Source organism: Betta splendens, chromosome 8 (genome assembly GCF_900634795.4).
Source record: "Betta splendens chromosome 8, fBetSpl5.4, whole genome shotgun sequence".
Lineage (NCBI taxonomy): Eukaryota > Metazoa > Chordata > Actinopteri > Anabantiformes > Osphronemidae > Betta > Betta splendens.
The window spans coordinates 6885603-7122961 of NC_040888.2; the positions used below are offsets into that span (position 1 = coordinate 6885603).

The 237359-nt window shown below is 41.3% G+C and overlaps 28 protein-coding genes and 1 long non-coding RNA gene across 46 annotated transcripts; 17 read left to right on the plus strand and 12 right to left on the minus strand.

The window, feature by feature from the left end:
• Positions 1 to 2705: 2705 nt before the first annotated feature.
• Positions 2706 to 11344, plus strand: LOC114860367 (adhesion G protein-coupled receptor E1-like). Its single transcript, XM_055510977.1, has 17 exons — positions 2706 to 4746; positions 5073 to 5162; positions 5243 to 5404; positions 5747 to 5887; positions 6233 to 6355; positions 6553 to 6596; positions 6695 to 6766; positions 6875 to 7028; positions 7162 to 7284; positions 7378 to 7568; positions 7648 to 7809; positions 7915 to 8109; positions 8248 to 8465; positions 8544 to 8604; positions 8699 to 8790; positions 8980 to 9148; positions 9240 to 11344. The coding sequence occupies exons 1-17, from the start codon at positions 4716 to 4718 to the stop codon at positions 9297 to 9299; spliced, it is 2088 nt and encodes a 695-aa protein (XP_055366952.1). The 5' UTR covers positions 2706 to 4715; the 3' UTR covers positions 9300 to 11344.
• A 3616-nt stretch (positions 11345 to 14960) lies between these two features.
• LOC114860901 (adhesion G protein-coupled receptor E2-like) lies at positions 14961 to 21369 on the plus strand. The gene is given in 17 exon segments (XM_055510978.1): positions 14961 to 15258; positions 15707 to 15790; positions 15882 to 16052; positions 16408 to 16554; positions 16681 to 16803; positions 16912 to 16955; positions 17045 to 17149; positions 17278 to 17431; positions 17752 to 17873; positions 17875 to 18092; positions 18172 to 18328; positions 18434 to 18628; positions 18767 to 18984; positions 19063 to 19123; positions 19217 to 19308; positions 19487 to 19655; positions 19733 to 21369. Coding segments are annotated over 17 exon segments (2133 nt in total). The 5' UTR covers positions 14961 to 15233; the 3' UTR covers positions 19781 to 21369.
• A 4727-nt stretch (positions 21370 to 26096) lies between these two features.
• On the plus strand, positions 26097 to 28196 carry LOC129604491 (uncharacterized). The gene is made up of 2 exons (XR_008695410.1): positions 26097 to 27383; positions 27479 to 28196. It is a non-coding gene; the product is annotated as an uncharacterized LOC129604491 (long non-coding RNA).
• A 3221-nt stretch (positions 28197 to 31417) lies between these two features.
• On the plus strand, positions 31418 to 39032 carry LOC114860365 (adhesion G protein-coupled receptor E2). Its single transcript, XM_029158887.3, has 18 exons — positions 31418 to 32152; positions 32890 to 32973; positions 33059 to 33229; positions 33571 to 33717; positions 33903 to 34040; positions 34134 to 34177; positions 34263 to 34367; positions 34498 to 34651; positions 34796 to 34918; positions 35020 to 35210; positions 35293 to 35454; positions 35562 to 35756; positions 36251 to 36468; positions 36557 to 36617; positions 36695 to 36786; positions 36904 to 37072; positions 37150 to 37245; positions 37379 to 39032. Exons 1-18 carry the CDS (start codon positions 32122 to 32124, stop codon positions 37418 to 37420), a joined length of 2223 nt encoding a protein of 740 aa, XP_029014720.1. The 5' UTR covers positions 31418 to 32121; the 3' UTR covers positions 37421 to 39032.
• Positions 39033 to 39096: 64 nt separating this feature from the next.
• Positions 39097 to 40338, plus strand: ptger1c (prostaglandin E receptor 1c (subtype EP1)). Its single transcript, XM_029158892.3, has 2 exons — positions 39097 to 39984; positions 40104 to 40338. The coding sequence occupies exons 1-2, from the start codon at positions 39097 to 39099 to the stop codon at positions 40281 to 40283; spliced, it is 1068 nt and encodes a 355-aa protein (XP_029014725.1). The 3' UTR covers positions 40284 to 40338.
• A 417-nt stretch (positions 40339 to 40755) lies between these two features.
• slc27a1a (solute carrier family 27 member 1a) lies at positions 40756 to 46107 on the plus strand. The gene is made up of 13 exons (XM_029158888.3): positions 40756 to 41189; positions 41477 to 41644; positions 41742 to 42136; positions 42586 to 42753; positions 43138 to 43207; positions 43290 to 43381; positions 43470 to 43579; positions 43686 to 43895; positions 43975 to 44101; positions 44190 to 44327; positions 44504 to 44668; positions 44767 to 44913; positions 45019 to 46107. Exons 2-13 carry the CDS (start codon positions 41478 to 41480, stop codon positions 45174 to 45176), a joined length of 1947 nt encoding a protein of 648 aa, XP_029014721.1. The 5' UTR covers positions 40756 to 41189; position 41477; the 3' UTR covers positions 45177 to 46107.
• trim35-13 (tripartite motif containing 35-13) lies at positions 45854 to 48672 on the minus strand. Its single transcript, XM_029158891.3, has 6 exons — positions 48190 to 48672; positions 47508 to 47603; positions 47182 to 47412; positions 47066 to 47088; positions 46870 to 46988; positions 45854 to 46778 (listed from the first exon to the last, which is right to left on the minus strand). Exons 1-6 carry the CDS (start codon positions 48589 to 48591, stop codon positions 46240 to 46242), a joined length of 1410 nt encoding a protein of 469 aa, XP_029014724.1. The 5' UTR covers positions 48592 to 48672; the 3' UTR covers positions 45854 to 46239.
• A 1517-nt stretch (positions 48673 to 50189) lies between these two features.
• Positions 50190 to 53146, minus strand: vac14 (vac14 homolog (S. cerevisiae)). Its single transcript, XM_029159907.3, has one exon. It carries the CDS (start codon positions 53125 to 53127, stop codon positions 50761 to 50763), a length of 2367 nt encoding a protein of 788 aa, XP_029015740.1. The 5' UTR covers positions 53128 to 53146; the 3' UTR covers positions 50190 to 50760.
• A 327-nt stretch (positions 53147 to 53473) lies between these two features.
• On the plus strand, positions 53474 to 55338 carry LOC114860983 (zinc finger protein 184-like). 2 transcript variants are annotated; one of them, XM_029159919.2, is made up of 4 exons: positions 53474 to 53750; positions 53859 to 53977; positions 54200 to 54302; positions 54379 to 55338. In XM_029159919.2, exons 1-4 carry the CDS (start codon positions 53474 to 53476, stop codon positions 55191 to 55193), a joined length of 1314 nt encoding a protein of 437 aa, XP_029015752.1. In that variant the 3' UTR covers positions 55194 to 55338. The 2 variants fall into 2 exon arrangements, with proteins under 2 accessions (XP_029015752.1, XP_029015753.1); XM_029159920.2 differs by having other exon boundaries at positions 54382 to 55338.
• A 28-nt stretch (positions 55339 to 55366) lies between these two features.
• Positions 55367 to 58141, minus strand: LOC114860985 (gastrula zinc finger protein XlCGF48.2-like). Its single transcript, XM_029159925.3, has 4 exons — positions 57625 to 58141; positions 57239 to 57375; positions 57025 to 57127; positions 55367 to 56946 (listed from the first exon to the last, which is right to left on the minus strand). Exons 1-4 carry the CDS (start codon positions 57878 to 57880, stop codon positions 56273 to 56275), a joined length of 1170 nt encoding a protein of 389 aa, XP_029015758.1. The 5' UTR covers positions 57881 to 58141; the 3' UTR covers positions 55367 to 56272.
• A 328-nt stretch (positions 58142 to 58469) lies between these two features.
• On the minus strand, positions 58470 to 60198 carry LOC114860987 (zinc finger protein with KRAB and SCAN domains 1-like). Its single transcript, XM_029159930.3, has 4 exons — positions 59715 to 60198; positions 59562 to 59637; positions 59381 to 59471; positions 58470 to 59223 (listed from the first exon to the last, which is right to left on the minus strand). Exons 1-4 carry the CDS (start codon positions 60002 to 60004, stop codon positions 58535 to 58537), a joined length of 1146 nt encoding a protein of 381 aa, XP_029015763.1. The 5' UTR covers positions 60005 to 60198; the 3' UTR covers positions 58470 to 58534.
• Positions 60199 to 60395: 197 nt separating this feature from the next.
• Positions 60396 to 62353, plus strand: pgls (6-phosphogluconolactonase). Of its 2 annotated transcripts, none has more exons than XM_029159933.3 (6): positions 60396 to 60532; positions 60867 to 61141; positions 61230 to 61337; positions 61422 to 61523; positions 61796 to 61936; positions 62039 to 62353. In XM_029159933.3, exons 2-6 carry the CDS (start codon positions 60878 to 60880, stop codon positions 62183 to 62185), a joined length of 762 nt encoding a protein of 253 aa, XP_029015766.1. In that variant the 5' UTR covers positions 60396 to 60532; positions 60867 to 60877; the 3' UTR covers positions 62186 to 62353. The 2 variants fall into 2 exon arrangements, with proteins under 2 accessions (XP_029015766.1, XP_029015765.1); XM_029159932.3 differs by having other exon boundaries at positions 60416 to 60532; positions 60870 to 61141.
• Positions 62354 to 62435: 82 nt separating this feature from the next.
• On the plus strand, positions 62436 to 67610 carry colgalt1a (collagen beta(1-O)galactosyltransferase 1a). Its single transcript, XM_029159909.3, has 12 exons — positions 62436 to 62811; positions 63944 to 64054; positions 64139 to 64256; positions 64704 to 64838; positions 64933 to 65137; positions 65227 to 65346; positions 65486 to 65562; positions 65693 to 65799; positions 65878 to 66010; positions 66091 to 66218; positions 66306 to 66512; positions 66590 to 67610. Exons 1-12 carry the CDS (start codon positions 62585 to 62587, stop codon positions 66855 to 66857), a joined length of 1836 nt encoding a protein of 611 aa, XP_029015742.1. The 5' UTR covers positions 62436 to 62584; the 3' UTR covers positions 66858 to 67610.
• Positions 67611 to 68123: 513 nt separating this feature from the next.
• On the plus strand, positions 68124 to 79050 carry gmip (GEM interacting protein). 3 transcript variants are annotated; one of them, XM_055511070.1, is made up of 22 exons: positions 68124 to 68388; positions 69640 to 69730; positions 70046 to 70139; positions 70245 to 70302; positions 71964 to 72089; positions 72871 to 72935; positions 73024 to 73131; positions 73329 to 73409; positions 73650 to 73811; positions 73961 to 74098; positions 74263 to 74453; positions 74601 to 74689; positions 74772 to 74834; positions 74942 to 75025; positions 75112 to 75248; positions 75333 to 75509; positions 75598 to 75735; positions 75854 to 76053; positions 76128 to 76452; positions 76846 to 76948; positions 77090 to 77132; positions 77845 to 77983. In XM_055511070.1, the coding sequence occupies exons 1-21, from the start codon at positions 68343 to 68345 to the stop codon at positions 77128 to 77130; spliced, it is 2517 nt and encodes an 838-aa protein (XP_055367045.1). In that variant the 5' UTR covers positions 68124 to 68342; the 3' UTR covers positions 77131 to 77132; positions 77845 to 77983. The 3 variants fall into 3 exon arrangements, with proteins under 3 accessions (XP_055367045.1, XP_055367044.1, XP_029015737.1); XM_055511069.1 differs by lacking the exon at positions 77090 to 77132 and having other exon boundaries at positions 68126 to 68388; positions 77845 to 79050; XM_029159904.3 differs by lacking the exon at positions 77090 to 77132 and having other exon boundaries at positions 68127 to 68388; positions 72871 to 72932; positions 77845 to 79050.
• A 137-nt stretch (positions 79051 to 79187) lies between these two features.
• On the plus strand, positions 79188 to 93798 carry lmx1al (LIM homeobox transcription factor 1, alpha-like). 3 transcript variants are annotated; one of them, XM_029159922.3, is made up of 9 exons: positions 79188 to 79709; positions 81252 to 81340; positions 82018 to 82207; positions 90510 to 90742; positions 90952 to 91115; positions 91249 to 91326; positions 91419 to 91539; positions 91616 to 91768; positions 92203 to 93798. In XM_029159922.3, exons 1-9 carry the CDS (start codon positions 79666 to 79668, stop codon positions 92379 to 92381), a joined length of 1251 nt encoding a protein of 416 aa, XP_029015755.1. In that variant the 5' UTR covers positions 79188 to 79665; the 3' UTR covers positions 92382 to 93798. The 3 variants fall into 3 exon arrangements, with proteins under 3 accessions (XP_029015755.1, XP_029015756.1, XP_029015757.1); XM_029159923.3 differs by having other exon boundaries at positions 92224 to 93798; XM_029159924.3 differs by having other exon boundaries at positions 79188 to 79607.
• Positions 93799 to 94385: 587 nt separating this feature from the next.
• On the minus strand, positions 94386 to 95543 carry LOC114860991 (coiled-coil-helix-coiled-coil-helix domain-containing protein 5). Its single transcript, XM_029159935.3, has 4 exons — positions 95385 to 95543; positions 95038 to 95178; positions 94786 to 94937; positions 94386 to 94484 (listed from the first exon to the last, which is right to left on the minus strand). Coding segments are annotated over exons 1-4 (324 nt in total). The 5' UTR covers positions 95387 to 95543; the 3' UTR covers positions 94386 to 94455.
• Positions 95544 to 95799: 256 nt separating this feature from the next.
• atp13a1 (ATPase 13A1) lies at positions 95800 to 103507 on the plus strand. The gene is made up of 25 exons (XM_029159903.3): positions 95800 to 96319; positions 96852 to 96941; positions 97147 to 97410; positions 97501 to 97656; positions 97803 to 97872; positions 97959 to 98065; positions 98187 to 98316; positions 98438 to 98493; positions 98613 to 98739; positions 98843 to 98980; positions 99082 to 99202; positions 99308 to 99465; positions 99718 to 99893; positions 99989 to 100099; positions 100210 to 100335; positions 100417 to 100525; positions 100660 to 100853; positions 101250 to 101346; positions 101432 to 101616; positions 101741 to 101855; positions 101948 to 102144; positions 102268 to 102410; positions 102496 to 102607; positions 102684 to 102827; positions 102917 to 103507. Exons 1-25 carry the CDS (start codon positions 95969 to 95971, stop codon positions 103025 to 103027), a joined length of 3588 nt encoding a protein of 1195 aa, XP_029015736.1. The 5' UTR covers positions 95800 to 95968; the 3' UTR covers positions 103028 to 103507.
• A 136-nt stretch (positions 103508 to 103643) lies between these two features.
• Positions 103644 to 107306, plus strand: LOC114860989 (uncharacterized). The gene is made up of 11 exons (XM_029159931.3): positions 103644 to 104162; positions 104439 to 104469; positions 104596 to 104860; positions 104934 to 105007; positions 105329 to 105401; positions 105501 to 105588; positions 105707 to 105757; positions 105835 to 105906; positions 105992 to 106133; positions 106337 to 106424; positions 106502 to 107306. Exons 1-11 carry the CDS (start codon positions 104128 to 104130, stop codon positions 106576 to 106578), a joined length of 996 nt encoding a protein of 331 aa, XP_029015764.1. The 5' UTR covers positions 103644 to 104127; the 3' UTR covers positions 106579 to 107306.
• A 1852-nt stretch (positions 107307 to 109158) lies between these two features.
• On the plus strand, positions 109159 to 130485 carry pbx4 (pre-B-cell leukemia transcription factor 4). Of its 5 annotated transcripts, none has more exons than XM_029159927.3 (10): positions 109159 to 109281; positions 109707 to 109905; positions 111923 to 112036; positions 113562 to 113635; positions 123724 to 123968; positions 124213 to 124403; positions 124595 to 124730; positions 124936 to 125092; positions 127225 to 127311; positions 127399 to 130485. In XM_029159927.3, the coding sequence occupies exons 2-9, from the start codon at positions 109721 to 109723 to the stop codon at positions 127266 to 127268; spliced, it is 1146 nt and encodes a 381-aa protein (XP_029015760.1). In that variant the 5' UTR covers positions 109159 to 109281; positions 109707 to 109720; the 3' UTR covers positions 127269 to 127311; positions 127399 to 130485. The 5 variants fall into 5 exon arrangements, with proteins under 5 accessions (XP_029015760.1, XP_055367048.1, XP_055367049.1 ...); XM_055511073.1 differs by adding an exon at positions 126349 to 126452 and having other exon boundaries at positions 109178 to 109905; XM_055511074.1 differs by lacking the exon at positions 111923 to 112036 and adding exons at positions 126241 to 126243; positions 126349 to 126452 and having other exon boundaries at positions 109180 to 109905.
• Positions 130486 to 130646: 161 nt separating this feature from the next.
• lpar2a (lysophosphatidic acid receptor 2a) lies at positions 130647 to 135585 on the minus strand. 6 transcript variants are annotated; one of them, XM_029159915.3, is made up of 5 exons: positions 135551 to 135585; positions 135366 to 135462; positions 132843 to 133595; positions 131306 to 131568; positions 130647 to 130909 (listed from the first exon to the last, which is right to left on the minus strand). In XM_029159915.3, exons 3-5 carry the CDS (start codon positions 133591 to 133593, stop codon positions 130799 to 130801), a joined length of 1125 nt encoding a protein of 374 aa, XP_029015748.1. In that variant the 5' UTR covers positions 133594 to 133595; positions 135366 to 135462; positions 135551 to 135585; the 3' UTR covers positions 130647 to 130798. The 6 variants fall into 6 exon arrangements, with proteins under 6 accessions (XP_029015748.1, XP_040927868.1, XP_040927869.1 ...); XM_041071934.2 differs by lacking the exons at positions 135366 to 135462; positions 135551 to 135585 and adding exons at positions 133894 to 133989; positions 135208 to 135321; XM_041071935.2 differs by lacking the exons at positions 135366 to 135462; positions 135551 to 135585 and adding exons at positions 133894 to 133989; positions 134568 to 134754.
• Positions 135586 to 136557: 972 nt separating this feature from the next.
• brd4 (bromodomain containing 4) lies at positions 136558 to 150905 on the minus strand. Of its 3 annotated transcripts, none has more exons than XM_029159902.3 (20): positions 150410 to 150905; positions 150221 to 150330; positions 145316 to 145697; positions 144821 to 144958; positions 144604 to 144739; positions 144183 to 144523; positions 143653 to 144060; positions 143438 to 143566; positions 143080 to 143310; positions 142775 to 142995; positions 142319 to 142653; positions 142110 to 142205; positions 141631 to 142014; positions 140590 to 141420; positions 140395 to 140501; positions 140177 to 140312; positions 139961 to 140085; positions 139640 to 139845; positions 139089 to 139383; positions 136558 to 138983 (listed from the first exon to the last, which is right to left on the minus strand). In XM_029159902.3, the coding sequence occupies exons 1-20, from the start codon at positions 150416 to 150418 to the stop codon at positions 138915 to 138917; spliced, it is 4689 nt and encodes a 1562-aa protein (XP_029015735.1). In that variant the 5' UTR covers positions 150419 to 150905; the 3' UTR covers positions 136558 to 138914. The 3 variants fall into 3 exon arrangements, with proteins under 3 accessions (XP_029015735.1, XP_029015734.1, XP_029015733.1); XM_029159901.3 differs by having other exon boundaries at positions 139955 to 140085; positions 150410 to 150904; XM_029159900.3 differs by having other exon boundaries at positions 139955 to 140085; positions 140168 to 140312; positions 150410 to 150902.
• Positions 150906 to 155476: 4571 nt separating this feature from the next.
• Positions 155477 to 156713, plus strand: LOC114860992 (protein PET100 homolog, mitochondrial). Its single transcript, XM_029159936.3, has 4 exons — positions 155477 to 155616; positions 155795 to 155881; positions 155989 to 156018; positions 156166 to 156713. Exons 1-4 carry the CDS (start codon positions 155590 to 155592, stop codon positions 156253 to 156255), a joined length of 234 nt encoding a protein of 77 aa, XP_029015769.1. The 5' UTR covers positions 155477 to 155589; the 3' UTR covers positions 156256 to 156713.
• A 136-nt stretch (positions 156714 to 156849) lies between these two features.
• stxbp2 (syntaxin binding protein 2) lies at positions 156850 to 164394 on the plus strand. The gene is made up of 19 exons (XM_029159910.3): positions 156850 to 157015; positions 158003 to 158052; positions 158137 to 158218; positions 158469 to 158545; positions 158647 to 158722; positions 158877 to 158980; positions 159227 to 159375; positions 159461 to 159545; positions 159973 to 160103; positions 160225 to 160332; positions 160616 to 160673; positions 160761 to 160826; positions 160961 to 161041; positions 162344 to 162485; positions 162624 to 162730; positions 162826 to 162924; positions 163004 to 163089; positions 163491 to 163651; positions 163795 to 164394. Exons 1-19 carry the CDS (start codon positions 156979 to 156981, stop codon positions 163872 to 163874), a joined length of 1779 nt encoding a protein of 592 aa, XP_029015743.1. The 5' UTR covers positions 156850 to 156978; the 3' UTR covers positions 163875 to 164394.
• A 146-nt stretch (positions 164395 to 164540) lies between these two features.
• Positions 164541 to 169362, plus strand: LOC114860979 (uncharacterized). The gene is made up of 14 exons (XM_029159908.3): positions 164541 to 164874; positions 164970 to 165115; positions 165191 to 165279; positions 165369 to 165512; positions 165627 to 165720; positions 165819 to 165982; positions 166083 to 166260; positions 166363 to 166529; positions 166636 to 166767; positions 166926 to 167079; positions 167174 to 167295; positions 167816 to 167980; positions 168171 to 168209; positions 168302 to 169362. The coding sequence occupies exons 2-14, from the start codon at positions 165052 to 165054 to the stop codon at positions 168758 to 168760; spliced, it is 1971 nt and encodes a 656-aa protein (XP_029015741.1). The 5' UTR covers positions 164541 to 164874; positions 164970 to 165051; the 3' UTR covers positions 168761 to 169362.
• On the minus strand, positions 169083 to 178967 carry LOC114860973 (myosin heavy chain, fast skeletal muscle-like). The gene is made up of 40 exons (XM_041071937.2): positions 178869 to 178967; positions 178520 to 178731; positions 178243 to 178386; positions 178001 to 178157; positions 177882 to 177909; positions 177689 to 177797; positions 177520 to 177612; positions 177379 to 177442; positions 177190 to 177288; positions 177014 to 177117; positions 176796 to 176934; positions 176545 to 176663; positions 176293 to 176442; positions 176041 to 176211; positions 175653 to 175959; positions 175474 to 175553; positions 175295 to 175382; positions 175085 to 175202; positions 174847 to 174970; positions 174617 to 174753; positions 174283 to 174538; positions 173912 to 174154; positions 173649 to 173825; positions 173418 to 173563; positions 173219 to 173309; positions 172735 to 173124; positions 172481 to 172607; positions 172212 to 172330; positions 171878 to 172074; positions 171614 to 171797; positions 171367 to 171532; positions 171150 to 171274; positions 170698 to 171006; positions 170417 to 170620; positions 170208 to 170333; positions 169946 to 170116; positions 169744 to 169848; positions 169575 to 169670; positions 169353 to 169484; positions 169083 to 169183 (listed from the first exon to the last, which is right to left on the minus strand). Exons 2-40 carry the CDS (start codon positions 178721 to 178723, stop codon positions 169163 to 169165), a joined length of 5820 nt encoding a protein of 1939 aa, XP_040927871.1. The 5' UTR covers positions 178724 to 178731; positions 178869 to 178967; the 3' UTR covers positions 169083 to 169162.
• Positions 178968 to 182525: 3558 nt separating this feature from the next.
• LOC114860993 (myosin heavy chain, fast skeletal muscle-like) lies at positions 182526 to 192736 on the minus strand. The gene is made up of 40 exons (XM_029159937.3): positions 192704 to 192736; positions 192360 to 192582; positions 192110 to 192253; positions 191858 to 192014; positions 191740 to 191767; positions 191548 to 191656; positions 191369 to 191461; positions 191218 to 191281; positions 190955 to 191053; positions 190769 to 190872; positions 190536 to 190674; positions 190316 to 190434; positions 190081 to 190230; positions 189829 to 189999; positions 189442 to 189748; positions 189148 to 189224; positions 188975 to 189062; positions 188754 to 188871; positions 188540 to 188663; positions 188313 to 188449; positions 187964 to 188219; positions 187466 to 187708; positions 187207 to 187383; positions 186976 to 187121; positions 186777 to 186867; positions 186309 to 186698; positions 186033 to 186159; positions 185818 to 185936; positions 185529 to 185725; positions 185258 to 185441; positions 185011 to 185176; positions 184764 to 184888; positions 184351 to 184659; positions 184070 to 184273; positions 183856 to 183981; positions 183595 to 183765; positions 183337 to 183441; positions 183158 to 183253; positions 182938 to 183069; positions 182526 to 182650 (listed from the first exon to the last, which is right to left on the minus strand). The coding sequence occupies exons 2-40, from the start codon at positions 192561 to 192563 to the stop codon at positions 182633 to 182635; spliced, it is 5814 nt and encodes a 1937-aa protein (XP_029015770.1). The 5' UTR covers positions 192564 to 192582; positions 192704 to 192736; the 3' UTR covers positions 182526 to 182632.
• A 4047-nt stretch (positions 192737 to 196783) lies between these two features.
• On the minus strand, positions 196784 to 206778 carry LOC114860970 (myosin heavy chain, fast skeletal muscle). The gene is made up of 40 exons (XM_029159893.3): positions 206626 to 206778; positions 206313 to 206535; positions 206081 to 206224; positions 205829 to 205985; positions 205711 to 205738; positions 205519 to 205627; positions 205340 to 205432; positions 205189 to 205252; positions 204943 to 205041; positions 204757 to 204860; positions 204522 to 204660; positions 204302 to 204420; positions 204063 to 204212; positions 203812 to 203982; positions 203421 to 203727; positions 203177 to 203253; positions 203004 to 203091; positions 202783 to 202900; positions 202564 to 202687; positions 202337 to 202473; positions 201987 to 202242; positions 201602 to 201844; positions 201341 to 201517; positions 201110 to 201255; positions 200932 to 201022; positions 200450 to 200839; positions 200188 to 200314; positions 200002 to 200120; positions 199664 to 199860; positions 199393 to 199576; positions 199146 to 199311; positions 198890 to 199014; positions 198477 to 198785; positions 198196 to 198399; positions 197982 to 198107; positions 197716 to 197886; positions 197451 to 197555; positions 197272 to 197367; positions 197052 to 197183; positions 196784 to 196913 (listed from the first exon to the last, which is right to left on the minus strand). Exons 2-40 carry the CDS (start codon positions 206514 to 206516, stop codon positions 196896 to 196898), a joined length of 5814 nt encoding a protein of 1937 aa, XP_029015726.1. The 5' UTR covers positions 206517 to 206535; positions 206626 to 206778; the 3' UTR covers positions 196784 to 196895.
• Positions 206779 to 212750: 5972 nt separating this feature from the next.
• LOC114860972 (myosin heavy chain, fast skeletal muscle-like) lies at positions 212751 to 223057 on the minus strand. Its single transcript, XM_029159897.3, has 41 exons — positions 223000 to 223057; positions 222829 to 222882; positions 222531 to 222750; positions 222187 to 222330; positions 221929 to 222085; positions 221647 to 221674; positions 221446 to 221557; positions 221266 to 221358; positions 221103 to 221166; positions 220904 to 221002; positions 220716 to 220819; positions 220496 to 220634; positions 220276 to 220394; positions 220047 to 220196; positions 219802 to 219972; positions 219406 to 219712; positions 219209 to 219282; positions 219030 to 219117; positions 218823 to 218940; positions 218586 to 218709; positions 218368 to 218504; positions 218009 to 218264; positions 217511 to 217753; positions 217250 to 217426; positions 217019 to 217164; positions 216841 to 216931; positions 216368 to 216757; positions 216150 to 216276; positions 215946 to 216064; positions 215656 to 215852; positions 215385 to 215568; positions 215138 to 215303; positions 214912 to 215036; positions 214504 to 214812; positions 214223 to 214426; positions 214002 to 214127; positions 213741 to 213911; positions 213487 to 213591; positions 213308 to 213403; positions 213093 to 213224; positions 212751 to 212896 (listed from the first exon to the last, which is right to left on the minus strand). The coding sequence occupies exons 3-41, from the start codon at positions 222729 to 222731 to the stop codon at positions 212879 to 212881; spliced, it is 5811 nt and encodes a 1936-aa protein (XP_029015730.1). The 5' UTR covers positions 222732 to 222750; positions 222829 to 222882; positions 223000 to 223057; the 3' UTR covers positions 212751 to 212878.
• A 2048-nt stretch (positions 223058 to 225105) lies between these two features.
• LOC114860971 (myosin heavy chain, fast skeletal muscle-like) lies at positions 225106 to 235383 on the minus strand. The gene is made up of 40 exons (XM_029159896.3): positions 235338 to 235383; positions 235017 to 235237; positions 234673 to 234816; positions 234426 to 234582; positions 234319 to 234346; positions 234126 to 234237; positions 233947 to 234039; positions 233798 to 233861; positions 233585 to 233683; positions 233308 to 233411; positions 233079 to 233217; positions 232859 to 232977; positions 232622 to 232771; positions 232370 to 232540; positions 231979 to 232285; positions 231775 to 231848; positions 231601 to 231688; positions 231384 to 231501; positions 231148 to 231271; positions 230911 to 231047; positions 230551 to 230806; positions 230120 to 230362; positions 229859 to 230035; positions 229628 to 229773; positions 229450 to 229540; positions 228977 to 229366; positions 228680 to 228806; positions 228492 to 228610; positions 228154 to 228350; positions 227883 to 228066; positions 227636 to 227801; positions 227411 to 227535; positions 226750 to 227058; positions 226469 to 226672; positions 226257 to 226382; positions 225997 to 226167; positions 225802 to 225906; positions 225544 to 225639; positions 225320 to 225451; positions 225106 to 225224 (listed from the first exon to the last, which is right to left on the minus strand). Exons 2-40 carry the CDS (start codon positions 235218 to 235220, stop codon positions 225207 to 225209), a joined length of 5814 nt encoding a protein of 1937 aa, XP_029015729.1. The 5' UTR covers positions 235221 to 235237; positions 235338 to 235383; the 3' UTR covers positions 225106 to 225206.
• Between the last annotated feature and the right edge of the window lie 1976 nt (positions 235384 to 237359).

The window sequence follows — 237359 nt, forward strand, 5'->3', positions numbered from 1 at the left end:
TTATCGACTCTCATAATGTTGCAATTGCAGCCGGCAGAAATGTCTCCCTGATTAGGTTTTAGATCACACACGCTGCTCCCATAGCTTTTAAAGGGGTTCTCTAAATTTTGCTGTAGTGCGTCTTCTTTTCTTTGGGTGCAAAATGAACCCACTAAAACAGAGCCGAGAATAAAGGTGTCCCTGGTTCCTTGCTTTGGACCAAAGCAGAACTGTCTTCAACCAGATAAAGACATGTCTGTCTGTCTGTCTGTCTGTCTGTCTGCCTGTCTGTCTGTCTGTCTGTCTGTCTGTCTGTCTGTCTGTCTGTCTGTCTGTCTGTCTGTCATGTGCATAGAGTACACACACACACTCCTGTCAAGCCCCTCCCTTGACTTAGCCCTCCATTTTTTCCCTCCATCAACTCAGTGACATCCAGCAGTGGGCCGTGACATTACAGAAAAACAGAGCATGGGAAGGAGGGAGAAAGGACGGTGGGTTGAGGAAAATAACAGGAGGAACATTGCAGAAAAGGAGGTATAGAGATTGCAAAGGCAAGAGGGAAAGATTTAGAGACGGGGTGAGGAGGGCAGGAGCTTACAAAAATATTGAGAGCGAGCAAGGAGTGGAGTGAGTGAGAAGTAAGTAAAGAATATGTGAGTGATTTCCTCGGTGTCATGAAACAACAGGGGAGTGGCCGCAGCCATGGGTGAAGGAGCAGTGAAGTAAGCTTGATGGGTTACACGTCTGATGAGAGGAGCTGGTCAGCTTAAAAGAAACAGTTCAATAATTCAAAGGGAGGTGAAAAACAAGAGTGGGGGAGGCAGCGCGGGTGTGGGCTGCTGCTGCTGCTGCTGCTGCTGCTGCTGCTGCTGCTGGGAGGTTCTACCCAGCATGCAAACAGAGGGAAGGTGAGTGTCGCTGGCCCGCGGGTCAGAAGGTACCGGTCAATACCGGCGGCACCACCGTGGACGCCGGACGCGCCAGACAGCACCTCGCAGGCGCGCCAGCGATTATGGTCCCGAGGCAGAATCCTTGGCACGGCCGCGCCGCAATGAAATCTGTTGTGCTTTGTCCGCAGGTAAGCTCTTTGTGCAGGACATCACTTTGGAACAATTCATTCCCACTGGCAGCCGCGCAGTGTGGCCACAATCAGAGCTGCCACCAGCCTGCAGTGCAGACACAAGCAGAGGAATTATACTCTTATGAAAACCGCGGGGAGTCCATTCAGGGCCCCAGAGCTCAATGCACAACTCCATTCTCCATAGCAAATGCTGTGTCATTTGTCTCAGCCAGAACGGTGTTCAGAATGAAAGTGAGGAAAATCTGCTGCAGATAGAGCATATTGAACCACCAATTGCCTTGTGAGAGGTAGGAAACACAGCATGTAATGAGGGTGACATGTTAAGAAAAAGGAATGGAGGGACATTAAATCAGAGATTTTGCTCTTAGCTAAATTAATCTTGAGCAGGAGGAGAATTAAAAAGAGGTCACAGTGTGTGAAGCTGTGACAAGAGGACACAGATTAGAGTTTTTCATAATGCAGTGGCTTTAAATTTATTTCTAGGGGCCAAAGTCTTTTCTCACGATGCTGGAAAGTTTTAGAAATCGGGAATTGTTCCTAAGTTGGATGATAATAGCAAAGCTAATTAGAAGCAAGCTTCAATTAAGCATTAAGCAACAAGATAATCGGAACCATTCCTCCACCCTCTAATTTGAACGCAGATATTCATTTATATGAAAAATGGTATTCATTTTCCCACACACATAAATATTCATCTCAGACCCACTGAAGTGGTATTTTTTCCAGCTTGGTAGTTCCAGCTCCTGACATGAGATGGAGTGTGCGGTGGGGCTGCAGTGCATCCTGCTGGTTGAGCAACAGCACAACAGGCCCCACGCCCTCCTCTGCTGTGCAGGGGCCACTTGACCGTCCGCTGCCTCGTCTGTAGTTTGTCATTTACTGCAGGAGCACTGGGATTAAAGGCGGCCTGCAATGCCTCGTCTATTTATGAGCAGACCTAATAAAACTATTTTCCAGCCTTAGAGACTGGATTGGATCTACGAGCTGAACACTTTATACTCTTTGAATTATTTAAAACGTGCTACTGCACCAATGCTGGCGTCACTGTTGGGTTTAAGGACCGTGTTGCTGTTATTCTTTTGGCGCTTATGTCAATAATTCTCTGTTAAAACCACACAGACACATTCTTGTATATGCCTTTCTCGCAATGCAATTGGTGCAATGGGGTAAAGCACAAGAACATCAGCAAATCTTCAGATGCAAGTTCAAATACTGTAGTTTAATATCTCTCTCTCTCTCTCTCTCTCTCTCTCTCTCTCTCTCTCTCTCTCTCTCTCACCTTTCCTCTGACCACGCCCCCTCGCTTCACACCCACTTCCTGATTTCCCCATCTGCCTCTCATCACCTGCCTTACTCTGATTATGTCATTCAACCCACCTGTGTCTCCCCCTCTGCCCCTGCACATAAATCTCACTTCATTAATTCACCTCTGGCTGGTTCGTCCATTGTCATTCCCTGCCACGCTCTGGAGAGACGTGGAGCCTGTTCTGCTTTCCACTCCAGTCCAAAACCATGTTTTGCCTAGTTTTCCAGCCGTGTGTTACTTGGGAAATGAGTGAGCTCTGTTGTGGGTGTGAGCCATGCATTGAAGGTCATGTTAGACGTGCATTGGGTGTTAGCCATGCATTTCTATTGGTGTGTTCTTCCTCCAGTCATTAGTTTCCTGTCTTTAGTTCATTAGGTTTATTTTGGTATGCCTTAAGTTGGTTAAAGAGTTGTTTGCTCCTACTCTGATTCTCCTTGGCTCCAAAGACACATTATGCCTCAATCTGCCATTTTGTGGCAGATCGTCACTATTCCTCAGGCGGTCGGCTGCATTTTGTTTATTCATGCGCCGCCAAGAGGAAAGACACATTTAAATGTTTGCTGGCAATCAAATGATGGCGTAATCAAGTTAAAATGCATTTCATACAATATGAAGAACATCAGTCTGTGATTATTAACTTAGTGATGTCGACTAGGTCTGGAGTGGCTCGCTTTGAGACAAATGGGCTATCGCAGGCTTGTTGCTGACAGTAGTGAATGCTTAAATTCACATTAGCCTCGCACAGCAGCGCTCTGCAGTGTACAACTGCTGAGTGTTAGTGTTTCAGCGTGGCTTTAAAGGCAGCACTTATTCACAAGAAGTCGCAGTAATATGACCACGATAATGTAATAAATCACACAAATGTAGTTAATTTGTGTAATTTACTACATACATTTCAAAAAAGCTCAACTCCTAATTGTGATTTCTTTAAAGGCTCTGCTATATATTAAGAACCACTACTCTACTAACTGTGCTTAGTGTCCTATTGGTTCAGTAGGAACATAAATATCCTCATTATTAACCATTAAAATGGCTTAAATTACCACCCTTCAACCACAGTGCATCAAATGGACCTTACAAAGCATAAACGCCTCCATGTTAATCTATCTAATGCTTTTAAACCAACTATATTTTATTATATTTGTTGTTGTCATCGTCTCTGTGTGCTCTGGGCAGCGCAACGTCCACCGTCTGTTCAAGGCTGTGTATTCAGTGGATGGAGTAAAATAAGCAGCTGCCGCTTCTGTGTGTCACTACGCACAGCTGGGCATTTGGCAAACGTCTGTAGTTGGGGTCAAGGCGACTGAGAAGGATTTTAGTTACACACAGCAGCCACCTGTGGGAGACGCAACATTTTGTAGTCATTAATTGTGCCTGTTAGATGGAGCATGAGGAACTTTTTATTTGCAGGTTAAAGAAATAAAAATGTAAACATTAACACATTATAATCTTTTTTTTTTTATTTAGGACTGTACCCGGAGAAACTTAATCACTAGCAGTATTTCCATAATGTCTGTGAGGTAGGCTACAGTTCTGCCCTCCAGTGGATGTTAACATTTCAGGTTGAAGTAATTTGTATTTCTACTTTGATAAGATAACATTTATATGCAATAGAACTTAACAACTAAGGAGGCAAGACAATGAAATTCATAAACAAATATCATTAAGACTGTTACAGTCCAGTATAATTCACGCTGCAATAGTTATGTTTCTCCTCTAGGTGATGCTATTTTACTATAAATACAGTAGCATCAGTTGCAACTCTCCCTGTTAAGTTCATTTGCAGGTTTGGTTACTGGAAACTGAGTTTGAGATCTAGTTCTGTGATTCTGCGTCAGTCATCCAACTCGACGTGACACTAACCATATCATGAAGTTCATCATGGGACAGTCTTGCACGCACGCACGCACGCACGCACGCACGCACGCACGCACGCACGCACTTACATGGAAGTGAGGACACATACACACACACGCACCTCAAATCTTGCTGCACAAAGCTTTAGTTAGGTAATAGTAATATGTGAATCATTATCATATTATCATACTATTTTTTTATGTTTTCTTCAGCAGGTAACGCACTACTTACAGTAGTTTTACAGTGTGCTGTGAGCATACATCAGTAAATGTACTGTAATGCTGCATGCTGTCGCTGTCATTAGCTGAGGAGAGCTGAGATCATAAGGGATAACGTTTTCAGTGGTTCTCCACCCACTGCTCTACTTTTACTGAACTCTTAAAATCACAAACTCAGCAAACTCATCAAAAACGTCACAAGAAGAGTAGAGAAGAGAAACAACCATATGACTACGGAGAGTTCCTTGATGCAAATGTTGTTTCTCTCTTCACCATGATGCTCATACAGACCCTCCTGATACTGGGTGAGTATCATTAATTGTATATACATTTAATGTGAAGCTCTGTGCAGCACCCATTTCCTTGGTGCTTATTGTAAAAAAAAAAAAAACATTCAAAATATTTCAAGAGAAAGAACCTATTTTTCATACATTCTATCTGAGTTCTACGAGAGATATGTGTTGCTCTGTTTTAATGGTGATATTAAGGGACCGCACATCAACAAGCACCACCATTTAATAGAGTTCAAGATGAAACAATGTTGTGTTGTGCAAACTAAAAGATTCTAAACCAAAGCCAATTTTGGGCATGAGGTTATAACCTGTAGACTGACAGCATGCTTCTTTTTCAGCTTTGCACATCTCTCTCCCTCTCACCATGGGTTTGTGGTCACGTTTACACTGCATACTAGGATTTATTAGGATTGGGGACAAATGCGTTGGTATGAAACGAAAAACATAAACAATATTTCATTCGAAAAAAGATAACATGTTGATAATATGTTTCTCTTTGTTTATAAAGAGTATGATGAATGTGCTGCTTATCCTGATTACTCCTCTCGATGTGGAGAGAACTCGCGCTGTTTCAACACATATGGCAGCTACTACTGCCAATGTCACGATGGCTATAGATCATCAACAGGACATTTGAATTTTTCAGCTGATGGACATACAACATGTCAAGGTGAGTTGTGTTGTATGGAACGCTTCTGGTAGAGGTTCTAACAGTATTCAAATATAAACACAATCTCATATTTTGCTTTTAGATATAAATGAATGCTTGCAGGACAAAGACATTTGTGGAAACCATTCAAAATGCAAAAACACAGTTTCATCTTATGAATGCATTTGTGATGAAGGATTCATTTCCACTACTGGAAAAAAAAGTTGGAGGTCACACTATATGTAAAGATAAAGGTTTTATCGGTTGCTAGATTTTTAGTTACGCTTTTATTGGTTTAAGGTGAAAACACGTGGTGATTTTTTTCACATTATGCTTTTTTTGTGCTTTTTCCTTCTCAAACAGACATTGATGAATGTCAAACAGACAACATTTGTGGTCATGATGCTGTCTGCATCAACACAATGGGCAGTTATTATTGTAACTGTAAAACTTGTTTTGGTTTGAAACCTGGTAACTCTACCTACTCTGACAATGAAAAGCAAGGTAAAGCATTTCAGTTGATATAATTAGTCTTCTATTTACCAAAATATCTGAACAGGAGTCAAGATGGCTGCAAAGTGATTTCATCAATTTAAGATATTTTTGTGAATCAGAAACTAAACTTCAATGAATGCAAAGAATTTGAATTTGAATTTTTTTTCTGTGCTTTATTACAACAGACAGATTGTTTAATATTGTGTATGTTTTTTTTGTTTTCGTTTCTTGAATAATACACCCTTAATATAACTAGTGATATATTACTAACTGAATTGCATAGTAAATTACTTAAATTTAATTAAATTAAAACACAAAGTACTTAATTGTAATATGTTTTTGTTTTACTTTTAGACATATGTTTGACTAATAAAACCATCTGTGGAAATGGAACCTGTCACAGTGGTGTTGATGGTCATCACTGTGTGTGTCACTCAGGGTTCAGTAACTATGGCAACAACAGGTCTCGCTGCACCGGTAACAACACACAGTACCTATTATCTTATTTTAACATTGGTTACTGAAGTAATTCTAAATGTATGGACACATACTTATACATACATATAACATACTGTATACATACATACATATAACATATTTCCCTATTACACTTTATCCTGGTCCTCAGGTAGTAAACTGTGTCACTGAGTATGTGAAACTTCCTGTTTTCATAGAGTTAAGCTGTGATGCCTTCATAGATATGAGCAGTCTAAAAGAGGTAACAGACAAGAAACATTTTCATAACTGTTTAATAGTTTAAATGACTTTCTTTAAACTTGTGTTTGTCTCCAACTCACAACTGATCTTGTGATGAAGTTCAAACAAATCTGTCTAGAGCTCACAGAGAATGAAAGTGTGAAAAAGCTGGATGGGGAGAACATGGTGAAGGTACTGTATGTTTATCACACAAATGTTTGCAAAAGTAAAATGTTGGCCTGAAGTGAAGCGCAGACCCAGAGTCTGACTCTTACTGTGCCTCTTCTCTTCTAACTACAGGAACTTTTATCTGGGACTGACGAGCTTTTATTGAATTCAGCGTTCAGTGATGGCAGCAAAGTCTCCAGCTTTCTGGACATGATGGAGATTGCTTTGAGGCTCATAGGAGCCTTTACAAATACCTCACATATTAAAAGATCCTCTAATAATACAGGTTAAATATAAATTTACATAAAAGGAAGTGGATGAACTTTGCTATGCTTTTACAGTACACATACACAACTCATACATACTGGTCTTTAAAACAATTTTGTGCCTTGTATAACAATGCCTGTTCTGTTAAGCAGAACTGGAGCTACTGGTACGTTCGGGGCCTGACTTACCTCGAGGACCTGTAACTTTATCATCTAAGCGAGTCCAGGCAGACCTCCAGCTGGAGACCGCTGCTGGAGATCCCTCCAATTACCCTGGTAATGCTTGTGACTGTATATAACCAGTCATGGGGATGTAATTACATTAAGATGTGATGCATGTATTTGAATGTTCTCCTGTGACTATAAAAGGCTTCACAACAGTGGCCTTGCTGAGCTACGCAAACCTGATGGACTCTGCAGATGGATATTTTGCTGGAATGAAGCCACAGAAGAACCAAAGCTTTAAGATCAACTCTCAAGTTGTGACTGTTGCCGTCAGCAACCGAGACACAAGCGTCCTTAAAGATCCAGTCAACCTAACCTTTTACCACCTGAACCAGGTAGTGTGTGTTTTATTACAAATCATCATTTTACAGACTCCTCCTCTACTCGTCTACTAATCTATAGTTTATCTTACAGACCACTGAAAGCCACAAATGTGCATTCTGGGATTCTTCAGAGGAAGGTGGGACGTGGTCGGCTCGAGGCTGCAGTGTAGTGGAGTCCAACCCTGAGTACACTGTGTGTTCCTGCACCCATCTGAGCAGCTTTGCAGTGCTGATGGCGCTCTATGACATGGAGGTTAAACCAGTTACATACAAGATCAGAAATAGTTCTTTACTGGATGTGTCGCTTTATTCTATGTACAGGAACAGTAGCGTCATCCCTCTCTCTCACTCTCAACAGGACAAGTTTGAGTTGCAGCTGATAACCTGGGTGGGACTGACCCTCTCACTTTTTTGCCTGTTCCTCTGCATCCTGACATTTTCTCTGATTCGCTCCATTAAAAGTCCAAGAACCACCATCCACCTGCATCTCAGCATCTGCCTCTTTATCGCCATTCGAATTTTCCAGGCAGGAATCTCTCACACACAGAACCCAGTAAGTTCAAGAGTTTGCTAAAAACTTCCCCCTAACATATATTACATTTATATTTACCAAGAAACAGCACAGCTGTTGAAGATGTTTGCGTATCCTCAGCCTCAGTTCCTCTTTCCATCTTTCTCCCTCCTGCACCAGGTCGGCTGTGCTGTAGTAGCAGGGCTGCTGCATTTCTTCTACCTGGCAGTATTTTGCTGGATGTGTCTGGAGGGCATCCAGCTCTTCAGGATGGTCGTCCTGGGTTTTAACACCAACTTTAAAACTCTCTACCTGATGGCAGGTGGCTATGGAGTCCCAGCTGTAATTGTTACAATCTCTGCCTTAGCGAATGCCAAAGGATACGGCACTAAGAGACAGTGAGTTCTGTCTATTGAGCATGATGTGTGCTATTTTAAACTGAAGAACAAATAGTAAATCAGTAATATACATTGCAGCTGTTGGCTGAGCCTGGAAATCGTATGGAATTTGTTTGGCCCTGCCTGTGTCATCATAACAGTAAGCAGGAAAATTATTACTGAGTTGGAAATGATCTAACTGCTTGAAATTTACATCAGTGGTTTTTTTACCACGTAATCTTGTTTCCGTTCAGATAAACATTTTCTTCATTCTCATCACTATGTGGAAGTTGACACAGAAGTTCTCAGGATCAAACCCAGATCTTGAAAGTTTGCAACAAATAAAGTGAGTCTACATTAGGCTGCAGCAATCACGTTCGAGTTCATGATGTATGTGCAGTTTGTGTGTCTATATTCACGTAATGTGAATGTGTATGTATATAAATAATACATTTAAAAATCTCCAGAAACACAGATTTTCTGTAATTGTTCTCAGTTTTTCAGATTGAATTGTGTGTTTTCTTGCCCCCTGCAGGGCATTTTCCATTACTGCAGGGGCTCAGCTGGGCGTGCTGGGCACCACGTGGGTCTTTGAATGTTTCCAGGTGGTGGAAGGCACCACTGCTATGACTTACCTGTTCACCATCTTTGGGAGCCTTCAGGGGGTTCTGCTGTTCGTCATCCACTGTCTGCTTGATAAGCAGGTTAGTCACTCTCAGAAATTACCCAGAATGCCCTGAAATTACAAACAACATGTGCTGCCTTTCCTGATTTTCTGTTCTGATTAAACTGTAGGTGAGGGAGGAGTATGGGAAATTATTGTCTGGAATGTGTTCACCTTGGAAATGCAACTAAGTTCAGCTACTGAGCAGCCATAAGTATACATACTCACAAGAGTGACTTTGAGTCGTGGAAACATTTATGAATATAATCTGCATCTGTATCACTCCTTCGCCAGTATGAACTCACCATAGCACCTGTTTGACACTCCTCCATATAAATCTTTAATTAAAGTCTTTAGACCTTAAAAAAGGTGTCAGGTCTGTGTTGATATGAATGGAGGTCTAAAGCAGAGACTGAGTATCAACAGTGGCTGTGTCTCATCCTCCAATAGATTTGACTGTATTTTAGTTTCTGTAATATTTACAATATTTAAGTTTTCAGCCACAGTTTGAAAACTGAATGTCATGGATTCAATAAATCAAAGCATTTCTTCATCTGGAACCAATTCTTTGCAAAAGATGTCAATTTTACATAAACTACAAAGACAACAAATAGCAACAGGCTCCAATGACAACCAATGAGGCACTGATTCACACTGGTTTGTATTTTGTGTCCACTGTGTTCTGACTGATTGGACGTGTTCATGTACTTGGTTGCATGTTGTATTGTTTGAAGGCAATATGAGTTTTTGCTACATATTTCCAGTGTTTTGACACAGTTAGGGCTTTTTGCAAACAAAGCATGTCATTTTGACATTGGAATTGTTGTTTTCATGAAACCTCAACTGTGGCCCATTCCACCGCTTGAGAGAAGCAGCTTCCCCCACTCTGTGGCCGAGCACATTCATTTATGTACATGCATTGAATACAAGCAGACACGCCCTCCATTCTGTCAAAGAAACAAGATTCTGTGCTTTTATGTCTGTTTTTTTTCACAGTGTAACATACAATGCAACATACAATAATTTTACAGACAAAGTCAGAACTCCAATGTGGCCCATTCCACCGCTTGAGAGAAGCAGCTTTACTCGCTCTGTGTCTGAGCAGATTCATTTACATGGAGACATGGCTGGAAAACATACAGGTACGAAACACATAGCCACTTTTCTAGAAGTGGCTACAGTATGTGGAGGAATGGGCCACACTTGAGTACTGACTTTATCTGTAAAATTATTGTATGTTTCACTGTGGAAAAAAGTGACATAAAAGTAAAAAATCCCTGGTTTATCATATTGACAAGGAGCACAAAATCAATTGCTTTGGCAACAACCTCCCACACCTGGCCCTGCATAAGAGGCAAGGCGGGGGATCGAACTGCAAACCTTTGCTTCCTGAGACCATCACTCTATCAACAGTAAGATTGTACAGTACAGTAAGAAATGTTACTACTGTTTGTTTTTATGTCTTTTATGTTTTATGAGAGGTGGTTTGGATGGCCGAGGAAATTTATCAATCTTCTATGCAAATATTTTTTCATGTCATATTGTACTGATCTGATTCTGACCTGAGTTTAAAAACTAATTTCTAGAAAGTGTACAGTACATACAGTAGATCTATATCTGTGATATTACAACATCAGAGAGCTCTATGTGGGAGGTCTCACAAGGTTTCTGCTAAAGAGCACAGCACGTTTGTTTTTCAGCAGAATAAAGTCTTAGCTCATTTGGTTTGATTTTTCAAACATACATATAAAATAACTAGTGACTTCAGCAGTCTACCTTCATCGAAAATGAAAAAAATGATTTTTTTTAAGATCGCTTTGACCTGTTTTAGGAAACTAGGATCCACTCATTTTACACACGTCTAGCAAACATGTAAAACCATTCTCAGGGGATTGACACATGTTCCCCGCCCTTCTGCCAAACAGTTAACACTGATGTCATTCAAACAGTCCAAACGCCATTGTTTTAGCTTTGATGACCAAACAAAAACAGCTATTTTTAACTATTTCAAACTAACAAGACCAGTATATACTCCTTCATCTTCAATATTCAATCAGTCTTTAGGCCTAATAAAAAGGTGCCAGGTCTGTGTTGTTGTTTACCAACAACAGTGTCTTATACTCCAGTATATTTGACCGTATTTAAGTTTACAGTACATGTATTTTCTGTAATGTTTACAGTTTTTCAGTTTTCAGTCACAGTTTGAAAAAAATGAATGCCATGGATTCAATAAAAACTCTACAAAAGCATTTCTTCATTTGTATCAAGTTATTTGCAAAAAGGCAAATTTGACACAGCCTCTATAGAAAGAGCACTGACAACAGGATACAGTGACAATCAATGGTGTGGTGTTCAAGGGTTTGGTATTTTGTATTTAGTTGTCCATTATGTAATGACTGTATGTGCTCATATACAAAATTAGCTCCTCTTATATATTTAAAATATTTTGATGTTTTGACACGGTTTAAGCCTTAAGAAAAAAAAATGTCTCATTTTTTACGATGGTGCTGCTGTTTAGGCCTGTGTGTTAACTGTGTTGAAGATGTGGAGTTTCATTAGACAGCTGCTTCATAGCAGTAAAAAAAACTGTAGTACTGTCCCCTGTGAAACTGAATCACTAGGTCTGTGAATTAGCCTTTACTTCTGCCCTCTAGTGGATGCTGACACTATTTTGATACATATATGCTTGAAAATACTGCTAAAAAGTTACAGTCCAGTATAAGTCACACTGTAATGGTTATATTACTGGGAGATGCTATTTTACTATAACAAATGCTGATAGCGGACAGCTACGTACGTAAGTTTCTTTGAAGGTTTGTAAAATAAATCTAAATCTATTTGAATCTTTAAATAAATGAGTCAAACATTGAACTTGTGATGAACCCAACCATATCATGAAGTTCATCAGGCAACGGTCTCACACACACACACACACACACACACACACACACACACACACACACACACACAAACACACAAACACACAAACACACACACACGCACACATACACACACGCACATCTAATCTAGCATCTTGCTATACAAAGGTTCTTAGTGCATAAGTGCATTACAGTAATAGTAATGTGACTAATACATTTATTAATTAATTCATATATATATATTTGATTTTAAACTACAGCATGAATAAGATAAATGTGCGAAAATCCTATTTCTTCTAAAATTTAAAACTTTTAATATTTCTTATTTTTATTTCTTCTGTAAAAGAAAGACACAAAACAAGAGGTTTACTCCTTCCATTTCAAAAGTGATCCAGTCCACAATTTCTCTACACACTGATCTACGATGCCACTGGGAAAGCTTTCACCAATTGTATGAGCTGTTTACGACTGTGGCTCATTTAGCATCATCAGACAGTGGCACTCTGACTGTAGAGCATGCCTACAGTATGCCTCCAACCTGATTCCTTACTTAAGTTCATTGCAGTGTCAAGATTTTAGAGTCACATGCATCAGTCTTACTACAGTATATTATATTATTATATTATTCAACACTTTGAAAACTGTTTATTCAAAAGCAACAGTAGCAAACCAGCAGTTAAGGCACTAGTTACCTTTTATTTACTCAACTTTACAGTTTGCTGTGAGCAAACAACAGTTAATATATTAGCCACAATCCTGCCTCATGCTGTAGCTGTCATTAGCTGAGGAGAGCTGAGATCGTGAGGGATAAAGTTTTCAGTGGTTCTCTACCGGCAGCTTTGGAAACAAAAAGAGTAGAGAAGAGAAACTACTACTGTATATGACTACGTCCACACGTATGGCCATGAGACTTCCTTAATGCAAATATGGTCTCTCTCTTTACTATGGAGCGCACACAGATGCTCCTGATACTGGGTGAGTTAGGTAACTGTAAATAATGTGAAGCTCTGTGCAGCAGCCAGGGCCTTGGTGCCTATTGGGAAAAAAAGAAAACCAAGATATAAGAAAACAACCTATTTTTCATAACCTTCTTTCTGTTTTTATGGTGATATTAAGACCATCACCAACATTCAGAGGACTTCAGGAAGAAATCATGTGTAATGTAGAAGATTCTGAACCAAAAACTTTTTACAGTTTGCGAATGAATATAATCGTAGAACATTTCAGCATTACCTACTGTATAACATATGTAAACTAGATTCAAGATTCAAAAAAATGTATTAATCCCAGAGGGAAATTATTTTGCACACTCACATCAAGTCTAATTACTGTTGTCTAATTACATCTAATTACTAGCTAAAGTTTTATTATACATGTTATTGCATGGATGAAGATTAACCTTTACAGACAGAGGAGGAGTTGTACAGACTAATGGCACCGTTAGGAAGGATCTCCAGTGGCGTTCTGTGGAGCACCTAATACTGATCAACCTATGGCTGAAGGTGCTCCTCTTTCCAGCCAGCACACTGTGTAGAGGGTGGAGGTGTCTAGGATAGAGAGGAGTTTGACCAGCATCTTCCTCTCAGCTACAGCATGAAGGGGGTCCAGCTCTACCTCCAGAACAGAACCAGCCCTCCTGATCACTTTGTCCAGTCTGTTACTGTCTGCTACATTTATGCTGCTGCCCCAGCAGCATGAATCTGGGAAGCGGCGTCTTATTCACTGGTACAATGCATGACTTTTCCACCCAAGTGGAACTCTCTCCAGCTGCAGAATCAGGCTGCAGATGTGTTGGAGGGCACCACAGAGCTGGGGAGCACAGACTTTCAGCACCCTTGGGCTGATTTCATCAGGTTGATCTGCCTGATCTGCTGCGATTGTGTGTGAGGTGGGGGTGGATGGGCCCAGTGGCTGATGTGACCTGCACACTAGGATTAATTTAGTGGAGAGCCAAATGCATTGATACTGTACGAAGAAAACATATCAGATATTTCACAGTGTTGTTATAATGTTGTTGCATGAATAAAAATACATAGTATTTAGATTATTATTATGATATTTATGAATGTGCTGATGGTTAAGGAACATCAATGGGACATCAGACATTTTCAGCTGAAACACCTGTAACATGTATAGGTAAGTTGTGTTGTATAAAACACCAATTTCTAAATAGCATTATCAACACTTAAATGTAAAAGCAATCTTTGTTTGCTGCTAGATATAAATAGAAGGTTAGAGAATAATTGTAGCTCTATCTTATTATTGCGTTTCTGATGATGAAATTATTGCCACTACTAAAATGAAACGTTTTCATCTAAATCAAAGTGTAACACGTGTGTTTTTATCATTTTCATTTACATAGACACACACACATACATAGACAAAGAAATATCTGGATATCTGGCGTGAATCCATGCACTCTCACATACATGCTCACACCATTCACTTTTTCTCATTCATAGGGAGGGCAGGTTTCTGACCCACGGCCTATACGATCCCAGGCAGGGCCCGCAGCACCTCTAGAGCCGAGGCCTCCCCTCGTCAACCAGGAGGAGGCAGAGGACAACAGGACAGGCACCCCAGGGTCACGGAGCCCAGCTTGAAAATGAGTGTGGAACTGAGCTTTCATTCAACCTTTAAAACAAAACACAATTATTTATTCATATATTTTTTCATTTCATAATATCTTCTTAACTTTTTTTTTAATTTTGAACCATGTGAAGACCACTGTGAAGCAATATCCATCTGAGGTTCACCTCCTGTTTACCCAACAAGTTTAGCAGAGACTAATTACACAGAGATGAGCAAAAACCTGTGGGGACATGACATAAAACAAAATCATCCCATCCTCCCGTCATCACCCCAGGTGAACAGAAGCAAAGGGTCCTGAAAAGCACTGACGACGCTCCTGTAGACCTCTGTGTCAGAGCAGTCCCACCCCTCCCTTCAGTTCAGCATGTCACCTCAGGAGGGAGAGCTGAGGGAGAACAGGGGGGACCGTGAGGCAGAGACAGACTGACGTTTATTCCTATAAGCTACAATTATGATCATACTAATGACTGAATACAAATTGTTTTCTTTTACTTTTTCATAAGTCATAGATTTAACTGGGGCAGCTTTAAAAAAAAGTGGACAGGAGGCAAGTAGAGAACAGATCATACGACTGCAGAGAGATACTATTTTTTTGCTTTTTTTTGAGTGATTTAGAGTAACTCTCATTATCTGAACATCATTTATCTCTTCACCATGGTAGCTGGGTTCTTCGTACTGGGTGAGTCACTTCTGTCACACACTTACAATGTTTGTTTAAAAGTTGTTTACAGTTGTAGCATGATAAGTTATTCATTTTCTTGTATACTCCATCTTGTATATACACTCTTTGCTTGTATAACACTAGAAATGTGCAGCTTTTTGGGGTTTACACTTAAAACAATTGGGTACCTAGTTGGTTGCTGTTTGTAAATGTATGCTCTGACATTTTACCGACTTAGCATCACATAGGTGAACTGAACTGAATCTGCCCACTCACAACACTGGATGTGATGCAATTGTATTGCAATTGTATGTAATTGTGTACTTGCACTGTGCCATCTGATGTTTTCTCATATGTAAGAAGCAGAGTTGTTCAGATACTAATACAGTATAGTATTATGGTAATATAGCTGTTGGAAAGCTGGTGAAGGTGATGAACTGCAGATTGACGGTTGCTTCTTTTACAGCTCTGCACTTCTTTTCTTTCATGGTGATGACAGAATCACACACCTGCCCATCAGGATTTAGTGTCAAGGAAGGAAAGTGCATTGGTATAAAAATGGACTTATTTTCACTTCAACGTCAATTCAACATGTACACACTATTTAATATAATTTAGTATATTTCTCTTTGCTTATTAAGATGTTGATGAATGTGCTGCTGATGAGGATTATCCTGATCATCTCTCTCCATGTGGAGAGAACTCACACTGTATCAACACAGATGGCAGCTACTACTGCCAATGTCCTGATGGTTATAGATCACCAACAGGACATTTGAATTTTTTAGCTGATCCATTTGCAATATGTAGAGGTGAGTTGTGTTACATAGAACACTTCTGAAGTTCTAAATAGTATTTAAATATTAAAATTATGTCATATTTGGCTTTTAGATATAAACGAATGCTTGGAGGACAAAGACATTTGTGGAAAGCATTCAAAATGCAAAAACACTGATTCATCTTATGAATGCATTTGTGATGATGGATTAATTTCCACCACTGGAGGTCAAAATGCATGTAAAGGGTTTATTGGTTCTTAAATTTTTATACTACATTATCTAGCATACAGTATGTTAAATGGTGCAATGATTAATTTATTGGTTTGAGGTGAGAACACGTCATATTTATCACATTCTGTATTTTTTATGCTTTTCCTTTCTCATACAGACATTGATGAATGTCAGGATAAAAACAGTTGCGATCAAATTTCTGCTTGCATCAACACGTTGGGCAGTTATTATTGTATCTGTAAAGCTGGTTTTCGATTGAAATCTGGTAAAACTACCTTCTCTGGGAACAAGGAGGAATGTGAAGGTACAGGATTTAACTACATGCTTTAAATAATTTTTTTTGTATTTTTTAATATATAATTAGTTCCTTGTTATTTGTTAAAATAACTGTACAGAAGTCATTTTTTGTTTTTACATATTTCTCTTTTAGACATATGTTTGACTAATAAGACCATCTGTGGAAATGGAACCTGTCATAGTGGTGACGGTGGTCATCACTGTATGTGTCATTCAGGGTTCAGTAACTATGGCAACAACAGGTCTCGCTGCACCGGTAACAAAACGCAGTAGCTATTAACTTTTTTTTAACTTTGGTTAGTGAACATTTGTCCTATAAGCATAGGACAGACGTTGATACATGTGCCACTTCCTGATTCCACAGAGTTAAACTGTGATCCATTCAAAGATGAGGACCGTCTGGAAGAGGTAACAGACAAAAACCATTTCATAACTGTTTAACAGTTTCAATACCTCTTACATTAAACTTGTGTGTTTTTCTCAACTCACTTGTTTAGACATTTCATGTTGCAACTGATTTTGTGATGAAGTTGAAACAAATCTGTCAGGGGTTCGCAGAGAGTGAAAGTGTAAAAAAGCTGGATGGGGAGAACATGGTGGAGGTATTTTTATCACACAGATCTAGAAAAATGAAATGTTGGCCTGAAGTACAGACCCCGAGTTTGACTCTGTCTGCCGGTTATCGATAAACATGTCTGTGTTTCTTCCTGTGACTCTCTTCTGAATACAGGTACTTTTGTCTGGGATTGACAAGCTTTTATCCAGTGGAGCCATCAATGGTAACCAGAAAGTCTCCACCTTTCTGGACATGATGGAGATTGCTCTGAGGCTCATAGGACCCTTTACAAAGACCCCACAAACCAAAAGATCCTCTAATTATTCAGGTTAAATATGAATTTACATATATCAGAATCAGAATCAGTTTTAATGGCCAGGTTTGCACAGGAAAACCAAGAAATTGTATGTGGTCTGACTCAGTCTTTGTTCCGTCACAGAAAAACACAATCATATACCATTTTAAATATAGTTTTCAAAACAAATGATAAACAATAAAAACATATTGAGATATTAAGATATCAGATGTCCAGTAGATTAACTTTGCTATGCTTTTACACATACACAACTAATCCATACTGGTCTTTAAAAACAACTCTGGACCTTGTATTGTAGTAATCACAGACCAATGTGTGTTCTGTTTATGCAGAGCTGGAGCTGCTGGTACGTTCGGGGCCTGACTTACCTCGAGGACCTGTAACTTTATCATCTAAGCGAGTCCAGGCAGACCTCCAGCTGGAGACCGCTGCTGGAGATCCATCCAATTACCCTGGTAATGCTTGTGACTATAAAAGGCTTCACAACAGCGGCCTTGCTGAGCTACGCAAACCTGAAGGACTCTGCAGATGGATATTTTGCTGGAATGAAGCCACAGAGTAACCAAAGCTTTAAGATCAACTCTCAAGTTGTGACTGTTGCCGTCAGCAACCGAGACACAAGCGTCCTTAAAGAGCCAGTCAACCTAACCTTTTACCACCTGAACCAGGAAGCATGTGCTTTATTACAAATCATCCTTTTACAGACTCCTCCTCCACATGTCTACTTATCTATAATTTATCTTACAGACCACTGAAAGCCACCAATGTGCATTCTGGGATTCTTCAGAGGAAGGTGGGACGTGGTCGGCTCGAGGCTGCAGTGTGGTGGAGTCCAACCCTGAGTACACTGTGTGTTCCTGCACCCATCTGAGCAGCTTTGCAGTGCTGATGGCGCTCTATGAGATGGAGGTTAAACCAGTTACATACAAGATCAGGAATAGTTTCTTACTGAATGTGTCGCTTTTTTCTATGTACAGGAACAGTAGCGTCATCCCTCTCTCTCACTCTCAACAGGACAAGTTTGAGTTGCAGCTGATAACCTGGGTGGGACTGACCCTCTCTCTTTTTTGCCTGTTCCTCTGCATCCTGACATTTTCTCTGATTTGCTCCATTAAAAGTCCAAGAACCACCATCCACCTGCATCTCAGCATCTGCCTCTTTATCGCCATTCGAATTTTCCAGGCAGGAATCTCTCACACACAGAACCCAGTAAGTTCAAGAGTTTGCTAAAAACTTCCCCCTAACATATATTACATTTATATTTACCAAGAAACAGCACAGCTGTTGAAGATGTTTGCGTATCCTCAGCCTCAGTTCCTCTTTCCATCTTTCTCCCTCCTGCACCAGGTCGGCTGTGCTGTAGTAGCAGGGCTGCTGCATTTCTTCTACCTGGCAGTATTTTGCTGGATGTGTCTGGAGGGCATCCAGCTCTTCAGGATGGTCGTCCTGGGTTTTAACACCAACTTTAAAACTCTCTACCTGATGGCAGGTGGCTATGGAGTCCCAGCTGTAATTGTTACAATCTCTGCCTTAGCGAATGCCAAAGGATACGGCACTAAGAGACAGTGAGTTCTGTCTATTGAGCATGATGTGTGCTATTTTAAATTTAAGAACAAATAGTAAATTAGTAATATACATTGCAGCTGTTGGCTGAGCCTGGAAATCGTATGGAATTTGTTTGGCCCTGCCTGTGTCATCATAACAGTAAGCAGGAAAATTAATACTGAGTTGGAAATTATTTAAATGCTTAAAATTTACATCAGTGGTTTTTTACCACGTAATCTCGTTTCTGTTCAGATAAACATTTTCTTCATTCTCATCACTATGTGGAAGTTGACACAGAAGTTCTCAGGATCAAACCCAGATCTTGAAAGTTTGCAACAAATAAAGTGAGTCTACATTAGGCTGCAATGACCACGTACAAGTTCATGATGTATGTGCAATTTATGTGTCTATATTCACATGTATATGTATAAAAATAATACTTTTAAATATCTCGAAAAACACACATTTCCTGCAGTTGTTCTCAGTTTTTCAGCTTGAATTGTGTTTTCTTGCCCCCTGCAGGACATTTTCCATTACTGCAGGGGCTCAGCTGGGCGTGCTGGGCACCACGTGGGTCTTTGAATGTTTCCAGGTGGTGGAAGGCACCACTGCTATGACTTACCTGTTCACCATCTTTGGGAGCCTTCAGGGGGTTCTGCTGTTTATCATCCACTGTCTGCTTGATAAGCAGGTCAGTCACTCTCCTCCCAGAAATTACAAACAACATATGCTGCTTTTTCCTGATTTTCTGTTCTGATTAAACTGTAGGTGAGGGAGGACTATGGGAAATTATTGTCTGGATTGTGTTCACCTTGAAAATGCAACTAAGTTCAGGTACTGAGCAGCCATAAGTGTACATACTCACAAAAGAGATTTTGAGTCACGGAAACATTTATGAATATAATAGCATCTGTATGACTCCTTCGCTTGACTATTTATGAGTTTTATTTTATTTAAAGTAGATTAATTCTTCAGTAGATCAAACCTTTTTTACATATGACCAGTGTCTAACATTCGACCTATAATAAGTGATGAGGTGACTTAGTAAGACTAGCACCATAGAATGCTAATGTGAACATGCGAGCAGAGTTGTAGAGGGGCAGGCGCTTTATTTGAATAAAGATATTTCCTATGTGAAAATAAAAGCTTCTTACTGACAGACATATGTCAGTTTGTTTGTCATTCTTCATACTGTAGGTTGTTAAAGGAAATTCACAAATCCTCTATGCAAATATTTCTTCTTGTCATGTTGTACATTTTTATGTTGTGACTTGAAAGCTTTGACCTGTTTTAGGAAACTAAGATCCACTCAGTTTTTCTAATCACTATTTCAGGAGTGTTAGGCAGCAGTGCATGCACTGCATATTTTCTATGCAGAGAAATGATCAGTTATTCCTCTGCAAAAGTCCTCTGAAACATCTCAAAGGACTTTTTGTCATGCGCTCACAGACAACAACTAGTGCTTTCTGTTTTTTTCTGAACCTGCCCCAGCAACAGCCGGGCTAAGAGGGGGCAGAGCTAAATGACAGGTAGGTCAAATTACTGCAGCTCAGGTGATTCGGCAGAGCGCAATGCATTCTGGGTGCGGAAACGAGTGAGCAAGTTAAACGGGAACGACCCACAAACCCCTTTTTCCTGCTTTGAACAGCTGCCATAACTAAGAGCAAGTCAGTCACCAGTTAACGTGGTCGCGACTTAATACAGAACAGCAGAAAGCTTAGACTCTGCCTCTCCGACCATATCAACCATTTTCACCAACAACAACCAGCGCAGTCACCAAACGTTAAAAAACAAATAACCATAAATCCATAAATTTTCCATCACTTACTTTTGACAACTTCTGAATCCTGTACTTTGCCCATTCATGTCATGTGGTGTGATTCTGGACGTTACATTCAGCGAATGTTATCCAATAAAGCGTTTCAGTCCAAAATGTGTGGTATATCCACAATGGTCTAAAAACTGCAAGTGTTCTGCTCTAACCCCTGAGCGAAAATTATTTTTTTTCCACTTCTTTGAGCCATAACTCGCTAAATTTGAAAGCGAAACTAAACGAGTGGTCCAAGATGGAGGATGTAAGGCTTACGCTCTGTTATAGCCCAAGCAAGGCGGAAAATACCCAAGTATGGGGCTACAATGGTTATCCCTAGCCATGATCTTCAAGTTCCTGAGAACCACCCTTCCCCCACTCCCAGGCTGGCAGTGGCACTACCGTAAGTGTTGTAAGAAAACGGACAAAGCTATAGTGTACGTTAGACTGCGCAGAGATTGCAGATATGCGTCAAGAGCAGGTTGGGCACTCAGACATCCAGTGAGTCAAAAGGCCAGAAAGTGAAGCCTGCTCTTTCCTTCCTACATTTCCTTCCTTACATATAAGTGTTTAGTTTAGAGTAAACACTAATATAGCATTATAGGGTCGTTCTAAAGCGTAAAAACTTTCATTTGAGCCCTTCCTCAGCATCTGTATGTTGATGCAAATATCATAAATTTATATGAAATAGGCCCCATATATTGGTTATAACACCATTTGATTTATTCTTTGGATTCCTTTTGTCATTTATTGTGTTTACCCATGCACATGGGAGATATTTGCATGTATTTATAAAGGATAAAATACAGACGAGATGGAAATGATATCTTTCTCTGTCTTCTACAGTTTATAACTATTTATCATTTAGATCTACAGTGAATCTGACAGCTGTGAAAACTACAGTTTGTGTTACCTGTCCAAAGAGCCCCGCCACTTACATATTATGGTTGAAGAATGTCACGATCTGGAGTTTTGGTTTCTTGTTGTGTCCTGTGTTAGCGCAGTATTTCCTGTTTTAGTTTGTAGTACTTCCTGTTCACAGTCAGTTGCTCACTCACCGGTCCTCATTAGCCACACCTGTCCGTAATGAGTAATCACTCACCAGTATATAACCTCCACCTCTCACAGATTCAAGCTGCCAGATTGTTACGTTACGAACTTCTTTCCAGCGTTTCGTGTATAGTCTCTAGTGTATCGATCCTGATTGCCTTGACCGCCGTATCCTGCCTGAACCTTGTCTGTACCGTAGCCAGAGAAAGAGCCTTGACTGAACAACTGACCGTGAGTTTTGCTTAGCCCTTGCCTGTACCTTCACCGAGATCTCCTGTGTACCGAACCTTGACTGCTTACTAGACTTGAGATTGCCTGCTCCCTGCTGTACCTCATTACCAAGCCTTGTGTATGATCTGGACCGTCTGACTCTGCTTTCTACAATAAAATCTGTGTTAATCATCACCTTGCCTCTGTACTGTGCATGTGGGTCCGACGCCTGCCCAAGCCTGACAGAACAATCTGGCCAGACTTGGACCCAGCCAGCGCCAACCTGCACCCAGGTCTGTTACGAGTTTTTTTTCCCTTGTTTTCCCCTTTTTTTTCCCTCTGTTCGTCGGCTCCGTGCCTAACCACGCACCGAAGCGATGGAATTTATTCCACCGAGCTTACCTGAGGACTTCCGCGGGGATCTCGAGAGGCTGGCCAGGGAATACGCGGCAGCGCCCAGCCTTACTGCCCAGCTCCGAATAGTCAAACTAGCTATCGAGATACTGGAGGACGAGCCCTGGTGGCGTGAGTACCCCGGAGTGCAGGCGTTCTCTGATGGACTCCGGCTAATGCGGAGGGACTTGACACGCGCACGGCGCGCATTGGCTGGCTGCGCCTCCGCCGCCGCTCCTGTAGCCGCTCCAGCAGATCCTGTCCCCGTTCCTGTCACCGCTCCGGCGGTTCGCGTCTCCAGTTCAGTCTCAGCCCAGCCGTGCTCTGTTCAGGTCTCAGCCCAGCCGTGTGTTGCTCAGGTCTCAGTTCAGCCGGGCCCTGTTCAGTGTCCAGCCCCAGTTCAGCCGGTCTCCGTTCGGTGTCCAGCCCCAGTTCAGTCATGCTCCATTCAGGTTCCAGCTCAGCCTTGCCACGCTCAGGTTCCAGTTCAGCCGCGCCACGCTCAGGTTCCAGCTCAGCCGTGCCACGGTCAGGTTCCAGCTCAGCCGTGCCACGCTCAGGTTCCAGCTCAGCCGTGCCACGCTCAGGTTCTCGCCCCAGTCCAGTCGAGCCCAGTCCAGGTCCCAGTTCAGTCGAGCCCAGTCCAGGTCCCAGTTCAGTCGAGCCCAGTCCAGGTCCCAGTTCAGTCGAGCCCAGTCCAGGTCTCAGTTCAGTTGAGCCCAGTCCAGTTTCCAGCCCAGTCGAGTCTAGTCCAGGTTCCAGTCCAGTCAAGTCACGTTCAGGCCTTGCCCCAACCCGAGGGCACCATCCGTTTGACAAGTGTTAATCACACCCAATCAGGCCCGACGTCTACTCCGTCGAGCTCGGCAGCTGCAAGCAGTCATGCCGGCTCCGGAGAGGACACCGTCCCGGTCCCTGTCGGCTCCAGTAAGGTCGCCATTCTAGTCCCTGTCTGCCAAGTCGAGGCCGTTCCTGTCCCTGTCGGCTATGTTAAGGCCGTTCCTGTCCCTGTCGGCCATGTTAAGGCCGTTCCTGTCCCTGTCGGCCAAGTCGAGGCCGTTCCTGTCCCTGTCGGCTATGTTAAGGCCGTTCCTGTCCCTGTCGGCCATGTTGAGGCCGTTCCTGTCCCTGTCGGCCATGTTGAGGCCGTTCCTGTTCCTGTCGGCCATGTTGAGGCCGTTCCTGTCGGCCATGTTGAGGCCGTTCCTGTTCCTGTCGGCCATGTTGAGGCCGTTCCTGTTCCTGTCGGCCATGTAGAGGCCGTTCCTGTTCCTGTCGGCCATGTTGAGGCCGTTCCTGTTCCTGTCGGCCATGTTGCGGCCGTTCCCGTCGGCCATGTTGCGGCCGTTCCCGTCGGCCATGTTGCGGCCGTTCCTGTCGGCCATGTCGCGGCCGTTCCAGTTCCTGTTCCTGTCGGCCATGTCGAGGCCTTTCCTGTCGGCCATGTCGAGGCCTTTCCCGTCGGCCATGTTGCGGCCGTTCCCGTCGGCCATGTTGCGGCCGTTCCCGTCGGCCATGTTGCGGCCGTTCCCGTCGGCCATGTTGCGGCCATTCCCGTCGGCCATGTTGCGGCCGTTCCAGTCCCTGTTCCTGTCGGCCAAGTAGCGGCCGTTCCAGTCCCTGTTCCTGTCGGCCAAGTAGCGGCCGTTCCAGTCCCTGTTCCTGTAGGCCCTGTAGCGGCTGTTCCAGTCCCCGTTCCTGTCAGCCTCGGAGTGGCAGCTCCCGCCGACCTCCAGGAGGAGGCCGCGCCAGCTGGAGTTGCTGCCGCGGTCCACGCCGACCTCCAGGAGGAGGCCGCGCCAGCTGGAGTTGCTGCCGCGGTCCACGCCGACCTCCAGGAGGAGGCCGCGCCAGCTGGAGTTGCTGCCGCGGTCCACGCCGACCTCCAGGAGGAGGCCGCGCCAGCTGGAGTTGCTGCCGCGGTCCACGCCGACCTCCAGGAGGAGGCCGCGCCAGCTGGAGTTGCTGCCGCGGTTCCCGCCGACCTCCAGGAGGAGGTCGCGCCAGCTGGAGTTGCTGCCGCGGTTCCCGCCGACCTCCAGGAGGAGGTCGTGCCAGCTGGAGTTGCTGCCGCGGTTCCCGCCAACCTCCAGGAGGAGGTCGCGCCAGCTGGAGTTCCTGCTGCAGCTCCTGTGGACCTCCAGGAGGAGGTCGCGCTTTCTGCAGCTCCTGCGGACCTCCAGGAGGAGGTCGTCCCTGTCGCAGCTTCCGCTGCGGGCCCTGCTGACCTCCAGGAGGAGGTTGTTCCTGTCGCAGCTCCAGCTGCAGTTCCTGCTGACCTCCAGGAGGAGGTCGTTCCTGTCGCAGCTCCCGCCGACCTACATCGGTTCCTGGCGGTCCGGCTCTGGTTCCTGCCTCGTCCCTGTCTCTGCTGCCGGACTGGTGGCCTCGCCCTCGGCGCATCCGGCTGTTTGGATGGCGCTGCCTCCTGAGGAGGTCGCGCCTGCTGCAGCTCGTGCGGACCTCCAGGAGGAGGTCGCGCCTGCTGCAGCTCGTGCGGACCTCCAGGAGGAGGTCGCGCCTGCTGCAGCTCGTGCGGACCTCCAGGAGGAGGTCGCGCCTGCTGCAGCTCGTGCGGACCTCCAGGAGGAGGTCGCGCCTGCTGCAGCTCCTGCGGACCTCCAGGAGGAGGTCGCGCCTGCTGCAGCTCCTGCGGACCTCCAGGAGGAGGTCGCGCCTGCTGCAGCTCCAGCTGCGGTTCCTGTCTACCTTCCTGCCGAGGTCGCTCCAATCCCTGTCGGCTCCTCGGAGGCCGCAGTTCTAGTCCCTGCCACTGTCAGTTCCTCGGAGGCCGCAGTTCTAGTCCCTTCCACTGTCGGTTCCTCTGAGGCCGCAGTTCTAGTCCCTGCCACTGACGGCGCCTCGGAGGCCGCAGTTCTAGTCCCTGCCACTGTCGGCGCCTCGGAGGCCGCAGTTTCCGCCGACCTCCAGGAGGAGGTCACCCCTGCCACAGCTCCTGCCGCCCTCCCGGGGGGGTGGTCGGTCCGCCCCTGGTCCCTGTGTTTCTTGGGCCAAGGTGTGCAGGTGGGCCAAGGTGTGCATCGGTTCCTGGCGGCCCGGCTCCGGCCGCACCTGCATCGGTTCCTGGCGGCCCGGCTCCGGCCGCACCTGCATCGGTTCCTGGCGGCCCGGCTCTACTTCCTGCCTCGTCCCTGTCTCTGCTGCCGGACTGGTGGCCTCGCCCTCGGCGCATCCGGCTGTTTCGATGGTGCTGCCTCCTGCGGCGACGTCCGCCTCGACTCCTCAGCCTCCTGGATCAGAGTCCGCCTGGAGGACATCGCCGTTCGGGGTGGTCCCCGTGGACGTTGGCCCAGCTCAAGGGCACTAAGGGTGCCACCCTGCCTCAGCGGCGGCTGAGCAGGATCTCGCCACGTCTTCACCCTCCGTGAGGGAATCCCTGGACTTTCTGTTTTTCCCGGTCATAGACTTTCTGTTTCGGTTTTGTGGACTCTCGTTTTGACCCTCCTCCAGTCCTCCCTCCACCCACCCTGCTTGTCTGCCTTGTCGGGGGGGGATTCGGTCCCTCCTCCTGAGACCGCCCTTCACCCGCCCTGGTTTGAGGGGGGGGGCTTCCGTGGGCGCCGTGGAAGGCGCCATGGGGGGGGGGGTACTGTCACGATCTGGAGTTTTGGTTTCTTGTTGTGTCCTGTGTTAGCGCAGTATTTCCTGTTTTAGTTTGTAGTACTTCCTGTTCACAGTCAGTTGCTCACTCACCGGTCCTCATTAGCCACACCTGTCCGTAATGAGTAATCACTCACCAGTATATAACCTCCACCTCTCACAGATTCAAGCTGCCAGATTGTTACGTTACGAACTTCTTTCCAGCGTTTCGTGTATAGTCTCTAGTGTATCGATCCTGATTGCCTTGACCGCCGTATCCTGCCTGAACCTTGTCTGTACCGTAGCCAGAGAAAGAACCTTGACTGAACAACTGACCGTGAGTTTTGCTTAGCCCTTGCCTGTACCTTCACCGAGATCTCCTGTGTACCGAACCTTGACTGCTTACTGGATTTGAGATTGCCTGCTCCCTGCTGTACCTCATTACCAAGCCTTGTGTATGATCTGGACCGTCTGACTCTGCTTTCCACAATAAAATCTGTGTTAATCATCACCTTGCCTCTATACTGTGCATGTTGGTCGGACGCCTGCCCAAACCTGACAGAGAACAGCTTCCATCTGAATCTCGTAGTTTGTTCAGACACAAATGCCCCTTGACTTCTATGAGTGAGAAGGGACTAGACAACAGCTTGTTGTTTCAGACTTTATTAGTGCTGGGTAGCGATCTACATAATCGTGCAACTTCATTGTGTTAACTGCATGAGTTTTCTATGATTAACTGCAGTAATGCAAGAAGCATTCAGTAACATTCAAAAGCAGTACATCACGCTTTTTTATTTTAAAACTACTTCTTTCCGGTGAGAGCAGCTGTTGGTAGGGCTGGACAATACTGCAAACTTTGGAGTCGATCCGATACCAAGTAAATGCTGGACCAGGATCTCCGATATCGATACCAATAATGATACTTTTTGACAATGAATGCAGTATCATATATAAAAGGGGTAAAAGACAGAACATATTTTCATAGCTGTTTGACATTTTTTCTAGTCTTTATACTTTTTGAGACTTTTCATGTAGCAAGTGATCTTGTGATGAGGAAACAAATCTGTTGGGGGCTCACAGAGAGTGAAAGTGTGAAAAAGCTGGATGGGGAGAACATGGTGAAGGTATGTCGATCACATAAACCAAAAAAAAGTAAAATGTTGGCCTGAAATTAAGCACAGACCCAGAATCTGACTCTGTCTGCTCCTTCTCTATAAACATGTCTGTGTTTCTTCCTGTGCTTCTCCTTCTCTGACTACAGGAACTGTCTGGGATTGACAAGCTTTTATCCAGTGGAGCCATCAATGGTAACAAGAATATCTCCACCTTTCTGGACATGATGGAGATTGCTCTGAGGTTCATAGGACCCTATACAAAGACCCTACAAATCAAAACAACTTTGTGCCATGTATTATAATAATCACTGACCAATGTGTGTCCTGTTTATGCAGAGCTGGAGCTGCTGGTACGTTTGGGGCCTGACTTACCTTGAGGACCTGTAACTTTATCATCTAAGCGAGTCCAGGCAAACCTCCCGCTGGAGACTGCTGCTGGAGAACCCTTCAATTAACCTGGTAATGCTCGTGGCTGTATATAACCAGTCATGGGGATGTAATTACATTAAGTGTGATGTGATGAATGTAATCGAATGTTCTCCTGTTATGACTATAAAAGGCTTCACAACAGTGGCCTTGCTGAGCTACGCAAACCTAGACTTTGCACACAAAATTTGTTTGGCCCTGCCTATGTCATATTAACATTAAGCAGGAAAATGATTAGGGTTGCATAATATCTAAATGCTTAAAATTTCCATCAGTGCTTTTTTACCACATAATCTTGTTTCCGTTCAGATAAACATTTTCTTCATTTTTATCACTATGTGGAAGTTGACACAGAAGTTCTCAGGATCAAACCAAGATCTTGATAATTTGCAACAAATAAAGTGAGTCTACATTAGGCTGCAGCAACTACGAATGAGTTCATGATGTACTGTAGTTTTTCTTTCTTTTTTCAGATTGAATTGTGGTTTGTTGCCCCCTCCAGGTGGTGGAAAGCACCACTGCTATGACTTACCTGTTCACCATCTTTGCGAGCCTTCAGGGGGTTCTGGTTTTTGTCATCCACTGTCTGTTTGATAAGCAGGTCCGTCACTCTCCTCTCAGAAATTACTGCTTTCTCCTGATTTTCTGTTTATGATTAAACTGTAGGTGAGGAAGGACTATGGGAAATTATTTTGATTATAACAATGTTTATAATAAAGCTTTTTTATTTTGGTACAATTTGTTTGTTGCCTGATAAATAAATATGCAATGCTGTCCAGGGGGTCCCTCCTTCACCCCTGCCTTTTTCTGACTTACGAGTCCTGTATGAATCATACATTGTACTGTAGGTTGTTAAAGGAAATTTACAAACCTTCACATTTAAAGTTAAAAAAAATGTGTACTGGAACGTTTATCTGTGATCTAACATCAGCTTTAACTGAGTGCTGTGCAACTGTGTGCAAAGTCACACCACACAACATAGGTGGTTGCTAGGGCTTCAGATAAAGAGCACAGGAAGTTTGTTTGTCAGCAGTATAATGTCTTAGCACATTTGGTCTGCCTTTATATATGTATATACATGTGTATATATATATATATATAATATATGACAAAACCACTTGAACAGCCATCGTCAAGCTTAGGATTAGAATGAGACAGGTTGAATCTTTAATATTCAAGCAGGAAGAACGGGTCCAGAAACAAACATGGTATGTAAAAACAATAATTTAGACGACAGGTTGGAGCTTCTGGCCTGCCGGTATAATGTGTTGATGGAACATAGAAGCAGCTGGAAGTGGGAGTGGGTCACAGTAAGTCAGGAAGCGACAGGAAGCATGTGTGTGGGTATGAAAACAGAGGGGGGCGAGACCTGGGGGGTGAATGCTGGGTGAAAGGGTGTAGATCATGGCACTTCTCTCCGGACCAGAACCTTTCATAATGACGGTCTTCAACATGTCAGCCGTCCAATCTCCACTCTGCAATGTACGGAACTGTAAGGTGTGGCTGTGTCTGCTTTCACTTCTTAAACAGCAACAGACTCCCGGCCGCAGTGACTGGGCTGAGGTTAAACGCATGGTTGGAGTTAGGCATTTGTGGTCAGGGTTAAGCCTGGTGTCTGAGTGCTCAGCTCTTAAAGGAATTCAATAAGTTAGAAAAAATATGAAACTGAATTAAATTCAATTCCATAATTGGTTCAGTGTTATTTATTTCCTGTTTTGTTATTTTATTTGACAACCTTTGTTATTAACAATGGGATTCAGCACCTACATGTCAAACAACACTACTGATTATTTATTATTTTTCCATTACTGATCTGTCACCAAGTTAAGAGCTTTTTTAAAACATGTCAAGCTCAGTTGCAACATGTTGTCACCACTTCCTCCGACGTCAGTGAAGTCAGCAAACTTCACTAGTTTTAACTTGTAAGTGTGAAGTGAGTGGAAAGTACCTCAGTACAGGTTTAGGTTTACAAAACTACGGAACTGATTAAAAAGGTCTTCAATAAATTCACACAACAGAGCAAAGCACCATCAGTGTTGATATGCATTCTGGTACTCGAATTTTAGAAGCGCATTTACCTAAAGACTAAAGAACTTTATACTTTTGGTTCTTTACCCGCATTTTCCCTACACACACCTAGTTTTCTGAGCAAACCTAGCACTAGATGCTGTCTCTCTACAGTGTGTGTTCAAAAATGTTGCCTTTTCAGTATTAGATGGGAAGTTTGACTCCATCTGGTGTGTAGCTGAAGCTGTAGTACTTTCTGCCACTTTCTCCAGCGTTGGTATGAAATGAGTGTATGCTCTTTGATCTGATGATTTCCCAAGCGAGCCCTTAATAAAAGACCAATGGATGGAAAATAGGGAAACTGCCATTATGCAGTATGACTGAATTCTTAACTTAAAGTATTTAAGTGTTAAGTGTAGCAATTGTTTTTATGTTTGCTATTTAAATTAACTTCCTCTCTCTGTTCACTATTTACATAAGAACATAAAATTGCTGATTTGTGCTAACAACACTCTTGTGAGGTTCAGCATGTGTCTGCTTATTACAAATGTTTCACACAGTATGACCAGTTGAGCAATAGTCCGCCCCACCCAGACATAACAGACTTAAAACAAACAATCATTATAGAAAGTAAATATCATTAAAAAATGTTTGCATCAAAGTCAAGTTTAGCTCGTTGTCATTGTGTACAGAATCTTAATTTTAGATAACCTGTGGAGATTTACTCTTTATTTGTCTTTTTGGTTTTTTTTATTTTTTGTCATTGCAGGACAAATAAAGCTTTTCTATTCTATTCTACTACTACTTTACAGGTTAGGCTGCCAGGAAGGATGTCAGCGTTATGCTATACTATCAGCCATGATAGTCACATAATCAGCATGAGAACTTATTTAAGTGTCGTGTAGAGTCACGTATAGTTGGAGTCACCAGTCGGAGACACGGGCAGCAGTCAGAGCACTTGGCCTCCATTCGGCCTTTTTGTCCCGTGTTTGTCAGGAAGTTGTTGAGACAGCTGGACCATATTGAGGACTTTCCTCATTGTTTGGGACTTCAGAAAAAATAATTCAAGAAAACAAAGCCACTCAACACAAAAAAACTTCCCGAACCTAATATGCACATGTCTAGTACGGGGCAGGAAGATGGGAGCGAGATAGCAGCACAAGCCCTGGATGACTGCCACGACGCTACTGGCTGAAAACACCAGAAACATATACTGTGGAATCAAGTACTCATCTAGTAAGAACTGATGAATTTCACTAGCTAAGGAAGTGAGTCATATAAGCTCACAGGCCTATTTATAGACTGGGGTTTATTATAGGTTGGGCAGATGTCAGTGCAGTTCAAGGTTCCTTATGATGATCGGGCTCAGGGACACAGTTTTGGGCCTGTCACCTGTCACCTCCATGTTCAATCCTGCAAAACCCAAATCAAAGCTTATTGTGTCCCCTGCCCATCAGAGAGCCCTGCAACGTCATGTAGACCAGCCAATAGCCTTAGCAGCATGAGCCTGACACTGAAAGTGTTGCTGAAAATTAAAGAATGAACTTAGCTTCAGTTTATTGTTCTTATAAACAATTATAAGTAAAGTTATATAAGGCAAAACCTGCACAGCACAGGCGTGAAAAATTTGCAAAGTGTGAGAATAAGAACACTTTGTTCTTTTCCTGCAACCTTTTCTAAGAGCTGTGTTTCCTCTTATTTAGATCACTTACATATGACAGCGTCTGAAGACTTTTGACTGAGCGGAACACATGACCTTTGACTATTCATTGAGCAGCTGCAGAGTCGCGCTGTCTTCAGGGAGCGGGGAAGTACACATTTGAGTTCAGTTCTTTCTTCACTTCTTTCCAAATGAGGTACAACATTGTGAGCATTGTTACATTGTCTGACACCGATGCAGTCTGAGGCTAAATCTATATACATGTCATCGCCATAGTTAGCAGCCTGCACGCTGCTCTGCCACTGGGAGGGTCCGGCAGACCGCTGTGAAACAATGACCATTCTCTGAGGCTCACCTCCTCCTGACCCAGCGAATCTAACGGAGACCAAATACAGAGAGACACGCAAAAACACGTGGAGACGTAAAACAAAAACGCTTTTTATTCTGTGGAACGTCTACCGATGTGTCTTATTCATTTCCTCCCACCATCACCCCGCGTGAACAGAAGCAGAAGTTACTGAAAATACTCTGACGCGAGCCTGTAAACCTCTGCGTCTGAGCAGTCCCACCCCTCCCTTCAGTTCAGTGTGTCACCTCAGGAGTAGAAGCCTGTCAGGAGGGGACCGAGAAGCAGAGGCAGACGGACGGAGCCAGAGGAAGGACGTGTCAGGAGATGTGACGCTACTGGCTGCTGCTTTTTGTTGTGCTTTGTTAGTTACATTGTAACTACTTCATTTGTCTTTTTGCCTGGATACAAATTGTTTTCTTCTACTTTTCCCTCAGTCATAGATTCAACTGGTCACACGACTGCAAAGAGTTAGGTTTTTTTTGTTCCGAGTGATTTAACTTTCATTCTAGTGATCTGAACATCATTTATCTCTTCACCATGGTGGCCAGGTTCTTCTTCTTCTTACTGGGTGAGTCACTTCTGTCACATACTGACACATTATGGATTTTTTTATTTAGCTTTTTTGTGGTCTCATGTGTTTTTACATATGTATTATGAAACACCATTTGTCATTAGGTGAACTTTATCTTAAGTAAGAAAAAAAGTGAAGAAGTGGAAAATATTCAATACAGCAGCTGTTATTTATACACTATGGTGACATCATGCAGCGTTCACAGCGGAGGAGAAAAAGAGGACAAAGCTTGATACTGTATGCAAAAAACGCACAGAGCTGTTAGCTAAGAAGCACATTTAACAGTGTCCCCAAATACTAACCCAACTGGAATCTGTGATTACAATATGGGCTGTGAGAAGCCTTTAATCAGACTTATATGTAAAACATATAACATATAACATTTTACTTCATCACAATGTGTTATTAGGGATAAAACATAAAAAAATGTAGCATGGGGGAAATAAAATATAATATGCAGCTTCTAAATGTTACTACTATACTGATCTGGCATCATGTAGGTGAACTGAACTCACAACACAGGATGTGATGCAATTGTGTACTTGCACTGTGCCAGCTGAGGTTTCCTCATATGTACTATAAGAAGCAGAATTGTTCAGATACAGTATATTATTATAGTAATAGAGCTGTTGGAAAAGAATTGAGAGGTCAATGTGGGAGTATCTGTGTTTAGCTGTGATGCGTTAAGATGGTGAAGGTGATGAACTGCAGGTTGATGGTTGCTTGTTTTTCAGCTCTGCACCTCTTTTTTATCATGGTGATGACACAACCACTCACCTGCCAGCCAGGATATGATGTCAAGGAAGGAAAGTGCATTGGTATGAAAATGAATTAATGTTTACAGTCAATTCAATATGTACACCCTATTTTAGCTTTTAAATACATTTCTCTTTGCTTATTAAGATCAAGATGAATGTGCTGCTGATGAGGATTATCCTGATCGTCACTCTCCATGTAAAGCGAACTCACACTGTATCAACACAGTTGGCAGCTTCTACTGCCTGTGTGCTGATGGTTATAGAACATCAAAAGGAGAAACTAATTTTACAGCTGATACATCTACAGAATGTAAAGGTGAGTTGTGTTGTATAAAACATTTCTGAAATTCTAAATAGTATTTAAATATCAAAACAATCTCATATTTTTCTTTTATAAATAAATGAATGTTTGGAGGACAAAGACATCTGTGGAAACCATTTAAAATGCAAAAACACAGTTTCATCTTATGAATGCATTTGTGATGATGGATTCATTTCCACTACTGAAATAAAGGTTTTCAATGAAAGTCACTATATTACATGTAAAGTTATGTAACATGTGTAAAGTGGTACGATGATTTCTTTTAGTTCAAGGTACAACCACATTGTGATTTTTTACTCATTCTGTATATTTTATGCTTTTTCTTTCTCATGCAGACATTAATGAATGTAAAGAAGAGAACATCTGTGGTAAAAATGCTGCCTGCAACAACACAATTGGTAGTTATAATTGTACCTGTAAAACTGGTTTTGGATTGAAATCTGGTAAAACTACCTTCTCTGGGAACAAGGAGCAATGTGAAGGTAAAGGATTTAACCACATGCTCTCAATACTATTTTTTGTGTTTTTATTACAGTTAATATATAATTATTCTCTTATTATGTAATAAAATAACTAAAAATATGACTACGTAGTGATTCAGATTCAATAGTTAGTAGGAAATCAGTGGCTTTATTATCACTAACAGCGTAAAAATGTATTTTTTTAGATATTTCTCTCGTAGACATATGTTTGACCAATAAGACCATCTGTGGAAATGGAACCTGTCACAGTGGTGTTGGTGGTCATCACTGTGCGTGTCACTCAGGATTCAGTAACTATGGCAACAATGCATCTCGCTGCACCGGTAACAACACACAGTAGCAATCAACTAGTTTTAACTTAGGTTACTGACCTAACTATAAACATGTGACACGTGTGCCTCTTCCTGTTTCCACAGAGTTAAGCTGTGATGCATTCAAAGATATGAGCAGTCTGAAAGAGGTAACAGACAAAAATGTGTTCATAACATAATAGTTTAAATGTCTCTTACTTTAAACCTGTGTTTGTCTCCAACTCACTTTTTCAGACATTTTATGTTGCAACTGATCTTGTGATGAAGATGAAACAAGTCTGTCTAGAGCTCACAGAGAGTGAAAGTGTGAAAAAGCTGGATGGGGAGAACATGGTGGAGGTATGTTTATAACACAAATCTAAAAAAGCCTAAAATGTTGGCCTGAAGCAGAGACCCAGAGTCTGACTCTGCCTGCCGCTTCTCTATAAACATGTCTGTGTTTCTTCCTATGCCTCTCCTCTGAATACAGGAACTGTTGTCTGCAATTGATGAGCTTTTATCCAGTGGGGCCTTCAATAGTAGCAAGAAAGTCTCCACCTTTCTGGGCTTGATGGAGATTGCTCTGAGGATCATAGGACCCTTTACAAAGACCCCACAAACCAAAGGATCCTCTAATTATACAGGTTAAATATGAATTTACATATATCAAATTTAGACTAACTTTGCTATGCTTCTACACATACACAACTTATCCATTCTGGTGTTTAAAACAACTTTGTGCCTTGTATTACAATAATCTCAGAACAATGTGTGTCCTGTTTATGCAGAGCTGGAGCTGCTGGTACGTTCAGGGCCTGACTTACCTCGAGGACCTGTAACTTTATCATCTAAGCGAGTCCAGGCAGACCTCCAGCTGGAGACCGCTGCTGGAGATCCCTCCAATTACCCTGGTAATGCTTGTGAATGTATATAACCAGTCATGGGGATGTAATTACATTAAGATGTGATGAATGTATTTGAATGTTCTCCTTCCTTTTTATGACTATAAAAGGCTTCACAACAGCGGCCTTGCTGAGCTACGCAAACCTGAAGGACTCTGCAGATGGATATTTTGCTGGAATGAAGCCACAGAGTAACCAAAGCTTTAAGATCAACTCACAAGTTGTGACTGTTGTCGTCAGCAACCGAGACACAAGCGTCCTTAAAGATCCAGTCAACCTAACCTTTTACCACCTGAACCCGGTAGCATGTGCTTTGCTACAAATGCTAATCATTTTACAGACTCCCCCTCTACTCGTCTACTAATCTATAGTTTATCTTACAGACCACTGAAAGCCACCAATGTGCATTCTGGGATTCTTCAGAGGAAGGTGGGACGTGGTCGGCTCGAGGCTGCAGTGTGGTGGAGTCCAACCCTGAGTACACTGTGTGTTCCTGCACCCATCTGAGCAGCTTTGCAGTGCTGATGGCGCTCTATGAGATGGAGGTTAAAACCCTTACATTCAAGTTGTTTCAGAAATAGTATATTTTGTACAGTATGTTTCGCTTAATACCATGAAAAGTAGCATCATCTCTCTCTCTCAATCTCAACAGGACAAGTTTGAGTTGCAGCTGATAACCTGGGTGGGAATGTCCCTCTCTCTTTTTTGCCTGTTCCTCTGCATCCTGACATTTTCTCTGATTCGCTCCATTAAAAGCCCAAGAACCACCATCCACCTGCATCTCAGCATCTGCCTCTTTATCGCCACTCTAATCTTCCTGGCAGGAATCTCTCACACGGAGAACCAGGTAAATATAGAAAAGCTATTGCACTGTCCTCAAAAATACATACATGATGAACACTAAAATACATTGAACAAAAATATAAGCACAGCACTTTTGTTTCAGAACTCAAAGATCTGAAACATTTCAGAGTGGCCTTTTATTGTGGCCAGTCTAAGACACACCTGTGCATTAATCACGCTGTCTATTCAGCATCATGGTATGGCACACCTGTGAGGTGGGATGGATTATCTCAACAAAGAAGAGCTCACTATCACAGATTGACAGAAACAATACTTGAGAGATATGTTTATTTTGTTTATGTAGAAAATGTTTGAGGTCTTTGAGTTCATCTCATAACAAATGGGAGCAAAAAAAAACGTGTTGCATTTTTTGTTCAGTGTTCAACAGATAACAAAGTAACAACACATAAGGAAATATGTACAGTACAGTATGTAAAGATGACTACTGTACTACTTTTAACTATTTACACTTTTTAATCTTTCTCCCTCCTGCACCAGGTCGGCTGTGCTGTAGTAGCAGGGCTGCTGCATTTCTTCTACCTGGCAGTATTTTGCTGGATGTGTCTGGAGGGCATCCAGCTCTTCAGGATGGTCGTCCTGGTCTTCAACACCAACTTTAAAACTCTTTACCTGATGGCAGGTGGCTATGGAGTCCCAGCTGTAATTGTTACAATCTCTGCCTTAGCGAATGCCAAAGGATACGGCACTAAGAGACAGTGAGTTCTCTTCACAGATAATGAAATTGTTTTATTCCTTATTCAAGGTTAGATTATTTACCAAATTAACTCTTAATATGCATTGCAGCTGTTGGTTAAAACTCGATTTCATCTGGAGTTTCTTTGCCCCTGCCTGCATCATCATAGTTGTAAGCAAAGGAATAATTATTGATTTGAACAAAACTTAAAAAATGCGAAACTGAGCAAAATCTCTGTTTTTTTCAAGGTCAACATTTTCTTCTTTCTCATCACTGTGTGGAAGTTGGCACAGAAGTTTTCAAGTTTAAACCCTGATTTGACCAATCTGCGCAAAATAAAGTGAGTGTGCACTGCTCTGTAAGACATTCATGCGATTATATATCCAGTAAAGAGAAAGAAATTAGTTCTAGTTCCAATAAAAGTCATCAAAGTTCTGTCCACCTTTGCCCCCTGCAGGGCATTCACCATTACTGCAGTGGCTCAGCTATGCGTGTTGGGCACAATGTGGATCTTTGGATGTTTTCAGTTTGAGGAGGGAACCATCGCCATGTCTTACCTGTTCACCATCTTTGGCAGCCTTCAGGGGGTCCTGCTCTTTGTCATGCACTGTCTGTTTTCGAAGCAGGTCAGTCACTCACCTCTTAAAAGCACAGCACATACTCTGCTGCATTTTTAAAAACTCATTTTGTTTCATGTTTTAAGGTGAGGGAAGAGTATGGAAACATTGTAAGAAGGTTCTCTGCACCTCAGAAGAAAAGATACTCTGAGTTCAGCACTTCACATTCCAGCAAAACTCATGTATGTTATTGATAAATATACTTCACCTCAATCACACTGATTTACTGTTTAACATTTGATCTCCAGTTATTTTATAGGGTGATGATAACAAGGTGATGGAAGGAACCTAAACTCTATTTTCTGGTGTCCCCAGGGATCGAAGACCATGCAGGACACGGGAGAGACTCGCATCTGAGAAGCTACACAGTCACAAGCAGAACATTTACTTTTCTGAAAGAAAAAAGTTCTGCAAATACTTATTCTTCCTGACCATCAGACGGTAGATGATGATAGTACTTAGAATCTATTTAATACAGCGAAAGGATTTCTTTAAAGTTTAAGTAAATGCTTAAGCAGAGCCAACAATGAGCTTTACGTTTAGAAACAAATTTTATTTTTTTGCACATTTCTCAAAAATTTAAAAAATTCATTTTATTTTACACAAATTTACACTTGTCTTTTAGACTTTCAAAATGAACATTTTATAAAGAGAAGCCTTGTGTCATGCAGGTACTTTAGCAAATGTGTAAAAGCACTTTCCACATTACACAGATTATATTATCAAAAACACATTTGTGTATACTGTATATATTGTTTCGCAATTCAGGTTCAAGTATTATTTGACTGGTGACTGTTTCATGCTCTATTCAGCGTGTTTCAATATCTTCAATGTACATATTGTATTTTTATACTCAAAGTTGATTTAATAGATGACAATTTTTATTGTAACAATGTTTAAGTACTGGCTTAGCTTCTATGTTTCACAGTGCTATTATTTCTTGTTATTTGATTTTTATATGTTTTATATAAAATATTTTCTTAGTTTCCGTTCCTCTAAGCTACAAAAGTAAATCATTTATTCAATGTACAATGGCTCCATTATGAATCTGTACTGTTAGTAAATTTATCAGAATAAAAATGTAGCACTAATGGAGACAAGTATATTAGAGAAGCAGTCAGAAAGTAACTGTATAACAATTTTTTCTTTGAAGTTGAAGCCTGTTTTAGAATTTTTATTTTAATTCTGATATACATGATAGAAGATAAAACAACAACTTCCTTCCTGTTTAAATAGACATGCTGGTCACAAAACCTATAATCTGTCATCAAGGTTTTAAACGTTACTTTTTTTATTTATGTTTTTTTTTGTACTGTTCAAATGGAAAACCTACAGCAGTATTTTATTTTCTAAACAGAATAGCAAGAAACCCTGGAGACACCTTATCACAGCACTTTGTCTCAGTTGTTTATGTAACTGATGGTGGGTGATAATCGTCATGGTTTCCATTTAGAATGTCTTTTCGAGAAATGTTTATTGGTTAGTTATACTTGCCGGAAGGAAGCTAGAAAATGCAGATGCCACATGTGGAGATAAAAGGGACAGCAGGCTAGACAGGGAGAAACGTCAGACGATAAAGAGGCAGAGGGCACATAACGTCAGCGAATGAGAGCAAATTATAGTAGACAACGGGGACAAATGGATGTGGCACATCAGGCATCCCTGAAGAAACACATTAGTTCTCTCATGTTAGTACAGAGCGGACAAAAACAATTGACAAGAAGGTACGTTTCCATTATTATTCATTTTAACTTAGTCATTTTGTTTATAACCTAGTTGGGATGTGTTATTCCTCCTTTTTAGCCAAATAGACTAAGTGAAACTGAAAGGTCTACAGAAAAGATGTTTATTGGGTGGAAAAGGCTTTCAGGCTAAATATCTGCCACAAGCATGTAGACACATAACTACTGTAACATATTCAATATATATATTAACATATGAAAACAAAATAAAAATGTGCTAGAAGATGGCTTTGAACTAATATCTTTTTTTACTTTTCCCATAATACTGTCCAGAGGACACTGAAGACGAGGATGCCATCGATGTTCACAACAGCATTTTCTAACTCCTCAGTACCTCCTGTGCTTTACCACAACCTGAAAGTCAATTCCTCTGAACAGCCGGGTCCCTGGTTCAATGGTAGCTCTATGCCATCCATCAGTTCTGCAGGCCTAGGGATGTCTTGTTTCACCATGATATTTGGTACCATCTCCAACCTCTCTGCGCTGGGGATCCTGGCTAATTCTCGCATCCGATTACACCCTCGATCCAAAGCACCATTCTTGCTATTAACAGTGGCTTTACTGATGGCCGACCTAGGAAGTCATGTGATCCCAGGTTCCTTTGCTTTGTATTTGCACATGCAGACTAATGTGCCTGGCAGGACATTTTGTCAGATCTTTGGTGCCAGTATGGTGTTTTTTGGCTTATGTCCTTTGTTCATAGGCTGTGCGATGGCAGTCGAGCGCTGCGTGGCCATCACTCAGCCCTTTTTCCATGCTGCTATGATAACAATGGCTCATGTGATGCGAGTTGTGTTACTTTTGTCTTTTGTGGCATTTTTGCTGGCAGTTCTACCTTTTTTTGCAGTGGGTACTTACACTTTACAGTTTCCCGGCACATGGTGTTTCTTGCCCATCAATGAGTCACACTCTATAGCTGACACCAACCTGATTCTGGCCTTTTCATGTCTGGGGCTCACTGCACTCAGTCTTTCCCTGTTCTGCAACATCTTTAGTGGTCTGGCATTGTTGTTGGCTAGAATTAGGCCTCACCCTCGCAAGAAAAAATCAGCAGCTCGATCTTCCCAACGTGCATCATCTGCCTTGTCTTCCTCTCTGTTCTGCTCCCTGGATATGGAGATGATGGTGCAGCTGGCGGTCATTACGGTGGTTTCCTCTGTGTGCTGGGGCCCTTTCCTTGTGAGTAACAGTATTCAGCTTGTGCCTAAAATATTTCAATATTTAGTGATCAGATATTAAAAAATAAAATATAATTGATTATGGCTCACAAGTCTTTCTGTGTCTACTCTACACAACAGATTCACATTCTTGTGATGCAGTTCAACCAAATGCCCTCCACTAATGAAGAAGATGAGTTTACTCTTCTGGCCCTACGTATGGCAGCTTGGAATCAGACTTTGGACCCTTGGGTTTACATCCTATTGAGGAGAGCAGTGCTTTTCAGAATGTGTGTGTCCACCAACAGAAACCCAATCTAACAACAAAAGCCACTTTCCAAGAAAGCCTTGACTTTGCAATTGCTTTTGAACTTTGAACTCTTTGAACTTTGAACTTTGAAATAAAGTATTTCTCTAATGTGTGTGTGTGTGTGTGTGTGTGTGTGTGTGTGTGTGTGTGTGTGTGTGTGTGTGTGTGTGTGTGTGTGTGTGTGTGTGTGTGTGTGTTCAAGTACAAGGATTAAAACTGCATTAGCGAAGCTTGGCCTATTTAACAATCCTCTACAAGGACGCAGGGTGAATACAGGATGGAAACACACTTTCACAACATCTCTCAACATTTAGTTAGTAGTCTGTGGTGGTGCTACTATCAATAGCAGCCACCTGCAAGTTTAGTGGTCGGGACATTGGGCGGGTTTAATACTGACCAATCACAAACGAGAACGGCTAAACAAGCGTCCAGTTCAGCGAATGGCGGAGCTCGTCGATTGGGTTCACACCCGAGGAGGGCGGTGCTTCTTTGGCAGTGACTCTTTTCAATATGGAGTACAGAACCTAGCCTGATTCACGCTGCGCTTCTCCCGTCTCATTCAGATTTCGGTCACTCCTTGAAAGTCGAGGTCAAGTTATGAACTCTCCCCCCTCGATGCCGACCTACAAGTTTCGCTCATGTACTTTTTATAAACCTCCGACCAACATTTAAATGCAGGTGTTTGCTGCTCATCGGAAAACGCGCTGGTAGCCGTAAAGTAGCGCGTAAGTTATACAGCTGTTGTAACTTTGTCAAGCTACTTTTTTTCTGCAAGAAACGCCGCATTGTTTGTGTTCTCAACATCTGGAGGGGATCTGAATTCTCCGAAGTTGACAGAAGACATTAATCGGCACATTGGGTCGACCTCCGTGCGTTAGCGGTTAAAGGTGACATCGCGCCAGTCTGTTCAGTTGTAGGTAAGTTGAGTGGGCTGCGTGTGCGTGTTTACCTCATAAACAGAGATGCATCTGTCAGAGTGCGTTGCTTAAACGAGAGATGGCGATATGTAATGACTGCGGAGAACAACTCAATCCACGCCAACCCTTTAATAATTCTCCGGTATATTTTTAAAGTTCCTTTAATGTGCTTGCGTGTACCAGCCCGTACCACGGTCACTTAACCTCCCGAGCGACACCCACTCGGGCTCCAGATTAAGTCCATTTCTTGCTAAAAGCCCGTCTTTCTCTTCGTCCTCGATGGCAAGAATGCACAATGCAGCCAGTGTCTCTGCCTCTCTGGGGTCCTTGGGACTCTTTCGTTTCTTCGGAGTGTCCTGGTCCTGGAGTCTGGCAGCAGGCCTTGGGGTATATTTGGGCACCAGAAGCTGGAAATACTTCTACATCGCAGCACGCACTGCCAAGAGAGACCTCAAGTAAGTTAAACGCATTGTAAGAAAACGGATCTGATGCTTCTGTTTCTAAGTTTGTTTGCCTCATCGCTCCCCATCTTCCTGCTGTGACCCTCACTAGTGGCCTCTACGTGCTGCTGAGAGTCAAGCTGGCTTTGTGGCGTTACATGCACAATGGAAGCAACATTCCTTCCATCTTCGCCCAGACAGTCAAACTCCACCCAAACAAGCCGGCCCTGATCTATGAGGCCACCGGCGAAACGTGGACCTTCACCCAACTGGATGAGCTGTCTAACGCCGTGGCCCACTGGGCTAGAGGTCAGGGCTGGGACTCCGGGGATGTGGTGGCCCTCTTCATGGAGAGCAGGCCGTTGCAGGTGGCGCTTTGGCTGGGTTTGGCCAAGGTTGGGGTGGAAGCGGCGCTCATCAACTTCAACCTCCGCCACGACTCCCTCGTGCACTGCATCGGGGTGTCAGGCTCTCGAGCGATTGTGTTTGGAGCTGAGCTTGCTGAAGGTAAGGCCTTTTTTAATTATTTAATATGTTTAAGTAACATATCAGTGAATTGACTCCTTCCATAAATTCCTTATGACATATTTATGAGAGGCTTATAATCTCATGGTTGCCGAAGCAACAATCCTACAATGTTGATCAACCTCAACAGAAAATTTCACAGTGATGTCTCATTTGTTCAGTCCCATGTTCAGTTTGTGTCTGGAGCATATGATAAAGCTTGTCATGTCACGTGGTTACTGCTGGTGATCCCCTGTGTTTCTGTAGTAGATAGTCAACATGTGTTGTCACAGAAACAAGACAAGCAAAAGATTGTCACATCTATTATAAGTTCTAATGTGTTTGTTTAGCTTAAATTCAGTCTTGTTAAAATTAAAAAAAAATTCTCATAGTAATAAATATTGTTTTGAATTCTTTGTTGTGTTTTTTTTCCTCCCATTTTCCTCTTTAAGCCATGTTGGAGGTGAACTCCACCGTAAACCAGTCGATGGTACGGTTCTCCACAGGAGAGCTCAGCGCGGAGCATCTGTCCCGTCTCGGTGCTCAACCTCTAGACTCAATTTTAGCCTCGGCATCCAGACATCCCCCCGCACCTTGTGTTACCCCAAAAGGCATGAACGGTGAGTGTGGTTAGATCTTTGCCTCTACTTTAAATTTGATGAGTATTCATTTATTATATTATTAGTTTAAGTAATGTTTATATCCTATAGTAATATAATTTCAGCTTGAATTGCTTCTCAGTAATTATGTAAATGTAGCCAAATAAGGTAAATTATTTGCTGCTCAGATCTTTTGTTTTATGAGTCATTTTTATTATTAGCTGATGATGATCACAGTCTGACACACATTAGTAGTAGTAATCAGTATTATCTGAATAAAGACCCCATTACGCAGGCGGCCTGCATGACTTGCTTTAATAAACATTGTAGAGTCTGAATGTGTCGTTCTGTCATTGTTTTGGTGCACTAATGGCATTCAAGCCCTTTTTTTATCCTCTTCTACAGACCGTCTGTTTTATATTTACACCTCTGGAACCACAGGAATGCCGAAGGCTGCCATTGTGGTTCACAGTCGGTATGTTTTCTTGATCAGCCACTCGCAACAATCAAATCTCACCTCTTGTTTTTTAATAAGAATCGCATTTGTTTCCACACAGTTACTACAGGATTGCAGCATTTGGTTATTTCGCCTTTCGCATGCGCCCTGACGATATCATCTATGATTGCCTTCCCCTCTATCATTCAGCGGGTGTGTAATAGTAGCTTGCAATACTTGATGCAAACAGTACAGTCTCTAGGTTGGCATTATTAAAATCTGAGCTTTCTCTCTTTGCCAGGCAACATCATGGGAGTTGGACAATGCCTGATCCATGGCATCACTGTGGTGGTGAAGAAGAAATTCTCAGCAAGTCGTTTTTGGGAAGATTGCATTAAGTACAACTGCACAGTAAGAACTTGTATTTGGAAAGTACTGAGATGTGTTGTGTTATGTAATAGAAACTATTTGTTTTAAGCGCATGTTACCACAGTTAACAAGCCCACTCTTTTCATAGGTGGTGCAATATATTGGCGAAATCTGCCGCTATTTGTTGTCTCAGCCAGTGCGGCCATCAGAAAAGGGCCACAAAGTTCGCCTAGCAGTTGGTAATGGGTTACGCCCCAGCGTGTGGGAGGCCTTCATGGAACGTTTCGGAGTGGCGCAGATTGGCGAATTCTATGGAGCAACTGAATGTAACTGCAGCATTGCCAACATGGATGGAAAGGTAGACTGTCCCTGTCCTACTTCACCTATATAGATGAAATGTCAATTGGATCACAGTTTAAGTAATTCTCTTTTGTCAGGTGGGAGCCTGTGGATTCAATAGTCGCATTCTCCCCAATGTATATCCCATTCGTCTGTTGAGGGTGGACGAGGACACTATGGAGCTGTTTCGTGACAGCCGGGGCCTCTGTGTGCCTTGCCGCCCTGGTATATAAAACTAACGCCACAATGCTGACTTTGCTTGAGAGATTTAAAAAGTAGAACAACTGTGTTAAAATCCTCCATGTTTTGGCAGGGGAGCCGGGGCTTCTGGTGGGTCGTATCAATCAGCAGGACCCGTTAAGGCGCTTCGATGGCTATGCCAACCAGGATGCTACGAAGAAGAAGATAGCTCATAACGTCTTCAAGAAAAACGATTCTGCATATCTGTCAGGTCTGTAAGATTTTTTAAATATACACAAATAATCCTACTGCATTATAACATTAACCTCCAGGTACAGTGTTTATTATAACGTGCAAAAAGATAAAATGTCTGTGTATTGGTATATGTTATAGTTCTGACCCCCATATGGACCCTACTCTGCTCTCCATGCTGTATGCCTTCCGTAGGTGATGTGCTGGTGATGGATGAACTTGGTTACATGTACTTTCGCGACCGAGGTGGGGACACATTCCGATGGCGAGGAGAAAATGTCTCCACGACCGAGGTGGAGGGCACACTGAGCGGTCTCCTGGGTCAGACAGATGTGGCCGTGTATGGTGTGACAGTACCAGGTGCTTGTTAAATTTGTAGGCTAGCAGCTTTTCAAATTCTCATAAACATCTTATTTCCTTTTTTATTTGCTTTTAATCGTGATCATGTGTCCAACCAGGTGTGGAGGGTAAAGCAGGCATGGCTGCCATTGCTGACACTGCAGGATGCTTTGACTGCAACGATTTCTTTCAGAAAATCCAGCGAGCCCTTCCTCCATATGCTCGCCCTGTATTTCTGAGAATCTCCACACATGTAGACACCACAGGTAGTCTCTTGTAAAATTTTATCACACAAGTTAATCACTGATGCGATCATACATTTTTGTGTGCATTGTATTTATATTGTATTTATTATATTTGTTTTTGCACAGGTACATTTAAAATCCAGAAAACCAGGCTGCAGAGGGAGGGATATGACCCGCGCCTCACAGCAGACCAGATCTACTTTTTGAATAGTAGAGCTGCGCGTTATGAGGCTGTAAATGAGGAGCTCTACAATGCTATAGTGGAGGCAAGGATGTCTCTATGACATGGTGAACATAGCAGAGCAATCACAGTGCCTTAGCTAACTCAGTAACAGATACTATAGGGGGAAAGGATAACATGCATGTTGATGTTGGGTTCAGTGAATCTAGACGCACAATGGGCCTGGATTTAAACTGTTTATTAAACAGTGTTGAGAGTAGCACTTATCTAGATAGAGTACTGTTGCACAGGACGCGTTAACACTGTATGAGTAACTCAATGGGACATAATGTGAGGGCATTTATCCCCCTAACTTAGTAATGAACACCTCAAAAAAAGCTCCTGAGCATCACCACACAGAGTTGTTTGTCCCGCAACCGTTTGAAATAGGAATATGTTACAGTAATGTGGTTTAGGCCAGCTGTGGTAGCATTAAGTCAGAATTTTTAGAAGGTGTTTACCCATTTATGAAATATGCTGCAAGATTAATTTTGTTTAGATCAAAGCAATACCTGACTGTGAAGCAACAGAGTAGTAACTATTGTGTTTGGATGAAACTGACAAAGCAGACTACAGTACGTGTGGCTACTAGGTCAAACACTAACCAGACTTTTAATGCAATGAACACTAATCTCACTATTTTCTCACAGCATTTTTGAACCTCTGAACAATAAGCATGGGTTTTCCAAATACACAAAGGTTGTTACTGTTTGTGCCTTATATGAACGTTCACATCTGTCGTTTATTCATTTTATGTTGTTTTTTTTTTTTTTTTTCGGAAAAGGAACTCAAAAAAAATGTGGAAATCACAGTACTGATTTTGTGTCATGCAAAGCTGAGTCACAGACAGTGACTGTCAGTTTATGGGACAGCTCTTATAGTCATAATATATTGGTGTTAAACCTTGTGAAGTTATTTACAGTTGCCAATCTCCCAAACTAGATGTGATTTGTTGTAACTCAAATGTTATTCATTAAAACAGCTTTTAACTCGGATGTGATTCTAGCCGTGTAACTTTGCCCTACATTTCCACAATCTCTTGCTAAATGCAAAATTATGACAAACAAACCTTAAAAGATCTTGAATTGTGTCACAGATTTTTTTATGCTGCGATTATGTGTAAAAGATTAATCGTCTGTTGACAAGAATATCCTTTTCGGTAATACTTTGAGTGGATGCTCTTTGCAGGCAGTGCAAAAGTAGGGAATAGCCCTAGGTGTGATGACATCGGTGAAGGTGTAGAGGGGCGTTCTCTCTCTGGGGTCGTAAAAGGTCACCTTGCCCCGATCCATGTCTAAAACGATTCTTATCACATCTGGCTTCTTAGTCATGTTCAGCGGCTCCCATGGTGCTGTGCAGGCCTTGTGCTCGCCATTGCGAAACCGAATAGTCCAGAATCCTTCTGCTGGTGTCAGCACGTGCTTCCCCTTTCTGTTGATTGACTCCTTGGCTATCCCCACCACCCAGTAGGTATTGTCTTTAACCTCTATGTCCCAGCTGTGGCGTCCACAGGAATAGCCCTCTGCAGCCAGCATCTCTGCGCCGATGTCGAAGCGCTCCGGGTTGTCTGGCACCTTAAATATTTGCGTAGAGTTCCGCACAACTGTGAGATCCTCCGACAGGATGAAACAGCTAGCTGCTGTGTTGGGATCCAGAATAACAGGATCTTGACATAAGGAAGGAGAGAGGTTACTCACATGGCAAAAAAGAAACAACTGACCATTGAAATGTGACTGATCATTGGTAAAGTAACTCACTATATTTAATGATACTCTTCATCTTGTCCCACACTTTATATTTCAGAGATCCCAAGTGCTTAGCCACATCAATCAGAGCATCGGGAATTGTTTGTGGCTCAGGGGAACTTCTCCAGGTTCTGTATTTGTTGAAAGCATTGTCCATAATGTCCTATAATAATTCTAGCTGAATACCAAATGTGGAAATAACACTTACCTTCTTATTGTTTCCTTGTAATTCTGAAAAAAATGAAGTGACTTTAAGCAAATGCTGTGTAGATGAAAGTAAAGTAATTTTTAGCTTTAATTGCCTTAACAAATGGTCTCGTCTACCTGTAGAAAGTGGATATCTTGAGAGTTCATTTCTTGTTCGATTAGTCTGATAGTATTGGAAAGAGAAGTCATTTCATCATTCAGTTCTGACATTGTCTGGTTAATCATAAGGTTCTTCTGATCCTCGTCGGCCTTTAATGCTGAAAGCCTGGCAGCCTCCTGCTCTTTGAGGTAATTGTGAAGCACTTCGAATTCTTCTTTTATCTGTGATTCAGTATGTTCAGCTTGGTTCTGAAAAGACATGATTAATAGGTAGAAGTAGTCCTCACACACGTCTGTTCAAATATGTTCACGGTATCATTTGGTCCTGATGGTACAGACAGTACCTTGACATGTTCTGCCATTTCCTCACAAACCGTCTTTGCCTTCTTGTACAGCTGTAACTTCTCTTTTAGGGGCACCAGTGCACTTTTCAGTTCCTCCTGGAAAGTCAGCGACAGCACATCAATGCTTGAAACAAGGTTAGTGTAGCGTAGATGTCAGCACAATGTACTGCAGGGTTGTCAAAAAACACATATTCATCCATGGTAGCATTTATTATAAACCGCATCAGATCACATAAGATGAACAAACTGTGCTCATGAGGTCCATGGATTCAGTTTACATCAGCACCGTGGGTTTCCTGATATCCAGCGGCAGAATTAATGTGGCGTGACGGAAACTTTGTTGGAGTCGAGTGTCACTTTGCAACAGCAACGGCAAACCAAAAATATGAATCTATTATTAGAATGTTAATGAACTCTGCCAGACGCCTTCATACAGTGTATATGAACATATGAAGCTGGTTGTGAGTAAAACAACTAACTGTGAAATAGACACTGACTGTTCTAGAGTAAATCCTTAATTTATTAAAGGTTACTTCTAGTCATGAGATTGCAGCTAACCATTAACACCAGCCAGTATTCTTAAGTCCTAGAAAATCAAAATCAACATTTCTAAGCAGCTAATGTTGAAAATATGCAGCCCATCTGCAAATGTACTACAACCTACCACCTTTATGAATCCTACCTTACAGTCGTGAGCACCTTCCCCGATGGGATACAGCCTGTGGCCCGTGTGTGTTGCTTCCTTTCCACACACGCTACAGATGGGCTCCAGGTCCTCCAGGCAGAAGACCGTGAGCTTTTCTCCATGTTCCTTGCAAACCTGTGGGTCATTGCGTCTTCTGTCCTCTTTGAATGACTCGCAGGCCTTCTCCAGAACAGTGCTCACCGCTACCTGATCCATGGAGGAGCGGCGCCAGCACAGAGGACAATAGCGTGAATCCCCACTGCCCTGTGACTTCCAGCTGTCGTTCAGACAGGCTTTACAGAATCTGTGTTTGCAAGTGAGTGCCACTGGTTGAGTGAGAATATGCCCACAAATTGGACATGAAAGGTCATCTTCGGGACGAGCACGTCTGGTGGCCATTCTTCCTGACAGGCTGCGATGAAAAGGAAGGGTCCCAGGCCCCTCCCATGTCTCTGGACGGCCACCTAATCTTGACCCCAGGAATAAGTGTTAATACCGTAGCTCCCAAAGGCGTATCCTGTATTACGCCGTGTTGTGTTGAGCATGCACATTGCACATTCTCAAATAAACACCCCGCCTCGGAATAAAATGAACAAAGCTTACTTTTAAAAAGCAGCATCTCTGCAAATCAACTACAGAAAGCCATTTAATAAAAAAGACAAGCATAAAATAAAAAAAATTACTTCTTAGCGTAGTTCTTCTAATTTGCTAACTATATTAGCTTTTTAAAAGTGGAATACTAATGTAAGTTTGAAATTGTGTACTTCCTAACCATTAACTTAAACTATTTTTTACAGTTACATTTAGGTTTGAACAGTAATTTATAAAGAACTGACACATGGTTATTTTTACAGCCTCAGAGTCAAACTCACTCCGGTTTAAAAATACAGGTGTCACATAGTTCTGGTTTTTAAAAAGCAAATGTAAAGCGACATGTTAAAATAGTAACAAGAAGACAAAGGCAAATATGTCCATGTCAAAAGTATTTCACAGTTGTCTAACCTTATTATTGCTGCAATGCAATGTTGTGTTGCAGGAGTTTAATCCTGGGCCAAAATAAGGATGACTGCAGCTAAACAGCCTGTGGAAAATGATCCATTAGAAAATACTATGTAGGCCAGCGCTGTGTTGTATCTATAGACAATATGTTTATACTTAACGGCTACAAGTAATGAGCCTGAATATAGTCAGTAAGAAAATAACTATTTCTGTTAATATACAGATATTGTATTTATATGTTATGTAGTTAAGTTGTGTGTATTCTAAGAGGTCAGTTTTTTTTCATGATTCCTAAATACCTGTAACTGGGTTTATATGCTAATAGACGTCTATGTACGGGCACTGAGTTATAAAATTAAATGAATGACAGTCAAACATCTACAGTGCATGAACTACTGAGCCCATGTGGATGAACAGTCCCAATGATTTTTTTAGGATTTCTAAATTTGTTATTTATATGGTTCCAGAAAGTCTGACACTGGAAATAACTATGTTCTATTCTAATGTTCTATAAGTACTGTATATCCTACACCAAATACAGCTATGCTTAGTATGTACGCCTTACACTTCATTCATGGAATGAAGGTCTATTTCTATTCAGCTTGTCAAGTGCTTGAAAACCTCCTTTGCAGCCCTGGTCTGCCACACGTAGATCAGACAGTATTCAGATCAGCTGCACTGAGATGAAGCAGCCTTTACTGAACCTCTCTCTCGCTTATTTCAGGAAGTGAAATCTGTATTTGAACACATCCTCCAGCATGTGCTGAGTGTTTCACTGCCTACGGTCACGCAGCACGTGAGAGTCAGTCCCAGCTCCTCTGGTTCCACCATAGTGGTACAGTGTAACTAAGCATGAAATCATAGTTAAAAAAACTCAAAAGAAGCATGTTTATAGTAATAATAATAATAATAATACATTTGCATGTAGGTTATGTACTTTTAAATGTAACATATTAGCCAGTGTTTTAATTTAATACATAGTGTTGGAGTGAAGCACATTTTAATCACATGGTCCGCTTTATTAATTTTCACACAGGAATGACAAAAGTGCAAGTCTTTTTAAGAGTAGACATCAGGCACTGTACACACAGTGTACAGTAAGCTTGCAGTGTTAGCTTAATATACAGGACAGAAAAAATTAAAATCTAAAAGTATGTAAAAGTGAAGTTTTTGATCAGCAGCACTAAAGGCAATAGCTGTAATAACAGGGTCATACCCAGCTGCAACATGAACTCTACACGGTTCCTCCCTTGATAAATGACATTAAGGCTCAACATTTAATTTAGATGGATTCAGGGGATGACTTATATTTGTGATATAGTTATTTTTACAACATATATACATGCTCTAAATCTTCAATTTAAGCAGGAACTTGTCTGTTTCTCAGGTTACACAACATTTTCTTCATCATTTGCAAGTAGATTCGACAATAACATATGAATTGGTTTGTAACTGGGCTCACCGTAAACATTTTGGTTTAATATCAACTTCACAGTCTTTTCCAGTATGACTCTATTGCTTTTTGTCTCACTCCCCTATCTGTTGTCAAGAACCAGTGGCCAAATAAGTTTACATCAACTTCCTGTCAGAGTGATCAGTGGCACGCCCGGAGCGCTGGTGTCGTACCTCCAGGTGTTTGCTCTGCACACGGTCAAAGTGTTGAAGCAGTTCGCTGTAGTCCATCTGAGTCTGAGAGGCACGTTTTGAGGCCATTTGCTGTTTAGAGTCCAGGTACTTAGACTCATCCACAGTCCTCATGAGCTCCGGGTTAGGGACACATCGCAAGCGGTGCGAGAGCAGCTGGAAAGCCTGGCTCTGTGGCAGCAACATCAATAGGCCATACAGGGCCTTAATCAGATACGGGTTGTTCTCCACATCCAGGAGCTGCAGGCGCAGGTAGGTGAAAATAGGGCTTTCGATAAGCTGTACCAGCTTGTCAACCTCCATCAGGAAGTCCACAGTCACCTCCAGATCTCCGAACTTCTGGATCAGGTCGTAGGCGTGCTTGTAGTTCTGCGTGAGGAAACACAGCGAAACCGTGGCTACTGGGTTGTGGCACCAGGATCGATACAGGCAGCAGAACAATGTGCAGCTCTCCTGCGTGTGCAGGTCTTTCAGCTGGTTGCGCAACTGGAAAAGTTCAGCCGAGGTGAGCAGGATGGTGTTGAGTGTCTGAACCATAGTGGAGGCAAATTTGAGGTCCTCCTCTTTGAGCAAGATGTCAGCCATGGAGTGGAAGATGTTCTCTGCGTGAAGTAACAAACACAGCTGCCTAATGATGAAGGCGCCTCTATTCTCTAGAAGCTTCCTTTCGAGGCTGAAGCGTTTCAGGAGATTGATCATGAACTTGTAAAAGTAGGAATTCATACTGGGAGTGGAGGGGGATGAATCAGCTGCCTTTGAGCTATGCTGCTGTCCTGGCTTGGCGCAATCTGGGACCTTCAGCACCAGTTTGTTGTCAATGTTGTCACAAGAGCCACCTGGGTCTGTTTGGCCAGCGGGAGAGGACGCTATCTCCGCCAACACCTCCAGGTCTTTCAGTATCACCTCATCGGACTCGTCGGACAGCGTTTTCAGGAGCATGGGAAACAAGCTGTCTGTATGGCGGAACATTTTGCGCGGCGTCTTGATGTAGAGGTGGTAAAGCCACTTGAGCACAGCTATGCGAGTCATCATGCCCGTGGAGGAGTCGTGGAGATGGCGATCCAACACCTGGACGATACCGTCTAGGTCCAGAGTTACCTGAGGCCTGTCACAATTTGCTGGAGTGAAGAAGCTGATGTTACTCAAACCGACAGATTCCTGTGACGCATTCAGCATATCGTTGCTGTCGGTCTCCGTCTTGGGTTGACTGTCATCCTTAGACACGGTGCTGTCGTTTTTCTCCTCCTCATCCGTCTCCTCCTCGTCATCCTCAGGCGTCACCAGCTTCATCAAACTGTGATTGCAGGCACTGGCTGCTTCTTTGGTATTCTTCTTCCTGTCATCGTAAGACAGACAAGGCAGCACTGCAGTTAGGATGCCAGAGGTGTAAGGCAGCACCACTCTGCCTGCGAGCTGGATAAACTCTCTCATCCAGGTCATGGCCGTCAGCTGGATCAGGTCATTTGTCAGTTTGGTCTCGTCTGCAACCTGGCAGTGGATGACCAGGATGTTGGCCATCTCGGCAAATTTCACACTGGAGGGAGTCTTCTTAATCTCCTTGAGAAACTCTCCCAGCACCACCTCGCACATCCTGCGGATCTCCTTGCTGTTGTCCCCAAGGATCTGGAAGAGCCCGTCCAGGATCTCGGGAAGGTAGTCCAACAGGTTGATGTCTGGCACTGACTCCAGAACATGGATCCAAGAAATAATGAACTGTCTGGCATACTGGTTATTGGAGTAGATTCTTTCTCTCAACAACGGGACAAAGGCTACTAGGTCAAACTTGCTACTTTCTGTCACTATGTCTTTCAGCAGTCTGTCTAGGAGTTCAGATCCACTTTTTACATTGGGATCTGGATCTGCTGCAAGCTTGCTGAGACCATCAAAGAGGAGATTGAAGTGAGGCAGCACAGCCCCCCTGGCCACCTTGACTATATTATATAGAGCCTCACATGCATAATAGCGCAAGCGACTGTCTGAATCGTTAAAACACGTGAGCACGGGCTCAATAAGCTCCTTCAGATAAAGACCTGAATCCTTGCCGAGGGCGATAGAGCAAGCTGCCAGTCCAATGAGTCCCCCCTTGCGGCTGTGGGGGTGCTGGGAGAGGGCAAATTCCGAGGCCAGAATCTGGATCACATGCCTGATCTGCGTAGAGTTGTTCTGAGCGACGAATTCCCGCACCAGCTTTTCAATTTCTAGGGCTGCGACTTTCCTCTTCTCGTACAGCTTGTCATTCAGCGCCCTCACGATGTTGGGCGTCAGGGGCGAAAAGTCCTTCTCCGTGTTCATGTTCGCGGCTTCGACTGCGTCGGATCCTGTCGGTTAATGTCTACGTTTGTTCGCGAAAAAGCGGCCCGCATTTATGATGTGTTACAGAAAATACATCGGCTCAAAAGCGAACTAGGAAGCCTCCTAATGCAACGCAGCTGACCGCTTACTTCCGCCGGAAATACGTCACGGTTGCTACATATATTTGAGTCCCGCTACGAGAGTGCCGCGAATTAGCTTCTTTGAAGCAAAGCTTTTCGTTCAATTTAGATCTAGGGTTTTCACCAGCAAATAATTTCGCTTCTTAAAACCGTGGCACACGCGTTCTTTCCGCTGTCAAAGAGAATTGTTTCGGGCAGCGACAGCGATGGCGGGCCGCCGCTCTATTCACGCCCAGCTTTCGTCCATTATGGACACGGTGGCCAGGTCTGCCCTGAGTCAGGTCTGCAAACTGGTGGACCAAGACTCGGCTGAGCTCCGGCTCGAGCTGTCTCGCCTTCTGCTTGCGAATTCCGCCCTGACAGAGAAAGTTAACAGCCTGGAGTGTGAGCTAACGACTGTCCGGAGCGACACGCCGATGTTTTGTATTAGTTACCGCAGCGTAGGGGTGCAAACCACCTGCTACACAGACGGCGACCCCCAGGGTACTTTTAGTTTTCCCCTCAAAGTAACGTTCACTCATAAGAGTTGGAAATCAACAATGTGCGTCCCTTGCATGCCCATTTGTTTGTTTTTCCTCTTTAACTCGTCAGATTCCGGGGCTCCCACCATAGAAGGGGTATTTGACAGAGACTGGTGTATGAATCTGTGGAAAGTCAGAGATCCATACAGTCTGGAGACAGCCACAGACTCGTCTGAGTGCTTTGATAAGGTGAGAGAAAGGATTGCATAGCTCATTAATTCACAGATTATCATGGGTGTAACAATAGACAGTGTTGATTAATGAACATAAGGACACTGGGATGCAGCAGTAATCTTAAAGCACCAGATTACTTGTTTTTTTAGTTGTATTTATAAAGCCTAAATACACTGTGGGGCAGCACATGGAGTATGATCACAGAAAATGTGCTTCACTGCATTTAAAATGTTGCAGTCAGTGTCAGCACAATCTGACGAAATGGCTGTGGCTGTGATCAAAAAAGAATATGTGGAGAACAATGCAGATCAATTCCAGCAGGAAACCCTCTGTACTGGAGGTAAGAGGGAGCAACACAGAGACATTGCAGATTCATCAGCTTTAGGCATTTATTGAGTTTGTGTGTTTATATACAGCAGAACACGAAGAGAATTTACTCAAGGAACCAGAGCAGCTGTCACTTGATTACTTGGCTGGCAGCAGCGCTTGCGCTCTGCCATTTGAACAGGTTGTGTCTGCAGATGGCATTGACGAATCATCTTTACACCTGATACCCATCAGTGACACAGAGGAGGCTTTTAGCAGTCATATCATTCCAATTGAAGATGATGATGATGATGACAATGATGATGATGGTGATGGCATACATTTTGTTCAAGAAAGCCAGCAGATGCCAGTGCAAAAGGAGCAGAAAACATTACAAGCAGACAACACCACAGCGCTGGAGAATGAGTTGCACAATATTTCTGAGATGCCTGATGTTGAAAATACCAGATGTCCAAACAAAGTCAAATACACATGCCAAATATGTAGCAGGGCATTTTTCCACAAGGGCGCATTAACGCGCCACATGAAGTTACATAAGTCACATTTCTGCAAGATTTGTAAGCAGCATTTCCAGCGCAGGGCCAAGTTAAAATCCCACACCTGTGTGCCTCCAGCTCCCTCCATGAAAGCCACTAAGCCATGTGAGGTGTGCGGGAAGACCTTTTCAAATCAGTCGGCTCTCAGGACTCATTATTTCGTCCACACAGGAGAAAAACCCTACAGGTGCAGCTTTTGCGGAAATCGTTTCACACAGAAAGGCAATCTGAAATGTCACCTCCGCATGCACACTGGAGAGAAACCGTTCCACTGTGTTAAATGTGGGAAGACCTACACACGAAAGAGAAGCCTTGATCAACATTTAAGGACACACAGAATTCAAGAGTTTAGGGGCAAAAGCATTTAGATAGAAAACATCTAAAGGACTGATTTGTAGTCTGTAGTAAGTTGTTTACCAGAATTTTTTGTTGTCTGTTTATATTTTATTTAAAGCATTTAGCGATTCACTGTATTAGAGTTCCTGTTTTACAATAAACACACGTGAATTTTCACTTGGTATTTGAAATTTTATTTGATAGAACACCTTTTTGAAGTATTAGTAGGTTTTTGTAATCTAAAATTAGGTTGCTTAAAATTTGACATCTTTACATTTTAAACTTTAACAACCTGCAAAATGCACATCTTTCTGTCACTGAGGAAGATGTTGTCCATATAAGAGTCCACACAAGTTGTTACTTACAGCGTAGCCTGTTCAGGGGAAACAATATTACAGACAATTCTAAACAGAAATGGTTAAAAAGTAGAAACATTTGTCTTCACTGTGCAAAGACATATTTAGTAACAGAGGTTCGGTTTAGACCAGAACAATTATTCCAACCTATCTGAATGATCTGTGACTGCTTCACTGAAATATTCAGTCACGTTTTCCCATCCTGTGTCTATCCTGTTAAATAGCTAATGGAAACACAAACAAGACTTGAGCCATGAAAAAAGTGAATTGTTCAATATCTATGTTGTTGTGAAGAGGTAGTTGTAAAGCTTAAGTTGTATGTGTGCAAAGAATGTAGCACTTGTCACATATTTCTTTTGGCATCACTTAACACAGGCCTTTTGTGGCCCGACGTATGAAACTGAGGTATGTATGTGTGTATTTAACATATTACACCACCTATATGACAACATGCATGAACAACATGAGTAAAATATTTTAGATATCAACCAATATAGCTCATCTGATCCATGACAGAAAACTGGTATCAACCCCAAACCTTTCAAATGAACCAAACTCAACGTTTCAAGGCATTCATGTACATGCTCGTGGACATGAACGTTTGGCTGTTGCAGCATTTCTCTTGTTTCTACTGCTAATAATACACCAGACAAAATCAGGTTTTTCACCTTTGACATAGACTATTATAAATCTACATTTTAATGAGCCTTGTATAGACATAAGCACTTATCGAGCCATTCTGAGCAATACTGAAATCATTTAAAATCACAATTGGATGCCTTACCAACAACCAAACTTTCTATGCGTTTGTTTGACCAATCAAAACACTGGTGGTGATTTAAGCCATACTTGTAGGCGTAACATTTTCCACAATCCACACAGCTGTAAGGCTTTTCCCCGGTGTGTGTTCGAAGATGAATATTTAGGGAGCTTTTCTGGGAAAAGCTTTTGCCACAGTCAGGGCAGCTGTATGGCTTCTCCCCCGAATGCACACGTTGGTGCAGCTTCAGGTACGTTTTCTGCGCAAAGCGCTTCCCGCATACAGAGCAACTGAATGGCTTCTCGCCGGAGTGTCGCCTAATGTGCACCTTTAAACTGCTCAGGTAATTGAATATTTTCCCACAGAATAAGCACTCAAACCGCTTGGTTGGCTTCATAGCGTTCGGCTGAATGGTGAGTTCTTTGCTTGCAATAATGGGGATATCGTTTGTATAGTCTAAGTATTCTGAAATAGCTGAAGGAGGATTTGTATTGTCAACCAATGAACTCACTGTAGCATCATCAATTAACTTGTCCATAATTGTTGGCTGTGTGCACTGTTGGACTGCTTGACTCCCTGTTGTCATGGAGAAGCTGTTCATGTCGCCAGACTGAAGCTGCATCTCATCAACAGATCTGTGAATCATGCCTTCCTCTTCAAAAAGTCCAACTGTAAATTTAAACACAAAAATTATAATCACACAAAATGCTGGTGGATTCACAATTAATTACTTTAATCCAAACTTACTTTTTCTGTTATCTGTGAGCCTCATCTGGCCAATGGGATGTTCATCATATATTTCTTCTTTCACAAAGATAAGATCAGGTTCTCTCTCCATCAAGTCTATTGCCTGCAAACAAGAACACAAGGCTCTAAATGCTAAAGTGATTCTGTTTCTCATCTCCCTCTCTCTCAACATGACTGGGCTAAACCAACAGGACGGAATAAGTGACTAATTGACCTGTGCTCCGATGCTTGTCATGGCTGCTGGATCCATTGTGCCTTTCCTTTGAGAGGGGAGTTTATCCTCTCTCCACAGGTCCATGCACCAGTCCTTTCCAAAGACACCCTCAATAGCCGGTGCAGCCTGCTGCTGTTCTGGAAGAAGAAGCGGATATGACAGTGTGATGTTCCACTCTTGGTAATTAATGGAAAATACACACCCAGCTAGCAAATAACTCCCAGTATAGTAAGTAATAGAACAGAGCTGCCCTCTGCGCTTAGCTACATGGTTCTAATCTGCACTAACCTAGCCAACGTGCTACAACAGTGACAACCGGGTTACTAAACGGGCACAGACCGTGTAATACCAGTGTATTTCTAGCAGGGACGGTCCAGATTTCTGACCTGCAGGGTGCCGCCGGCTGACACTGTGTGCGGGATAGGCCTGTGCCTCCCTGGCGGCTCTCAGCTGGACCTCCAGAGAATAACACCTTTTCTTCAGCGCTTCGTTCTCCGACTTGTGAAGGGAGATCTCGGTGTGAAGGACGGAGGAGCATTCATCAGCCAGGTTGCCTATTTCCACCAAAGCCGCCTTCGTTAGCTTCTCCAGGATCGCGGCCAACTGGGTCCTAAAACTTCGGTTTGTGGTGTCGCACATCATCTTGACAGAAGGACTATTTCAAATTGGTGGAGAGACACCCAGTGTAGCAACGTTGCTCCTTCATCAAATTTGTGGTGTAGCTGCGCCGCTAGGGATTGTGGGAAAATGGCATGTTTGTGTACTAACATTTACAGCGAACACTTGAAGGTAACACGTTCCCTAAAGGTGATTTTTGACCAAGATATGAAAACGCTATGTTCACGTTCTTCAGTTTGAATCATAGACACATTTCAGTTGTACCTGAGAAAATAATACGACGACTTCTCTATTTTATTGTTTGTTGTTGAAAGGATTTACCGCATGTCAGTCAACCTTGACGCTAGGTGGCCGTCAGCGCCACAAAATTCAATCTGTAGTTGACACGCAATCAGCATAATTGATTAATAAAATCTAGTAATAAAACAATAATTAGTGTTCACTGCCCTCCTGTGGCCACAATTGTGAACTGCAGCACAATAATAGGACCTACACTGAATGTGCACAGCTATCAACGAATATAGAAATTGTTTATTTAGAGAAGGGACATGTGGAAAATTATTATAAAACATATACAGCACATATATAACAGAGCACGTGATGAACAAACGTCTCAGAGCAAATATAGCTTTATTATGCACACATCAAAGAAATCTGGCCTTTTGGCTTCTTGGTGCTTTAAGTGGTTCCATTTACAAAAGTCCCACCGAACGCTGAGGTACTAGATTCATTTCCATAAAGGCTCAAACTAGGATCTAGATGGACTGCCAGGTGTTTTTTTAAATTGCAGTTTTTTGTGAAACCCTTGCCACATTTGACGCAAACAAAGGGTTTTTCTCCAGTGTGTGTACGCTGATGCATGTCAAGAGTGCACTTCTGAATAAAGCCTTTTCCACAAATAGGACAGCGGTACGGCTTTTCCCCGGTGTGCGTGCGCTGGTGCGTGTACAAATGCCCTTTCTGAGCATATCTCTTCCCACACAGGGTGCACCTGAATGGTTTCTCTCCTGTGTGACTTCTCTGGTGAATTTCAAGCTGACTAAAACATCTAAAGCTTTTGCCACACTGCAAGCAGCCAAACCTCTTCGTAGCAGAGTTTCTAAAATTGTGAATCTTAATATTCCTCAGAACACTTTGGCTCTGGGAGGCAATGTTTTGAGCCAGGCTTTTCCCGACTTCTAGGGTGGTGTGTTCAGGTGTAAGCTGTGGATTCCACTGTGTTTCCCTTCTTCCTGGGCCCGCAGCTGTCGGCTGGGTCCTGAGGGTCACGAAGCTGTCAGCGAACATGGTCTGTTGACATTCTGCAATGGTTTTATGACACTGAACAGCAGCTGGACTCTCCTCTGTGACTGTGTGCACTTCTGTTCCTGTCGACAGCAAATACATTACATAGTTACAAATTGGAAGTATGACTTATGACGTCAGATGTAGCTGAAGTGTTGGTAGAGTTTTAAAGCTTAGTTGACAGTCTTAATCATGAATATGTTATTGCAGGTCCAATTTACACATGCATTATTCACTCACTGTTCTCTCGTTTAGTGTCTCTGCTCGCCACCTCAGACAGTTCTTCTTTTACCACTATGAGCTCAGGCTGCGCCTTCGATGGGTCTGGAAGCTGATGAGAAAACACTCAATTATTGGCACCTCTATATATTACCACAACACTATATATTACGACATAATATTTGGCGCAGCGCAGACTCACTTCGGCTGCAGTTTGCTCTTCAACCTCCAAACCGTTGATTTCAGTGGAGGAACTGATGCTTTCCCATGAGCTCTCACTGTAATGCACGGAAGTTGAATCATTAGACCAGTTAACAGGGTGGAGCTGGCGACACACAGACATGCACAATCCTACCTTTTAATGGCAAGTCTTGTCACTGTCTCCACCGTTGCGTTCCCTGAGTCATCTCTGGCCATCGAGCACACTGCTGCGTCCTGTCTGCCTCCCTGTGCGATGTAAAGCAATTTCTCCATCAGATGCAGTTTCTCCGTGAGCGATGCGATCTCGTTGCGTCCTCGGGTTATCTCTATTTTCAGCATCTTCGACTCGATCTCCACCAGTTTGCTTATTTCCATCACAGCTGTTTTGGATAACGCGTCCATGATGGAGACGAGCTGGGTCTGGAAAGAAAAGGCAGTCGACATTTTTTTTGGTTGTTTCTATCTGTGACACGCGAAATGCGCACGGACGAGGAGCTGCAGCCAAAAAACACCCGAGGTTTCTGTTAAAATGTTACGATGTAACACAGACAAGAGCTGCGTGTGCGCCGACACCAGATATGCATGTGTGTCTCTTCAAAACTCTGGCTCTAATGGGTACAGCATTTCCATCTGTCGGGTGGGAGGAGGCATCGCAATCACACATTAAACTACATTATTTATCCTCAGCACCGTCAGTTCAGCTCTTGATTTCAAGCATCAAGGTGAAGTGGGAGAAACTGTATCTGTACTGAAATGCATCAGTGTTAATCCTTAGTTTATAACTATGTAATTACCCGACGCCTAGCGCCGCAGTAGCTGCTTAGCCTGAAACTACAGTAACCACAATGCATCGCAGCCTGAACGCAGAATGTGATTGGCTGAGTGGAAACGCGATATAGGAAGTAATGCGTCGAATTGATTCGGCCGACTGAAAATTGTCCTTATGACAAGTTGCACTTGAGGTTCATACAGGTACGAAAACGTCGCTTTGTGGGATGTATATGCGGATATTTTAAAGAAAAGAAGAAAGAAATTAGCACAGGTTAATGCAGTCTGATGTCGTGCGTCGTCATTTTGTCCACAGTCTGGCTGCTCAGTATCACTCCAATCGCAGGAGCACAACCTCACTTCCAATAGTTAAACACTGAATGAATCAAGGCTGTAACGTAACAGAACAAACCGCCCATATTTCTTTTGGGTTGCTGAATTATCAGGCTCATGTTGGCTTGCGACATTGTTTTGTAATTGACGTTCCTGTAAATTGCTCAAACACAGTCTTCCTCTCTGTTACTTCTTTTAACTGAAGCAGTGCTCCGCATGGCTCCCAGAAGAGTTGTGGTCTTTCCCTCCTCCACAGAACTCGGTCCCGTCCTGGCCCGTCTGGTCACATCTCGGGCCCAGGAAGCGATCAGGTCTCATGGCAGGTTCACCCTGGGTCTGTCTGGAGGAAGCCTGGTGTCCATGCTCAGCAGGGAGCTGCTGGCTCTGCCGGGCTTAGACTGCAGCAAGTGGGTGGTTGGCTTCTGTGACGAGCGACTGGTTTCCTTTGATGATCCCGAAAGCACCTACGGGCTGTACAAGGTGTGTGATGCTTTCATTTAACACTATTCATTTTGGATATTTTGTTACATTGTTAAATGTTTTTTTTGTCTTCCTGTTTCTGTTCCAGAGTCAGCTGTTTTCTAAAATCAACATCCCAGAGAGTGGGATCTTAACCATCGACACCTCCCTTCTAGTGAATGAGTGTGCTGAGGATTATACTCGCAAGCTGAAGAAGGTGCAGCTCTGTTACAAATACTTGTCCAGTTTTCCCACACACCAGTTTTTCATGTTTAAATCTTTTTAAATCTTTAACACACAGGCCTTCCCAGATGACCACTTCCCTGTGTTTGACATGTTGCTGCTGGGTATGGGGCCTGATGGACACACCTGTTCCCTCTTCCCAGACCACCCTCTCTTGGATGTAAGGGCTGGAACAATATATTTGCCAAGCATGTACCCTGAACTTGAGATGTTGGGAATAAAAACATGCTCTTACTATGCTTGGAAGAAAGTTCAACCTTATTTAATATAGCCTTGGAAAGTAGCAGGTTTTGATTTAAGCAAAATGTGAAACTCATGATCTTTATTGTCATACTTTGTTTCTCCTTCTGTGCTGCTCATACTGGGTCTTTTTTGACAACTGTATACATTATAAATGACAAATTATTGCCTTTGGCTGTACCCCGCATTCAGGAGGAGAAGAAGATTGTGGCTCCCATCAGCGACTCTCCCAAACCACCACCACAACGTGTAACTATGACTTTTCCCGTGGTGAACTCTGCACGCTGCGTGGCCTTTGTGTCAACAGGAGGAAGCAAAGCAGCCGTTTTAAAGGTAACATTTAGGGCGTCTACGGACGTTTACTGAAATAAAATAAAATAAAATAAAATAGAAGTATAGTTATGACCCTTTGTAACAGTGGCCATTTTCTTTCAGGGTGTGCTGGAAGGCAGAGAGGGTCCCGCATTCCCAGCGGCCCGTGTCGTCCCTACCCACGGCGAGCTGTTCTGGCTTATTGATGAACCTGCAGCTGCCTCCCTGACTATCGACGTAGAGCGACTCGGATCCGGGGCCAAACTGTAGATGCTTTTATATGTCAGACTGTTTTGAAAACCTGAAAAGAACCAGAAAGGTGACGCACATTCCCACTTTCATATGAAATTGGTTTACAAAGGGGAAGTGAAGGACGAACTGCTGTTTGTAAAACAATCAATAAAGTTCTCAACACTTGCGTTGACTAAAAATTAAGAATGCGTCGACTGTACCTAAACTAGACGTGCGTCCCCTTTAAGACCACGGCGCGCCTCCCCTTTAAGGCCCAACTTCGCACTGTTGTCACATCGGAATCCGCTGCCAAAGATTTGTTGCTTTTCTGCGATGACCGCGCAAAGTCAAGAGGCGACGTCTCGGTAGCGGCGCCGCCACCGTCCTCCATCCGCACCCGCTCTTCTCCCCCTTTCCCCCCCCTTATTTGCCGCCGCCATGCGCGGGCTCGCCTGCGTCCCCGCCGCCCCGCTGCTCCTGCTGCTGCTGTCCTGCTGCGCTCGTGTCCGGGGATACTTCGCGGAGGAGCGCTGGAGCCCGGAGTCTGCGCTGCTCTCGCCCCGGGTCCTGGTCGCAATCATCTGCAGAAACGCCGAGCACTCGCTGCCCTATTTCCTCGGCACCGTCGAGCGCCTCAACTACCCCAAGGACCGCATGGCTCTGTGGTAAGTCACCGGTAAAGGTGGGTTTGCCCGTGTTCTGGTCTGAGGACGTGTGGAGGAGGGAGGCTGATGCAGACGCGCGCTCCTCATGTGCCTCAGGCCATGTCCCCTCGTCACTCTCTCACTCAGACGTCTGAGCCTTTGACTGATGGGCAAACATACAGTATAAGAATTTAAATTATAATGGAATTTAGGAGCCATTAGAGAAATTACCAAGTTTTACATCTATCTGGGCTCTTTGAGTGTTTTACGCATTTTGTGTAATGCCTTTTTATCCTAAATGATGGAGCATCAAAAACCATGGCAGACAATTATCTTGTTTAGCCACAGGCAGCTTTATGGCTCCTAAACTTGTTGAGCTAAGCACGGTTTTGTTTTGGCATGTAACCCAAACATCAGTCTGCAAATGCAACAGCTGCATGATCTTGTAAACACTGTTTTGTGTGGGCTGCATTTTGCAGGTGCTGACACGCTGCAGCTGCAAATTGACCAGTGTAAATTAAAACTTTAGTGCCTGCAATAATAGTCCTTCATAGGTTTCCCTGCTAGAGAAATGAGGGATGAAAGTTAAACACCCGCCGTATAAACACTAATTGTACAGTACATTGGTCACTAGTTGTAGTGTGGGTGGATCAGAGTCTGAAGAGTTTAGAAAAAGGTTAGACAGCGTGAGGGAAGAAATGGTTTAGCAGGAGGCTGTGGTTGTTCTCACATATTCCTGAGAAATGTGTGGAGAGCGCAGCTTGGCTGGTTCCCATCTGAACCCAGCTGGTTTCCATGCAGATGAAATACAGCAGAAACGGATCCCACATAAAAAGATTGCTTCACACGTAACTTCAGTCGGAATGATTTTCAATTGATGTATTATTCTGTATCGCATTACTTAAAATCTGATAAGTTGGACTAATACAGATACAGATCTTTTTCTGTGATGCTGGTATCATTAACACTAGGTTGGTTTCCAAAGCCTCAGACTCTGAGCTTAGAAAAAATGTGAACACAGACCTATTGTTATTTGAGTCATGGTGTCTTCTTTCAACTCAAATCCAGCTACATGCAACCATTGTTAAGCTTCTACTACTTTCAGCCTGTCAACAGTGAACAGTCTCAGCCTTTTATCCCTTTTTCTATTCAGGGTGGCTACTGATCATAACGAGGACAACACCACTCATATCCTGCGTGACTGGCTCGTCAAGGTGCAGAATCTGTACCATTACGTGGAGTGGAGGCCAAAAGACAAACCCAGGTTTGGCTTTTTTTTTTTTGCTTTTTCAGCAAAAACTTGTGTTGCTGAAAGTGAGTCATTAACCGTGGGGTGTGTCTGCTGCAGCCGCTTTGCAGAAGAAGACAGTCCAAAGCATTGGCCAGATGCTCGTTACGAGAACGTTATGAAGCTTCGGCAAGTAGCGCTGGAGTCGGCGCGTGAGATGTGGGCAGACTACATTTTGGTAGGTCAGCAATAATCTTTACAGGCACAAATGAAGGCGCAGTGAGACTGGACTCCTTTCTCTTTTAAGGAATGAGCCAGTGCAGGAGAGAGTTAAGTACAGAGTCAAGTACAACTGGAATTATAATTTAGGCAGAAGGACAGGTTTTGAATATTGTGCCAGTTACATTTTTATGTCTTTGGTCCAGTTAATCTGGATCATTACATGCTGACACAAAGCCTGACTCCATAAACCATATTTCAAACTCGCTGTTCTGTGTCCATGTCTGCTTGTACTGCTCAGCCCAGCCTACATTGTCTGTCCTCACTGGGTTCTGATATTCAAGGACGGTTCAACCATGAATTGTGCTACAGATTTCAAGAAATTCTCAAAGCAATCTTTAATAAATCAAATTCAACTTCATAACCTGATGAGTGTATAACACTTTATCCTCTCTCACTTGTGTAGCTGTTAGATTGCGACAACCTCCTCACCAACCCCGATGTGCTCTGGAAGCTCATGAGAGAGAACAAGACCATTATTGCACCAATGCTTGAGTCCCGTGCAGCCTATTCAAACTTCTGGTGCGGAATGACCTCACAGGTGTGCTGTTGATGACATCATTGCGTATGTTTAAAGTTTAATAAAATGCCCATCAAGCCCCTCTAATCCTAAATAATCACCTCTGCATCTCCAGGGTTACTATAAACGCACACCTGCCTACATACCCATGAGGAAGCAGCTGCGGAAGGGCTGTTTTGCCGTACCCATGGTTCACTCCACTTTCCTGATAGACCTCCGAAAGGAGGCGTCCAGGCAGCTGGCCTTTCACCCTCCACACTCGGAATACAACTGGGCATTTGATGACATCATTGTGTTTGCTTTCTCTGCTCGAATGGCAGGTAAAAGACATTACGGAGCATAAATCCAACCCTCATATCCTGAATGGCGTAACTTTACATTAAGAGCACCTTTGCTTTGCTCGTTACAGATGTTCAAATGTTTGTGTGCAACAAAGAGACCTATGGTTACATGCCTGTGCCACTGCGATCTCACCACACTTTGCAAGATGAAGCTGAAAGCTTCTTGCACTCCTTGCTTGAGGTTAATGGTGAGTGGTCTACATTAACAACTTTCCAAATACATTTTTTCACTATTGTTTTGTGCTTCTTCATCTGATGACTCATCTGCATGGGTTTCTATATGCAATTGATTCCATTTCTGCACCCATCTTTCCTCTCGATGTGTAGTGAGACATTCCCCAGTGATGCCATCAAAATACACTCGTGTACCTAGAAAATATCCTGACAAAATGGGCTTTGATGAGGTGAGTCAAAAGTGATGTGAAGATGGAATCTGCACAAATGGCCTCCTATCCATGGCTCTGCTGAATGGCTCCCCCTCCTGGCTGCAGGCTGTAATTACACCAGCTGATCTTACCGTTGCCCCATGTACAGGTGTTCATGATAAACCTGGAGAGACGGACGGACCGGAGAGAGCGCATGCTGAGGGCCTTGTACAAGCAAGAGATCGCTTGTAAGGTCATCGCAGCTGTAGATGGAAAGTAGGTTGACTCTAGATGCTAAGCTGCTTGCTCGTCACTCTCATCTACTCTCTCTCATGATGTTTTTGTTTATTTCAGAGCGATGAATGTGAGTGAAGTTAATGCTATGGGCATCCACATGCTCCCTGGTTACAGTGACCCTTACCACGGCCGCCCACTCACAAAAGGAGAGCTGGGCTGTTTCCTTTCCCACTATAACATCTGGAAAGAGGTCAGGGCCCCAAATCCAACCATTTCAAATGTGTACGTCAGCCAGATGTGAGTTGTGATTAAATCGGTGTGTGGCTTCAGATCGTGGAGCGAGGCCTGCGCACTTCTCTGGTGATCGAAGACGACCTACGCTTCGAAGTGTTCTTCAAGCGTCGCTTGATGAACTTGATGAAGGAGGTGGAGAACGAAGGACTGGACTGGGACCTCATGTGAGTTCACGCTTCCTCCACAGTCATTAATTTTTCCTTTGTTCTCTTTAGAGTGAAGTCTCACTTGCTTTTGTATTGTGCTTCCAGTTATATTGGCCGGAAGAGAATGCAAGTGGATCGGCCCGAGAAAGCCGTGCCTAATGTGCACAACTTAGTAGAAGCAGATTATTCATACTGGACACTGGGATATATGATGTCATTACAAGGTGCCAAAAAGCTTTTAAAGGCTGAACCACTGAAGAAGATTTTGCCAGTGGATGAATTTCTTCCTATTATGTACAATAAACATCCGGTGTAAGTGTTTATTATCTTTCTACTATAAGTACACAATTAACTGGTACAGCAGTTTGACATTATGTTCCCCTAAACAGAACTGACTATATGGAACAGTTCGAAACCAGGGACCTGAAAGCATTTTCCGCAGAGCCTCTTCTGGTCTACCCGACGCATTACACAGGCGACCCGGGCTACATCAGTGACACCGAGACCTCGACGGTGTGGGACAACGACAAGCGCCGCACCGACTGGGACCGAGCGCGCTCGGGAAAGACGCGGGAGCAGGCCGAGATCAGCACCGAGGCCCAGAACACGGACGTGCTCCAGTCTCCCTTGGATAGCACGGCACGGGACGAGCTATGAGAGCAGCTGGAGCACAGAGTGACTGCAGACAATAACAATCCCTGATTATGGCATCAGGTGCATTTGTTGGTTTCGGTCATGGTTGTCTGTTTATAGTATTTGCTCGAGCAAGGCACTAGACTTGCCATTTTGAATGGCATTTGCAGTCCAACATCTGTCTGTCATACAGAAAAGGGAAAGAAATTGACCGTATATATTAGCCAAAACATTTCAGTCATTTTACAGTTAATATATGTCTAATTGGACATTATACTGTAAAATGCTTTATATTACTAATAATGAATTATGCTTTGGCCACAGTTTAAGTAATGGGATTTAAGAGACCCACACAACACATTCTTTGGATGTCCTTGTTGTTATATTTAGTATTTTCTTTTAAAATGAACTGAATTGCAGGTGCTTGCAGCAGAGCTTCACCCAAACGAAAGAAACACGCAACTATTAGACTCATGGGAGGACAGTAAGTAATTATTCCTTTATTATTTGCCACCAAGCTGCTGTTCACACAGTTCTGAATGCAAAATAGCTGACGTGGCTTTTTGTGACCTCCCAAGCTCACGCGTCACACTTCTTTTCGCCTCAGACTTTAAGTATTGAGGTCGAGCAGCAAAAAAAGAATCCACAATCTCTAATCTCTCGCTCATCCTGCTCGTCACTACACTAACCATAGCTGATTGCTTTACAGTATGGATGTTCACCTTTTGATGTTTTGTATTAGTGGGGCTTTTTGACAATAAAAAAAAATAAAATGACTGATGTATTTTTGAACGTGTTTGATTTTGATAGCAAACATTTCATCGCGGTGTTGCCAGTCGTTCACTGACATGTTTTGTCTTGGTAACCCTCAAGGTGTCATCATTTTACACACACTCCATTAAGTCAGAGCGGAGTTGATGAACACAAGCAGGTGGAGGACATTTTGTGATGTATTTGCTCCTGGGCATTTATGCCATTAGATCATGTACAGTAACTAAATCAGGTAGCTTCATTATGCTCAAATGAAGATCGGCTGAAACATTTTAATCAGACAGGTCAGAATTTCAGCTAATTATACTGTCTATTTTGGTGTAGAACAGTGGTAATAACTACGATAAAGGTCAAATATTACAGGATCTTCTGTACATATTGTTTGATCCTCCACATCTTCCTTATGACATTTTGATCGAACTGTTCTCATTTTGAACTCTTCTCACTGTGGTGCGCAAGCATAGGTGGGGCCTACAGTGACTACAAGATGCACTTCCTCTTCCTACAGTGGTGAAAACATTGGCCAACCTCCACTTTACCGGAGGAAGACAGTCTTGAGAGCACAAAAGTCAGCAGACTGCATGCTAAGGCTGTGAGCGTGTCGGCGTGTGCACATGCTGCAGTGCAGATTTCCTGCCGCCTCCACGGTACTGTTCCTGTTACCGCACTGCAGTGTGACCTGAGCGGCGGATGATGTGAGCGGTGCCGCCAGGCCGCTGTTGGCGTGATATTGTGGAAATGGAGCAGAATCCAATGTCAAACAAGGAGCCAGCTCAGACGACAGGTGAGCACAAAACGGGCCGTGTTCTAAAAAAAATGGCCTGAATCAGTTGCTATTCACATTTACAGCGTTCTCCTGATAGAACATGAACTGAAATCTGTGTAGTGTTTTTTAATTTATTCCTTATTAAACACAAATTATGTGTTTTGTTATATGTATGTATCAGGAGGGCCGTGGTTTTGTGTAGCTCCCTCCTAGATGAGAGGACTGGTGAACTTCCTGAACCACTTCTCAGTTTTCATTCTTTTGTTTTTCTATATCACTTCTGCCATTTTATTAAGAGATATGCAGGTTTTATGCTTTTGCACAAAGCCACACAAGTAAGTTAGCTTTGAAATTCCATCGTGGTTCGTGCTGCTGTGTGTTTCACGATAATAGGAGTTAGAAACCTTTGTGTTACGCTCAGTTTCCATTCAGGAAAGTTTCACAGTGTGACTCTCATACTGTAAATGTAACGAGGCGCTGCTCGTGACAAATAACATTTAAAAGCTTTGTTTCTTATTAAGTAAAGCTTTCTGTAGCTTTTCTTAAACACTTACTCATTTTCTACTGAAATGCTGCTTGTGTAAAAAAGGGACTCTGTGTTCGTTTTGGGACGTGACACAAATTGCAAGCAGGATGTGGTTTACCGAAATGGAGATGTCTGTGAGAGAGAGAGAGATTGCTTTTTCTCATTTGTTGCGTCTGTTAAATCGCCAATTTCCAATCTCCTGGTGAAGTGAAATAACAGTTCCAGTACCAGCCTTCACAGTTTGTTGAGGTTTTGTTCCTTGTTACGTCTTAGTTCACTGTTTGTCAGATATGTAAACGCCACTCATTTTGTTTACTTTTTTTTGTCTTTGCCACCAAATTATCACGGTTCACCATAACTGACTTGTTTGCCTTATACTGTATGCATTATACTGTATGTCATTATGTTGTGCTGTAGCCTTCAGTGATGAATGCTGAGCATCTAAAAGCTAGTGCAGCGGTGAAACTGTGCCGTCTATAGCCACCATTTCTGCTGGGAAGTGGAAAGCAGCTAATAGTAGCATTACTGGTTGAGGTGTTTGAGCAATAAAGAAAATAAGAAGAAGCTGCAGCATGTTTGCGTTATGCCAAATGTGAGGCTATGCTTACTTTTGTTACACACAAGATTCAAAAGCCTCATTTTGCCTTCATCTCTACCCATTTTTAAATGAAATCTGCATCTGTGACAGAGACATATTAACATATTAGGTTATGTATCTTAGCGTTTCCCATTTCTCATTTCAGATGTGAAGAGGGCTCCTAATAAATCTGAAACCAAGCGATACAGCGAGATCTTCAGAGACTTTGACAATTTCGAATTGTGTTTAATCCCGTCGTAAGTATTTGACCTGTACAAATGATGCTACCACGTGATTTTCTTACGTGACAGCTTGTTCAGGTTTATCTGAAACGGAAAAAGCACTACTCAGTGACTACTGAGGTGTCAAAGCCACTGAAGCCTTGCTGTTTGAGTGCTTTTCCTATCTGACACAAATGATTTCATGCAGTCAAATTTGTTTGACTGATGACGAATGTGTGTTTTTATAACCTGTAAACACTTTTTCCAAAGAATTTCACTAAATTTAATAATTCACTAGTATTAACGCAGAGGCGTTTTTAACAAGTTGTTTTTCTGTGTTGACATCCGCAGCATAGGGGATGACCTCTCGGATGTTGACTCATTCTCCATCTCAGATCCCATCTCTGTAGAAAATGCAGAGCTCACAGAGCAGCATGATGAGCCGGTAAAACAATGATAGAGATTCAGGCTATTATAAAAATACTGGTGTTAAAATTTACCACTAATTACTTTTATAACTTCACTGTGAACCTGTGTTTTTCTCCTACAGGGTGACGAAGCATTTTCTTCCCAGACACGTAATGAGCCCCTTGATGTAGAGTCTGCAGGTATGCTTTGATTCTCACATTAACTACTATACTATACATTGTTACATTATTGCCCTAAATGAACCGTGCTATGATGAGCATTTTTAGAGCATCTCCTTCGGTCTTCTTTTCTTATAATTAGCCGTAGGTTGTAATTGCCCTGTGTAACAGGATTAGGCTAAAGGCAGAGGATTAAAGCAGGAGGCAGCTGCCCTCACTTTTTACACCGCACACAAGGGCAACATAGTGGCTTTCTAAATAGACATGAGACAACAAAGCATACAAGGGTCACAGACAAAATGGGGTGTAACTTTCATGTGTCTAAACAGCAGAATTACAGAAAATAAAGAAAATAATAATAATGGTGGAAGTCAAAGTCACAAACACAAGTCACCTATTTATTGTGACTCTACAAATAAATAGTTTCACATCCTATTAATTTAGTACACAGCAAAATGTCCCTTCACGAGAACAAGTGCTGGGACAGTCTGACTTCCATGTGTTCTTGCTGACTGTGCCTGGATAAGTAGACTCAGTCACACACTGGGAGGTAAACCTCACTTGATGCCACTTTAAAGCCTGTCTCTCTACGATCTGCACCCGACCAGGATAATCCCCGGTTCAAGCGCAGACTAGGGCGACAGCGCAGCACGGAAATCTGCCTCTAAGAATGTTCTCCAAAACAAAATCCAGCAGAAGATCACCTGCTTGCTGTTTGCTTGCTTGACTGCTTTTTCTTTTTCTCTCTTTCGTTTGTGGAAATGTGACCCTGTTTGGATTGTTGCTGTGCTCCAACGCGGTTTGACGTTTGTATAGCATGTCATGTCAGAGAGAGGAACTTGAGAGAGAAGTCGTTGCACTGTTTTTGGCTCCGTGTTCTTCCTCATATACTTGGAAATACATTGGTGACCCTCGGGACAGTGCTTTTTAAGTACACTCTTTATCATATAGCTCTAACCTGTGTTCTATGATAAAATAGTATATTTTTCTAATAGAACATCTCAGATGTTTAGTTGTTATTTTATATTTTAATTCTCTTGAAAGTGGGGCACAAAGAGGAAGGGGAAACAGAAAGCAGCGTGTAGTGCATTTGAGAGACCACGTGATTGTTGGTGTGAGTCACAGAGGAAGAACCAGGGTGCTTGTCATACCAACATCCTGCCTGTCTGACCACGGCGGTGCTGTGACATGATGCTGGTGTCGCTGACTGTGCTTTCACAGTGTGGCTTCCCTGCGCGAGGCCGACTAGGAGTGAACAGGTGTGGGAGGGAGGGGTCAGCCAGAGAGAGGAAGAGAGGAGAGTCCTTTAACTAAAGCTGTTTGTCTTTCAACCTGCTCTCTCGTGCTACAGCCCTGTGTGTGTGTGTGTGTGTGGGTGCATGTTCAGCGTGCCGATATCTAATAGAAAACCAGAACTTTTATTCTGAGCGCAGCTATGACTTCCTGTCCAGAATAACTCCTCTCTGATTTGGATTTGTGATTATCTTTTACTCTGTGAATCCCGGGAGCTCAGATTTTCACTTCATAGACCGACTGATTGATTTGACCTATCGAGACTGGAGGCTCTTGGAGTTCTCCAGGAGTCACAAGCGGTGTGGTGTATCCCAATGGATGCAGAGTAATTCCCGGGTACAGCTCCAAGTGTGTGGAGCCTGCAGTGATGCTGATGTACTCCATCTCAGCCCAGGAAGCAGACCTGACCCTCTGTCGCTGTGAGGATGGAGTGGAGGCCGCCCTGCAGTATGCCAAGATGTGGTGCCGCTACGCCAAAGATCTCCTCGGCTGGATGGAAAAGAGAATCAGCTTGGGTAAGTAATCGGTTTGAGTTCTTATCCTTTTCTGTATTGTGAGAATGTGTGAAATGTCCAACATGGCAAAGCGTCCAACACATGTATGTGATGTTGTAATCAACTGTAACCAAGGACATCTGTGGGTGGTGCAGTCATTCCACTGAGCTACCTTCAGCACACACGGAGAGATAGAAAGGATTAGGGGTAGGATTAGATGGCTATATGGGGGTAACAGAGGAGATGGGGGTGCCGCTGAACCCTGTGGCTGTCGATAGCCCTTTTGCCCGGTGTTCACAGTAGGATGCCAAGCATGTTGGTGGTCACAACAAAGTCCCACACTCATCTCTGTGGTGGTGTCGAGCAATAGCAACAGATGTGTAATAGAGTGGATCTCACAGATCAAACATTGTGGGGTGAGTTAAAAAAAGAGTTGTGCTAAAAACAGGGTAGGGACTGTAACAAACAGTCAGTTTATCTATAGAACATTACACAGTTCCGGACCAGAGAAATAAAATAAACGGCTTCCTGTATGGTAGTAGTTCTTCCTACTGCTGCAAAGCGTAGACTAAACCTGTTTTAGGTAAATTAGTTCCACTAATAAAGTCAAAATACAGGCTTTTTTGGACTCCAGGAGGTGTGGTAAGGTTTTTGGAGTTAGAGTATTTGAGGCATCGTAGAATATGAAAACGTTAGTACAACAATATTTTTTACTGTGTGCTTCTTTTCTTGTTCCTGTGTATAACATCAAATGCATTAAAAGTAAGTAATAGTAGTTTCTTGTTTTTGCTATTTTTGACAGAACAAGAATTTTCAAAAAACGTGATAAAAACATCTGACGCAGCAAAAAGCACCATAACACAGGTGGTATGGATGGTCGTCGTAATGTCCCTCACTCGAACCGCGTCTTGTTGGTAATACGGTATTTGACCACCCGAATGCACTGTTTCTGTAGGAAATGATGCCGCTGCAGTACATCTACACTATGGCGCTAGAGCAAGACATCAAGAACAGTGTGGCCTCTAGGAAGATGTTAGAAGTGATACAGAGCCGCTGTTACCAAGTATGGAAGTCCACACACACACACACACACACACACACACACACACACACACACACACACACACACACACACACACACACACACACACACACACACACACACACACACACACACACACACACACCTGGTGTAAGATTTATGTGAATATCTGTCTGCTGCTATGACTTTCTGACTGATCCGATTCTGTCGTCCCTAAGGCCTTGGCTGCCAAGAAAAACGAGATTGACAAGTGGCGCAGAGAGTTTAAGGAGCAGTGGGCAAAAGAACAAAGGAGGATGGTAAATGCATTAGGAATCTTGTTTAGGGATAAAGTGGTGCTGAGTTTATTGTACTGTCAAAACAGATTTTTTCAATTTAAGACATTTCGACTGACTGTACTTCTGAACAAGCATCTAAAGCAAAGTATCAGCTTGTGTCTGTTATGACCTTGTTGCTCCCCATAAAAGTCAAGTTAGAGTGCACCTAGAACACGGAGTCAAATCCCAATAATCTGTTATTTCTCCCTTGTGTGTTTTCAGAACGAAGTGGTGGCGGCTCTTAAAAAGGCTCGGCAGCAATACTTCCAGAGAGGCGATGAGCTAGAGAAGGCTAAAGCCATCTCTGCTAAAGCTGTGGATGACACAGCTGGAATGAAAACCATAGATAAGAGGAGAAAGTCTAAAGATGAAGCCCAGTCAAAGGTCAAGATTTACATAATTTGAATATTTACACGAATTAGTCCAGACTGTTGTAACATATATATATATAATTGCTAAGTACATTTTGTAGAAAACAGACACAGGTCTGTGACTGTGTGGCAGCTCTCAGGGCTTCTCTCTGTTTCCTGAAGGTGATGGAGGCAGAGCTTGCGTATAAACAGTGCGTGACCGACGCCAAGATCCACCAAGATGAGCTAGTGAGAGTCAAAGAGAGAATCATTTCTCACATCCGCAAGCTCATCTTTCAGGGAGACACGGTGCTCAAGGAGGTGGGCATCAGTTTCCTTAATGTAATAAAGCAACAGTATTTTCCACATGGTCTTTATGGTGGAAACGTGAAAAGGAAATCAGCTAAAACATCAGTGCACTGATATTGAAAACTACAATAAAACATTGGTTTAAATGACTTCTTCGTCCTTTCTCCATCCGCCAGGCCACGGTCAACATGTTTTACTTCCAGCGGCAGCAGACTGAGCCTGTTCCTCTTGGCTATCACAACCTGGAGATGACGTGCAGGTCCATGGAGCCCGGGGAGCCGTACCTGGCCTACGTCCTCAGCAGGCGGCGTCCTGAGCAACCGCTGCAAGTCTTCACCTTCCAGGAGTACATCCCGCATGGCAAAGGGTACAGTAATATCTGACTGTGGTTGTTAATGTGGATATAAAAATGACTGCATTGACTAAATGTATTTTTTTCTTTTTGAAATAAAGACTTAGATATGTGTGTATCATGTTATTCAGCTTAATTGTTCCAATTGTTTGTACTTGACAGGAACAAAGCAAGAAAAAGCAGCAATGCTCTCGGCACCGTGCAGGATGCTTCGCTTGATGACAGCCCCTTCAAGAAGTCCAGTGACGGCAGTAAATAATTACACACGGTGAAATGATGTTCACAGACAAAGTGCTCCTCCTAAATTGAACTTTGTGCTTTGGTTCGCCTTAGGGAGAACGGGCTACAGTGACAGTGAGAGTTTCGGAGGCAGTTTGGAGTCTCTGTCCAGCCCTGGTAAAGACAAAGCTGCTGTTTCACATGCACATAAAGGCATTACAGTATAAAACACATATTCTTCCTCTGCTTTTTCTCCACTCTATGCACTCAATGCAAAACTAAAGCCTATGCACGGCTGCCAAAAACCGCCTCGACTTTGACAGTGTCGTCGGACGACCTGGATGAACGGGACATGGCGTCAGAACCAGGTTTGCTTTTTCCCCCTTTCACTCATTTCTCCCACTGCAGCGCTGGCATGAAACATCAGAAAAAACAACTCTTCTTCTGGCTGCAGAGTACGCTGACCACGCCAAGGTGCGCGCCTTCACGCAAGCTGCCCTGACGCATCGACTCAAGAAGATGAAGAGCAAGATGATCAAGTGCAAGCAGTGCGACAACTACATCGTCGTCAGCGGGATTGAATGCGAGGAGGTACGAGACCGGGCGCACGACGTGGGCCTGTGGGTGTGAAATGGCCCTCGAGGGCCTGGTCTGACACTGTTACCGTCTGCGCAGTGTGGACTGGCTTTGCACAGGAAGTGCATGGAGGTGTGCCAGCTGGAGTGCGAGCACAGGAAGGGGACCGTGTTCGGAGTGGACCTGTCGGCGCTGACCCGCGACCGGCCGGACCAGGTGCCCTTCGTGGTGCTGCTGTGCACGTCCGAGATCGAGAGCCGCGCCCTCTCGGTCCAGGTATTGCTCCTCACCGCAGTCACGCTGAGGCTGTCGAGTGTCAGCTTGCGGCCTCATTGCTGTTTCCTGTGTTTGCCCCCCCCCAAAGGGAGTGTATCGCATAAGTGGATCCAAACCTCGCATCCAAAAGCTCTGTCAGGCCTTCGAGGTGCAAAAGGAGCAGGTGGACCTCTCTGACCATTCGCCGCACGACATCACCTCCATCCTCAAGCACTTCTTCAAGGAGGTACAGGAGTCACTGTCAGATGAACAGCACTGGATTCAATAGGCTGATTACATTAGGAGCTATGTGTGTTTTCTCTCTGAGTTCAATAAAAATGTCATCCTAATGTCGTTTCTTCCAGCTCCCAGAGCCCTTGTTAACCTTTGAGCTGTACAATGATTTCGTTGCCATGGGAAGGACGATTCAGAGTCTGAGCGAAAGGCAGGCGACAGCGGACACTAACGACGCGGCGGACAACATCCAAAACATCCAGACTCTACTGCAGAAGCTCCCGCCCTATTGCTACAGCACGTTGCAGCACTTGATGTCCCATCTGCAAAAGTGAGCGCAGAGCAAAGTCTATTGGCCACAACGGCATGAGCGTGAACTCACCCTCATCTGTTCTGTGTTGGCAGAGTTTCGGAGAACGTGGAGAATAAGATGTCCCCCAGTAATTTGGGGATCGTGTTCGGCCCGACGCTGTTGCGCCCCCTGGTGTCCACAGACATGTCAATGCTTGCTCTGCTGGAGACCAGCTACCAAGCCGTGCTCATTGAGTTCCTCATCGCACACTATGACAAAGTCTTTGGGCTTCAGCAAAGATCAGGAACCCCCCCTCCACCGCTCCCCACTGCACCTCTTCCAGACACCCCTCCCAGAGCGTCCTGTCCTCTAGATGGGGGGGTTTATGCAGGTCCGGTGCACGAAAACCCATCCAGAGAGCGCCCTCGCTCACTAGAAGTAAGTGGACTTCAGACTCAGAGCCTTAGAGTTCATTCTTGTTAGGATTAACCTGCTGGGAAGCTGCCGCATTTCTACCGCTCTGCTTGCGTAGATACTGATTTACCGGCCTTTTTTTCAAGCTTTACTTTACATTTACTTTACATTTCACGGCTATTCGTTAGAAGGTCGGAGGAGTTACAGTCTAGTGGCTGCAGCCACTGACGCTGAGAAGCAGAAGTAAAAGGACCTTACCGTAAGGAGGGTTAAAAATAGAGTCCATGCGTAGATGAGTAGAAGGTGTTGTGGTTTCCACCCGTAGAGATGACTATGGCTCGCTGTAGTGTTGCAGTGTTTTTCGAATTAGACACCAAAAGAACAAAGTCCAACATTCAGTGTGTGTCGTTTCAACAGAGTCGAACATTCAAGAGAGATTCAAGCGAGGGTTATATATCTGACAAGTCTTCGTCCAATGAGGCAGTGGACCAGCTCAGCCCTGAAGCCACTGAGAGAGCAGGTAGGGAGGCGAAGTGAGCACAGCAGGTACTGCTGAGTAGAACAAGTAGTAATGATGTACATCTTATTTAGTTTATGTGTTTGGGTTCTTGCCTTTGCTGCTGGAGGACATGTTTAATTAATCCTATTGGTGATCTTGTAGGTATTACATATACAACTCCCAAGTTGTTTACTACAGATTGAAGGTTTGTTCAGCCCGTATTTGTTTGTCTGTGTTCCGCACCTCAAAGGGGCTGATGCAGCTCCGGTTTCTTTTTAACGTTACATTCTTCTTCCTTTTAGCTATTTTTGGACATAATGCTTCCTTCCACATTTTAACTGACACGTCGTTTGCATTCGTCTGTGAAACTGTGCCAGTCTGGTCGCTTGTCTGTTGCTGGAGATTTTGCTAATGTAATGAGACACTAGGTGTGTAATTGTTACCACCATGTTAGCATTGTTATATTTGAATTATGCTTGAAGTCTACTTTTGAGACCTAATTTTGAATCCTCTGAAAACAGGGACCATCTCTTGCTTTTCTGCTCGCTTGAATGAACTATGATCTGGCTCTTGCTTCCGATGTGCCACAACCTCTTATCATAACTACATCCAGTAGTCGCTTTACACTTGAACTGTTTTGAAGTATACGAAGGCTTTGTAGACCTGCCAGAGGAACTGTGTAAATATTTGCATTTTAGCTTTCAATTAAAACGCTGCAAACCTTTCCAGCATTTTGGTTCTGTTGTGTATTTATAGGCATGAAAAGCCATGTTTAATTAATTCAGTAATCTGTGATTCGGTTCAATTTGTTGTACAGAAATCACGATAAATGTCATATGAGGTCTCTAAGTTATACAACAATAACTCATTGTATCGCTTGTATGAATTACATTTGCTCTCCCTCTTCCTTCCTACAGTCCTGGCTATGAGAGAGGCATCGAACAATCCTGTGGGTGAGCCGCCGGGAGAACCAGCCTTTTATTTGGGGACCCAGCCGAACTATCGATTCACTAGACAGCGGGTGAAGTATTACCGGAGTTACAACCCAGGAACCCGAGTTTCCAACCCGGGATGTTCAGCCGGACCTTCTGCGGCTCCAGTGGGGGGTTGTAGAGGGAGCGCTGACAGCAGTCGCAGCTCCTCTCCTGAGTCAGAGACACAAAGACGTTCCCAAACTTTACATGGCTGTTGTGAGGACGCTCACCAGCACCAGCAGGCCGCAGATGTCACAGAGCACAAAACGGATGTTCCACTAAGTCCCCGTGAGGTCGTGCAGTACATGTTAGGACTGGACTCGACATTTACTTCACCGACAACTGTCACATCTTGTGGTACAATGCAAAAATCATCTCAGGACACATCACCTGCATGTCAAGTTGATCAGAACATTAGTCTGAGTAGTAACAGACAGAGTGGCTCATCTAATACACTTTCTGTGGAGCACAACGTGACGTCTCCAGCCCAGAAGATCCTATGTGGTCTGAAGCTGAGACGCAGCCACTCGGGGAAGGATGAGCAGCTCTTTGTCTGAGGAAATATACACATCGCTGATACAGACACACACTGGACAACCTTAATTATTTTATTTTACAACTGTGTTTCTCAAGACTAAACATGCATCTATATTTTTCACACACATGCCTTTGATGTAATTGTTCAGTTAGTAAAATGTTTCAAACTCACATTGTAACTAATATTTAGGAGGTTCAGGACCGATGCTTGCAACTACATTTTCCACCGATCATCAGCTGTTTGAAACAGAGATTTGTGCAGATATTAGTCCAATGTAGCTACAGACTGGCCTGGTAGCAAACTAAAAGTCATGTTGTAACAGGTTTCAAACTAAATGTCCTGAAACTCTGAAAATTTCAAACACCTTGCAGTGTTCAGAATCCATTTAAGGTTGTTTTATTGCCAGTTTGTTGTGTGGTTAATGGTTTATAGACTCCACATTAGCCATGTTTTATTGGTGTTACAGACATCTTATGAAGTTTTTAGTTCTGTGCGTTTTAGTTCTGTTCAGTTCTCCTGTTGTAACACAAGAGGGCAGTCTACCCCCCAGTTTCGGATGCCAGTCACAATAGATTAAGCGCAATAAACAATGTATTTTGTAATTACAAGCACGTGGATTTTGGGATATCACTTTTTTATCACTCTTACCTGCATCTGTTTTCCCTCGGACAGGTTTCGGTGCAATGATGGCATAAAGTGAGACAACATTCCCTGATGACTGTAGATACATCTTGATTATTTAAGACATTGTTTACCAGTAATTTATTATAATATTTCACCTGAATCAGTCCATTCAGGCTGTAATTAAATATTAGCGCCATCGTGGAACAGTTATGTGAAGGAGGCATCCAAGCTTCTCAAGTATTCCCACATATGACATGCGCCCATAAGGTCTCAGTCTAACCTTGAGCACAAATGCAAAAGATCATCCTCATCTGCGTTATCAATAGTCTGCATCATCGCTCATCTTCCCTCATCATTTTCCGCACCTTCTCCCTCCCTCCTTGTCTGTCCATCTCCTCCCTCTGCGCCTTTTTACGCACAAAACAAGTCAGAGCGCACACACGGCCGGTGGAGAAAACAGGAGAGACAATAGACAATAGTTTGGGTCACCATGGTATTTGGATTTTTACCGTAGGCAAGATGCACGCTGGACTGTGAGACACAGGTGAACGATCTGTAAACGCATATGTTCATTTACCGGGCGAAAGTGTATCCACGTTTTAATGTTGCCAACCGAGATTTCAGGAGGAGTGTGTTTCACCTCAAGGTAGGACTCCGCAACTCGGGAACAGGTTGTCGGTGACGGCAGACGCGCCATGTCCAGACAATAATGTTGTTTGAATCGATGCGTGCGTCTCGCGCGCTCGGCAAAGCGGTTTCAGCTCTAACGCCATTTGGCACGCAGCGCTCATGTAAAACAAAAGACCGAGTCACGGTGACCCCGCTGTCTGATACGTTATATGAGCTTTGAATGGGTCTGTTAATCCAAACAAATGGCCTATGGTAATGCAGAAGAGCGAAGTTGCTGGTTCGGCGTCAGACGTGTTGCCTTGCACGTTGTGCGATACTTACAGTGAATATTAGACCAGTTTTGTGAGTTTACAATATTTCGTGTAACTGTGCGACTAGAACGGCATGATAACGTTTACTTGGACCACGGTATGCTTCACACCTCTGTCTGAGATAACTTGTCTTCTCATAAGACGAAATCCTAATAAAAATTGTTTTAATTTATACAGCGATCTGTGCCGGTTTGGCGGTAGCTTTTCGGAACTATTCATTGATCATGTTGAGTATTAAACAGTAATATACCGGACAGAAAAGTACTTATTTCTGAATAAGTTTATTCCGCTAAATCACGGTCACCCCAACCGGTAACTATCAGCGCTTTGCACAAATATGTCAGTAATTTATTCAGTCTTCAGTTAGGGAAAATGCCAAATCAGATTAGTTGTATTTACATAATTGTTTTATTTGATTCTGTAATTTTCTGTGTCAGCACTGCAATCACTCGTAATTCTATAGTAATGTTCAGTTTACCGGCCAGTACAAGCTCAGTGGGCCTCCCAAACATGGGAGTGTATCATAAGTGTTTTTACATTACAATTACAAAATGAGTAAATAAAATTGGAGAATAAACTCTTAAGATAATAATATGGCGAGATAACTACATAAAATGTAATCTCATGTTTTATTGCTTTTCAAACCTGTTTTGCTTTAATTGTAACAATTAAAATTATTGTGGGGCAAAATATATAAACGGTAAGAAAGATTTCTACGGTTACGGTTTAAATACACTTCCATATGAATTTTATAATATTCCAAAATTTTGCATTACTATTACAGGCGACTAGATTGTTTAACAGTAAAATACTGTTTGCATAAGAAAATGTTTTTAATATTTCACCGGTTCATTTTATTTCTATATGTTTATGTATTAATTAAAGTGTAAAATGTTCTTTCACAGTGTCTGTGCTGTTCAGATTTGGGACTTTGGGAAGACAATTCGTTTGTTTTTTTTTCTTATTTTGCTATAGAAGTCGTCATCATCGTGGTGATTTCTTTTTTAGGCTAAATTACCACATGCGTGTGTCCTATTTTTTATTTTATTTGGATTGATTTATTCGTATATTCTTTTATTCTCAGAATAAACGAAGCTTTGCTTTAGCTTTTTTAAAAATATTTTTATTCCCACTATATTACCTAATATTATTTGAGATGAACATGGCGGTTGTGTGCGGGAATGTTTTATGCCGAGAAAACTGTCAAACGTCTTGTTTCTGGAAATGATGTCTTTATTTTCCCGTAGCGATCACACGGAGGGAAGGAGAGAAGGGATGAAAACAGAGGAGAGCCAGCAGTCCTGTCTGCAGCAGCCTCCATCCTCAACGCCTTTCGGTGAGTTTGTTGCACGAGGCCCATCCAAATACTACTCCCTATCAGTTAACAAGACACCTGCCAAAGTAAGATATGGGCTATTTTAAATGTCCCAAAGAAGAAATATCACAACACAAACTGATAATCAACTTAGCTTTGACCTTGTGAGAGAGAATTGGTGGAATATAATTTGCTAATAAGTTTATTTGAAGAAAACATTATCAGGACGAAATAATGTTATTTAGCGACCCATTCTCCAATCGTGCAAATATAGGTTATCCACTGTGAGAAGAACGTCCAGGTTGACTGTAGTATATTTAATCGAGTAAAAAAAAACAAAAAAAAAAAACATGATATTATTTTAATAATATTTATCTTAAAGGGGCATTTTGGTGTAGAACAGAAGATAACATCAATTTTATTTTAAAGCATAAACCTGAGGGCCACAAAGGTGTATTTTGTAATAAATTAACTGTTCGTATATGACTGCATTAAAAAAGGGCGTAAAAAGGGGAGGCAAACTGGCGGTAACGCCTGTATGACTTATCCTCCTTTAGAGTGTTCGTGGCAAAAAATGCTTTTGTTTCTTTTTTATTATAAAAAAAGGCAGTGGCCCTATTTAAGTTTCTCGAGCTGTCCCAAATTTGTGACGATGGAGGGACTCATCCTCGGCCCGGTTGTGCGTCTCTATCCTCCAGGTCCGGAGTACAGGGGAGGAGGAGAGGTGTGCGCAGGCTGCGAGTCTCCCATCGCCGACCGCTTCCTTCTACGCGTGAACGAGCGCTCTTGGCACGAGACCTGCGTCAAATGCGCCGTGTGTTTGAGCGCGCTCACCGGGACCTGTTACTGCAGGGACCGCCTGCTGTACTGCAAGCACGACTATGAGAAGTAAGAACGCGCACGCGGACACACACTGGAATTCACTGTTTGCTTTTGGCAGTGGGCAGCGGGGGAAGAAGCAGAAATCTGACTCACCCCTGCACGCAGCCAAGAGAGAGTTTGAAAGGGTTTGGGGGTTTACTCCGAGTTGAAACTCAAAAACATTCTAAAAAGTGAGAAATAAAATACACAGTTTCACAGCATTTTAAACCTATATCAGCCTATAGGCCTGTGCTTGTATATTGTGCTGTTGTCATCCTCTCTGATGACCAAGTGTTTCTAACACTAATGTATTTGTTCATAATTTACAGGGTGCATGTGTTCATCTTAACACACAATGAAACTCCACACTTGGGTGGAACCTTGCAAAATAAAATTGAAGTTAAAATGTTCAGCAAAAGATGGTGTGAAGTATAAGTGGCTCTGCTAGAATAGTGTGTTTTATGAGACTCTTTCTGAGCCCCCTGCATCCGACCATATGCGCTTCTAACTAATTATTCCACCACGGCTCTTTAGTTACACACCAGATCTTTGCTCAAACTTACAAATAGAATAAGCAACATTGCAGTGGTTTTGAGAGATGTTGACAGACAACTAGGTGTAATGCATTGTGGAGTCCACTGATTTAATGTCTATCAAGAATTCAAGGCCTTAATTTCATGTTCTATTACCATGGGCCCCATAATATTTATATTTATTATTATTATCATGACTATTGTAGATTTAGAGCATGTTTATTGGCAAGTTAGTATCTTTTCTTATCTGCCACTATAATAGTGATTTCAATTGAATATTAACAAAATTGCTACTCTATGTGTCAGCAGCGATGCTCATCCAGCATTAAGACAGTTAATGCGCATTCTGTGGAATTTGCTGTTTGTCACTGTGTCCTGTCTGCGTGTGCACGGCGCGGCGTTCGTTACATCGTTCGGTGCGTGCTGCGGCCAGTGGGTGTGCAGCGGCAGCTCCGGGCTGAAGGACGAGCCTGCAGCTCATTATCGGTGTTTTGAAAAGTGTCAGACGACGTCCAGCAGCACAGGCTCTCCCGCTGCACCCGACATCTGGAGGCCGGTGAGCGCAAGAGAGAGTGGAAACCAGAGGCGTGAGGAGAACAGAGAGCGTGGAGGGATCAAGTGATGAAAGTCCCATTGTGTGACGTTTATCTGAAAAAATGAGTGGGATGCGAGGAAGCAATGGCTTATCAAAAGTGAACCTCTGGGTTCATTCTCAGCGATGGAATGAAAACGCATATTTGCTTTGCTCTTCTCGTGTAATGACTGCTATTGTAGCTCTAAATGAATAGTCAGTATCTTATTGACTATGGTGGTGATTTAGTCTCCTATGCGTTGCATATGGATTGCCTTATTGCACGAGTCGGTGCCAGACTTGGCACAAAGTACTGTATCTGACCTTCAGCAGATCAGCAACAATGTCTGCTTGTTTTCCCTGCAGTCTGTCCATCAGCGCCTTACACTACGAGCTCCTCACTCCCTCCTAGAGCAGGTGCCCTATAGAGGGATGGTAAGATGCCATCTTGTGGGCTTTGCAGCTCATACAGGGCTATTGTCCACATCTACCTCATGCTGTAGCGATCTCTGGTTTGCCCAAGTATTTTTTAAATTCATCCTTTGCTGTGATTACATCACCCACCACACGCAGACAGGCAGAGATTTCCTCCCGTATTCAGTCTCAGCATAATCACAGAGCCAAACTGTGCTGGTGCGCCGCTCATCTGTTCACATATGCTTGATTTCTCCAAGACGGTGGTGAAAATAAAGTAAATGCAAATGTGTTTTAGAGGAGATATTCATTTCTTTTACAATTAGGCATCGAAGATTAAACAGATCTAATTTTAAATCGTCCCCCTCCCCCCCTCCACCACGTTTATTGGGGCTGAACTGCCTTTGAGGCAAAAGTTTATTTAAAATTTGCATGTTTATTGTTTTCAAACGATTCTTCTCTTCCGAAATATTCTTAATGGATCCCTGGGATCTATGTTCTATCAGTAGATCCTTAGTCTGAAGCACCTAACTATATAAAATATATGCTTCTAGTTTATTTGTTAGTTGTATCCAAAGCATTTTCAGTATTGTCTGAATCTTGAAAGGTAAAACATTAGTAATCACCTTGCTGCCACTTAACGTATGATATATGTTAAAAACAGGTGGCATGCTTTGAGTTTTCAGTTTTCTCCATCTCAATCTGTTATGGAAATGAAGGGATTTAGAAACAATAAAGTCAAGAACATGTTTTTCTGGAGGATTTATTTTTTGTTTTGCAACCTCGGAAGAAATTCTCTGGAACTCCACCCTGGTATGGCAAAACACTCATACACTAAAATTGTATGAGCATGTTAACACAGTTTGCTTTAATTTAAAAATATGTTGTTTTACCTTTAAGAGAATTCTAATAAAAATGAAGCAATAAAAGGTGATCATCAGTCAGACATGTACCAACAACGCACCCTGCCCTGAACTTGTGGTCATCGTCTGTTACGCGCCGGCTTGACACGGTGGTTCCTCGCCAAACAGAGTAGTGTGAGTCCAGCGTCTTCCGGTCAATAGCCGTGAGCCCACTGGCTGTGAGGAGAGTGCGAGCTCCCTTGTAAGCCCATTGAGGCAGCTTCAGTCCTCTGATAAACAAGTCACCGAGGTGTACGCTCACTAAACCTCGGGTTTAATACCTGACTGTGTGGGGTGGAGGGCACTGGGACTGCACAGAGCCACTACACATAGAGAGGGAGACCCCGCTGCCCAAGTTATGGAATGTCCTTCTGCTGACCAGCTGCAGTCCAGCAGAATATCCTTTCAGTTCACAAAGCCTTCATGGGAGTGAACATCTGCCTCTTGTCGGTTTAAAACTGAGGATGCCTCTGCTTCTATTCCTCTCGTTCTGTCTACGCCCCCACCCCACTCCACCCACCTATTTCTCTCCTTGCCTCACGATCCGCTTCCTCATTCATCACTGTCTACTTTGTAATAATATTTCTCTATCCCAAACCTCATTTCCTTCCGTTGAGATTGATAGCAGCGATGACACCAAACAGTTTATCTCCCCATTTATCCCTTGTTTTCCCTTAATCGCCCCCCCAGCGCCTCTTTGTGTCTCGGGATCAGAATGGGAGGAGGTGTTGTAGAGGCTGATTGGGTACGGTGCTAATTACCCAGCATTCTGTCGTTGTCCTATGATGTCAGATGTAATGCTGGGCTGCAGGGAAATACTAGAGAGAATTATGTAATGACAAGTCAAAGAGGCACAAACAACATCTGATAGCAATAGCTGGAACATTAAGGAATTACTTTTAATGAAAAAATCTGAAACTGTTCTTATTTTAAAGGATGCGTTGCCAAATTACAAATAAGAATTTCTTGCTTATCTCTCATGGCCTGTGACCAGGCAGTTAATTGAGATTTTTATTCTTTTACCTCTGACATTGAAGAGAAGTAGAAGTTTAGTTGATGCTCACAGCAATAATCATTTACATTTAAATTTTTAATTACTTTACAGTAAATGTCAAACATCTAATTGTGTACTTATCGGAGTAAGATCTTACAGTTAAAAAATCTTTTGATTGAAAAGTAAGTCCACCGCTTTAAAAAGAAAAAGGAAAAGTGAGTTTTTCTGCTCAACTCAGTTCAACACATATAAATCAATGTAAGTGTGTGCACATACAGTAATACTGTATACAGCTGTTGTTGTAAACGTCAAGTCCCCCACCAGTTAAACCTGCAGATCAACAGATGATGGCTGGATGTGGAACCAGAGGAGAGAAAGGGGGAGAGCTCTTGTGTATCGATGGCCATCCTTTCTGATATAAATGGAGGAACGTCAGGTTGAAGTCTCAGCGATGGAGAGAAGGTGTGAAAGGGATACGGAGGGTGAGGACAGGGTGTCAGAGAGGTTCACAAGGGGAACAGCCACGGGGAAGGGCAGATTTTTGTCTGGGTGTCTGTATGCATGTGAAGAGGGTGTGTGTGGGGGGGTTGATATTGCCACTGTTTTTGAATAATGTGAGATGAGACCCCATCATCTTTCCTCCCCCACAACAGTTTTATAACAGACAGCTAATAAATGTTTCATGGCAGAACAAGCTGCTCGCCTTGGCTTTATTAAATCTGAGATAATAAAAGCTGAGAGGGAGAGGGAAATAGAGAGAGAGGATAGGGGGTCGCACCAGCGAGGGAGAGATAGGGAGATCGACGTAGACTTTTCTCAAATCGACCGGCTGTATCTCCTGTTTCTGGGGCAACGGGTCCCGCTGTCCCCCGCCACCCCCTCCCTGCTGCTTCCCGCTCCGCCAGAGACAGACAGGAAATGAGAAACGGGCAGACAGGATATTGCGTTCTGGTGGCCTGGGGATTAACTGTTTTATCTAAACTAACACACACACGCACACCCAGTCACACACACACACAAACACACATCTATATTCTCACACATAACATTCATTCCTGGTATCATCAGGTGTAGATTGCACACACCCATCCACGCAGAGACCATGGCACATGCAGATTTTTTAGATGTCAGCTTACACAGGTACCCCAGGACTTGTATATAATGTAAACGTGTCATAGAATCAGCGTAAACACTTTATAACGTGAGCTATGACATATGACCTTGAGGTTGTCTGAGAGTTAGTGCAGGAGCATGTCTGTATGTCATACACAGCAGGCCTCAATCACAGAGTGACTGTTCTACAGAGTTTACACACTTGGGTGTCAATCACTGAGCAAGGGGACTGGTTGTGTTACTTTACTGATGCATGGATGGATGTGGTGCACAAATGACAGCATCTGTCTGTGTTTTATTGATGTTTGTACCCAGAAACCTTATCTGTGTTTACACAAACTATGCATATTTGTGTTTATGTGTGCATGTGATTGTATATGCACCCAATGTGTGCATGTGCAGCTGTATTTTATATATATATATATATATAGACATATATATATTTATATACATGTGTGTGTTTGTGTGAGTGTGAGTGAGTGGTGGCAGGGGTAGCGAGTATCGTGGGGAATGCTGGGAGATTTTAATAACACAGAAGCAGTGCAGGGAGATTTAATAAAAGGAGATGATGTGATTACTGAACCCTGGCTCTGAGCCATTTTGCTTCACAGAGCAATATCCGCCAAAAGTGTGTGCGCGCACACACACACACACACACACACACACACACACGCACACACACACACACACACACACACACACACACACACACACACACACACTTACTTCTGAGAAACAGATACTAAACAGAATATAACTTAAAAGTAAGATTGTTGTTTATCATTTGTCCTTTTTGCAACTCTTATATGAATCTTTGGACGTACTTCGTTTTCAGGGAACGTGTAAACACCCGTTTGGTCATTCTGAGCACGTAATGAATGGAAAAAACCCAAGTTGGTAGAGACCTCGGCAGATGTTTAAAGACAGAAAAGCATTTTAGATTGCTGTATAATGATCATCAAAATAAATAACAATGGTACATTTTTCATGAGCCAAGGCACAGCTTTAATCTAAGTTGCATTCTTGCTTACATACCTGAGTCAATATCAGGGAAAGCCCATACCTGTATACATATTCATCAATTATGGAAGCAAGCACAACGAACATAATCACTCACAGATACATACATATTTATGGAATGTTGTTGTGTTACTGTCCAGACATTGTTGTTCTTGTCAGAGCTCTCAGGCAAAACAATGCCACATGACACAGCTTAGGGAGATGACAGCGATTCTGTTATTCTGTTTGTATGGCAAAGATCTACAATAAGGCGAGATGGAAAGAGCTGATTATACCCAGTGCTCGCTATACGTTACCTTTTTTCGCCTTTGCCATGTTTGATCTCATAATCAGTGGGCTTGTAATTAGTCATGGCCCCTAACCCCTCCAAAATCCCTGGTACTCAACATGAAATTGCCTGCAGCCGAGGTTCCTGAGAGTACGTACATCACACGCTCTCTGTGTTGACTGTGCTCTTCACTCTGCTATTACTTTGTTATTCTTTGTAATCCAGTACATTCAATATCAAATATATTATATCGCTTCATTAAAAAAAAAAACAACATGTCATGCATTTATGTCTCAAACATCCGTGAAGCTTTATAACTGACATTCAAAATGATGTTTACTCTATTGTCTATCTGCCTATAATCAAATATAATATTAACGAAACCACAAGCATCTTTTTAGATGAAGAGATTGGGCTTCATGACTAAAAAGCCAGGAAAGCTAAAATTTGCTTCATTCGCGTGACTTGTCTTTAATCATTATGTCCATAGTGATTTATTGGAAGCTGCACCCTGGTCAGAGCCAGTGTGAATGATACTTCTATTAGGGGGATTAGACTGATCTACTTACAGGCCCCCCTCTGTGCCAGTTGCCCCAAGTTGCCTTCATTTGCCATGTTGAGTAAATTCCTACCGTGCTGTGTACACCCCGATTAGGGAGAGTGGGACTTAACTAGCAACATCATCAGTCTTTAAGCAATCAAACAATTCTATGACAGTCTTCTGTTGTGTTTGACTACAGGTGAGGAGAGAATCTGAGCTGTTAAAGTGTGTTTTGAATGAGACTGAGGAGCAAGAAGGCAATTGTTTTCTCCTGGAATGCGCTAAATGACAGAAATGATTAACATGTAGTGCTTATAGTGCAATTTCTTCATATGCAGGGTTCCTATAAAAAAACAGTTGAGTTACCTTTAGTTAAACACAAATCCATTCACAATAGATCTGCATGGGGCTGCTAATAGACACACTTGTGCTCGCATTATGATGTTAAGTTAGCGACACTGTCATTTGGGGAATTTGGGAGTGGTTGGCAGATGGATTGAGAAAGATTAGCTATAGCAGCTGCGTTTGGGAAAGAATCACAGATTAGGAGCTCTAATGTGCAGACCTGGCTCCTTCTTTGCACTCCAGATTTGGGCAGCAACACCTTCCTATCACTCAGTCAGGGAGCTTCAACACTTCTGTCTTCGTCCCTTCCACCTCCTGTTGCCTCCCATCTTCTCTTTCTCTTTAAACAGCTTTGTGTCCTGTCCTGGTGCTATTTCTATTATCTGTCTGCTTTCTAAACCCTATCTCTTACTATGTAGTAAGTCACTCTGTTTAAAGTGATACTCTTGCAATCCAGTGCATTTATGCTTTATTGTAATTACAGGTGCTTTGCACTGAGCATATTCACAGCTGATAGTTCAATGACTGTGGGAAACTAGCCAACACACAGGCCAGCAATTCTGAAAAATTGTGTGTGTGTGTGTGTGTGTGTGTGTGTGTGTGTGTGTGTGTGTGTGTGTGTGTGTGTGTGTGTGTGTGTGTGTGTGTGTGTGTGTGTGTGTGTGTGCACGTGCACGTGCATGTGCATGTGCATGTGCATGTGTGTGTTAGTATATGTTTAAGTGGGCATGTGTGTTTCAGTGTGCATAAGTGAGAGGAGAGAGATTAACCCCATGCTATCCCCAATCCCTGGTTATGAGTTTACAGCGTCTGTCTGGCCATTGCACTGTTTAAACAACAATCTAATTAATCCTGTCTTTATTAGTTTCAGTGAACTGGGGAGGCAGGCTGGAAGGGCATGAGGGAGAACTGGGAATGCTGGCAGAAAATACTAGGGAGGGAGGGGGAGGAAACCAAGTGTGAGAGCAGGGATTTGGGAGGAATTTAATGGCAGAGAGTAAGAGACACTGTGAACGGAAATAAAGATGTGAAGAGATTGTGAGGCTGGACAGAAACTGCAGGACTATAACATCTCACAGGAGGAGAGATGGACAGATAAAGGAAAGAAAGAGTCATGAGGGAGAAAAGGCAACAAATCTGAGAAAGGCTATTTTAAGTTGTGTTCACAATGTTAAACCAGAATAAATGTGGGTGATATATGGAAAAGATGAGGTTTGCCACACCAGACAGATATCAAAATGTAAGGAGTCACAAGAGAAGAGAGAAGGACTCCCAACAGGCAGCTCTTTTATCATAAGCTAACTACTGCCATCTACTGTCACGAAAGAGAAGCCATTACAATTAAAAATTCCAACTACTGTTATTCCTCGCAGCAGATGTTCACCTTGTTGCTCTGTGGATTGGGTAATGTTTATACGACCTTTAATTAAGAGACTATGCTAATCTCCAGAATCATTAGAGGCAAGGGTAAGTGTGTCTGAGCTCCTTTGTCTGTGCCTTCATCTTTCATTACCTCACCCTTTCTCCACTCCTTGACTCCCAACGTGCCACGTGTTACAGTTAACACAGTGTCCTCTAGGTCCACCTCCACTACAAAGCTATGCATGTGTCCCTCTGTGTGTTTCCAGGCTGTTTGTGAGGAAGTGCAGCGCCTGCCTGCAGGTGATCGGGCGTTCCGAGCTGATAATGCGAGTGCTAGGCCAGGTGTACCACCTGGGCTGCTTTAGCTGCTGCGAGTGTGAGCGCCGGCTGCAGCGCGGTGATGAGTTCGTGTTGAAAGAGGGCCAGCTGCTCTGCCGCATGGACTATGAGAAAGAGAGGGAAATGCTGGCTGCTATCAGTCCTACTCCTACTGAATCGGGTAAGAAGAGTTGGTGACAAAATTGTTTTGTCTGGATCCAGTTCAAAAGATGTCTTTTACTCTCCTTTGTTTAATAGAGATAGTCTGTAAAAAACTGGAGTGTTATTATTATCTACTATGTATCATAAAGACTTTAATGTAATATGAACTTAATAATGGCTCCTGAAGAGAGCTGGTCTGATTGTTTTATTGTGTGATTACCTCAACAGTAAAAAGCGAGGATGAGGATGGTGGTGGGGGCTCTGGTGGGGGAAAAGGTGCTGATGAAGGGAAGGAGCACAAGCGCTCAAAGCGGCCACGTACCATTTTGACCACGCAACAGCGCCGCGCTTTCAAGGCCTCCTTTGAAGTGTCTGCTAAGCCTTGCCGCAAGGTGGGTGGATGGTCTTATCAATGTTTGACTCAATGTATGCCAGGAAACACTCCCCAGCTTAATTGTCCTTGGATGCCTGTTTGAATAACAGTTCAGTTTGAAATTGTGATGTGTGGGGAAATTTTTCTCGTAGGTGAGAGAGACACTGGCTGCGGAGACTGGACTCACGGTTCGGGTTGTGCAGGTGTGGTTTCAAAACCAGAGAGCAAAGGTTAGACTTGATGCTTTTTACAAAGAGTTTGTTCAGCAGTACCCATCAAGGCGCTCAACATGCAACATAACTTGCCCTTTTTTCTGCGTCAGATGAAAAAGATCGCTCGCCGTCAGCAGCAACAGCAGCAGCAGCAGCAGGAGCAGGAGCAATTGGGGGGGAGCAGAAGAGGACCGAGCAGGGGGGGCCGCCAGAGCAATGATGACAGTGAAGGTATGGGTTAAGTCCTGATGCACAAATGAAGACTGTGCAAAGCAAGGAATGGATTACATCATGTTTATCTCAACAGATGGATCTAGCACCCATGGCATGGATATTCTGGGATATCCGTCTCTGCCTCGCCAGCAGCTACTCGCTCTGGACCCTAACATCTACAGTGGGGAGCCATTTAGACATGGGTTGACGCCACCTCAGCTGAGCAATGAGCAACTTCACTCCTACGGTAAGCGAGAAGGTCAAAGCTGCAACTGCAAATGAAACTGTCTCCTTCAAAAATATTTATATGACAGTGTAAACAATCAAAGGTCATGAGGTCGTCCCACAAACTTGTACATGTACATGTAGTTGTTTATTTAGGATGAAAGTGAACACAGAGTAGGAAAGAAAAAGAAAAGCCTTGTAATTATCGTAAATGCTAACTTTTTATATTATAGTCATTAATTGCCCTTCTTAAATTCACCAGTATTTTATTGTGTTAGCTAATGGGATGTTTCAATTACATTTTCTTCTCTCTACCTGTAAAACACAAAATCAAGCTAATCCAAAATTTTTTTAGATTGAACCCATTAGATTGAACAAATTATTGAGTAATATGTAATGCTATTTATATCTCATTTGCTAATTGTGTTCTCTGGAACTAATTAAAGTTATATACAGTGTCGTTGTTTTTCACTGCAGATTCAGAGACAGTGTTTCACGACCTGGACAGCGATGGAAGCCTTGGTCACCTTGGCGACTGCCTCCTAGCAACGGGAGACAGCGGCCTCCTCCCAGCACGTGTGGGAAACCCCATTGATCGCCTGTACTCCATGCAGAACTCCTACTTTACCTCCTGACCCTTATAAACTCTCACCCTTTTCGCGTATAGTTTCACCTTTCACCTTAGAAATGCAGCTAACGAAGTCTTTCAATTGACATGCCTGTGGGACCCCTCTCTATAAGACAGCAAACATCCAAACACACAAAACCAACAAGAGCCAGGCATAGCTCTTCTATCATTTTGAAGACAATTTGCATAATATCCCATCGTTCCAAGATAAGATAATCTCATGCTGGAAATACAGACACTGTAAATGTCCAAGATATGCTAAAGGACCTCAATTTTTCTTGTTGTATTTATGTGATGTTCAGTGAAACACAACTCATGGCACTTTCCACCAAAAAAAAACAAAATACACAAACAGATTATGTACATGACGAAATGTAAACAATAACTGCTTGTTAAAAGATAATTCACCAATCAAGTTAATTATTAGTTACGTATTAAGAAGCTGTGGCAGGTTCTGTGGACAGCCCAGGGTCTAAATTAATTTGAAATATTGCATTTGAAACTTTTTTTGATGAAACTAATCACTTGTGCTTGAAAGACTGCAGCATATTAAACACTGTATATTGATTGGAGTACAATTTTGCACTCAGGTTGGTGTGTGTATGTTTATGTAACCTGAAGTATAACTCAGGATTTTGTGATGATTAGGATTACAAGTTAACTCGACTTCAAGATCCTACATTATACTGTAAAGAAAGAAACTCAATGTAAAACGACAATTTCAAACTGCATTTATCATGAAGCAAATACATTTTTTAACATCTAGACAACACTACAGAGTCATTTGAAAAGCCTTTTGCGGAAACAGGGTTGTATAGGTTATTTCTGCTTTAGCTCTCCTTTTTGTTTTAATGTGATCAATAAAAAGCAGTGCAGTAAAGGACAACCAATAGATTCATAATGTCCAAAACTTAGAACACTGGATACATGATGATTATGTAAATGTGAGTATGACTGTGTTACAATTAATTGTAGTCACTTTCTGTAATAATTTGTTTCTCAAACATCTCAAATTAGATGTTGTAAGGTAGATATTTCGTACCTTCTTCTGTGATAATCAGCAAATATGTAAACTGTAGCATGATATTTATGTGTCACAAAGTAGGTCTAAGGACATAGCCTCTAAACTAAAGTTGCATAGCAAGTGTTTCTAGAGAGCATCAGGATCCAGCACACATCTTTGTGCAGAACAACAGGATAGAGTGTTTTATTTAGGTGCCTGTAATTGGGTACAGCTTGTGACATTTATTCAAACACTGATCACCGACTCATAGTATTTTTACAGTGCTATTTTTGTGAATGTAACTTATTTGTGTGGTATTAGATGAGCTCCTATCTTACTTTTTATGTTCAGTGACTGCCAGGTGACGTGATTTGAATGTAATGTTTCCGTATCTTCAATACAATCTTTGGTTTCATCTTTAGGTGCTCTTGCTTTTTTTGTCACAAATGTTCACAAGCTTATCTGACATGAGCCAAGGATATTACCAAAAACAAATGATTCATATCCCCCCCATTACCCCTGTCTACTCTTGAACCAGATTAAAAGTCTGTTCTGCTTAGTGGTCACAGGACTAATAAGTCAGCATCCTCCCTCTGTCTCACTTGGTTGTTCTTCTGATTACTAATGGACAACGTACAGCGTCTCCTTTCTTCCCAAACTCCCTACTCTTCAGTCACTGACTAGTCATGAGAGTCTGTGGGGGAGTGATACATTGTTGTTCAATATTTGACTCTGGCCTGAATATGGCGAGGCTAAGAAAGGTGGACAAATACATAATGGAAAACAACCACTTTAGTTATTTATTATTATTATTAACCTGGCAGCTGCTGTGGATTTTCAACCCAGATTTATTTCTGCTGGTCCAGTCTTTAAACCAGAAGCCTTCCAGATACATACTCTCCTTCGTAACAAGTAGGCACACAGTGCATTCAATAAAAGTTTAAAAACATACATATAACATATTGTATTTGTCATATGCACATGTTCACAAATGAAGTGAAAGAATGATAAGGGAAAGAGACAACCTTTATTGCTGTGATAACAGGTTTAATATGAATATTGCTAAGATGTCAGAATTCTATGTTGGCTGAGGTACTGGATTTGTATCTGGAAAAGGAAAGTGGAGTTAATAGTGAGTAATACAACTACACAGTTGCTATGGACTAATTTTCTGACCTAATTTGTGTGTCATTTGTGTTGTGCTCATTCTCTTCAGACACTACTAAACATCTAACACAATTCAGCATGCCCAAATCATCCAGCATCCTACAAATGTCTCTTCCTCTTAAATGAAAAGGTGAAGACCTCATTCTTTTGCACTGTATGCACAATCCAATGTATTAATCACATGGCTGGCAACTTCAAGGTCATCTGGACTTGTACATATCTCTTTCCAGCAAGGACTTACCCACTCCACGGAGATCCACTGCTTCTGCACAGCCCAAAAAGCGAACCACTTGCGGTGAACAGCTTGTAGGTTTATCCTGGTTCTCTCGTAGACATGCCTCAAACATTACAAATTCCTTAGAGCAGTCCTGTCTGATTTTCTGGATCACTGGGCTATCAAAATAAATGTAGGGGTTAATTGTCATTAGAAAATGAACTTAAAATATCATGGTTATAATTTGGGAGCAATGGTTATCTAAATCAGTTGCCTTACTGTGATGATGTACATTGTGCAACCTTCATCTTCAGATCATTGCATGTTTGTTGCCAGGTTGATGGGTTTGAAGTCACACATGACCCGTAAGCCTCCATTTCTTTATGGCAATACTTTGCCGTGATGTCCATAGCAGCCTGCCTGAAAAGGGATATCGGTCTGTGATTACACTCAAGTCTAAGAAGACGTAAATCATGAACACTGCATAGATCTATATCTAACTATAAATGAAATAAGTTTGCAGTGAATGGTGCTTTGTTCCAGATGCCTTGATGTACAGACTAGACGTAAATACTTCTTTGTCGAGATTACGTAGTAAAGGTAATAATATGTGGCATGCTTCTTACATGTTGATCTTCTAGACTTCCCTCAGTTCGACGAAACCATTCAATGGAGGTTACAGCACCAGTTCATCATGTGAAGCCATGTCTAACGCTACGGTTCCGACTACATTCTGATTGGAGAGAAACTGTTCTTCACTTGTATTGGTTCAAGATGGCGTCAATCTGTCACTTTGGCTCCTCCTCTTTAATGACGACGATTTTATTAAAGGGGCAAGCTACCTTTTTTGTGTAAACAAAATAGTATAAATATTATACGACAATTGCAATTATATTTAAACAAATATTTCAAATATTTTATTGAAACATTTCAATTAACGTCTGAAAATTTATTTAACACCTAAACATAGACGTGGAGGATAAAATCGTTTAAATTTTGAGGGTCAATCACGGTGTGACAAGTAGAACATTACGTGTCGTGCGTGCTTACGTATGCGGAAACGACTGTCAGAGAACTAGAGAATCAGTAAACGGTCTCTGAAGGCAGGAGCAAGTGTCGCTCCTGGTGTGTAATAGCTTTTTTTTACCCATTAGAGCACAGTGGGCCGGTGGTGGATGATAGAGGGGGCCAGAAGAGCGAGCAAAGTAAAATGGACGACGCCAAGAAAGAGGGGAGTATGGCAGACGGGATCCGGGGACCGGGTGAGCTGCAAATGGCCCCCTCTGTGAACCACAATCAGCATGATAACGGCACTGGCGACGAGCTGGTGAGCTCTGTGACGCTTTACAGGCGAAGGCCCCGGCTGCTACACGGCACCGTCCTCCCGTTTCTGGTAGTCCTTTACCCGAGCTGGCTGTATGTGTGGTTAGGAGTATACGGCGCCTCAGACTATCCGGAGGCAGGCCTCCTGGCGCTTGCCGCAATCGGGATCGCGCACGTCCTCACAGCGCTCTCTGGTTATTGGTCCGTGCATGCGCATTGTTGGCTCACTTGTTCCAAGGTAAACACAAGTTTTACCACTAATAATAATACGATGTTGTTTTGAACCCACTATTCCCAGACATAATTTGCATACAGGTCAACAGATGTTTAGTTAATCGCTTTGTCAGTTATCACAGCCAGGTGTTGGGCTTGAGGTCTGGGTAATAGGTTGCAGACATGACCTCTGTAGGCACAGTATTACAAAAAACACCAATGTTCAAAACTCCACAATCTACGATTACCAGTGGCATCTTGAAATAAATGTTCTGTATTAAGTTTGTACGTTACACCCACCTGTGTGAGTTTTTAGAGAATGCACATACAGGAAAAACTGTTATATAAAGAATATTTGGTAGTTTTTAGATGTGGAAAATTTGCTTCAATGTATAGTTACAATTCATATTATGATAGGTGGAAATGAAACCCACTTCTCTGAGTTGTATTAACAGTGTAATATCGTTTTTGCAGGTGTAGAGGTTACAGAATTTTTAACACCATGGTTTATAGTAGTCCATGAACCTGAATATAAGCCCATGTCTCATTTGTCTCAGGAACCAGATCCAAACAAAGCTACTCTGGCAAAGGTCATACCTACCCCCAACAACGGCTCTGCTGAGCTTGTGGCATTACAGAGGGACCAGGTGAGTTTACACATGCAACATTAGTATGTTCCAGGTTTGCATAATGTGAAACACGTATCAGAGCTCAGGCTCATTGTCTTAGAGTGAAGTTACTGCAAGAAATAATGTAATCTGTCATTAATAATAATACATACATACAGCAATACAATAATAATACATTAATAAAATACAAAATTCTAATTAAAAATGTTCTTTCTCTTGTCAGGATGAAAATGGGGAGCCAATTCTATCTTTTGAGTTTCAAAAGATCCGTTACATTTTTGACTATAAAGAGAAGAAGCACTTTTTTCCGATAGCATTCCCTGTCAGCCACCCAATAGGATACTTTCAGTCTTGGCGTGGCTACCAAGAGGAGGTCGAACTCCGAGCTGCAGAGAAGCGCTATGGCACCAATCGTGCTGAAATGGTAGTGCCAGATTTCCTTGAGCTTTTCAGAGAGAGAGCCACAGCTCCATTTTTTGTTTTTCAGGTATGCTTAGAATTTCTTTATGTTTATTGTAAAATTGTTGAAATGGAGTCTGTATCTGTGTAAAGCTATTAAGCATCTACCATCTATCAGGTGTTTTGTGTAGGGCTGTGGTGTCTGGACGAGTATTGGTACTACAGCGTTTTTACTTTGTTCATGCTGGTGGCTTTTGAAGCCTCCCTCGTCCAGCAGCAAATGAGGAATATGTCTGAAATCCGCCGGATGGGAAACAAGCCCTACATGATACAGGTACAGTAGACTTGATTAAATTGAGAATGTTGTATTTGTTCTTGTTGTATTATTCTTGTTGTATTATTTGGTGTTGAAGGCATAAATACAAATATTGTATTGTCAAAGATCTCTTTCAAATGTACCAATATTCTGTTTTGTTCCAGGTATATCGCAACAGAAAATGGAGACCTATTTCAAGTGACGAGCTTGTACCTGGTGACATTGTCTCAATAGGTGAGTGCCATGTCAACATTTGTATTATTGATACAAAGGTCAGATTTATTTAGGATGTTACATACAGTATTAATTCTCCTTCACAGGACGTTCACCTCAGGACAACTTGGTCCCATGTGATGTGCTGCTACTCAGGGGTCGTTGCATTGTAGATGAGGCTATGCTGACTGGAGAGTCTGTGCCCCAGATGAAGGTTAGTGTGAGACTGTTCTATCATGATACCACTTTACATAAGTATGGGTTTAAACATGATTATAAACATGCTGGATTATTGTGGCATATTATATAACTACTGACAATATTTCGGTTCACAGGAACCAATAGAGGACCTGGACCCAGAACAAGTTCTAGACCTTCAGTCAGACTCTAGACTCCATGTCATTTCTGGGGGAACAAAGGTGGTCCAACATAGCCCCCCTTTAAAGGCCAGTGCTGGACTCAAACGTAAGTGCTAATTCATTTTTTCTATTTATCTGACCTCAGATTTATTCATCTCTAATTAATCATACTTATCTAAACAAGGTGTGAACTCATTAATTTTGCCTAATTTTGTCATTCCCTGCAGCTGTTGACAATGGCTGTGTGGCCTATGTGTTAAGAACAGGATTTTATACCTCTCAGGTAAGGAATGGCTTATGAAACAAAACCGGAAGCAGAGCTGTGGCTCTGTCTGTAACAGTGTAGGACATGCTGCATGGGTTGTCAAAATGTGCTGATTCTGTCTACAACCTTGCACTCAGGGTAAACTGTTAAGGACCATCCTCTTTGGTGTGAAGAGAGTGACAGCAAACAACCTGGAGACATTCATCTTCATCCTCTTCCTCCTTGTGTTTGCCATTGCTGCAGCTGTTTATGTGTGGGTAGAAGGTGAGATCCACAGAATTAGTTCAATGTAATTCCCATTTTACACATACATTATCAAATGCAGAAATAATTAAATGAATGCTTTTTTATATTTTTACTCTCTAAGGGACCAAGGATGTCAGCAGAAATCGCTATAAGCTTTTTCTGGAGTGCACACTTATCCTCACTTCAGTTGTTCCACCAGAACTTCCCATAGAGTTGTCTCTGGCAGTTAACACTTCTCTCATAGCCCTGGCTAAACTTTGTAAGTCTGTGTGTCATGCTCTCCTACCTGTTCGAGAGACCTTGTAAATGCTTGTAACAGTAGGGGGAATATTTCAATACTTTTGTCCTTCTCCTACATAGATGTATTCTGTACTGAGCCTTTCAGGATACCATTTGCAGGAAAAGTGGAAATCTGCTGTTTTGATAAAACAGGAACACTGACTAGTGATAGTCTGGTGGTACGAGGAGTAGCAGGCCTGAGGTAAATTCTGCCTACTGTTCTAATTGATCTGCTGTTAACAAATAAACAAAAACATAAAAAAAGCATAGTCAAACATTTGAACACTGATGATTGTGTTGATGACAGGGAAGGAAAGGAAGTAATGCCAGTATCTGAGATTCCAGTCGAGACGCATCGAGTAGTGGCCACCTGTCACTCACTGGTCACTCTGGATGATGGACAGCTGGTTGGAGATCCACTGGAGAAGGCCATGCTGACTGCTGCTGACTGGAGCCTTACTAAAGGTAATAAGCATATTATATCTGCTATATGCACATCCCAGAAACAGTAGTGTGTTACGCTATGTTTATTTTGGGCTACAGATTAATCTCTTTTACATTTTTACGCATTGACTTGTAATACAGCATATTACAGTTACGATTGATGATGTAGTTTGAGTAGTGGATGTAACTGTGTTCTTTGAATACATAAAATTTGAGATTAACATACTTTTTTTGGCACCTTTTACTTATTGTGTGTCTCATTGTTCTTACCAGATGAAAAGGTGTTCCCACGTGGTATAAAAACCCAGGGACTTAAGATACACCAGCGATTTCACTTTGCCAGCGCACTGAAGAGAATGTCAGTCCTAGCCTCTTATGAAAAAATGGGCTCTACTGAACTTTGCTATATCTCAACTGTGAAAGGAGCTCCAGAGACACTCAGAGGAATGGTAAATACAGACACCATACTTAATTTCCATCATTCTGCTATAGTCTATCCCAATCAAGCAAAATTACTGGTGTTCTGTTGTTCCTGTAATTGTAGTTTGCAGAATGTCCAGCGAGTTATGACCAAGTCCACAGGGAAATGTCTCGAGAAGGGGCTAGGGTTCTGGCCTTGGGTTACAAAGAAATTGGACACCTCAGTCACCAGCAGGTTCCTGTTCTTCTCATACCTATCAAAGACTGACTGATCTGTCAAGTTTTTCATGCAATAATATATAAAGTTGGAAACTGAGGTGGATGTTTATTTTTTTGTTTACATAGGTCCGTGAGATGAGTCGCGATACTCTGGAGTGTGACTTGCGTTTTGCTGGGTTCATGGTTGTATCCTGCCCACTCAAGAACGACAGCAAGGCTGTCATCAGGGAGATCCAGGAAGCATCTCATCATGTAAATAAATTGACACAAGTGTGCACAAGTACCCAAACTGAATAGTTTTAAGATGAATAATACATCTCCCTCTGCTTTCAGGTGGTGATGATCACTGGCGATAACCCTCTAACAGCGTGTCATGTAGCAAGAGAGCTCTACTTCATCCAGAAAGAACACACACTTATATTGCAGCCAAGCGCACGACAGGGTAAGACGAGTGATTATCTCACAGAATTTGTTAAATGAGCTAGTTGAAAACATAAAAAAACATTCTCTAGGTAAAGAGCTGTAGTTATTAGTTTGGTTTTAGTGGTTTGATCTAATGTTGTATTTATTTCACAGGTGAATGGCATTGGGAATCCATAGATGGAAGCGTGTGTGTACCGGTACCTCCTCCCTCTGTATCCTCATTTGTGCGTCAGTTTGATTTATGTGTAACAGGGGAGGGGCTCGCCAGACTAAGCTGTGACCCACGATTACTCCACACCCTCTTGCCTCACATACAAGTGTTTGCCCGTGTCAGTCCGAAACAGAAGGTGAGTCCTAAATCAAATCAACAGCTGTATGTCCCCTAAAGGTTACGGTATGAGTTTTGTTGGAGGAAGGCCATGCTCTTAAACAATGTTAAAAAGCAACTTGCCTTTTTTGTCAAAATGCAAAGGAGAGTTTGTTCATGAGTGATTGATCACAGACTTGGATAAATGGTTTTGTCAGTATAATGTAACAGAATGCAGTCATAATAACCTTTGTATGGACCAGGGGATACCACTTATTTTGGCCAACAGTTTTATCTTGCTGTAAGATTCATTTTGGGGAATCTAGAAAACTTTATTGTGACAGATCAATAGTACTGTAGGGTACACTGTACATCTAACGGTAGTTTTTTTGGTTTTGTAAGTGATAAGCTATAAAATTTACTTATTGTCTTTCAGGAATTTGTCATCACAAGTCTAAAAGGGCTAGGTTACATCACCTTAATGTGTGGTGATGGCACAAATGATGTTGGAGCTCTGAAGCATGCCCACATAGGTAAGACTGATCCATCTTACCCTTACAGATTTCATCTGTATGACTGAAACATTATGTAAGCATTATAACATTGTTTTCTTTTTAGGTGTTGCTCTGCTAGCTAATGCCCCTGAGCGCATGCCTGAAAAAAAGAAAAGGGGGAGAGAGAAGGAGGCATCCACAGCAGATTCCAGACCATTACCACCTGTTGGTGCAGCAGGTAAATTGAGCTCCAGGGCAGCCAGGCACAGGGTGATGGCCCAGAGAGAAGAGCAGCTTGCAGCACAGAAGGTAAGTTTCTTATACCAATTAAAAACCATGTAGCATGGTACTATAACCGCCACCTGTTTGTTTACCTAAAACAATCCACAATGCAGTTGCATTGCAATTGATTGTCAGGGTTCATTTTAAACAGGAGAGGATAAGTCAAGTTTTACGTGAACTTGAAGAGGATCAGGTACAAGTAGTGAAGCTGGGTGATGCTTCCATTGCAGCCCCTTTCACCTCCAAACTGTCCTCCATACAGTGCAGTGAGTATTGCATTTCTTGACACATTTTATTAAAGATCTAAACATAAATGTGCTTCTACTTCTAAAGCATGTTGCTTTGTCTTTGCCCTCAGTTTGCCATGTAATAAAGCAAGGCCGATGTACACTAGTGACAACTCTTCAAATGTTCAAGATTCTTGCTCTCAATGCCCTAGTACTGGCGTACAGTCAGTCTGTACTCTACCTCGAGGGAGTCAAGTTCAGTGATTTCCAGGCAACTCTTCAAGGCCTTTTATTGGCTGGATGCTTCCTGTTCATCTCGAGATCAAAGGTGATGAATTGCAATGAACAAATGCCCTGCCCCTATGTTGGAAAATAGTTTTGGCATGTTAAAATAGTTTCTTGCATTCTTTCATAACCAAATTGGAAGTCTCACATTCTCTTCTTTACACAGCCACTAAAAACTCTGTCTCGGGAGCGGCCTTTACCAAACATCTTCAATCTTTACACAGTCTTGACTGTGCTGCTTCAGTTTGCTGTTCACTTCTGTAGCCTAGTTTATCTTTACAGAGAGGCGCAAAGCAGAAGTCCACCAAGGTAAGACAGAGAACGTAATATTCGCATGAACAACATGACATTGACACATTACACTAACATTTGAGTTTTCTTTTCTCTCTTGCAGAGAGGAGCAATTTGTAGATCTATATAAAGAGTTTGAGCCCAGTCTTATTAACAGCACCGTGTACATAATGTCTATGGCCATGCAGATGGCTACCTTTGCCATTAATTACAAGGTATTTATACTTAATGCAGTTATAATTAGCCACATTCTTTAGAGTAGACTTGAAGCGTTTTTTTTGTCTTTGATAGGGTCACCCCTTCATGGAGTCTCTCAGTGAGAATCGACCACTACTGTGGAGTATCGCTTTGTCAGGTCTAGCGATTGTGGCACTCCTTACAGGTTCCTCACCAGAATTCAATGAGCAGTTTGCTCTTGTAGATATTCCAACTGAGGTGAGAAAACAGTAACATGAAATGTTATATGCTTTGTGTATTATTGATGCACTTCATTAGATAAATAACTTCTGTTTACTTTTTTGCAGTTCAAACTGATCATTGCCCAAGTACTAGTTGTGGACTTTGCCACCGCTCTGCTGGTGGACCGTGTCCTGCAGTTCCTGCTGGGCAAAGGAACTCTCAGGCTGCCTTCTTGAACTCAGTGCCAACAGCAACTGCTGCCGTAACCTACCAAACTGTAAAAGGAGAAAGACTTTGGAGCTGGACTTGAGAAATTAAGCTGTTGTGAAAACCACAAGGCAGCTCAGATAGTCATGGCATACAGTACTGTACACTCCTCTAGTCCTCCTCTACCCCTCATAACCAACTGTGTCTCTGTGTTTTCATCAGCTGTTTTTTAATTCTGTTCTCTTTGTAACCCTCTTGTTTTTTCTACATTCTGTCTCTCTTCAACTGTCCTGCCCCGCTGCTACAAAAGGCCATGGAGACAGCAGTATTGAGTGAAGTGGGAAACTGTGCCACTGACAGTGAAACATACAGTAACAGACATACAAAGGGTGCATTCTTTAAGAGAATGCTAAAGTGTTTTGTTTTTTGTTTGATTCCTCTACTTGTTTTTGTAAAAAGTGAAAAGACATCTCTAACAAACTTATAAAGACTTACAGATACAAATTATACTTGTCAAGAGTTTTGTCTGCTATAAGTACCTGTTGCTACAGTACATACTGAAAAGCTGTCCAGTTGATTATTAGATTATTAGAATTCTCTCTATTCTCTGACACGAGTGAGTAAAGAATGACTAAAAGCTTATTTTTACAAGGATAATATAATAAGAAAACATAGCAATAGCAGCGAAAGAGATTAAATGGTTAGGTGTTGGTTCAGTACAAATCCATTAATGCAACATGACTGAAAGGTTTGTGGGAGAAAGACAGCACTTAGTGCAACTATTTTGGATCACGGTACATCTGCCAGAGGCTGTGAAAAGCTTGACTAACATAATCACCATGGCCAAGATTGCGCCTTTGAACAAGCACATCAATGTTGCCCTGAGCTAATTCAATGGAATATTTTGTAAATTAGAATATTTTATTATTGGAGCATTAAATTACTAAATTTGTTATTTTTTTCTAATTCTACAAATATGACAATTTGTCTAATATGTATTTACTTTAGGTTTACTGTGCAGATTTATACTTGGACACTTTCGCTTATGATGCAATCGTACTACATTTCCCATGATGCTTAGTTCCGTAACTAGGCTTGTTGGGCGCGCTGGGAAGAATTTCAAAGAAAAATGGCGGAAAAGGATTTGGTAGACGGCGAAGACAGGTTTGTTTTTATTCACTTTACTGTTGTGTAGCTGTTTTTACAGTTTGCGGTTTTTTGGTATGTGAAAACGTGCGACAAAGCATATTAAGAGCTATATTTTGTTATTATTTCGGACTAAGTTTTGCAAATGGTTGTGGTCTGCAGTGTGCTTAGACTTCCTAACATTACAGTTAACGCCAGATATGTCAACGAAACCAACACTAGAGCATTACAAAACTACCAAATGTCATTTCAATAAACTAAACTAAAAATATACTAATAATGATTTTCTTGTAGTTCCAGAAGTGTTGCCGTTGTTGACAATGAGGTAAGATATTATTACTGGTACTTTTAACTAGTTAATTTTGTGAGCTTTTGCTAGTCCATTAGCATAATCATAAATTTCAATGACAAAGGTTAATTTTGCTTTGTGTTTTTATTTGTGTATGCCAAGATGACTTCGCAGACATTGAAAAGATGCGCGTCTTCGAGCCCTAGCACACACCCCAAACACAAATCTCCCCGTACCAGCTGCACATCACCCACCATACAGGCGACACATGCGGGGGATGAACATTCAAAGACACACGAACAAGAAATGCAGACAAAAAAGAGTGAAGAACCTTCGCGTTCTTCTGGCAGCCCCACTAAACGCAGGAAATCCGGGCGGAGAGCAACCATATCCACACGTTCTTTGCCTGCTCTTCCCAACCCTTATCGTAAGTTGTCTATTTTGCTTGTATTTAGTACAATGTAATTAGATTTGTTTTTAATTTGTATTTTCTCTTTTAGTTTTGTGTAGGAGCATCAGGACGTCCCTTACTCAGGATGAGAGACTGGAAAAATTGATGGAGGCCTCAATGATGGTAAGTATTACATTGCAGCTATTTAGGTAAAGGATGATACAATTTTGATATTTTACTTTTTACACTGGTGAACTGATAACGATTTTTCCCTTGACTGATAATATAGGGTTTGTTCATAAAGGCAATGTTTAATTAAAAGTGTAATGTGTGTATGTCCACATCAAATATTTTAATCAGGAGTAGCAAACTACTGCAGAGGTTTTTCTAATTCTAAGTTAATGCTTTAACTATAATGACCAAACTGTAAGGTTAGGGATATTAATGCAATTTTATTTAATCATAATGAAAGGTAATAATCCACTGGTCTCCACTTGTCTCTAGCTGGCAATAGAAAGGACTCAAAATTCACTTCAGTCTGTGCCGAACTTCTCACTGGAGTCTTTTCAAAAACAAGGTTAGTATTTGCACGGCTTCATTTACGACATATCTCATCTGGTTATCGTGACAATATGTAGTTTGTTATTGCTTATGCTCTGTCTCTTTTGTTTTGTAGTTAAGGACATGCAGAAAGACTGGGGTCGCCTGGCTAAAAGCATACACAGTGAATCAAAAGAACAACAACTTACTGTTGATACAGCTAGGTATAGTCTTTATTTTATACTTACTATGAATAATCTTGACTTTTGGGTTTATTTGTTTTTATAATGCAGATTGATTTTCTTCTACTGATGTTGTGTTTGTTATTTGCTTTATTTCTAGTAATCCTTCAGTGCAAAGACCCATGGAAAATGTTCAGAAAGCCATCAACAGGTATTTTCTTCATTTGTTCATACAAACATGTACATACTTACCATGTTTTTTGTTAAATGTACAATGTTGGGTTTTAGACTCCAGGCTGAAAATGAGTCTTGGGAGGCATTGTTGAGCAAACAACGGAAAAAAGAGGAGGAATTGCAAAGGTGAACATGTCACTGTCACTGAGAAATACTATGCAATACTAGTACTGTGCTTGTGTTTTATTTATTCATTCCATATCCATTTCAGGAAAGTGGAGCAGGGCCAGGAGACAGGTGTGCCATTAGACTCATCATCTATGGCCCGGTCTTCACAATACACTCTCATAAAAAGCAAACCTGATTACCTCACTCTCCTAAGTAGGCAACAGACTGTGCTTCAAACTGTGATTGTAAGTTAATTGCGAATGATATGACACTACTAAAAATTATAAATTCTGTATATTATTTAAAGTAAGGAGTAAACTATACCGAAACATTTTGGAGGACAAACTACATTAACCTTTGCTTGTGTTGGCAAACAACTGATGTCATTAAATTAACTTATCTGCTATATAATGTTATCTAACAATTTATTTCTTTTTAATATATGTAGATGGAAACTCAGAGCAAGATGGTTAAAGTGCTGATGTCCATCAAGAAGCAGTCACAGTTAGTTGTGAAAGAGATCAGTGCACGACTGGGTAATGAGTTTATTTGACTTTGAAATATTTTTGTACTTACCTGGCAATTTAAAACTTGATGTGGTTTCTCCTACTAGTGGCAGAAGCTGGATTCCAGGAACTCATGAATTCCAAGAACTTCCTGGCAGCACCGTTATCCTCTGCAGCCACATAGTCACTGTAACAGGAGGCAAGCACTAGCAGTTAATCATCTTTTATGTATAATTTTTACTGTTGTGGGATGGAACATATGATTTTTAGCTATGTCTTCTTAATCTACTTTCATGTACGTCTGTTTCAAATAAAACTATTCCATTCATCAAGCGTTACTAATACTATGCAATACATAGGATTGGCCAGCAGGTGGCGGTGGTTGGCTTTTAAAAAAATGACAGGCTTGGTAGGGCTAGAGTAAATTTTTGTGTTAAGCTTAATTAGATGCCTTCTCACCTGTAAAACTGTAGACTGCCAGCTGTTTGACATTTGTTTGGGATCAACAAATGTGACTCGTCCCAAAAAACATATTCCCAATACTCTTAAGAAATTCAAGAATGATATTTTATCATTTATACATTAAACTATAAAACTGTATTGGAATCCACACTCACTTTAAATTATTGCAGTTGTTCTGTCATTAGTGTTACATTTTAGGCTGTTATAACTATTACTACTTTACTTACTATTAACTCTTATGATTATACTCAAATGTTTGTGCAACAAAAACAGAATTTAAGCATAGTTATATCAGTTTTATTAAGTGTCATAAACCCATAAATAATCACTGTTTCATTTAGATGAGCAGTTTCTTTCCTTGATGGTTTGTAGTATTTGTTTATGTACAGTCCTTTTTACATGCTCATCCTTGGTCATATTTAGTCTGTGTGGTGCCGCATCTATTTCACTTCATCAGTGTCCCCTGACCATTCAGGAGGAGGCCCCTCCCCCACAGTGACTCACCCCCATCTCTTGCGTTGGCTGGGTCACTGATGCAGAACGAAGCTTTGACATTGTACCAGTCAGTCAAAGCTTTGTTCGTTATCACTTCTCTCTCCTGGACCCATTCACTCATTAATGTTCAAATTCCCTCCCCTTATTGCCAACAGTAAATGAGAGTGAATGGCTTTTGTGCTTTGCAATTATGATCTCCAACATGAAGTATTGTGTATTTTACTTGCAACTGTATTCAATGGGCTGACTAGGGAGCTCAGGAACAAGCAAAGAGAAGACAAGTGGGGTTGTGACCGTGAGAGTTGTGAGAAAGGAAGGATGGTGCACAGCGGGAGAGATCGATTCTTATTTAGATGAAAATGAGGCTTGATGCTTGTGGGGTGAGAGGAGGGCAGCTTTAGCATCTAAATGAATAGAGGTTTCACAGAAATGATCCTTAAATGAATCACCAACAATAAAACGTATAAAGAAGTTTACAAAGCCAATGACTGTCTCTTTACTTTTGAGGAAGTTGTCTTTTGACAGTGAACAGCTTTGTGATTGAGAAAACCCTGCAGCTATTTGTATAATTGTGATGTTGTTTAAAACAACCCAAAATCCTGCAATAAATAGCATATATCATTAGGAGATTTGGATACAGTACATATTTGGATAAAGGTGTCTTGGGTGTGCCCAGCTTTCCTAGGGCTGTAAGATTTTTAGGGAAGACATTTATTGTTTTTAAGGTTGTTGTGACTTGTAGCAACTTTTTCAGAGATGGAACCCCACTGTTTAATATAACCACTAAAATATCTGAAATGTAGCACATGGTATACAAGATCCACATGCAAAGAACAATTACTGTTTAGGTTCAGTGTATTCTCTATTCTTGTTGTCTCTAACTTTAGATTGATTAGCTACAGATTGTAGTAGATGGATGTGTGGAGAGTCAGCATAAACCACTGCCAGTTTGGTCCCACTCCCTCATGCACACCCATCATCTCTTCTCGGTACAGTGAGGCAGCTGCAGCACTCCTCTACATCCATTCAGTCACCCATTCGTCTTGGAAAGCTGTCTCTCTGATCTGAGTGATAAACTACACCAAAATTGCCTGGTTTGCAAAAAAACAAGGACACTTGTTTTCAATCTTTGGTGTCAACATTTTCCTACTGAAAACTGATAGGATGTTTCATTCATGGAGGTTTAGGATACTATTATTCTTAGGTCGGACTTTCTTGAGATTGAATTTTTTACTCTTAGAATTGAAACACTTTGTGAACGTACAAATAGATATCACAGTGTTGCCTTTTAGTTTAACACCACGTCAGGTTTAATACGTTTTTTTAAACACTTACTTGTTCATAGACATGTGGTATTTGTGATGCATGCATCTCTCAAAAGTATCTTTAAAATAAATGCTAAACAGCACAAAGTTGTTATTGATCTACATAATGTTTATGTCTGCAGCTTCTAGTAAGCTCGAGTACATTATCACTTTAAGTCTTTAAAAGCATTCGCATCAGATTTTTTTTATAAAGGCGCCGTGTTGCTCAGGTCTTTCATATTAATGGAAATTATTGCTTTAACCGGTTATAATAGGACAAGCAATGCTGATGACGTAAGAGGTTATCCATTTGTGAAAGGCCGTACACGAGGAGGATAACCTAGACGAATATTGCAGTTATACAGTCCGAACCGCTGTATCAAACCATCTCGCACATTTGCGCCACCATTAAATCAAATATAATATAAATGCAAAGACATCGGACGCCTTATTTCGATATCGTATTGATAAACCCACCCGCAAGTTCTCGCTCTGTGGTGAGTTCAATGGTCAACGCGACGCCCCTCGCGCAGCGCAGAACATCCCACAGACTCGCGCGACACCAACAACAATGGCAAACCGTAGTGTGTTTTGGTAGAAGATTTCTGATTGGAGCTAGACCGTCTGTAAGCTTAGACGCCGCATTTGCGTGTATTTCCTTTTTAAATTGGCGATTTTATTTTATTTTTAAAACAAGACAACGCGTCTGCTAGATATTTTTTTTGTTTTCCGAAAATGTGCGAGGCGCAGTTGGCGAGCTCACACAGTCTGTGCATGTGTGTCCCTGCTGCTTTTCCGCTGGGCTACAGCTCCTAACCTAGCTGCTTTTCACTCGGTGGGTAGCTAGCGTTAGCCTGGCCGCGTTTATTGACTTACAGCCAAACAGAGGCGAATTTAAACGTGTTTGTCGGATCTGTTCCACGATAACTGCGCTTAGTTGTTTGTCAATCGTCGCTGTCGAGTACACTTAAGACGCATTGTATGATTTGTCGTAGAAAATACTTTGCTGGCTAGCTAACAGGCTAGCTATTTGTGTGTTTTCTCCGACGAGTTTTCTTCGAAAGTATGGATGACCAGACTAGGATGATGACGGGTCTCACCGGACTCGGTGGACTAGCACAAGCCGATGTCGTTGACCCAGACTCGGTTAGGAAGCAGCAGTCTCTCGGCCAGCCACAGCAAGACATCGGGGATATCCTACAGCAAATAATGGCTATCACCGACGAAAGCCTGGACGAAGCACAGGCCAGGTAAGACAGGCAAAGAGCCATTTTCCACTCGCCACAGCTAAGCTAACTAACGTGGGTTGTATGGACCTTATTTGTGCTGCAGGCTTAAGCTGTTCAACGTTCACGCAAGGTAATAGAAAATATAAACGCTATCGGAAGTTCACGTTAAATGCGATTCCCTGGTTATATTTAGTTCCACAATAACTCGAACCACCCACATTACAGCGATGTGGTAGTTTGAAATTAGGTTCCGAAGATCGTGCTTTGTTGCAAAGTGTAATGGTAAACATGATCACTAAGTGTAAAGTCTCTGTTTGGAGAGTTTATCACAGTCGTGACCGTGTGAAATGCTAATGGTTTGATAATGCTGCGTGAACGAAGAAAACAAAAAATGCACTTTTTTTCCCAGACAGTTGTTGAAGTCTTCCCATTGGTTGGCAGAATAGTGTGAAAGTTGATGGATCCAATTTACCCTTTACAGTAATTATGACAACTACCAAGAACTACATCAATAACATACAAGATACTTTCCAAGATATGCATGTTATACAAGTGGCCAGAGCTGTGTGGGAAAAAAATCATTCATTTTTTTTTCTCATGTCAAACCTTTCATATTACTAATCAAAGTATGGCTTACTCGTTTGCCTAATTATAACATATGTGGTTGTGGAGTGGCACTTTGTGTCCCACAGAGGCTGATTAGTCATTGTGATACAAATGAGTGGGTAAATTAAGGTAAGGCTAAGGATTACTCAATTGTCCCAAATACCAGCTCAGTACCACTGGGGATGACAACATTCATATCACTCCTCAGTTCATGTTTGTGTTAAGGGTGTTTTGGGGTGGGATTATTGTAGGGAGTATGCATTGCAGTGAGCTTCTGACCTACACTCATTTACCATGTGGCTCAAAGAGCATAAGGTCAGATTCAGATGAAGCATCACTATTTCAACAATAGACAACCCTCCACTGCAAGACTGTGGCCACAGTGTGATGTGTCATTAGCTAGTGATTTTCCACCCAACATTTGACCACCTGGTTCTCTTAATTAATTCACTCCTCTTTCACTCCCTCCCTCCCTGGTGTTCATCCTTTTCATTGTGTGCTGGGTGCAATCAATTCTCCTATAATGTGTAAGCGAGTGCAGCTGTCCGCAAATCGAGTTTCTATTAATGAGATGGTGGTGAGGGGGAGGGATGATGCTACACCAGCAGCCTATGAACCCTGAGATATTACCCTATATTCAGTACAAGTTGGAGGACTTAATTAGGCCTTGGTTCATGGACAAATATAAATACAATTTCCTGTGGAGTAATTCTTCTTTTCTTTTTCTTCTCAGTTTGAAGCTTAAGCTTCACAAAAATGCAAAAATAACAATGGATGATCAAATAAACAAACTACTATTGTATTGGTTCAATGCAGCAGTCGCTAAAACGCAACCTAATATTAGAAGTTAGCAGGCTGTTGTACAAAGTGGGCAGGAGGTGTCCTTGCTGTATGCTTATATTGATCTATGCCCCCACTTAGGCCATGTCCTTAATGCTCTATGTATGCTGTAGTAATACTAAAAGGAATTTGTTCTATGATAGTTCACTGGGCTTTATAGAAATTCTACCTTATACTCTGCTCAATCTCCTGATACCACCATGTCTATGGTTTGTACAGGAAAAATATAGTAATGTGCTGACAGACTAGTGTGTAATTGATTGGCTGTATGTTCATTTGATTCTCAAGTTCACTGTAGATAGAAGGCCAAGATATAACCAGTTTAGGTCACACTAGTAGGAGTAGTAACTGAAGTCCTCAATGTCATACTTGGCTACAAATAAGCTTGTCAACCACACATCAGTCTTTTCTTCGGTCACGATCTGTAGAGTAAAGTATGAAGTGGCTCATATTAGCATCGCGCCCTTGTCATGCAGGGTGGCAGTGTGTTGGGATGGGGAGTGGTCAGGGCAGCGCAACAACTCGGTGTTGCAGAGTATTCTTCCTGCGCACCAGCCACCCTCATCCTCTCACCCTGTCGCCATATGTTCAGATGCTGGCCAGAGGAATCGCCGGCGCATTGGGGTGGATCAGACGACCCCACAGAGGGTGGGAGAGCAGGGGGGGGCATAACAGGGGGTGACCTGCCTCTCAACTTCCAGCACAGGTCAGTACAGGACCGCATGAGCACTTCCTTTTTCCCCTCCTGCTCATACCCTCCATGTTGAAGGCAGCCCTCCCCCAACTCAAATCCAGCAGTGATAGAATTGGTAGAGAGCATGACATATTTAACGTTGGACACATATCTTTCATACTGCCTCAATTTTTTAATTGACAGTCAATCGCTCAGTAGCCACGTGAGTTGCTAATCACTACAGTCCCTTCATTAATAGCACAGTGGACATTCACAACTGGAATTGGTGTTGAGGTCAGGCGTAGCCAAATCATCTTCATTTCTGGTTGTGTCAATGTGTTACTGAGGATGTCATATGGATAATAAATCCATATTTTTCTGGTTAAGGTTTTTCTTGTTTAAATGTTTTTTTAATTTTTCATCATTAGATACAGAAACCGCATACTTATTTCTTTGACGTGTACGTTTACTGTATCTTGCATTTTTTTTTTTTTTGCTACTGAAGTCTGTTCTGCTTGAAATTATACCTTTTTTTTATTTTGAAAGGTCTTTACATTACCCACCTAACCTACATTTGCTTCATTGAAAGTATTTGATAAAACTGCATGAGATCATGGAAAACATTTTCAGACAAAATGCGGTATTACAAAAAAATGCCCAGACAATTATGGTTTCGAGTATAACGACACATTTCTGTCAATCCCAACAATAGTGGTGTATCATGAGCTACAGAGTATTATATATATATATATTGCATGATTTTGTTTGTGACGGTTTGTGAATGTGGGGGCATTACAGACTTGCAAATCGTGCCATGTGCACAGTGAATGCAAACCTAAAAGATGTACATTCTATTCTCTATTCTATTCCAGTTGTTAAGATTAGGTAATAGTGTTTAGTGGTGTATTAAAATCAGGGCTTTGCTATAGCATTCAAGTCCTATAAATTTTAATTAGATGCAAGTTGGATTGGATTGTGAGTGTGCGTATGTGTATTACCCAAGAAATTTTGTTGCTAAGGTGGTCTGATTTGATTACTGTGAACTGTAGAAGTTTTCCTTTTCACCTTTTAATTGCTGTTAGACCGTTCGGCAATAAAGAGAATTTCTCTGATTAAATTAAAATTGCAGCTTTATCCTTATCCCCTCTATCAAGTCACCATCTACATTCATGGAACAAATCTTTCTGAGGAGGGAAGAAATTAGATTACTGTGCATTAACTCTGGAATCTTGTGTTCAGTAATGATGACCTTGAGGTTTGGCATCATTACCTGTTCCACAGTGCAAAGCATCGAAATGACAACATTACTCTTGTTATTTTCGATTGACACATCAGGGATGTTTCAGTACTGGCAAAAGCATTTCCCCATCGAAAATGCCTTTAAGCAACATGGCTCTGCCCAGCTGTGTTGCACTACACTCTTTTAATGCTGTATGTATATTACATACATCGCCTCTACCTGCTTATGGGGGAGGACATGGAATGACTTGAGATGGAAGTCTGTTTATCGTAATCCTCCTCGCTCTCTCCCTCTCTTATTCCCTCTTCTCTTCCACAGGAAGCATGCCCTGAACTGTCACAGAATGAAGCCAGCCCTCTTCAGCGTTCTCTGCGAGATCAAAGAGAAGACCGGTGAGTTTCTACTTCACTCGTTTTTCTGTTTCCAGTCTGCACAAATTGAGATATACTGAGCTTTTGCTCCAGTTTCTCTTGCATCAAGTTACTTTTTTATTAGCCTCACAGAACTTATTTGATTTAATATTGATTGTATTTTGTCGTGGAAATGGTGTAGCTGCATGTATTTTGTATTGGTTTAATTTATGGCACAAATATGTTGTTGTTTCTTGAGATGTAGAAACCTCACATTTTTAGGCCTCTGTTCAAACTTAAACAGTGACTAGATGAAAATAATCTTTGAGGACATTACAATTAAAACTTTCAGCATGTTTTTATTCTAATAATATCAGCCTATAGTATCAGATAAATTTCGTTCATTTGAATTTACTTTTGCTAATAAAATTCTTCAAAGTAATCATGGCTTATTCTCGATAGGTATTCATGTTAACTTGAAACTGTAGTGAAATTTAAAGGAATGGATTGAAGATAGATAGTTAATCCTCTTCCTTAGCTAGTCCCTCTCCATTATTGTCTTTCTGCACTTTCTTTCCCTTTCACCTACCTTGTGTATCTTCTAACAGAAAACCTCTCTTGTTCAAATACAATTTGAAAATGCTGCACTGCTGCCTGTTGTGGCCCTCTGTCAATAATGTATTATTGCTCTCCAGTGATTGGAGAAAAGTAAAGGCTAGGCTTGAGTGAGTGGGGCAGGGTACACTGTTTCCCAGGCAACCAGTGGTCTTATTTACCCTAATGCCATTCGCTTTGATTTTCACGTTAGTCTCCCAGCAAACTAGAGAGACTGCCTGTGAATACTTGTACAGTAAGCCGAGCAGAAAAGCAGACGAATCATGGTGATAGCTCAACAATAGACTACTCCGAAATAACGTGACAACCAGCTTTGCCTTTACACTGCTGGTCATTTGCCACTTACTACCCCCCTAGCAGCACTGTGTACCTGCTATGGCATTTCTGTGCTACTCTATCAGACCCCCTGCAGGCCCCATTATGTGCCGCTGGAATGTGAATTGACTTCTCTTCAGTGTAGCTCGTGGAAGACCCAATCAGTAGTCCCCTAGTATCTCCTTAGATTTTGTGCAGTCTTTTTTTCCACTAACAAACATGCATTTATGTTGACACCTCCACATACACTCTCTGTCTCACAGACAGATCGAACAGGGATAAAAGCAAAACTCAGTCTTGGGTGTACTCCTGCTACTTTTGCTGCCTCGGTCTTGTCCTCTCCCGTTTCCCTCTGCCTCATTCCAATTCTTGAAAGAGAAGACTTGCTCTGAACTCGGGGCTTTGATATGGTAATGTAATGGTTGTGGTGGAGTAGGGAGGTGGGATGTGGGGGATGGGAGGTGAATTCCTTTGAGTGCTGCAGTTGGTTAGATTGTTTTCATTGTAAAGGAAATGTTCTGCGCAAATGCCAGTAACCCCACCAACATACACTGCCTCCACCTCAACACACCCCCATTTTACAACAGTGTCTGTGTTGTGCTGGGCTTTCACATTAAACATGACCTCCATCTGTGTGAAATTTGATTCCTGTTTAGTACTTTCCGAAACATACATCAAAAAAATTAAAGCAGTTGAAAAGACATGGAAAATGTAAAAGTTGAGTGTCAGTTACCTCAACTCTGTTCTATTCTCCCTCGCTCTCATGGGTATTGCTGTAAAAATAGTTCTTGGTGCAATGGGAGAGCTTATGCCAAAATCTCTCATAAGCCACTGCAGCTACTTCTTAGAAGTTCTTGCGTTATGTTCGAGGCGTTTCTCCTTAGTTGTATGTAGGCATGCATATAGTTTATGTTTTCAACTTGAAGACAGCAGAGTGTATCGTGAGCGTGCCTGTCTTCTCGCTTTCACTTGGATGAGTTCACACTCCAACACTTGCAACTCATCTTGATAAGCTGTCTGATAAACAGCTCTGTGGGATAATGCTGCTAAGTTGCCTGAGTAGAAATAGGGGCAGACTGGCTAGCGTCTTTACTGAGACTGGCTGACTCTGTTGATTCCTGTGGCCCACTCCTTTGAAGAGGTTTTTACAGCAGAATTTCTAATTCATTAAGTAATGAGAAATTATTAAGTAGAAAATTAGGCTCAGTTCTGTAATGTTTGAGGTGACCGAGATAGCAATTTGTCTCTCTGCCTTTATATTTCTACCCACCAAAATCTCTGCCTGCCAGCAGAGCCAGCAGCACTTATCTAGTATGTTGGGTAAGCAGTTAGGTGACAACCCATCATCACATCCTATTAATGCTTTGACAAGATCGATGCATGCTGAGTTTTAGCAAACGCAGTGAATTGTTGCAGTGGCTTGGTCTTTCAGGGATACGTCTATTTACATGTAATGGAAAGGTTTCGCCTGTTTTAGTAATTTTGTATTTGATGTTGATTTATGGGTAATAAGCCATCATGACCAATGAATAGAAAACAAACTTTGCACTGCTGACGCACAGTGTTGTCATTTGTCAATTTAATGTGTTTGATGCAAGTGTTGAATTTTTGTTAAACCCTCAAATAATAATAAGCCACATTGCAGTATCTTGTCTTTTAATTAGCCTTGAGTGTTTTCTTATGTTATCTTTTGTTATCCTTCCTGTGGCCTGTAGCAGGACACCTATATTGCACCCAGTGTGTTATTAGTTCAACATCTACTTGTATAGATTTCTTTTTCTTTTAGCCTGACAACCCTGTAGGATAACCAAACTAATAAACAAGTGGTGTTATGTTTTAGACTACAACAGTTCCAAAAACTACTTACCACCACTTGTGTACTCTGTGTGATCAGTATGATTTATATTTGAAATTGTGCAAGGTAATGGTCTTTGGTTACATAATTTTTCAATTTCCCTGTGATTATAGTCATTAAAAACAAATGTGAAACAACCCAAAACTGTCATCACAAGCAGAACAAATGTTTGACTTTTTCTTCCCCCAACTTTTGAAAAATCAGAGGCAGTTGTTGAAAGTTAACAGACCTCACAGAGCAGAAGTTAGGGAAAAACACTTTGAGCAGTGTTTGGTTTAGATGTTTGTATGTAATCGATTGGAGTGTTGTACAGGAAGTCTACTGAATAACATGCCTCATTTAAGCAACTTAATTATTATTAGGTCGCGAAGAGCCTAATTTGAAACAGAGCCATGAAATTTTATGAGTTGTTAGGAACCTGTGGGAGGTTTTATTATTTTTGAGTGAAAGCATAAGTACCTTTTAGGCCGAAAGCAGTAACAAGATATAAATAGTCTGTGGCAGAAATGCTGTCTATGCGAAGCTCCTTTCTTTTAGTTTTACTGTTTTTGTGATCTGCAACAACAGTATTGTGCATCTTTTCACTGGCATCAATCCTTGGCTTTTACATTTAAGAGTGTTTTATATTTACACTCTGTGCAGGATTGTCTCATCTGTTTCTCGGTCAAATCTCCTGTGTTTTGCGGTGTCATGCCACTCAATCCTTTTTTTCCTCTTCCAGCTCTTTTCCAGAGAAGAATGGAAAAAAAGATAGTGAGTTGTGGGGAGGGGGCTGCAAGAGTGATACAGGGAGATTGATGAGGCAGTAAGAGCAGGAGTAATTACTTGGTGTCCATTCCCCAAGCCAGATTGGCAGACGGCTAATATCACACAGACCCCTGGCCTTAACAAATACACCACTACCCCCATCTCCCTTCTTAAAGTGGGGAGCCAGAGAACCCCAACCTTTAGCCTGGAACCTAATGGTGTGTGGGCCAACTGATATGCCCATGTGGTAATATTCCTGGAGGAACTGGATTTCTGTGTAATGTGACTTAGTGAAAGCACAGTGGGGATAGTTCACTATTAGGTTGCAACATAAATTTGTTCCCCCAAGAACAGTGATATTTCTCGGGGAACGCCGTGGCTGCTTATAGATGCAGGCATAATATTTCTTGGTTGACCAGCATTAATGATGTGTTTGTTGCCTTTGCATAGCTAGACCAAGAATTTCTACTGCAACAAATAATCATGTTGACTAAAATGCAAGTTAGAAATGAGTAGCACCTGGTTATAATGCATGCATGTTTTGCATTCAGGTGTTAACTTTGTCTTTCCCATCTGACTCCCCTGACCTATTAATCAAGCATTTGCCAAGTTGCTTAATGTTTATAATTTGTGATAGGGGTTTAAAAAAATAACTAGAAACAAACAGGATACTCAGAATATACAGAAACTGAACTAAACAAGCAAAACATTAGTCAACAGTAAAGATGTGGAACCAGTTACTTAATGACATGATAGAAGATGCTATGTTTGCTAATGTCTTACCTTGGATCTATAAAATTTTCAGCTTATTACCAAGGACAAGTAACAAGCAAGGTCTGAGTAACCCATCAATATTGGTTGAAGATCACACCCACAGGGTGGACTGCTATCTCTTCATCTTAACTGCCCTCCCTCTCAGCATGTCCATGCCTCTCACCCAGCTTTTAGGCTTTGCTCTTAAAAGGAAGCCAGCGTCTCTTTAATTAAAGATATGTAAATGTGGTCTCAGCTGGATTGCGTTAGTTTGGTTGTGGTGGGGTGGGAGAGTGTGGGAGCCTAGCACCTAATCCTGACTAATTAAAGATTAATTACAATTGATGGGAGCCTTCCACCCCTCTGCAATAGTACACATTGCTGTCCCAGACAGTATGTTTGTATATTTCACACCATGTCATGAATGCGAGGGAGAGAGGGAAACATCACGGGTGGTGAGGGGAGGGGGTGGTACTACCCACTCCAAGGTTAGCAGTAAGTAATGGGTTATTACAGACACTAGGAAGCCAATGCCCCTTTTTAAAGCATGTATGCTCTTCATCAGTTCAGGTAGATCTGCTGATGTATTTTTTTTGGTTAATCTATATGAGGGACATTATTAGGGGATAATTGTCTGTCATTATTAACTTGTAATGTGTACTTATCTGTATAGCTAGTTAAGGATCCTTCAGCAAAACCCCTGGTAAATTGCTATCCTTAACAGCCATACATATAACGGGCACAGTGATTTTTATTCCCTACTAAGACGGTACATCAGGCCGTGCCGACAAACCATGTACCCTCAGCTCTCTCTGGCACCATCTGACTGTGTCATAATGCTTGTTCGCTTGTTATAAATGGGCACTGCTCTTCTGATCTATCGCTTAATTGCCACCTAATTTGCATAACAGTGCAAATTAACGACCTCTCAAATGAGCGTTCATTTTTCACAAAGTCTTTAGGAGCTCCTTAAGAGTCTGTGCTAATGAGCACAGGAGGCAGCTGGCCTGATGAGAGTTGACTGGGGGAAGATCCTAGCAGTGCTCTAACAAGCCTCCTGCTTAGATGATCTTCGTCATTCTCTTCTTCCTCCTGTGACATTTTAAATCCTTTTATTCCTTGTCTTTCCATTCTTGACTTTTTCTCTTGCTTTACAAGTATAGGGGACTGTATGTCATGGATGTATTCACAGGTATTCAAGAGTTTAAAATGTGTTCTTTATCAACGTCACGCTTTTCAGCACATGTGATGTATCTTTTATTGCTTAGTCACTTAAAATGTTAGTAAAGCCCAAATTGAATCATGTTTTGTCAGCTGGCTTCAGGACGAGAGCAAGTAACGGATAGAGATATGTTTGAGGCTGTCTGTTATCTTGGTGAGCCTACAACTCACAGTAGGAAAGGAGATAAAAACAGTCCTTTTTTTAAAATATGCAGAAATTATTGATATAATAGACTAGTTAGACTGTCTGTGTTTAAGTGACTGAATTATAACCAAAAATTAAGCATGATCGATGCGTGAGAAAATTTACAGTTTTTTATTATTAAATACATACTTATGACTATTTTGTTTAAACGTAGGTTGAGGTTTGTATGCATTTTAATTTTGGTACTTTTAATAATTTAAATTAAACTTAACACAAATTTGATTTGTGTATCAGGTTAATAGCCCAGCTCTCAGGAGAATATTTTTATTGTAGTGTTACTTTATCGTGCCAAAAGCACAGTAGGGAAAAGATGTAGCTTGTTTATTATGTCATATTGGTCCAGTTTAAGTGACAAGACAAATTGATCCTTCCTCCATTAGTGTTGACACATTCTGTGTGTGTCGGTGTGTTTGTGTATGAACATCCAAAGAGGATACACACAGTCATTGCATGTCCAAGCCTCACTCGTTAGCTAATTAAGGGCTGATAAATGATGTGTTGGACTGAAGTGGTGTTTGCCCAAGGCGGGAGTTCTCCAATTCACACCTTAGTCATACAACTCCGTTTAGTTCTCCGTGTGGCTTTGTGTGTTTGTGTTAGAGTAGGGGGGCTGCGTGCAACAGGACTCTGGTGAACTACCCAAACAGATGCTGATTAGCGTGAGCTGCTTAAAGTAGGAAGAGACATATGGATTGGGCTCATTAAGTTGAATGTACCAAACAATACCTTTTTAAGAAAAATAGGTTTTAACTAACAATATTAATAACAAATTAATTCAGTTCAATTCTGAAACTTGAAACCTTTAACAGGAATTGCCGAAGACAAATTGCTGATTTGCTTGTGAAATGCTGTGACTCCTTCGTCTTAAACCGGACTGTTTTGTGGAAACTGAGTGGCATTAGAGACAACCCAAAGTTCTGAACTGTAATGTTTCACTTTTTTGTTAATGGTAAAAGTCTTACAGATACAACTGTGAAAAAGTAGTTTAAAATAGATATGTGCCACACTGCTCCTTATTTTTCCCAGGATGTGTCGCCCAAGTGCTATATTATATCCTGCAAACAGTTATAACTGGTTTTACCTCTCAGAAACCGCAGTTGGGATTTATTCATACAGCTTTTGTGAGGTGAATTTCCATATTCATGTCGCATATTTTCATTGTGAAAACCATCTTTCCATAGCCCATTCTCTTTATCTGAAGTCTCTGTCTGTAATAAAAGGAAAAACTGATGTTTTCACGGCCCTATGTTTTCCCCCTTTCTGGATTGCTCGCTCTCTGGCACGTCTGGATTCTGTATATTTCTGTAGCCTCCCTCTCTGTCTCTTGCTCTCTCACACACACATCTTCTGACTCCTTTTTTCAATTCTCCTTGGTTCTCCTTCTACCCTCTCTCTCCTTCTCCCTCTCCCTCCTTACCTTTTTTCCCCTTTTTTCCTTCTCTATCCTTCTCTCTCTCCCGCTCCCTTGCTCTCTCCCAGTGAAAGGCTGAGAATACCCAAGGGAGCTGATGCAATTAAAATGCTAATCCTGTCTGTCTACAGAGAGAGGGAGGGGGGGGCTGACAGCATGAGGGATTGCGGCTCACATGGAGAACTCGACTGAAATGGAGAACAGAGGGGGGGAGGCACTGGGGGAGGTGGAGGGACGAGGGTGGGGGCTGTGGTAGGGAGGGGGGAGGGGACGTGTGTTGGGGGAGACAGAGTGAAAAGGGGGATGCTTGCGAGAGAAAAGACAGACAAGGATAAAGCTTGTGCTTTGAGCTGAGCAATGATATACTGACTATGTTTAAGTCTTATCTATGCGTACGTGTGGAAGGCATTACAGTTAATGTACAGCCCTACGCTACTGTTTAGGCTGTTCACCCTTACCTGCACCACTTCATACATTGTGTGTTGTCTCTGTACAGCCAACCATTTCCACATTGGCTGTGCAGAAATGAGAATGATTATGTATGCAGTGAAAGCCCAGCTGGATACTCTGAATATTTCATAGTATGTGTTGCTCACTCTGTCTCTCAATGCCACACAGCCCAGCTATAGTGTGCATAATGGTGTGATTTTTAAAGAGCCATGGATACAGGCCATGTGGGTCTTAGGTTGTCTCTCCATATTTATAAAAAAAAGAGGGTGGGGGGTTTAGCATCTTTACTTATAGCACTCAGTAGCCGTCCAGTAACAGAATCAGCGCATTAGTGTTGTAAGGAGCTAATTGATCAAAATGAGAAGCTTGAAGCCTGCTTGTACACTTGTATTTTAATTGGTATTGCATAATCATATTTTCAAGAGTCCTATGTTTGGTTTGTAAATTTGGAGGGGAGGGGGTTAGACATGTGTCTGTCTTGTTTTCTTCTATCTCAACTAATCGCAACTGCTGCGATAATATTACTGTGCCACTAGACTGTGCATGAGTGCAATTGTGGGTAATCACAGCTTAATTGGAGTAATTAGGGGAATGTAAGGGCATTAGGCTACAGCTGGGGGCCATAATGAGTAGCGGGGGCAAAAGGGAGGAGGGAAGAGGTGAGAAGCTTCAAGAGCCACAGTTGCCCTCCTTACTCTTGGTCAGTTGTGTTTCTCAGCGAATGGATAATGAAGGTAATCCCCTCATGTGGTTACACACTGTCAGGAAGATCACACAAACGTCAGGCGCCATTGCATCCACACAATATTGTAAGATTCAACAGGTACAAAACCAACTTCTGGTCAGTAACTTTGCGCTGAAGACGTGCATGGGTTGCTTGTGAAATACTGAAAAGGAAAAGAAAACAAGGAGGAAAAAGAGATGGGCGAATCAGGGTCATTAGTTCAGGCGGCTGGGTTTGCTGCATTCCTGAGCCCTGAGATGGGGGAGCAGTAGAGCAGGAATGTGCCTTGGAGAGAGAGGAGAACTAAGCGAAGGGAAAGAAACAGGCAAGAAGTAACCAGACAAAGGGGAGGGAGTTGGACACTTTGCTGGAAGAGGCTCTAAATGGTGGAACACACTCATTTATCAAATGAAGTTTGGAAAAACACAAACTCATCTGCTTCATAGCAATTGGAAACATTAAGCAAAATGGTTTTTGTCCTCATTTCGTTCACATCTGTTAGCCCCACCGTACTGTTCTGCTCATTTGTTAGCTGTTACCGCTCCATGGCGGCAGACATGTTTTTCAGCTCGACTTGACGGTGGACATTTTGACAAGAACATAAAAGTGATATTTTTAAAGTTGTGCTACAAAGAGTGAGTTAATGAGTCCTGTAAACCTTGACGACAAACTTTGAACGACTAGGAAAAAGTTGTGATCTAGTTTTACCCACATGTAATCCCATTCTGTTTAGTGCTTTTTCTTCTTCTTTTAATGTTTATAATATCACACTAGCAGTCATTAGATCATTACGGCACATCTAAACATTTCTACATAGAGTTTTTTTTACCATTTCATTGTCCACTATGTAGGCTTTTATTACAATTCTAGTAACATTTATCCTCTAAGTCCAATTTCAAAATTAGTTTATTTTTCATAGATGGGCAGAGCAAAGAAATCTAGTGGAAAACATGAATGCAGGGAATGCTTATTTATTATTCATCAGGTTGTTTGTATGTATGTTTTCTAATAGATTGAAGTCGAAGAGCAAGTTCTTTTAATGTGTTCAAGTATTTCCAGTTTTATGTTTTAATGTAACTTTAATATATGATCAAAATATCGCAAAATATGATCATTACCTTTGACTAAAAACCTAACCTAAACAATGAACACAAGACGTTACACTTTTATTTTTTCTCCTTTTTCTAGTTGAATAATTGAAAAGGAAATTCTAGGCTCGAGGCTGTGAAGAAGTTAAAGTTGTCTGTACTTAAAACTTTTCAGTAACCATGGTGTTTTTGAGTGTGTATGTGTGAAAGAGAGATATGAGAGCATGGCTGAGGGCTGACAGAGGTCCTGGTATAATACAGTGGTGGAGAGCTGCAACTGATAACTATACTTATGGCCAGTGGGGCTCATAGTGACAGCACATGCACTCCCATTACTGGTCCCATGACTCATGCCCTATCTCTGGCAGCTTGCCACTGAGGGACCACACTGCCCTCTGCTGTTGATAAAGACAAAGTTCAGGCTCATTGAGAATTCAGCCAGGCGTTCATAGCCATGACTCAGGGGAGAAACTTGACTAGGTTTTGACAGGCCTGCACTTCTTGGAATTTTAGCAGTGATGAAGTATCCTCCCACATACCCCTAGAACCCACAATATCAGCGTTCCCCTTCATGTCAAATGTGTGGTTTAGTAGTTTTTAAAAACTTAAACCAACAGATGTAGGGAATAGGCAGCACTGAATTGGTATTTGTATGCCAATGGCAGAGTTTTTGCACATGTAGACATAAATGGGGATCGTCTTTCTACTAATCCTCCCGCCTAACATGCCATGTTTCTTCTTTCCAGTGCTGAGTATACGTGGTGTGCAAGAGGAGGACCCCCCAGATCCCCAGATCATGCGGCTGGACAACATGCTGCTTGCTGAGGGCGTGTCAGGACCAGAGAAAGGTGGAGGGTCGGCTGCAGCAGCAGCAGCGGCAGCAGCAGCAGGGGGCTCACCCACTGACAGCAGCATCGAACACTCGGACTACAGAGCTAAGCTTGCCCAGATCCGCCAGATATATCATTCTGAGCTGGAGAAGTATGAGCAGGTGTGTGCTGAGGAGACCTAGATGCTTTGATAACTATCCAAACAACCAGTATGTTTGCACTGATGTAAGATTAGGTAACAAGGAATGTCTTTGTGTTCAAAAACCAACTTGAAAATCATAAACTAAATAATTTTAGTGCCAATAGAGACGCTTACAGAAGACATGCTGTGGCACAGGACAGAATATGCGCTTGAGCTGGGTTTTTCCCGGTAGCATTCAACTCTATTCTCTCTCCTCGGTCCAGGCCTGCAGTGAGTTCACCAACCATGTAATGAACCTGCTGAGAGAGCAGTCTCGCACACGGCCCATCTCTCCCAAGGAGATTGAGCGCATGGTGGCCATCATCCACCGCAAGTTCAGCTCCATTCAGATGCAGCTCAAACAGAGCACCTGCGAGGCCGTCATGATTTTGCGCTCGCGCTTCCTTGATGCCAGGTCAGTTTTTCTGTTTGTGTGTGTGTGTGAGATGGCTGCATATTTTCTGATGCTGCTGTAATCTGAGCATCTGTTAAAGGGGTGGGGGTTTTTTTCCGCCTAGACCTGTCAAAAACGTTTTAGAGGTGTCATTTACACGGTTGTATACATTCCAGACATGTTGGTCATTATCTGTTGTCTCTGTTCATCAGACGCAAGAGGCGCAACTTCAATAAGCAAGCTACAGAGGTGCTGAACGAATATTTCTACTCCCACTTGTCTAACCCCTACCCTAGTGAGGAAGCTAAGGAGGAACTGGCTAAAAAGTGCGGGATCACTGTGTCTCAGGTAATGTTCTTTTGTTGCATAAGACTGTAAAAAGCATAATTTTAAGGAAGTTGAAACAGACATGCGAGTTTAGTTACGAAACAGCTTCAACATGCATTCCAATGACTACATCACAGGCTGTATTAAAAGTGTGTGTTTTTGTTTTTTGTTTTTTTTATCTAGCCAGAAAAGTAACTTTGCTAATGCCTATTTATTTGCCCCTCAGGTCTCTAACTGGTTTGGCAACAAGAGAATACGCTACAAGAAGAACATTGGTAAGTTCCAGGAGGAAGCAAACCTGTACGCAGTTAAAACAGCGGTGGATGCTGCCAATGTGTCTGCGCAAGCTAGCCAGGCTAACTCTCCTGCAACACCCAACTCAGGTATTACATGCTTCCATTTACCCACAGTCCTGCTTCTCATTTAGAGACAGTTTCTTGACATGCACTTGTGCTCTCAAACACAAATAAACCTGACTGGACCTCACAGTGACTTGATTGTCTAATGGAAAACCCACACTGTGCAAGATTTGTTCTCCTTATCGAGCTTTTACAGCTAGGTTCTAGGTTAAAAATGTTACTGTTAACTTATCATGGACTAATATATAAAATATTTCAAGCAAACAAAATATGTAATCTTTCCTTTTTATATTCTGACTTTATGATTTGACATTTTAAAAGTAGCATCCAGTAAAAAATTCTAAAATTAACCAGCAATTAAGGTAAAACTTAGAACTGATAAGCTTTTCCTACTAGTTAATTAATGACATTCAACATGTTTTTTGCATGCCTTGTCTTTCCATAAACTGCATTCTATATGTTTGGCGGTGTTATTTTTCTACAGTTGTTAGGTTTGTTTGAGGTTTGTTACTTGTCTGACATTTAATCTTGTGAAATATTTAGTTCTAATTTATTCCACAATGTATTTGCAGATTTTCAGCAGTTGTGTAATACACTATCTCGTAACCATATAAACACTCTGGGTATGCTGTCAAACTAGTATTTTAATTATCTGGTTAAGTCAGATTCAATTTAAGTAAGTGTGTACCTAGAAATGAGGTACAATCCTGCTTATGAGTGAGATTACATCTTGTAAACGGGGCGATTCTTATGGCTTGTTTACGCCTTAAGTGAGAATTGAAAACTGTGCTGCACCAAACATGAGCAGACATGCCTTTTTGAGTGTGGGGGACACTAAGCAAATATGTGGAATGTTGTTCAAATGGTAAATTTTTTACTTTCACAATTGGTTGGCAGGGTCGTAACAGACCCAGTGTTGCATACTATTATATAGTAGTAACTTTCACAAAACTAAGGTTTGCACAGTATTTCTTTAACAATCTCAGATTATACACTTAAAGTGACCTGAGGGTCAACTATGGTTGTAAACATTTCAAGTCAGAAGTAGCTGAACAGGGCCACAATGCAATCAATGAATCATATCATTAGAGAATATATGTCAGATAGACGAGCAATACTTCCTGTCTGATGAAATGACTATTTCAAAAGCTGTAAATACCTACAAAATACAGCAGGTTATATAAGAATGTCTATTGCCACTGTCCACGACCCTATGACCCCATGACCTCATTTCACGATGGTGGGGCTGATTGGAAATTGGCTATATATATTGCCTACAGGGTCCCCGGGGTCATACAGTTTGTCTCACACAGGCGACACCTACCTCAGCCTGCGTTCACTCAACGGGGAGGGTCTCAACATCACCTCCTCTATGCAGCCCCAGGTATGCACTGAGGGCAGCTGCAGAGTTGGCCTCAATGCTGTTAACCCAGTCAACCATATTCCTAGGATACCTACCTTTTTAGTGTAGCTCCTTTTTGACCTCCTTTAAATCCTGACCCAATTTACCCTTTGACCCTATCAATTCCTTACCCAACCTAAATCTTGCACTTGACACTCCACAGTAAATTGTGATGAAGATATAGCATCGCATCAAGGCAAACTGTTTTTGTTAACATAAACATTAGGTTATCGCGTTTCCCTCAGTACTAGTTAGTGGTCAATGGCCCTACCCTCTAGTTCCCTCACCTCCACAAACAGCTTACCTCCCTATTCAGTGTTACATTTCCCCTGCTTTTCCATACACCCCCCCCATATCGCCATATATCGAGCCCTTTTGTTGTGTTTGTTGATAGATGTAAAGTTTTGTCGTTCTTAAAGGATCCACAGATTTCTGCTGTGTGTGTATCCGTGGAATTCAGTTTCACTCTTTCACTTAGAGCAGAAGTGAGTCATTCAGGGGAGAATTGAAATTGATAGTTAAAGACAGTGAGCGGTTGCACTGACTGTAAATACACAATCAGGCTATAGTAAGTTGGTCATTCACCATGGTTCTGATGCATGCAGTGGAGGTTTGTGGATGCTGTATTGTCTGTTGTGCATGTGGTTGTATAGTTCAAAAACAATCCATGGTAGCAAAAGGATTTGTTTGGTAGTTGTATTTTTGTTTGACTGAAACCTTAGTTAAATTTGTGGATGTGTCTTGTCTCTGACAGGTGGATACCCTGCACCGTGCTACACACCTGATGGGCGGCTATGAGGAGTTGTCAGGTAGTGGCCTCTACACCCCTCATCGCCTGGATGTGAGTACCCCCTGCATTTACACTTGAGAAAGTATTTTGGTGGATTTAGATTATTAAACGACAACATATCTCCTGGTGAACTTTTAGGCTAACAGCTGGCAGGACACCACCAACCCCCCCTCGGTCACCTCCCCTCCCGGTCCTCCTGGCAGTGTCCACTCAGACACCTCCAACTGATCCAATGGCTCTCCCCGCCATCACTTCATTCCCACTCTGCTCTGACCACCACCCCCGTACCCATGTTTCAGTAATTTCTTGTCTCTCAGCTAGACGGCCACACAAGGCTGAATTTACATTTCATAAACACTGTGCTGGAACACAGGACAGCCGGACAAGACAGAAAACATCTTTACTATTAAGGACTTTTTGAAAACCACTGACCCAGCCGTGTAGATGTTCATGATGTCTGTACATTATGTGTATATGCACGTTAACTTCACGCAGTACTCACACAGCTTGACTTTGTGCTGTTGACCTCTGCACTCGTTCCTTTGCTTTGGAAAACTGTGATTGCCTGTATCTCACAAAGCCTTGGCATTTGACAGCCAAACTGTTGATACGAATCACCAGGGAGCTCTGCTCACCTCGCTCGTACCAAAGTGCTGCCCCAGTAGTTGTCAACACATCTGCTCCTCTGAGATCACCCTCTGCCAACTCTTCACAAGAAACTGTTGTATCTCCCAGTCCTTATAGCTTGATGTATCATTCTGTTGGAGATTTCAAAGTGAGTAATTTTAAATATGCACAGAGGTGCATGCAGTCCCCACTTCCATAAAACACTCCTCAACGTTTCAGTCGGTTTCATAGAGAGCTGACATAAATGGCGTGTCAAGCACAAGTTAGCATCCTTGTTATGGGTGTCTCTACCTGTGAAAGGGTAGTTAAGGGGATCACTGTTCTAAACCAGGCAGGACAGATGATAATAGGGCTGGTGAGGAGAGAAGGAAAGAGCAGAGAGAGGAGAATATCTTTGGTTGCGTGGATGTAACTATTAGCCCTTTTTGTTGCTAACCAATAGAGGGTGTTAGTAGATGGCTTGTAGACTTTACTTCTTGCTTTCTGTCCACTAGTTTATTTTATTGTAGGCTATTTTCTAATGCTGTTTCACCAGGAATGCACCAGCCACCACCAAAAATGAGCTCAATAAAGCATCTAAATGACGATAGGAGAAGGGTGGAAGGACTGTGGGGCATTGATGTGTTATTGGGACAAACGTGACATGAATTTAGAAATGTGACTTGTCTTCCATGCATGTAGGACTTCTAGGTGTGATATTGTTTTCATTTAACCTTCCAAGTTTTAGCTTCGTTTTTATTAACAAAAGATAAAGGGTATAATTATTACAGTCAGACCAAAAAGGATAAAGTGCATCATGTATTGCTATGATGTGTGTGTCTCTGTATGGGCGTGTGTACAGTGTTTTTGGGATGTTTTAGTCAAACTGGCTGGTTGCCCTTTGACCATGTTAAGCATTATATCGACCGGGTGCTTCCACCTGCCAGCAACATTACCACGTGGGATTCAACTGAGTCGCCCTCCCCATCTTTTAGACGTTTAAGCCTGTGAGCCCGAGGGAAACGCACTACGACCTTCTGTTGTACCAAACCAAAAACACCACCTTTAGCAATGTAATAATGCGACTCTGCGTCTATGAAGTTGGTGCGCAGCCTCCTTTTCAGCTCCATGGGAGGAGGGATTTACATTTGTGTGTCTCTGTGTGGTATCATCATGCCTTGAGTTCATTATCTTTTTTTTTCTCTTTTCTTAAATGGTGGGGGGTTTGTTGTGGGGCTTTATGGGAGGAGGGTGGTTGGAGTAATATCACACCTGTAATTTGATTGTGAGCATAGAAAGTATGAAAAGTATGAAAGTTTACTGTTCTCTGTACCCATCCTTTAACACCTAATAGTGAAACCACAAGTATATTGTTTTTAGTTTATTGGCCTATTGGGCAAGGGCTTCTCTCTCTTCTCTGTTACCAAAAAAGAGGCAGCACTGGGTGTAGTAAAGGTTTTAACTTGTGTTTAAGAAAAACTTTAGTGTTTTGGGGATTTTCATTCTTTGGAACTATTTTATACATTAACTGTTATGTGAATAACAAAGCATTTTGATAGTAAGGCAAAGCCTTATGAAGATTTAAGTGTCAGCCTAGACTTTGTTGAACCATATGTTACAGAACAAAACTTGAGTTTGTACGCTGGTCACACGTGATATCCCACCTCTTAATTACCGGTTTTGTTACTCATCGCTGTTCATACGACTGTATCTTATGAATAACGTTATCATCACACCAAATTATGACGCCCCCCCCTTTTTCTACCTGTTGTAATGGATGTCACTGTACAGTTTGTGTAATGTTTCAGTATTTTTTTTTTTCCTTTTATAAACTTTGGCGTTTGAGATGGCAGGTTTTATTTGTCCTTTGTGTCACAGGATTCATAACTATCAATTTTGAATATTATTTAGGTCTTTTGTTACATAACTGGGTGGCAATGCAGGGTTTACACAAGTAATATTTGGTGCTATGGAAAGATAACTTTGTCAACTGGGGCGAGATTTGGTGAACTTTGCAGAACTGATGACGGACCTCGTTTTTGATTCCTTTGAGTTGCTGCATTTTCAAGGTCACTTCTCCAAATAATCAGCCACATTTGTTCTGAAATCTGCTGAACCTTCAGGCAAAAGTATTTTTATAGAGACACTGGTGAGAATTCAGGTCTTTGGAGCGTCAGGTTCATCAGCCCATGACCGTGTGTGAAGAAGCAGATGTTGCCTGTTTTGTGGAAACACATTAAAACAGGATATTGTTAAAACCAAATTACATTTGAACGCTACAGGTTCAAATGAATGAATGAAACTGTTTTTCTTTTGAAATCTAGTTTGGGTTCTGCAAGTGACTAAATGACTTCCACAGCACCAAATGCCTGTGTAAACCTCTGGTTTCTTTGTTTTATTAGTATATTTGTATCTTCCCTCTTTCCCTTGTATTTACCCCTCTCTCTACCTCCGTCTTTCCATTTCTCTTGTATATAACCCTACTGTTTTCAGACTTGTGAGTCTGTATGAACTCCTTTTATACCTCAACTTTAGAATTGTTCTAGAAAGAGTAAAACAAAAAGAATATGACAAATTGTAGTGTTCTTAATAGAAAATCAATAAAATAATTTAGTGTGATTTTTTTTCCAGTATTTGATTTCAGATTTTAGGAGTGTTTCATTTTATAATTTGTCACAAATGCTCTTGTGATAGTCAAATGTAATAAAAGGAGAGATTGCACCATCTGATGATTTGATGTGAATCCTTCACCTGAAGAAATAGCATTTATCCAAAAAAAGGTCTTTTTACATTTTAATAGATCACTGTACATTTTTAAATTCAATTTAGAAATATGACTGTTACTTATCCAGCTTGTTCAGCCAGAGGAAGGCTGATGGGGGACATCGCGTTAAATCCCTGAGGCAGTTCTGAGTAGCTTGAAAACAAATCCTCAATGTGTCCTGTTTGGTGACAGACAAGGTGTCACCGTAGGTGTGTCTTCTTTATCGCTGGTTTCCTCAGACAAACACAAGGCCTGATCCTCTGACTTCCTTTGACCTTCCTGTAAACAAAGTGTCACCCACGGCAACAAAACAATGAATTTTATGAATGACTTTTTTTTTTTTTATGAAAAAAATTGTTCCTTCTTTCACAGAATAAAAGTTGTGCTTGATGTCCTGCACTTGACAAAGTGAAACTAGGATCAGAAACCTCCTGGTTCCTTTTCTTTTAGTTCCAGTCTGTGTGTTAAGATTAAAACAAGCACAATGGTGCCGTAACCAAACCTACGTGACGCATTGAGCGGGAACGTGAGAAGCCAAAAATATAATGTAGCACTCCTTGTACTCGCAACTCATTTTTTTAATGGAATAATAGCTGCCTCTTGTTGCTGTGGGTGTAATTCCACTGGTTGCCAACTGTTTGTCAACAAGTCTTTAGCCATAATAAAAGCGTGTACCTCTGCTAATCGTTGCTCAAACTCGAGGGACGGGGACTTCGTCGTCCCATCAGCTCGTCTCAGGCACAGACAGCACAGGATGCACTTGAACGTGCTCCGCATCTCGCCGTCCCTCAGGGAGTAGATGATGGGGTTGACCAGCGAGTTGCACTCGGCTATCACCAGGCAGTACTTCTCGTAGTCGTTGGCCCGGCTGGCTTTACCCAGCAGCCCGTCCAGCAGCAGGGTCACGAGGCCGGGAGTCCAGCACATTACAAAGGCGCCTGCAGAGAATCGGACAGTTGATATGGGAAGAAAACAACATTAATAGATGGAAATTCTACATAAATGCGACACAATAGTTCCATCCCTGCTGAATGTGCCTGACTCCAGCTGCAGGTGGATCACAGACAGTATGTGAAGCTGGGGAAGCTCGTCTCCGATTCCCCGACCATCAGCACTGGATCCCCCCAAGGCTGTGTCCTTTCTCCTCCCTGTACACAAACAGCTGCACATCTGGACACCCGTCTGTCAAACTCCTGAAGTTTGCTAACAACCTGGAGCTCAATGCTCCGAAGACAGCGGAGATGACTGGACTTCAGGAAGGACCCAGCCCCCCCCCCCATCCTCTGTGGAGTCCTTCCGCTTCCTGGTGAACTTCTACACTGCCATAATCAAATCCATCCTCGCGTCCTCCATCACAGTCTGGTTCGCTGCGGCCACGGCCGGAGACAAAGCCAAGCTGCAGTGTGTCACACACTCTACGGAGAAGGTGATCGGCTGCGTTGGTTTGGGGGGCGGAAGGAAGACACTTGCTCCCCACTGGGATGGGTTAAATGCAGTAGTCAAATTCCATTGTTAAATTGTATGTGATGATGACCAAAAAAGGATTTCTTTCTTCCAGGAGCTGCACATCTCCAGGCCCCGCACACGTGCAGCCAGGATAGTAGTCGACCCCTCTCACCCCCCTCCCCTCAGGTCTATCAGGACCAGGACCTCACGCCACCAGAACAGCTTCTTCCCCACTGCAGTCAGTCTATTGAACAGTGCCCCAACCCCACCCCCCGCTGCCACTTACAGTCACACCATCACAGACCACCTGCACACACACTTCACTCCACTGTATAGTCTGTTCATAACTTGATCCCTCACTGCACTATTCCAGTTATTTGTACCTTATCATGTTGTGATGTCTTTTTTAAGCTGAAATGCACCAAATTCCTCGTTCTGTAAAGTGCTCTCTACAGGACCTGGCAATAAAGCTTTTCTGATTCTTGGATTTACTGTGACGGAACTGCAGCTATAGTGTGTAGTAATTGTGCAGTGGATTCTTATTAGACCTGAGTCACCTGAGCAATGAAACGGAAGTGTCCTCCAACCTTTGAACCTTAAATACGTGCAATAAAGTCATAATCTGAAACCTTTTTGTGAGTCTGAAGGGGACGAGCAGCCGTGTACAGTGGAGGTGTGTTTCCACATGAGGCAGCTGTTCACTCACTCACTCACTCACTCACTCACTCACTCACTCACTCACTCACTCACTCACTCACTCACCCACCCAGAACAATGCAGGTGATCTTCATCAGGTTGACCACGGCCTCGTTGTGCCACATCTCCGACGTGTGCTGGGAGACGAGCCGGCTCTGGTGCCTCACGTGCACGAAGATGCGCGTGTACATGGCCATCATGATGAAGAACGTGAGCAGGTTGAAGAGCGCCCAGAAGACGAGGAAGCGGCGGCTGTAGAGCGGCGCCACCGAGGAGCAGACCTCCAGGCGGCACTCGCAGTTCCAGAACGTGGAGGGCACGAGGCCCATGAAGACGCTCACGGCCCAGATGCCCGCGATCAGCAGCACCACGCGCCGCTTGCTCATCTGGCTGTGCAGCTGCATGGTCAGGATGGTCTGGTGGCGCTCCATGGCCACGGCCAGCAGGTTGGCCACGGACGCCGTCAGGCTGATGTCGATCAGAGCGCCGCGCACGTACCACTGCTCCTTGCTGAGCGTGCCGGTCCTGGGGCCCGTGTTCATCATCAGGTTGGCGTAGGCCACGCCGGCGAACAGGTCCGCCGCCGCCATGTTGCCCAGGAGGTAGTAGATCGGGAAGTGGAAGCGGCGGTTGACGAAGATGGCCACCATCACCAGCAGGTTGGCCAGGATGACGATGACGGACAGCGTCAGGCCCAGCGCGATCACCGCGATGTCGCGGGGGCTCCACCCGGCGCTCAGCTCCTTCCCCACGTGGTTGTAGAAGAAGGTGACGTTGTGGCCGTAGTAGCAGCTGTTGGACGCGGTCCCCTCAGTGGCCATGGCTGCAGAGGAAACGGAGGAATGAGGAAAACATGGGCGTGATCGAACGCTGCGTTTGCTTTGGGAGACGCTTTGCTGGGTCTTCAAGATTCTTGCTGACTTGACAAGACGTTGTGGGTCATTTAGATAAGTAGTACAACATTCTGTCCTAGGAGTAAAGTAGGGCACTAACCATATTTCAACCTACTGTATGAACACAAGTCATTCATTACAGTTTTAGTTTGTGTTTAGAGAATGTTCCAAATTCTGACAGGTCAGAAACAGTCAGTTTTTGTTTTTTTGAGCCTGAACCTCCTTTACCTGCAACATAAAGTCCTTGTTAGGCCTCACATCACATTCAAGTCCCAATGAACCGCTAGTAAATGCAAACTCCCCCAGGCCTTTTATCTGCTCGATCTGTCAGGGAATAACAAATAAATGGATCCGCCAATGCGGCTCCCTGAATTATATAGAAAATTAATTCAACCTTAACAACATCTCAGCAGCAGCTTTTTTTTTGTTTGTTTTTTTTAAACTCCTGTGACACCTCACTTTAGCAAAAAGTACAAAGTTGCATCACTTCTGGACCGGTTTGTGCCCAAAGGTATGTCTCTGTTTACAGGAGGCTCATTATATTAAAAGCAACGTACAACACTGTGTGCAAACGATTGTTTGAATTATGCTTTTTCCTTATGGATGAAAACACTTCAAGCTGCGATTTCCGCAGAGGTGAGCCGCATTCCAAAACGCAAACCAACCCTAGAAAGATTATCACTAGTAAGAATAAATACGCTAACTGTCATTTCTGCTGTAACAGTATGCAGGTAATATAACACAACTGAAGAATCCTGAGGCATATTCTGTTGAAAACCGGTGCGACGTGCCGATATCCTCAAGAGACTCGCTCATTTCCCACGCGACACGAGCTCTTCATTCAGTTTGTTACACATCTAATTCAGCTGTTCACATCAAAACCCACTATTTCCAACACCTACCGCTGATCCCCGCGTGTTTCCCTTCACTCGGAGCTGGAACGAAACCAGGGTCCCGTAGCTGCCATTTAACGAGCACAGTCCGCGAGCTGCTCCGTGCGTGCGGCTGCTCCGATCGCCGTCACTGACATCAGCTGGAGGCGACTTAGAGGCAGCGCCCTCGCCTCCACCCCCAACCCCCAACATGAAAGACCGGAACAAGGCGCACACACGACCCCGCCGGCATTTTTGCGGATGTAGAGCGACTGCCGCCCCCAAAGTGACCCAAAAGGTGCCAAGCAGGGTTTAAGAGCTTCGGTGGAAACCGACATCTAGAAGAAGCACGTGCAAACTTTTGAGTTTCGCTTTTTCGCCTTCAGCGCACTATAACTTCTAAGAGAGATTCATTTGGATGCGTTACTGTTTATGCACAACAACTAGAGTTATAATTAGCGCTTAGAAAACACATTTACCATGTCTGCAGTCTTGAAACGTTTTTTGCGATTGGAACGTCAAACACTTACAGTGGGGATTCACCGCCCTCTAGTGGCAACCACCAGAAACTACAGCCCTCCGCCAGGAGTTTAGTCTACATCATCTTTGCACATTAAAATGGTTTGTTTGGTTAAATTGAACAAACAATCAGCATATTTTTTAAGCTTACCCAATCAAGTCCAATGAAATCGAACATATATGCTATCCAATATAGATTTGCCAGAAAGAATGGTGAATCTGCTTTAAGTCGTTTGAGTTAGACAGAACAGGTGAATCTAATAATTTGGTCAGTAAGTTTATGCCTTTGCACAGCTGGTGTCTGTTTACCTGATGCAGCCGGGCTTGTTAGCAGCGTTTAAATTCCACCTTAGGCTTGATTTCATTTCTCCTAAAGGCAGGTTTCTTCAGAATTCAGATGCGGCACCTACAAAGAATAACATATAGCCACTATTTATGTTTTGGCAGCAGCACCAACCAATACATTACACAAATTTCAGTAATAATTACTATACCAAGCACCACATGTAGCAAATACTCTGCTTTTATCGATAATAAGTTTAAGGTGGCGCTGTGGCATGAACGCCCTTCAGTGGCCACGATTGTGAACTGCTAGTGCTAATTCCTAGCGAACACAGTAACGTGGACCATTAACTGATTATTTTTTAAATGTTACACGTAATTAAAAACAACTGAGTGTTTCCACAAATGTTTTGCAATGTTTAAACGCCAGGTTTACAATTTGCGGTGTTTTTTTTTTATTGAATTCGTTTTAAATTATTTAACCGGAAGTACTGTTTGTCTGCATCGACGCAACTTCCCAGGTTTGACCACAAGACGGCGGTATGAGTACTGTGGCCGAATGAAGACCACCGTGTAGACGAATTAAAAAACACACTTTATATTGCATACTTTAAACATTTATCGTTGTAAAGTCACATCGTGTTATACTCTAGTAATACATTTCTTTTTTTTAAATATTTTTCATGGCTAATGTAACGTTGTTTATTGCACATTTGTTAACGTTGAGGCCACTAGAGGGCAGCAAAGATCACATTTTCTACACTGACGTTTCCATTCAGTCAGTATAGTTGTTGAAAGCTTTACTTTGGCCAATCAATATTAATACCGATATAGCTGATCATAGGAGTGTAAGATTTTTTTTTCTGTTTTGACTGTGCAGCCCTGTCATGTTTGTAGGAATGCAGACATGCAATGGTATTTCTAGAGTTTCATTACATAAATGTCTTAAAAAGCACATTTAAATGAATTAAAACTAATACTCATAACCAAAACCTAAATGGAGTATTTTTTTATATATTTTTTTATATTCTGCAATGTAAAATAACACTACCATCAGTTTGTCTCTTTGCTTGCAACTTGCAAGTTTTATTTTATAGCAGTAAAAGGTCACAACCGGCAAAGTTTTGTCCTGATATCCATGGCCAAACTGTTCCGGCCACCACTTAAAGAAGCTGAAGATCCAACGACTATTTGAGATACAGACAGAGACAGAAATTACTTCATTTCTTATTTTCTATAAAAGAGATGAGTTTATTCAATGATCATAACAGACTTAATCTCGATAGACCACTCACATACCAAAACAATAATTGAGCAAAATGTTTGAACAAAACCCCCAAATCAGAACAAACATTAACACAAAATAAAATACCTGAATAAAGCAAACTCTGGGCTGAGCTGGGGGTCAGCACATTCTGTGTAGAACTCATGGCACATTATGTCCAACAGTTACCGTGTAAAAAAACAAAAGCAGGCTAAAAAGGAATGAAGGTCTTTTTTACCCTTTCATCACCAATCTAATAATACAAATTATAAATTCATATATGGTGGACTTCATAGACATGAAAAAGGTGGAAAGCACAGATACAGGTTGTCCTGAAGTAATGTTTATCTGTGTCTTCTCCTTGTTAATAGAACGCTTATCTACACTGGGGAACATGCCTCCCTGCACCACACGCTTTAAAAGTGAACTAAACAAACACAGTCACACAGCCATCCAAATGTACACAATCACACTCACAGACCCCACTCGAACGCTAGTGTGGTGATGCTTAAACATTTCTACCTAAAATCTGCCGCATGAACAAAATGAGAAAACAGTTGTCAGGTTTGTACACTCAAAAGTCCAGCTAAAAACTAAATTTAAAACCCGAAGAGTGACAACGGGTAAAATATAAAATGCTGTCTGCTCCTTTGTTCTTTTTATTAGGTTTTCTTTTTTACACAAACTCTCTCAACCCCCCCCTCAAATATTAGACCACCCATTCCGGACTCTCTTCCTTCTGAATCCCCCCTTGAAGTGTTATATAATCCAACGAGAATTGCAATACAATACAGGCACTGGAGAAAAACACCATAAGAGACGAGAAGAGAGGACGACGATCAGATTTTGACTCATCCCCGGTTCAAACAATGTGTCCTTAAGCAGAAATATAACTCACAGCCACAATTTGAACAAGAACAAAGATAAAAAAACAAAACTGCTTTTTAAAATGTTTTGTGTTTGTTCATTTTTGTAATCATTTCACTTTATATCTTGTGGTTGACTGTGTGCCCTCAGTGAACTGGATGATGCGATGATTTCTTACTAACCTGATTCAAGTAACGGCTACATAAAGATGTTCAGCATTTGTCGTATTCCCCTGATTGTCCCCTTTCTGCCTCAAATACTCTGCCTGTTGAAATTTGACGGAAACCTTTTAGATTAGCCAACACTTAAAGGGAACAGCAGGGGGCTCCTCATCAATTCCTCACTGATCCGGTAGTGTGACAAATATTTCCAACAGTATGTCAAAAAGCATAGTACAAACAACAGTGCGACATTTGTAGTGAAATGATTTTCTGACTAAAGCTCAGGAACGACTGGACCTTTCCCCTTTACCTGCTAAAATAAAAAAGGCAGAATGAAAACTAACTAATTCTGTCTTTGATAAATACTTGTTTGAACTATGATAATGCATATATTTAGGGATTCTTCCATCAGCTACCTACCGTGTTTTAGGAAAAGTAATTTAGCATACGGGATGTTTGGCATAGATATACGTTATGGAGTGTGTTGGTTTTAAAAGACCTCAAAAGATAAAGATGATCCAAAATAAACAGTTATTGTAGTATAAGAAAATACTTCTTTACAGTAGGTACTAGATGATGAAAAAGGTCTGCACTGCTCCTAATCCTGCTTGTAAATGTTATTGGTTTTTCCATGTGTGCAGGCCACAGAACCCAATGGTCTGTTTAGGAAAGAGGTGTAAGGCAAACTGTACCTTCTCTGCTGAGAAATATACATGATTTACAATATGTAAGTTGTCCCCTTGCTCCTCCAGTCACTACATGAGTTCACTGACAACTAACCTACACAGATTTAAAACACCAGTACTCTTCACCACCACAGACATCTGGCAGTTTGAAAAACTCCTCTGCACAGTTTGTCAGTTCTTCTTCAGAGCATTTCATAGGTTACTTATGCAATTATTGTTGCGCCCCCACACACACACACACACACGCGCACGCACACACGCACACACGTGCACACACACACACAGTAAGAAACAAGTGTGAAAAAGGCAACTGTGCCATCAGTGGTCCTTTCTCTCTTGTTATGGGATATCACACAGGTGACGCCAAATTGGAGGTTACATCCAAAACGCTTCAACCGTCCTCGTGTGTTACGTCTTCAGTCCACAAGAGCAAAGTGAGTTGTGGCGTCACATACAGTGTTTGTCTTCTGTCTCCGAGTGCCAATTGCAGTCCATCTGCAGTGCGTGCTTGACAACTCTCACTTCAGACAAAGTGTGCATCTTTTTTTTTTCTTATTTCCTTTTTTTTTTTGCAGTTACGTTTCAGTTGCTCCTCTCCTCAAAACAGATTCTCCTCAAAAATAGCCATTAAGTCACTTTGGAAATTCATGTCAATAGTTGCCGCCATCTGAAGGGAGAGAAAAGAAACAACTCAGTTACAAATGTCAATAACTACTGAAACTCCTTGTGTTCAAATTTAGATGTGACTTGATGCTAGAGACGATAATCTCACCGCTTCTCGTCTCCTCCTCTCCTGCTCTCGGCGGCGTGCTAGCTCCCTCTGTTGGTCTAGTGGGTTCTGTGCAGTGGCCTGTGGGGGGGTGGGGGGTTGAGGAGGCTGCTGAATGGGAGCGGGCTGGGGCTCTGGTTGTGGTGGCTGCTGCGGTTGATGCTGCTGCTGAGGCGGCGGCTGCTGTTGCTGCTGCTGCTGCTGCTGTGAAGGAGCTTGGATGTGCTGCTCCAGTCGCCTGCGTGGCTCCTCGTGCACTCTTCTGCTCGTCTCCATGACATCCTCTTCATCCCGACCTCTGGAGAACATTCAGTGTAATGATTCATACTAGATTAATACACATACTTGTCACACCTGAGTAACAGAGATCCTAACAGCCGCTACAACTGGTACTAATCTGCATGCCTCTCAGAAAAAAAGAGAAACTTTTAGCTGATGCTGAAGCTAACTCCCTTGTAAACAAGATGTTTTAGAAGCAACACATCTACCATATGGACCCTTTTCATGTGCAGGGTTTACTAAATTTTATTTTTAAACAAAGGTCTCATCCTTACCGTAGTTTGTCTTGCTCTCGGCGAAGCCGGTCTTTTTCTGCTTGCTCTGCTTGAGCTTTCAGGGCTTTCTCCCGCTCCTCTTTCTCGCGGGCAGCTCGCCGGAACTGCTCAAAACTGTCACTCGATGATTTCACAGCCGATAAAGGTGTAGACGTGGACTTCTGGGCCAAGCTAGCCCACGAGCCCATATTCTTTAATTTCACGTCCTGAGGAATAAAGAAAAAAAAAACACACCCATAAAATAAGTAACTCTCCATAAATTATTGATCATAGCCAAGTAAATAAAAGAGAAAACAGAAGAGAATGGACACATACCTGTACCTTTTTGGGGGCAATAGGTGTCTTGGGCTCTGGTTTAAACTTCTCCTTCTCTTGCAAAGATAATGGAGGCCCACTTGGCTCAGAGGAGCGGATGACAGGTCGTGAGCTCTCTGCGGACTTTACATCTGCTCAACACGATGAAAGCACGATGTCAATATATCATATAGCTTCAAAAAGAGTTATTAAAAAAACATTATTGGTGCTTACTCTGTTGACCTGGTTGAGAAGGTTTGTTATCAGGATGTTTGTGATGGTCTGGTCTCATTGCAGGGTTAAACTGCTCTCCTCTCATTATTGGTGATGGAGGAAGTTTCTCTTCTTTTAACCCACTTTGACTCATAGGTGGCCTCTGCTGCAGGAAGAAACAACAGAAACAAAACATTAGTTTTTGACCGTTAGCCCTAAAATATGTGCAGTGTGTGCAGATGCCTTACCTTTTTGGGCTGCAAAGTGTGAGGTGGAGACTGGTGAGACACAGGTGGGTACTGGGGAAGATGGGGGGAAGGCATTATGAGAGGGGACGGGTTATCCCTCATGTGAGCTGTCAACAGAAGATAAGGGTTGTAAGAATAAATCATTTAAATTTAAACAGGTTGCACAACGTGTGTGTGGCATCCAGTCAGACTTACCTGTATTGTAGGGGTCAGTCTTGGTTGGACGAGGGGAAGGCTGCTCCTGCTGCTGTTGGATGATCTGCTGTGCTTTGTTGATGGGCATGGACACCTTGTGTTGTGATCCTTGGGACTGACCAGCCAGTCCAGGAGGCTGTTGAAAGCTCAGCTGCTGCTGCTGCTGCTGCTGCTGCTGCTGCGTGTGTTGTTGGGCTTGCTGCTGCTGCTGCTGCTGTTGCTGAGCGTGCTGCATGTGGCGGGCCTGTTGTAGAGGTAACGGTTGGGGTGGGGCTTGATGTGGCGGCTGAGGCTGGGACTGAACAGGGAGCTGGGGAGGTGGCAGGGCTGTCTGCGATGGGAGCTGAGATTGCACCTGAACAGCCTGCAATAGAGAAACTTGTCCTGGTGTTGGTTGTTGTTGTTGTTGATGTTGCTGCTGCTGCTGCTGCTGACGAGCCTGCGCCTGGAGCGACTGCATGGACTGCTGGGGTTGACGGGCTTGCTGGAACTGCTGTAAATATAACTGTACTTGATTCAAAGGCGTGGTAGACCCTGGCTCTTCATCATCTTCCAACAGCAGCTGGGGAGGCTGAGAGGACAGCAAGCCTTGGGGTGTGAGCGTTGGGGGGGACATGGGTCGTTGGTGCAGAGGCTGAGGAGGGTGGAGAATCTGAGGTGGGAGCTGGTGCTGTAGCGGTGCCACTGATTGGGCCTGGAGCTGCGGCTGTTGCTGCTGCATTTGTGGCTGCTGCTGAGGAGGCGCTGGTTGCTGCTGAAGGGGTTTGGGATGAAGTGGCGCCGCCTTGTGACTGGGTCGAGAAGGCTGCTGAGGCATAGAACTATGCAAGGCTATGGATGTAGAATTTCAGTGAAGGAATACAAAACAAAAGGCATTGTTATTAGATGTATGGTGATCTTTAGTTTTCCACATCAAAATATCAAAGCATAGTATCGAAGTATACTGTATAATCTTGGTTCTAGCAGCACTGGTTCTAGCAGATTGATGAAGCATTAGTATCCAGAGTAGTGGAAAGTGGAGCAATCTGCATTCAAGCATACCTGGAGATGTGAGAACAGGATGCTGGTTGAGGAAGGGGTGGGTCTCAGGGGACACGGGTCCTGCAGACTGAGCATTGAGGTGCGGAGGTGGAGGTGATGAGGGGTTGCCCGTGTGGTGGGACAAATGCATGAGGGGTTGGCCAAATGGTGGCAGGGAATCAAAGCTAGTCTCCAGTAACTGCGAGGATTCCAGGGCTGCTACTGGAGGAGCCATGAAACCTGCGGGAGACGGCTGATGTGGATGCTGTTGCTTCATCTGACTAGACGGGAGGACTGCGGGCTGGGACTGAAGCCCAGTCGGAGCTTGGCTGTTCTGAATGTGAGGATGCATCTTCTTTGCCTCCTTTACTGAATGGCCCTTCTTCTTCTGCTGTTTAATTATTCCTGATGCGAATAAAACAAGGCATTAGTGAAATATTTGTTTTGTTTGAAATATTTGTTTTGTTTTTTTAAAAGCTTTAATTTTAGTGGTATTTTACCAGGTCCCTCTGCTTCACTGTCCGAGCTGGAGCCACTGCTTTCTGAAGAAGAGCCTGTCTTTTTAGAAGCTGCCATCGACTCCACCGTCTTCTCAACTGCAAAACAAATACTTTTGAGTATCCAATTGTCAAATTACTTACTTGGGTAAATTAGAGAATGGCCCTATAGCTGGGACCAGTTCTCTCATTGGTCCTTTATAGCTGCCTACCTGAAACCTTTTTATTTTTTTTGCGAAGGCAGGAAGACACGTATCTCTCAAGCTCACGCAAGGTCGAAGGCTTTAATGTCTCAAAGTCGATCTCAATTTCGTCAGGGTTGGAGTTCTTTAGTGAGGGCTCTCTGGACTGGATGATATGCACTACACGACCAAGCTTGTCACCAGGAAGCTTGTTGATGTCCAAACTTAGCTGCCTCTTTTCCTCGTACGTCATGGGCTTACACTTTTCTCCTGTAGCGGATGAACCAGCAGCCCCCAGGTCATCTTCCAGGCCAGGAACTGGCAGCAGACTGGAAGGATGATTGTTCTTCATCCCCTCCTTTTTACTACAGAAGCAAAACACAAATTACTCAAAAGGCTTTATTTATAGTTTGTTTAAAATGCAGCCAAGAGAAAACTGTCAATTTAAGCTGGTAAGGCCCAGACAAAATGCTAATTGTTTAATACCTGGGTTTCTTCTTGGGGACAACCTCTTTGCTGCTGATCTTGGTCTTTTTAGACAGCTGTGGAACAGGTGTTGCATCCTGCATTTCATCCACAAGGCCAGGCATGCTTCCTTTCTTCTTATGCTTATCCTTTTTCTTCTCTTTCTTCTCCTTCTCTTTTCTCTTTGGTTTGCTGGCTTGTGGTTGGGACAGGGCAGCTAGCTGCTCATGGACAGCCTTTAACTGTATCCAGACAAGAGGCCACTTTTTAAACAAAGGCTTAAAAACACTGGGCAACAAAGCACTAAGTTATGTCTAAATACTGACCTGCTCCTGGAGCTCTGCCAACCTCTGGGCTCTCTCCTCTTCAGAGTCGTCGGTAGATGACTCTGACTCAGAGGATGAGTCGCTAGAGCTGTCTGTCGATGAGGCGATATGAGCCAATGGAGGCTGCGGTTTAACAGGGGCAGGATGGTGAAGTGTAGGAGCTGGGGCAGAAACCGGAGGCTTGCTCTCAGGTTCATCTGGCATTTTGGCAAATCGCATCTCAAAGACATCCTAGAATATGAAAAGAAACAAACAGCATAAGCAAAACATGTACGTATGTTTTTAGGAATGAACACTTTTTATGTGCCTTTTTATTATTTTACTAAACCCATACAGTTTTACACAACAGTATATTCACCTGTAATTTTCGTGCCATAGCTACCACCTCATGGTCTGGTGGATTATATTTGTAGCAGTTGGAAAACATTAATCGTACGTCAGCAGCAAACTCCTGGGGGTCCCGGTATTGCTTGTTCTCCAACTTGGCCTAATGAACACATTGAGGATATTAATTACTTGCTAGGCCACATGCCTCTCTTTGATTTATTATAGTACTGTTTATCTATAGCACACCTTAATGGTGCTGAGGTCCATGGGGTGTTTGATGATATCGTGATAATCATGTAGTCCCAGTGCATCTACATCAACAGGCTTGTAGAATGGCCACGCATAAGCAGCATGCTTCTTGGACAGCATGTCCCTAACCAGGCTAGAGCAGTATCCCAACTGATCCTGTGGTTTAGGACTATGACCGCCACTTGGTCCGCCAAGGCCAAGGCCAAGGCCAAGGCCAAGCCCAATCCCTATTCCTATGTGATGCTGAGAGTCTGGGGCCTCCTTTTTAATGAGTTTTGTAGGTCTTGTACTCTCTCGTCTCGGTAGTGTCTTCCCAGATTTGGACTCTGCTGGGGAAGACTCACTCAGCTGGTCGTTGGCTGTAGGTGTTGTAGTATCTGCTTTCCTCTTCTGGCTCTTTCTTTGCTATATGACCATAATCACAAAGAAAACAAGATACAAAGACAATTTAGGGTTAGAAAATGTAAACACACCTGTTCATTGTTCTCATCTTTGGGCAAATATTTTCTCTTCTCAGTCACACTCACTTTGGTCATGGTGATAGGACTCTGCAGCATCGGGGCAGTGCTTTGAATTGTTGCTGGAGGAAGCAATGTTTGAGCAGGGGGAGGCACAGACGTCATGATGGGAACTTGAGGAGCACAGTCTGACTGACCCATGGAGTAAGGAGCTCCAAGCTGTGGTGCGTGGTTGGGTAACATTTGGGGCATATGGGACGGCAGCGCCTGCATCAGAGGCTGTGGAGGTAGTAAAGGGGGGCCTGGTACCGGTCCTGGTCTGGTCTGTGGTGCTAAAAGATTTGAGAGGCCTCGTGTTTGAGGAGTCATGGACGAGGAATCAATAATGGACCCTGGTTTTATGGTCAGACCTTGACAAAAGAACAAGGCACTTGGATAAATATAAAGAACACGGCTTGATTAAATATGATAGCAATTGTAAATAACATACCTCCATCTCTCCGGCCCCGACCACGTCCCTTTCCTGTCATGACAACAATCTCAGTTTCTTCCTCAGGCATTTCTGCAACCTTTTGAAGAAAAACCTTCTCTAGAGCTTCAGCCATTAAAACAATGTCATCTCCTTGCTGCAGGAAGAAACGGACAAAATTTAGAGTACAGAAACTTGGAAATTACTGCACAAATTGCGCCGATGTAACGCTGCCTACCTTGTTGTAAATGTAGCAGTTAGTAAACATTGTGTTGAAGTCTTGGATACATTCTTGGGCATTCCAGTAGTAACTGTTCTCAAGCCTTTTCTTGATTGTTCCCATGTCCATAGGGTTTTGAATTATTGAATAGTAGTCCTAAAGAATTGCACACAAATGTAATCAATGGAGGAACAGTTTTCAACCATGTAAAATTGACTACAAGCGTGACAAAGCTGCTATGATCAGATGTCGTTTTAATAGTTTTCCAAAGTAAACAAACCGGACATAACCGGACAGCTGTATTTTTTATGCAAATGCATCCACAAGATATTTGTAATGACATGAAATAAATAGATGCCCATGACAAAGAAATCCACTCCAAATATGAAGACATTTACGTCTTAAATTAATCTTTAAATGTTTTGTAACGGATAGTTATATTGAGTAGCAATTTGTACATGACGCTTTTTGTGCTTTGAGATTTGTGACATGCAAATACAGCAAAGTACTTACAGGCAGGTTAAGTTTGACTGCATCCACTGGTGCGTGAAAAGGCCAGGCAAACTGGTGCTTCCACAGGGTCTTTAACACCACTTTGAGCAGAAACTGCAGCTGATTGGTTTGGCGCTTTGGCCTGTTGAGGTTGACGTAGTCTGGGGCAATGGCGTTGCCTCCTGGCTGGGCCTGCCCCTGGCTACTGCTACTGCCCGACATCTGTGCTGTGTCCAGGCCGTCTCCCATTCTGATAAGGTTGGGCGTGGGCTCAGGCCCCAGAGCTGGAGCTGCAGCGGGGGCAGGGGTAGTGGTGTTTGCAGGACACCAATTTAGTCTTGGCCCCGACACAGACTCCACTGACAGAGCACCACTGATCCCATTGCACTCCTCACTTGACTCTCTGGAGAGGGAAAAGTGCACACTTGTCATTAGCTTTCTATACAGTGTTAAAACCATTTTACTTCATTATTTCAATGACAGAGTTATAAACATGTTAGTGAAAGCAACCATTGCATAGTTGAATTCTAATTACTCATTTATTATTGAAGGTTAACCACAGTTTTCAAAAAATATAGTGTAAAAAGAAGAAGCTGTGGCAACACATCAGCTACATAGCTTGATTTCAGTGTGCAAATTAAAGCCCATGTAACCAGCACTATTATTGATATGCATTAAAATCCACACAGGATATCTAATCTCACATTGGTAAGGATAGTAAAATCACAAAAGATGTGCTTTACACATGTTACTAATTAAGCAGTTAAGTGCATAAAGAGGTTGATATAATCTAACTGATTATATTCATTTAGTCTTCTGTGTGTTTGTGTGCGTGCATCTGTGTGCACACGTTTTAGTGGATCTGTTCAGCTATGTCAAAAGACCTGGTAGTGCTTAGGGATGTGGGGTGGAGAGCCAAGGGGGTGGATGTCAATGAGTGTCATCTGCTAGCCGAAAGGACTGTGTGTTCCACTGTGCAGCCCTCAGTCCAACAAAATGTTCTCATCCAAGTAGTCAGTAAGCGACATCCCTTTTTGTATGCACATCAACGAACATAGTTAAAACAACAAAATCTACACCGGACAATTGGGAAAGGTATTGACTATACAGTAGTGAATTCAAGGCTCGTAGAAAAACTGGTTGTTCTTCCAGTCTCACGCACAGAAATCCTCCCCCACAACAGGCTCTTAAAGATAAACACATACCGCTGTACAGATCTGTGACTAATACACTTGTTGATGAGTCACATTCTGAGAAGAAGGAAGCAGTTTGTACACCACATGACTGATGTTTTGGCCTCCCTGAGGCACTCCAACACAGTGGAGAATCTGACTAACTAAAAAAGTTGAATGACAACACATGAAAGAAACTGTCAGTGTGCAACAGATGGTACTTTTGCTGGAAGCTAAAATAACAACCAGAATAAACAAACACAAACTGTCTAGGCCAAAGGCATGCATAAGTAAACAAATGACATAGCTAGTTTGGACAGGACATTGTTAAGCATGAAGCTTTGCAGTATTAGCTCTACAAGGAGATGTAGGGCTGTATTTAATGATTATTGTCCACCCGTTGACGTGATTGTCACTTCTTGATTAAGAGAGCAACAGAATAAAAGAAAAATATCAGTGTTACCTTTTAGGATCTCTAATTGGCTGTTTACCAAGTGATAAGGAAAAAATAAGCCTGTCACACGAAAAGATAAATGAATTAAAAAACAATTAAAAGTAGTGAAGTGATTATTGGAACAGTTGTCTAAATATCAATTGGGCTAATCCCTTTATTAGTGACCTTAACACTGCATTTTAAAGCAAAGCCAATTATCATAAAGAAAGCAATTTATCCCTGACTAAAGCAGAGGTTAGGTTGTAGTAATGCGTAGCTGTTACTACACGTGTGTTAAGTACTCAAGTAAAAGTGTAAGTATTGTGTAGAAAAATATTTACGTAGAAGTACCCTTTAATTGTTCTATTGAACAATAAGGGTTAGGTCTAGATGTCTTAAGACACCTGGAGCACAGACTTAAAATAGATGCTATAGCCAATCTAAAAAACAAGGGCATTTTCCTAAAGTCTGATAGAAGATGGCCCAAAAATGTTAGATTTTTTTGTTTAGTGCTTAGTCCCCATCAAATTGCAATCCCTTAGCATCACTCTAGATAAAAAACATCATCTCAAAAGGTTGCTGATTTTACAGGATGGGTGAGGGGGGGGCATGTTTTGTGCAAAGCCTTAACACTGTAGAATTAGAGAGTCTGTGGTGATACAGCATTTATCATACACATAAACAAGCTAGGGGGGTCAGACAGACATGTCTACAGCATCAACAGCTATGCAGCCAGCAAGACATTTTCCACAAAAGGCAACGCTTCGGTTGGGATTGAGATGTATGAGTTTAAATATGTTTATACATCTAATATTTAGTTGTTTGTCTTTACTTGTCTGATATTAGCTTGAATCTGGAAATGTGGTTCTATGCCTTGCTGTAATGCCTAACACTGTTACTCTAAACTAGATATAACTGTGACGAAAATGTATGACTACTGCCCAATTACGAATATTTAACATCACAAACCTGAAGCCACTTTTGCAAAATGATGGTAGTGGACATAAAACATAAAAGTTGCCTTCCAGACGTGTCGTGTCACATTTAAGCTAAACATCTTTATGCTTGAGTAATCCTTGATATTGGCAATAATATATAGATTTCAGAGTGTTTTGTATTAGGTTGTATCTTCCTTAAGCCCTAGCTGGGAACAGTCCCTTGCCAATACACAATTTCTTTCGAACATATAGTGTTACTTGACAACTTTTTTGTACCTGTGAAAAACATATTTCCTGGGAATCATAAATAAAAAATTATGAATTTGTATACATCTGCCTCAAGAATCTGCTTTTCTGAAGCAGATCGTTGTCTTTTCATATAAGACAATGTTGGCAGATGAAACTAATTATGTCTGGAGACGAGGTCAATGAAGAGGTCCAGTTCCTGCTGCTGCATGTCCTTTGTTGCTCTGAGCTCTGGAATAACAGTTGACCTTTGAACTAGACATACATCACTGCAAACTACTGTGGAATGTTTACTGGGGAGGAAGTGGCTCTAGTTACTAGAGTGGGGGATGCACATTTCCCACCAAAAAACCTGGCAGTGACAGTCCTACACTAAAGGGGTAACTATAATAGCAAGATGTCGGCGTTGTTCCTCATATAAGTAAACAATTAATCATTCATGTGGGGAAGGGAGTCAACTTTAAGAAAAAAAAAAGACCAGAATTCACTTGAGGCCCTTGCTAAGTGTTAGAATGATGGCCTGTGTTTTGCCTGAAAGCAAAGGAATAAATAATTAATGGGACCATAGTGACATAGCCAATACCCACTTATTCACCACCCTTTTCACTCTTTCATAAAACAACCATCAATACTACCATAGAAAACAGCACCTTTCAAATTCCAGTTTAATCTTTTAGAAAGTCTACAAAATAACTGACACTGACGGAAATCAATTGCTGAGTGTTTACTGTGAACAGCAGCATATAGAAACAACTGATCACCAAGAGCCTGTGATCAAGAAACAGTGTTGCATCATGTGATTAAAGCTGACCTATGGCGGCATTGATTCATTGGTGGCAATAATGCCATGTGGTTTTTCCAGCCATTTGACAAACATGAAATAGGAAATTCTAGAATTAGCCATCTGACCAGTTAAACTAAACTTAACTAAACCAATCAGACTTCAACTTATGACCCGGTAGTGTCTGAAGCCCAACCGATGACGATGTGCCCAGAATCCTTTTGTTCTCAAACGGGTGGTAAACTATTAAAGTAATTAAAAAACAAGCACGTCCTGTTCTAAACACTTTAAGAGCAACTATTACTAGATATTTATAACTCAAACGAATCACCCACAGTAGCAAGTACCATCATGGAAAACACATGACTGTGTGTTGTAAACAGTTTCCACTTTTCTCAACATGTACGGTTTTGGTGCTGAGCATCGCCAATGGAACATTATTAGTCAAAAACTACAAAGAATCATTAGGTGTGTGTGGCAGTCTTATGTGTGATTGGTCTATTGCTACCTTATTTGACTACCTCTTTAACTTGGCTTTAGGAAAAACAAATGTTGTCAAGGTTTCTATGGTAACATGCTAAGGTCGCATTTCCTGGCTAATGCGCCATATTTTTGTTTTCAACAGTTCCAAATCCTAGTTTGGATGCTGACAAATGTAACAGCAGCAACCTCTGACCTGCTACTGTAGTGTGTTCCTAGACAATCAAAGACAGGCAATGCCAGGCCTTTGATTTTATCTGTGTTTTGTGTATTTAACTGAGATATTATACTGTAACAATCCCGTAACAAGACAGCTTGCAGTAATTCACTGAAAAGTCAGAAACTTCCAATAATCACGTCATCATATTTTTAACGATTTATATCAGGTGCATGCGTACACAGCCTGACTCAAATAAACTGTGACTCACACACTAGAGCAGGAAACGACGAGAATCATACCAGCTCTCTTGGGTTAGACTAGTAGAGAACAACCAAGCAAAACTATTTCTACAACTCCCAAACACACACACACCCACACACACGTTCACACAACCCCCTTCTTCCTCTGTAGTTCCCCTTCCCCCACCCCCCCTTCTCTCATCAGGAGGTAAATTCAGTTTCAGACTAAAATGTGAATAACAATACTATTCTCAACACAATCCAGAAATTCTAATTCTGAACTAGATTGTGTCATTTATATCTAGAAAAAGGGCCAACATAACAATCCTTCTTAATGAAAAATCAAAGCTTTCATTAAATGTAACACTTTCTTAGATGATTAATAATGTACATAAATTGACCATTTTGTGTGTAAATTATTTGTTAATGCAAAAATTTAAACAACAAATAAAAACTTTGTAGTACAGATAACATTACCTTTTCACAGAGACAGAATGTGCAATTTTTTCCAGAAGTGCGTCCAGTTTTTGAAAATCCAGCAAATCATTTGACTTGGCATGCATCTTGTAATCCATTAATGAATTCCACTAAACAGAAACAGAAACCAAAAATCAAAAAAAGAGCTTGCGAGAATCACACAGAAGTTTGTATTTCCTTTTCTCTCACCAAAAACATAGAAGAGATTTATTCTTCTGGCTCCGGTATGTGTTCTAAAACCCCACAGAACATAGCGAGTAATCCTTAGTGTAGTCCAAGCAAGTTGGTGGCTGTTCCAGGAAAAAGGCCCCAGCCTGAAAACAGTGGGTCCAGGCAGGGAAGTGAGGCTGTAAAAGCCTACAGCCAGCAGGCTGTGTTAGCTATGTGAACCGGTCTTCTCTCTACCCCATCCCCCTCTCAGTAGTACAACGGCCCAGTTGCCACAGACTCTTCGCTCCATTGTGTGTCCTCTCCAGGGCCTCACCAACTTAAAGGACACATGCAGCAGGAGAGAGGAGTATAGAAGGAGAACTGAAGGCGACAGAGGGGAAAGAGGGCTTCGATAAGAGTGGCTCACTCTCGCACCCTCTTTCTAGCACAGGCAAACCAGCATGCAGTTACTCAACAGTAAAAATGGCTCTGCTGCTTCCTCATTCAGCGAAGCCTCAGCCTACACACCCCTCCCTCCCTCCTACGCGCTTGCTCATTCCACCCCTCCCCTCTTTCCCCATCAATAGCTTCAAGTCCTTGCTCGCTCTCTCTCTCTCTCTCTCTATCTGCGTGTGTTACACCTTTAACACCCCACCCCCTCCCATCTTTTCCTCTGTCCATTTCATTATGCCCCACCCCCACACATCCCTTCCCTTGGTGATCTTGTACATGCCTTCCCCCACCAATTTAAGGGCTCCCTTATATTTTCTCCAACAAATATGTGATAATAGCCCTTCAGGTATTTTGAATATATATAACAGTAAAATCTACTTAAAAAGGTCTATGATCATGAAGATATATAGAAATTCAATCTACTGCAACACCACCAACTGCAGAGGCAAGAAATTGTAGGTAAATTTGCAGGTCAGCAACCTGGGTTGTGAAGGAAAAGTGAACACACAGTAACGTAGAGTGTGACAGAGAGTGCAAAGAGACCACACACTGTGCCTTCCTGTTTCAGAGCAGTCTCTAGTAATTATGTCCTTGATCATGCAGTGACCACACTGCAATGGCAGCAGGAATTACAGAACACTTTTGATCACATTAACTGGGTTGATACCAATACGATTCCTAAATGCTTTGTTTTCCAGACCAATTTTTTGTGTTTTTATGAAGTCAGCTTACCTATTTGAATTACAATTCACAAAACTAACTTGAAACAAACTAATAAAAAATCATAGTAAATGGGTAAACACCCTGCCTAATAGTCATACTAAAGCAAAAAGACATAAGACTTATCAGTATATATGCAAGTATAGCTCCCAATCAGACATCACAAATCAAGACATGACTGCATTTACATGCACTTACATACTGTAACCCTATAACCACCAGATTTCATCTTAACTCAACAAGAGTTAACCAATCTTCAAGCAACTGAATAATATATTTTAATAATATTTTAATTGTTTATGAAAATCCAGTGAATGCCAACAGGAACACAGAAGACCTCAAAACCCCACTGAGAGGAGCAACTACTAAACTAGCCCCTGCAATGTATTCTTACTGTGTGACTGTGAAGTGCATTGCACAATGTTTTCCCCCTAACTTAAACAAGCAGCAACTGGTCTGTGATGCAGTCAGACACTGAAAGTGTCCTCACAGGCCCACTTCCCTGTCCACGTGCCATATGCACCATCCTCAGACTATACAGCAGCTGCCCGAGTGAAAAAGCTCCAACCTACAGCAATTTGGAGACAGCCAAACTGATGGCCCTGTCCCTAGCATGGTGGAGGGGGGGGTGTTCAGACACAAGTTAGGAGGCAGGGAGGGAGAGAGGGATGATAGTTAGAGGAGGATGAAAAGCAAAGGCATGAGCTGCAGCTAGACTGGGGGGTGGGTTAGAGGAAGAGGCAGAGGTACACACAGAAATGCAAAAAAGTCTGAGAGCACTTCCATTAATCATTAGAGCTCTGGAGGAGCCAAACTCTGGAGGGACCCAAAGTTAAAAAAATGGAACAGGCAAATTGCCAGCTTGTTAACATAGTATGCCAATTGTGTAAATTCATTATATAAGCTAGAGTTGTGCTCAGGGGATCAAAGACACAGGAATTTTTAAGAGCAAGTATGCCAACAGCAGGCTATTGACCAGTGTCATCCTGTCAGCTAGCATCTGTCATTTTAGAAACAGTTCCCATCATTAGGGTTCAAATTTGACCTATTTCTATATCTATATAATTAGAGTTTCTTTAAAATTAAGTTTAAACTATATAATGTTATGTCTTATTTGTACTTAATACAACAGTCAAATTTAACTTAATCAATCTTGGCCAAATGTTAAAATTAATTCCCAAATTACAAAGAGAAACAAGAAAAATCAATTACATGCAGATTTATTCAGAATATGATAATGTCGTCAAAAACAACATATCCTTCTGTTGAATCAGTTAAAATCCATGCGTAACACCTGCGTAAAATCTATGGTTAAAATCCATGCGTAAAACAGTCACAATATCTTCTTGAGGATTTTGTCAAAATAAAAATAATTAGCTAATTAAATTCTATACTATATTTATTAGCTATCCAAAATGTCTTTCATTTAAATATATCCAAGTATGACAGGCTTTACTTATGAGAATAACATAAAAATAAAAAGTGTGACATGCGTAAGCCTTGTGACACACCTGCCCGCAACGCAGAAGTGATCAATCATATACAAACATTCAAACATGAGGAGATTTTCTTGGCTCACTCATTTGTTTTCAGACCACACTCTCCTTTTCATTCAGAGGTCATTCTCAACTAGGCCAAGGATGGTGTTACCATGGAAACCAAACCAGAAAAAAAACACAATGACAGGAAGGATCTAAACAAGTAGAACAAAAATTTAAATATCATTGTTAGCATAGGGAGTGACAAAGCCCACACTCTCAGCCAAACTTAAGCCAGTATGTAAGTGCACTGGCAATGTTTTGTCAAACGTTTACGTTGTTCATCAGTTTCAAACAGAATACCAACAATCATAATATTGAGGTGTGTAATTAATAGATGCTTCAACTTGTTTGATTTACTTACAACAACTTATCTGCATTTAATTGTGTTCAATGGACCAACATAACAGTTGATCAATTTCAAGTAATTAGATTAATGTGATTAAAAGCTTCGGCCTGGTCTGATTTACTCATGACCTCAACTACATGCCCTTTGACCCAATTAGCCTTCTTCATCTACAGGCTTACAACAAACGCAGTGAGAAACCCTGTCAAAAGGAACCAGGAGTAGTTAGTCTCAAAAATGTCAGGTTTTACTAGCAATATATCAATCTGGGAAACATAAGGACAGTAATAAGTACTGGTGCCTGTCTAGAGCTTTAAACTGCTTCCAATGTACAGGTAAGGTCAGGTAAACCCACCCAAAATCTAACCAACATTTGACTCTAGGTTGACAAATACTTGTCATTAAAGACATCTTACACACTGTAATGCCAATTAGTAGAACGACAGTCAACCATTACAATGTCAAAACGTTAAACGCCAGGACATACAGCAGGGCAGTGTCTTGCTAGGTAACGGGCCTTTGCATGAGTAATCTAACTAAAAACATTAAATAGGAAAAGCTACTTTGTCTGTGGTCTTTAATCATATCAGTTAGAAACACTACAAAACAACGAATACATTCATACATTAGCGACTATTGCCAGATTTGGTGAATGAACAATAAACTGCAAAGAAATGACTCCTGGCCAGCGATCACTGTCGAGGAGCTAAGATCTAGGCCACAGTGCATAGATTATTGCCTGGTTTTCGCAATGTTCGTCAGTGTCACACGTAACACAACTAAAAGGTACAAAGATACGGGTATTTTCCAAGATTAGAGCAACGGGTCCTAGTAAATAGATATTATAAGCCTTTCTGTTATCAGTTTAACCGACTATATTCTCAGCAGAGAGCCTCGGACTGAGTGTGCGCCATCATTGGCGTGACGGCGTCACCGTCTCCCACAACACAAGACAGTCGACGAGCAAACTAGCAATAGGTGGCCAACACAGGGGTTGTATCAACATTTGTTTGTGTGTTTGTAACGTAAGTGTGTCCGATGGTGGGTGGTATAGACAGGAGATGTCAGACAGACACACAACATAGGTGCGGTTATTGTGTCTTCTGATAGACAACTAGCTACCAACTAGCTTTAGCTAGCTAGCTAGCCAGAACAGGCCGCCGCACAAGCGAACGGTCTCAGTGGGCGCCGGGCATCAGCGATATCGCACGAGCGTTTGCACTTCTAATACCGCGTCTTTTGTTGTCTACTTATGTAGTTCACCGAGACAACATGACGTGTATTACAATGTTTAAAACAACGCTGTTTACCTGGGTTTATCAGGTTGCCAGGGCGCGCGGGATCTTTCTCTCCGAGGCTCTCGTTGTGGATGACGTCACGCGCAGATCTTGCGTTCAGAACGTAAAGAGCGCGTCACGCACTGCAACTTCACTGCTACAGAAAGAAAGAAAATGTCTTTGCGCAAATACGATGGAAATTTAGAGAATAGAAGGGGGCGATGTTAAATTTCGCTCAACTAAAGAGTCAAAGGTCAGCTTTTTTGTTTGTTGTACTGTTCGTTAATTCCAGAAAAGAGATATATTGAATGCATTTTCCTAATTGAATTAAATATTTTTGAAAGTTTTCAGTGGTGATGGGAAGAAAAAAAATGTAAAAACTAATGTTATCCAAGAATATGATTAAAATGTGGAGCACAGCTGTTTATTACATTTCTTTTATTAGATGAAGAGGTTTTGAACAATCATTACAGATTGAACGTGAAAAAAGTATGGTTTACAGCGCCCCTCAGTGGATGGTTTTAGAATAAATAATACAAGAAGCAGAAATGTGTTGACACCCAAAAAATGTTTTTGCTTTTAACATTTCAATATTGTATAAAGAGACTACTAACATAGAGCCAACTGAGACATTTCAGCTGTTTATCTAAATATTTCAGACAATCCTAACGCATGCGCCATGGAATCGAGTTATTAAACCTTGTAGAAACGCGGAAGCTGCAGTAGGAGGTGGTAATGCTCCCTTTACGTTGGCTACCACCATTAAACCCATGAAGAAAAAGTAGGACGAAAACCGGAAACAACGTGAAGGTCCTTGATGATGGTTGGAGTTGCTACGTAAATAGTAGCCGACAGTTCCATTTTGTAATCTGAAGTCTAATAAAAATGGGCGTAAAAATAGAGCTGTTTAGAGTAAGTAACGATTTTTATATATTTCATACGTGGAGATTTTTCTTATCTAGCCGCCTATTATTTTAAAGTCAATGTAGTTTGTAAATTATCTGGTTTTCAGCATGGCGCTAACTATAGTCTCGGTGGTACAGTCGCTTTCTAGCATTACCCCAACATTACTTCTGTGTGTTTTGAGCAGATGACGCTCTATCTGTCCTTTCCTGTTGCCATGTTCTGGATTTCCAATCAAGCAGAATACTTTGAAGAGTATGTAGTAAAAAGGAAGGTTTGTAATGTATTGTTATGTTAACTCCAAACCACTAACACACAGTCACACTCAGTCTAACAAATATCCCTATCTGTATTGTTTTTGCCCTCTTTTATGATGTCCAGAGAGAGATCTTTCCCCCAAACGAACTACATGTAAGTTAGCGTCAATATTTTCCACAAAAATAAATATATAAATGAATGTGGGCGTTAACAAAGATCGAACTGCATTTGCAATAAGATTTGTTTTTTGTTTTTTTAACATTGTTGTTCTGCACCATGATAAGTGTTCTTTGTTTTCAGAGAAAGGAGCTGGAAGACTTCAAAGAGAAAATGCGGGTTCTAAAGGAGCAACAGATCCTAAAAAAAAAGGCTGCAGAATCACAAAACTAAGAACTGGGGTGCAAAAGTGTATGGATTATCGATTCCAAACTGCAGAGTTGACACATCTCAGAAATATGCTGTTTTTATTGAGAATGAATAATTCTTAATGTGTAATATTCTATTCAACATTGATTCACACAAGACCTTTTAAGTACAATGTGTCCTGGGTTGTGAGAGACTGAATAGCTGTGATGCCCCTGGGTCTTTTTTGTTTGTCTAAATGCAGATCAATTGCTGTAGTTAGCAATGTCATAATCTTGTTAAATTTTGAGGGGGATTTGATGTAACTGCTATGATTTATGTAGTACCTGTAAAGTTTCTTTATGTATATTCCTTGGTTTTTCACAGCAGAATTTGTGTCAAAGACCAATAGTTGTATTTAATCTCAAGCTCAAACAGAAAAGACAACACATGTATTGAAATTGTTGTAATAGTTGTGTGGATTAAAATTGTAACAGCACTGGTAATTGTTTCTATTCCTTTACAACATTAAGACAACATATTAATTGGAATACATACACTTTGCACTGTATTTGTTTTAAGAAGCAAAACTTGTTTTTGCATGCACAGTCCTGCTTACATGTTTATACAGTAATTGCGTAACAGCTCAATATTTGCAGGACAAGTAGCGGGCGCTAGAGGGCAGTATTGAGCTGTGGTTAGTAGTGCAAAGCCGTGTGATGAAGCGTATTATCAGGAAGTGAGCGACAAGGGTTGCAGACTGCTGTCAAAATGGCACCGACTGGACTGAAGGCGATAGTTGGAGAAAGTAAGTTGCGCTTGTGTTTTGTGTGCTATAAAAGGTTTATTGTGGCAAAATGACGTGCTTGTTTATTCAAAGTTACCCCGTGGACGACTCGCCCAGCATTTATTATACGGCATATATGTATTTGAACGAATAGTAAATGTTTCTTCCTGCTCCAGCTCTGAATAAAACGCTAACTCACCCGGAGCGATTGTTTTCATGTCATGGGTTAATGTTGCCTTATGTGATCTGGCAGCAAGATTTTCTAGATTTGTATAGGCTGACCTTTATATTTAGGAGCTGTAATGAATAGAAATTATGCCTGTGTGTATTTCATGCTAACGTTAGCTTCAGCTAATCAACATAAAAGGAAGTTCAGTGCGTTTGTTTGCTGGTGTTTGCTGAAACACTTGGCTACACAAAATTGGTTGTACAAAATTTTAGTTGATTAAGCTTAGTGTGACCTCACATTGTTTTTTCAAAAGTATTCTGTAAAGCGTTGTTCTGCGTCTGAATAAATTTTATTTTAGTTTGGAGTAGGATCGTCTTGTAATCACGCCTTTTGAACACACCCCTGAGTGGCGTTGTCCTTCAGGATGCCCATTGTGATTTTTACTTGACATGCCATTGACGAATAGAGGTTGGATAAGATCAACTACTATTAATATACACAACACACGCAGGTCATCCTCAGGCCTTATGGCTTGTAGCACCACAACTTGGCTGTTGAACCCTTAGTCAGTGGAAATCTGTGCTTCTGCCTAGTCTTCATATTTATAAAAATCAATCGTATCACACAAGGAAGTTGCACCTAACAGAGTTGGTTAATGTAAGTTTAAGCATAATAAAGTTCCTTGTTTGTGGACATTAGTCTGTTGCAAATGTGTTTCTACACTTTTCTTAGTTATGCGCATAAACAATAACTTCACTAAATACATGCACCAATATTTATATGATTTCTTTTTTTTAATTTGTCATGATGTGCTCTACCTCGACTTTGTACTTGTACAGAAATCCTCAATGGTGTTATCAAGAGTGTGAAGAAGGAAGGAGAATGGAAGGTAACAGTTTATCAGTGTGAGTCATCAAATTCTATGACCATTGTCAAACTTTGTGTAAAACAACTGCTGTTTTTTTTCCCCCAGGTTCTCATTTTAGATCACATGGGCATGCGGATTCTGTCCTGTTGCTGCAAGATGTCTGACATCTTGGCAGAGGGAGTGACCAGTAGGTATCCAGAGGAAGCACAACAGACATTAATCTTAAAAACAGGATTGTTTTCTGCCACAGTTATGACAATTGAGTGATATCCTCTAAGGGTGGTGTTATTGGAGTTTTACACCCACTTATAACTCTTTTTTTATGTGCACTACACAATATATAAGCATGCGGTTCTTGTGCAGTACTGTTGACTTTGCAGCTTTGCAGGATGTTTTATTTGCTGATATAGTTAAGAAGTTAAATATCTCTCTTTCAGTTGTGGAGGACATCAGCAAACGTAGGGAGCCCATCTCTAGTTTGGAGGCAATTTATTTGATTTCTCCAGTGCAGAAGGTGAGCTGCTTCCTTATTCCTTATTGTGCATACTATCATGTTGTTGTTGTTGTTTTTTCTTCTGCTTCTAATCTGTGAAACAACATCGTTTTTAATTGCAGTCCGTTGATGCTCTCATTAATGACTTCAAAGATGCTGCTTATACCTACAAAGCAGCACACATCTTCTTCACTGATGGTAGTCTTGTTTACATATGCTTTTGTTGAAAGTTTGCATGTTGATATTTCATGACATAGTATAAAACACACATTTATCAGTATTTACACAAATCTAACTGGCACTACATTTGTGTAGTCAAAATACTGAGCTCATGGGTTTCTGTTTTTCATAGCTTGTCCTGATGCTCTTTTTGCCAAGATTGGAAAGTCCAGAGTTGCTAAACTTGCCAAGACTTTAAAAGAGATCAATGTGGCTTTTCTGCCATCTGAGTCCCAGGTAGGGAGTTATCTTGTGTTTATATCACTCAATATGCCAATGTGCTGTATGCTTACTGGTGCTAGTTTGGTGGCATTCAGTGAATCACTCGGAAACTTAAGCAAGTGGCAGTTTATTCGGTGCAGAAAGAGTGGGCTCATTATTCAGTGTTTTGGGCGAGCCCTATTTCATATTTGTTTGTTTTCAGCAGTTAATGTAAAACCTTGAGCAATGCAGCTTAGCTGTGCAAACCTCTCACCCCTGCAGGTATTCCTCCTGGATGATCCAACATCTTTGCACTCCTTCTATAGTGCTAATCCAATTCCAAACAAAGATAAAATGATTGAAAATCTGGCTGAGCAGATTGCAACCCTGTGTGACACACTGAAGGAGTACCCTGCCATACGTTACCACAAGTAAGAGCCATATGTAGAAGTTGACTGGAATTTGTTTGCTAATACATTGATATGCTGCTAATGTTGTATAGCATATGTCTATTAGGGGACCAGAGGAAACTGCCAAACTGGCTGAAGAAGTCCACCGGCGCCTTATTGCTCACAAGGCAGACAATCCAAGCATGGGAGAGGTTAGGACTATCTGCAAAACATGCATTTATTGTAATACACTGTTTCTAAACAGTTTTTCTGTGTCTATAATTTCTTGAACTGCTGTTTTCTGCTAAATCTCCCCTACTGCAGCTTTTCACCTTCAAATTACGTAGCCTTTTCCATAGTTTTATTCCTATTCTCTTACATTTTTCTGGCCTCTTCCTTTCCCTTTTTCTATCTTTCATAGCTGACATTTCCTTGTTCCTGAGGTGGGTCTTAACAGGCATGTATTTTTTTATCTTCCACATATCAGTTCTTAGTATGCTATGCTGTCTGAGCATTCTCTTTGTCCTTTGTCTGACATTTTAAAACAGATAAGACTTTAATACAAAAAACACTCACAAAAATTGTTGTATTTAAAATGTTCTATAGACAAGATCTTACATTCCCATTAATCTTTTTTAGGGTCCAGATAAGGCAAGGTCCCAGCTGCTGATTGTTGATCGTGGCTTTGATCCCATCTCGCCAGTTTTACATGAGTTAACCTTCCAGGCAATGGCCTATGACCTGCTAGATATCAAACAGGACATCTATACGTATGTTTTCCTATCATGTACATCATAAAACCCCTTTTCATTAGCTTTGCCATAACAATATACAGTCTACAGTTTCTATAAACTGATTGTCATTGTCTGTATGTACTTTTTTTTTTTAAAGTTATCAGTCAACTGGCATTGGGAACTCAAACGAGAAACAAGTATTACTGGATGAAGATGATGAACTTTGGGTAGAGCTCAGACATATGCACATTGCAGATGTAACTACGTAAGTGTTTTTTTGTTTTTTGCACAAGTTGCAGGTGTTTGCTGTCTTGAATTGTAACCCACTTTGTCATGTTTGGGTTTTTTAGAAAATGCACATTTCTCAAACAAGATTATGCAAAGCAAACACTTAAAAAATTGCATATATAATGGTATTAGAATGAATGTATGCATTCAAATTTTTAAAGTACATTAAAGTATTAAAAGGTAACATAAAAGCATCAGGCTACAAAATATTCAATGTGCTGTGACAGCGTGAACTAATCAAATTCTAAACCCACTGACAGGAAAGTTACAGAGCTTCTTCGCACTTTTTGTGAAAGCAAGAGAATGTCTACTGACAATGTGAGGACTCGTGTAGTATTTTATTTTTTCCCAATTCATGTTTTTTAATGTTATGATGCAGTTTTTGGTAAATGTGTTCTATTCCAGGCCAATCTTAAAGATCTCTCTCAGATGTTAAAGAGGATGCCTCAGTATCAAAAGGAGCTCAGCATGGTGAGTGACAAAAGCAGAACTTCAGTATTATCAGTATTTTAAAAATGTCTCATGTTTGTAGCTCTGTACATTCATTTGTTTGGATTGTAATAATACAGTAATTATAATAAACAAAATTATGTTTTTGTTCATAGTACTCTACTCACCTGCACTTAGCTGAAGCTTGTATGAATAAATTCAAGACTTCATACATGAAGCTTTGTGAAGTGGAACAGGTCAGTACTCATGTAAAATAATAACAGGTTTAAAGTTTATGTAGAGCTGTAACAGATTTTCTATTGTAAGAACAATGGATAAAAAAGTTCAATGGAAGAAATTGAGGCCATAGTTGCAATGCATCTTTCATATCTTAAAAAGAAAAACCTAGAAACAGGCCACAGGGGCCATTAAATAAACTTGTTATTTTGAGTATGCCTTCCCATGCTTTGTTGGCAAAACAGCTTGTCAGTCAGTGGTATTAAACAGATCATCGAGAATGTCCCACTAGGTTAGTCACCGACTGTAAGTATCTTGGATAAAATATGTGACATGGAATTACTCTGTCCCACACAAGCCACCCACCAAGTGGCTTTGATGTGATGCTGTCTTTATTTATAGTTCTTCTGAGGTATGTTTAAATGCTACTGGCACAGCCTGGTGATATTTAATGGGGAATCGTAGTATTGCGTAAGAAGATTAAGACCAGACATAAACCCCCACGTGTCCAGAGAAATCCAGAAGTAGCTGTTAAATCATTGAGCGTAGAAGTATCTTAATAACTTTTACGTTTAAGACCTGACAACATAGAAGTCCTTCCATTGTCTTTACTTAGCAGAGTCACCTTCCAGACTAATATCAGCATGTACCCAGTGGCTTGTTTTGATGTTCCAAAATACTTTGTCCCTGAGGAAATGCATTGTGCCACATTTAATCCTGTAGAATCAAATGAATCACAGGCACACTAGACATGATAAGCTATGCATGTTTGTGACATTAAAAGAGACAAGTGTTAATAGGTCCTTTTTGTATGAGCAAATCACTTGACCTCACTAATGGATTGTCAGCATGTCTGAAAGCTACCAGTTTAATCCAATGGGCATGTTTTGGCTCTAAGATGGACTGTGATCCAAACAACTGCTTCCTGGCAGCTGGCAGCTGTGTTTAAATGTTCTACATTGTGGTGGCATCCCAGACTCCAGTGTCATAAAGCTTAGTGAGGTTTTTGGGAAGTTGCATTGTCTAAAGTTGCACTAAAGAGAGGTCCTTAAGCTAGATGTAAGTATAAAAGCCCAAGTTAAGTGCCGAGTATTTGACGTTGTTTATGAATTACAAATGCATCTCTAAAAGTTTAGATATAGATAGATGCTTTGTAATAGAGTAAGAATGTTATTGTAGATTTTTTTACAGGTCTAGACAGCCTGGCCATTGGGGAAGTGGTCGAAAATAAACTATAGTCATTTTTTCTGTGAGATGGCTCTCAGCTGACTTCAGTTGTAATTGGTAATTACTAATAGTTGGTCATGGGATGTCTTTCACAGGACCTGGTTATGGGCACAACTGGAGAAGGGGAACCACTAAAAGATGCCACGAAGATCATTGTTCCTGTCCTCCTTGACAAAGAAGTTCAGGCCTATGACAAAATCCGCATCATACTTCTGTACATATTCCACAAGAAAAAAGGTGTCTGATGCATATTACATGACCTTTTGAGCGACCTGTTAGAGTTAACGTGACATACTTTAGATGAAGGAGTGTATAGTAGATAATCAAGTGTTTGCCCTGCATTTTCTGTTAAATAAAGTCTAATTATTTATGTAGGCATTGGGGAGGAAAACCTAGCGAAGCTCATCCAGCATGCTAATGTACAGAATGACAGCCACATCATTACCAACATGCAGAACCTGGGCTGCAACATAGTAGATGGGGTAAATTTCCTGATTTAACTTTCACTTCTTTCTCCAATGTTTATTCAAAACTTCATTATCCCAGTATCTGTTACATAAATTGTGTTTGTTGTTAGGGCAGCAATGCTGCAAAAACACTGCCAGCTCGTAAGGAGCGTCCTGACAATCCGTACCAGCTGTCTCGTTGGACACCCATCATCAAAGATGTTATGGAGGTATTAAAGCTAAAGTTGGGTTGCAGATGTTGCCACCTCCCCTACCCAGCTTTACAGTACCTGTATTTCTACATTACAGAACGCCATAGAGGACAAACTGGACAGAAAGCATTGGCCATATGTCGCTGAGCCTGCTCCCATCAATACAACTCAGACTACAGTCAGGTGTGTGAAAAACAATATTTTCTCTTTATTATCTATAATTCTAATCATAATTTAAAGTTATGCCTGTAACAAGCTTCACAACCATAGATGGAATGGTAAAATACACACTGTTTTGCTTTAAATGCTGTTTAATCTCTCTGGGAATTCTTATCATGATGACAGTTGATATAGAACCCACTGATGGGCCTGGCTTAAGTCATAATCTGGATAATGCACAAAGTGTAGAATTAAATACGAGCTCATTATTTTTTTTAATAACGTTTTTTTTTAATGGTCTCTTTGTAAAGAACAATTTTAAAGAAGAAACCTTAACTGACTACTCAGAAAAAGCCTGCTTCAGTAAAAGCCACTACAATAGACAGTGTCTAATTTTTTTTGTTCTGTGTTTATTTTTTTTACAGTAGTGCACGTTTTGGGCACTGGCATAAAAACAAATCCCCAACAGAATATCATTCTGGCCCACGGCTGATTGTGTTTGTGATTGGTGGGGTGTCACACTCTGAGATGCGTTGTGCTTATGAGGTCACCCGAGCCACGGATGGGAAATGGGAAGTGCTGATTGGTAAGATGGCTTGAAAAGGCCATAATCCTTTTACATGGTGCTACTTATAAATAAATAAATAAATAAATAAATAATAAAGTTGTTGTTGTTGTTGTTGTTGTTGTTAAAAAATTATTTCTGAAAATAAATTTTCTCATTGCCAGGGTCATCTCACATCACGACTCCAACAAGTTTCCTGAATGATCTGAAAACTCTGGACCAGGTTGCAAATCCTGATTATTAGTTGCTTTAAGGTCGTAGGTCACTGGCATAAGGGTTTTGTCCTTCAACTGCGATGACTGGTTACTGCTTTTCAGCTAGTGTCTTTGACATATGAATTGAAACATGAAGAAAACGTGTAGTTATAGTAAAACATTTCTGATTCTTTTAGAATTTTGATGTCATGTGGTCCTGTGGCATGGGAGTTGGATTATGTATGTGTGTCATTAAAATTATAATATATTTAAACATAAAATACTGTTTTGCAATTTCCACAAAATGGATAATTTCATCATCATTGTCATCATCATTAATGTTGTTGAAATACAATGTAGCTGTGCATTTATCAGTAGTACTTATTATACTGTATGTTCTATGATATAGATTTTTTTCTCTTGAAAGCATTCATGCCAGTTTTTCAGTTTTCTTTCTTGATATTGTTATCCTGCACATTTGTCATAAAACTTAATATATTGCTGGGAACAACGGGTAGATGTGTCATTGTTAAATGAGCAATACAATAAATTAAAGCTTGTATAAGGGCACCCATTATCATTTTTTTACATTTATCTCTGAAATGTAATTTCATCAAGTTTCAGTTCTATGTACAGTAGGAGCTTCAGAGTGTAAACAAAAAAAGGAAGAACAAGTACACCTATGAGTGAAAGATCATCCCTCTTCATGCTGAGGATTATGTTTTCATCGGGGATTACAGATGGTAATGTTAAGAATGGGGCACTGCCTGGGGTCCTAATGGCAATGGGTTAATACTCAGGACTTAACTCTATTTAAAAGCCTTCCACCAAGTCCTACTCAGTACACTTTTGGAGTCTCATCTATCAAGATCATCTGTCTGCTGTGCGTACAATAGTTCTAATTCAAATGTACTGATTTGCATCAAACTGCTTCTCCAGGATGTAGTTTTAGGTAATTTATTTTTCTGCTTACTTAGTTTTCAATTGGAGACAAATGTTTTTTTTTTATAATGGCAACTGCTGAAGTGGATTGAAATTCATAAATTACTGGTAGGATGTTTTCTACTGTACTACTAGATGTTTAGGAAGTTGGTGCAATAGTAACTGAATACAATATGTTTTGTTATGTGTACGGTTGTGTGTAGTTTCTGCTTTAGGTTTACAGTGTGAAAGCGAAAATCCCCAGAACAGGACACGGTTTTTGATGAGAGTTACTCAAGTGGAGAAATGGAGGGTGAACAATGCACCTCAAGTTCCTCTGAATCTGGACAGATCACATCTACTGTGGCAGGTTGTGAAAGCAGAAACATAGATTCCGTTGTGTGTCCTTGTTTAGACTGCTAAACGTTTCCTCTCTTGCCTGCAGAGTGTGACTCCCATGACTTGCCCCATGCCACAGATAACAAACAATGCCTTCTTGGTCAACAAGTGTCTTTACCAGAGTTTAAATACCAGGTACGAGACTACAGTTTGCAAAAGGGTCCTGGACTCAAGTGGTGTGATTAATAACTGATTCAAAACTAATCCAGAACATGTTTCCTCAGGAGCCCAGGGATAATGGTCATCTTGGTTCAGCACCTCAGATCTCTGTAAAAGACAGTACTCCAGACACAAACAGGAAGATTCTGTTGGTACCAGCCAGCCAAATGCAGCTTCTCTCTGAGCGCAGCCACTCTACTTCCATACTGGTCTGCTTCTTTTCATAATGACTGCTTGAGTTATTACATAGAATTAAATCATATTACTTTTGCTGAGTCTACAACATTGAGTCAGATTAATTTGGCGAACATTTTGTCTAATAGGCAGAATCAGCTGAAGAACAACAGAAGTTAATCAACATGATCCTTCATGGTCAGCGCGGACGTATCGAAGACCAGAGGTGTTCTCTGGGCCGAGGTAAGTGTCTTACCTGCACACCCAAACACACAGACGCTAAACCTCCTTTCAGGTATATGTAACTATACTATCTAAATATTTCACTCTTCTTCTTTTAGGTCCAGATTTTGAAAAGCTGTTTAACCTCTTAGCTCACTCCCAGAGCCAACGACTCAACGACCAACGACTGTTTCTTCCTTCATTACCAGGATTAGGGAAAGAAAATTCCTCATCTATTGGTGGAGATTCAAGCTACTTATGTTACTTGGTCTCTAAAGTCCAGGTTAGTGCTTTTATTTTCAGAGAGCATGTTTTATAAATGAAATGTATGAAGAACACAAAAATTCTGTTGCAATAAAGTCATGTTGACTTGACATTTCCAGGATTCCAGAATAGAAGATCAAAGGTGTGCATTACCTCAGATTCTAACCCAGTGTTCCCCAGAAAAGGATCAATCCATATCTTCAGACCTTTCATTCCTGGACATGCTTAATACTCACACTCCTTCCCAGTGCCAGTCAACACCAGAACATAATCCCAGTGAGATAGCTATGCCCAAAGGTTAGAATATAACCATGTTTCCTCTTCTTTCTTCTGATATTTTGTTATGATGCTTTATTAATCAGTTATGTTTTGTACATTTTTTTACCCTAACACATTTAGATTCTGAGAGGTTTTTCAACCTGCTGGCTGCCTCGCAGGGCCGACGGCTTAATGACCAACGAGTGTTTCTTCCTTCATTGCCTGGAATACAGAACGGAGGCAACACATCATCAACTGCTGCAGACATAGATGCAAGCTACTTGTGCTACATGGTTTCCAAAGTCCAGGTTGGCCTATACATTGAATGATATATAAAACCCTATAAAAAGCTGAATGTTGTTTCTGTATATACAAAATTGAAATACAAATTGTTTAAGAATTTTGTTCACACAGGGCTCTCGAATGGAGGATCAGAGATGTTCTGCACCCCACATCTTCCAGAACCTGGGCAACAAACGCCCGTCTCCTAAATCTCTCAGAAGGTCTGCCTCCTTAAATCGTGTTAAAACTGAACAACCTCGGCAGGTCAGTTATGTAATCCACAAACCGTAATTGCATTTTTTTTAATGCAAAACAACTAAATATTATCACTGATGGATTGGACCAATTTAGCTGCTCAGTACCACCTTGCTATGATTTGATTTGATTTGATTTGTGACATTCCCTTAAAAAAATGTCTTTAGGAGTTGACTCAAGCTGACCTGGAGCATTTCCTGAAAATGATAAGCCATGCGCAACGAGGACGGATGGAAGAGCAGCGTTGCTATTTACAGCTGAGCAGAAGCACACCTGCCACTCCTACACACAATGGAAGTGCTTTAAGTAGTTTTCTCAGAGGTTAGAAAAACACTTAATGCAGCATGCATGAGGTCAAGTATGTGTTTTCAGTTGCTGCACTGCTACGGAAATAACTCTTGACTCCATGTAACAGGTGCAGAAGCTGAGGCATTCTTCACAATCATTGCCTCCAGTCAGGCACGGCGCATAGATGATCAGCGTGTTGTGCTTCCTACGTTGCCAGGCATTGGTGTGAATTCTGAAGAAAAAGATAAGGTGGGAGTTTCACCTGAGATACTGTATGGAAGAAATAATGTAGAAGAAAAAATGGTTTCCAAATTTTGTGTAGTTTTAATTGTTTTAATGACAAACCTCTACAAAACGAGCAGTTTTTTTAAAATAATTTGAAACATCTTAGCATCTAAAGTTTGATTTATAAACAGTGTTATAACTGCATTAGGAGAAATCATACAACTGTCCTTTTTGGGGTTTTTTCCACCAAGGCTTTTCCACAACACAGCACCACAACTGAAAGCTCACCCTCAACAGTAAAAGAAAAGACTTTTCTGGACCTGCTACTCAATGCCAGACACTTTATACAGAGTCTCTTATCAAAGCGTCTCCACACAAATCTACTGCACTTGCACACAAAACAGAATATGAGAAGAACATACATTGTTTAGCACAGGTATCATAAACGTCTTCATTTAAGTCCAAAAACATGATAAGCATTTAGGTACAGTATAATTTAATTGGAGTTTTTGACAGTGGAACACTGCTTTCATTTTTTCTGCAGGCTTCTCTATCACAGAGCACTCAGGTTGAAAGTACACCAGCTACATCTTTTGCATCTACATCTAAAATGGATCACTCAGAACCTGACACTCCCAGAGCCCTACCCAAATCTGCTTCATTTACCACTGAGACAGAACATCAGAAGAAGCAAAATTACCCATCGCAGGTAAAAAGTTCACTTTGGAAATATGTTACAGCTGGAAGAAAAATGGTGTTAAACTGTTTTTTGTTTGGAATAAAGAAATGACAGTGAGACAATTAGAACAACACTGAACATGTGCTGCTTTGAATGATTTTACCCTCCCCTACCCTAAGTTAAGCGATGGCGTTTCATTGATGGAATGAATTTTTTTCAGATGAAAGTGAAGATGTCCATGAGTTTCACACCACAGCGGGTACAGTAACCTCTGCTTCAGCTTGTGTAGATGATGAGATGATAATTGCCTATTAATCATTAGTGCTTAATTGGCCTCTTTATCTGTCAAAGGGTCAGGAGAATGTTGATCAACCATGTACATTCCCAGAAGTCTTCCTCACTTTAGGAGCACCAGGAGATAACCTTGTGATACCTCTGAGCCCTGCGCCCGGAAGATCCCTTTTCTTGGACTTGAACCTTGTCCCAAAAGAAGATGGCAATTCCAGGCAAAGCTCCCCAAGTCCCAGAAAAAGCTGTTCAAAAGCATCGTCTTCTGACACAACTATAACCCATAATGCTGAAACGTCATGTCCACCTAACCAGAGGAAACCCATGACCAGCCCTATCAGTCCAGATGAAGACTATTTCTCTCTCATTGAGAGGGTTCATACAACCCAACTGCAGAAAGCATTGGGTCAAGCAGGACAAAAGTGGATGTGTGGTTGTGTAAAGGGGAGGGAAAAGACAAAACAAGCAAAGGGGAAGGGAGGTGGAAAGAAAGATAGGAAGGATGGGGGAAATAAACAGTAGTCAGTTATGATGAGTTGTGAAATTAATATGTGAAACATGTGTGTTGAAAAAAGAAAAGCGTTAGTAATTAACTAATAGTTATTGAAATTTGTCTATAAAATAGAAGTTCTTGAATCTTTAAAATCATTACAATGTTTGTAATATAGCTTAATACTGATATGAAGAAACTAAGTAGGTTATCATTGACTTCAATGCAAATATAACTTAGTTATAAATGAACATTAATACTAACTCTGTACAGTTTTGTGTATTGGCTACCTAAACCACTTTGCTTATTTAAATATGAATATGATGAGAAAGGAGGCATTATACACGACACAGGCATATTTTAACATTTATTAAAGATGTACAGAAAATTCACGCCACAGTGAATTTCAGTGTAGAGGCCTCAGCTGTACTTTCTCATTCAGCGGAGTCACCTCCCTGGAAAAGAGAGATCATTAGCATTTATAGGCAATGGGAAAAATAAAAACAAATTCAGTCTTTTTTTTTTCTAGATTTGTAATTCCAACTGAGAAGTGTGTGTGGATGAATGGCGACATGCCCATAATGTAATAATATCATAACAATGTCAGTGTGAATAAAATGTTACCTTTCCAGCATCACGGCTCTTGGCTCTCAGCTTGTTGACCTGGGACTCAGCGATGTCAGCACGCTCCTGAGCTTCCTCCAGCTCATGCTGGACCTTCCTGAGCTTGGACATATGGGTGTTGGCCTGCTCCTCCTGTAATGTACCAGTATTGAGAATCATTTGTTTATTTGTTATTGTTAAAATTGAGAATTCACATAAGGCACATGAATGTATTTGGCTTACAGCCTCCTCAGCCTGTCTCTTGTAAGCCTTGACTTTAAGTTGCAGCTTGTCCACCAGATCCTGGAGTCTGATTCCATTCTTCTTGTCCTCCTCAGTCTGCATAAATGAAACATTTATACTTAATTGGGTTGCGGCAAAATCATTGTGTTGGGTTTGTAGTGACGTTTACCTGATATGTCAACTCCTTCACTCTCCTCTCATATTTACGGACACCTTTAATAGCATCGGCTCCACGTCTCTGCTCAGCCTCAACTTCAGCCTCCAATTCACGCACCTGTAATGCGTTTATAATTAAATGTTTCACAAAGTTTGGGATGTAAGAAAAACATATTGAAATTGGATTCTTTTAACTAATTTGTGCATATTTATACCCTGGACTCCAGTTTCTGGAGCTGCTTCTTGCCGCCCTTCATGGCGAGGTTCTCAGCCTCATCCAGACGGTGCTGCAGGTCCTTGACTGTGACCTCCAGGTTCTTCTTCATCCTCTCCAGATGAGCACTGGTGTCCTGCTCCTTCTTCAGCTCCTCTGCCATCATGGCAGCCTGAAATGTGAATATGAATTCAAATATATAGATAAGTCTCAAAATCACTCATAAGGGTGAAATTAGAAAATGGTGCTTAATCAGCTCTTACATCAGTGATGGCCTTCTTGGCTTTCTCCTCAGCATTTCTTGCTTCCTGAACAGCATCATCAACCTCACCCTGGACCTGGACAAAGTCAGCCTCCAGCTTCTTCTTGGTGTTCAGGAGGCTGGTGTTCTAAATGTTTAGAAAGAATCTTATTTATTACCTTTTAGTTTAATATCTAAACATTGTTTCTGATTTATAGACTGGACACAAACCTGAGAGTGAAGCAGGCCAACGCGCTCACTGGCATCCACCAGCTCCTGCTCAGCCACTTTGCGTCCTCTCTCCGTCTGTTCCAGAGCAGCTCTGAGCTCATCGATCTCAGCCATCATCAGGCCATTTCTGCGCTCCACCATGGCAACCTGCTCCTTCATGTCTTCCTGTCCCCTGAGAGCATCATCAAGGTGCAGTTGGGCATCCTAACAATGAAAAAGTGTCACGTATCCATTCTAATCCTATTGCACTATTATAAACATGGCAATAATAATTTGTTTACCTTGAGTTGTCCCTGGACGTTCCTCAGCTGTTTCTGGGCCTCAGCAGCCTGCCTGTTAGCATGGCTCAGCTGAATCTCCATTTCGTTCAGGTCTCCCTCCATCTTCTTCTTGACTCTCAGGGCATCGTTCCTGCTCCTGACCTCAGCATCAAGAGTGCTCTGCATGGAGTCAATCACCCTCTGGCTGTTCCTCTTGATCTGCTCCATCTCTTCATCCTTCTCTGCCAGCTTCCTGTCGACCTCACTTTTGACCTGGTTGAGCTCAAGCTGGACGCGGAGGATCTTGGATTCCTCATGTTCCAGTGTGCCCTTTATGTAAAGTGAGTATAATAACGTCTGTGATTGTGCTGCCATTACAACCAGGCACATTCAATGTTACTACTTCTCATGGGATTCAGCACTACAGCAGCATTAAACAAAATACAAATTGCTTTTAAATATAAAAGCCATACCTCAGCTTCCTCCAGGGCTGTCTGAATTTCTGTTTTTTCACTTTCTACAGCCTTCTTGGCTTTTTCAAGCTCATGAATACTTTTACCAGTCTCACCAAGCTGTTCAGTGAGATCTGAGATTTCCTCTAAAAAATAAATACCAAATGATAAACACTGGAATTTCTACTCTGGTTAATAAAGATTGTTTTCATATTGCAGTAAATAATAATTAACATACGCTGCAGGTTCTTGTTCTCTCTCTTCATGGTCTCCAGATGATCCAGAGTCTCCTCATAAGAGTTCTTCATCTTGAACAGCTCAGTGCTGAGAGAGCGAGCCTCCTTCTGGGCTCCTTCCAGCTCTGCCTGACTCTCCTCAAACTTCTGCTTCCACTCTGAAAGGACCTATAGTAATGCAGAAGGGTAAAGCATGTCATGCTCCATCTACTTCACCTTAGTGCTGTAATGTGGGCAAAGTTCATGTACCTTATCGAAGTTCCTCTGCTTCTTGTCAAGGTTAGCAGCCAGAGCATTAGCTCTCTCCACATCGATCATGAGGTCCTCCACCTCACCCTGAAGCCTCTGCTTGGTCTTCTCCAAAGAGGCACACTTGGAGTTGACAGCTTCGATACATTCCTCAGCCTCCTGCAGACGCTGGGCAAGCTTTTTCCTATAGTAGAGAAAAATTGTAGTGTTTTTAGTTAATCAAAACCATATCTCCTTAGAAGTAATTAGAAAGGGTCACTGTACTTGGCCTCCTCCAGCTCCTCAGTGCGCTGGATGGCATCAGTCTCATATTTGGTTCTCCACTGAGCCACCTCACTGTTGGCCTTGGACATTCCTCGCTGCAGCTCAGCCTTGGCCTCCTGCTCCTCCTCAAACTGCTCTCTGAGCAAATCACAGTCATGGCGGGCCGACTGAACAGCATGGGCCAGAGCATTCTTGGCCTATAATTTCATCATACAGTAAATGTGAATTTGTGTTAACAAACTGAAATGCTCACAACCACCTTTGCTAACTTAACAGTAAGTCTGTTCTTAAGTTTAGCCCTGTCTTTCATTCAGGATTTGTTACAATCTTTTACCTTCACTTCTTCCTCAATGTGTCTTTTCAGCTCTTCAATCTGCTGAGTGTACGCTTGTTTACCCCTGGTCAGCTGTGATATAAGAGCTTCCTTTTCTTCAAGCTGACGAGCAAATTCACCTGAATAGCAAGACAAGGAAGGTAATATTTAAACATTTTCTTCCTTAATATGTGAAAGTAATTTCAATTAAAAGGAAATTATACCACTACAGACAAGCATAGTAAATACTAAACACTGAATTGACACAAACTATGGTTTTTAAAACATACCATTCTCTGTCTGCAGCCTTGCCCTCTGTGCACTAATGTCATTAAGCTGGCGGACATTCTCATCATTTTTGGATTTGATTTCACTTAATTGGTCCTCAAGGGTCCGGCACAATTTTTCCAAATTGGCCTGTAATCAGAGAATTTAAAGAGACAAAATACAATAAACATACAATTTAATAATCAAAAGGTTTGTTAGTTTTTTAAAGTTTCATAGTCTGGTGGCATATTTGTTATTTTTTATAAATGGAGCATGCCTTTGCTTTGGCAACAGCCTCCATGTTGCTGCTGAGGTCATCAATCTCCATCTTGTACTCGCTCTTCTCCTTCTCCAGCTTCTGCTTGACACGCTGGAGGTTGTCGATCTGCTCTCCCAGCTCTGCAACACTGTCGGCCTGCTTCTTACGAAGAGCTGCTGCAGTGGCTTCATGCTGCAGGGTGGATTCTTCAAGGTCACGGCGCAGCTTCTGGAATTCAGCCTCACGCTTTTTGTTCATCTCAATCTGAGCAGCTGTTGCTCCACCAGCTTCCTCAAGCCTCTCGCTGATCTCTTCAAGCTCCCTGGAGAGGTCAGCCCTCTGCTTCTCTACCTTGGCCCTAGCAGCCCTCTCAGCCTCGATCTCCTCCTCCAGCTCCTCAATACGAGCCTAGACATCACGGCAGTAGGATGAAGAACACTTACTTAGTTAAACGTGTTATTTTGGATGAGTCATTTCTGATATTTGATGTAAAAAATGTAACCTGAAGCTCCTTGATCTTCTTCTGAAGTTGAGCACCAAGAGACTGTTCATCCTCAATCTTGCTGAGGAGCTGGCTTATCTCAAAGTCCTTCCTTGATTAGGAGACCACAAAATCATTCACTTTTTATAGTTTGAAGGTGTGTTTATGTATAATAATGTATGTAATATGTAAAAGTGGATTTAATCAAACTCAAACCTACTTCTTGATCTTCTCATCAGATTGCTGCTTGTCATTCTCCAGATCCATTATGGATTCCTGGGCCAGTTTCAGATCTCCTTCAAGCTTCCTCTTGGCTCTCTCAAGGTCCATGCGGAGCTTCTTCTCTTGCTCCAATGAACCCTCAAGCTTTAAAACAACAATGTTCAATGATTATTCATTTTGGACATTTTGAGATACAGCTTATCCACTGTCAGTACAAGTGTTGACTTACATCATCCACTTGCTGTTCAAGCTTTGTCTTGGCCTTGGTCAGAGTGTTGACTTTGTCTTCCTCTGCCTGAAGGTCATCCAGTGTTTGCTGGTGGGCCTCTTGTAGGGCTTTCTTCTCCTTAGTTAACTTGGCAATTGTCTCATCTTGAGATGCCATCTCCTCTGTCAGGTTTTTTACCTAAAATATTATTATTGTATTATATTTTACCTAAAAGTTTTATTTATAACACAACAAGACATTAAATAAGTTAAGTTAAATTAAACCTTGTTTTCCGTGGCATGTTTCTCTTTCTCCACTTTAGCCAAGGTGAGCTCCAAGTCATCAATGTCCTTCTTTAGCTCAGAACATTCATCCTCCAGTTTCCTCTTCTTGGCAGTGAGCTCAGCATTGATTTCCTCTTCATCCTCCAGTCTCTCACTTGTCTCTTTGAGTTTGGCTTCAAGCTGGATCTTGCTCTTGATGAGACCTTCACATCTTTCCTCCGCGTCAGAGAGGTTCTCACTTTCCTGTAGATTGAATAAATAATAGGTTATTATTAGATTGAGTGAAAAATAAAAAAAGTTTTTAGACATCTGAAAATACAAGCTGTTGACATATAATGTAGTTATTATTGTCTTTTATCTAAGATTCTTACAGAAGCCACTTGCAGTTGCAGGTCATTCTTCTCCTGCAGCAGGGAAACCATCTTCTCCTCCAGTTCCTTCTTCTTGGCCAGGGCAGTAGCCAGGTCTGATTGCATCTTCTCATAGTTTTCCTTCATCTGTTGCAGCTCCTTCTCAGTCTCAGCACTCTTCAGAAGAGGTTTGATCTTGAAGTAGAGGTGCATCCAAGGCCAATTCTTCACATTCATGAAGGAACGAATGTTGTACTGGATTGTGTAAATTGCATCTCTGCAAAATTAAGATACATTTTTTTCTTATTTTCCCCACACCTGGCATTGTGAGGTGATTTGTTATATTTTAATCTACCTCCTCTCCATCATTTTAACAAATTCTTTCCGCATGAGGTATCCTCTGCACAGAGCCTGAGTCATGGTCACCAGTGTAGCCAGTTTGTCGTCTCTCATCTCCTCCAAGGTTCCCAGCAGTCCAGCTTTGAAGAACACCTACATTGTATTACAAACAATATAGTCATAACCTGTATAGACAACAGGACAACGACACAACTTATTACGTATTAATTTACTGTCTATGAGAACCTTAGTGTGTCCAAACTTGTACTGAGTGTGGTCAACATCAATGGAGCCCAGCAGCTTCTCTGAAGCCTTCTTGTTGTCAATGAACTGTCCCTCAGGGATGACACTGGCATTCAATACTTTGTATCTGTGAAGAGAAATTATTTTCTTACCTAAACCTGCATTGCATCATTTTCAGTTGTTACCCATTTACATTACTAATAGGAAAATGTAATTTTCTCATAATCAAAACTATAATAACCTCTGCTTAAAGTCACCGTAGAGGATTCTGCTGGGGAAGCCCTTTCTGCAGATTCTGATGCCTTCCAGCACACCGTTACACCTCAGCTGGTGGATGACTAAATGATTTTCCATAAGACCTGCAAATGAAAAAAGTCATTTTAGTAAGCATTTTAAGGCTCCATCTTTAATGAAAACCTTCAAAAGTTGAAAAGACAAGCAAACACCAAACCTGGAGTCTTTGTTTCATTGGGAATCAGGCAGCGCACAAAGTGAGGATGAGTGCTCCTTAAGTTGGTCATCAGCTTACCCAAGTTCTCCTGTGATATAAATTATTCTCTTATAAGCAAAAATGACCTTTAAAACTAGACTGATCAGGTTAAAGTGGTAGTTTTAAAGATGTTACCATACCCGGAATAGAGCAGACACTGTCTGGAAAGAGCCACCTTTCTTCTTACCGCCACCCTTCTTGCCACCACTGGCACCACTGTCTGTTTTTTTAACAGTAATATTAAATCATTAAGACTTTTATGTACGGGTTTATTTAATAAACTAGAATAAGTATTGTCACATAGAAATATACTTCTTACCATCAGTCGACGCATGAGATGCATACAGGTAGGACAGAAGCTTGTTTGAAGATTTCTGGTACAGCTGAACAACTGAGTCGTTCAGTGGGTCCTTGTTCTTGTCCAGCCAGCCAGTGATGTTGTAGTCTACTGTACCAGCATAGTGGACCAGGGAGAAGTGAGCCTCAGCTTTGCCCTTTCCAGGCTTTGGCTTCTCAAAGGCCTTGGTCTTGCCAAGATGCTGGTCATGGAGCTTGTTCTTGAAAGATGCATCGGTGGCTTTGGGGAACATGCACTCCTCTTCAAGGATGGAGAAGATGCCCATTGGCTGAAAGAACAATAGATTGTTTAGGCAACTGAAAAATCAATACCAGCAGGATTTTGGTTACATTTGATGCTTCTTTCTTACCTTTTCTATAAGCTCAATGCAGGCAGCCAAGTCCATACCGAAGTCAATGAACTCCCATTCAATGCCCTCTTTCTTGTACTCCTCTTGTTCCAGCACAAACATGTGGTGGTTGAAAAACTGTTGCAGTTTCTCGTTGGTGAAGTTGATGCAGAGTTGCTCCAAGCTGTTAAACTAAATATTTGTGATACAATATTAGTTTCTGGAGAAAGTATGGTTTACATATAATCACTATTGATAAATTGTATGACTCACATCGAATATCTCAAATCCAGCAATGTCCAACACTCCAATGAAGAACTGTCTTGGCTGCTTTGTGTCCAGCATTTCATTGATACGTACAACCATCCACAAGAACATTTTCTCATAGACAGACTTGCACAGGGCCATGACAGAATTGTTGACCTAGAGAAAAATGGGTCATGTGTATTCTCTTGAAATCTTGAAATAAATGAAATGAAATGAAATTTCTTCTGCCTTTTTTCAAACACATTTTGTTTTGATTACCTGTGGAACAGTTTGACCTTTGGTCACAAATTCATTTCCAACCTTGACTCTTGGGTAGCACAGAGCTTTCAGCATGTCAGCTGAGTTCAGGCCCATGAGGTAAGCAATTTTGTCAGCCTCTAATTGAAAGCAAAAAATGTAGAAAGAAATGTTCAGTTAATGTAATAGAAGACCAAAACTACAAGGCAATCATTGTATTTTCTAAATAACCACAGATTTATTAGAATGTAGCAAATAGTTAATAGATTTACCCTCAGTGCCATCAGGTTCAGCCTGCTCCTCACGCTGCTTCTGCTTGAACTTCATGTTGCCGTGATGCACCACTGCACCAGTCAGCTTGTAGATGGCAACCTTCTCATCAGCACTGAAGCCTAAGATGTCTATGGCTGTCTGCAAATAACAGCAAATGGTTTTAAAAAACAGTTGATCTGACATTTTGTTAGGTTATTTTTCTCGACCATTAACTTACATCTGTTGCAATGAACTCTTCCACATCATTGATGCTTTTGACAGTGATTTCACCCTGGCTGATCATTGGGTAGTCATAGGGGTTGGTGGTGATCAGAAGTGCCTCTGGAAGAAAGTTGAGGAAATGCATTAGTGGGACGTCTACTTGTCTTATGTATTTGTTGCATCTTAACATACCCAGCAGCTCAGGCTTATGGCCAGTCATAAGCTGATAGAAGATGTGGTAGCTCCTCTCAGCAGACAGCTGGAAGGTGACACGGGACTTCTCCAGCAGATCTGTGAGCAGTTCTTGAATGTTATACAAGACACTACATTTGTAGATAAAAAATTGACAATATTATTCAACTAGAAAAAGATAAAACTTACATGTTTCAATATCAGCTGAGGCCAGCTTGCCGGTGGATCCAAAGTGGATTCTAATAAATTTACCCTGTAAAATTCATCAGAAACTGTCAGTTTGATTTAGACTTTAAATGATAAGGATTTGTGAAGGATGTCAAGACTTACAAAACGAGAGGAGTTGTCATTTCTCACAGTCTTGGCATTACCATAGGCCTCTAGTAGAGGGTTGGCTGCTATGATTTGGTCTTCCAGGGAACCCTATATAGAGCCATTTTGAAGCTATTAAAAATTAGATCATCCATGGTCAAACTGTTCTGCAGACAACCAATTTTACCTGTATTTTGCCAGAACCTGTGTCTTTCTTAGCACCAGCTACTGCTATTGTTGCAAAGTACTGGATGACACGCTTGGTGTTGACAGTCTTTCCTGCACCGGATTCTCCACTGGGTAATTAAAGAAAAATCTTTACTTACTTTGCATAGTACTCATAAAGGTCTTAAAAGATGATGACAACTTGTTGTACTTACGTGATGAGAACAGACTGGTTCTCACGGTCTATAATGCAAATATACACACTTTAATAACTTTATAACTGAGATTCCTTGTTGTCTCATCCACTTTAAATCTTAGATAACTTTGACCTCACCAGTGAGCATGAACTGGTACGCATTGTCAGAGATGGAGAAGATGTGGGGTGGAGCCTCAATCCTCTTTTTGCCTCTGTATGCCCCAACAACCTTGGCGTCGTACACAGGAAGCCACTTGTAGGGGTTCACGACGACACAGAACAGGCCGGAGTAGGTCTGTTAATGTAATAGAGAGAACCACTGTCATAGCCGATGGCCTGAATTCACAGGTACAGCCACATTACATCATACTTAAACTCACGTAGATCATCCATGATGCAAAACGCTCTTTGAGGTTATACAGCACAGCGGGTTCATTAAGATGAGTCATCATGGCCATGTCCTCAATTTTATCAAACTTAGGAGGGTTCATGGGATGAATGTCATCTTCTTTTACAGTAACAGTCTAAACAGGAAAAAACAATTAAGGCAACATCTCAATGAAATATATATAACACATGATTACTAATATTATTGTATGTGCTTTTCTATTTTGTTGTCTTTTAGTTAGGTATATTATAGTAAATATATCCACGTACCTTTCCTGTAACTGTGTCAACTGTGGCTTTGCCACCTTCTCTTTTCACTAGTTTGCCCTTCACGTACATCTCATCAGCATCAGTCACGAAGTAAGCTGACTTAGCATCAAATGGAGCAGTCTGGGCCTCAATCCTCTCCTTCTCAGGTTTTCGGAGGTAGATGGCCGCAGGGCCATACTGCTCCATCTCCGCGTCTGTGCTCATGATGGCACCTTAGATAAAAAGTAGGGAAATGTCATATAGACTGTATCATTTTATACTTGTGTTAGTGAATATTAACATGCTTTATTTGATTTTTCAGATGAGATGTGTTTTAAATTTAAAAACATAATCAAAAACACTAATTTACCTTCTTTTGTTCCAACAAAAGATGAAATTCAGTCAGGTCTTTTTTTTATCCTGTCAATAAATTAGCAGCCATGATCAAATTACTAATTTGACTTTACAAGTTTTAACAACAACTACAGGCTGCCATTACATTTATGTTTAAATGTGTATGAACAAAACATGTATACATTATTAAGTTTTATATATTTAAATGGTAAACATAAACATCCAAATATTGTAACTTTTAATATGAAATATGAAATATGAAGAAATATGAAACAACAGAGGTTCATGTACTCACCTGAGTTGGAGGCCTCCACCTTAGTAACACAGTTCGAGCAGCTTCTTTTATAGAGGCAGGACTGTCTCCTCAGTAGGTGGGCCTTCCTTAGTTTGGTGATGTATTCTTGTCCCGTTGCCGCTAATCCTGTGACATTGACATTTACATGCTTTGTCAGAACAGTGGGAGAATACCCCAGTCGAAAATGAATGGGTGAAATGTTCATGAAATGATTTATTGTTCTAAGCATTCACTTTTAATGATACCTTTATTAACCTTACTGATACATAAACTTCAATATACAAACTCAAATTACAACATCACACAGTTCTGTTCTTGAAATAATAGAAATGCTTGATGTTATATGTTATACAATTTTATCTGAATAAAGACTAACATATAGTAATTATTGTCATCATCATACTGTATATTCTGTATACTGTATATCTAGAAATACACTTCTCAATCAACTAAGAAACTTACAAAAAAAATGCTGTTTTGCAAGTTGAAACGAGCTTTGGCAGTATGAAAATGACAATGACAGCAATAACATGAATTACTTTTAAAATACTTCAATATAATACAGAATAACAAAAAATCAATACAGCTCAATGGAGTTTCAATTTTAAAGAACCACACAAATATTTAGAGCAATTAAGAAATATTCAGTGAAACAGGATAAATAGTTTATAATAGTATAGTCAAGACTTGCTCGAGCCCCATCGCAACTTTCACAGTAGCACATGAATAGATGGATTGATGATTCTTAAGAATGATGGTATTTCTTTAACAATTAATTGAACACATTACAATTGTATGTCATCAATTATCACTCATTAGGAGATTTGCTGGAGTTATCTTGGATGAGAGTTTTAAGTGCAGATACTTTTCATTAATAGACACATCTGTCACCTACTTGTTTCAATAATAAAATGTTATTTCGTTACAGATCAGTGTTAGCTATAATACCCTTGCTGATGTGTGCTATGGCACACAGGCTGTGGTCTTGGGGAAGCATGTAAATGTCACTGGTATAATGTTGCAGGACAGCCACACATCTCAAGTGTCTGAAATAAATTTGAGGCTGAGCCCCATTCCATAAAAGCTGAGGAAGGATTACATATCGCCTTGGAATGGAGGAGGTGAACAGTTGGCATTTAGGCTAGGATAAGACCCAAAATAAGTCCTGTGTGTGCCAATAAACAGGATGTTAAAGATGCCAGACTTGTAATTGTACCTTGAATGAGGGTATACAATATTAGTGTACAATGATATTTGATAAAACAGTACCTGTCCATTTAAAAATATACCTTTTTCAAATCTTTATTGCTGAGTGAAGTTGCTCATTAATGTTTATATTTACTTAACCTCCCTTCCTTAAATAAGGACCTGACCTTGAGGCATGTCACTCATGTAACCTCAACAGTTAAGGGCATTATTGTGCAAACATGTGCTGGCCACATGCTGTTCAAGCAGGGTCAGAGGTGGTTTTAAGGAAGCTGACTAGCATGTGGCCAACATACTGGTCTAAGGTTAAATGAGTTTTAGGTCAACTTGTATAAACTATTCTTCCATGATATTTACAGATGTAAAATGATTATGTAACAATTAAGTATTCTTTCAAAATCGCCAGATTTCACAAAAACACATATTGAAAATACATGTAAAATAACAGAATTAAAATTTTAGTGTTTAAATTAAATCTGCAATTGTCACCAGAGTCACCACAAAATATGTACTAGCATCTTACTCACATTTTGCTAATGATTTGAAATACGCTTCACTTATATTACTTATATTTTGCTGCACTGTACTGATTTACTGCATTGTGCAAAAGCTTAAACTGGTCTTAATTTTATATTGAAAAAGAACATGCAAACATTTTTTTAGGGGGGGGGCACAAGTGGTGACAGACTATCCTGATTAGTAATGATCCTATCCTTCTCCTTTGAACGTCCTTGAGTGTGAAGATTCTTTGCGTTAAGCCCTTGAACTGAAATAAACCATGCCAAACACGTCTGCTGAGGAGGAGCCAAGCAAGGCTTAAAAGAGTGTCAAGAGTCTTCCATGACGAGGTAGCAATGAAGGGTGGCATTCTATTTCCTTGAGAAATAAAATATATTGACATTTTATTTCTTTTAGATTAGATCAATCTCTAATCAACTAAAGATTATTTTACATTAAGTAACTTTAAATGTTATGGTACTGAAGGAATAACTGCAATAAAACTGCATTGGATGCATTGGATGTTATTGAAATGTAGGCTGATTTTCACCAATATTAAACACAATGCATTTGTGCTCATTGAACACAATAATCCAAGCTCGTTGATGCCTTGATTTCACACACCCATTAAACATCCAGAGTGATGGTGGAAAAAGTAAGAGCAATGTGTACCTTGGTGGTCAGTACCCTGCAGTTGTCTATGACCATAACAAAGCCAAAGTCAACTTCTAAAAATATCTTGGCGCACAAATACAGAAACATTTAATATGCAATGTCTGTGTGAATACCATCTGCCCCAACACATGTGCTTCTGTGAGAGTGTGCCAGTGCAAAGGCATGAGCACCTTTAACTGCTGTTAATTCATCCTTCCCGGCTGTAAGATCATATATCTTAAGATCATATATCTTATTATGCATGGTATAATTATATCTGTGTCCTTTAGATGATAATGTTCTGTCCATTTAGGAACCTGCTTAATTGTGCCAAAAAATAAAATAAAATCACGCTCTTCTATTATATTATTATACATGTTTTCTAGACAAGACAACATTTAGGGGGATTGATTAACACATCACGTATGTAAAGCTTTTATTATACAGATATATGTTTATTGCTCAGCAAGTCTTCCTGCTGAGTAACAATGCAACACAGCCAACAGTGTTAATGAATGGGCTTTGTTGGCAGCCAATAACGGGTATAAATATAGAATGTTATTAGGATCACTATTAATTTATACTGGCTGCCATCTGGCCAAGCACTCAGACATAGACATGCATTGGCTGCTTTCGCTAAATGGGAGCTGTAAGACAGTTTAAATACTTACAATGTTTTGGAGCTTAGATTAAGTCAATTGTCATTCCATACCAGTGAGTGCTATATGTCATTGTTACAAGTCTCTGGCTCACTGTTAAGTCCTAGCATAATCTCAGACAGTGTGGTTTTAACTTTTAAGTCTCATAAGTTATGTGTTAACTCAATTTATCGATATTTCAGTTCCAGTTTCTTAAAGATCTTAATGCATAATACTACAACAACAATACTACCACTACTTACAATACCTAATAATACAAATGGTAAAATTTATGTAATAATTGTACATGCTGTGAACCTGGATTTAGCTCCAGTTGTTTTTATTTTAGCATTTCATTTAATAGAATGACCACAGAAAATGCTATAGTGTAATATGCAAGTTTATTGAAATACTACGCCATGAAAAGAATTCAACAGTTGGTTCATATTGTATGAATTATGTTGAACTGCTTCATTTAGATGTGGTCTCTTACTCAGCGGCTTCACCCTGTAAAATAAAGAAATGTGTAAATAAGAAATCGAAAATATTTAAAATGTATATTTTAACCCAAAAGCTTTGTAATTGTAATTTTAGAATTTTACATTTAAGTGTTTAAGAGTGAAAGACTAAGTCATATCTGGGTTATTTTGATACTAGCACTTCCATACTTGGGACGTGAATTTGAGCAAAAATAACAAAAATTATTTATTCATTTGAAATTTTCTACACATTTACAAATATACTATAACATTAAAAAGAATACTTTTCTCCTGAAACATTCACAAATTAATTACCTTTCCAGCTTCACGGCTCTTGGCTCTCAGCTTGTTGACCTGGGACTCAGCGATGTCAGCACGCTCCTGAGCTTCCTCCAGCTCATGCTGGACTTTCCTCAGCCTGGACAGGTGAGTGTTGGCCTGCTCCTCCTGTAATATGTAAAAACGTTAAACTGACTTAGCTGGAAATGGCAAATGGGGCAAGATTTGTCAAATTAAAAAGAAAAAGCTGACTTACAGCTTCCTCAGCCTGTCTCTTGTAACCCTTGACCTTGAGTTGCAGTTTGTCCACCAGGTCCTGGAGTCTGATTCCGTTCTTCTTGTCCTCTTCAGTCTATTCAGAAAAATCACAGTAACTGATGAAATATAAACGCATAATCAGGAAGGACAACCATGTTTTTAGGTTAAACAACAGACCTGGTAGGTGAGCTCCTTCACTCTCCTCTCATATTTGCGGACTCCTTTAACAGCATCAGCTCCACGTCTCTGCTCAGCCTCAACTTCACTTTCCAGCTCACGAACCTGTGATTTAGTAATTTTGCAAAGACATATTAGTATGCTAAGAATGTATAAGGCTAAATATATTGCACCAACAGAAAGTCACTGAAATCACTGAAAGTTATTTTTGTTTCATGAGATTGTTTGAACCATACACTGTATTAATATAGGACCTACCCTGGACTCCAGTTTCTGGAGCTGCTTCTTGCCGCCCTTCATGGCGAGGTTCTCAGCCTCATCCAGACGGTGCTGCAGGTCCTTGACTGTGACCTCCAGGTTCTTCTTCATCCTCTCCAGATGAGCACTGGTGTCCTGCTCCTTCTTCAGCTCCTCTGCCATCATGGCAGCCTGAAATGTAAATATGAATATAAATGTATAGATAAGTCTAAATATCACTCATGAGGTGAAATTAGAAGATGGTGCTTAATCAGCTCTTACATCAGTGATGGCCTTCTTGGCTTTATCCTCAGCATTTCTTGCTTCCTGAACAGAGTCATCAACCTCACCCTGGACCTGGACAAGGTCAGCCTCCAGCTTCTTTTTGGTGTTCAGAAGGCTGGTGTTCTAAGTAATCAAGGATTTTAATAAATTAATATTATGTTTGTGATGTATCTTTAAGATTACCTTTTTTGGTGAGGAATTCAAATCAAACCTGAGAGTGAAGCAGGCCAACGCGCTCACTGGCATCCACCAGCTCCTGCTCAGCCACTTTGCGTCCTCTCTCTGTCTGTTCCAGAGCAGCTCTGAGCTCATCGATCTCAGCCATCATCAGGCCATTTCTGCGCTCCACCATGGCAACCTGCTCCTTCATGTCTTCCTGTCCTCTCACAGCATCATCAAGATGCAGTTGGGCATCCTAACAATGAAAATGTGTCACGTATCCATTCTAATCCTATTGCACATTTATAAACATGGTAATAATAATTTGTTTACCTTGAGTTGTCCCTGGACGTTCCTCAGCTGTTTCTGGGCCTCAGCAGCCTGCCTGTTAGCATGGCTCAGCTGAATTTCCATCTCGTTCAGGTCTCCCTCCATCTTCTTCTTGACTCTCAGGGCATCATTCCTGCTCCTGACCTCAGCATCAAGAGTGCTCTGCATGGAGTCAATCACCCTCTGGCTGTTCCTCTTGATCTGCTCCATCTCCTCATCCTTCTCTGCCAGCTTCCTGTCAACCTCACCCTTGACCTGGTTGAGCTCAAGCTGGACGCGGAGAATCTTGGCCTCCTCATGTTCCAGTGTTCCCTTTGCAAATTAAAAGTAAGTAATGTTACATTCAGATATTGCTCTAGTTAAATATGGTAAAATGTGAATCAGAACAAAACTATCTTTCTTTTAGACTTCATTACTTCAGCTTCCTCCAGTGCTGACTGAATTTCAGATTTCTCAGTCTCCACAGTCTTCTTGGCCTTCTCCAGCTCATGGATGCTCTTTCCAGTCTCACCAATCTGTTCAGTCAGATCTGAGATCTCCTCTATAGAGTAACCAAACAAATAAATCATTCATATGTCTGCACAATGCAGTATATGCAGGAAAACATAAGTTATAAGGTTTTAAAACAAGAAAAGCTCATAAGTCATGGTTACAATGACATACGCTGCAGGTTCTTGTTCTCTCTCTTCATGGTCTCCAGATGATCCAGAGTCTCCTCGTAAGAGTTCTTCATCTTGAACAGCTCAGTGCTGAGAGAGCGAGCCTCCTTCTGGGCTCCTTCCAGCTCTGCCTGACCCTCCTCATACTTCTGCTTCCACTCTGAAAGGACCTATAGTAATGCAGAAGGGTAAAGCATGTCATGCTCCATCTACTTCACCTTAGTGCTGTAATGTGGGTAAAGTTTATGTACCTTATCGAAGTTCCTCTGCTTCTTGTCAAGGTTAGCAGCCAGAGCATTAGCTCTCTCCACATCGATCATGAGGTCCTCCACCTCACCCTGAAGCCTCTGCTTGGTCTTCTCCAAAGAGGCACACTTGGAGTTGACAGCCTCAATGGATTCCTCAGCCTCCTGCAGACGCTGGGCAAGCTTTTTCCTGTGGTAGATAGTAGCGAAAGATTAGCTTGTTGTTAGTCAGTCGTTACCATATCTCCTTAGAAGTAATTAGAAAGGGTCACTGTACTTGGCCTCCTCCAGCTCCTCAGTGCGCTGGATGGCATCAGTCTCATATTTGGATCTCCACTGAGCCACCTCACTGTTGGCCTTGGACATTCCTCGCTGCAGCTCAGCCTTGGCCTCCTGCTCCTCCTCAAACTGCTCTCTGAGCAAATCACAGTCATGGCGGGCCGACTGAACAGCGTGGGCCAGAGCATTCTTGGCCTGTTGAGAAGAAAAGCAGAAGCTTTTTAAAAACAAGAGTCATTTTTTTAAATAACTGGAACAAATTTTTGAGGAGAAAATGACTATATTACCTTTACTTCCTCCTCAATGTGTCTCTTCAGCTCTTCAATCTGCTGAGTGAAGGCCTGTTTGCCTCTGGTCAGCTGAGAAACAAGAGCTTCTTTCTCTTCAAGCTGGCGAGCAAATTCACCTGAATAAAAGAATATTAATATTTCATCAGTCATTTATTAATTTAATTAGTATACAACACAGTACATATTGCACAATGTACATACTAGAAACTCACCATTCTCTGTCTGCAGTCTTGCCTTCTGTGCATTAATGTCATTCAGCTGACGTACATTCTCATCGTTTTTGGCTTTGAGTTCACTAAACTGATCCTCCAGAGTTCTGCACATTTTCTCCAAGTTACCCTGATAATGATAAACATTATGTTTTTAGTGTTTAACTATTAACAATGAGAATGAGAAAGATGTGGTTTCTTATGACTAAAATGTTTATTTTAACAACAATGTTCTGTAAGTGTGAAAATAAGGAAGTTACTTATAGAAAAACGATTAACCTTTGCTTTGGCAACAGCCTCCATGTTGCTGCTGAGGTCATCAATTTCCATCTTGTACTCGCTCTTCTCCTTCTCCAGCTTCTGTTTGACACGCTGGAGGTTGTCGATCTGCTCTCCCAGCTCTGCAACACTGTCGGCCTGCTTCTTACGAAGAGCTGCTGCAGTGGCTTCATGCTGCAGGGTGGACTCTTCAAGGTCACGGCGCAGCTTCTGGAATTCAGCCTCACGCTTCTTGTTCATCTCAATCTGAGCGGCTGTTGCTCCACCAGCTTCCTCAAGCCTCTCGCTGATCTCTTCAAGCTCCCTGGAGAGGTCAGCCCTCTGCTTCTCTACCTTGGCCCTAGCAGCCCTCTCAGCCTCGATCTCCTCCTCCAGCTCCTCAATACGAGCCTAGACATCATGGCAGTAGTAGCACATAGTTAAACGTGTTATTTGTAAGAATCATTTCTGATATTTGATTTAAAAAACCTGAAGCTCCTTGATCTTCTTCTGAAGTTGAGCACCAAGAGACTGTTCATCCTCAATCTTGCTGAGAAGCTGGCTTATCTCAAAGTCCTTCCTTGATTAGGGGACCACAAAAGCATTAATTTCTGATAGGTTGAGGGTGTGTTTAGGTATATTAATGTATGTAATATGTAAAAGTGGATTTAATCAAACTCAAACCTACTTCTTGATCTTCTCATCAGATTGCTGCTTGTCATTCTCCAGATCCATTATGGATTCCTGGGCCAGTTTCAGATCTCCTTCAAGCTTCCTCTTGGCTCTCTCAAGGTCCATGCGGAGCTTCTTCTCTTGCTCCAATGAACCCTCAAGCTTTAAAACAACAATGTTCAATGATTATTCATTGTGGACATTTTGAGATACAGCTTATCCACTGTCAGTACAAGTGTTGACATACATCATCCACTTGCTGTTCAAGCTTTGTCTTGGCTTTGGTTAGAGTGTTGACTTTGTCTTCCTCTGCCTGAAGGTCATCCAGTGTTTGCTGGTGGGCCTCTTGTAGGGCTTTCTTCTCCTTAGTTAACTTGGCAACAGACTCATCCTGAGTTGCCATTTCCTCTGTCAGGTTTTTCACCTAAAAGTGATAGATTTAATGTTAGTCATAATATATATCCTTACATATATTTGTAAATAAATGTCTTTAATATGATGGGAACCTTGTTTTCTGTGGCATGTTTCTCCTTCTCCACTTTAGCCAAGGTGAGCTCCAAGTCATCAATGTCCTTCTTCAGCTCAGAACATTCATCCTCCAGTTTCCTCTTCTTGGCAGTGAGCTCAGCATTGATTTCCTCTTCATCCTCCAGTCTCTCAGTTGTCTCTTTGAGTTTGGCTTCAAGCTGGATCTTGCTCTTGATGAGACCTTCACATCTCTCCTCTGCATCAGATAGATTATCTACCTCCTGTAATGTGTTCAAAATAAAACAGAATGTACAGTATATATTTTCTTCCATAAATCATTATAGTGTTTTTGTACAGTACATAGGACATTTTGCCTTTTTCTATTACTGACATAAACAATGGTTTGGTTCATTGTTTTTAACAAAGCTAAACAACCTTCATGTATTGCCAAATAACACACAATCTATCAAAATCAAAACTTTAACATTTAAATTATTTGTTTATATATCTATACAATTGTATTATTCTGTTCTTACAGCAGCCACTTGCAGTTGCAGGTCATTCTTCTCCTGCAGCAGGGAAACCATCTTCTCCTCCAGTTCCTTCTTCTTGGCCAGGGCAGCAGCCAGGTCTGATTGCATCTTCTCATAGTTATCTTTCATCTGTGACAGCTCCTTCTCAGTCTCAGCACTCTTCAGAAGAGGCTTGATCTTGAAGTACAATTTCAGCCAGGGCCAATTCTTAACATTCATGAAGGAACGAATGTTGTACTGGATGGAGTAGATAGATTCCCTGGAAAATTAAAGTAAAATTATTTCACTTTTGCATCAGGGTTATGTCAAATATAGAATAGAACACTTATATACTATTAACATGACACCTTACCTCCTCTCCATCATCTTAACAAACTCCTTCCTCATAACATATCCTCTGCAAAGAGCCTGAGTCATGGTCACCAGTGAAGCCAGTTTCTCATCTCTCATCTCCTCCAGGGTTCCCAGCAGACCAGCTTTGAAGAACACCTATGATGGTAGGTCAATGACTCTGGTTAGCACAAAGTAATGCAACAATCATACAAATACAGTACATATGTAAACACTGTGTAAATTCACCTTAGTGTGTCCAAACTTGTACTGAGTGTGGTCAACATCAATGGAGCCCAGCAGCTTCTCTGAAGCCTTCTTGTTGTCAATGAACTGTCCCTCAGGGATGACACTGGCATTCAATACTTTGTATCTGTGAAGAGAAATTATTTTTTAACCTAAACCTGCATTGCATCATTTGGAATTGGGAATTAATATGGGAATTGTTTAAAGCTGTAGTAACCTCTGCTTGAAGTCACCGTAGAGGATTCTGCTGGGGAAGCCCTTTCTGCAGATTCTGATGCCCTCCAGCACACCGTTACACCTCAGCTGGTGGATGACCAGGAAGTTCTCCATAAGACCTGTAAGTTATAAGTTGTAAATGTAAAGATCAGAGTAGATCTACATCTTGTGATTGTATCATGTGACATTATTGTACAATAGGTTTGTCTCTGGGCTCTTTACCTGGGGTCTTTGTTTCATTGGGAATCAGGCAACGGACAAAATGAGGGTGAGTGCTCCTCAAGTTGGTCATCAGCTTGCCCAAGTTCTCCTGTGGATCAGGGATACAAGAAAATATAACCAAATCCTTGTGGATGTTGCTTTCATATGCTGTAAAATAATGAAGAAATACATACTCTGAAAAGAGCGGACACAGTCTGGAAGGAGCCACCCTTCTTCTTACCACCCTTCTTACCGCCACCACCTGCAGCCTCTGTTTTTCAAAATATACATTTTTAATATTAGACCTTAAATACATGAGTGGAGAGGCGAAAAAAGAATGAACACATTTCTACAAGACAAAATTGAACAATAGCTGAGGCAAATTAAAGTGGAATATTTAACAGTGTTTTTTACATATCGTTACATATCGCTATCGTTACATCTACCAAGTGCCCAGTATACATACATTATGTTATGTTATGTCTTACCCTCAGCTCCAGCATGGGCTGCATACAGCAATACAAGCAGCTTGTTTGCAGATTTCTGGTACAGCTGAACAACTGATTCGTTCAGTGGGTCCTTGTTCTTGTCCAGCCAGCCAGTGATGTTGTAGTCGACTGTACCAGCGTAGTGGACCAGGGAGAAGTGAGCCTCAGCTTTGCCCTTTCCAGGCTTTGGCTTCTCAAAGGCCTTGGTCTTGCCAAGATGCTGGTCATGGAGCTTGTTCTTGAAGGTTGTGTCAGAGGCCTTGGGGAACATGCACTCCTCTTCAAGGATGGAGAAGATGCCCATTGGCTGAGAGGAATTAACATTTGACATTAAATATTACCTAAAGCAGGTATTGATCTGATTTTTGTGCAGTTTTCTCTACTTACCTTCTCAATAAGCTCAATGCAAGCGGCCAAGTCCATACCAAAGTCAATGAACTCCCATTCAATGCCCTCTTTCTTGTACTCCTCTTGTTCCAGCACAAACATGGTGTGGTTGAAAAACTGTTGCAGTTTCTCGTTGGTGAAGTTGATGCAGAGTTGCTCCAAGCTGTTGAACTGAATAATTGTGGTACAACATTAGTTTCTGGAGAATGCAGGGTTTACATATAATCACTATTGATATATTGTATGACTCACATCAAAGATCTCAAACCCAGCAATGTCCAACACTCCAATAAAGAACTGTCTTGGCTGCTTTGTGTCCAGCATCTCATTGATACGGATGACCATCCACAAGAACATTTTCTCATAGACAGACTTGCACAGAGCTGAGACAGAATTGTTGACCTAAAACAAATGGGAGGGGGAGATTTAATGTCATCTCAATATACAGTACTTGTGTCTTTCCTCAAACATATTTTGTTCTCATTACCTGTGGGACGGTCTGACCTTTGGTCACCATCTCATTTCCGACCTTGACTCTTGGGTAGCACAGAGCTTTCAGCATGTCAGCTGAGTTCAGGCCCAGGAGGTAAGCGATTTTGTCAGCAACTAAAAAATAGACACAACAGGATTCTAAGTACTGTACTGTGTGACTTGAGTAGTATTTTCCCTAGATTCATGTGATCAACATGGTTTATTTTACTATTTACCCTCAGTGCCGTCAGGTTCAGCCTGCTCCTCACGCTGCTTCTGCTTGAACTTCATGTTGCCGTGATGCATCACAGCACCAGTCAGCTTGTAGATGTTAATCTTCTCCTCTCCATTGAATCCCAAAATGTCAATAGCAGTCTGGATTATAAAAGAAAACAATTCACACATTTCAAAATTGAACTATTGAACATTAGGTGTGAAAATCTAGATTCTAGAGAAATGTTTGTTTTACATCTGTTGCAATGAACTCCTCCACATCATTGATGCTTTTGACAGTAATTTCACCCTGGCTGATCATTGGGTAGTCATAGGGGTTGGTGGTGATCAGAAGAGCCTCTGGAGGACCAGAATATAATGTCATTAGACATTACTACTACATATTTGTAGCACAATTCCAACACAATGTCCAACAACATACCCAGCAGCTCAGGCTTATGGCCAGTCATCAGCTGATAGAAGATGTGGTAGCTCCTCTCAGCAGACAGCTGGAAGGTGACACGGGACTTCTCCAGCAGATCTAAAAACAATGCATCGCATCACAACATAATTTTTGTTATATGTATAACAAAAATTATATATAATGATCATAATAGTATCAATATTGTAAGCTTTCATTATCATTTTAATTGCACTCGTTGCCTTTTCCTGCAAGGTGACCACATTTTGCATTGGTTTACTCACATGTTTCAATATCAGCTGAAGCCAGCTTGCCAGTAGAGCCGAAGTGGATTCTGATGAATTTACCCTAAAGGCAGTCACAACTTCATTAACATTACAGTCCATCAGGCAGATAAGAGACATATCTGAATGTTTCTTTGATGGCAAGACCTACAAAGCGAGAGGAGTTGTCATTCCTCACAGTCTTGGCATTACCATAGGCTTCCAGCAGAGGGTTGGCTGCAACAATTTGGTCCTCAAGGGAACCCTGGTAGACAACGTTTTACTCAGATAAACTAACATTTAAAGTAAGATTTTCTCACACTCAATTTAACTGTAGATAGCCAATGTTACCTGCATCTTGCCAGGTGTTGCCTCTTTCTTTCCACCCAGAGCTGCAATTGTTGCAAAGTACTGGATGACACGCTTGGTGTTGACAGTCTTTCCTGCACCAGATTCTCCACTGGGTTATAAGAGACACTTTGTCAGAATTGGATTTGTCATTATGAAATGTATTGAGATTCAGCTTGGTGTAATAATACTCACGTAATAAGAACAGACTGGTTCTCACGATCTGAAATGCAAATAGACACACATCAGTCTGGTGCACAAAGTGTAAGGAAGGTTTTTTACGTTATGTTTAGGAGCATGATTGCAGTCTTACCAGTGAGCATGAACTGATAGGCATTGTCAGAGATGGAGAAAATGTGGGGTGGAGCCTCAATCCTCTTCTTGCCTCTGTATGCTGCTACACACACAGCGTCATACACAGGAAGCCACTTGTAGGGGTTCACGACAACGCAGAACAATCCTGAGTAGGTCTGTAGCAAGGAAGGAAAAAAATGTTACAGCCCTTATAAATCAGTATATCAGGTGATGTTCATATTACATGCACATGTTCAATGTCAAAACTCACGTAGATCATCCATGATGCATAACGCTCTTTGAGGTTATACAGCACAGATGGCTCATTGAGATGGGTCATCATGGCCATGTCCTCCATCTTGTCAAACTTTGGAGGGTTTCTGGGGTGGATGTCATCCTCTTTTACGGTCACGGTCTAAACATGAGATAGAGTTCATAGCATGTGCTTTTAATTACAGTGAATGACAAATCATATACATGTGTATGTGTATGTGTATGTGTATGTGTAATTGTTCACCTACCTTTCCCCCCTCTGTCTCAACTGTGGCTTTGCCACCCTCTTTCTTCGTCAGTTTACCCTTGACATACATCTCAGCCTCATCAACCACAAAGTAAGCTGTTTTGGCATCAAATGGAGCAGTCTGGGCCTCAATCCTCTCCCTCTCTGGCTTTCGGAGGAATACGGCCGCGGGGCCATACTGCTCCATCTCTGCGTCTGTGCTCATGATGGCACTTTAAAGCGGTCTGAAAACATGATGATTTCATGAACAGTTCTCAAAATCAAACAAAGTAATACATATAACGGTCAATTGTTTATCCATCCAATAATCCAAACTTCATCATTGTTTGTACAAAAAATATTTACCTCTACTGATGAGAACTGAAATTTCTTTGTTGCTTGAGTATGTCAAGGTGCTACAAACAAAGTTTTAGGGAAACCAGGTGTAAGCTAATTTGTCATTTTGATGTTAAAGTTTTGCAAGTTATAATTATGCATTCATCAAAAAATTCATATAAACAAAGTAATGAAGCATGCTCCAATATTAACAATTAACAGTGGTATAACATACAAGTCTATAGTGAAAAAAAATATGCAAAAAGAGCAGCAAACCACACTCACCTGTCTTAGATGCCTTTCAGTTAGAGCAGACATCCTGAGCTCCTGTTTTTATATTCACCTCGCCTGCCTCCTCAGCATATGTGCACTACTCAATTTGGTCAGGAATTCTTGACACCTTAGCACTTGATAGTGATATGTTCAGGATGTATAAATCGATATGCATATTATATTTTTTTACATATGTAATCTATGACTGTACAAATGTGTTGTTTTTTTTATTGAAACAGATAAACATTTTGCTTTAAGGAGTTCTGTACATTTAATTTACTTTCTATAACTTATACATAGAAGTCTATAAATATTTGGATGCAGTGTAATGGAATATTCTCATGATCTCTGACAACACATACATACTTTTGACTGTAATTAATCTTTAAATTTATACATAATTTTACACTTAATTGACATTAAATAAATAAATATTGCGAATAAATAATTGCCAATTAATAATTGGCAACATTTTGAGCTTATTATAGTTTACCCCTTTTATTGTGCCATTATTACTTAAGAGCACCAGTGATGTCTGCAGTAAACCCCACACTACTGTAAATTGCAAAAGTGCATTGCATAATTTGTGGCTTATTTAAAATAATTTCAGGTTGACATTGCTTATCGTCGGTGCAATAGCTTTGTAGACACACATGTCCTGTTATTTTAATACTGCAGCCAGTAATGAGTTTTAAATTTGGAGAAGCATTGCAATGCCACTGGTGTATAGTTACATGACATACAAATCTCAGATATGTGCTATAAAATCCAGCTGATGGCCTTTCCATTAACGCTGGCACTGTTATAAGTGTTAAATATCTCCTGGCAATGTACTTTAAAAGGACTGCCAGCTCAGATAATTTAACACCAGAAATATATTCCTTACAGATGGCATTAATGTTTTGCAATGAGTAATGAGAGCAGTGTAGTTTTCCATTTGAACAGCTTGATGCTGACTTTTTCCTGACAAATTATTTATTGAAGAAAAAGTGTAGGATCATTTCCAGGATCAACTATCTTTTTCAAGCTTTGTAAAGGCATGGCTTATTATTTGCTTTCTTACCAGCAGGTCATAAAGTATTACTATGGCCAAAAATAAGTCAAGCTAAGGGAGGGGGCAGTCATTTGTATTTGGCAAACACAGACGGATGTATTTATAGGGCACATCTAGATATTTTGTTAACACTATATCAAACTTTAAATACATTAGTGTTTTGATATAATCTCTTTATTTCCCATATGTATTTCCAAAATATAACAAGGGATGTCTGCGTAGTTCCAGAAAAACAAGATGCTAATGATTTATTATGTGTACTGTAATATATAATGGCTGCCAGGAAAAGGAGAGCTGGCACACACTATTAAGATGGAACCAAAGCCAGTGGAACAAAATGATTGGCCTGCTGTACTTGTTTATAGCCATGTTATTGTAGTAAAACATCCTAGTCAGTCTAATGCTTTGGTGAATCATTAAGTGTCTAGGCTACTGACCAAACTGAAAACAATAATAATCATCATCTAAGGCATTTGGTTGTAATAGAGAGGAGGATGGAGAATACAGAAGAAGCATAGCAGAGAGAGCCCTGGATGGGTTGCCAGTCCATCGCAGGGCAACACAGAGACATACAACCATTTGCACACACACTCACACACTCCAATCAACCTAATGCACGTCTTTGGACTGTGGGAGGAAGCCGGAGAACCCGGAGAGAACCCACGCAAACACGGGGAGAACGTGCAAACTCCACACAGAAAGGCACCAGGGCCGCCTCCGGGAATCGAACCCAGAACCTTCTTGCTGTGAGGCGACCGCACCACCGTGCCGCCGCATCTCATTTTATATAATTAAATTTAGTACTGTTAGTACAGTAAACTCAAAATTTTGTGATTTCTAAATAAATTTTATTTATATTTAATAAATAAATCACTAAACGACAACAGAAGACTTTATTTATTCACTCCGAGCAACTTTCCAGTTAATCAGCGTCAGGATCCTGTTTCTCCTGCTCTGGAAAACACCTTCCTTCTCTAGCTCCCCCAGTAAACTCTCTGCAATCAGGACAATTGCACACACCTGACCCTATTCCCTCTGCCTCCCTTAAAATACACTCCCAGCCCTTGAGTCAGTGCTGGGTGATTACAGAATCCCCACCTATTGCCTTAGCTCTTGTTTGTGTCAGCCATGCGTTGCTTTGCACGTAAGACATGCATTGTTGCCTCTTGCTTGGTTAGTTCTGTTCAGCCATGTTTTGTTCTGCAGTATTTTGTTTAGCCTCATTAGTTAACCTGTTTTTGTTTTTTTGTGTTTATTTAAGGAGTGTTTTGCGTATTCTGAGTTCCTATTAAAATGACTTATCATTACCATCTCTGATTGTGGGTTATGACAAATAGGGACATGGACAACTATTAACACTCACACTAACACACACTCAGCTTAAAGGTCACCAATTAACCATGCATGGCCTTGGACTGTGGGAGGAAGCCAGAGTACCTGAAGAGAACCCACCCTCTCACAGGGAGAACAAACTCCACCCAGGGGAATTAAACCCAGGCCTTTCTTGGTGTTAGGCATCGGTGCCAACCACTGCACCATTAGGAGTAAATAGAAGGGACCGGACTATTTTCTATCATTTTTATTTAAACTTTCATGTTTTTTTTTATTAAACAAACCTTTTTCTTAATGACACCACAAATATTATGTGCTGTTGTTCGTCTAAGGTTGCATTTGATTAGTAACTATTCAAATTATAAGACTTATTTTATAAGTCTCATAATTATATATAACAATTATATATAATAAATAACATAATTATTATAATTTTCCAACATAAGACTTATGTTGGAAAAAAAACACTGGAGCTTTGTAGTAGATGCTGAATGACTTACTGTGCTGTTGGCTGGATATCAGATTTTATATGGAGCTAATGTAATTTATTTGATGACTACTCACATTTTCAATTAGGGGTTGTGCTGCATGCACTGAAATAGAAAGGCATCTGCACCTCTAGCCTCATGTGTCAGTAAGTATAAACTGATGACTGAGACTTCTCAAGTACAAATAAGGAGGCACAGATGTAGTGTTTTAACCACAGTAAACATCCTGCTTTACTATTTTGAATTACATGGTTTAACTATTGAGACTGTCATCGTGTAACAAGTTGATTGCAATAGCAGCAAAAAAAATCTGCACATACCTGTACCTGTACTGTAAGTCTGACTTTCTGGGGATGGATAACAACTGTAGTTTGTCACTTGGCCAAAACTATTAGATGAGTTTGGGGTCTGGGTGGATGGAGGCACAACAAATTAAAGAACAGCAAACCCCAGTTCAATTTCAGTTTTAGATAGATATTCTTTTTTCTTCTGGTATACATTAAAGTAAAATTAGGATGCGGGTTTAAAGAACCTTTAGTGAATTGTAGCATTTAGTATCCCTCACTTGCCTGAGATTGGAAAAATATACTGAACTGTTGGTAGCATTAGAATTAGCACATGCTTGGATTAATAAGATGTTTATTAAAGATATTAATGATATTAATAAATTGATGTGTATTTTATTAAATGTATTTCTCAGCGCCACAACACAATTTTTAAATTACTAATATGCAATTTATTTTAGAGAATACTGAATTATTGTGTATTTTCAGACATGTTTGCAGAAATTTTGTAAAAGTTTGTGAACTTTTGAATATAGCTATTGTACTGTACTGTACATGCTTAATGTACCTGTAAAAAAAATAAAACTATTTAAACTTCACCAACCAGTGTATCAGTAAGAAAATATTATTGCATAAGATATGTATATATGTAAGTAAATAATGAAATATACTGAAAAGGTAAATTATACAAGAAATAGACTTTATTGCTTTATAATATTGCAAGAAAACAATTCAACAACTACTTCATATTTTATGAGAGCTGCCAAATAGTTTTAAGAAGTTCTTGCTTCTTATTCAGCACTTTCACCCTGAAAAAAGCAAAAAATTAGAGAAGATTAGTACGGTACAATACAGAATTTTCTAATAATATCTGAAACAAAAATACCCCAATTAAAATGATCAGTCCAAATAACAGTTAATTTCCTCCTGAAACATTCACACATTACCTTTCCAGCTTCACGGCTCTTGGCTCTCAGCTTGTTGACCTGGGACTCAGAGATGTCAGCACGCTCCTGAGCTTCCTCCAGCTCATGCTGGACCTTCCTCAGCCTGGACAGGTGAGTGTTGGCCTGTTCCTCCTGTAATGTGTGAAAAAGTTCAACTCATTGAGCTGGAAAAGACAAATGCAGCAAGATGTCAAAATACATGTTAAGATAGTTTACTTACAGCTTCCTCAGCCTGTCTCTTGTAACCCTTGACCTTGAGCTGCAGTTTGTCCACCAGGTCCTGAAGTCTGATACCATTCTTCTTATCCTCCTCGGTCTATTTATATAAATCACATTTACAAATGAAATATAAAGGCACAATCAAAAAGGACAACCATGTGTTTAGGTTAAACAACAGACCTGGTAGGTGAGCTCCTTCACTCTCCTCTCATATTTGCGGACTCCTTTAACAGCATCAGCTCCACGTCTCTGCTCAGCCTCAACTTCACTTTCCAGCTCACGAACCTGTGATTTAGTAATTGTAGTAATTGCAAAGACATATTAGTATGCTGAGAATGTATAAGGCTAAATATATTGCACCAACAGAAAGTCACTGAAATCACTGAAAGTTATTTTTATTTCATGAGATTATTTGAACCATACACTGTATTAATATAGGACCTACCCTGGACTCCAGTTTCTGGAGCTGCTTCTTGCCGCCCTTCATGGCGAGGTTCTCAGCCTCATCCAGACGGTGCTGCAGGTCCTTGACTGTGACCTCCAGGTTCTTCTTCATCCTCTCCAGATGAGCACTGGTGTCCTGCTCCTTCTTCAGCTCCTCTGCCATCATGGCGGCCTAAAATATAAATATGAATTCAAATATATACTGTAGATAAGTCTCAATATCACTCGTGAGGTAAAATTAGAAGATGGTGCTTAATCAGCTCTTACGTCAGTGATGGCCTTCTTGGCTTTATCCTCAGCATTTCTTGCTTCCTGAACAGAGTCATCAACCTCACCCTGGACCTGGACAAGGTCCGCCTCCAGCTTCTTTTTGGTGTTCAGAAGGCTGGTGTTCTAAGTAATCAAGGATTTTAATAAATTAATATTATGTTTGTGATGTATCTTTAAGATTACCTTTTTTGGTGAGGAATTCAAATCAAACCTGAGAGTGAAGCAGGCCAACGCGCTCACTGGCATCCACCAGCTCCTGCTCAGCCACTTTGCGTCCTCTCTCTGTCTGTTCCAGAGCAGCTCTGAGCTCATCGATCTCAGCCATCATCAGGCCATTTCTGCGCTCCACCATGGCAACCTGCTCCTTCATGTCTTCCTGTCCTCTCACAGCATCATCAAGATGCAGTTGGGCATCCTAACAATGAAAATGTGTCACGTATCCATTCTAATCCTATTGCACATTTATAAACATGGCAATAACAATTTGTTTACCTTGAGTTGTCCCTGGACGTTCCTCAGCTGTTTCTGGGCCTCAGCCGCCTGCCTGTTAGCATGGCTCAGCTGAATCTCCATCTCGTTCAGGTCTCCCTCCATCTTCTTCTTGACTCTCAGGGCATCATTCCTGCTCCTGACCTCAGCATCAAGAGTGCTCTGCATGGAGTCAATCACCCTCTGGCTGTTCCTCTTGATCTGCTCCATCTCCTCATCCTTCTCTGCCAGCTTCCTGTCAACCTCACCCTTGACCTGGTTGAGCTCAAGCTGGACGCGGAGAATCTTGGCCTCCTCATGTTCCAGTGTTCCCTTTGCAAATTATAAGTAAGTAATGTTATATTCAGATATTGCTCTAGTTAAATATGGTAAAATATGAATCAGAACAAAACTATCTTCCTTTTAGACTTCATTACCTCAGCTTCCTCCAGTGCTGACTGGATTTCAGACTTCTCAGTCTCCACAGTCTTCTTGGCCTTCTCCAGCTCATGGATACTCTTTCCAGTCTCACCAATCTGTTCAGTCAGATCTGAGATCTCCTCTATAGAGTAACCAAACAAATAAATCATTCATATGTCTGCACAATGCAGTATATGCAGGAAAACATAAGTCTTAAGGTTTTAAAACAAGAAAAGCTCATAAATATTTGCAGTCATGGTTACAATGACATACGCTGCAGGTTCTTGTTCTCTCTCTTCATGGTCTCCAGATGATCCAGAGTCTCCTCGTAAGAGTTCTTCATCTTGAACAGCTCAGTGCTGAGAGAGCGAGCCTCCTTCTGGGCTCCTTCCAGCTCTGCCTGACCCTCCTCATACTTCTGCTTCCACTCTGAAAGGACCTATAGTAATGCAGAAGGGTAAAGCATGTCATGCTCCATCTACTTCACCTTAGTGCTGTAATGTGGGTAAAGTTTATGTACCTTATCGAAGTTCCTCTGCTTCTTGTCAAGGTTAGCAGCCAGAGCATTAGCTCTCTCCACATCGATCATGAGGTCCTCCACCTCACCCTGAAGCCTCTGCTTGGTCTTCTCCAAAGAGGCACACTTGGAGTTGACAGCCTCAATGGATTCCTCAGCCTCCTGCAGACGCTGGGCAAGCTTTTTCCTGTGGTAGATAGTAGTGAAAGATTAGCTTGTTGTTAGTCAGTCGTTACCATATCTCCTTAGAAGTAATTAGAAAGGGTCACTGTACTTGGCCTCCTCCAGCTCCTCAGTGCGCTGGATGGCATCAGTCTCATATTTGGCTCTCCACTGAGCCACCTCACTGTTGGCCTTGGACATTCCTCGCTGCAGCTCAGCCTTGGCCTCCTGCTCCTCCTCAAACTGCTCTCTGAGCAGATCACAGTCATGGCGGGCCGACTGAACAGCGTGGGCCAGAGCATTCTTGGCCTGTTAAAAAGAAAAGTAGCAGCTTTTTAAAAACAAGAGTCATTCTTTGACTTGTAATGAGCCATAAACACATGTTGTTGGTATTTTCCACACTCTACTATAGTCCTGCGGGTTTTATTATTTTTATTTTATTTGTATTACCTTCACTTCCTCTTCAATGTGTCTCTTCAGCTCTTCAATCTGCTGAGTGAAGGCCTGTTTGCCTCTGGTCAGCTGAGAAACAAGAGCTTCTTTCTCTTCAAGCTGGCGAGCAAATTCACCTGATGGACATTAGATTAATCAGCATGTGAAGCTGTAGACACCCAAACACTGTTGTCACTAACTTACCATTCTCTGTCTGCAGTCTTGCCTTCTGTGCATTAATGTCATTCAGCTGGCGAACATTTTCATCATTTTTGGCTTTGAGCTCACTGAACTGGTCCTCAAGAGTTCTGCACATTTTTTCCAAGTTACCCTGTTATAAAAATGAAAGATCACGTATTTCTGTAAAACTATACAGTTGGTATTGAATTAGTAGTACCTTATTATTTATGTCACGTGTACTTTAAGTGTCAACATGATTGGAGTTATTTTTGCAACCATTATTAACCTTTGCTTTGGCAACAGCCTCCATGTTGCTGCTGAGGTCATCAATCTCCATCTTGTACTCGCTCTTCTCCTTCTCCAGCTTCTGCTTGACACGCTGGAGGTTGTCGATCTGCTCTCCCAGCTCTGCAACACTGTCGGCCTGCTTCTTACGAAGAGCTGCTGCAGTGGCTTCATGCTGCAGGGTGGACTCTTCAAGGTCACGACGCAGCTTCTGGAATTCAGCCTCACGCTTCTTGTTCATCTCAATCTGAGCAGCTGTTGCTCCACCAGCTTCCTCAAGCCTCTCGCTGATCTCTTCAAGCTCCCTGGAGAGGTCAGCCCTCTGCTTCTCTACCTTGGCCCTAGCAGCCCTCTCAGCCTCGATCTCCTCCTCCAGCTCCTCAATACGAGCCTAGACATCATGGCATTAGGATGAAGAACACTTACTTAGTTAAACGTGTTATTTTGGATGAATCATTTCTGATATTTGTTTAAAAATGTAACCTGAAGCTCCTTGATCTTCTTCTGAAGTTGAGCACCAAGAGTTTGTTCATCCTCAATCTTGCTGAGGAGCTGGCTTATCTCAAAGTCCTTCCTTGATGTGAATAAGAGCAAAAATCATTTATTGTCATTTGCAAGTGTCTTTAGGTATAATCAATCAATTCATCAAGCTCAAACCTACTTTTTGATCTTCTCATCAGATTGCTGCTTGTCATTCTCCAGATCCATTATGGATTCCTGGGCCAGTTTCAGATCTCCTTCAAGCTTCCTCTTGGCTCTCTCAAGGTCCATGCGGAGCTTCTTCTCTTGCTCCAATGAACCCTCAAGCTTTAAATCAACAATGTTCAATGATTATTCATTTTGGACATTTTGAGATACAGCTTATCCACTGTCAGTACAAGTGTTGACTTACATCATCCACTTGCTGTTCAAGCTTTGTCTTGGCCTTGGTCAGAGTGTTGACTTTGTCTTCCTCTGCCTGAAGGTCATCCAGTGTTTGCTGGTGGGCCTCTTGTAGGGCTTTCTTCTCCTTAGTTAACTTGGCAACAGATTCATCTTGAGATGCCATCTCCTCTGTCAGGTTTTTCACCTGAAAATGATAGGTTTAATGTTATTCATAATATATATCGTCATATATATTTGTAAATAAATTTCCTTAATATATGATGGGAACCTTGTTTTCTGTGGCATGTTTCTCCTTCTCCACTTTAGCCAAGGTGAGCTCCAAGTCATCAATGTCCTTCTTCAGCTCAGAACATTCATCCTCCAGTTTCCTCTTCTTGGCAGTGAGCTCAGCATTGATTTCCTCTTCATCCTCCAGTCTCTCACTTGTTTCTTTGAGTTTGGCTTCAAGCTGGATCTTGCTCTTAATCAGTCCTTCACATCTCTCCTCTGCATCTGAGAGGTTCTCTACTTCCTATAGTGCATAATGAACAAAGACCACTATCATGTGATACATTGCCTTGTTATTATTTTATTGCATCTTTTTAATAAAATTATTTGCATGACATTAGTACATGTTAAAGAAAGTATTAATTGTTTTTATTAATCCTACTCACAGCAGCCACTTGCAGTTGCAAGTCATTCTTCTCCTGCAGCAGGGAAACCATCTTCTCCTCCAGTTCCTTCTTCTTGGCCAGGGCAGCAGCCAGGTCTGATTGCATCTTCTCATAGTTATCTTTCATCTGTGACAGCTCCTTCTCAGTCTCAGCACTCTTCAGAAGAGGCTTGATCTTGAAGTACAATTTCAGCCAGGGCCAATTCTTAACATTCATGAAGGAACGAATGTTGTACTGGATGGAGTAGATAGATTCTCTGAAAAATTAAAGTAAAATTATTTTCACTTTTGCATCAGGGTTATGTCAAATATAGAATAGAACACTTATATACTATTAACATGACACCTTACCTCCTCTCCATCATCTTAACAAACTCCTTCCTCATAACATATCCTCTGCAAAGAGCCTGAGTCATGGTCACCAGTGAAGCCAGTTTCTCGTCTCTCATCTCCTCCAGGGCTCCCAGCAGACCAGCTTTGAAGAACACCTATGACGGTAGGTCAATGAGTCTGGTTAGCACAAACTGAAGCAACAATCATACAAATACAGTACATATGTAAACACTGTGTAAATTTACCTTAGTGTGTCCAAACTTGTACTGAGTGTGGTCAACATCAATGGAGCCCAGCAGCTTCTCTGAAGCCTTCTTGTTGTCAATGAACTGTCCCTCAGGGATGACACTGGCATTCAATACTTTGTATCTGTGAAGAGAAATTATTTTTTAACCTACTGTAAACCTGCATTGCATCATTTGGAATTGGGAATTAATATGGGAATTAATTGAAGCTGTAGTAACCTCTGCTTGAAGTCACCGTAGAGGATTCTGCTGGGGAAGCCCTTTCTGCAGATTCTGATGCCCTCCAGCACACCGTTACACCTCAGCTGGTGGATGACCAGGAAGTTCTCCATAAGACCTATAGGTTATAAGTTGTAAATGTAAAGATCAGAGTAGATCTACATCTTGTGATTGTATCATGTGACATTATTGTACAATAGGTTTGTCTCTGGGCTCTTTACCTGGGGTCTTTGTTTCATTGGGAATCAGGCAACGGACAAAATGAGGGTGAGTGCTCCTCAAGTTGGTCATCAGCTTGCCCAAGTTCTCCTGTGGATCAGGGATACAAGAAAATATAACCAAATCCTTGTGGATGTTGCTTTCATATGCTGTAAAATAATGAAGAAATACATACTCTGAAAAGAGCGGACACAGTCTGGAAGGAGCCACCCTTCTTCTTACCACCCTTCTTACCGCCACCACCTGCAGCCTCTGTTTTACAAAATATATATTAGACCTCAATTATACTTGTGGAGTTTTCTGATTTGTGAAAATCATACAGGCGAAGCAATAATGAACACATTTCTACAGGACAACATTCAACAATAACCTAGGCAAATTAAATACACATACAATACATATAATATGCTATTTCTTACCCTCAGCTCCAGCATGGGCTGCATACAGCAAAACAAGCAGCTTGTTTGAGGATTTCTGGTACAGCTGAACAACTGAGTCGTTCAGTGGGTCCTTGTTCTTGTCCAGCCAGCCAGTGATGTTGTAGTCTACTGTACCAGCATAGTGGACCAGGGAGAAGTGAGCCTCAGCTTTGCCCTTTCCAGGCTTTGGCTTCTCAAAGGCCTTGGTCTTGCCAAGATGCTGGTCATGGAGCTTGTTCTTGAAGGTTGTGTCAGAGGCCTTGGGGAACATGCACTCCTCTTCAAGGATGGAGAAGATGCCCATTGGCTGAGAAGAATTAACATTTGACATTAAATATTCCTCAAAGCAGCTACTGTTGACTAGTACAGTTCTCCTACAGTGTCTACTTACCTTCTCAATAAGCTCAATGCAGGCGGCCAAGTCCATACCGAAGTCAATGAACTCCCATTCAATGCCCTCTTTCTTGTACTCCTCTTGTTCCAGCACAAACATGGTGTGGTTGAAAAACTGTTGCAGTTTCTCATTGGTGAAGTTGATGCAGAGTTGCTCCAAGCTGTTGAACTACATATTTATGATACAACATTAGTTTGAACATTTCTATCAAACTATTTTGGTCACAGAAACATTTTTGTCTGACTCACATCGAAGATCTCGAACCCAGCAATGTCCAACACTCCAATGAAGTACTGTCTTGGCTGCTTTGTGTCCAGCATCTCATTGATACGGATGACCATCCACAAGAACATTTTCTCATAGACAGACTTGCACAGAGCTGAGACAGAATTGTTGACCTAAAAAAAAATGGGAGGATGTTGATTTTCAGATTAATGTCATCTCAATATACTTGTGTATTTCCTCAAACATATTTTGTTTTCATTACCTGTGGGACGGTCTGACCTTTGGTCACCATCTCATTTCCGACCTTGACTCTTGGGTAGCACAGAGCTTTCAGCATGTCAGCTGAGTTCAGGCCCAGGAGGTAAGCGATTTTGTCAGCAACTAAAAAATAGACACAACAGGATTCTAAGTACTGTAGTGTGTGACTTGAGTAGTATTTTCCCTAGATTCATGTGATCAACATGGTTTATTTTACTATTTACCCTCAGTGCCGTCAGGTTCAGCCTGCTCCTCACGCTGCTTCTGCTTGAACTTCATGTTGCCGTGATGCATCACAGCACCAGTCAGCTTGTAGATGTTAATCTTCTCCTCTGCAGTGAATCCCAAAATGTCAATAGCAGTCTGGATTACAAAAGACAACAATTCACTCACATTTTTAAATTGAACTTTTGAACATTAGGTGTTAAATTCTAGATATTAGAGAAATGTGTGTTTTACATCTGTTGCAATGAACTCCTCCACATCATTGATGCTTTTGACAGTGATTTCACCCTGGCTGATCATTGGGTAGTCATAGGGGTTGGTGGTGATCAGAAGAGCCTCTGGAGGACCAACACATCACGCCATTAGACGCTATGCTACATAGTTGTAGCCCAATTCTAACGTGTGTGTCCATCAACATACCCAGCAGCTCAGGCTTATGGCCAGTCATGAGCTGATAGAAGATGTGGTAGCTCCTCTCAGCAGACAGCTGGAAGGTGACACGGGACTTCTCCAGCAGATCTAAAAACAGTGCATATGGAGGAGTTAAAACTATGAACAATGTACAACTGTGGGATCACAACATAATACAAAACCTCATACTTATGTTTCCTCAAGGTAATCACATTTTGCATTGATTACTCAACCCTTTTGCATTTTTTTACTCACATGTTTCAATATCAGCTGAAGCCAGCTTGCCAGTAGAGCCGAAGTGGATTCTGATGAATTTACCCTAAAGGCAGTCACAACTTTATTAACATTACAGTCCATCAGGCAGATAAGAGACATATCTGAATGTTTCTTTGATGGGAAGACCTACAAAGCGAGAGGAGTTGTCATTCCTCACAGTCTTGGCATTACCATAGGCTTCCAGCAGAGGGTTGGCTGCAACAATTTGGTCCTCAAGGGAACCCTGGTAGACAACGTTTTACTCAGATAAAATAAAATTTAAAGTAAGATTTTCTCACACTCAATTAAACTGTAAATAGCCAATGTTACCTGCATCTTGCCAGGTGTTGCCTCTTTCTTTCCACCCAGCGCTGCAATTGTTGCAAAGTACTGGATGACACGCTTGGTGTTGACAGTCTTTCCTGCACCGGATTCTCCACTGGGTTATAAGAGACACTATGTCACAATTGGATTTGTCATTATGAAATGTATTGAGATTCAGCTTGGTGTAATAATACTCACGTAATAAGGACAGACTGGTTCTCACGATCTGAAATGCAAATAGACACACATCAGTCTGGTGCACAAAGTGTAGGGGAAGTTTGTCACATTATGTTTAGAAGCATGCTTGCAGTCTTACCAGTGTGCATGAACTGATAGGCATTGTCAGAGATGGAGAAAATGTGGGGTGGAGCCTCAATCCTCTTCTTGCCTCTGTATGCTGCTACACACACAGCGTCATACACAGGAAGCCACTTGTAGGGGTTCACGACAACGCAGAACAATCCTGAGTAGGTCTGTAGCAAGGAAGGAAAAAAATGTTACAGCCCTTATAAATCAGTATATCAGGTGATGTTCATATTACATGCACATGTTCAATATCAAAACCCACGTAGATCATCCATGATGCATAACGCTCTTTGAGGTTATACAGCACAGATGGCTCATTGAGATGGGTCATCATGGCCATGTCCTCCATCTTGTCAAACTTTGGAGGGTTTCTGGGGTGGATGTCTTCCTCTTTTACGGTCACGGTCTATACATGAGACAGAGTTCATAGCATGAGCTTTTAATTACAGTGAATGACAAATCATATAAATGTGTACCGGTAATTGTTCACTTACCTTTCCCCCCTCTGTCTCAACTGTGGCTTTGCCACCCTCTTTCTTCGTCAGTTTACCCTTGACATACATCTCAGCCTCATCAACCACAAAGTAAGCTGTTTTGGCATCAAATGGAGTAGTCTGGGCCTCAATCCTCTCCCTCTCTGGCTTTCGGAGGAATACGGCCGCGGGGCCATATTGCTCCATCTCCGCGTCTGTGCTCATGATGGCACTTTAAAGCGGTCTGAAAACAGTGATTTAAACATTTCTCAAAATCAAACTAGGTCATCCATTATTAAAGGATTCAAACTTGATATAATGGACAATTATTTACCCCAACTGATGAGAACTGAAATGTCTTTGTTGTCTGTGTATGTCAAGGTGCTACAAGAATGATACATGCAAACCAGTTGTAAGTTGTTTTGTGATTTTTTTTGTTACAATTAAAAAAATAAATTTAACATACAAGTCTAAAACAAATACTTTGAATTAAAGCAAAGCAAATTAAAAGATGGGGATTCAAACATGAATTTAAATTATATATGTATTATATTAAATAGTATACATCATAAAATGTACAGCAACAGAGACATACTAGTGGTGCAGAAAACCACACTCACCTGTCTTAGATGCCTTTCAGTTAGAGCAGACATCCTGAGCTCCTGTTTTTATACTGAACTCGCCTGCCTCCTCAGCACTGCACTACTTAATTTGGTTATGAATTCTTGACACCTTAGCACTTGATAGTGATATGCTTAGTAGTTAGTATTAATACGCGTGTTTCATTTTCTACATATGAAATTAACATTGTACAAATCTGTTTTAATGAAACAGACATTTTTATCATTCCTATAGTTACATTTTGTTTATTATTTTATATAACTGAGACTAGTAAATGAAACGTTATCGTGATTTTTACCACTTAACATTATTGAAAGTTAATTGTGTGATGTTTTTAATACATTTATAATAAATATACTGTATATATAATTTTCTTTACATATCCATGAGAAAAAATCCAAATCCATTAAATTCTTTTACATTTAATTAATAAAACACAGTCAGTAATTGTTTTGAGCCTAATATAATTGGAACTTTATTATCCTGTAAATACTGAGAACACCAGTGGTGTCTGTAATACACCCAACACTAAATTGCAAAAGTGCATTGCATCATTTGTGAATTGTTTGCTCCAGTGAATCTCGACAGCCAACTAATTTTAACTTTAACATAGTTTGTTGGAGACACGCAGCCCTGTTAATGGAGATATCGCAGCCAGCAAAAGGTTTTGAATTTGGAGAAGCATTGAAATGTCACTGGTATATAGTTACATGACATACAAATCAAAGTTATGTGCCATAAAATTTCAGCTGATGGTCTTTCCATTAATGCTGGTGGTGTTGAGTATCTTTTGGGAAGAGATTTTAAAAGGATTGCCAACTCAGATAATTTACCACCAGAAATATGTTGCCCAGATAGCAGTGATGTTTGCTACTGTATGAGTAATGAAAATGGTGTTTTAGTTTTAGTAAAACTGTTTTATGCTGACTGAGGCTGCACAACTGAACATTTTCAGGATGAACATATATTGCTTTAAATTATAAATTTACATTATTATTTACATTCTTGCCAGTAGATTGCAAGATATTACTGTGGCCAAAAATAAATCCACCTAAGGGGGGGTGGGGGGCAATGATTTGCATTTGGCTTTTAGTCACATAGACGCATTTAGATTTGTTATTAGCTCTACTTTTACAAGATTTGTTATTAAGTACTTTTTTACTTTTTAAATTTATTTGAAAAATATAAAGAGAGTAATGTGCAAGTGGGTCCAGAAAAAAAGCATTGCCAATGATTTAATATACTCTGGACGCTTATTGTGTTTGCCCAGGGATGGATTGAATTGCCAGAAAAGTGCAGAGCTGGCACAAACCACTGAGAGGGAGTCATAGCCAAAGGAGGGAAATGATTACGTTTCTGTCCTCTTTATAGCCATGTTATTGGAATAGAATATCTTAATGTGGTCCATTGCTGTAGTGCTGGAAATTAAAAGTATGGTTGGAAATGTTGGTGTAGTTACAGTTATATTAATGAGAAAAATCGAAAATCTGCACTTTATGCTCTAATTTGTTGGTGTTGTTGATATAAGTTACTTTAAAAGTTAATGACATTAGATGTTTGAATAGAAGATTCATTGTTAACATAACTGGATTCTGCTTGGTAAATACATTTGAGATATTCAAGTGTATAGAAACTAGACCATTGTATAAGAGAAGAAACAGTTCTGCTTTATATAGTGGTATACTCTAAATCCTGATGCCTTCAGGGTATTCTTGTGCAGGTGGTACAGGTACATGTTTACTTAGAAAGATTTTAGAACTAAATCTTAGATATTTGATATTGGTCTATAATTAGTCAAATTATTTGAGTCAGGAGTACAGGTAGAGTAGAGAGTAGGTCTTTTGAGTATAATCACAAAGTCATTGCTGCAAAGATGTGAGCAGATACGACACTCAACAGATGACTGTTAGTCACACCGGCTACACTAACTGTAGATCAACTGTGGTTGATCTTATTTTTCTTTCCAATAATGATATACAATATGTTTTTTGATTATTGTAAAAAGCTTTATTTACAGTAAATGTATTATTAAACCGTCTTTTCAGACTAGGCAAGATTTCTCCATAGTACATAAATGCCATTGGCTTTCATTACATCTGTTTGTTGGGCTTGTGGATTGTACCATGAAGCTAAACTTTGCTTATTCAATGCAACTGTTGAAGCATCATCAACAAGGTAATCAAGACAGGGTTTTAGGGAAACACTATCGAATGTTCAGTTTCAAGGCCGTCAAGCTACTGTATGTTGTGTGACTGAAAGATCAGTAGATTAATTTACATGTTTAATGAAACCAATAGAGTCAATTAAATGCAGCATTGAGGTAGTTATAATCAGGTACAGTTCATGCACCTACAGTAGTAAGAAGAGAGTAGTAAGACCAAAATCAAAAAGAAATTCTGAAAACTAGGGTGAGATTGTGTCACTGAGTGGAAACAATCTGAAACATGAACCAGTTGATGGTAATGAACCAACATGGCTAGACCTGATTGGGTCTGCATTATATCTACACCTGCACATTTCAAAGCCAGCATCAACTGGCAAAACAGTTCTACCTAAACACCTAGACACAAACAGAGCAGTTTAGTATATGCAGTTTCATGTAGTAAAGGATGTAAAGACTAAAGAGAGAGAGCTCCACAGCAGATGGGACACACAGAGGAGTCTGACATGATTAAGCAGTCCATCCAAATATGACAGGGAAGCCTTGAAATGAGAATAAAAATCTGTGAAAGGCACCCTTAGGATATCTGTCTAGTTAGGCTTGATGTAGAAGACAATTTTGGAGGAGATGTAGTACAAAGGGACAAGGACAGAGATACCCACCACATAATCTATAGAAACTTGACATCTAACAGGGGCAAGTGATCAAATCTAGGTCCACCAGTGGTAAACCCCATCACAGTCAATCAAATATCAAGTTAGCTGAAGTGGAGACAGAGCATCTCAGAATTAAGGTAACAGCCTCCCTTGCCAGTATAAGGACTCTTCTTTTTAACCTCCCCATTGGCAAAAAGATTCCTGAGAGTTCAATCAACACCTGGCTAACCAAGAGAGATACACAGACGATGAGTATTAAAAGCAACTCTCTCTTATGGACACTACAGTACTGTAGCTACAACTGAAGAAGAACTATGTCATTGCTTGATCCCTATACTGTTTGTCTACATTTACCCCAGCACCATGACAGAGCTGTCACCTTTACAGAAATCAAGTTTGGAATGTGCAGTCATTTGAATGCAACCCATGTAACGTCATACTGATGCTACAGTACATGGGTGATGAGACAGGATTCGTCTTCCCTCTACATCGGAAAATCTAAGGCCTTAGAGACTGTCACAGAAGACTGCCTGGCCTTGTTGGACTGTACAGTACATGCTGAGCAAAACAGCTCCACAGACTGGGCTCCAGCAGTCCATCTATCCGAATGAGATGATGCTTTGTGTGCCTGCTGTAGTTTTATAATAAAGAGGATGAAGAAGAAATTAACCCTTAATAGTCCCACAGTGGGGAAATTCATTCTCTGCATTTGACCCATCCCCCTTGGGGGAGCAGTGAGCTGCCACATGAGCGGCACTCGGAGAGCTAGCGCGAAGTGTCTTGCTCAGGGAAAGATCAGGCTGGGGACCGAACCGCAGACCTTTTGCCTTCCGAGGTCTACACGCTATCAAGTGAGCTACCAGGCCCCTTAGTTACCACTTCTCACAATATGACCGTCTGAAATAGCAATGGCAGCAAATGTCTATATTAAAAATATTTATTAAAGTAATACAATATTTTGGTGTATTGTTAATGTTTCAAGTCTCAGTCTGCATGTGTGTGGGTGTGGTACTGAACATCCAGAGCTTTTTCCAAAACAACTATCATAAGTAACCGACATTCTTTCAGTCCAGCTTTGTCCAACCACTGTCAGGTTTGTTTTGACCAATTCTTCAAAATGTTGGTGATTGACCTGTAAGTAATGTTCCCTTAAGTTTCTGCTTTTCTAAGTACGTTGTTGCTTTGGAGGCATCGTGAATGTGTTATTCTAAAAAATGAAATGAAATGAAAAAAAAGCCTAATTCTCATTTGTCAATCTGCTTGGAGTCTCTTGATGCATTTAGATTAAAAGCATCTGTAATTAAGTTGGAGCTTTAAAGCTTCGATACCCTCTCTCTTTCTCTCTCTCTCTCTCTCTCTCTCTCTCTCTCTCTCTCTCTCTCTCTCAGCACCTACTGTATGCATCTTTAAAAATGTAAACACAAGACGTTTTATTAGGGTTCAGCCACTGTGTTGAGGGCAGTCCTCAAATAATCCCCATTGTACAGCAGGTGCGGTGAAGCAGTTCAAATGAGAAAGGAAGAGGGTGGTGGGTCTCCTGTAATTTCAATTCATTAGAGCCCTGTAATGGATGCAGCTTTTACATGAGCAGTTTAGATTTAGCTTCTGAAACTCAACACTAGATAGAATGGTAATGTAATAATAAAACACATTCTCTATGATGATTAATATGTTTCTCAGCAATATTGGAATGTTTATCATTTGGAATGGGAGTCTGAAGTTTAGTAGCCAGTACAAATTACAAAACGATGCTTGTGCATCAACTACTGAGCCTGAATTAATTTAGTTAATTGGTAAATTTATTAAGACTCTTTTGCTTCACTCTATTAAAAGTACATCTTTCACCTCAGTATCCCATAGCAGGCTTATTATGGGATGAGCTGTGGGGGAGATATCAGATTTTATATCCTGCTTATGCAGTTTATTTGATGACTGCTCACATTTTCAGTTAGGGGTTGTGCTGCATGCTCTGAAATAGAAAGGCATCTGCACAACAAGCCTCATGTGTCAGTAAGTATAAACCGATGACTGAGACTTCTAGAGTACATATAAGGGGGCACAGATGCCAGTGTAGACTGACTCTGTCATTAAGAGCGGCTTCAGTTTTAACCACAGCTACAATACATGTCATGCTTTACATGGCAGATGCTAAACTATGTGCAGCCAGAGAATTTTAAGTGTTTTGTTTCTACAGTAAGTGTTTGAAGAGGAACTTTGACTGTGTTGTCTGAATGTGTCTTGATGTTTACTGTTCATAAGAGTCGTTTTTTTTTTTGATACTTTTCTGTTACTGTGCATAGTTTGTGCTTGCTGAAATGCTTTTGTCATCGCTTGCATGAACAGCCATTTAGTTTCTCATGCTACAGTTTAATGATGAAATTAAAGCGAGAAGAATATTACTGCCTAAGATTAAAGGTTGTCTGTTGACATCAAATAAGTTATAAACCTTGTTTCAGATTTTGCTTATACTGTAATGTAAACTTATGTTGAGATTTATTTCTACTGGTTTTGTAAGACATTATTGATTGTTAACATTTTATACAATGAATAATATATAGTAAGTATATAATTTATACAAACTTCTTTTATATGCATACAATACTTATTTATTATTACTCTATTTTACTGTTACATTATTATTATATACCCTTATTTGATGTCAACAAACAACCCAACAAGGTTGTCTGTTGACATCAAATAAGTTATAAACCTTGTTTCAGATTTTGCTTATACTGTAATGTAAACCCTATTAAAAGATTTGTCATTCTGTTTTGTTCTGTTGTATTTGGTATCACGTCATACAACATCAAGAATAATAAATATACATTTAGGCTCATAATAATCCTAAAGCAAGTTTATATGTCCATGTAATTGTATATATTTATATGCCAATTAAGTAAATGTTTCATTTAATTTCTGTTCTGCAAACACTATCATGTGGGTAATATTAATTTTGTTATGATGAGCTAAATGTGCTCCCTAAAAAGTTATTCCACATAGATACTGGACCAAACACTGATGTGACTCTAATAGATTTAATGAAGACTAAATTCATACAGAAAGCCGTTTATTGCATTAATACAGAAGAAAATTCAACAGCTAATTCATATTTTATGAAAGCTGTTAAAGTGTTGAGATGATTCTGTCTTTTATTCAGCACTTTCACCCTGCAAGAAAAGAAAGAACAATTAATCATTCTTTAACATAACTATGTGTCTATTATTAGGTCATGTTCACTTTAAATCTCTTTATGTCTAAATGTTTTTATACTATCTGAACAAAGTAAATGAAGCATATTCATTCACTTAGTTCTGTAATGTAAAAAACACATAAACACATATAAATTGTGGTCACATTAATTACCTTTCCCATTTCACGGCTCTTGGCTCTCAGCTTGTTGACCTGGGACTCAGCGATGTCAGCACGCTCCTGAGCTTCCTCCAGCTCATGCTGGACCTTCCTCAGCCTGGACAGGTGAGTGTTGGCCTGTTCCTCCTGTGATATGTAAAAAAGTTAAACTGACTTATCTGGAAATGGTAAATGGGGCAAGATTTGTTAAATTAAAAAAGCGGACTTACAGCTTCCTCAGCCTGTCTCTTGTAACTCTTGACCTTGAGCTGCAGTTTGTCCACCAGGTCCTGGAGTCTGATTCCATTTTTCTTATCCTCCTCGGTCTATTCATATAAATCACATTTACAAATGAAATATAAAGGCACAATCAAAAAGGACAACCATGTGTTTAGGTTAAACAACAGACCTGGTAGGTGAGCTCCTTCACTCTCCTCTCATATTTGCGGACTCCTTTAACAGCATCAGCTCCACGTCTCTGCTCAGCCTCAACTTCACTTTCCAGCTCACGAACCTGTAATTTAGAAAATTTGCAAAGACATATTAGTATGCTGAGAATGTATAAGGTTAAAGATATATTAACAGAAAGTCACTGAACTCACTGAAAGTTATTTTGATTCCATGAATTATTTGAACCATACACTGTATTAATATAGGACCTACCCTGGACTCCAGTTTCTGGAGCTGCTTCTTGCCGCCCTTCATGGCGAGGTTCTCAGCCTCATCCAGACGATGCTGCAGGTCCTTGACTGTGACCTCCAGGTTCTTCTTCATCCTCTCCAGATGAGCACTGGTGTCCTGCTCCTTCTTCAGCTCCTCCGCCATCATGGCAGCCTGAAATATAAATATGAATTCAAATATATAGATAAGTCTCAATATTACTCATGAGGTGAAATTAGAAGATGGTGCTTAATCAGCTCTTACATCAGTGATGGCCTTCTTGGCTTTATCCTCAGCATTTCTTGCTTCCTGAACAGAGTCATCAACCTCACCCTGGACCTGGACAAGGTCAGCCTCCAGCTTCTTCTTGGTGTTCAGGAGACTTGTGTTCTAATGATTTGGCAATAGTCATATTTAATTCCTCAGATTCATAGTTTAATCTAAATAATCTAAACATTTATATCTCTGAATTATGGGACACAAACCTGAGAGTGAAGCAGGCCAACGCGCTCACTGGCATCCACCAGCTCCTGCTCAGCCACTTTGCGTCCTCTCTCCGTCTGTTCCAGAGCAGCTCTGAGCTCATCGATCTCAGCCATCATCAGGCCATTTCTGCGCTCCACCATGGCAACCTGCTCCTTCATGTCTTCCTGTCCCCTGAGAGCATCATCAAGGTGCAGTTGGGCATCCTAACAATGAAAAAGTGTCACGTATCCATTCTAATCCTATTGCACTATTATAAACATGGCAATAATAATTAGTTTACCTTGAGTTGTCCCTGGACATTCCTCAGTTGTTTCTGGGACTCAGAAGCCTGCCTGTTAGCATGGCTCAGCTGAATCTCCATCTCGTTCAGGTCTCCTTCCATCTTCTTCTTGACTCTCAGGGCATCATTCCTGCTCCTGACCTCAGCATCAAGAGTGCTCTGCATGGAGTCAATCACCCTCTGGCTGTTCCTCTTGATCTGCTCCATCTCCTCATCCTTCTCTGCCAGCTTCCTGTCAACCTCACCCTTGACCTGGTTGAGCTCAAGCTGGACGCGGAGTATCTTGGCCTCCTCATGTTCCAGTGTGCCCTTTGAATATTATAAACAAGAATTGTTTTATTCATTATGATGAAACATAAATCAAAACAAAACATTTTTCTTTATTTTGCATAACTGACAATTTCTTACCTCAGCTTCCTCCAGAGCTGACTGGATTTCAGACTTCTCTGTCTCCAGTGTTTTCTTTGATTTCTCCAGCTCATGGATAGTCTTTCCAGTCTCACCAATCTGTTCAGTCAGATCTGAGATCTCCTCTATAGGAAACAACAAAACAAAACCCAAATAAATTACATTCCTAGTTGCTGTGAGATAATCATTACATTTTAATTCACAATAAATTTAAACATTAACATACGCTGTAGGTTCTTGTTCTCTCTCTTCATGGTCTCCAGATGATCCAGAGTCTCCTCATAAGAGTTCTTCATCTTAAACAGCTCAGTGCTGAGAGAGCGAGCCTCCTTCTGGGCTCCTTCCAGCTCTGCCTGACTCTCCTCAAACTTCTGCTTCCACTCTGAAAGGACCTATAGTAATGCAGAAGGGTAAAGCATGTCATGTTCCATCTACTTCACCTTAGTGCTGTAATGTGTGTAAAGTTCATGAACCTTATCGAAGTTCCTCTGCTTCTTGTCAAGGTTAGCAGCCAGAGCATTAGCTCTCTCCACATCGATCATAAGGTCCTCCACCTCACCCTGAAGCCTCTGCTTGGTCTTCTCCAAAGAGGCACACTTGGAGTTGACAGCCTCAATGGATTCCTCAGCCTCCTGCAGACGCTGGGCAAGCTTTTTCCTGTGGTAGATAGTAGAGAAAGATTAGCTTGTTGTAAGTCAGTCATTACCATATCTCCTTAGAAGTAATTAGAAAGGGTCACTGTACTTGGCCTCCTCCAGCTCCTCAGTGCGCTGGATGGCATCAGTCTCATATTTGGCTCTCCACTGAGCCACCTCACTGTTGGCCTTGGACATTCCTCGCTGCAGCTCAGCCTTGGCCTCCTGCTCCTCCTCAAACTGCTCTCTGAGCAGATCACAGTCATGGCGGGCCGACTGAACAGCGTGGGCCAGAGCATTCTTGGCCTGTTCAGAAGAAAAGCAGAAGCTTTTTAAAAACAAGAGTCATTTTTTTTAAATAACTGGAACAAATTTTTGAGGAGAAAATGGCTATATTACCTTCACTTCCTCCTCAATGTGTCTCTTCAGCTCTTCAATCTGCTGAGTGAAGGCCTGTTTGCCTCTGGTCAGCTGAGAAACAAGAGCTTCTTTCTCTTCAAGTTGACGACCAAATTCACCTGATGGCCATTATATCAATCAGAATTTCAAGCTAAAATATTATTATATAAAATAATAAAAACAAAGGTTTCAACCTTTACTCACCGTTCTCTGTCTGCAGTCTTGCCTTCTGTGCATTAATGTCATTCAGCTGACGAACATTTTCATCATTTTTGGCTTTGAGCTCGCTGAACTGGTCCTCAAGAGTTCTGCACAGCTTCTCAAGATTACCCTTTGAAAATTAATGTGCCTTGTTAGGAAAAATCTAAACCAAAACAATATATATATTAAAGAATATGAACGCTTGTGGACAAACCACCAACCTTTGACTTGGCAACAGCCTCCATGTTGCTGCTGAGGTCATCAATCTCCATCTTGTACTCGCTCTTCTCCTTCTCCAGCTTTTGTTTGACACGCTGGAGGTTGTCGATCTGCTCTCCCAGCTCTGCAACACTGTCGGCCTGCTTCTTACGAAGAGCTGCTGCAGTGGCTTCATGCTGCAGGGTGGACTCTTCAAGGTCACGGCGCAGCTTCTGGAATTCAGCTTCACGCTTCTTGTTCATCTCAATCTGAGCAGCTGTTGCTCCACCAGCTTCCTCAAGCCTCTCGCTGATCTCTTCAAGCTCCCTGGAGAGGTCAGCCCTCTGCTTCTCTACCTTGGCCCTAGCAGCCCTCTCAGCCTCGATCTCCTCCTCCAGCTCCTCAATACGAGCCTAGACATCATGGCAGTAGTAGCACATAGTTAAACGTGTTATTTGTAGGAATCATTTCTGATATTTGATTTAAAAAATGTAACCTGAAGCTCCTTGATCTTCTTCTGAAGTTGAGCACCAAGAGTTTGTTCATCCTCAATCTTGCTGAGGAGCTGGCTTATCTCAAAGTCCTTCCTTGATGTGAATAAATGCAAAAATCCTTCATTGTCATTTGCAGGTGTCTTTAGGTATAATCAATCAATTCATCAAGCTCAAACCTACTTCTTGATCTTCTCATCAGATTGCTGCTTGTCATTCTCCAGATCCATTATGGATTCCTGGGCCAGTTTCAGATCTCCTTCAAGCTTCCTCTTGGCTCTCTCAAGGTCCATGCGGAGCTTCTTCTCTTGCTCCAATGAACCCTCAAGCTTTAAAACAACAATGTTCAATGATTATTCATTGTGGACATTTTGAGATACAGCTTATCCACTGTCAGTACAAGTGTTGACTTACATCATCCACTTGCTGTTCAAGCTTTGTCTTGGCTTTGGTTAGAGTGTTGACTTTGTCTTCCTCTGCCTGAAGGTCATCCAGTGTTTGCTGGTGGGCCTCTTGTAGGGCTTTCTTCTCCTTAGTTAACTTGGCAACAGACTCATCTTGAGATGCCATCTCCTCTGTCAGGTTTTTCACCTGAAAATGATAGGTTTAATGTTAGTGATAATATATATCCTTACATATATTTGTTAATAAATGTCTTTAATATATGATCGGAACCTTGTTTTCTGTGGCATGTTTCTCCTTCTCCACTTTAGCCAAGGTGAGCTCCAAGTCATCAATGTCCTTCTTCAGCTCAGAACATTCATCCTCCAGTTTCCTCTTCTTGGCAGTGAGCTCAGCATTGATTTCCTCTTCATCCTCCAGTCTCTCACTTGTCTCTTTGAGTTTGGCTTCAAGCTGGATCTTGCTCTTGATGAGACCTTCACATCTCTCCTCTGCATCAGATAGATTATCTACCTCCTGTAATGTGTTCAAAATAAAACAGAATGTACAGTATATATTTTCTTCCATAAATCATTATAGTGTTTTTGTACAGCACATAGGACATTTTGCCTTTTTCTATTACTGACATAAACAATGGTTTGGTTCATTGTTTTTAACAAAGCTAAACAACCTTCATGTATTGCCAAATAACACACAATCTATCAAAATCAAAACTTTAACATTTAAATTGTTTGTTTATATATCTATACAATTGTATTATTCTGTTCTTACAGCAGCCACTTGCAGTTGCAGGTCATTCTTCTCCTGCAGCAGGGAAACCATCTTCTCCTCCAGTTCCTTCTTCTTGGCCAGGGCAGTAGCCAGGTCTGATTGCATCTTCTCATAGTTATCTTTCATCTGTGACAGCTCCTTCTCAGTCTCAGCACTCTTTAGAAGAGGCTTGATTTTAAAGTACAATTTCAGCCAGGGCCAGTTCTTCACATTCATGAAGGAACGAATGTTATACTGGATGGAGTAGATAGATTCTCTAGAAAGATATTGACAGTTCAGTATATTAAGTCAGGAAAAATTATAATATCAATATATGACCATTATTATTGAATTGCGACTACTGTACGTGATAATCTCACCTCCTCTCCATCATCTTAACAAACTCCTTCCTCATAACGTATCCTCTGCACAGAGCCTGAGTCATGGTCACCAGTGCAGCCAGTTTCTCGTCTCTCATCTCCTCTAGGGTAGCCAGCATGCCAGCTTTGAAGAACACCTATATTGTCCACAAATTGTCATTATCATTCATAGGTATAACATAATGACTCTAATCAGAAAAATATTTATGAGAATTCACCTTAGTGTGCCCAAACTTGTACTGAGTGTGATCAACATCAAGAGAGCCTAGCAGCTTCTCTGAAGCCTTCTTGTTGTCAATGAACTGTCCCTCAGGGATGACACTGGCATTCAATACTTTGTATCTACAACAAATAATAAGGTTTTAATTAAAAGCATTTTTGCTTCAATATAAAATGTATTCATATTATATTTTATAATCTGCTTATGAAGTCTTTGAACTAAAAATTCTTGTTACCTCTGCTTAAAGTCACCATAGAGGACTCTGCTGGGGAAACCTTTTCTGCAGATTCTGATGCCCTCCAGCACACCGTTACACCTCAACTGGTGGATGACCAGGAAGTTCTCCATAAGACCTGGACATTGCAAAGGTGAAATTTTAAATGTATTACGAATTGCTTATAATGTAAACTAAAGGAAGACTAGTACACTCCAAACATCTTACCTGGGGTCTTAGATTCGTTGGGAATCAGACAACGCACAAAATGAGGGTGAGTGCTCCTCAAGTTTGTCATCAGCTTGCCCAAGTTCTCCTGTGGATCAGAAATATAAGAAAAGCTAAAAAACATAATTTTTGTAGACCTACTTTGGATTTTTTTTATCTCATGTTGGAAGAATACATACTCTGAAAAGAGCGGACACAGTCTGGAAGGAGCCACCCTTCTTCTTACCACCCTTCTTACCGCCACCTGCAGCCTCTGTTATGTAAGAAATTCCATTCCATTACTGTTATTTTTGATTGCTCATGTTTTTTTGACCTATTAAGAGAAGCCTATTTCAAGTAATGTGAATGAGCAAATTACTTGTTCAGGCTTATTTACCCTCTGCTCCAGCATGAGTTGCATACAGAAGACAAAGCAGCTTGTTTGAAGATTTCTGGTACAGCTGAACAACTGAGTCGTTCAGTGGGTCCTTGTTCTTGTCCAGCCAGCCAGTGATGTTGTAGTCTACTGTACCAGCATAGTGGACCAGGGAGAAGTGAGCCTCAGCTTTGCCCTTTCCAGGCTTTGGCTTCTCAAAGGCCTTGGTCTTGCCAAGATGCTGGTCATGGAGCTTGTTCTTGAAGGTTGTGTCAGAGGCCTTGGGGAACATGCACTCCTCTTCAAGGATGGAGAAGATGCCCATTGGCTGAGAAGAATTAACATTTGACATTAAATATTACCCAAGGCAGCTATGATTTTTGACTATTGTGCACTTCTCCCACAGTGTCTACTTACCTTCTCAATAAGCTCAATGCAGGCAGCCAAGTCCATACCGAAGTCAATAAACTCCCATTCAATGCCCTCTTTCTTGTACTCCTCTTGTTCCAGCACAAACATGTGGTGGTTGAAAAACTGTTGCAGTTTCTCGTTGGTGAAGTTGATGCAGAGTTGCTCCAAGCTGTTGAACTACATATTTATGATACATCATTAGTTTCCTGAACATTTCTATTAAACTATTGACACATTTTTGTCTGACTCACATCGAAGATCTCAAACCCAGCAATGTCCAACACTCCAATGAAGAACTGTCTTGGCTGCTTTGTGTCCAGCATTTCATTAATACGTACAACCATCCACAAGAACATTTTCTCATAGACAGACTTGCACAGAGCTGAGACAGCATTGTTGACCTAAAACAAAATGGGAGGACGTAGATTTTCAGATTAATGTCATCTCAATATACTGTTCTCAACATATTGTTCTCATTACCTGTGGGACGGTCTGACCTTTGGTCACCATCTCATTTCCGACCTTGACTCTTGGGTAGCACAGAGCTTTCAGCATGTCAGCTGAGTTCAGGCCCAGGAGGTAAGCGATTTTGTCAGCAACTGAAGAATAGACACAACAGAATTCTAAGTACTGTAGTGTGTGACTTGAATAGTATTTTCCCTAGATTCATGTGATCAACATGGTTTATTTTACTATTTACCCTCAGTGCCGTCAGGTTCAGCCTGCTCCTCACGCTGCTTCTGCTTGAACTTCATGTTGCCATGATGCATCACAGCACCTGTCAGCTTGTAGATGCCCAACTTTTCCTCTGCAGTGAATCCCAAGATGTCAATAGCAGTCTGCAATGTTAGTAAAAGAAAACTGTTCACATTTTAAAATGCTTTTCTCAGTATACTATCGATATCATTTTCTCTGTTTACATCTGTTGCAATGAACTCCTCCACATCATTGATGCTTTTGACAGTGATTTCACCCTGGCTGATCATTGGGTAGTCATAGGGGTTGGTGGTGATCAGAAGACCCTCTGGGCAAGAAGAAACAAAATTCATGAGATCTTTTATATACTGTAACCTCTAGTGTTGTTAAATATTTAAGTAAACATACATACCCAGCAGTTCAGGCTTATGGCCAGTCATGAGCTGATAGAAGATGTGGTAGCTCCTCTCAGCAGACAGCTGGAAGGTGACACGGGACTTCTCTAGCAAATCTTAAATAACACATTTAAAGTAACTATGTTTATAATACAGTAATGACTGCATTATAAAATGTGATTATGTTTATCCTATTCACTCCATGGTGGAACGTACATGTTTCAATATCTGCAGAAGCCAGCTTTCCCGAAGAACCAAAGTGGATTCGGATGAATTTTCCCTATAGATCCATATAATTTGTGAGTTAGCAACACAGTAAGCAGTAAGGACAGTTAGAAACAACAGTAAAAGGTATGAAGAGATTTGCTGTATCACTTACAAAACGAGAGGAGTTGTCATTCCTCACAGTCTTGGCATTACCATAGGCTTCCAGCAGAGGGTTGGCTGCAACAATTTGGTCCTCAATGGAGCCCTGCATATGAGCGGATAAGTCAAGTGAGCTTCACTCTACCAGCATCTTTAATGTGGAAAGAACTTTGACACAAGGAACCAGCCTCACCTGCATTTTGCCAGGAGTGGGCTCAGCCTTCTTTCCACCCAGAGCTGCAATTGTTGCAAAGTACTGGATGACACGCTTGGTGTTGACAGTCTTTCCTGCCCCGGATTCTCCACTGAAGAATAAACGACACATTGTCAGGACTCTACTTTAATATGAACCATTTTATAGAAGAATTAGGATGATATCTTGTGTAATACTCACGTAATCAGGACAGACTGGTTCTCACGATCTACAGTAAAACACAAATACCAAACATGAATTTAATCTTTATTGCTTCTCCATTAAGGATATATATATATATATATATATATATATATATATATATATATATATATATATATATATATATATATATATATATATATATATATATATATATATATATATATATATATATATATATATATATATATATATATATATACAGTATATAAGCTAAACTATAGTTATTATTATATATACACTTTAGGACATGGAATTTACCAGTGAGCATGAACTGATAGGCATTATCAGAGATGGAGAAGATGTGGGGTGGAGCCTCAATCCTCTTCTTTCCTCTGTATCCAGACACAACCTGAGCGTCGTACACAGGAAGCCACTTGTAGGGATTCACGACGACGCAGAACAGGCCGGAGTAGGTCTGTTTCAGTAGAGAGAATAACCAAAAAAATAATAAAGTTAAGATACAGGTTGAAATATTCATATATTCACTTAAATCTGCACTGAAAAGTGAATATTTACATAGATCATCCATGATGCATAACGCTCTTTGAGGTTATACAACACGCAAGGCTCGTTGAGGTGGGTCATTGTGGCCATGTCCTCAATTTTGTCATACTTTGGAGGATTCCTAGGATGGATGTCATCCTCCTTTACAGTGACTGTCTAAAAAGAAAATACAGATTTTACAGACATTATCTTAAATAAGAGTGTTAATAAATAGACACAATGGATGTTCACAGTGTTACAATACCAGCTTGAAGGTAGAACATAGTAATAAGTTTTCAATTGTTTTTTTTAATTTAAGCTATTATAGTATTTTAGACCATTGCTTCAAACTTTGAGAAATAAGTGAAAACACCTACCTTTCCACTGTCTGTCTCACATGTGGCTTTACCACCCTCTTTCTTTGTAAGTTTACATTTGACATACACCTCATCAGGATCAGTCACAAAGTAAGCTGTTTTAGCATCAAACGGAGTGTTCTGAGCCTCAATCCTCTCCCTGTCTGGCTTCCGGAGGTAGATGGCCGCCGGGCCATATTGCTCCATCTCTGCGTCCGACATGGTGACGCTTTAGTCGAAGCTGAAAAAAAGAGTCCAAAAAACAATAAGTAAAGCTAATAAAAACAACAACAAAGTTTTTATTGGCTATGAATTTTACCTCAGCTCGTTCCAACAAAGAATCAGTTGTGCAATGCCTGGTGGTCTGAAGTTGCTACAAAAAATTAAATATAAGCAAAACCTTTAAATATGTTGTCTAAATTCTAACAATTTATCATAAGATTTATGCATAAGAAATTACACACATAATACAAAGAGGTACAGTACTTACCTGTGCTGGGAGCCTACCAGTTGATGCAGAAATCCAGAGCTGCCTCTTTTATAGAGGGTGGGAGTGCCTGCTCAGCAGTAGTGTCTCACTTTATTTGGTCATGGCCTCTTTCCATCCTGTTGTCTATTTTGTGGCCATGGCAATTGGAAAAATGATACTCAGATTTTTTCATAACTGAAGTAACAGTGCTTTTATAAAATGTGTTTTATTACATTATGACATTGTAAGGCTCCACAATAATGTTTATAACTATATATATACTTTATATACTAAAAAGTTAAAATATGAACTATATGAACTGAAATATGATTTAATGAGAGATGTAAATTGTTTGTGATCATCATGAAGAAAGTTTGGTAAACCAAATGAGGCTTAAAGGTTTGCTTGATGTTTCATTATGTAATTGCATTAAAAATATTCAATTTATTTTATAATTATTAGGTAACTCTAGGAAAGTTTTGGAGTGATTGCTTTGGAACTTTAGAATTATTGTATTTATAATTTTGTGTTTATTCAACTGTTTACTAAAACTAGAATCATGTTTGTGTGACTAATGGTTAAAATTATACATTTATTTCATTTGAAATGCATGCAGGGAGCTTAGTTTTGGAAATGTCCCCAAATGTTTGTGGTCTACAGTTACAGGACACTGACACATCTCATATCCCTGTAATAAAATTAAAGATGAGGTACTACCCATATAAGTTCAATCGCATCTCTAAATGGTCATGAAGAGATCAAGCCCAAAATACGTTCCACACAAGACAAAATGAACTTCATCCAACTGCTACATTTGATAGGTGTGTCATCTGCCTAGTGGAGCATGATTCAAGTGTCCTGGAGGTCTTGTGCTCATTATAGGTTTTTTAATTAAATTGCCAGACCAAATAAAACAGAAACAGAAAGTGGAAACGCTTTTTATCTATTTTATAATAGAATTTAAATGATTTATTATTTGCTAATAAATATCCTCATTTGAGCTTTGATTTGAGATTGTTTAAAGAATTGAATTACACTAAATGAATCAAATGTTTTCCATTTCATTAATACTTTTTAAATCACATCAGAGAAAGAGAAAGACAAAAATAGAGGTGTGGCGAGATATGCTCCATCCCACGCAACCGTAAAAAAATGAATTATGAGTTTGCTATATTTGTTTTAGAACTCTCCATTACAGACAACCTGTTCATTATTTAGATATAAAGAAGCTCACTTGACACAGTGAGTTGTTCTTTGATGTTTAGGGGTAGGTGTTCTACTGTGGAAATAAACCCGATGGTAAATTAGTAGTGTGGATTTCCTTTGCTACTTATGTGACACAGACATGTTTACCCAGTCACCATATGTTCCCTTTAGGGGGTCACAAAAGTAATTTGAAATCCAAATATACCTCCTTGAAAATCCCACAAGGCTACAAAGTGAAGGGTCATCAAAGCTTAAGTGGAGACCCCATTCTGCTCCAAGATTCTTGCTGAAGCTTAAATTTCTTTCATGGAACATAGTCCAAGGACTTGCATGACTTGGCAACCAATATTTATTTGTCGCCTGTGACATTTGAAATAGAGCATTGCATGGCTGCAAGGAAGGCCTGAGGCTGTTTTGACTAATAGGCAAAATTTGATTCCCCCAATGTAGTCACAAGATAAAAGGGGTTGTTATTGTTTAATGTAAATTAGTAAATACTTTGTGTTAATTCTTTTTGTGATGTTAATAAATCTTTATTATTGGGGCTAGAAAGGTTTAACTAACTAACTTAAAATACAAATATATATTGACAAGCAAATATATAGTCACCATTTTCATTACAGATCAGACATTTTAAAAATACTGGATGGCAGTGGAAAGAAATATACATTTATACATACATTCTGTATTCATTAGATGGTTAAAGTTGTTAATAACTGAAGTAATGCCCAGATAATGTTTAATAGAGCCTTATGTAAACTGTGATAAGATTTTTAAAGTGGTACCAGACTACCAAAGGTAAAATTGTATTACAACTTATTGATAGGACAACCACATCAGGCTGTATTTACATTACACCACTGCTTTACCATCAGCTAAATAAAATAAATGTAATATAAAGTAAAAGGTCAGGATTCAGAATAGTGATAGCAAAGGTTATTTTTATTAAACAGTTAAAAAGCCCCCAACGACCGGTTCATATTGTATGAACTCTGCTGAAGGCTTCAGCTGGATGATGACTCTTACTCGGCAGAATCAGACTGAAAAAAAATGAATAACAAAGGTTTTAAAGTGGATAAAACAGTTGCTTAAAAAGTTAATTTGCCTTTGTTTTTTCAGAAAATAACAGTGTTACCTTTCCCATTTCACGGCTCTTGGCTCTCAGCTTGTTGACCTGGGACTCAGCGATGTCAGCACGCTCCTGAGCTTCCTCCAGCTCATGCTGGACTTTCCTCAGCCTGGACAGGTGAGTGTTGGCCTGTTCCTCCTGTAAAGTGATTGGGTTGATCGTCATCAAATACACAACATGAAGCAGTAATAGTGACATCAAGGTCTGTGCCTCATGTGTTACAGACTTACAGCCTCCTCAGCCTGTCTCTTGTAAGCCTTGACTTTGAGCTGCAGCTTGTCAACCAGGTCCTGGAGTCTGATTCCATTCTTCTTGTCCTCCTCAGTCTATACAAATAAAAAATTGCGGAATGTCAAAAAGGATCGAGCAAACCCAAATGAAACGTGTACTGCATTTGTTTGTAAAGTTGATTTGCATTACTCATTACTCTCTTATTTTGTGATAATCAGAAAATTAAAAAGAATGCAATGCATTTTTGTGTTAATTACCTGATATGTCAACTCCTTCACTCTCCTCTCATATTTGCGGACGCCTTTAACAGCATCAGCTCCACGTCTCTGCTCAGCCTCAACTTCACTTTCCAGCTCACGGACCTATGAGAATAATACAATATATCACATACCCTGACTATTTTACATTCTAAATCCTTCTTAATTTCAAATATATGCCCAATAGTGCCCAACCCTGGACTCCAGTTTCTGGAGCTGCTTCTTGCCGCCCTTCATGGCGAGGTTCTCAGCCTCATCCAGACGGTGCTGCAGGTCCTTGACTGTGACCTCCAGGTTCTTTTTCATCCTCTCCAGATGAGCACTGGTGTCCTGCTCCTTCTTCAGCTCCTCTGCCATCATGGCAGCCTGAAATGTAAGTATGAATATAAATATATATATAAGTCTCAATATCATTCATGAGGTGAAATTACAAGACTGTGTTAATCAGCTCTTACATCAGTGATGGCCTTCTTGGCTTTCTCCTCAGCATTTCTTGCTTCCTGAACAGCATCATCAACCTCACCCTGGACCTGGACAAAGTCAGCCTCCAGCTTCTTCTTGGTGTTCAGGAGGCTGGTGTTCTAAATGTTTAGAAAGAGTTTTATTTATTACCTTTTAGTTTAATATCTAAACATTGTTTCTGATTTATAGACTATTGGACACAAACCTGAGAGTGAAGCAGGCCAACGCGCTCACTGGCATCCACCAGCTCCTGCTCAGCCACTTTGCGTCCTCTCTCCGTCTGTTCCAGAGCAGCTCTGAGCTCATCGATCTCAGCCATCATCAGGCCATTTCTGCGCTCCACCATGGCAACCTGCTCCTTCATGTCTTCCTGTCCTCTGAGAGCATCATCAAGGTGCAGTTGGGCATCCTGACAATGAAAAAATGTCATGAATCAATTCTAATCCTATTGCACATTTATAAACATGGCAATAATAATTTGTTTACCTTGAGTTGTCCCTGGACGTTCCTCAGCTGTTTCTGGGCCTCAGCAGCCTGCCTGTTAGCATGGCTCAGCTGAATCTCCATCTCGTTCAGGTCTCCCTCCATCTTCTTCTTGACTCTCAGGGCATCATTCCTGCTCCTGACCTCAGCATCAAGAGTGCTCTGCATGGAGTCAATCACCCTCTGGCTGTTCCTCTTGATTTGCTCCATCTCCTCATCCTTCTCTGCCAGCTTCCTGTCAACCTCACCCTTGACCTGGTTGAGCTCAAGCTGGATGCGGAGGATCTTGGATTCCTCATGTTCCAGTGTGCCCTTTTTAAAGTTTAAACAGTTAACTCACAAAACTGAATAATTGCTATTAGTTTACTCTTAAATATTGTAAATTACATAACAATTCATTATTTGACAATTAAAGCTATTGAGTATATCTCAATCTCTTATAAATTTAATTTCTTTGATATTTTAGAATGTACAAAATTTGGTCACAGAACTAAAATGTGTAATTTAGGATGAGCAACAAATTTACCTAACTGCCAAAACAACATCTCAGCCCAGCCTTAACTAAAGGTGTTTAGCATGAAACCTTTACTCGCATTTATTTAGATTCATTCAATGCAAGAACTGACTGATTGTGATTTGATTTGTGCATGTACATGGCTTGTACCTCAGCTTCCTCCAGAGCTGACTGGATTTCAGTCTTTTCTGTTTCCACTGTCTTTTTGGCCTTCTCCAGCTCATGGATAGTCTTTCCAGTCTCACCAATCTGTTCAGTCAGATCTGAGATCTCCTCTATAGGAAACAACAAAATGAAACCCGAATATATTACACTTCTAGTTGCTGTGAGATAATCATTACATTTTAACTCACAATAAATTAAATGTTAACATACGCTGCAGGTTCTTGTTCTCTCTCTTCATGGTCTCCAGATGATCCAGAGTCTCCTCGTAAGAGTTCTTCATCTTGAACAGCTCAGTGCTGAGAGAGCGAGCCTCCTTCTGGGCTCCTTCCAGCTCTGCCTGACTCTCCTCATACTTCTGCTTCCACTCTGAAAGGACCTATAGTAATGCAGAAGGGTAAAGCATGTCATGCTTCATCTACTTCACCTTAATGCTGTAATGTGGGTAAAGTTTATGTACCTTATCGAAGTTCCTCTGCTTCTTGTCAAGGTTAGCAGCCAGAGCATTAGCTCTCTCCACATCGATCATGAGGTCCTCCACCTCACCCTGCAGCCTCTGCTTGGTCTTCTCCAAAGAGGCACACTTGGAGTTGACAGCCTCAATGGATTCCTCAGCCTCCTGCAGACGCTGGGCAAGCTTTTTCCTGTGGTAGATGGTAGAGAAAGATTAGCTTGTTGTTAGTCAGTCATTACCATATCTCCTTAGAAGTAATTAGAAAGGGTCACTGTACTTGGCCTCCTCCAGCTCCTCAGTGCGCTGGATGGCATCAGTCTCATATTTGGCTCTCCACTGAGCCACCTCACTGTTGGCCTTGGACATTCCTCGCTGCAGCTCAGCCTTGGCCTCCTGCTCCTCCTCAAACTGCTCTCTGAGCAGATCACAGTCATGGCGGGCCGACTGAACAGCGTGGGCCAGAGCATTCTTGGCCTGTTGAAAAGAAAAGTAGTAGCTTTTTAAAAACAAGAGTCATTCTTTGACTTGTCATGAACCATAAACACATGTGGTTGGTATTTTCCACACTCTACTATAGTGCTTCTGGTTTTATTATTTTTATTCTATTTGTATTACCTTCACTTCCTCCTCAATGTGTCTCTTCAGCTCTTCAATCTGCTGAGTGAAGGCCTGTTTGCCTCTGGTCAGCTGAGAAACAAGAGCTTCTTTCTCTTCAAGCTGGCGAGCAAATTCACCTGATGGACATTAGATTAATCAGCAGGTGAAGCTGTAGATCTACCGAAACACTGTTGTCACTAACTTACCATTTTCTGTCTGCAGTCTTGCCTTCTGTGCATTAATGTCATTCAGCTGGCGAACATTTTCATCATTTTTGGCTTTGAGCTCGCTGAACTGGTCCTCAAGAGTTCTGCACAGCTTCTCAAGATTACCCTTTAAAATTAAATGTGCCAGGATTCATCAAAATGAGTATTTAATAATTTAAAATGTATTAGGTTTTATCAAAATAAATATGTTTTGATTTAAAATAGAGTTTTGGTATATGTCTACAATAGGCCTGTCCTTAATATGTACACTTAGAATTATGTAGAACAAACACTAACTTTTGACTTGGCAACAGCCTCCATGTTGCTGCTGAGGTCATCAATCTCCATCTTGTACTCGCTCTTCTCCTTCTCCAGCTTCTGCTTGACACGCTGGAGGTTGTCGATCTGCTCTCCCAGCTCTGCAACACTGTCGGCCTGCTTCTTACGAAGAGCTGCTGCAGTGGCTTCATGCTGCAGGGTGGACTCTTCAAGGTCACGGCGCAGCTTCTGGAATTCAGCCTCACGCTTCTTGTTCATCTCAATCTGAGCGGCTGTTGCTCCACCAGCTTCCTCAAGCCTCTCGCTGATCTCTTCAAGCTCCCTGGAGAGGTCAGCCCTCTGCTTCTCTACCTTGGCCCTAGCAGCCCTCTCAGCCTCGATCTCCTCCTCCAGCTCCTCAATACGAGCCTAGACATCATGGCAGTAGTAGCACATAGTTAAACGTGTTATTTGTAGGAATCATTTCTGATATTTGATTTAAAAAATGTAACCTGAAGCTCCTTGATCTTCTTCTGAAGTTGAGCACCAAGAGTTTGTTCATCCTCAATCTTGCTGAGGAGCTGGCTTATCTCAAAGTCCTTCCTTGATGTGAATAAAAGCAAAAATCATTTATTGTCATTTGCAGGTGTCTTTAGGTATAATCAATCAATTCATCAAGCTCAAACCTACTTCTTGATCTTCTCATCAGATTGCTGCTTGTCATTCTCCAGATCCATTATGGATTCCTGGGCCAGTTTCAGATCTCCTTCAAGCTTCCTCTTGGCTCTCTCAAGGTCCATGCGGAGCTTCTTCTCTTGCTCCAATGAACCCTCAAGCTTTAAAACAACAATGTTCAATGATTATTCATTTTGGACATTTTGAGATACAGCTTATCCACTGTCAGTACAAGTGTTGACTTACATCATCCACTTGCTGTTCAAGCTTTGTCTTGGCTTTGGTTAGAGTGTTGACTTTGTCTTCCTCTGCCTGAAGGTCATCCAGTGTTTGCTGGTGGGCCTCTTGTAGGGCTTTCTTCTCCTTAGTTAACTTGGCAACAGACTCATCTTGAGATGCCATCTCCTCTGTCAGGTTTTTCACCTGAAAATGATAGGTTTAATGTTAGTGATAATATATATCCTTACATATATTTGTTAATAAATGTCTTTAATATATGATCGGAACCTTGTTTTCTGTGGCATGTTTCTCCTTCTCCACTTTAGCCAAGGTGAGCTCCAAGTCATCAATGTCCTTCTTCAGCTCAGAACATTCATCCTCCAGTTTCCTCTTCTTTGCAGTTAGCTCAGCATTCATCTCCTCTTCATCCTCCAGTCTCTCACTTGTTTCTTTGAGTTTGGCTTCAAGCTGGATCTTGCTCTTGATGAGTCCTTCACATCTCTCCTCAGCATCTGAGAGATTCTCAACTTCCTATAATGCAGTATGTACAAACATTTTTTATGTCTCCTGTGCAATTCTGAATGTTGCATCATTGCTTTGCAAACTACAATATTTGGCACAACAGATATATAATCAATACATGGTCCATCAATATACAGTTTCATATGCAGTATACATATTGCATGTTCTTTATTGTCACAATTGAGGATTGTGCTTACTGCAGCCACTTGCAGTTGCAGGTCATTCTTCTCCTGCAGCATGGAAACCATTTTCTCCTCCAGTTCCTTCTTCTTGGCCAGGGCAGTTGCCAGGTCTGATTGCATCTTCTCATAGTTATCTTTCATCTGTTGCAGCTCCTTCTCAGTCTCAGCACTCTTCAGAAGAGGCTTGATCTTGAAGTACAATTTCAGCCATGGCCAATTCTTCACATTCATGAAAGAACGAATGTTGTACTGAATGGAGAAGATAGATTCTCTAGAAGAATAATTGTTGGACTCCTGTCATTTCTTTCGCAATGCCATGACAAATGAACACATTTTGAGTATTTGCTAACATGTTGTGCTATTTCAGTAGCCTACCTCCTCTCCATCATCTTAACAAACTCCTTCCTCATAACGTATCCTCTACACAGAGCCTGAGTCATGGTCACCAGCTCAGCCAGTTTCTCGTCTCTCATCTCCTCCAGGGTTCCCAGCAGACCAGCTTTGAAGAACACCTATTATGGTAAGTCAATGACTCTGGTTAGCACAAACTAATGCAACTGAGCAATCATACAAATACAGTATATACTGTATGCCAAAACTGTCTGAACTCACCTTAGTGTGTCCAAACTTGTACTGAGTGTGGTCAACATCAATGGAGCCCAGCAGCTTCTCTGAAGCCTTCTTGTTGTCAATGAACTGTCCCTCAGGGATGACACTGGCATTCAATACTTTGTATCTGTGAAGAGAAATTATTTTCCTACCGAAACCTGCATTGCGTTTGTAAGTTGTTACCCATTTATGCTACTTATAGGAAAATGTAATTTTCTCATAATCAAAACTTTAGTAACCTCTGCTTGAAGTCACCGTAGAGGATTCTGCTGGGGAAGCCCTTTCTGCAGATTCTGATGCCCTCCAGCACACCGTTACACCTCAGCTGGTGGATGACCAGGAAGTTCTCCATAAGACCTGAGTTTTGGAAATGTAAACAGTTCGGAATAGTATTTGAATGTGTGTGAATGCGTCATAAACATAATTGTACAATAGGTTTGTCTCTTGGCTCTTTACCTGGGGTCTTTGATTCGTTGGGAATCAGGCAACGGACAAAATGAGGGTGAGTGCTCCTCAAGTTGGTCATCAGCTTGCCCAAGTTCTCCTGTGGATCAGCAATACAATGAAAGCTATAGAGATTTTTTATAGACATAATTTAGAATTTTCATCTCATGTTGAGAGAATACATACTCTGAAAAGGGCAGACACGGTCTGGAAGGAGCCACCCTTCTTCTTACCACCCTTCTTACCGCCACCTGCAGCCTCTGTTATGTAAGAAATGTCATATCATCATTTTCTTTTCTGCTTGTGTTTTTATTGATGTATTAAAGACTGCAGATAACTCATTTGAACTTATCTACCTATTTATTACTATATACTTTATTACTTATTTACCCTCAGTTGAAGCATGGCTTGCATACAAAAGAGAAAGCAGCTTGTTTGAGGATTTCTGGTACAGCTGAACAACTGAGTCGTTCAGTGGGTCCTTGTTCTTGTCCAGCCAGCCAGTGATGTTGTAGTCTACTGTACCAGCATAGTGGACCAGGGAGAAGTGAGCCTCAGCTTTGCCCTTTCCAGGCTTTGGCTTCTCAAAACTCTTGCTCTTGCCAAGATGCTGGTCATGGAGCTTGTTCTTGAAGGTTGTGTCAGAGGCCTTGGGGAACATGCACTCCTCTTCAAGGATGGAGAAGATGCCCATTGGCTGAGAGGAATTAACATTTGACATTAAATATTACTCAAAACAGCTACTGTTGACTAGTACAGTTCTCCCACAGTGTTTACTTACCTTCTCAATAAGCTCAATGCAGGCCGCCAAGTCCATACCGAAGTCAATGAACTCCCATTCAATGCCCTCTTTCTTGTACTCCTCTTGTTCCAGCACAAACATGTGGTGGTTGAAAAATTGTTGCAGTTTCTCATTGGTGAAGTTGATGCAGAGTTGCTCCAAGCTGTTGAACTAAACAATTGTGCAACAACATTAGTTTCAGGAGCATGGAGTTTTTATATATAATCACCATTGATATATTGTATGACTCACATCAAAGATCTCAAACCCAGCAATGTCCAACACTCCAATAAAGAACTGTCTTGGCTGCTTTGTGTCCAGCATCTCATTGATACGGATGACCATCCACAAGAACATTTTCTCATAGACAGACTTGCACAGAGCTGAGACAGCATTGTTGACCTAAAACAAAATGGGAGGACGTAGATTTAATTTCATCTCAATATACAGTACTTGTGTCTTTCCTCAAACATATTTTGTTCTCATTACCTGTGGGACGGTCTGACCTTTGGTCACCATCTCATTTCCGACCTTGACTCTTGGGTAGCACAGAGCTTTCAGCATGTCAGCTGAGTTCAGGCCCAGGAGGTAAGCGATTTTGTCAGCAACTGAAAAATAGACACAACAGGATTCTAAGTACTGTAGTGTGTGACTTGAGTAGTATTTTCCACAGATTCATGTGATCAACATGGTTTATTTTACTATTTACCCTCAGTGCCGTCAGGTTCAGCCTGCTCCTCACGCTGCTTCTGCTTGAACTTCATGTTGCCGTGATGCATCACAGCACCAGTCAGCTTGTAGATGCCCAACTTTTCCTCTGCAGTGAATCCCAAAATATCAATTGCGGTCTGAATTTGACATGAAAAAAACAACACTTGTCATGTGATTTTCAAAGATTGTTAATTGTGCAATATGATGCTCCGTATCTCAGAATTTACATCTGTGGCAATGAACTCTTCCACATCATTGATGCTCTTGACCGTCACTTCACCCTGACTGATCATTGGGTAGTCATAGGGGTTGGTGGTGATCAGAAGAGCCTCTGTGAAATTTCAGAGAAAAAATATAGAAATATTCTGTTCTACTTAGTTGATTGTACAGAATTTGAATTTTGAATTGATTTTTGAATTCAGAATAATGTATGTATAATTTTTGTATGTGTTTAGAATTTTTATTTTTTTATGTATTTAGAATTTTTGTGTCCTTTTAACATACCCAGCAGCTCAGGCTTATGGCCAGTCATGAGCTGATAGAAGATGTGGTAGCTCCTCTCAGCAGACAGTTGGAAGGTGACACGGGACTTCTCCAGCAGATCTATATTAATACAAAGGTTCCATCTATATGTCTTTAAATTATTTCAAGTTTCTGTCATATCTGTGTTTTTAATTAAACATTGATGAGAAAACCAAAATTCTGTAAATCACTTACATGTTTCAATATCAGCTGATGCGAGTTTGCCACTGGTTCCAAAATGAATTCTGATGAATTTACCCTAAACATATTACAATTATTTTACCAATGTTGTCAACATGCAGGTCAAAAAGCTTGGGTTTGCTTTTAGTCTTGTAAACACTTACAAAACGGGAGGAGTTGTCATTCCTCACAGTCTTGGCATTACCATATGCTTCCAGCAGAGGGTTGGCTGCAACAATTTGGTCCTCAATGGAGCCCTGCAATAGAATATTTTAGTTAATTGAGATAAACAATAGAATAGAAACCTTTTGAATAACACTTTTAATCATTCAACCCACTATACCTGCATTTTGCCAGGTGTGGGCTCAGCCTTCTTCGACGCAGTCATTGCAATTATTGCAAAGTACTGGATGACACGCTTGGTGTTGACAGTCTTTCCTGCACCGGATTCTCCACTATGGAAAGAATAGGTTCTTATTTCCTTTTTTTTTCTTAGTCTATATTTTTTATGAAGTTAGTATTACTATATTACTTACGTGATAAGGATAGACTGGTTCTCACGATCTAAAAAACAATGACCATAAATGGATGTAATCTATCTCTTGTGTCTTGATAGATGTAAAGGCAAATTAAAGTAACTTACCAGTTAGCATGAACTGATAGGCATTATCAGAGATGGAGAAGATGTGGGGTGGAGCCTCAATCCTCTTCTTGCCTCGGTATGCTACAACAACCTGAGCATCGTACACAGGAAGCCACTTGTAGGGGTTCACAACGACGCAGAACAAGCCGGAGTAGGTCTGCAGAAAGATTTAACATCTAAGACATTCATTTATTGTCCATTTATATGCTCACTGTGAAGAACAGAACATGTAGAACAGAATACTCACGTAGATCATCCATGATGCAAAACGCTCTTTGAGGTTGTACAACACAGCAGGCTCGTTGAGGTGGGTCATCATGGCCATGTCTTCAATCTTGTCAAACTTCGGCGGATTCATTGGATGGATGTCATCTTCCTTTACCGTGATAGTCTGCATACCAAACAAATATATATATATATGTATATGTATATGTATATGTATATGTATATGTATATGTATATGTATATGTATATGTATATGTATATGTATTGTATATATATTACATTATAATAATGATTCACAATAATAATAGTAAAATGTTATGGCTATGAATGTTATTTTTCACATAGCCAAAGCACTCATTCACCTACCTTTCCTTTGAGTGTCTCAACTGTGGCTTTGCCACCCTCTCTTTTGATGAGTTTACCCTTAACATACATGTCTTCTGGTTCAGCCACAAAGTAAGCCGTTTTAGCATCAAAGGGGGCATTCTGCGCCTCAATTCTTTCTTTGTCTGGCTTCCGGAGGTAGATGGCCGCCTTGCCATATTGCTCCATCTCTGCATCTGTGCTCATGATGGCGCTTCAACTCACTAAAACATTGGATGTAGAAGCAAAATGTATTTTCAGGTGATTTGGGGAAAATCTCAATCTACAAATTATTCAGGTTATGTTAAAACATATAGATATTACCTCACTTTATCCCAAATGAATGTCACAGGCCTGATGGCCAAGGATACTGAAAGATTAAGATGATTATTGGACTCAAAAATTACTAAGGATAAAAATGTTTTTGCTTTTGTAGTAGCTAGAGAACTAAGGACCAGCCACAATATAGTAATTTTCATTTGTATTATATTGTTATAGCTTCTTATTTGCAATGAACTTACTTATTTGAGTAACTACAAAGTGCTTCAATAAAAGCTGATTTTCATAGCCAATTAGTTTGAAATGTATTCATTAAAAGATACAAAGATTTTCCTGAACTAAGATTTACTGTAGCAGCTTTGTAAGGCACATATCTATTAACAACATTATATTTTAAATGTTACTTAGGATGAAAACCAGTTTAAGTAAATTGAATGAGTACAAGCACACAAATGTACACAAAAGCACTAACCTGTGTGGGATGCCTGTCAGTTCTCAGAATGGTCTGAAGCGGCTGCTTTTATAGTGGCTGGAACTGCCTGGTCAGCAGCAGTCTGTCTCTCGATTTGGTCAAGCATCTCTGTCATCTTAAGACCCAGCTCATGACATTGGAGATTTAAGATGCTTCTTTTTATGCATAAAGTATGTTTAACGGTCAAAATAACGATAACGCAAACAAACTACAAAGCTAAAAACCAAATATTAATACATTTCGTGATTTTTGCAAGACTATAAAAAAAAGAAGGAAAAACTACATTTTTACTTAAAACTATATGATTTAACATATACTGTATGTGTATTTATTATTCATTCTGTGAAAGGTTTCATACTATAACTAATTTGATAAACACATATTTGAATAATCTATAAGGCACTTGCTTATCAACACACACTCGACTTTCAAATAAAAAAATAAAACAACCTAGTTTCTGAGTATCACAGTTGTTTTACAATTTACAAAAGAATTACAATAATAAATAGAAAATACTTATGGACTAAATGTCATGTAATAGTTGCATGATTATGAAGCATGTGTGCGGTTGACGTCAAAAGCATGTCTTAAAATAAACGTTGTGTGGTACATACCTGAGTTTTATCATTTATAATATACTCCAATAAAAAGTTTACTCATAGAAATGTTGATTCTGGTTTACTTGTGGATGGTTTGGTTATTTTATTATAAGATGTTGTCTCTATGCTCTCTTGCAGTTAAGCATGTTCATAGCTAGGAGTGGAACTTAATTTTGGAGGAGCACCCAAGCGTTGCTGGTATACGGTTGCAGGGCCTTGGCACATCTCATATTGCTCTATTAAAGCTGAATGTAAGGCCCATTCCATAAAGTTCAAGTGGTATTACACCTTGCCTTAAAAGGACTAGAAGGACATTTGCCAACCAGGCTGAGATAAGACCTATAATAAGTCCCACTCAAATATCAAAGATCTTTATCCTAGTGCCACATTTGATTCTAAGGATGTTGTTGCACTTAGTGTCCTTGAAAAACTATGTGACTCTGGTTTTCACACATTGCTCATGCTGGTGTGAAAATAAAACAACCTAAATTAGTCTGAAACCAACACAACACCTCTTAATCTCTTTCCATATTACTTAATTACAGCTAATCCTTACTTTTGTTTCGCTTAACCAGCAAACCTGGTTACCCAGACATTTACTCGGTAAGTAGAAATGAACACTGTTTGAACCATGAAATAAGTGTATGAGAACAAGGTAGACAGTCATTTGCTCGTTTCTCAGTTCAACAGGGGCAAGCTGAAATTAAAATGTAGCTTCATACATAAATAAAGTTTATAGAATGGAACAAACAAGGCCTTCAGCAATTAAATAAATGTCATTGCTGTAAAAATAGAAAAAGACTGTTGTTCTAGGTGGTAACTACCTGCTGTTATCAACTGAATCTATTCATTAAAAGGCAGACAATCCATCTTAAGATGCAATTGGCAGCTTTAATTATATGTTAGCTCCTGTGGCTGTATAGGAAATATATTACTGTATACACTGGGCTTAGGGGTACTTTGCTAATATGATCTTACTAATGTATATAAATTAGC

What these genes read in the sequence shown, in the direction of transcription:
- LOC114860367 (XM_055510977.1), top strand. Translation starts at nt 4,716, where the DNA reads ATGATGCTCATACAGACCCTCCTGATACTGG. An exon ending in GATTGGGGACAAATGCGTTG is followed by an intron (nt 5,163 to 5,242) that starts GTATGAAACGAA and finishes TTGTTTATAAAG; the next exon opens with AGTATGATGAATGTGCTGCT. An exon ending in CAACAGGTCTCGCTGCACCG is followed by an intron (nt 6,356 to 6,552) that starts GTAACAACACAC and finishes CTGTTTTCATAG; the next exon opens with AGTTAAGCTGTGATGCCTTC.
- LOC114860365 (XM_029158887.3), top strand. Translation starts at nt 32,122, where the DNA reads ATGGTGGCCAGGTTCTTCTTCTTCTTACTGG. An exon ending in TACATCTACAGAATGTAAAG is followed by an intron (nt 33,230 to 33,570) that starts GTGAGTTGTGTT and finishes TTTCTCATGCAG; the next exon opens with ACATTAATGAATGTAAAGAA. An exon ending in TCTCTCACACGGAGAACCAG is followed by an intron (nt 35,757 to 36,250) that starts GTAAATATAGAA and finishes CTCCTGCACCAG; the next exon opens with GTCGGCTGTGCTGTAGTAGC.
- ptger1c (XM_029158892.3), top strand. Translation starts at nt 39,097, where the DNA reads ATGCCATCGATGTTCACAACAGCATTTTCTAACTCCTCAGTACCTCCT. An exon ending in TGTGCTGGGGCCCTTTCCTT is followed by an intron (nt 39,985 to 40,103) that starts GTGAGTAACAGT and finishes TCTACACAACAG; the next exon opens with ATTCACATTCTTGTGATGCA.
- slc27a1a (XM_029158888.3), top strand. Translation starts at nt 41,478, where the DNA reads ATGCACAATGCAGCCAGTGTCTCTGCCTCTCTGGGGTCCTTGGGACTC. An exon ending in GCCATTGTGGTTCACAGTCG is followed by an intron (nt 43,208 to 43,289) that starts GTATGTTTTCTT and finishes GTTTCCACACAG; the next exon opens with TTACTACAGGATTGCAGCAT. An exon ending in CTGTGTGCCTTGCCGCCCTG is followed by an intron (nt 44,102 to 44,189) that starts GTATATAAAACT and finishes ATGTTTTGGCAG; the next exon opens with GGGAGCCGGGGCTTCTGGTG.
- trim35-13 (XM_029158891.3), bottom strand. Translation starts at nt 48,591, where the DNA reads ATGGCCACCAGACGTGCTCGTCCCGAAGATGACCTTTCATGTCCAATT. An exon ending in AAGATATCCACTTTCTACAG is followed by an intron (nt 47,089 to 47,181) that starts GTAGACGAGACC and finishes CATTTTTTTCAG; the next exon opens with AATTACAAGGAAACAATAAG. An exon ending in TACAAGGAAACAATAAGAAG is followed by an intron (nt 46,989 to 47,065) that starts GTAAGTGTTATT and finishes CAACAAATACAG; the next exon opens with AACCTGGAGAAGTTCCCCTG.
- vac14 (XM_029159907.3), bottom strand. Translation starts at nt 53,127, where the DNA reads ATGAACACGGAGAAGGACTTTTCGCCCCTGACGCCCAACATCGTGAGG.
- LOC114860983 (XM_029159919.2), top strand. Translation starts at nt 53,474, where the DNA reads ATGGCGGGCCGCCGCTCTATTCACGCCCAGCTTTCGTCCATTATGGAC. An exon ending in CACAGACGGCGACCCCCAGG is followed by an intron (nt 53,751 to 53,858) that starts GTACTTTTAGTT and finishes TTAACTCGTCAG; the next exon opens with ATTCCGGGGCTCCCACCATA. An exon ending in GGAAACCCTCTGTACTGGAG is followed by an intron (nt 54,303 to 54,378) that starts GTAAGAGGGAGC and finishes GTTTATATACAG; the next exon opens with CAGAACACGAAGAGAATTTA.
- LOC114860985 (XM_029159925.3), bottom strand. Translation starts at nt 57,880, where the DNA reads ATGATGTGCGACACCACAAACCGAAGTTTTAGGACCCAGTTGGCCGCG. An exon ending in TGACAAGCATCGGAGCACAG is followed by an intron (nt 57,128 to 57,238) that starts GTCAATTAGTCA and finishes TCTTGTTTGCAG; the next exon opens with GCAATAGACTTGATGGAGAG. An exon ending in GCTCACAGATAACAGAAAAA is followed by an intron (nt 56,947 to 57,024) that starts GTAAGTTTGGAT and finishes TTAAATTTACAG; the next exon opens with TTGGACTTTTTGAAGAGGAA.
- LOC114860987 (XM_029159930.3), bottom strand. Translation starts at nt 60,004, where the DNA reads ATGTCGACTGCCTTTTCTTTCCAGACCCAGCTCGTCTCCATCATGGAC. An exon ending in ACAAGACTTGCCATTAAAAG is followed by an intron (nt 59,638 to 59,714) that starts GTAGGATTGTGC and finishes CGTGCATTACAG; the next exon opens with TGAGAGCTCATGGGAAAGCA. An exon ending in AGACACTAAACGAGAGAACA is followed by an intron (nt 59,224 to 59,380) that starts GTGAGTGAATAA and finishes TGCTGTCGACAG; the next exon opens with GAACAGAAGTGCACACAGTC.
- pgls (XM_029159933.3), top strand. Translation starts at nt 60,878, where the DNA reads ATGGCTCCCAGAAGAGTTGTGGTCTTTCCCTCCTCCACAGAACTCGGT. An exon ending in GCACCTACGGGCTGTACAAG is followed by an intron (nt 61,142 to 61,229) that starts GTGTGTGATGCT and finishes TTTCTGTTCCAG; the next exon opens with AGTCAGCTGTTTTCTAAAAT. An exon ending in ATACTCGCAAGCTGAAGAAG is followed by an intron (nt 61,338 to 61,421) that starts GTGCAGCTCTGT and finishes TTTAACACACAG; the next exon opens with GCCTTCCCAGATGACCACTT.
- colgalt1a (XM_029159909.3), top strand. Translation starts at nt 62,585, where the DNA reads ATGCGCGGGCTCGCCTGCGTCCCCGCCGCCCCGCTGCTCCTGCTGCTG. An exon ending in GGACTGGACTGGGACCTCAT is followed by an intron (nt 66,219 to 66,305) that starts GTGAGTTCACGC and finishes TTGTGCTTCCAG; the next exon opens with TTATATTGGCCGGAAGAGAA. An exon ending in ATGTACAATAAACATCCGGT is followed by an intron (nt 66,513 to 66,589) that starts GTAAGTGTTTAT and finishes TCCCCTAAACAG; the next exon opens with AACTGACTATATGGAACAGT.
- gmip (XM_055511069.1), top strand. Translation starts at nt 68,343, where the DNA reads ATGGAGCAGAATCCAATGTCAAACAAGGAGCCAGCTCAGACGACAG. An exon ending in CCTTGATGTAGAGTCTGCAG is followed by an intron (nt 70,303 to 71,963) that starts GTATGCTTTGAT and finishes ACTCCATCTCAG; the next exon opens with CCCAGGAAGCAGACCTGACC. An exon ending in GGACATGGCGTCAGAACCAG is followed by an intron (nt 75,026 to 75,111) that starts GTTTGCTTTTTC and finishes TTCTGGCTGCAG; the next exon opens with AGTACGCTGACCACGCCAAG.
- lmx1al (XM_029159922.3), top strand. Translation starts at nt 79,666, where the DNA reads ATGTTGCCAACCGAGATTTCAGGAGGAGTGTGTTTCACCTCAAG. An exon ending in TTCAAAACCAGAGAGCAAAG is followed by an intron (nt 91,327 to 91,418) that starts GTTAGACTTGAT and finishes TTTCTGCGTCAG; the next exon opens with ATGAAAAAGATCGCTCGCCG. An exon ending in GAGCAATGATGACAGTGAAG is followed by an intron (nt 91,540 to 91,615) that starts GTATGGGTTAAG and finishes TTATCTCAACAG; the next exon opens with ATGGATCTAGCACCCATGGC.
- LOC114860991 (XM_029159935.3), bottom strand. An exon ending in GCACAATGTACATCATCACA is followed by an intron (nt 94,938 to 95,037) that starts GTAAGGCAACTG and finishes TTATTTTGATAG; the next exon opens with CCCAGTGATCCAGAAAATCA. An exon ending in AGTGGATCTCCGTGGAGTGG is followed by an intron (nt 94,485 to 94,785) that starts GTAAGTCCTTGC and finishes TTCCTTTTCCAG; the next exon opens with ATACAAATCCAGTACCTCAG.
- atp13a1 (XM_029159903.3), top strand. Translation starts at nt 95,969, where the DNA reads ATGGACGACGCCAAGAAAGAGGGGAGTATGGCAGACGGGATCCGGGGA. An exon ending in CTCCATTTTTTGTTTTTCAG is followed by an intron (nt 97,411 to 97,500) that starts GTATGCTTAGAA and finishes ACCATCTATCAG; the next exon opens with GTGTTTTGTGTAGGGCTGTG. An exon ending in TGACTGGAGCCTTACTAAAG is followed by an intron (nt 99,466 to 99,717) that starts GTAATAAGCATA and finishes TGTTCTTACCAG; the next exon opens with ATGAAAAGGTGTTCCCACGT.
- LOC114860989 (XM_029159931.3), top strand. Translation starts at nt 104,128, where the DNA reads ATGGCGGAAAAGGATTTGGTAGACGGCGAAGACAG. An exon ending in TGATGGAGGCCTCAATGATG is followed by an intron (nt 105,008 to 105,328) that starts GTAAGTATTACA and finishes ACTTGTCTCTAG; the next exon opens with CTGGCAATAGAAAGGACTCA. An exon ending in CTGTGCTTCAAACTGTGATT is followed by an intron (nt 106,134 to 106,336) that starts GTAAGTTAATTG and finishes TAATATATGTAG; the next exon opens with ATGGAAACTCAGAGCAAGAT.
- pbx4 (XM_055511073.1), top strand. Translation starts at nt 109,721, where the DNA reads ATGGATGACCAGACTAGGATGATGACGGGTCTCACCGGACTCGGTGGA. An exon ending in TCGCGCTTCCTTGATGCCAG is followed by an intron (nt 124,404 to 124,594) that starts GTCAGTTTTTCT and finishes TCTGTTCATCAG; the next exon opens with ACGCAAGAGGCGCAACTTCA. An exon ending in TCCTGCAACACCCAACTCAG is followed by an intron (nt 125,093 to 126,348) that starts GTATTACATGCT and finishes TATTGCCTACAG; the next exon opens with GGTCCCCGGGGTCATACAGT.
- lpar2a (XM_029159915.3), bottom strand. Translation starts at nt 133,593, where the DNA reads ATGGCCACTGAGGGGACCGCGTCCAACAGCTGCTACTACGGCCACAAC. An exon ending in GATCACCTGCATTGTTCTGG is followed by an intron (nt 131,569 to 132,842) that starts GTGGGTGAGTGA and finishes GATTCTCTGCAG; the next exon opens with GCGCCTTTGTAATGTGCTGG. An exon ending in TTGAGCAACGATTAGCAGAG is followed by an intron (nt 130,910 to 131,305) that starts GTACACGCTTTT and finishes CTTTGTTTACAG; the next exon opens with GAAGGTCAAAGGAAGTCAGA.
- brd4 (XM_029159900.3), bottom strand. An exon ending in CTATGGCACGAAAATTACAG is followed by an intron (nt 143,311 to 143,437) that starts GTGAATATACTG and finishes TTCATATTCTAG; the next exon opens with GATGTCTTTGAGATGCGATT. An exon ending in GTCCCCAAGAAGAAACCCAG is followed by an intron (nt 142,654 to 142,774) that starts GTATTAAACAAT and finishes TTGCTTCTGTAG; the next exon opens with TAAAAAGGAGGGGATGAAGA.
- LOC114860992 (XM_029159936.3), top strand. Translation starts at nt 155,590, where the DNA reads ATGGGCGTAAAAATAGAGCTGTTTAGA. An exon ending in TAAAAATAGAGCTGTTTAGA is followed by an intron (nt 155,617 to 155,794) that starts GTAAGTAACGAT and finishes TGTTTTGAGCAG; the next exon opens with ATGACGCTCTATCTGTCCTT. An exon ending in AGTATGTAGTAAAAAGGAAG is followed by an intron (nt 155,882 to 155,988) that starts GTTTGTAATGTA and finishes TATGATGTCCAG; the next exon opens with AGAGAGATCTTTCCCCCAAA.
- stxbp2 (XM_029159910.3), top strand. Translation starts at nt 156,979, where the DNA reads ATGGCACCGACTGGACTGAAGGCGATAGTTGGAGAAA. An exon ending in AGAAGGAAGGAGAATGGAAG is followed by an intron (nt 158,053 to 158,136) that starts GTAACAGTTTAT and finishes TTTTTCCCCCAG; the next exon opens with GTTCTCATTTTAGATCACAT. An exon ending in AGAGAATGTCTACTGACAAT is followed by an intron (nt 160,674 to 160,760) that starts GTGAGGACTCGT and finishes GTTCTATTCCAG; the next exon opens with GCCAATCTTAAAGATCTCTC.
- LOC114860979 (XM_029159908.3), top strand. Translation starts at nt 165,052, where the DNA reads ATGGAGGGTGAACAATGCACCTCAAGTTCCTCTGAATCTGGACAGATC. An exon ending in GCCACTCTACTTCCATACTG is followed by an intron (nt 165,513 to 165,626) that starts GTCTGCTTCTTT and finishes TTTGTCTAATAG; the next exon opens with GCAGAATCAGCTGAAGAACA. An exon ending in AAACTGAACAACCTCGGCAG is followed by an intron (nt 166,768 to 166,925) that starts GTCAGTTATGTA and finishes AAATGTCTTTAG; the next exon opens with GAGTTGACTCAAGCTGACCT.
- LOC114860973 (XM_041071937.2), bottom strand. Translation starts at nt 178,723, where the DNA reads ATGAGCACAGACGCGGAGATGGAGCAGTATGGCCCTGCGGCCATCTAC. An exon ending in ATCTCATGCGTCGACTGATG is followed by an intron (nt 175,554 to 175,652) that starts GTAAGAAGTATA and finishes TTAAAAAAACAG; the next exon opens with ACAGTGGTGCCAGTGGTGGC. An exon ending in AGAGACAGGCTGAGGAGGCT is followed by an intron (nt 169,485 to 169,574) that starts GTAAGCCAAATA and finishes GGTACATTACAG; the next exon opens with GAGGAGCAGGCCAACACCCA.
- LOC114860993 (XM_029159937.3), bottom strand. Translation starts at nt 192,563, where the DNA reads ATGAGCACAGACGCAGAGATGGAGCAGTATGGCCCCGCGGCCGTATTC. An exon ending in AACATGCCACAGAAAACAAG is followed by an intron (nt 187,384 to 187,465) that starts GTTCCCATCATA and finishes TATCACTTTTAG; the next exon opens with GTGAAAAACCTGACAGAGGA. An exon ending in AAGACTGCAGACAGAGAATG is followed by an intron (nt 185,937 to 186,032) that starts GTGAGTTTCTAG and finishes TCTTTTATTCAG; the next exon opens with GTGAATTTGCTCGCCAGCTT.
- LOC114860970 (XM_029159893.3), bottom strand. Translation starts at nt 206,516, where the DNA reads ATGAGCACAGACGCGGAGATGGAGCAATATGGCCCCGCGGCCGTATTC. An exon ending in ACATTGAAGAGGAAGTGAAG is followed by an intron (nt 199,861 to 200,001) that starts GTAATACAAATA and finishes TCTTTTTAACAG; the next exon opens with GCCAAGAATGCTCTGGCCCA. An exon ending in TCCAGAAACTGGAGTCCAGG is followed by an intron (nt 197,556 to 197,715) that starts GTAGGTCCTATA and finishes ACTAAATCACAG; the next exon opens with GTTCGTGAGCTGGAAAGTGA.
- LOC114860972 (XM_029159897.3), bottom strand. Translation starts at nt 222,731, where the DNA reads ATGTCGGACGCAGAGATGGAGCAATATGGCCCGGCGGCCATCTACCTC. An exon ending in TGAACCTGACGGCACTGAGG is followed by an intron (nt 220,395 to 220,495) that starts GTAAATAGTAAA and finishes TCTATTCTTCAG; the next exon opens with TTGCTGACAAAATCGCTTAC. An exon ending in AAGGTCAGACCGTCCCACAG is followed by an intron (nt 220,197 to 220,275) that starts GTAATGAGAACA and finishes ATTTTGTTTTAG; the next exon opens with GTCAACAATGCTGTCTCAGC.
- LOC114860971 (XM_029159896.3), bottom strand. Translation starts at nt 235,220, where the DNA reads ATGAGCACAGATGCAGAGATGGAGCAATATGGCAAGGCGGCCATCTAC. An exon ending in TGAACCTGACGGCACTGAGG is followed by an intron (nt 232,978 to 233,078) that starts GTAAATAGTAAA and finishes TCTATTTTTCAG; the next exon opens with TTGCTGACAAAATCGCTTAC. An exon ending in AACATGCCACAGAAAACAAG is followed by an intron (nt 230,036 to 230,119) that starts GTTCCGATCATA and finishes TATCATTTTCAG; the next exon opens with GTGAAAAACCTGACAGAGGA.